The sequence below is a fragment of the Notamacropus eugenii genome, chromosome 2, assembly GCF_028372415.1.
Source record: "Notamacropus eugenii isolate mMacEug1 chromosome 2, mMacEug1.pri_v2, whole genome shotgun sequence".
NCBI classification, from domain to species: domain Eukaryota; kingdom Metazoa; phylum Chordata; class Mammalia; order Diprotodontia; family Macropodidae; genus Notamacropus; species Notamacropus eugenii.
Genome location: NC_092873.1, coordinates 499,165,306 through 499,439,549, shown reverse-complemented (window position 1 = coordinate 499,439,549; position 274,244 = coordinate 499,165,306). Strand labels below are relative to the sequence as shown.

The 274,244-nt window shown below is 39.8% G+C and overlaps 4 protein-coding genes, 2 long non-coding RNA genes and 2 pseudogenes across 9 annotated transcripts; 5 read left to right on the top strand and 3 right to left on the bottom strand.

Moving 5' to 3' along the window:
* Positions 1-14,972: 14,972 nt before the first annotated feature.
* On the bottom strand, positions 14,973-38,227 carry LOC140529947 (guanylate-binding protein 1-like). Its single transcript, XM_072648997.1, has 11 exons — positions 38,110-38,227; positions 23,865-24,073; positions 21,929-22,056; positions 21,629-21,738; positions 21,097-21,293; positions 20,352-20,594; positions 19,707-19,987; positions 18,925-19,137; positions 18,626-18,728; positions 18,201-18,394; positions 14,973-15,478 (listed from the first exon to the last, which is right to left on the bottom strand). The coding sequence occupies exons 2-11, from the start codon at positions 24,052-24,054 to the stop codon at positions 15,356-15,358; spliced, it is 1,782 nt and encodes a 593-aa protein (XP_072505098.1). The 5' UTR covers positions 24,055-24,073; positions 38,110-38,227; the 3' UTR covers positions 14,973-15,355.
* A 32,079-nt stretch (positions 38,228-70,306) lies between these two features.
* LOC140523218 (PRELI domain-containing protein 1, mitochondrial pseudogene) lies at positions 70,307-81,202 on the top strand (annotated as a pseudogene).
* A 23,486-nt stretch (positions 81,203-104,688) lies between these two features.
* On the top strand, positions 104,689-124,904 carry LOC140529939 (guanylate-binding protein 2-like). The gene is made up of 11 exons (XM_072648989.1): positions 104,689-104,881; positions 115,226-115,434; positions 117,210-117,337; positions 117,528-117,637; positions 118,000-118,196; positions 118,738-118,980; positions 119,740-120,020; positions 120,591-120,803; positions 121,000-121,102; positions 121,401-121,594; positions 124,409-124,904. Exons 2-11 carry the CDS (start codon positions 115,245-115,247, stop codon positions 124,532-124,534), a joined length of 1,785 nt encoding a protein of 594 aa, XP_072505090.1. The 5' UTR covers positions 104,689-104,881; positions 115,226-115,244; the 3' UTR covers positions 124,535-124,904.
* Positions 124,905-134,432: 9,528 nt separating this feature from the next.
* LOC140523217 (guanylate-binding protein 6-like) lies at positions 134,433-163,310 on the top strand (annotated as a pseudogene).
* A 4,481-nt stretch (positions 163,311-167,791) lies between these two features.
* On the bottom strand, positions 167,792-170,309 carry LOC140529938 (uncharacterized). Its single transcript, XR_011975741.1, has 3 exons — positions 170,245-170,309; positions 168,641-168,806; positions 167,792-168,466 (listed from the first exon to the last, which is right to left on the bottom strand). It is a non-coding gene; the product is annotated as an uncharacterized lncRNA (long non-coding RNA).
* Positions 170,310-173,696: 3,387 nt separating this feature from the next.
* Positions 173,697-199,820, bottom strand: LOC140529937 (uncharacterized). Its single transcript, XR_011975740.1, has 3 exons — positions 199,747-199,820; positions 177,850-178,106; positions 173,697-173,910 (listed from the first exon to the last, which is right to left on the bottom strand). It is a non-coding gene; the product is annotated as an uncharacterized lncRNA (long non-coding RNA).
* LOC140529936 (guanylate-binding protein 1-like) lies at positions 173,740-183,819 on the top strand. The gene is made up of 10 exons (XM_072648988.1): positions 173,740-173,929; positions 176,316-176,443; positions 176,635-176,744; positions 177,107-177,303; positions 177,817-178,059; positions 178,788-179,068; positions 179,619-179,831; positions 180,010-180,112; positions 180,397-180,590; positions 183,290-183,819. The coding sequence occupies exons 1-10, from the start codon at positions 173,740-173,742 to the stop codon at positions 183,413-183,415; spliced, it is 1,785 nt and encodes a 594-aa protein (XP_072505089.1). The 3' UTR covers positions 183,416-183,819.
* Positions 199,821-200,263: 443 nt separating the features above from the next.
* On the top strand, positions 200,264-264,538 carry KYAT3 (kynurenine aminotransferase 3). Of its 4 annotated transcripts, none has more exons than XM_072648983.1 (14): positions 200,264-200,344; positions 217,124-217,224; positions 218,932-218,990; positions 220,019-220,163; positions 226,436-226,585; positions 228,192-228,278; positions 228,923-229,048; positions 229,139-229,259; positions 234,055-234,131; positions 246,691-246,780; positions 252,844-253,030; positions 255,527-255,597; positions 263,450-263,533; positions 264,020-264,536. In XM_072648983.1, exons 2-14 carry the CDS (start codon positions 217,126-217,128, stop codon positions 264,077-264,079), a joined length of 1,356 nt encoding a protein of 451 aa, XP_072505084.1. In that variant the 5' UTR covers positions 200,264-200,344; positions 217,124-217,125; the 3' UTR covers positions 264,080-264,536. The 4 variants fall into 4 exon arrangements, with proteins under 4 accessions (XP_072505084.1, XP_072505083.1, XP_072505085.1 ...); XM_072648982.1 differs by lacking the exon at positions 200,264-200,344 and adding an exon at positions 200,879-200,981; XM_072648984.1 differs by lacking the exons at positions 200,264-200,344; positions 228,192-228,278 and adding an exon at positions 200,879-200,981 and having other exon boundaries at positions 264,020-264,537.
* The last annotated feature ends 9,706 nt before the right edge of the window (positions 264,539-274,244 follow it).

Sequence of the window (274,244 nt, the reverse complement as noted above, 5' to 3'; positions counted from 1 at the left end):
TGCTATTTCTGCAAATACCTTAAGGCCTGGGCAACTGGGGTCCATGCAGCTGGAAACCAGGAACAACTTCATTTGCTGTCTGCATTTACACCCCACCCACCACCTCTTGCTCTGGGAATAGAACTCAAATTCTTATCTTCTTTACTACGGAAAAACATGACAATCAATTGCTCTGTGGCTGATCTCCTCATCTCTGCAGATCTATCCTTTTTTACTTGGCTCCAGATGGTGAGATTGCAAATAAAGTAATGCGTGGAAGTTGCCAATAGCAGATTTTGGCTCAGTGCAAAAGAAAACGTCCTAATAATTTGAACCACCTCAAAGTGGAATTAGATGTTTCCACCAGAGGTAGTGAGTTCTCTCCTCCAAAACTAGGTTATCATTTTCAGGTGTACTGGAGGAGTGGGGATGGGTTCATCTGATTAGAGTTATACTATCTAGTCTTCTGTTGTTCAGTCATGTCCAACTCTTCAAGACCCTGGGGACCATATTGTCCATGGGGTTTTCTTGACAAAGATCTTGAAGTGATTTGACATTTCTCTCTGCAGTGGATGAAGTAAAACACAGGTTAAGTCACTTGCCCAGGGTCACCCAAGCAGTAAGTATCTGAGGTCACATTTGAACCCAAGTCTTCTGATTGGACCCACCACTCTATTCCCTACTTCAGCAGATGCTTTCTGAGATCCCTTTAAATTCTGACTAGGCTGTGATTCTCTAGTACCCTTTAGCTCTGCCTTTTTCTCAATACCTTTTCTCCAATAGCGCTCAAGCCTTCCTCCTCTTGTCCTTTCAAGCCATCTTTCATGACCTATCTCCACTAAAATCCATTCCCCAGTAGTCTCTTCTGCTCTATGAGCAGTTAGTCCTTTCCTTGGCCCACATCACCAAGGCTCAGTTCTCAAGTCACATTATTCCTCCCCACCACCATCAAACCATGCCTCTTCCTGATCTAGAATGAACCCTCCTACACCCTCAATCCAAGTCCCTCTCCTCAGGTCACATCTTAAGCCCTCCATCCTCTTCCTCCTCATCCTCATCCAGGCCAGGCACCTACCTTTGCAGCCACAGCCTCTCTTCCTTCAAGCTATCACTCAGACTAGACTTTCCTCTCTCAGGTGTAACCCCAGTCTTTTCCTCACCTTTAACCCCAATGTTATTAGTCCAGAAATCACAGTCTCTTGACTTATCCTGACGCAAAATACCAGGAAACAATCCAGTCAAAAACAACCCTTAAAACTCAAAATTTTGAGAGTAGACACTGGGGTACTTTGATAGTGCACTGATATTTATTAAGCATCTGCTGTGTGCCAGACACTGTGCTAAGCAGTGCAGACACAAAAAGACCTTTGAACAGCAGAAAGGCCTCAGCTGGTGAAGAGGAACTGGAGAAGTTGTGGCAGGACAATGTGGCCAAACCCAATGCAACTCTCCCAAGGCTGTCCAGGATGAAACTGTTTTAGATAACTGTAGTCAGAGAATTTAACACTGAACAATCTCGTGCTTTACAGAACTAGCATGTCTATAAAAGTGTTAGCATTCCTATAGAACTTTAAGGTTTGTAAAACATTTCAAAATATCTCATTTTTTTCTCACAGCAACTCTGGGACATAGATGCTATTTATTGTCCCCATTTTTACAGATGGCAAAACTAAGGCAAATAGAGATAAAAGGACATGCCCAGAAGTGTCTGAGGCTACATTTGAACTCAGGTCTTCCTGACTTCCAGGCCCAGCACTCTCTCTCCATTGCATCACCTAACTGCTTTTCAGAACAGAAAGGGAAGAGGATGAGGCAATTAGACCAAGAACATTGACAAGTTACTGCTACCTTTACTTTAAAATTTGTGTGACTTATGTTGTGGAGGTGGCAGGGTCTCACAGTCCAGAGAATAGTGGACTTGGAGTCAGACGACATTAGTTTGAGCCCTCTGCAGAACCCCTTACTAGCTACAGGTTCCTTCTCATCCTCCACTTACTCATTTGTAAAATGGGTGTTGTGGTAGCATCATTGTGAGGATGCAATGACATAATACATTAAAGCTCTTTGCATGCCTTAAAACCTGTAGAAACCCAACTACTGCCTTCAAAAATATTATCTAATTTGAGCCCCAAAACTCACTCTGAGAAATAATTAAGCATCATCCTCATTTTACACACAGGGAAACTGAGAACAGTCCAAGAGTTTTGCCCAAAGTCACAGTGGGAGGTAAGTTGCAGAGCTCAAACCCAAAACATGACTGGGGATTTTCTTTCCCTCCATAGTGCTATCTCTTCTTTGCCACTAGAGGGAACTAGAGGGCAACTCCGACATCAGCGTCCAGGTACTACCTTCCAGTCAAGAATTAACCTACAGGAGCAGGGAGGGAGAGAATCTACATAGGGATCCTAAGGAGCGCCACAGGGGCAAGAGGTTCTGGACCTAGAGTCAGGGAGACCTGAAATCAAGTGTAGCTCCAGACATTCAGTAACTGCGGGATCCTGGGCAAGTCACTGAACCTCTGCCTGCTTCAGTTTCCTCCCCCAAAAATTGAAGCTAATAGCACCTCCTTCTCAGAGTTGCTGTAAAGACCAAGTGAGATTTAGAAAGCTCTGAGCTAGGTGCCTGGCACAAAGTATTAAATAAGTTTAAAAGAGCAACCTTCTAATTACTAACATCAAGGAATAAAAAGAGATCTAGGCTCATTAAAGGGGTCCTGGAGGATCAGTACAGAAGCTGAATCCAGGTTTCTTAACCTGGGGTCCATCACTTCCTCCAAGGGAACTCAGAGGACCCTGTGAACCACAAAGGGGAAAATATTTTCATAACTGTATTTCATAGAATTGGCTTCTTTTATAACATCTATATTTTATTTTGTGCATCTAAAGAGCATTATACAAGCAAGTGTCCATAAATTTCACTAGACTGTTATCAGAATTCCAGACACGCAAAAGTGCATACCTTTTCTAAATGGAAAAGGGATCCCCTACAGAGGAGGACATCTACTTCAGTTTGCCTCATTCCCATGCAATTGTAGGGACATCAGAAGGAGACTTAAAATCACTCAAGGGTTTGACCTAAATAGCCACACAGGAAAAATTGAGTAGATGAAAGACACCTAGTGATCACTAGACATATGTGTCTTGAGTAGATGATGTCAGTAGACATTGAGCTGGTCTTGAAAGGAACAGTTAAAGGAGCATGGTTTGTATGGCTTTAGGACAAAAGCAAAATTGTTTTTGTTATTTCAGGGTCCTCCTTGAAAGAATCGTGCTTTTAACACCAAGATTTTTCTGATGATTTATAACTGACTACAAATCAAGGGACAGTACAAGTTTTGGAAGAATGGGAGTTAAGCATCATCTGCAGGGTAGTAACAAACCATGTGATGGATGTGGACAGGCTGCAAACCAACACAAATGAGGGTTTCTGTGGGAGAGGCAATTGAAGGCTTGTATTCAGAGAAAGGTATAGCTGAAAACAAACTGATGGTTTGACCACAGGAGCTCCAAATCAAGTAAGAGTCATAATAGCATGCAGAAGTACAGAAAGGAGATGGAGCTGCCTCAGAGCCAGGGAGACCTGGGTTCAGGTCCTACCAGACACATACTGGCAGACCTCTTAAGCCCCAAGTGTCCCAGACAGCTCTTTAAGGCTATGAGTTATGGAGAGGGTGCCTGTCTGCCCCAAGAGAGGGAGATTCTCTGTTGAGAGTTCCCAAGCCAAGGAAATTACAGGTCTAGTTCCTACATTGCTTTTCACCTCTCCTTCACCAAAAAACAAATAAATACACACCTGGGCTTACCTCCTGACCATGACAAGCAGCTCTGGAGTCAGAGGCCCTGAATTTAAATCATGCCTCTGTCATTCGTCACCTATGTGATGTTGGAGAATCACTTCCTCTGTCTGAGCCTCATGTCAATTATCTGTAAAGTGAATGCATTGGACAAGTCTAAGGTCCTTCTAGCTCCAAACCTAAGATTCCAGGATCTGATAACAACTTATCTCAGTTATGCCTCTTTTTTTGACTCTCAACATATACAGCACATTCATAACCCCAGCCATGCAGCCCCCTTCCAAACACAAATAAAATTGACTGAATAGCTCTTTCAGCCATCTTTTATGACAGATACTTTGTGCTACTGAGGTTTAGACTCTTCCAGGTTTTCATAAGTCTACTAAACAAACAATTTTGTTCAGAAGGAAAAGACACACTGAAAATGAAAGCCAAGTTGAACTCTTTACTTGGTAAATTAGTAACTACACAGACATGTGTGACATGCACACAGAAGTGGTGGCTGCATAATTACAAGATCCTCAATTTTGAGCTGGAAAGAAGCTAAGGTGTCATTGAATCCAAGCCCACCTCCCCCCATTTTTCAGATGAGATCACTGAAGCCAGAAGGGAAGGAATGCCCAAGGTCACAGAACCAGTAACTATTTGGGGTGGGATTTCATGGCAAATCTTTTTGTCTCTGAGTCTAGCATGTATTCACTATGGCACTGTCTTCCATACAGAAATATCAGCAACATTCAGTTACTGTTTTTATGTCTTCTTTAGCGGAACACTTCTTCCATTCTAAGCAGAGCTTTTCTATTAAAAAAAATCCATATGCAAAGAAACAAAAGCTGCCTTGAGCCCCTTCATCTGGCTAGATCCCTGAGCAGTTTGCCAGTGACTTTATTTTGCCTTTTTGTAATCAGCTTCTTACTTCCTTTCCCTCCTTAGTCCACTCCTCTATTCTCTCTACTGTCTCTTTGGCTCCTCATTCCACTCAACAGATGACACTATCTTCATACTGAAAGGTGCATCAGGGTCCTACGAAGCTGGGTTCAGATAGAAAGGGGAGAAGCAGAAAGGATCAAACATTTACAGTTTGGTTAAGTGTATCAGTAAGCACCCCAACATACACGGGGGCCCGTTATTACAGGTTCTTAGGTCTGCATTCATAAAAGGAAAGGGAATCTTTGAGGGCTTAACAATCACTTTAAGTAAGCACGTATATCATTCACCTAATTCAAGGGAGTCAGCAGCCTAAACTTTAAAGAAAATACAGGGTAATTAAAGATGAACAGACGTGGCTTCCTCTGCCTGAATTCAACAGACAGTTGGACCCCAAGAGTCTGATCATAGTTACCAGAGAGGGAAGCATCTACATCTGGTTTTTCAAAACCCCGGCTTCCCAAAGTCCTCATATGGCCAAACAAACACTCCCAGTCAGTAAGCCCCAAAGTAATCAACAGGCATGGCTTCCTCTGTCTGAGCATAATTTAACAGACTGGTACAGCTGCTGTTTGACCATAGTTACCAGAGATGGAAGCATTGACATCTGGGTTTTCAAAGTCAAAAGGCTCTTTAAAGCAGCTTCCCAGAGTCCTCATCTGGCATTCAAACTTTCTTAGGAAAACTAAGCGCCAAAGTAAAATCTCAATGTTGAGTATTAATACACTTTTTGAGCCAGGGGGCATAACCCTCTGACCAGTGACTCAATAGAAAAAACAAAAGGTACTTGGAACCCTCCTACAAAACAACTCCCCTAATCAAGCTTTCTACAATGGGCAGACCCATCAATGGCAGGTAGGGGGTAGAAGATCTTCTTTAATCACATTGTTTAATCAGAGGAACTTAGTAAAACAAAAACAACAAAAGATCTTAATTTTATTGCCATCACATTAAGGAATGCAGACAACAGTCAATTATGGGGCCCAATAATGGCTAAAGACTGCACAAACCCAAAAGGTGCTCAGGAGGTCACCTAATGGCCTCTGCCAGATGAAGGAGAATACCTTTTTCTTCTTTCCTAATGACAACCAGAACAAGGAACGGCTTTGTAAGCAACCATATATATATGTGAAAGACACAGAAGACACAGGGGCAATCAGGGTCTTTTTTTAACTTCCCAGTTCCAAGTTATAAGATCCTAGGGGCCATCCTTAAAAGGTCCACCCTCTGAATTCAACAAAGGGAAAATGTGAATCATAGATAATTTAAATGACTTGTCCATGATGACAAATCCAGCCTTCTTTCTACTGTACCACACTGCTTATATTTCTATCCCTCTAATAATCCACAATGCAGAGCATCCCAAAAGTCTTAGTGCAATTTTACATTTCAGTAACTTGAAAGTGTGCTAATACTTTGAAGACATTCTGTGTATGTATGTAGGTATGCATATACACATATACACACATGTGTGTGTATGTATATATATATATCTTGACCATCTGCATAGTTGTACATACATTGCAGGTTCATCTAAACTTACATCTACACATGATATGTGAGATATGGGTATATCTGTATATTGTGTGTGTGTATTCATCCTTCTTTGCCAAAAAAGGTCATGCCACCACAGAAATGATGACAAGTCTTGCACTTGACTTTGTTTTGAGTGAGGGAGGGCTGTGCAGGTCATCAACATCACTTCTCCAGAGCCACCTGAATCCAGTGACCAGATATTCATCAGGAAGACTGGAGATGACCCAGGATGAGGCAACTGGGGTCAAGTGATTTACCCAAGGTCACACAACTAGTGAGTGTCATGTGTGCGAGGTGAGATTTGAACTCAGGTCCTCCTGACTCCTGCACTGGTGCTCTATCCACTGCACCACCTAGCTGCCCCTATATCTCTATATATGTAATTCATGTATATATATTATATATATATATATTATATTTGTGTGTGTGTGCATACATGCAAAGATATGTATGCTAAAACTCAGTTGGGAGCAAATCATTGTATAATATGGGATAAGCTAAAAAAAAAAAAAAACCTACCAAAGACACTTCACAGAATCTCAGAATTTGAACACACCTTAAGGACCACCTAATCCAATCAAAACTTGAGCCAACCTTTCAATCACATACTCAATAAATGGTCATCTATCTACTTGAATGCAGTTAGTAAGGAGGAATGTACTACCCAAGGCAACCCATTCTACTTTTGGACAGTTCCAATTGGGCAGACAGGTGGCACCATGGATACAATGTCAGGTCTAGAGTCAGAAAGATTTATCTGTCTGAGTTCAAATCTTGGCTCAGACACTTACCAGCTGTGTGACCCTCAGCAAGTCACTGAGCCTTGTTAGCCTCAGTTTCCTCATCTGTAAAATGAGCTGGAGAAGGAAATGGCAAACCACTTTCAGTATCATGAAAACCCCAAATGGGGTCATGAAGACCCAGCCATGACTGAAATGACTGAGCAACGACTGCAAGGAAAATTTGCACATAATTGCTTGCATGTTGCCTCTGCCATCAGACTGGGAGATCATTGTGATCAAAGACCGTTTTTACCATTCTTTATACTCTCAGTGATAGCACAATGCTTGTAGATGCATAATAGATACTTGCTGACTCCCTCTTATACCAAACTTAGATGTGCTTGTCCTATAACTTCTTCCCACTGCTCCCAGTTCAATGCTGTAGGGCAAGGCAGACTATTTAAAATAATTAAAAGCAGCCTGTACAATATCCCTCTGGGTCTTCCTTGAATTAGACAAAACTTACTAGGTCCTCCAACTAACCATCACATAGCAGGAGGTGAGTCTAGGTATGCTAGACAAGTAATCTTGCAAAACCTTCTATACCATCTCAGGCTTGAATAAATAAAGAATGAAGGATGACCATGGCATTCCTTGGGCCTGCCTTAGTCAAATACATCTTGAGTCTTGTATTCGGTTCTCAGAGGTTTAGGTTTAGGTCAACCATGTGTTAAGACAAACTTGAAATATCCCTTCACAGGACTCTTAACAGAGCTGTGAGATGGCTGGTACCAGTCATTGGAATCAGTTGAAGGAAGTAAGGATGTTGGGTCAGCAAAGAAGGGTTAGTCATTTTGAAGTATGTGATGGGCTGTTAAGCAGAAGAAAAATTTGTTCTGGATGGTCTGCAATGATTAAGGGTAGAAATGTCAAGAGGAAAAATTGGACTTGATGTTTGGAAAATCTTCATAACAATTAGAGCTGCCCTGAAATGTAATGGACTGCTATGAGAGACAGTGAGTTCCCTGCATGGGAGGTTTCCAGCAAAAACTGGATGATCATTCTCAGTGATATTATAAGAAAGATTCCTGCTGAAGTACTAGCTGGGTTCAATGGCCAGGGAGTTATATGGCAACTCTGAAATTCTGTGACATTTATTTCTACTCTTCCAAACAGTCATAATATCCTGAAACCCCAAAGCAAAGTCGACAATCCAGTGCAATGCTCTTAGAAAAACTGCATTCACCACAGTAAAGAATCATGGTACACCAAGAGAGGTCACCTCATAGCTCTAGCCAGAGTCAAGGCAACAGGATACCTTGACTGTCAGCAGAATCTGGATCAGCAAAACAGAGTGGCATTAGACAAAACCCAGAAGAACAGAGACAGGAAGCAAAACCAAAGTAGAACGAGAAAAGAGAGGGTGAAGCACCTGAAATGAGGAGAAAAAGTCTAGACTGAGTCAAGAATTCAGAAAGTCTCAAGATATGTTGTGCCAAAGGCCTATTAGGGAGTCTACTGAAATCTATGCTTTAAATATATAAATTAAAAAAACAAGCAGGACTTCCTCTCAAGGGAGCCCCACCAAGCACTAGGAGCATTCATATCACCTCAAGTCAGACTACCTTCCTCTAGCACTAAACAGTATTAGTGAGAGAAGGGCCTCAATTTCTCCCTTCATCAACCTAGGTAACAAGATCATCTTAGCTAGGCTGGCCCTGAGCTAACCTTCCATAAGTTTCTACAACTTACTCTCCCAAACAGAAACACATAGTCCCCGGAAATTACAGCAGGGTGTCATCAGTCACACCAGCCTGCTTTCTCCTCCCTGGATTTCTCTCTGGGAATCTGACAGAACTGCTTGTTGTCAGGTAGCTCTCATAGGGCCCCAGGGGCATTATTTTAGTTCCAGAAAACTCTACCAGACACCCCTAATGCTTCTTGCTGTATGTAAAGACCTTTCATTGGTGTCTCCACATAGCATCTACACATTCCCACCCCTATATCCTTTGTAAGGGTTCAAATCTACAGCAGTGGGGTACTTCTGGTGGTCACACTCAAGTCTAACAAATGATGGCACAAGGCTCCTCTAGGCTCACCCCTGCTTTCCTACTGGCAAAATTAAGGCAAACTGGCCATCCAATGAGAAAATGTGGATCTACAGAAATGTAGACCTAAAACAACAGCAATATTTAAAATGATACAAATAAGAGTAATAAAATAAATTCCAACGAAGCAATACCTACCAAAAATTAATGAGAGAAAATAGTGGGAAGAAAGATCATTTTTCTCCAGGAGAAAACATGACCCAAAATAAAACTTGACCCTAGGAAATGAAAAAGGGACCCTCAGGATCTCAAATATATGCCTTCTTCTTCATCATAGCTAACAATGATATATAATTGGAAAGCATTTTCTGTAGGTTGTCTCATTTGATCCTCACAACATCCCTGTGAACAATGTATTCTTATTATCCCCATTTTACAGATGAAGAAATTGAGGTTGAGGGAGCTTATATGACCTGCCCTGAGTCACACAATAAGTTGCAACCTAATTGTACACAGGGATAATACTAGATGTCAGAAACCTCTGCACACAGCAAATGCTCAATAAATACCCTTGATCTCCTTTAGAAGATGAGATTTTGTCTAGAAAAGACAATATGCTAAATTACTGTTAAAGATAATTTAAAACAGAGGAGGAAAAGGGGGAAACTTTGTTTCCTCACAATCCAATGTTATAAAAAAAGATTAGACTGTCTTCAGAAGCCTGTAGACAGAGGATCAGTAGAAGCCCAGAAGAGTGCCTGAGTGTCTGAAGCAGGATTTGAACTCAGATCTTCCTGTTTCCAAGCTGAGGACTCTAAACAATCATTAAGTCTCATAGCTGCTTTAAAAATTACACAAGTAATTGAAATTACATTGAAAATACAAAATTACATAAGTAATTGAGAGTAAATGATTTAGAACTATATATAGAGAGAGAATATATATATATATATATATATATATATATATATATATATATATATATATATATATATATATATATATATATATATATATATATATATATATATATATATATATCAGTGGTATAATGACAACAGCTAGCACTTCCATAGCACTTCAAGGTTTACAAAATGTAGGACATGTGTTCTATCATTTGTTCCTCACAAGAAGCCTGAGAGGTAGGTGCAATTATTAAACCTATTTTACAGAGTAGGAAACCCAGGAGGAGAAAAAGTGACTTGCCCAGAGTCACAAAGCTGGTAACACTGAAGTACAATCAGTTCTTCCACACTGCAAGGCCAGGACTCTCACTCACTGTGCTACCAGGTGACTTTAGGATAAATAAGTCCACTAGGTGAGGGGCAGCAATGGAAAGAACACTGGGTTTGGACACAGAGGATCTGAATCCAAGTCTGGGCTCTGCCATCAACTCTCTCTTAGACTTTACAAGAGTCACCTAAGTGCGCTGTGTCTGAATCTTCTGAGAGACTTGGACTAGTTGACCTGTGAAGTCTCTGAATAATGAATCTATATAAAAAGGGACGAAATAATGGGAAAAGAATTTGTTATTCAACAAAATCTCCAGTGAAAACTAGATCCCTTGGTGATGCATAGAGACAAGTCTGCATCCATTCTACATACTACGACCATTTCAAAATGTTTCCATGATCTAAATATACTTAAAGTGATAACACAAAAGAAATTATAGTAAACTGAGAGTTCTATTTTTCACAACTGTGGACAGGAAAAAATTCTGAATCAACTAGGTCTTGAAGGAAATTACAAGGTTAGATAGCAAACCAGGGAGAGGAACAAACATTTTCTCTGATTGCCACACAATCTCTGAAACTGCTCCAAAACAGAAAGTATGCATCAAAAATAAAGCAACTTCTACAGTCTACATGGTCTAGGACACCTAGAAACCAAAAAGAGGTAAAAACACACAAAACAAAAATCCATGAAGTAGCCCCTATTCTTAACTCACTCAACACCCCGCCCGCATGGCCCTCATTGTTGGATCTCATCACAAAATGCAACACCACATTTCCCCTCCCCTCCTTTCAGTTCCATGGAAATCCTGATTCCAGATTTGCTTAGGCCTTGAGAGCCAGCCAATGTTGGTCAGCATTCTAGGCTACAGAAGCTCCATTGACCATGACACAGCCATACAAGCCAACAGACTGCACCATGGAGGTAGGGTTCTATGCTGCACAAGATCTGAGAAGGTCTTCCAGCAGCAATGCCTCCACTTCCTTTCCTCTCACTCTCTTCTTAACTCTCTATGTTCTGGCTTCTGGCCTCATCATTCAATTAAAACTGTTCTCTCCAAAGTGGCCAAGGATCTCGCAATCAACAAATCCAATCACCTTTTCTCAGACCTTATCTCTCTGGTACTCTCTGTAGCTTTGGAAGGAATGAAGCATGAAGTGCCTATTATGTGCTAAGCACTGGGGATGCCAGTAGAAAACCAAAGATAGTCCCTTATCTTAAGGATGTAGGGGAAACAAAGTAAATGCAAGATTTTTATCCCAAGTAAGATGGAAAACTCCCAGGGTCATAGGCACAACCAAGGTGATAGAGTGATAGGCAGCAGTGAGGTGAGGCCCCTCCATAGACTCCTCCAAACAGATCTAGATAATGTACCAGACCAGTCCCCCTTGTGGGGAAACTCAGAAAATATATCTCAGTCATTTGGCCAGCCTAACACAGAATAATGAGAGAGGGTTATGGGAGCTCCAGAACCTAGAGAAAGACTGTATCTCAGGGCAAGAAGGGGTCTGAGGCACATACAGGACACCACCAGATCAATACCAGGGAATTCTAATGAGGACAGGTATAAATAGCAGCTCTGTCACCCCTATCCTTTTCTGAGTCTTAAATTCATGGGGGCAGAGAAAGGGAGCTGTCCATGGTAGTGGAGTTCCCACGTATAGTACCAAAAATGTCATACAAAATAATATCATGCAAAGAGATTAGAGAAGTGCCTTCTTATTTCTAAAAACAGTTTAAGTAGCATCAAAATTAATTATTCTTTGAATTTTTCATAGAATTCATTTGTAAATAAACTGTTCCTTGATTTTTATTTCTTTGATAATTTTTCTTCTGATCATAGGTTATATAAATAGTTTCTTCTTTTTTAAATTATGGTATTTTAGATTACTGTGAGTATCCACCTATTCCCTCTGAGTTTTCAGTTTTGCTAGCTATAAATCAGCATAATTTTTACTTATAATTTTTATTTTTCTCTTCTTGAATTATTGAGAGTTTTCCTTTTTCACTTTTTATACAATTTGGTTTTTTCTCCCTTTTTCTCATCAAAATATCTAATTGTATATATTTCATTGGGTTTTTATAAAACCAGTTTCTAATTTTATTTGGGGCAGTAGGTGGCATAGTGGACAGAGTGCTGGTTTGGACTCAACAAAAACGACTCTTGCTCTACCAGCAATTTCCCAATGTAGAATCCAATCTTTATTTAGGGCTGAGATCTGGCAATCCTCCCAGCATTCTCCTAGCAGCCTCCTGACCATTAGTGAGCACACAGAATCCAAGGGAACCCAGAGCAAAGGCAGGCCTGGCTACCCAAGGCCCAAGCTCCACCTAGGAAGGAACAGGGCTATCCTCAGAGAGATCCATTCAGCACTGGCTGTAAAGAGGATGTATTGAACTCCCTCTGTACCTGTCTCCAGGCTGATAAGGGCAGCTCCTCTTCTTCCCCTCTCCTGTCCCCTGCACCCCCACCCCCACCCCAAGTATTCTGAGAACTCACACTGCCCTGTTACTGAACAGTACAACTCCAGGCTGAGGTAGACTCCGGGGCCTTTGCAGACTTTATAGATTGGATTTTCTCTCAGCAAGAACAAATGCCTCTGCCACTAAGATTGATTAGGTGACAGAGGACCAGGTCTATAGGCTTGAAATCCAAGTCTAGTCTTTTTTCCACTCCGTTGAGCTGAGAGTCATCGATTCCACATCTATTGGAGACCCCAAAAAATCATGTGGTTGCATCCCCTGCCTTTACCCACATATCATTTCATCTCTACTTTTGCTAATGAGAAAACTATAGCTCACAGAGGTAAAAGGATTTAGCCTAGATCACACAACTAGAAGGAATAGGTCTAGGGTCAGAAGCCAGGTCTCCATATCATGGCTACATTCTTTATCCTATAAGCTTGTCTTCTCTGTCTTCTGAGACATGGCACCTGTGGAATGTGCCTGCCCCCTCAGTAGTTCTCACTGCCTTAAGGGGGATGAGTTGCAGTGTCTCCAGAACACAAAGCCAGGAGTCAGTGTCAGACTTTTTATGAAGTAGCTAAGACCAGAGGAAGCTGTTTGGATGAATCAATGCCAAGCAAATGTGAATTATTCAATCTACTCCCTTGTCCCTTTTCACCAGGTTTTAATTCTGAGATGAACTTCCAAGGAAAAAGATGCAAGGAAAAGAAGAGGGAAATAACCCTTACCTTTTTCAGGAGACTTCAAGCCAAACTATTCATTAATGCACGCACAAGTTTCCTCCTTCTCTCAGCTCTTCCCTTACTTTCTCTTCCTTCTCATCTCCTCTCTTCCTTCTACGTCTTCTCAAAATGCTTTTATGGAAACTCTTGCTGTTTCTAACTCCCTGAGTCTAGAATGGGAGGTTAAAGCAGATGTGTGGGTACAGTGTTGGAGAAATGAGGAAGGTGCCTAAATATTCCCCAGATGTGAGGGCTTCAACAGAAGTATTTTCTATTGCCAACCTCAAAAGCCACCTGAACATCATTTATACCTTCCAGGATAAATAAAGAGCCCAGGGTCCCACATTGCAAACTCTTCAGGTGGATGACCCAGGTCACTCCACTAGGTCAGTGGCGTGACCCTGACTGCTGGCATTAAAGAAAGGTTAACACATCAGCACTTTTTATCTGCTACCATTTGCCCTCATCTTTCTGAGGTCACATCTGGTCTCAGGCACTTCTAGCTGTGAGACTCTGGTCAACTCACTTCACCCTGTTTGCCTCATTTTCTTCATCTGCAAAAGGAGATGGAGAAGGAGATGACAAACCACTGTAATATTTTTCCCAAGAAAAACCCAAATGGGAGTTTTGAATAGTCCAGTATGACTGAAATGACTGAACAACAGCAAAATATTCTTGAATGTGCACATATTACCTACTTATTTTTATGTATGTACGCATGTGAATTTGTGTAGATGTGTATATATATATATATATATATAATTTATATATTTCCATTCCCATTTATATTTATATATTCCTATCCAATATCACAGACTCTCTGAAACATGAGGGATACCAAAAGCCATATTGTGGAACCCACTCATTTCACACATGAGAAAAGTGAGGTCTAGGGTAGTAATATGACTTGCCTCAGGTCACTCAAATAGCATCAAAAGTAGAGTTTGTTTGCTTTTTAAAAATTTAATGTATGTGCATATATGCATATTTATGCATTTAAAAGCATTAGTCTGAGGAGTCCCTAGGTTTTTACCATATTGTCAAAGGGATCCGTGATGTACAAGAGATTAAGAATCACTGAGGTAAGAGAGAAATAGCCTTCTAAATTGCTGGGAGTACTAACAAAGAGCTCAGGATGAGTAAAGGAGCTTCTATTTGTGCACATTGTTATAGTTCCCCTCAAAGAAGGATGAATAAGTGAATCCAGACCACAATGGACATAGGAAGAACTACTCTCCCAGATCTTCCTATGTCCATTTTATAGTAGAAGGAAGTTTGGTGAGTGAATGGAAAACTGCCTCCTGGACCCTCTCCTCATTCCCACCAACAAGAAAAGTGAGATCCACAGGAATGGAGGAGGTGGGAATGACCTTGACAGGATGAGAGCAGAGAGAGATAGTGTCTGGGTCTCTGCTCTTCTTCCCACCCCCCAATCAACATCACAATAAGAATCAGAGTGGATAGGTAACCAACTTTTTCCCAGCCATCATTCTCTCACCTTGAAATGACCCTTCTCACACTCATTTGGGGACCAAACTCTTCACAATTGACCATTATTCATAAGAAATTGTTTTATTTCTGAATATAGTTCTACATGGGATATGCACATAAATACCAAGAGCCCTACTTTATTTGACAAAAATGGAGAAAAGCTGACAGAGACAGTTTGAATTGGAATCAAACACAAAAGAATAGTCACATCCTTTTGCCCTATTTTAAAGTCATCATTAGGGCTTTAGGGAAGATCACTAGGTTTTTAAATGTGGTACTGGTTACAACTGGACAGAAGAATAAGTAAATCATAACTTCAGCTTTGTAAGCCTTGCATTTCAATAGCCCTCACACAACAAATGTTCCATAAATCACAGGAATACTGAACTCTCCATCAAGTTATGTTGTAGGTGAACAAGAAAGAGAAGGGGTCAGTCTTCAGTATATGATACAGCTAGATGAATTTTCCCATTCACTCACTCTCTTCTCCAGAGCCGACATTTCCTTTTTAAGTTTTTCGGATTCATTTTGGAATCCATATCTTAGTAACTGTTCCTGTAACTGAAGAGAAAGAAATAGAATTTAAGAGCATGCAATCAAAAAGGATCACACAGAATTCTCAGAATACTGTTTACCTGATCCAAGTAAGTATATCCCCAGAGCCTCTAAATGACCTGTGGAATGTTTTTCCAAGCCTATGGACTAGAGTGAAAAGGACTGCAGAAGGGGCCAGAGTGGCAGCTTCTGCCACCAGCTGCCTGGCACAGATGTTTAGAGTAGGATGTGGGGAGGTAGCAGAAGGAAGTCAGCTGAGAGGCCAAGTCAGAAGTTCACAGGCTGAACATCCACACCAGCATCTGTAAAAGCTAATGGGGCCTGTGGCCTCTGGCAGGAGCAGCTGGTATAGAGCAGATTACAGGCTAGATGTCAGCCGCTTGTGCCTGCCTTCTCCTTCTCGAAGAGGGACTGGCTGTTCTAAATCCAGGGGCAAATGACTCTGAAGGTGGTTAAAAAAATTTCATAGAAGTACAAGGGATAAAGTAAAGATTATCTGACACATGAAGAATAAGTGAAATAAAAGCTCCAATGCGATTAAGTTCTACAATATTACATATTGTCATTTACATAATACTTGGAGGCTTTAAAAGCACTTTACTCAACCCACCCCAGTGAAGTAGGTCATTAAATGACTTGACCATTTTATATGTTAGGAAACTAAGACATATAGAGATTATTGGCCTCATTCAGAGCCATGTAGTCACCGTACAGGGTCTGGTTCAGCTCTCAGACCAAGAGAGGAAAGAATAAAACAAAGGAATTATCACCAGACGTGAGAGAAGAGATACCAAGAGAAAAGAACGCACATAATTAGTTCACTGAAGAAACAGAAGAGCCCCGATGAGGGAAAAAAAGAATGAGGGAAAACATAAAGGAACAACCAGTGAGAATACAGAGTCACAGAAAACTAAGAATATCCAGAACAGCAGGAAAAAACCTAATGAAGAGAGTTGAACAAAATGAAAAAGATAATGAACAAGGCAATAGAAAACAATCCTAGGTGTTCCCCATCCAAAACCAATATTGACCATAATAAGATAAAGATAATGGAAGAAATATCAAGAGGATCAAGGATTTAACTGGGATTCTAGAGGGTATTGACAAAAACGAAAATTCAACTCCATAATGAAGATATATGTGAGCAGAGAAGATTTCCCACAGTAAATCAGGACTGACAATACCCCACAAGTGGAAAGAATTCATGGGATTTCAGCATGAAGAAATCAGAAATTCCAATCTCCAAGATTGACCATTATCAAATTTCAGAATGATAAAGACAAATATTAAATAATCAAGAAAAACAATTGAAATTACGTAAGAAAAAATGATGTTACACATTTCCCCAGAGTTCTTAGCTATCTCAGGAAACAACCACAACAATTACAGTTTGCCTTTTACATACATAGATACACATATCAAGTTCAGGAAATATTTAATATCCTATTGTAATTATTTCTCCTTCAAGAGTAAAACATGTATATATGTATATGGATGTAAACATATATATATGGATGTAAACTATATATAAAAATATCATTTGAGTAAAGTATATATGCTGACACACACACACACATTGATGTACATATATACATATACACACACACATTTATATATGTATACACATACACAGACACTTTATTTTTGATAGGATACAATTGCAGTGGAAAATTATATATACATTTATTTAAATAAACTTTATACATATTATATACTTATGAACAACATAGTGTGTATATATTCTATATAGTTCATAAAGTGTGTGTGTATGTATTATGTGTGTATGTACTTTGATCTTGAAGGGAAATGATTGTAGTTGAAAATTAAACATTCCTTGAATTTGGTCATTTTATCTGTGTATAAAAAATGGCATTCAAAACCCAAAGTGACTTCAAAGAATTTCTTTATCAAAAGCCTAAAATTAAGTAGATCTGGGGAGAGTCTGGTCCAGGGAAACCAAAGATGGTCTAGGGAGAGTTCCTGGTCATAAAACAATCATTTCTCAGCAAAAATAATAGAACGCCTTAACCATGTGATTAGATATGCTGTGGAATAAGGCATTTGATCTTTTGTAAGAGAAATAGAAACAATTTAAGATGAGATAAAAAGTGTGTTACAACTTTAAAAAAGGTTAAGCAAATAAAAATAAGCTTGTTCATAAAAATAATACTTAAAAATGAGGAAGTAATAAAAAGGGGAGGTAAGGAAAGGAATTAGCAATTCTGAAATAAAAATGTGTATTTCTAACAAAAATGGAGTGATAACCATGTAGTAGGAAAGACCTAAACAGTAGCATATGAAATCTAAATTTAATTTATTTCATTAATTGATCAACCTGGAAGAGGTAAGCATCAGCCACAGGGCAAGAGAGAAGCACATGATGGGTGTACGTAGGTACATTACCAATTATGATTTCCTCAAGACAACCAGGATAAAGGATGTTATTAATCAGAGAAGCTTATTTTGAAAAGATCATGTGGCAAGAGAGACACTGCACATACTGCATTAGGGTCTTTGTCAAGAAAAGTCAAGGACAGTGCCCAGAATGTTGACTGACTCCTCTATGAAGGATGTATATGAGACCATCGTCAAGAGTAGACTCATAAGAGGGAATGGTTTAGATTATCTCTGAAGTCCCTTCATGCTCCAAAGTCCTTTGAATCATTTTTATACAGTATATTAAATATTAGAAACCATTTCTTGGGCATGAATTCCTGGATTTACATACCTGGAGTTTCAGAGCTAGGTTATTCTTCTGTTCCTCTATTAACTGTTTCCTTTCTGTTTCCATCTTTTCAGTCAATTGCTTTACATGTTCCTTGTAGCTTCTTTCATTCTGCTCCACCATCTCCTTGGTCTTCTTTTGCATTTCCTCCAGCTGCTTTGCAGCAGCCTCTTTAGCCTGAGTTTTCACACGCTCCACTGAGGATAATGAAAAATTGGAGAAAATTAAAGAGAGGTGAAGGATCACTGGTTCCCAGTGCAGCATTCTGCCCTGGTTTGTTATCTCAATTTACTTCTTGATGTTGATCAAAGACATTCTCCAACATACAAGTGTACATACATGCCTATAGACAAGGGAGATGTTGTTAACAAAAAAAAACTCTTTCTGCATATTGCCATATTCTTGGATCATGTTCATGGATTTCTCACCTTCAATATCCCTTTCCTTTGCTGAGAGTGACTGGTCTGCCTGCAGGATTGCATCAGCTACATCTTCCTTGGACTTCAAGTATTCTTGCAGAGTCTCCTCAGCCTGGCAAAGGGAAAACAATGAATTAGCATAGGGAAATGAAGCTATTGGGGTAAAAGGTTGGCTCTTCACAGGACACTGGCCTTCACAGTGGGTCATTCCATTTAGCATTACTTTCATTCCTGTCAGGGCTTGGTAATGACTCCCAAAGTTCCTTCCCCACCTCCTCCCTGAATGTATTGCTAATGGGAGGGTTCACCTGTATCCCCTTCCTGGGCTGCTGGTAGTATTTGTGTTTCAGCTCCTTGGTCTTCTGCCGAAAGAGACGATAGCCCCCTGATTTAGAGAAGTCCCCATTCTTCACTGCTTCCTCCAGAGGACTGAAAATATCCTGAAGCAAAGCTCTGCACTGTTTTGTTGACTCGTCCTGGTTCTGCTGACAAAAGGCATCACGCTTGGCTTCTAGCTGGCTCTTTAAGCAATATAAAGGAAATGAGGTGTAAAAGGTACAATTGGGAGAATTTGTCAGAAGATTACCAGAATTTCTAGAGATCAATTCTTCAAAAACCCCTTGCCCCCTCCCACCTATGTATCTAAGCAGCATCATGCCCTGATTCCAGAATTAATTTTATAAGTTTTCTGGGCGTATCTGTCCTAAGAGATCTTAAAGATTATATGAAGAGGACAAATCAATATGGACAGTATATAATTTCCTATAGTCTCTTTCCCTTATTATCTTTACCTTAGATCACAATACTCAATTCTTCAAACTCTTTCATGTATAGTTTTCAATGTCTCAAAATTAATAATATGTGAATTACCATATCATAGTCAACCATTGTCTTTTAGAAAATATTCGCAGTGTGACTTTTTTCTTAAAGGAGGTTGCAAATGGACTTTCAGAATTCCATGACTGACTGAAGACTATGACCTAAGACTCTAGTAAGCTGTTGTTCTCAGGAAGAGCCTCCTTTGTCTTTCCAGACCTGCCCTCCTTAATGTAGACCCTTCCTTTCCCGTGAATAGGAGTAGCCAAAGTACCGCCAATTCCTTTTGGAATTTCTGGTCTGCATCTTTGAAAGAATACTTCATGAAGACTGCAATGGCTTCACTCTCACAGGTGGCATGTATATCCAACAATTCCCGAAGGGTTTCTGTGGGGAACTGGACTCTTTTTTTCATTGTCTCTTCATAGTGTTTCAGGGCCTGCTGAACTGCAGCTGAGTTCTCTATTTCAGCCAGTGCCAGGACTGCATTTTCCAAACAGGGCATTTCTCCACTGGTGATGGCATCAACATAGGTCAGAATCAGGTTCTCTAGACCTATAGAGAAAACAAAAATGGAAGAGGTCAAAATCATCAGGAGAATAGTCAGAACCTGTCATGCCAAGTAATGGGTATGGACACTTGACTTTTCAATACATCTTAATTAATTTGTATTTTAAGGAATTTATTTAGCCTTTTAGAGATTTTCAGACACAGGAGGAGCAAGGAGGATCCATGATGGTAATAGTTAATGAGAGACTATATACAGGAAACCAGAAAAGTCTTTTGTTATCAAGCCCAACAGTTTTATCTTTATGAGGGCCTCTCCTGGGAAGGTGCTCCCTTCCACATTCCTCTCCTGTTCTCTGAAAAACAGCCAAAGAAAGGTAGTGGAAGTGAATAGGAGGGACAAAAGACTCACGGGGCCCATTGACTGTGATGCCTCCCTGGAGAGTTTTCACTTTGGAATGCTGGAAGATATAAGAGCAGAAGCTTTCAACTTGTTCCACAAATTCAGATTCCAATTCACTGTCATGAAGTTTCTCAAGCTGAGAAACCTTCTTTGGGTGTGTTGGCATATCAAAGATAAAACATTTCTTCTTGGGGAAGAACTGGCAGATACACTGACGAGGTAGGTTGAACATTCTAACTTCCTCTGGTTTGCCTGAGGGAAGAGAAGGAGGAGTCTTGTAACAGACAATAGAGCCTGGACTTCAGAGACACTCTGTAAAGTGATGTCCCTTTCGGGAACCTATCTTTGGGTCAATATAAGCTTATTAGTACTAGGTCTTTGCAAGTTGACTCCCCCATTAAAATATGGGCTTCTTGAAGGCAGGGACTGTTCTCCCACACACCCTTCTTTGTACATTCAATGCTTAGCACTGTAGTTGGCACAATTAAGATGGCTAATAAAAGCTTGTCGATGGTAAAGAAGATGATGATGATGAAAAAAGACAAAGGACTTTTTCCCAAGAAAGAAAGCGGGTTCAGTTTTTCAGTGAAGGCAATAGTCTAGATTCAGCCAAAAAGGAATAACTTTGTCTTCAAATAGGCAGGGAACCATAACTAGAGAAGTCTGTATTCAGAATATAAAATAAATCCAGAAGGTTTCTTCCATCCCCTGCCCTTATTCCCCATATCACTACCCAAATCTCAAGCCCTGGAACCTTTCTTAGGCTGAAGAGCGATCTCCAGGTACTCATCAGAGGTGATGGGTTTCCCATTAATTTTCAGCTCCAAGGTCAAATCACGCACAGTCCACACAAAGTCTGGAAAGAATGTCACAAAGTCTGAAGAGTCTTCGTTTCCATCTGTGTTAGGGGCAGATTTGCTCTTGATGTGCTCTGACAACTCAGTCACATAGCTGGGAAATTAATTAAGGAAATATGGCAGAAAAAAGCATCAGCCTTTGTTCCACAATTCCTTCACTTCTCTGAAATCTTTTACTTCCCCTTGATCCTGAGCCGGTTGATTACCTTTTCATCATAAAACATGACTAATTTCTCTAAAACTTGTGATATGTGTATGTGTATGTATATATGTGTTTGCCTATATACACACAACACACACACACACTCTTATACCTGTCATTGGAACATGAAGAACAGAACATGGGCTTCGGAGAGATACTGGGGAAAGTTGTGGCCCCCCTCCACCCTTCCCCATCTGTCCTCTTCTCCCAAATCCCAGAAAGGATACTGCAGCTGGTCCATGGCCTGCTGGTTGATGGTGCCCATGCTGTTATAGACAAAGGTGCTGCTCAGTAGCACAGCCAGGGCAAAGATCCACGAGTCATTCTTGTTGTCACCCTAGGAATCAGAACACATTTCTTGACCTTATTGCATGATACTTTTCCATTCCCATGACTGCTCCTAGATCAGCATACCTGTATACTAGGTGAAAATTCAACTCCCTTGGGTTCTTGCAGGTCCAAAAGTTATCATAGTCATGGTATGCTCTCTTTCATAATCAGTCATGAACAGTGTCCTCCCTTCTTACCTTCTCCACATCACCCAGGCCCTCTGTGTCCAGAAGAACAAGAGTGTGATTTGGTTTCTTGGGGTGAGGAACACACCACATCCAGATGCCCTTGGTGTGAGACTGCACTGTGGAGCCAAGGGAGAAGCCTGCACAAGAGTTTGGAGAGATGAGCATGGAGCATCTGGGGACTCATATTTGGTGAGTGTCTTGGAAAGTAGTACAGCTGTTTAATGTTAATCCTTCACTGCAAGAAAATTGGCTGTTTTCCCATAGTGAAGAGGAGAGGAAATGACATAAAACAGAATCTGTATTTTAGATCTTATCTTTAATTTACCACCAGAGAGATACAGGATAGACTAGTTGCCTGATCATTGCAAGTAGGAACATTTTCTTATATTTCAGAGACCAGAGGAGATACCTAGGAAGTTTTCCCTTATTGACTTCCTCTTCATTCATTCATTATTCACTCATTAATTCATCCATTTATCCATCCATCTATTCATTTATTTCATTTTTTATTACTTTGTGCAAGGCACTGTCCTAGAAGCTATGAGTGATATTGTGATAAACAGGATATGGACTCTTCTTTCAGTAGCATCTGTCTTCTTAGGAAATATAAGATATGTAGAAAAAACTATGTTTAAAAGCCAAATATGTCTTAGGCAAGCAAAAAATATGAACAGGAATTCAGGGGAGAGACATTTCATTTCTTGGCTTAAGGGCCTGGGATGTCTTCAGAGAGGAAGAGGCACACCTAAACTGCTCTTTGAAGATTAAGTAGGATTTTAACGTGTGGAAATATGGCCAGGAGGAATGGGAAATAGTGTCACTGAAGACATAGAAACAGGTAATGAATGATTCAATCAGTTTGGGAATTAGTTCTTTCTCCAGTTTGCTTGAATTCTGGTATATGTGAAAGGGAATAGTGTAAACTAGGTCTTAAACCATAGAAGGGAGCCCATGAGTTACTGAATCTTTGACTTAGAGCCAGAAGGGGCTTTTGATATCCTCTAATTTCCCTCTTTCATTTTGCAGACGAAGTCAGAGACACCAAGTGATGTGTCCAATTTACTTAGCAAGTATGAGAATTGGGTCCTAAGCCCAGACTCTTTGACAGCATTTGGTTTTCCCTCAGTACCACACAGCCTTTGTCATAAAGTTTATTAGAATGCTCACATAAAATCGTCATCACAGTTATCCTATTCCGAAAGGGCACCTTGAGTTTTCTTCTAAGGAGAAACTAAGCCAGTGTGGCATAAATCAAAAGGTATAAGGCCAGCATTCAGGAAGACCTGGGTTCACATCTCAACTCTAATACGTGCTTGCCCTGTGATGATGGGCAGGGATCTTATGACTCAGTTTCTTCATCTGTAAAATATTGATAAGACCAGTAATACCTACCTTATAGGCTTGTTATCAGGTTCTAATGGAATAGGTATGTAAAATGTTTTGTAAATTTTAAAGTGGTATATATATGGATATATAAATAAATATTCATACACGGAAGTTGCATATTTGTACTTTAGATGTGTAATAGGTACATATATTCTATCATAGGCTCTACATTATATGAATATTATATAACGTACATGTTATATCACACATGCACATCAAAGCATAATTGTATAATTTATTACATTATATACACAGTGTACACAGCACATACAATTTATACATGTTCATGTTATTATATATGTACTTATTATGCATGTAAAATACATACACAACATACATACATATTAATATGTCAGATATTGTTAAGACAAAGTGGAAGAAAGTGCCCTTTGGTTTTCCAGACTGCCCTAAGGGGTCTAAGGCAGAGGTCAGAAGGAGACCTTGACTTTCCAGATCTATCCCTTCTTGTTGAAGAGAAGTCACCAAAATGAATAAAGTGTATGTTAAATGTGCTAAAGCGCTAACCCATGCATACCATTAAATTACTGACCTCACATACCTGATTTTTTCCCTGCCAGCTTATTCATCAGGTAAGACTTGCCAGTGCGATACTGGCCCACAATAGCCACCACCACCAAAGGCTCAGTTATGGAGGAAAGGATCTCCAGTGATTTCTGGTTCACTCTCAGTTCTCCTTTGTCATTCTCAATTAGACACACTGGGGCTGGCATCAGGACATCAGAGGCCATGTTGAAAGTGATTTGTTACCTGCAAATGGAAAAGTCTGATCAAATAGGCTCTGTGATGGCTAATTGTTATATCTAAACACAGAGTCAGGATGAAGGACCCACAAGACTGCTCTCCTGCTCATTTGTGACTCCCCATGTCTCTGATAGGAGTCTTTTGTTTCGTTTAAGATCCAGAGACTTTTCTTTTATAATTACTATTAATTTATTTAAGTCTTCCACAATCATTTCCATATATCTTCAATTTCTTCCCCTTCACTCCCTCTTTTTCCCCCTCTCTTCCCCATCCCTCCCCAGGACGGCTTGCAATCTCATGTAAGTTCTACACATACATTTTTATTAAATACAGACTTTGAAGAGGTAGCTGAAATACATTCTTCCAAAAGCCTTGCGAAGAGGAGCACTCTTAACTTCTAACCCTGATCATCCACCTTGCTTTTAGCCTGGCAGCTGTAGCCACTGTCCTGGGGAATAGTAACTTTGAGACAGGGGAATCTGTCCCTACCACCACCAACAGCTGACCAACAGCCACTTATTGGCATCACCTTTTGGCAGCAGGTAAGTCTCAGAGGCCTGAAAACAACAGTATCCCCTTCATCCTGACTGGCAGTCCTGAATCGAGCCCATTTCAGGCAGCTGTGTTCCAGGGGGACATTAACTCAGGCCTCTATTTGTTCAGTAGTCGCAGCAGCAAGTGAGGACCACCAAAACAATCCTTTGCAAGCGTGGTTTTAATCAAGAGAAGAGACAATAGAGGAGATACATTACTATCTGGTTTCCTGCTGAACCCCTAGTATCATTGGGCTTTTCCATGATTCAAGCTGAACTCTTCTGTGTATTTTCTCCTCATTATAATGAATTTCTTGAGAATAGGAGCTATCTTGATTTCATAATGGCATTGTCAGTACTTAGACCAGTAGTTGGCATGTAGTGCTTAATAAATTCATTCCTTCATTAGTGGAAGAAAGGGGAGGGGGGAAGATTCTAAAGGTAAACATGTTGATACTCTCCAGGGCTCAGTTTGAATATGCAACAAACTAAGTTCTAAATACACTTCAGAACATAAGCCACAAACAATGTGGTATAGTGCAGAAAGCCCTGACTGGAGCCCTGACCTGGGTTCAAATCTTGCCTCTCTTGTTTACTACCTGTGTGACACTAAACAAATAAGTAGGCCTCTCTGGGGCTCAGTTTCTTCAATCATAAAAAGGGGAGGTTGAATTAGATGTTCTCTATGGTCCCTTCCAGCTCTGTGTTGATCCCATGAGAACCATCAGTTTGATGAAAATGTTTCGATCTTGTGATTTGGCTGCTCTGATTAATCACAGAAGTAACTGACAATTACATTCTCAGACTAACGTAATGTAGAGGCAATAATCCTGAGCAGACTCAGGCTAGCAGTAGGTAAGATAGAAAGCCTTTAGGAGACAAGCAGCCCGGGGGCAGCAACCAGGGACAGGACATGTTTCCATTTTTAAAGAAATTCCAACACTTTTAACACTATAACATTTGGGTATTTATGTCATGCAGGTATTTGTTGTGAGGTAATTTAAATCACAAGTATTTTAGCCTATGATCTAACTCTTTGATGAACACTCCTTCACCTGACTCAGTCTCTCCTGCCTGGAATGCTCCCCTCCTCCTCTCTACCTTTTGGCTTCTCTGTTTTCCTTCAATTCTCAGCTAAACTTAAGTGAGAAACTTTTCTAGCTCCCTTTAGTGCTAGTGCCTTTCACTTAATGATTATATCCAATGTATCTTGCATAGATCTCATTTGCACACAGTTATTTGCATGTGCCATTTCCTAACAGGGACTTGTTGAGGCCATGGGACAAGTTGGATATAGGGCTGAATCTGGAATCAGGAGGAGCTGAGCTTCTATCCTATCAGACACACATCCCAGCTGGGTGACTATGGACTTAATGTCTCTGCACTTCATGTTCTTCGCCTGTGCAATGGGCACAATAACAAAGTGCCTACTTCACTGGGTTGTTGTGTGGCTCTTATGAGATACTTTCTCTAAAGCACTTAGTGAACCAGTAGTGTTACTCCTCTTTGTGCTTTCCTACTTATCATTTCTTATAGCACAATATATTCCACTACATTCATATACCACAATTTATTCAGCCATTCCCCAACTAGTGAGCATCCCTTCAATTTCCAGTTCTTGGCCACCACAAAGAGAGCTACCATAAATAATTATGTATATGTGGGACCCTTTCCTATTTTTAGGATCCCTTTGTGATACAGTCCTAGAAGTGATATTGCAAAGGGAATGCACATTTTTGTAGCCCTTTGGGCATAGTTCCAAATTGCTCTTCCAGAATGGTTGGATCAGCTCACAGTTCCACCAACAATGAATCAGTATTCCAACTCTCCAACATCTTCCCCAACATTAATCATCTTCCTGTTTTGTCATGTTAACCAATCCGATAGGTGTGATGTGGTACCTAGAGTTGTTTTGATTTGCATCTCTCCCATCAATTGTGATTTAGAGTATTTTTTTATGACTATAGAAAGCTTTAATTTCTTACTATCGAAACTGCCTGTTCATATCCTTTGACCATTATCAATTGGGGAATGACTTGTGTTCTTGTACATTTGATTCAATTCTCTACATATCTCAAAAATAAGGCCTTTATCACAGACACTAGTTGCAAAAATTCTTTCCCAGTTTTCTGCTTCCCCTCATCTTGGTTGCATTGGGTTGGTTTGTGCAAAAACTTTTCAATTTCATGTAATCAAAATTATTCATTTTGCACTTCATAATGTTTTCTATCTCTTGTTTGGTCAAAAATTTCTCCATTCTTCTTAATCTGACAAATACGCTATTCTTTGCTCCCCTAGTTTGTTCACAGTATTGTTCTTTATATGTATCGTTTATCTATTTGGACTTTATTCATGTGTATGGTGTCAGCCATTGGTCTATGCCCAGTTTCTGCTATGATGTTATCCAGTTTTCCCAGCAATTTTTGTCAAACAGTGAGTTCTCATCCGAAAAGCTGGGGTCCTTGCGTTTGTCAGACAGTAGATTGCAATATCCATTGACTACTGTGTTTTGAGTATCTAACCTATTCCACTGGTCTACCCCTCTGTTTCTTTGTTATTATCAAGTGGTTTTGATAATTGCTGCTTTACAATACAATTTGAGAACTGGTAGGACTAGACCACCTTTTCCACCATTTCTTTTCACTAACTCCCTTGATATTCTGAAGCTTTTGTTCTTCCACATGAATTCTGATATTATTTTTTCTAATGCTAGAAAATAATTGTCTAGTAGTTTGATTGGTATAGCACAGAGTAAGTAAATCCGGAGACTTTTCTGATCTAATCAGACTGAATTCAATCTGTAAGACAGAGCAGTGATGTCTCTATTTGTCTCAGTTTGTTTCAGTCATAGGACTGGAGAGTTGAAAAGTAGAAGGAATCTTACAGTGTGAACAGTCCGATCTACTGTCACAGAATGCATGAGAACAATGAGTCTCAGTGAGGGTCAATGATTTATTAAAGGTTTTGAAGGTAGTTAGTGTTATGAAAGCATAACTATTAAGAGTTCCTATTTCTTTTAAAATATTAAGAAATAATATTAGGATAGTGTCTTCTCCTAAATTTCTTGGTCTCACTTGGATAGAAAACCTAATCTGTATTTGATCAGATTCTAAGGAATAACGTCCTGCACTGAAACCTTTTTACTTCATTCTTACAAAAAGCCTGACCTGTTTCTCAAAGGGAGGGCCCTGACTGAAACAAGGAGAAACCATGGGTTCCTGAAATCCATAAGGACTATGATCCATCAAAGAGACAGAATGTACTTTTATTAGTTTCATGAAGAGCAGCACCCCTTTTGTTCACCCTCAACCATAATGATCAGTCTTATGAAAAGGGTTCTTCCTTCTGTGGAAGTTGTTACTATTATTCTGTTTAAGAGTATGGCTTCATTCTCAAAGTAAAACATATAAAATAAAATCCATAGAATTATAAAGAAAACACTATATTGAGGTAGAGTGCTCAAATTATTGAAGCAAAAAAAAGCTCCTGGACCCCAGGTTAAGAACTTTTGTCCAAGAGGAGGAGCCAAGATGGCAGAGTAGAAAGATACACATATGCTAGCTCCAAACACACAGCCCATAAAATACCTGTAAAGAAGAACTACCAAAAAATTCTGGAGCAGCGCAAGCCACAGAACAATGGCCTGGAGGAGATTTCTGTTCCAGAGAGAACTGAAAATCTGACCCCAAAGGTCCGTCACACACCAGACCCAGAGCAGAGCCCAGCCTTGCCTTGGCCACGTGGCACCGAGAGGAGCAGATCTGAGCAGGCTTCAGGGACAGAATCTCCAGAGGCCGCACAGGTCCCTCCACCCACAGACACCAAATGTCAGTGAGACGGTCTTTCCAGCTCACTGAGAGGGGAGTGGGGTGACCCAATAACTCAGGCCCCCTCGGGAGGCAGCAGTGGAGGTGGCAGCAGACAGGGGCTCCCAAAGCAGGCAGGAGCTCAGATCCATTTCTGAAGGTCTCCACATAAACCCCCTGAGGGAACTGAGCCCCATGTGACTGCCCTGCCCCAACCTGAGCAGCCAAACTTAATCTCACACTGAATAGCAGCCCCCACCCCCACCAAAAGCCCTGAGGCTGGGAAGCAGCATTTGAATCTCAGACCCCAAGTGCTTGCTGGGCATATCTGGAGACCAGGTGGGTATGGAGAGAACACTCAGAAGTCAAGTCACTGGGTGGGAAAATGCCAAGAAAAAGGGGGAAAAAAATAAGACTATAGAAGGTTATATTCTTGGTGAACAGATATCTCCTCCTATCCTTTAAGATGAGGAAGAACAAGGCTTACCATCAGGGAAAGACACAGAAGTCAAGGCTTCTGTGTCCCACACATCCAAAATAAATATTCAATGGGCTCAGGCCATGGAAGAGCTCAAAAAGGATTTTGGAAATCAAGTTAGAGAGGTGGAGGAAAAACTGGGAGGAGAAATGTGAGAGATGGAAGAAAAGCATGAAAAGCAGGTCAACACCCTGCTAAAGGAGACCCAAAAAATGCTGAAGAAAATAACACCTTGAAAAATAGGCTAACTCAATTGGCAAAAGAGGTTCAAAAAGCCAATGAGGAGAATGATTTAAAAAGCAGAATTAGTCAAATGGAAAAGGAGGTTCAAAAGCTCACTGAAGAAAATAGTTCTTTCAAAATTAGAATGGAACAGATAGAGGCCAAAGACTTTATGAGAAACCAAGAAATCACAAAACAAAATGAAAAGATTGAAAAAATGGAAGATAATGTGAAATATCTCATTGGAAAAACAAATGACCTGGAAAATAGATCCAGGAGAGATAATTTAAAAATTATGGGACTACCTGAAAGCCATGATCAAAAAAAGAGCCTAGACATCATCTTTCATGGAATTATCAAGGAAAACTGCCCTGATATTCTAGAACCAGAGGGCAAAAAAAGTATTCAAGGAATCCACCAGTCACCTCCTGAAAGAGATACAAAAAGAGAAACTCCTAGGAACATAGCGGCCAAATTCCAGAGTTCCCTGGTCAAGGAGAAAATGTTGCAAGCAGCTAGAAAGAAACAATTCAAGTATTGTAGAAATACAACCAGGATAACACAAGATCTAGCAGCTTCAACATTAAGGGATCAAAGGGCATGGAATAGGATATTCCAGAAATCAAAGGAACTAGGACTAAAACCAAGAATCACCTACCCAGAAAAACTGAGCATAATACTTCACGGAAAAAAATGGTCTTTCAATGAAAAAGAGGACTTTCACGCATTCTTGATGAAAAGACCAGAGCTGAAAAGAAAATTCGACTTTCAAACACAAGAATGAAGAGAAGCATGAAAAGGGAAACAGCTGAGAAGTCATAAGGGACTTACTAAAGTTGAACTGTCTACATTGCTACACGGAAAGACAATATTTGTAACTCTTGAAACTTTTCAGTATCTGGGTAATTGGTGGGATTACATACACACACACGCACACACACACAGAGACAGAGAGCACAGAGTGAATGGAATAGGATGGGATCATATCTTAAAAAAATGAAATTAAGCAGTAAGAAAGAAACATATTGGGAGGGGAAAGGGAGAAATGGAATGGGGCAAATTATCTCCCATAAAGGAGGCAGGTAAAAGATTTTTTTAGTGGAGGGAAAAAGAGGGGAGGTGAGAGAAAAACACGAAGTTTACTCTCATCACATTCAACTAAAGGAAGGAATAAAATGCACACTCATTTTGGTATGAAAACCTATCTTACAATACAGGAAAGTGGGAGAGAAGGGGATAAGCAGGATGGGGGGATGATGGAAGGGAGGGCAATGGGAGGAGGGAGCAATCTGAAGTCAACACTCTTGGGGAGGGACAGGATCAAAAGAGAGAATAGAAGCAATGGGGGGCAGGATGGGATGGAGGGAAATATAGTTAGTCTTACACAACATGACTATCATGGAAGTCATTTGCAAAATTACACAGATATGGCCTATGTTGAATTGCTTACCTTCCTAAAGGGAATGGGTGGGGAGGGAGGGATGAAGAGAAGTTGGAACTCAAAGTTTTAGGAACAACTGTTAAGTACTGTTCTTGCTACTAGGAAATAAGAAATACAGGTAATGGGGTATAGAAAGTTATCTCGCCCTACAGGACAAAAGAGAAGATGGGGATAAGGGAAGGGAGGGATGTTAGAAGAGAGGGCAGATTGGTGATAGTGGCAATTATAATGCTCGAAGTTTTGGGGTGGGGGGAGGGGAGAAATGGGGAGAAAATTTGGAAACTAAACTTTTGTGGAAATGAATGTTAAAAGTTAAATAAATACATTTAAAAAAAAAAAAGAACTTTTGTCCAAGCTGAATTCTGAGAGTACTGTTATCTTGTTGTCTTTTGCCACTGTTCTCTAACAGGTAATGAAAATAACTGGGCTCACCACAGGGCCCTTGCAGGAAGTCAGTGAGGAACAAAGATTTACTGACCATATTGATTTCACATTCCTCCCTCCCTCCCTCCTTCCCTCCCTCCCTCCTTCCCTCCCTCCCTCCCTCCCTTCCTTCCTTCTTTCCTTCCTTCCTTCCTTCCTTCCTTCCTTCCTTCCTTCCTTCCTTCCTTCCTTCATTCATTCCTTCCTTCCACAACTGGGTGGCCATTACACAAGTAATACTGATTGAATTGCTCTGGGAGTTACAAAGAAGTCCAAGAATTCACTGATGAAATTTACTCCTCCTTGTCTCACATCCTAAACCTGACCTGCTGTCTATGAGATATTCCTAACTTGGGGTCTTTTTTCAATAGTTTGATAATGTATTTCAAGATAATTGGTATTTTTGAATTTATGTATTTAAAGCATCATTCTTAAATTGGAAGCAGAGCCTTCACTAGTCCGCCTAATAGGTGTTTGGCACAAAATATCATGAGACTCCCTGAATTCCTGACTCAGTCTTTTTCTCCTTGTTTTACATACTTCACCCTCTCTTTTCTTCTTCTGCCTTAGTTTTGCCTCATCTCTGTCTTTCTGGTTTTTGCCTAATGCCACTCTGTTTTTCTGATCCAGATTCTGCTGACAGTCTGTTGCCTTGACTCTGGCTAGAGCTATGAGGTGACGTCTCTTGGTGTACCATGATTCTATACTGTGGTGAACCCAGTTTTTTCTAAGAGTATTACACTGGATTGTGGATTTTACTTTGCTTTGGGGTTTCAGGATTTTATGACTGTTTGGAAGAGTAAAAATAAATGTCACAGAATTTCATAGTTGCCAGATAACTCCCTGTCCATTGAACCCAGCTAATACTTCAGCAAGAATGTTTCTTATAATATCACTCAGAATGATCATCTAGTTTTTGGTGGAAAATCTCCCATGTGGGGAACCCACTGTCTCCCATAGCAGTTCATTACATGTCAGGGCAGCTCTAATTGTTATGAAGATTTTCCTAACATCAAGTCCAATTTTGCCTCTTGACATTTCTACCCTTAATCAATCATTGAAGATGAGTCAGAGCAAATTCAATTCCTCTTCTGTTTAACAGCCCATCAAATACTTCAAAACAACTAACCCTTCTTTTCAGGCCCAACATCCTTACTTCTTTCAACTGATTCCAATTACTGACACCAGTCATCTCACAACTCTGGTAAATCTCCTGTGGTTGGATACCCTCCAACATTTCAAAGTCCATCTTAAAACATTGTTTACCTAGACCTCAACCTCCCACCACTGAATACAAGACTCAAGTTGTTTTTAATCAAGGCAACCCCAAGGAATGCCATGGTAATCCTTCATTCTCTGTTTCTTCAAGCCTGAGCTGGTATTTCTTGTCAAATACACCTAGACTCAACTCCTGCTATGTGATGGTCAGTTGGAGGACTTAGTAAGTTTTGTCTAGTTCAAAGAAGACCCAGAGGGATATCATACAGGCTGTTTTTAATTATTTTAAGTATTCTGCTTGGGCCTACAGTGTTGAACTGGGAGCAGTGGGAAGAAGTTACAGGACAGACACATCTAAGTGTGGTATAAGAAGTTGTCAGTAAGCATTTATTATGCATCTACTGTGCCAAGCGTTGTGCTATCACTGAGACTACAAAGAAAGGTAAAAATAGTCTTTGCTCACAATGATCTCCCAGTCTGATGGCAGAGGCAACATGCAAGCAACTATGTGCAAATTTTCCTTGCAGTTGTTGCTCAGTCATTTCAGTCATGTCTGGGTCTTCATGACTCCATTTGGGATTTTCATGATACTGAAAGTGGTTTGCCATTTCCTTCTCCAGCTCATTTTACAGATGAGGAAACTGAGGCAAGCAAGGCTCAGTGACTTGTTGAGGGTCACACAGCTGGTAAGTATCTGAGCCAAGATTTGAACTCAGACATATAAGGCTTTCTGATTCTAGGCCTGGCATTGTATCCATGGTGCTACCTGCCTGCCCAACTGGAACTGTCCAAAAGCAGAATGGGTTGTCTTGGATAGTACATTCCTCCTTACTAACTGTATTCAAGCTGATAGATGACCATTTATTAAGTATGTGATTCAAAGGTTTTTGTTCAAGTTTGTATTGGATTAAGTGGTCTTTAAGGTCAGTTTCAATTCTGAGATTCTGTAAAGTGTCTTTGGTGGGTTTTGTTTTTTGCCATATCCCATACTACACAATGATTTGCTACCAACTGAGATTTGAACATACAAATCTTTATATTATACACACATATATAAAATATATATAATCCATATTTCAGATACATCCATATTTCAGATATACACGTTCATATGTAAGTTTAGATGTATATGCAATGTATGTACACTTATGCAGATGGTCAAGCTTTATATATATCTATATCTATATATCTATACACATACATGTGTATATATGTATGCATATTTAAATACACACACAAGTATTAGCACACTTTCAGGTTACTGAAATGTAAAACTACACTAAGACTTTTGGGATACTCTGTATTGTGGATTATGAGAGGGATAGAAATGTAAAGCAGTGTGGTACAGCAGAAAGAATGCTGGATTTGTTATCATGGCCAAGTCATTAAATAATTTGTGCTTCAGATTTTCCCCTTGTTAAATGAAAAGGTTGGACTGATTAAGGATGGCCTCTATGATCTCATAAATTAGAGCTGGGAAGATACAAAAGATCCTGATTGCTCCTGTGCCTTCCACATTTGATTACTTCCAAAGCCTTCCCTTCATCTGGCTGTCATAAGGAAAGAAGAAAAAGGTATTCTCCTTCATCTAGTAGGGGTCATTAGGTGACCTCCCAAGCACCTTCTGGGTTTGTCTAGTCTTTACCAAATGTTATTATGGGGCTCTGTAATTGACTGCTGTCTGCTTTCCTTAACCAAACCCCAAATGTTTGATCCCTTATACTTATCCCCTTTCTATCTGAACCCAGCTTCACAGGACCCCTGATGCCCTTTCAATATGAAGATAGGATCATCTGCTGAGTGGAATGAGGAGCCAAAAAGACAGTAGAGAGAACAGAGGAGTGGACCAAGGAGGGGAAGGAAGTAAGAAGCTGATTACAAAAAGGCAAATAAAGTTGGTGGCAAACTGATTGGGGATCTGGGAATCTAGCCAGATGAAGGGGCTCAGGGCAGGTTTGTTTCTTTGAATATGGAATTCTTAAACAGAAAAACTCTGCTTAGAATGGAAGAAGTGTTCCACTGAAGAAGATGTAAGAACAGTAACTGAATGTTGCTGATATTTCTGTAGGAAACCCCATGGGATATGCCTTTAAATATGGTGAAGCCAGCAGAACTCATCATTTCCTTCCTAAAGGAAGACAGTGCCATAGTGAATATAGTTCTAGACTCAGAGACAGAAAGATTTGAGTTGGAATTCCATTTGAAATAGTTACTGGCTCTGTGACCATGGGTGTCCCTTCCCTTCTCAGTGATCTCATCTGTAAAATGGGGGGAGCTGGGATTGAACTTGATGGCAACTTCTTCCCAGTTCGAAATAGAGGATCCTGTAAAAATATAGCCACCATTTCTGTGTGCACGCCACACGTCTGTGTACTTACTAACTTATACAGTAAAGAACTCAACTTGGCTTTCATTTTCAGTGTGCCTTTTCCTTCTGCACAAAACTGTTTTTTTAGTAGACTTATGAAAATCTGACAAAGTCTAAGTCTCAGTAATACTAAGTACCTGTCATAGAAGATGGCTGAAAGAGCTTTTCAGCCAATTTTATTTGTGTTTGGAACGGGGCTGCCTGACTGGGGATAGGAATGTGTTGTATATGTTAAAAGTCAAAAAAGAGGCATAATTGAAATAAGTTGTCATCAGATCCTGGAAACTTAGGTTTGGAGCGAGAAGGGCCTTAGACTTGTCCAACCCTTTCATTTCATAGATAATTAAATGAGGCCCAGCCATGGGAAGTGATTCTCCAGAGGCACATAGGTGATGAATGACAGAGGCATGATTTAAATTCAGGGCCTCTGACTCCAAAGCTGCTTCTCATGGTCAGGAGGTAAGCCCAGGTGTGTATTTGTTTGTTCTTTGGTGTGGGAGAGGTGAAAGGGAAGGTAGGAACTAGACCTGTCATTTCCTTGATGTGAGAACTCTCAACAGAGCATCTCCCTCACTTGGTGCAGACAGGCACCCTCTCCATAACTCATAGTCTTAAAGAGCTTTCTGGGACACTCAGGGCTTGAGAGGTCTGCCAGTATGTGTCAGGTAGGACCTGAACCCAGGTATCCCTGGCTCTGAGGCAGCTCCATCTCCTTTCTGTACTTCTGCGTACTGCTATGATCCCTGCTTGGTTTGGAGCTCCTGTGGTCAAAATGTCATTTTGTTTTCATCTGTACCTTTCTCTGAATACATGCCTTATATTGTCTCTCCCACAGCAGTCCTCATTTGTAGTAGCTTGCAGCCTTGTCCATATCTGCCTCATTGTTCCTTATTACCCTGATGATGATGCTTAACTCCCATTCTTCCAAAACTGTACTGTCCCTTGATTTGCAGTCAGTTATAAATCATCAGAAAAATCTTTGTGTTAAAGCATTATTCTTTCAAGGAGGACCCTGAAATAACAAAAAGAATTTTGCTTTTTTCCTAAAGCCATACAAACCATGCTCCTTTTCCTGTTCCTTTCAAGACCAGCTCAATGTCCACTGACATCATCTATCCAAGACACATTTGTCTAGTGATCACTAGGTGTCTTTCATCTACTCAGTTTTTCCTGTGTGGCTATTTAGATCAAACCCTTGAATGATTTTAAGTCTCTTTCTGGTGGCCCTACAGTTGTGTGGGGTTGAGGCAAATTGAAGTAGGTCTCCTCCTCTGCAGGGGGACCCTCTTCCATTTAGAACAGGGATGCACTTTTGCATGCCTAGACTCCTGGTATCAGTCTGGTGAAGTCTATGGACCCTTGCTCAGATAATGCCTTTAAATGTACAAAATAAAATACAGATGTTACAAAAGAAGCTGATTCTACGAGATATAGTTATCAAAATATTTTCCCCTTTCTGGTTCACAGGGTCCTCCGAGCTCCCTGGCAGGTAGTGATGGGCCCCAGGTGAAGAAGCCGGGATTCAGCCTCTGTGCTGGGCATCCTCCAGGATCCCTTTAGTGAGCCTAGATCTGCTTTTATTCCTCAATGTTAGTACTCTGAGTCTGACGTCTGATTTGCCCTCTAGTTCCCTCTAGTGGCAAGGAAGATACAGCACTGTGGTGGGAAAGAAATCCCTCAGTCATGTTTTGGGTTTGAGCTCTGCAACTTACCTCCTACTGTGACTTTGGGCAAAACTTTCAGACTGCTCAATTCTCCCTTTCCCTGTTTTTAAAATGAGGATGATGACTAATTAACTGTCAGAGTGAGTTTTTTGGCTCAAATTAAATTGTATTTTTGAGCCCAGTAGTTAGGGTTTCTACAGCTTTTAAGGCAAGCAAAGAGCTTTAATGTATTATATCATTGCGTCCTCACAGTGATGCTACCACGAAACCCATTTTACAGATGAGTAAATGGAGGACGAGAAGGATCCTGTAGCTAGTAAGGGGTTCTACAGGAGGGCTCAAACTAATGTCTTCTGACTCCAAGTCCACTATTCTCTGGAATGTGACACTGCTGCCTCCACAACATAAGTCACACAAATTTTAAAGTACAGTTAGCAGTACTTTGTCAATGTTCTTGGTTCAGTTGTCTCATGCTCTTCCATTTCTGTTCCGAAAAGCAGCTAGGTGGTGCAATAGTGAGAGAGTGCTGGGCCTGGAAGTCAGGAAGACCTGAGTTCAAATGGAGCCTCAGACATTTATCCTGGGAAAGTTCTTTCACCTCTGTTTGCCTTAGTTTCCCCATCTGTAAAAATGGAGAAAGTAATATCACCTCCCAGGGCTGTTGTGAGAAATAACGAAGTTATTCTAAAGTGTTTTACAAACTCTAAAGTGCTATAGAAATGCCAACACTTTTACAGACACGCTAGTTCTTATTCCCCAAAATAAAGCATGAGATGTCCCAGTGTTAAGTTCTCTGACTAGAATAATCTAAAGCAGTTTCCTCCTGGACAACCTTGGGAGAGCTGCATTGGGTTTTGGCCACATTTTCCTGCCACAACTTCTCTAGCCTCTCCTCACCAGATAAGGCCTCTCTACTGTTCAAAGATCTTTTTATGCCTACATCTCTTAGGGCAGAGCTGGCACACAGTAGGTGCTTAGTAAATATTGATGACTTTTTGACTAAGAGAACAGGAGTTCTTAACGTTTTTGTGTCCTGGACCCCTTGGACACTGGGGAAGCCTATGGATCCTTTCACATAATGTTTTCCATTGTGCAAAATAGAATGGGATTTGAAAGGAAACTAATTCTATTGAAATAAAAATGAAATTTTTCCCATGCAAGATCACAGACCCCCTAAAAACTCTCCATGAACCCCATGGATGCCTGTAGACCCCAAGTTAAGAACCTCTCTCGTTAGAACCCTAAAGTTCAAGGCTATAGGAACGATGTGAATAGGTGAGAGTGAGCCAGAAAATAAGATGGAAGGGAGGAAAGATCCCTTCGGTCACCCAGGTTGTAAAAAAGCAGGGGAGAGGAGCGGAGACAGAGAGGAGCTAGTAAGCTCTTAGCCCGCAGCGGGCACTCGTTCAGCACTTAAACTTGGCTCATCCCTAATGTTCTCCATTAGAGTGTCCAGGCTTTTCTTGGTGCTAGTCATTTTCCCGGAATCTCTGACACCACTTAATCAGCCAACGTTTGTCGTGCAGACCACCTGGATGAGAGCTAGGGATACGGAGAGCAGGGAAATCAGCCCGCCTTGGCGCACCTTGCAGCTTAGCAGAGGTTTGGGGAGAAGATAACACAGAAGCGGAGACTTTGGAGAGCAGGCAGTGGCCCTTAGGAGAACAGCCAAGGCGTCCTGTAGGAGGTGATGCTCGAGCCTCGCTGGCAGGAGGCTGGAGTCCTCTGCCCGCCGGACGTGAGAGAAGACACTCCAGCTACAGAGCCAAGCAGCGCAAAGGGACTGAATGGAGCGACAATGGGGCTCCCTGCTCCGCGGCTCTCAAACGGAATAAAGGGGCACTAGAAGAAAGCCCCAATGGAAGAGGAAAGACAGGACAAATCCTTACCTGTCCCGCTGAGGAACTTCTGTTTCCTCTGCTCTCGTTTTCCTCCTCTGCTTGGCGACTGTCGGTTTTTATTCTGATGCCTCAGCTTCTGAGCCCTGGGCGTTTCTGGGCTGTCACAATACAGTTAAAAGATCTTAAAAAAAATTAGCGTCCAAAACGGAAGCAAACAAGAAGTGAAAGAGAAAAAAAAGAGCTTTCCCTCTGAGTCACTCAGTGACCTGAGAAGCTGTAAATGGACTTGGGGGTGGGGAGGTGTGGTGGGAGGTGGTGGGAGTCGGGAGGGGGATGCTGAGGGCAGGCTCTTTAATGTCAGTGTTTCTCTGTAAAATTTCTATGCAAAATTCTCTTACAGAGTTTTGGGAAAGGCAGGCAACATAAGCTAGTCTAAAACAAATTTACACACAGCCTTGACATGTGCTTTTCAGTATTTATGTTGTTTTGGACTTAATTTCCAACAAAAGACAACACAAATGATGAATGTTGGCCACTTTTACCATCTGAATTGGATCTCTGATTGTCTTACTCTTTTCTGGAACCAAAAAACATCACTGCACTATCAAAGTACCCCAGTGTCTACTCTTAAAATTTTGAGTTTTAAGGGATATTTTTGACTGGGTTGTTTCCTGGCACTTTGAATCAGGGTAAGTCAAGAGCTGTGATTTCTGGCCTAACAACATTGGGGTTGAAGTTGAGGAGAGGAGGAGCACAGAACCTAAGATGGGACAGTCTAGTCTGAGTGATAGGTTAAGGGAAGAGAATTGATGGCCTGGAAGGCAGGTGTCTGGTAAATTGAGGGTGAGGAGGAAGATGATGGAGGGTTTAAGATGTGAGCAGAGGAGAGGGCCTTGGATTGAGGGGGTAGGAGGGTTTAGTCTAGCTCAGGAAGGGGCATGATTTGATGGTGGTGGGAAGGGATAATGTGACCTGAGAACTGAGCTTTGGTTGTGTGAGCCAAGAAAACGGCAAACTGGGAAACTAACAAAGCAGAAGGGACTACTGGGGAATGTATTTTAGAGAAGATAAGCTATGAAAGATGGTTTGAAAGGTTGAGAGGTGGAAAACTTGAGCAGTATTGGAGAGTCTTCCCTGAGAAAAAGGCAGAGCAAAAGGCGGCTGGAGAATCACAGCCTGGTGAAAATTTAATGGGATCTCAGAAGTCATATGAGGCAGCGAGGTGGCCTAGGGCACAGAGAGACTCAGAATGCTACTGCCTTCATAAAAATAAGGTCCTGACCATGTAGGGGGAGATGGAGAGGTATGTGCGGGCATATAACCAATGAGGAACCTGGAACAACAACAGCTGTAAAGGATGTGATTGAGGGAACTGTATGGCAGGAAGAGAAAACTGGATGCTCTCAGAGTGATGTGGTAAAACTTTTATTAAGTACTTACTATGTGCTAGGCACGCTTCTAAGCACTGAGAATGCAAATGCAAACAAAAAGCAAGATAGTCCCTCCAGGAACTTACATTCTTATTATTAAAATACATTTTTATTGACTTTTGTTTTTTATGTCATGATAGTTTTCCCAGTGTCTCTCCTTCTTCTCCTGTAAAGCTACTCGTCTAATTAATTCTGTGTTTTAATGCCAAAAAAGAAGAAAAAATCAGCATAGTAATTAAAGACATTGAAAAAGCTGAAAATATAAAATGAGCACAACCTGTGAACCTCCCACCTCTGGAGCCTACAGGGGAATACAAGAAAAAGGGAAGCTGAAAGGAGGGCCAGAAGCTGAATGGGAGCAAGTTCCAGAAAGAGTCATGGACTGCACCAGGTTTGGAGTAAGCATGGCTGACATCGATGTTTCCTCAAAAGGAGTTTTGGGATGGAATCAGAGGAAGGCACTGAAGAAGAGGGTGTTGCTAGAGTGAAGATAGTCATGTGGGTAGTAGTCAAAGATCTGCAGATTAACAAGTGGATGACCACAGTGCTCTGCTGGTACCCTCAAGATTTTGGGAGAAAATATAGAAAGCCTCAAATATTGAGCAGACAGCCTATGGTGAACACTTGGGAAAGTATGGATGAGAGTCATCCAGAATGGGCAAACATGGACGGGTTGCAATCTGTATCACTGGATGGAACTCCTAAATCTATATCCCTGGAAAGAAGTCTCCAATGAGATCACAGATCTATTTGAGTCTTCGAGTAATCTTGAAGTACTAACATATCTGTGGGTCTTAATGTGCCTGTGGGCAGGTACTGAGTATAGAATATAACATCTGATTCCTAGCACAGTGAATGCTCTGTACTTAGCAGAAGATTAATAAATTTTAAAAAATTTGAATAGCCCCCTGACTTCCTCTTTTCTTCCTTATGACTTTGCTCTATCGGGGATTGTTCAGGTCTAGGGGGCAGGGAAGTAGCTGTTCAAAAGGAATATGTTAGGGTGTAAGAACTGGAGTCTGGAAGACCTGAATTCAAATCCAGAAACAGACCCTTACTAGTTGTGTGACCCTGGATAAGTCATGTTCCATCTTTCTGGCTTAGTTTGCTCATCTGTAAAATGGGAATGATAATAATACCACCATTAACCCCAAGGTTGTTGTGCAGATAAAATGAGATAGTATTTGTAAAGTGCTTTGTAGATTTTAAAGCACTGTATACATGCTGTTTATCATCCTCATTGTTATTATCGTTGCTTTGGGCAGGATCAAAGAAGGACCTTTGAGACGTTAAAAAGATTGTGCTGGGTTCCATGGAATAATTTTTTTTTTTTTTGTACAGAACAGCTTAAGATCCCAGGTCTTATGGAATATAGTATTTTGTGATGGACTTTTAAAAAAATGACAGTTCCTACTTTGAGTTGTGGCTTCTAAAATTAATCATTTTGCATTATTCACTTTAATTAAAAATGTCAGAATCATTCCCAAGATTAAATTTTGAAAGGAAGGCTACTCATTTTTTATAAAATAGGGGTTTTGCTGATTTTATGGTAACTGGTGGAAGACGATATATGTCTATATTAATAAGAGGGAAAGTATGGGAAGAAGCTAACAAAGTAGAACTATACAAAGCTTCTTTGTATTCAGCTAGATCTGATTCCTTTTATTCTAAAAGCCTGTCCAAATGCCCTTGATTGCTTCCCTACATTCAGAATTCATAGGATATGTCAAAGTCAGAGGTGTATGCTTACATGTCATTTTAATACTTTATGTTAAATATGCATTGAACATATTATTTACATATTATATTAAATGTATAATGTTGTTTTATGTATAACATGTCATTTTAATGTGTTATTTAGAATATATATATATATATATATATATATATTTGTGTCTGGCACAGTATGTATGAGATATGATCAATGGAAACTCTTTTCTCTCTCTCCCTTTTCCCAGGGACTCTCTCACTGATTGTGGCTAGAATACACTCCATAGGAGCACACACTACTGGGAGCACTTAAGGGTCAGTACTATGCTGAAAGGCTCATTGGGGTGTGGCAACAATCCCTATGCCTCCATGTTGGCAGCAGGGAAAAGGACTGATTAAGAAAAGACTGGCCACTGAGTCAGGCAGCACTGCCCATTCAGTAACTTTGGAAAGAGTCACTCTGCCCTTGGGATTCTTTCTTCCTGCCTGCCTCTGCATCTTAGAGCATGGACCTTTTTTTTTTTTCTTCTGAGACTTCTTATGATAGCATGAGGGGCACCTTTGCCCACCTGACAGAAATGGTGACTATTTATATGTACATGGGACTCAGCTTGATGAGCTTAGGCTTGAACCTTGGGACTCTGACAGCTATTTATTGAATATTAACCTTTAGAAGGACTTTCCAATCTTGGAGACAACCTTGGGAGTTTAGGAAATGGAGAACATCTGGGTCCCAAAGTTAGTACCAACTGCAGGAGAGGAGGGAAGTATCCACTGGAGATGTTTTAGCCATTCTTGGAGAAGTAGGCCAAAGGTAAAGGGAGATGCTGACCATCTGACCAGGCTTTCCAGAAGACCTAGAGGGAGATAGTGTGGAGTCTATGAAGGTGAAACACATCTTCAGTTTCTCTGCAAAATGCTTCATATTTTCATGTTTGACATATCAAGCTTCTGGGAAAGTATAATAATTTTAAGTTATGACTTCATGCTTTAGTCTTTGTGTGCACTCTTTAGTCTTTGGTGGTTTAAGCATTTCTCTGTGTGAAAGAAATAAACTGCTTTCCTATACCTGAGGTATATTGTTCATTAAGTCCCTTTCTACTACTTTTTGGGGGGATATTTTAGTCATTAGCCAGACCTAAGATGGGCCAGGGCTGTAAACAGCAGAGTATTTGGAAAAAAAATAACCTGATACCTCTGTGGTAGTTTGCAGTCAGGGCTGTGCACATTAACTAAGTTTGAGTAAGCCCTGTAGCACAGAGGAAATTTCCACAGGGCAATCTCTAGGCTGTGTAAGATTAGGATTATAAGGCACAGAGAAATAAGGGGATGCTGCTGACCAACAGCCCCTATGATTTAGACAGCTGGAAGAGAGGATTCCTTATTTCATGAATAACAGTCAGTATTGTGCTAGTAACATAGTCCCTTGTATCTTAATGACTGCATAAAAAGCATCTACTGAGGCAACTTTTCACTTGCTAAGACCTAGTGGATTCTCCATTCTGAGTGAGCTGAATTTGTCTTCACAGTGATAGAAAACAATCATATTTTCTTTAGCAATTTACCTGTTGATGGACATTTATTTTGTTTCTAGTTGTTTTCTATCACAATAAATGTTTCTATACGCATTTTGGTATATGTGGCGTTTTCTTCTTAACAGTGACCTCCATTGGATATCACTAGTAGTAGGATACTTGGGTCAAAGGGTATGGATATTTTAGTATCTTTGTATAATTTCAAATTGCTTTCCAAAATGGATGTGCTGATTCACCAACAATGTACTAGAGTACCTATCTTCATATCATCCCTCCAGTATTAACCATTCCTATCTTTTGCCATTTTTGCCAACTTGTAGGATGTGAGATAAGGGTTGTTTTATTTTGCATTTCTTTTGCTATTAATTCCTTGGAACTTTTTTGCCTTTGACAATTAATAGTGTGCAATTTTCGTTTGGGGAATTGTTTGTTCATAGTCATTGACAGTGGGTTTTGGTAGTAGTGAATTGTTCCAGTGACCATGAAAGTGGCTGAAGCAGGTGCTGTGGAGTGGCTAGAATTTGGTCAACAACAAAGATGCCAAGGTCATCCTCTGCATGCTGGGGCATTTCCAGTTTTCTTGCCTTTTATCTTGCCTCTGGACTTTGTTAGCTCTAGGAGAGAGTGAGGCTGATGACTCTGTGTAATTCTTTCTTACTTAAATCCAATTCATGTACAAGTTATGATCATCCCAGAATGTCATTGGTTCTCTTAGGGAGAGAACCACATGGGGAGTAGTTTTTGGTCTTATATCTATCTGTTAATTATATATCTTAGATAACAAACCCTTTTCAGAAAAATTTAATGCAAAGATTTTTTCCTATTCATTTTGCCATTTCCCTTCTTATCCTAGTTGCATTAGTTTCGTTTGTGCAAAAGCTTTTAAGTTTCATGTTACCAAGATATCTATTTTGATCTTTTATAATTTCCTCTACCTCTTATTTGTCCAAGAATATATTTCCTATCCATAGCTAGGAAAAGAATGTTGCCTGTTTTTCTTCTAATATTTTTATAGTATGATCTTTAATATTAAGGTGATTTATCCAATGTATTGTCGAATATGATACAGGGTGTTGCTCAAAGTCCAGTTTCTGCCTGATTTCTTTCCAGTTATCCAATCAGTTTTTTTTAATAAAATGTAGTTAAACTCCTAAATTATTTTTATTTTCTGGTTTAATGAACAGTGGGTAGTTGAGTTCTATATTTTGATGATTCTTGTTCATCCAGTTTGTTTTATTGATCTACTTCTCTTTTTAAATCAGTATCAGAAAGTTTAATGACTCTTGTCTCATAATATACTTCAAGATCTGGAAGTACTATTTTTAAATCATACCAACCTCTTTTTAAAAATATTTTTATTTATTTCATTAAATATTTCTCTGTTGTAAATTTATTTAACATTCATTTAAATATTTTTCAATTTATTTATTTATTTTTAGTTTTCAACATTCATTTCCACAAGATTTTGAGTTTCAAATTTTCTTCCCTTCTCTCCCCTCCCCCAATCCCAAAACATCATGCATTCTGATTACCCCTTCCCCCAATCTACCCTCCCTTCTATCGCACTCCTCCCTTCCCTTATCCCCGTCTTCTCTCTTTTCTTGTAGGGTAAGATAGATTTCTATACCCCATCACCTGTATTTCTTATTTCCCAGTTACATGCAAAAACAATTCTCAGCATTTGTTCCTAAAACTTTGAGTTCTAACTTTTCTCCCTTCCTCCCTCCTCACCCATCCCCACTGAGAAGGCAAGCAATTCAACATAGCCTATATATGTTTAGTTTTGATAAAGACTTCCAAAATACTCATGTTGGGAAAGACTACCTATATTCCCATCCATCTTATCCTGCCCCCATTTATTCTATTCTCTCTTTTGACTTCATCCCTTCCCAAAAGTGGTTACTTCTACTTACCCCCTCCTCTCATTTGCTTTCCCTTCTATCATCCTCCCACACCCCACTTATTCATTTCTCCCCTACTTTTCTGTAGTGTAAGATAGATTGTCATACCAAATTGAGTGTGCATTTTTATTCCCTCCTTAAACCAAATGTGATGAGAGTAAGCTTCATTTTCTCCCTCTCACCTACCTCTTTTCCCCTCAAGCTTTTTCTTGCCTTTTTATGAGTGACAATTTGCCCCATTTCATTACTCCCTTTCTCCCAGTATATTCCTCTCTCACCCCCTAATTTTATTTAATTAGATATCATCCCTTCCTATTCAAATCACCCTGTGCCCTCTGTCTATAACTATATATCTATATCTATCTGTATGTGTGTGTGTGTGTGTGTGTGTGTGTGTATGATCCCTCCAACTACCCAAATACTGAGAAAAGTTTGAAGTGTTGCAAATATTATCTTTCCATGGAGAAATGTAAACAGTTCAACTTTAGTAAGTCCCTTATGATTACTCTTTACTGTTTACCTTTTCATGCTTCTCTTGATTCTTGTGTTTCAAAGTCAAATTTTCTATTCAGCTCTGGTCATTTCATCAATAATACTTGAAAGCCTTCTATTTCATTGAATGATCATTTTTCCCCTTAAAGTATTATACTCAGTTTTGCTGGGTAGGTGATTCTGGGTTTTAGTCCGAGTTCCTTTGACTTCTGGAATATTGTTTTCCACGTCCTTTTATCCCTTAAGGAAGAAACTGCCAGATCCTGCATTATCCTGACTGTATTTCCACAATACTCAAATTATTTCTTTCTGGCTGCTTGCAATATTTTCTCCTTGACCTGGGAAATCTGGAATTTGGCTACAATATTTCTAGGAGCTTTTCTTTTCAGATCTCTTTCAGGAGGTGATTGACGAATTCTTTCAATATTTATTTTACCCTCTGGTTCCAGAATATCAGAGAACGTTTCCTTGACAATTTCATGAAAGATGCTGGGATGGTTCTTTTTTGGATCATGGCTTTCAGGTAGTTCTATAATTTTTAAATTGTCTCTCCTAGATCTATTTTCTGTGTCAGTTATTTTTCCATTGAGGTATTTTACATGTCTTCTATTTTTCATTCTTATGGTATTCTTTTGTAATTTCTTAGTTTCTTATAAAGTCATTAGTTTCCATCGGCTCCATTCTAATTTTTAAAGAACTGTTTTCTTCAGTGAGCTTTTGAATCTCCTTTTCTATTTGGTTAATTTTGCTCTTTAGAGCATTCTTCTCCTCATTGGCTTTTTGGGTCTCTTTTGCCATTTGAGTTAGTTTATGTTTAAAGATATTAATTTCTGCAGCATTTTTTGGATCTTCTTTAGCCAGCTGTTGACTTACTATTCATGATTTTCTTGCATCGCTCTCGTTTCACTTCCCGATTTTTCCACCACCTTTCCTGTTTGATTTTCAAAAATCCTTTTTGAGCTCTTTCATGGCCTGAGACCATTGCATATTTATTTTGGAGGTTTTGGATGCAGAAGCCTTGACTTTTAGGTCTTCCTCTGATGGCATACATTGCTCCTCCTCATCCAAAAGGATGGAAGAAAAAACCTGCTCACCAAGAAAGTAACCTTCTATTATTTTATTCTTTTCCCCTTTTTTGGCCATTTTCACAGTCAGTTACCTGACCTTTGAGTGCTTTGTCAAGGAGAGGGTATAATCTGGGGACCTGTAAGTTCTCAGTTCCTCCAAGGTGGCACAATCAAGGGAAAGGAGTTTATTCCTCTCCTGGCCTGTGCTCTGGTCTGTGAGCAGGATTGCTCCTCAAGAGCCTACAAAAGCTCCACCACACCAGCCAGCATTCCTTCTCACCCCAGGGCTGCCAGGGATCCAACAATGGAAGCTATTGCTGCCTTGCACCAGGGCTAGATTACTGAGTTCCCTTCTTACCCAATTGCAAGAGCTTTCTCACTGACCTTTCAGGGAGTCTTTGGAATTTGTGAGTTGAGGAATCTGGGATCCACAGCTGCTGCCAGTGGCACTTTGAAGCCCCCTCCAGTCCTGTCCTTGCCTCAGTGTGGCCCATGCTATGCTGTGCTCTGCACCCGTGTGTTAGACCTTTCCTTTCAGCTTTCCATGCTTCCTTGGGCTAGAACTCTCTTTCATTCTGTCGTTTTGTGGCTTCTGCTACTTTAGGATTTCTTTAGAGTCATGTTTTACAATGAATTAGTGTTCCAACTCTCCCACATCTTCTCCAGCATTTATCTTCTTCTTGTTTTGTCATGTTAGTCAATCTGATAGGTGTGATGTGGTGTCTCAGAGTTATTTTAATTTGCATCTCTCTAATCAATAGTCATTTAGAACATTTTATTATGACTGTAAGTAGCTTTGATTTCTTCCTCTGAAAACTGCCTGTTCATATCTTTTGACTATCTATCAATTTGGGGGTGACTTGTATTCTTGTACATTTGACTCAGTTCTCTATATATTTTAGAAATGAGATCTATATCACATTTATTAGTTGCAAAAATTCTTTTCCAGTTTTTTCTTTCCCTCCTAATCATAGTTGCATTGAGTTTGTGCAAAAACATTTCAATTTAATGTAATCAAAATTATCCATTTTGCACTTTATAATGTTTTCTATCTCTTGTTTAGTCCAAAATTATTCCCTTCTCCATAAATCTGATCAATGCACTATACTTCACTCCACTAATTTGTTTCTAATATCAATCTTTGTACCTGCATCATGTACTCATTTGGACTTCATTCTTGCGTACACTGTCAGGCATTGGTCTATGGCTGGTTTCCACCACACTGTTATTCAATTTTCCCAGCAATTTTTGTAGAAAAGTGAATTCTTATCCCAAAAGCTGGGGTCCTTGGGTTTATCAAACAACAGATTGCTATATTCATTGACCACTGTGTCTTGGGTACCTAACTTATTCCACTGCTCTACCTTTCTGTTTCTTAGCCAGTAACAAGTGGTTTTGATAATTGCTGCTTTATAATGCAATTTGAGATCTGGTAGAGCTAGGCCACCTTCCTTAGCATTTCTTTTCATTAAGAATATCAAGGGTCAAAAAAGCTCCAGGGGAGGAGCCAAGATGGCGGTGTAGAAAGATACACATATGCTAGCTCCGAACCCACAGCCCATAAAATATCTGTAAAGAAGAGCAGCAGAAGCCACAGAACAACAGAGTGGAAGAGATTTCTGATCCAGAGAGCCCTGAAAAACCAACATGAAAGGTCCATCACATCCCAGACCTGGAGCAGAGCCCAGCCCTGTCTTGACCGCATGGCACAGAGAGGAGCAGATCCAAGTAGGCACCAGGGACAGAATCTCCAGAGGCCGCACAGGTCCCTCCACCCACAGGCACCAAAGGTCAGTGAGAGGGTCTCTTTGGCTGATCAAGAGGGGAGTAGGGGGTCCCCATAATACAGGCCCCCTCGGGAGGCAGCAGTGGTGGCAGCAGCGGACTGGGGCTCCCAAAGCAGGCAGGAGCTCAGATCCATTGTTGAAGGTCTCCACATAAACCCCCTGAGGGAACTAAGCCCCTGTGTGGCAGCCCTGGCCCCACCTGAGCACCTGAACTTAATCTCACACTGAATAGCAGCCCCACTCCTACTTAAAGCCCTCAGACTAGGGAGCAGCATTTGAATCTCAGACCCCAAGCACTAGCTGGGTGGTTCTAGAGGTCAGGTGGATGTGGAGAGAACACTCAGAAGTACTGGCTGGGAAAATGCCCAGAAAAGGGGGGGAAAAAAATAAGACCATAGAAGGTTACGTTCTTGGTGAACAGATATCTCCTCCCTTCCTTTCTGATGAGGAAGAACAATGCTTACCATCAGGGAAAGACACAGAAGTCAAGGCTTCTGTATCCCACATATCCAAAAGAAATATTCCATGGGCTCAGGCCATGGAAGAGCTCAAAAAGGATTTTGAAAATCAAGTTAGAGAGGTGGAGGAAAAACTGGGAAGAGAAATGAGAGACATGCAAGTAAAGCATGAGAAACAAGTAAACACCCTGCTAAAGAAGACCCAAAAAAATGCTGAAGAAAATAACACCTTGAAAAATAGGCTAACTCAATTGACAAAAGAGGTTCAAAAAGTCAATGAGGAGAAGAATGCTTTCAAAAGCAGAATTAGCCAAATGGAAAAGGAGGTTCAAAAGCTCACTGAAGAAAATACTTCTTTCATAATTAGAATGGAACAGATGGAGGCCAATGACTTTATGAGAAATCACAAAAAAAAACCAAAAGAATGAAAAAATGGAAGATAATGTGAAATATCTCATTGGAAAAACAACTGACCTGGAAAATAGATCCAGGAGAGACAATTTAAAAATTATGGGCCTACCTGAAAACCATGATCAAAAAAAGAACCTAGACATCATCTTTCATGAAATTATCAAGGAAAACTGCCCTGATATTCTAGAACCAGAGGGTAAAATAAATATTGAAAGAATCCACCAATCACCACCTGAAAGATACCCAAAAAGAGAAACTCCTAGGAACATTGTGGCCAAATTCCAGAGTTCCCAGGTCAAGGAGAAAATATTGCAAGCAGCTAGAAAGAAACAATTCAAGTATTGTGGAAATACAATCAAGATAACACAAGATCTAGCAACTTCTACATTAAGGGATCGAAGGGCGTGGAATAGGATATTCCTGAAATCAAAGGAACTAGGACTAAAATCAAGAATCACCTACCCAGCAAAACTGAGTATAATACTTCCCAAGAAAAAATGGTCTTTCAATGAAATAGAGGACTTTCAAGCATTCTTGATGAAAAGATCGGAGCTGAAAAGAAAATTTGACTTTCAAACACAAGAATGAATAGAAGCATGAAAAAGTAAACAGCAAAGAGAAGTCATAAGGGACTTACTAAAATTCCTACATGGAAAGACAATATTTGTAACTCTTGAAACTTTTCAGTATCCGGGTAGTGGGTGGGATTACACACACACACACACACACACACACACACACATACACACACACACACACACACAACAGAGTAAATTGAATAAGATGGGATCATATGTGAAAAAAATCAAATTAAGCGGTGAGAGAGAAATATATTGGGAAGGGAAAGGGAGAAATGGTATGGAGCAAATTATCTCTCATAAAAGAAGCAAGCAAAAGACTTTTTAGTGGCAGGAAATAGAGCGGAGGTGAGAGAAAAACATGAAGTTCACTCTCATCACATTCGACTAAAGGACGGAATAAAATGCACACTCATTTTGGTATGAAAACCTATCTTACAATACAGGAAAGTGGGGGTGAAGGGGATAAGCAGGGTGGGTGGGTGATGGTAGGGAGGGCAATGGGAGGAGGGAGCAATTTGAAGTCAACACTCTTGGGGAGGGAAAGGATCAAAAGAGAGAATAGAAGCAATGGGGGGCAGGATAGGATGGAGGGAAATATAGTTAGCCTTACACAACATGACTATTATGGAAGTCATTTGCAAAACTACACAGATATGGCCTATATTGAATTGCTTGCCTTCCTAAAGGGAATGGGTGGGGAGGGAGGGAGGAAGAGAAGTTGGAACTCAAAGTTTTAGGAACAGCTGTCGAGTTCTGTTCTTGCTACTAGGAAATAAGAAATACAGGTAAAGGGGTATAGAATGTTATCTGGCCCTACAGGACAAAAGAGAAGATGGGGACAAGGGAAGGGATGGATGATAGAAGAGAGGGCAAATTGGTGACAGGGGCAATTAGAATGATCGGTGTTTTGGGGTGAGGGGAGGGGACAAATGGGGAGAAAATTTGGAACCCAAAATTTTGTGAAAATGAATGTTAAAAGTTAAATAAATAAATTTAAAATTAAAAAAATTAAAAAAATAAAGTAAAAGAAAAGAAAAGAAAAAGAATATCAAGGTTCCCTTGATATTCTGGACCTTTTATTTTTACAGATGAATTTTGATATTATTTTTTCTAGCTCTAGAAAATAATTATCTTATACTTTGATTGGTATGGCACTGAATAATTAAATTAATTTATGTAGAATTGTCATTTTTATTATATTGGCTCGACTCACCCACGAGCAAGTAATGTTTTTGCACTTACTAAGCTCTGACTGTATTTGTGCGAAAAGTGTTTTGTAATTGTATTGATATAGTCCTTGGGTTTGTTTTGGCAGGTGGACTCCCAAATATTTTCTAGTATATACTGTAGCTTTAAATGGAATTTCTATGTGTTGCTATTGGATTTTGATTAGTAATATATAGAAACGCAGAACATTTGTGTGAGTTTATTTTGTAACTTGCACTTTGCCAAATTTATTTATTATTTCAAGTAGTTTTCTACTTGAACCTCTGGGATTCCCTAAGTATAATCACCATATTGTCTGCAAAGAGTGATAACTTAATTTCTTCTTTGTCTATCTAATTCCTTCAATTTCTTTTTCTTCTCCTATTGCTACAGCTAACATTTCTAGTACCACATTGAATAATAGTGGTGATAATGGACATCCTTGTTTCAACCCTGATCTTATTGGAATTATATCTATCTCATTCCCATTGCATCTAAATGCTTGCTGAAGGTTTTAGATAGATACTGCTTAAAATTTTATGGAAAGTTCCATTTATTTCTATGCTCTCTGCTGTTTTTAACAGGAATGAGTGTTATATTTTGTCAAAAGATGTTTCTGCATCTATTGATGTTATCGTTTGGTTTCTGTTATTTTTGTTGCTGATATGATCAATAATGTTAATAGTTTTTCTAATATTGAACCAGCTCTGGTCCTACCTGATCATAATGTATTATTCTTGTGATAAGCAGCTATATTCTTTTTGTTAAAATCCCATTTAAAATTTTTGCACCTATATTCATCAGAGAAATTGGTCTATAATTTTCTTTCTGTGTTTTGGCTCTTCCTAGTTAAGGTATCAAACTCATATTTGTATCATAAAAAGAATCTGGGAGGATTTCTTCTTCCTCAGTTTTCCCAGACAGCCTATATAGCATTGGAATCAACTGTTCTTTAAATGTTTGATAGAATTCACTTGTGAATCCATCTGGCCCTGGAGATTTTTTCCTAGGGAATTAATTGATGGCTTGTTCAATTTCTTTCTCTGAGATGGGGTTGTTTAAGTATTCAACTTCCTCTTCTGTTAGTCTGGGCAATTTATATCTTTTAAAATAATCATCCATCTCATTTAGATTGTCGAATTTATGGGCATACAGTTGGGCAAAGTAATTTCTTATTATTTTTTTAATTTCCTCCTCATTGGAGGTAAGTTTACCCTTTTCATTTTTGATATTGGCTATTTGGTTTTCTTTTTTCTTTTTTTTAATCAAATTGACCAAAGGTTTATCAATTTTATTGTTTTTTTTTTCATGAAACCTACTCCTAGTTTTATTTATTAGTTCAATAGTTTTCTTAATTTCAATTTTATTAATCTCTCTTTTGTTTTTTCAGTATTTCTAATTTGGTATTTACTTGTGGATTTTCAATTTGTTCTTTTTCTAACTTTTTCAGTTGCATGCCCAATTCATTGATCTCCTCTTTCTCTACTTTATTCATGTAGGCACTCAAAGATAGAAAACTTTCCCTAAGAACTGCTTTTGCAATACCCCATAAAATTTGGTAGGTTGTCTCATTATTGTCATTCTCTTGAATGAAGTTGCTGATTGTTTCTATAATTTGCTGTTTAACCCATTCATTCTTTAGGATTAGATAGTTTAGTTTCCAATCAGTTTTTGGTTTATGTTTCCATGGCCTTTGATTACATATAAGTTTTATTGCATTATAATCTTAGAAGGATGCATTGCTTATCTCTGCCTTTCTGCACTGGATTGTGAGGTTTTTATGTCCTAGTGCATGGTCAATTTTTATATATGTGCATGTACTGCTGAGAAAAAGGTATATTCCTTTCTCTCCTCATTCAGCTTTCTCTAGAGATTCATCATATCTACCTTATCCTAAGTTCTATTCACCTCCTTAACTTCTTTCTGGTTTATTTTGAGGTTAGATTACTTATGAGTATGTAATTTTAGTAATGAAATTGCTTCATTGTCTATGATGCCATTTAGCAGGATATGATTTCCTTCCTTATCTCCTTTTTATTAGATCTATTTCTGCTTTTGCTTTGTCTGAGATTAGGATTGCTACCTCTGCTTTTATTACATCAGCTGAAGCACAGCGTATTCTGCTCCAACCTTGTACCTTTACATTATTTGTATCTCCCTGTTTTAAATGTGTTTCTTGTAAACAACATATGGTCCGAATATGGTTTTTTATCCATTCTGCTATCCATCTCCATTTTATGGGAGACTTCATCCCTTTCCCATTCACAGTTATGAGTACTATCTGTGTCTTTCCCTCCATCCCCTTTCTCCTTTACTATGCTTTTAGTTCTCCCTTCTCCTTTCCTCTCCACAATAGAGTTTTGATTTTTGACCACCACCTCCCTCAGTTATCCCTCCCTTCTTTCAGTCCCCTCCCTTTTCCCTTATTACTTCTTCTCTCCCTTTTAGCCTCCCCTCTCTTTCCTTTCTCCCTTCCCCTCCTACTGCCTATAGAGCTATTTGTATTTCTGTACTTAACTGAGTTTGTTATACCCTCTTTGAATCTAGTGAGATGAGAGTACCTCTCAAACAATGTTTATCTCACTCCCCTCTTTCCCTCTACTGCAATACATTTTTGTGTCTCTTCCTGTGATGGCATTAATTTTTTCTGCCTCCTCCTTTTCACATCTCCCATTACAATCCCTTCACACCCTTAAATCACTTTTGTTATCACCACATAATTTAATTTATACCCACTTTATATATATCTCTTTTACATTTCATAATAAATATACAGTTCTCAAGATTAAAAAGTATCATCTTCCCTTATAGGGATGAAAACAGGTTGCCCATATTGTGTAACAAGTTTTTTTTTCCCCTGTTTACCTTTTTATGCTTCTCTTGAGACCTGTGTTAGAAGATCAGATTTTCTATTGAGTTCTGGCCTTTACATTAGGAAGGTCTGGAAATCCCTTACTTCATTGAATGTCCATCTCCTTGCCTGAGATATTAATACCTGAGATACACAGCTCAACTTTGCTGCATAATGAATCCTTGATTGTAGTCCCAGCTCCTTTGCTTTATGGAATATCATATTCCAATTCCTTCGATCTTTTAATGTAGAAGCTGCAAAGTCCTGTGTGATCCTGACTGAAGCTCCTCGACATTTGAATTGTTTCTTTCTGGCTGCCTTCAGTACTTTCTCCTTCACTTGATAGTTCTTGAATTTGGCAGTGCTGTTCCTTGGTGTTTTTAGTTTGGGGTTCCTTTCAGGGGGTCAACGGCGCATTCTTTTGATGACATTATCCCCTCTGGGTCTAGGACTTTTGGGCAGTTTTCCTTGATGATTTCTTGGGTGATATTGTTCAGGTTCTGTTTTTCTTCATGGTTTTCTGGTAGACCAATAATCCTTAGACTTTCTCTCCTGGATCTATTATCCAGGTCAGTTGTTTTTCCAATTTGATATTTTACATTTTCTTCTGTCTTTTAGTTCTTTAGATTCTGTTTGACAGATTCTTGATGTCTCATTGATTCATTAGTTTCTACTTGCCTGATTCTATTTTTTATCAAGTTTCTTTCTTCAGTTAGCTTTTGCATCTCCTTTTCCATGGGACCATTTTTTCCTTTTAAGGAGTTATTCTCACCAGTTAGGTTTTCTACTTCCTTTTGCATCCATCTGTCCAGTTTTTCTTTTTAAGGAGCTGTTCTCTTCAGTGGATTCTTTTTTCATATTTCTAAAATCATTGGCCAGTTTTTCTTCTATTTCTCTAATTTTGGTTTCAAAATCCTTCCAGAGCTCTTCCAAGAAAGCTCTTTGTGCTTGTGACCAGTTCTTATTCCCTTGTGAAGTTTCATATGGGAGTACTGTCTCAATGGTGACCTCTTTGGTATTTGTATTTTGGTCCTTGTCCTCATAGAAAGGTTTTATGGTCTTTTCTTTTCTACTTTGCTTCTTACTCATGATAATAACTCTTTTCCTGGCTTTTAAAGTAGATCTCTGCAACTGTGGCACAGGGAGCTCTGTTCCACAGTTCCTGTGCCTAAAACTTGAGGCTTTATGTGTTATGACCTCTGGTTCTTTCAGCTAGAAACTAAAATCTTGCAGCTTATCTGATGCTGAGCTGACTGGTGTTTGAAAGTAAAAGTTAGGTGAGTTCTTTTTGAGCTTTCCCTGAAGCTAGCTCATTAAGTGTGGGAAAGGGGTAGTCTGGACATCTGAAGCTCCTATGTTGAACTAAAGCATAGCAAGCTCAGCCGTCTGAGCTAGTGTCTTCCTGATTCCACTGGGGTGCTGAGGCATGCCTGTGGTCCTGATGTTGGTAGTTGCTGGCTTCATCCTCCTTGGGGTCAAGGTCTTTTTCTGGTTTGTTGAAGTGGGACTGTCTGGGACACCTCTGGTCCTGCACTGGTTGCCTTTGGCCACCGCAAGAGGAACCCTCCTTAGCGATCTTTGTAGCCTCTTGGGCTGAGAGTCTGTTTACTTCTTGTGGTGCTCCCATTTTTCCTGGGTTTTTCTAGGGGAGATATTCTCTGGGCTCATCAAGGTCAACAAGGGGAGGGAGCTAACAATTACCAATCACTCCACCATCTTGGCTCCCAGAACCCAAAAAATCTATTATATCAGGTATGCAGCACATACACATTTATGAAGTCTTGCAAAATGTATTACTTTATTATATATATTTGTATATTCTATAGCTATGTTACAAAAGAAAACACTTAAGAAACAAGAAACAATAAAGTTAAAAAAGTGAGCTTTAATCTGGATTTTGAGTTCATCAGTTTTCTCTTTGGATGTGTTTAGCATTTTTCATCTTCCCCCATGATCATTGTCCCTCTATCCATGAAATCTCTCCATGTCCATGTCTTCTCACTCTTCTTGGTGTCAGTTGCTACCAAGAGCATTCTTTTCTGATGTCTTCCTAGCTATTCTCCTTATTCATTTCAGAGCCTCTTGAGGTGGTTAGTGACTCATTTTTCCCTTATGGGATAAAAACTCATGAAATCCAATTTTCTGATAGTTATGAAACCAATAGTCCTTGTCTCATTTCCCCATAGTTCTCAAACAGTTATTTGCTTGATCACTTTGTGTTTTAACCTCTCACACTCTAAATACAGTCACCTGCAAAGGAGCTGAGGGACCACAATTTCCTGCAACTTGAGTTTTTTTCTCTGTCTCAAACAGTTCCTCTCAGTCCATTATCTGAAGTGTGGCTCTTTTTCCTGTCCTCCAAACAGTCTGTGTTTCTTCTCCCATATTAAAAGAATAACACTATCTCTACATATAAGTTTTTATGTTTTTTATTCACAAAAGGGTCTTTTTTGCTCATTTTAGCAATCAGATTGTCACCATATGAAAGGGAAAAGATTTTGCATACTTGACAGGCAAATTTGATTCTTTTTCTTTACACAAAAGTTTATTTTCTGTTCCTTTCAATAACCAGGTTACTGGTTATGAAAGGGGCAGTACATTACAAACATATTCTTATGCATATAGGACTATATTTTAATAGTTCTCTGTGTGTCAGTCTTTTAAATAAAAAGTCTTCAACTTTATTGAAGAAAACTAAAAACTTACCAACATAAATGTATGAGTATTAAATACACGAGTTAAAGCATACTCCATATCCCTAGCCTGAAAAGAGTTCATGGATCTTTAGAGAAAATCAGTAGCTTTTTGAATATGAGAGTGGTTTCCATTTAGTACACAAAGAATAAAATTAAAACAGTTGGAAGGATGCAGGCATTTATTACCTACCTACCATATGCCAGGAACCATGCTGATCACTTTATTACTCTTCTCATCTCACCCTCGCAACAACTCTGGAAGGTAGGTATTATTATCCTGATTTTACATTTGAGGAAACTAAGGTAGAATGACTCACCCAAGGCTACATAGCTAGTAAGCATCCAAGGTAGGATTTGAACTCAGGTCATTCTAACTCCAGGCTCAGTATTCTGTTTGCAATATAATTAGACCATTTCATTTCCATTATCACTCATGCCTCATCTTTGTAAACTGCAAAGAGTTATACAAATGTATGGTTATAATTATTTTCTTAGAAACTTAAATCAAGTGCCAAATATCCTCAGTTCTAAAGCTTCTCCTTCAAGTTGCTGTAGATCAGGGTGAGTAAGAGGGGAAGCTCCAGTCTTAACCACATGATATAGCTATAGAGGGTTCCATCTTGTCATGGAGAGATTGGATCAGATGCTGCAACAAGCAGGTTTTTGCATTGAATCTTTCTTTTTTCCTGAATTTCCAAATTCCCTTTACCTATATCCATGCCCTCCTATTTGCTCTTGAAGTTCCATCTCCATACCTCTTCAGACAAGAGAAGTGATCTTTTAAAGTGCCAAATCCCTGCATGATACCCAACATGAATTCCTTTCTCTTGATAGAACATTGTGACCCCATAGGTCCATAGAAACATTCGTCAGTGGAACTGCTTCACACTACCACAACAAAATTTTCCTTGTTTTCAAACTCCTTTTAATCCATTCTCCTTCCTTCTTATTCCTTCCCTTGTGGCTGAGTCTCTTCTGTCTCTGAGAGGTCACAGGGATCATTTTCCCCTCATTGCTCTTGTTTTGACCCAGTTACATTATACTTTCCCTTCTATCCTCCTCTTCTCCTTCCTTTCATGTACCTTCCCATTTTATAATGTAGTCAGTCGCATAAGAACACTGATTCCTCTGTAGGTGGGATGTTGCCAGGTTGTGTTCATAATGCTTCAGACTTATCATCCACTATCCATCTGACTTCTGCCTTCACCCCGTCTCTTTGTTTATATTTTGAATATCTCTCACTGGTCTCTGTGCTGTCACTCTGATACTGTTCTTTGTTGCGGGATTCATTTAAATCTCTTGCATTTCCATCATCTCAGGTATTCGAGAAACAAATAATCTCTTCAGGTCTGGTTTTCTTCATAACAGTGTTCACAATTTTTTTCATTGAATGGCCCTCTTTATTATTTAATGTCCATGTTTTCTTTATTTGTGTTTAAGGTCAGCTTTTCAGGGTAGATTATACTGGGTTGCATTCTGAGCTCCACTGTTCTTCAGAAAAATCCTATTCCTTCCTGAGTTTTCTGATAGGTATAGAATAGACTTGTGTTATCTGAATTCCTCTTCCTTTGTATTTGAAGATCATTCTCCTGGTTACTTGCAGAATATGTTGTTTCTGAACTGAATCTTAAAATTTAACTATGTGTCTTGGAGTTTTTCACCCTTGGCTTTTGTTTTGGAGGTATCCTATGCATTCTTCATTTGATATTTCCTTTCCTGTCTTCAAAAGTTCTGGACAGTCCCTTTGTATTTCTTCTTCCATTGTAGTATTCAGGTTTGTTGTCTAATGTTCTTCTAGGAGACATGTGATCCTCCTGTCTTGAAGATCAATATGTTTGCCTTGAGTATTTTTGTTTAATGTTCTTGCCGTTTGCATTTCTTCTTCTATATTGTCCTTTATTTAGGAATATATAAATTCCCAGTCAGTTGTCCTTTCTTGTTTCTTTGGTGATACTTGCCATTGAAGATCGAAATTTTCTAATTTTCCTATTACTTCTGCTGTTCAGGCCACAGATTCTACTCCTATCATTCTCATTTCTCTTTCAAACTACTCAGGAACAATATATTGTAGTTCCATATTCTCCCCAAATTCAACAGGGTCCTCTTTTGCATCAAGGATTGTCATTTTTGCTTTGTTTTGCAGTGTCAATTTGTAGATGTCAGAACTCATTTATTAATTCTGGACAGGATATTTCATTCTGCTGTCACCATTTTCTCTGTTGATTTATCAGCTTATGCCTGAAGTCTTTGATTTATCTTCTTCTTTAGATAATTTCTTCTCTTATTTTCCCTGATTGCTTCTTTCTGGTTCTCTCCTCTCTCATGGTGGTTTTCCTTTTACTAAATCCCAAAGTATCTCAGTCTTCTTTCATATAGAGCAGTTGCTGGTTCACCAGCCTAGATTTCTGCCTTAAGTGACTTTTGGGAGGAACAAAACTGGCCTTAGCTGGATGCTAAGCTCTTTCCTTCAGGTTTAGTATATGGCCGTACAGCCCTGTTTTCACCCACTCAGTGTCCTGTCCCATTCCCTCTCTTCCTCATCTCTCTGGCCTAGTGGTTCCAGGTGTTACTGAGCTGGTGCTATTGTACCAGGGTGCAGTTGACTTTCTGTCTTGTGGAGTTTGAATCTCTGAGGTTCTTAGAGGAAGGAGAGGGATTCAGGTGTGGTGTTGAACTTTATTTTCAATCCAGATATGTGTACTGCTTCATTCTTTCTATTCCTCCATTTTTTTCCAGAATCTTTTGCAGCATAGTGGTCCAGCAGACTACCACACCTGGAAGTCTGTATCTCCTATGCGCTGGAAAGAGAGAAAGGGTGCTAGGTTGCATTTTGTTGCAGTTCTGTGGGTTGATGAGCTAGTGTAGCCTTGCTGCTGAAAAGGTGGAGGGCAGTGGGGGAGGGAAGCTAAGTGAACACAAGGTAGGTATCAATTCATGGAGATTTTTTTAAGCCTTTCCTTTTTGAATTCCTGGTTTCCTAGATCTGGAATACATTTGAAGTTGCTTTATCATCAGCACATAATTTTTGTTTGGAGAGTTTTGAGAAGTTGTGAGGATCAGAGAAAATGCCTCTTTGGCATTTTATTCATCATGTGAGCACAAAAGCAGTTCTTAGGGAAAAGTTTATATCTCTAAATACTTTTATTAGTATAAGAGAGAAAATCAATCAATGAATTGGGCACAAAACTAAAAAAAAAACTTGGACAAGAAAAATTTAAAATCCCTAATTAAACATCAAAACAGAAATTCTAAAAAGTAAAGAAAAAATTGGTGAATTTGAAAGCAAAAAAATGCAGTGAATTGAAAAATAAAGTTTTGTTTTTGGTTGTTCTGTTGTTTTTCAGTTGTGTCTGATTCACTTGGGGTTTTTTTGGCAGAGACATGGAAGTATTTTGCCATTTCCTTGTTCAACTCACCAGAAAATTAAGGCAAATGGGGTTAAAGGACAGGCCCAGGGTCACACAGTCAATACAGTCTGAGGTCAGATTTAAACTTAGGAAAGATAAATCTAATCTAATCTAAACTAATGAAATATATACAGTTAACTAATCTGATAAAAAAAAAAAGAGAGAAAATCAAACTGTATAAAAAGTGAAAAAGGAAAACTCTCAACAATTCTAGAAGAAAAATATAGAAATTTTAAGTAAAAATTTTGCTGAGTTATAGCCAACAAGACTGAAAACTTAGAAGGAATAGGTGGAAGTTTACAAAAATGTAAAATATCATGATTAAAAAAAGAAGAAAGAAACTATTTATATAACCTATGATCAGAAGAAGAAATCATCAAAAAATAAAAATCTAGGACCAGCCTCATTTACAAATGAATTCTATCAAAAATAAAAAAGAATACTTAATTTCAATGCTACTTAAACTCTTTTCAGAAATAAGAAGGCACTCCTCCAATCTCTTTGTATGATACCAATATTATTTTGATACCTAAATTAGGAGGAAACAGAAGAAGAAAAATGCAAACACTATCCCTAATAAACAGTGACACAAACATTTTAAATGCAATATTATTAAGTAGGTGGCAACAAGAACTTAGAAAAATTATATGCTATAACCATATTGTATTTATATCAAGAATACAGTTTTTCATCACGAGTAAGATTTTAGTATAATAAATCATATTGATAATATGAACATTAAATGACATTATTATTGATTCTGAAAGGTTTTTGACAAAAATAAAGCAGTTATTTTTATTAAGACCTTGAGAAAAATAGGCATAAATGAATCTTTTTTTAATAGAGTAATAATGTATAATGAAATCCTAGTACAAACATTTTATAGTTAGAAGTCTTTCTAGTAAGATCAGGGGTCAAGCATGTGTTCCCATTAGCTTTACCCTTCTTTGACAAGAGCAAAGCAATAAGACCAGAAAGAAAAGTTAAGAGGCAAATAGGTAATTTTTGCAGATGATTCAATGATATTACTTTCATACAAAAGATGAACTTCTCTAGGATAAAGAGATTACCTGCATACGGTAGAGACTCCAGATGCTATATCCGAAGAACATGACATACTTGGAGGAGTCATCCACGTTCATGATGACAAAATTCCACTTAGGGCAATGAATATGTGAGGCACCCCAACGGATTTTCAGTGTATTTAACATCAATAACTTTATTAAATAGCAAAAGGAAATCCCTTTGGCAGTGATCTGGAGGATGGAATATACTAAGATTTAAGAAATCAAAATCAATTAGGAAGTTAATGCGGAGTTGATAATTGGTGTAGTGATTCCAGAAATCACTTTGGAACTATGCCCCCTAAGTTTTTCAGTGGTACATATGCTTTGAGCCAGATATACCACTATTAGGCCTATATCTCAAAGAGATCACCCAAAGAGGAAAAGGACCCATATGTACATATATTTATAGTAGCTCTTTTTTGTGGTAGTAAAGAATTAGAAACTCAGGGGGTGACCGTCATCTGTGGAATGGCTCAACAAATTATTACCTATTAACTCAAGGGAATTATTATTCTGCTCTAAGAAATTATAGGAGGCAAGATTACAGAAAAACCTGATAGTATAAACAAATGAATAGCACATCAGGTGAAAATAAGGGGGAAATACATACAATAAAGGAATGTAGAGAAAAACAGCTTTGAAATCCTTAGAAAGAAATCCTGGAGAACTCTGACCAAGGCAGTAATGAACCAGGATTCCAGAGGACTGCTTGTGAAACATGGAACACACTCTCTCAAATAGAGGTGATGAACCCAAGGTGTAGAATTAGAAATATATTTTTGGATCTATCCAAAGTGGAAATTTCTTTAACATAATGGTTTCTGTGGGTTTGGCTTTTCTTTCTTTCTTCCACATGGCAGCAGATGGGTGGAAGGGAAAATAATAATGATTCTGATAATTATAATAGTTAGCATTTATAGAGCACCTTAAAGTTTGTAAAGCTGTTTATAAATATGATAACATTTGATCCTTAAAATAATGCTGGGAAGTGAGTGCTACTATTATCTTTACTTGTTAATGGAAAAGAAATGAAAGTTAAAAAAAAAGATTACGCATTGCTGTCTATTTAGAAAACCAGAAAAAAGGTCAGAAATGTCTTTCAGCTCTGAGTGGTCCCTTTGCATCTGAATCAAGCCCAAGCTCCTCTACATACTTGCTTCCCCTACTTCCTGAATAAAACACCAACACCCAGTTGCCCACCCTTCACAGGAAAGTGATTTTTGATTTCAAGTACTTTGTTTCCTGTACACTTTCAGGAAGACAGAAATTGAAACTGGTTTGATTCAAGGAAATCAGTCCATTAATGTGTTATTTGTGAATGTGTATATGTATGTCCCTATGAAGGGCTTTGAACACCAGAGAGAAGTCTATATTTGACCTTAGAGGTGACAGGCAGCCTCTGGAGATTACAGAAGAGAGATATGACATGGTCAGACCTGCATTGAGAAAGATCACTTTGATAGCTTAGTATAGGATAGGCTGGAGTGAGGAGAGACATGATGCATGAAGACCAGCCAGAATGGCATTACAGTAGTCCAGGTGTGAGGTGAAGAAGGCAGACACCAGGGCAGTAGTAATGTCAGAGGACGGAATGTATAAATGTTGTAAGGTCGAATCAATAGAACCTGGCAATAGTTTGGAGATGGGGAGTGAGAGATAGTGAGGAGGTGAGGACAACACCTAGGTCAAGAGCCTGGGTGATTGTAAAGGTCGTGGCACCCTCAACAGTAACAGGAAAGTTAGGAAGAGGAGAGGGCTTGGAGCAAAGAGAATGAGTTCAATTTTGGACATGTTTGGTTGGTGATGTCTATAGGACATTCAGCTGAAGAAGTCCACCATGCAGTTGGAGCTGTGAAACTGGAGGTTAGGAAACCGGTAAAGGCCAGATAAGTATTCCTGAGAATTATCTAAATAGAGATGATAATTGAATCCATGAGAGCTAATGAGATCACAAGAGAAATAGCATAGAGGGAGAAGAGAAGAGGGGAGAGAAGGGGAGGGGAGGGAAGGGAAGAGGGGAGGAGGGAAGGGGATTGGAGGAACGGAAGGGAGGAGGAGAGGGAAGGGGAGGGGGGAGAAGAGGGCCCAGTCTGCAGACTCAACCTGGCTGCCAAGAATCAGTCAATCAGACTGAGAAAGAGTGGTCAGACAGGTAGGAGGAGAACCAGGAAAGAGCAGTGTGGCAAAACCTCAAAGAACTGAGGATCAGGTTCAAGAGGGTGACCTTTAACTGAGGCAGCGAGTCTCCCTTAGACAGGAGGCAACCTGTGCCAGGCAGATCATACCACTACCACCACCTTGAGCTCATCTGCCCTCAGCCTCTGATGAGTCAGGCCAGAACTGATCGCAGGAGCCTTGTTAACAGCAGGGCCCCTCAAACTGCCAGACCTGCTTCCAGCCCAGGCTCCATGCCACCATTGAAAGGAAAAGTCATCGTGGAAAGGGAGCTCACCTGCAAGCATCAACATTTGCTGACTCCCTGTGATCAAGAGGCAGATAAGACAGGAAGCCCAGGAGGGATCCTTCACTCTTACTGCTTTTAGCCCAGTCCTCACAGCCACCAGGTGATGGCATCTACCACACCAGCTCTTTATGGTGGGTTCTATTTTCATGTTGGCCCACTCCTCTCTGCCACCTTTCTGGAGGGAAGGTCTAGTCTGGTGCTGTTGCTGCTTTCCTGGAGTATGGAGTGTGTATTATTCCAGGATCTCAAGGGCTGACTGGGGGCCTGCAAACTTCCAGTGCAACCAAGGTGATGTGATTCAGAGCAAAGTGTCTTTGCTACCTGCTTCCTGCCATTATCCTTACCCTTGCCCCTCTCCCCCAACCTGATTTCTTCTCTTTAGGTCTTTAAGTTCCAGACCTTCCTGACCTGGCTTTGGGTCTCTGAAAGATCAGATTCCTACTGGATTCCAACCCTATCAGCCCACTGGAAAACTCTGTTGGTTCAAAGAGGCAGAACAATAGGTTTTCATTTGGGATAGGATCCCTGCCTTTTTTATTTCTCTGCAGGTTGGGTTAGATGCTGGAAGTGAGTCTCTGCTCTGAATTGGGGTCTGGGGCACACCATTGCTGCTGTGGGCTTCTAACCTTCTCTCTTCTCCATTAACAGCCCAGTGCTTCCTTATATGTGGAAACTCCACTCCCATGCACAGTTCCCTTTCTCAGCCCCTATGAATCCATGACTCAGAACTGGGTAGGGGAGACAGAGTTGTCATTTTCCATCTGTCCACATTAGAGTTCCCTGGTGTTGATCTGGAGGTGTCCCATCTTTGTCTCAGACCCCTTCTTGCCCTATGACACAGTCTTTCCCTGGGTTCTGGAGTGTGCCCATTCCCATGATCCTGTCTCATTATGCTGAGCTAGGCTGGCCAAAAGACTCACTGATTATCTTTTCTAAATTTCCCCACAGGGATTAGGTCTGGTGCATTATCTAGATCTTTTTGGAGGAGTCTGTGGAGGGGCCTCACCTCAGGGCTTCCTGTCACTCTAGCACCTTTACCTCTGACAATGGGAGTTTTCCATCTTGCTTGAGGCAAAAATTTTCTGTTCCCATTGTTTCCCTCTTTAGAATGTGAGCTCCTTAAGATCAAGGACTGTCTTGCATCTCCAGTGCTTAGCACATTGAGCCACTTAATAATGCTTCATTCATTCAACCACTACTAAGAGAACCAGAATGATGAGACCTGAGAAAAGCCCACTGGATTTGTTGATTAAGAAATCAAAGACCACTTTGGAGAGAACAATTTTAGTTGAATGATGAGGCCAGAAGCTGGAATGCAGTGAGTGAAGAAGAGAGTGAGAGGAAAGGAAGTGGAGGCATTGCTGCTGGAATGCGTTCTCAGATCTTGTACAGCACAGAACCCTGCCTTTGTGGTGCTGTCTGTTGGTTTGTCTGGCTATGTGTCATGGTCAAGGAAGCTTCTGTAGCCTAGAATGCAGCCCAGCATTGGCTGCCTCTCAAAGCCTGAGCAAACCTAGACTCAGGATCTCCATGGCACTGGAAGGAAGGAAGGGGGAATCCGTGTGGGGATGTATTTTGTGATGAGACCCTGTGTTAGGCTGTGGGCTCAGTAGTGCAGCCTCATTGTTGACAACATAGAGGACTATAGGGAGGGGTTCTCAGTGAGCTCAGGGTAGGTGCCAGTTCATGGATTTTTGTTTTGTTTGTTTTTACCTTTCTTTTTTTCTAGGTGTCCTAGACTATGTAGAAAGTAGAAGTTGCTTTATTTTTAATGCATACTTTCTGTTCTGGAGCAGTTTCAGAGGTTGTGTGGAGATCAGAGAAAATGTCTGTTCCTCTCTCTGATTTGTCATCTGACCTCATAATTTCTTTCAAGACCTGGTTGATTAAGAACTTTTTCCTGTCCACAGTTGTGAAAAATAGAACTCTTGGTTTACTATAAATTCTCTTTTGGTGTCACTTTAAATACATTTAGATCATGGATCCATTTTGAAATAGTTGTAGTATATAGAATGGATGCAGACTTGTTTCCATCACCAAATTATTATCCAGTTTTCACAATAGATTTTGTTGAATAACAAATTCTTTTCCCATTGTTTTTCCCCCTTTTTGCATAGTTTCCTCATTCAGAGACCTCAGAGGTCACGCAGGACAACTCTCAGTCAGAAGATTCAGAAACAGAGCAGCTCGGTGACTCAGTGATAGCTGATGGCAGAGCCCAGACTTGGATTCAGGTCCTCTGCATCCAAACCCAGTGCTCTTTGCATTGCTGCCCCTCAACTAGTGGACTTGTCATTCTTTTTTTAATTTTATTTCTTTTTTATTATTTTATTTTACTATTATTTTTTAAATGTTCTACAATCACTACCAAAAAGCTTAGATTTTTATCCCCCCTGCCTACCTTCCACTACCCCCCTCCTTCCCCAAGATGCCATACAATTCTATATATGATCTACATATACTTTCCTGTTGAATACATTTTCACTATAGTCATGCTGTAGAGATGAACTAAAATAAATGGAAGAAATCATATAACAAATCAAAACATAATACACACACATATACAAACATGATCTGCTACATTCTGCAAATGAATTCCATAGTTCTTTCTCTGAGTGTGGAAGGCATTTTGCCTTAGAAAACCACTGGGAATTATTGTTATTTTTTTTTTATTTTAAGTTTGTGTGTTATTACAAAGTTCCAAGTACACCAGAAAAAACTTTCACATACTGTAGTCATTGCTGTGCACAAAGTTCTCCTGGTTCTGCTTCTTTCACTCAGCATCAGTTCATATAAGTCCTTCCAGGCCTCTCTGAGGTCTTCTTGCTCATCATTTTTTATGGCGCAATAGTACTCCATTACATTCATATACCACGACTTATTCAGCCATTCCCCAATTGATGGGTATCCCCTTGATTTCCAGTTTGGGGCAACTACAAAGAGTGCTGCTATAAATATTTCTGTACGTGTGGGGCTTTTCCCCATTTTTATGATTTCTTGGGTATACAGTCCTAGTAGCAATATTGCTGGGTCAAAGGGTATGCACATTTTTGTAGCCCTTCAGGCATAGTTCCAAATTGCTCTCCAGAATGGTTGGATGAGCTCACAGCTGCACCAACAATGAGCTAGTGTTGCAACTCTGCCACATCCTCTCCAAAATTTATCATTTTCCTGTTCTCTCATGTTTGCCAATCTTACAGGTGTGATGTGGTACCTCAGAGTTGTTTTGATTTGCATCTCTCTAATCAATAGTGATTTAGAGCATTTTTTCATATGGACTTGTCATTCTTAAAGGCATCTGGGTAGCACAGTGAGTGAGAGTCCTGGCCTTGGAGTGTGGAAGAACTGATGGTACTTCAGTGTTACCAGCTTTATGACTTTGGGCAAGTCAGTTTCTCACAGCCTGAGTTTCATCTTCTGTAAAAGAGGTTTAATAATAGCACTGACCTCCCAGGTTTCTTGCGAGGACCAAATGATGAAACACATGTCCTGTATTTCGAAACCTTTAAGTGCTATAATCTTCTTAAAGTAATAATTACTTTAGCACTGATATATATTTAGGCAAAAATCTTTTTTAATCTATTCCAATTATTTATTGTCTAATTCTTAAAGGAGCTATGTGGCCTAATGATTGTCTAGAATCTTTGACTTGGAAACAGGAAGATCTGAGTTCAAATCCAGATTCAGAGACTCAGACACTCTTCTGGGCTGCTGTTGATTCTTTATCATCCGGCTTCTGAAAATTTTCTAGATTTTATTGATAGAAACAAACTTTCCCCCTTCCTTCTCTGTTTTAAATTATATTTAACGGTAACTCAGAATATTGTCTCTCCTAGCAACATCTCTTCTAGAGGAGAGCAAGGATAAATATTTATTGAGCACCTACTGTGTACAAAAGTTTGTGACATCCAGTATAGATCCTGTGTACAACTGTCTTTCACCTTACAAGGTGTATATCTTCGGGCCAGTCAATTAAGCTTCCTCAGCCTCACTTTTCTCATCTGTAAAATGGGGATACAGCAACCCATTGTTCACACGGATATTGTGAGGATCAAATGAGATAGCTCTATAAAATGCTTTGCAAACACATATCAGTGTTAGCTAGATGAAGCCATATGTTTGAGATCTGGAGGTTCCCTTTTTCTTCTTCACTTTATTTAGGTTCATGAGGCCTGACCCCACAGGACGCTCCTTAATACTATCCCCAGCAGTGAACATTTGGCAGCTCTCTTTGTCAGAGTTCTGACAGCTTGGGGTCACCCAAAGTCATCTTGTTGGATAACCAGGCAACTTGCTTGAAATTGCACCTGGCTGTGATCACTCTCTTTGCCTCTGGATCACTTCCAAACACTCCCTTTACCTTTTGCCAGCCCACTGCCCCTCCTTTTCCATTCTCTTCTAGAGAAAGAATGTGAGTTCAAGTAAGGACTATTTATAACTAACTGAACTTCTGTAAACTCTGAGTTGAAACTGAAGCTGATTTGATTCTAGGAAATCAGCCCATATCTGTGCTTTCTTTGTGTTTGTGCGTGGATGCTGTGAGGTCCTTTATAAAGAAACAAAAGGTTGAGAACTAATTCTCTACATGAAGATGCTAACTAAGCATTGTTCATTTAGAGCTTAACTACAAGAGTTATGTGATTTGAGTTTGTAATTAATTGTCAAGAAATTGCTTTGAATCTGGAAATATCTCTCTGCCAACAGGGACCCTTCTCCCATTGGTGTGTTCTTTCCAGTGGCCCCCATTCTGGGGACGTTCCCAGAACTGCCATGTTTCATTCCTCTTCTGGAGATATTTCTAACTCTTCCTTTCCCCTCACTTCCTCGGGTTTTCAACTCCTCCTCCCTTTTATGTGTTGTCTTCCTCCAGCAGAATGTAAGTTCCTTGAAGGCAGGGACAGTTTTCTTTGCATTTTGTGTCCCCAGCACAGTACCTGGCACAGAGTAGATGCTTAATAATGTTTCTGGTTTTGCTTTGATGTATTCTCTGGAAGCCTGAATCGTACTGCTTATGGGTTCTTGGAATAATTGTATTCATTCATTGGCGTTGCTATTTTATTGCAACACTTTTGGTAGTTGTGTATCCTGTTTTCCTTCTTGCTCTCCCTTTCCTTTTTACCCTAAATATGTGATACACTTATATTTTTAGTGATAATTAAGACAAAATTCCAGGTACATATTTTCTGAGTGTTAGCTAAGGCCTTTATCATTTGGAGTCAGACTGAACTTAACGTGGAAAATACATTGCACTCAAATTAACATGTAACTGGGCAATCAAAATTGAAACTTACTCATGTGGTTACTTTTAACATGGAAATGACTCTGCAGAACAACTATAGGAGCAGGAGCAATACACAGCACAAAAACTAATAATACCAGGGTATCTCATTGATATAAAGAATTTGTTGAAAGACAGGGATAAATTGTGACTTTAAATTGTAGTTGCTTATTAACTCACTTTGAAATTGCAATAGGGACAAGTTTACTTTGCATTCAAAATCCAAGACATCTAGGTCAGAGACCCTTCATATTAGGATATAACAATTTAATGTGTGAATGTCCTTTCTCTAAGGCTTTTGGATTTGTTCTCTTTGTTTTCAAGAAATACAAATTAATTTAAAATTAAATGTGATGATATATAGTGTCTATGAACTAATGGATAATACTTCTCCCTCTGTAATTGATCTCAAAGTATCTGTAACTTGACAAAGCTATGAAGAAAGAAAAATCATTCCAAGAAAAAACTCCTATCTTTCCAAGATCACTAGATTATAGAAATTATATAATGCAAAAGAAGAGATCATCTGACCCTGAATAAAGCCATGAGAATCATCACAACTTTCAACCTCCTCCTCTCCAGTGCAGGACATTCAGAAGAATAAGACCCAGGAATAAACAGCTAAGCTCCAATGAAATGGAAAAAACATTTGGTGTCATTCCCCCTGTATTGTCCAGGCCCACCCAAGCACCCACACTTGATTCCTAATAAATTGGTTTTACTGAGTTTCAAGTCATCCTCCAGGTAGTCATTTGGGGTGATGGGGTGGCCATCTAGCTCAAGCCCAAGGGTGAAATCCTGCACAGTCCACACAAAGTCTGGGAAAAAGCCCATAAACGCTACTGAATCTTCTTCTCCAACAGCATTAGGTAAGGATTTGGCCTTGATTAACTCTGTCACACATCTAAGATTATGGATTAGGAAAAAGAAAAACCTGCCAGCCTCATCAGTTCCCATTTCTACTTGTGAAATCTTCTGTTCCCTCCAGAGTCTTACAAGTTCTCTCCTCAGCCTCCCCTATGCAGTCCCCAGGAAACTTTCAAAGACCTGAAGTGACAGAGAAAGAGCTGCTCTATATGAGAAGCCAAAGTGTCTATTCAGCAGGAACCAGAGGCCAGTTACACACACAAACATGCACACACACAGCCATGTAAGCTCACAGACACACAGCAACGATGTGATTTTCTACAGTCAAGTCAGCTTCACTTTGAGTCGAATTTAGTAAATTGTTAGTGAAAAACTGTCCTTACATGAGCTAACAGTATCTTTCTCTACTAGGGAGATGGAAGCAAAGGAAACAGGCATTTATTAAATGCCTACAGTATACCATGCACTGTGCTAAGCAATTACAAATATCTTATTAGATTCTGGCAACAACCCTACAGCATAGATGCTCTTGTTATATCCATTTCACAGTTGAGGGAAATGAGACAAACCAGTTTCAATGACCTGCCCAGCATCACACTGTGTCAGTCAGTGTCTATATCTACAAGTGAACTTAGGTTTGACTCAAGGTCCAGCATTCTATACACTTTCAGGGCTTGTCCAGAACAGCCAGAAACCATAAGTCTGCAGAAAGAGAGTACTTCTCCTTGACTCCTTTGTAACCCCAAAGGCTTTTCTCTTGAGGGGAATTATCTTTCTTTTCCTGTTTTCTGTCATTTAATTTTTGCTAGGTGTTGGTTTGTTGGTATGTATTTTATTACTATTATTTGTATTATTTTAAAATATTGACATTGTTTAAGGTCTCTATTTTCTGTCCTCATTGGGTGACCAAGTTTACCCTGACCTTTTTCCATAGCTAAGCAGGGGTGAGCCTAGAGGAGTCATGCACAATTTTCTGTTAGATCTGAGTTTGAACAACAGAGGTACCCAGCTATTGTAGTTTTGAACCCTCACAAAGGATGCTGAAAGTCAGCAGCGCCAAAGACCTGCATCCCGGGTCATTGCCAGCCATCCTGCATTTTGTTTCCTCATGGAACACGGATGACTCAGGAAGAGAGCGTGAGCCTGATGATTTTATGCCACTCTGTCTCACTTCAGTCCAATTCATTCCCAAGTGAAGAATTCACCACATCCTACCACTGGTCCTCTTCAAGAATGAAGGATGAAAAACAAACAACAGCTCTCTGGGGCTTGCTTTCCTCAACTGTTAGAAAAGAAAGAGATTGAATTAGACATCCTCTATGGTTCCTCCAGCTCATCATCAGTTGATGAACCTGTGAAAACAATAAGTTTGTTGAAAATGTTTCACTCTCGTGATCTGGTTGCTCTGAATTATCACAGGAGTAACTGACAACTACATTCTCAGAATAAGATAATGCACAGCAGAGATGATAATCCTGAGCAGACTAAGGGCTAATAGTAGCTAAGACAGGCAGTCACTAGGAGACAGGCTGCCAAGAGGCAGCAACAAGGAACAGGAAACTTCAGTTTTTAAAGAAATGTACACATTTTGAATGCAAGAGTATTTAAGTGCTTATGTCACAAAGCTATCTGATGTGGGGTAATTTAATTCACAAGTGTTACAGTGTAAGATCTAAGCCTTTGGTGGACACACCTTTACCTGACTCAATCTCTCCTGCTTGCAATGCTCTCCTTCCTGTAACAGCAAGCACCCTGACATACATAACTGTTCTACAGGTTCTTAGATCTGCTTTTCTAAAAGGAAAGCAACTTTCAAGGGGTCAACAGTCACTTTAATCAAACATATATATCATTCACTTAGTTCAGGGGAAGAAGTCAGCACCCTGAACTTCAGAGAAAATACAAAGAAATACTAATTAGCAGACAGAGTTTCCAACTCTCTGACATAAGCAATACATACATCACAGATCAGCACACAGATGCAACTGTCTGACCATACATACATAGTTACAAGAGAGAGAGAAGCACCAACATCTGGGTTTTCAAACTGGGGGGCAGGGCTGCTTAGAGGCTTCCCAGAGTCTCATGTGGCACTTGAAACTTCTTCCAAAAAATGAACTCCAAAGTAAAACCTCACCTCAGAATACTTATAAATTCTTCAGAGCAAGAGGGAATCACAACCCTTGAGAACCAGGGCCTCATTAGAAAATTAACAAAAGGTGTGGGCCTCCCCTAATCCAGCTTTCTGTAACGGGAAGGCCCGTTAATGGATGGGGAAAATCTTTCGAGCCAAGATGGCGGAGTAGAAAGATACACATATGCTAGCTCCAAACCCACAGCCCATAAATTACCCGTAAAGAACTCCCAACAAATTCTGGAGCAGCAGAAGCCACAGAACAACAGAGCGGAGGAGATTCCTGTCCCAGAGAGCCCTGAAAAACTGACCTGAAGGGTCTGTTGCACACTGGACCCAGAGCAGAGTCCAGCCCTGCCTTGGCCACACAGCACCAAGAGGAGCGGATCCGAGCAGGCTTCAGGGACAGAATCTCCAGAGGCTGCACAGGTCCCTCCACCCACAGGTGACAAGGGTCGGTGAGAGAGTCTTTTTGGGTAGCCGAGAGGGGAGTGGGGTGTTCCCGTGGCTCGGGCTCCCTCGGGAGGCAGCAGTGGGGGCAGCGGTGGACAGGGGCTCCCAAAGCAGGCAGGAGCTTGAATCCATTCCTGAAGGTCTCCACATAAACCCCCTGAGGGAACTGAGCCCCATGTGGCAGGCCTGCCCCTACCTGAGCACCTGAACTTAATCTCACACTGATTAGCAGCCCCACCCCCACTGAAAGCCCTGAGGCTGGGGAGCTGCATTTGAATCTCAGACCCCAAGCACTAGCTGGGCGGATCTGGAGGCAAGGTGGTTGTGAAGAGGAAGCTCAGAAGTCAAGTCACTGGTTGGGAAAATGCCCAGAAAAGGGAAAAAAAAATAAGACCATAGAAGGTTACTTTCTTGGTGGACATAGAAGTCAAGGCTTCTGTATCCCATACATCCAAAATAAATATTCCACGGGCTCAGGCCATGGAAGAGGTCAAAAAGGATTTTGAAAATCAAGTTAGAGAGGTGGAGGAAAAACTGGGAAGAGAAATGAGAGAGATGCAAGAAAAGTATGAAAAGCAGGTCAACAGCTTGCTAAAGGAGACCCAAAAAAATGCTGAAGAAAGTAGCACCTTGAAAAATAGGCTAACTCAATTGGTAAAAGAGGTTCAAAAAGCCAATGAGGAGAAGAATGCTTTAAAAGCAGAATTAGCCAAATGGAAAAGGAGGTTCAAAAGCTCACTGAAAAAAATAGTTCTTTCAAAATTAGAATGGAACTGATGGAAGCTAATGACTTTATGAGAAACCAAGAAATCACAAAACAAAACCAAAAGAATGAAAAAATAGAAGATAATGTGAAAATCTTTCTCATTAGCATTATACCTCCTCATCTCTTTCTTTTGGCTTCCCTGTTTTCTTTCAATTCTCAGCTAAACGTAAGTGAGAAACTTTGCTGACTCCCTTTAATGCTAGTGCCTTTCCTCTTATTATTATCTCCAATGTATCTTGCAGAGATTTCATCTGCACAGTTATTTGCATGTTGTTTCCCTCTTTAGACTGTGAGCTCCTTGAGAGCAGGGCCTGAACTTTCAAAGTTTCTAGCAAATAGCAGGCACTTAATAAATGCTTGCTGACCAACAGGAAGGCAACAGTGAACCAGGGCCAACTTTTCAACCTTCATTAAGTCTTAGACATTCCTTATAGCAGCTCTACACCTTTGTCATATTATGCCCCAAAATTCAATTACTGGAGCTAAGAACTCCACTTTCTTTTGTTCTTTCCTGACAGCTTGTTCATCAGGTAGGATTTTCCAGTATGGTATAGACCAACAACACCTACAACCACCACTGACTTGGTAATGGAGGTCAGAATCCGCAGGGCTTGTTAGTTTACCATCAGCTCTCCATTCCTATTTTCTGCCAGACCTATGGGGGCTTCTATGGGTACTGGTGATGCCATGGTCACCTGCAAATGCAGAGGAGCCCCTTTGACAGAAATTGAGAAGTAGAATTCAAGTAGAATTCACATAATCCTCAACTGACAGTGCCTAGGTGAATCAGATATGAGTAATAACAGAAGAGAGGATTCTCTGTGCTTGAGGAATTCTGTTTTTAGGAAGACAGAACTGTCAATGGCAGATAATGTTGGTAATTGTAATGGCAATGATAATTATTACCTTTGTGTAGTGTCTTAAGAGTTAAAGAGCACTTTACAAATATTGTCCCATGATTCTTACAGATGAGGAAACTGAGGCAGTTTCCAGGGTTTAAACACTTGTTTCCTGACTTTTCTCTCAACACACTATCTATTGCACCACTGAGCTACCTTGACCAGATATCCTGTCATTTCATTATTGATCACTAGGGCTGTCACATAAAAAAAAAAAATACTCCCAACCTTTAAAACTCCCACCGGGTATAATAATCATATCCCTTTGCATTATGCTCCTCTAGGTTCACAGCATCCATGGCTATGAGTTGGTTTGAGGGAGGGGTAATATGGAACAGTGTCTGGGGCACATATTTTGAGATAGCTTTTTTATTAGTGTCTGGGACTAGTCCTCCTTAGTGATGCATGAGCAACTTTGAGAATGTTAGACAGGATCTTGACACACAAAAGAATATCAAGCAAAATTTTAAAAAATTGATTTCAGAGGAGGGAGGGACTTCTACGTTCATTCCCTTAAATGAACAGGTAGCTTCCAGTAAAGCTGTAGGAAGATCCAACTTGTACAGATCAATGGAAGTTTCTTATGCTGCTCTGAATTTTTGGATCTCCTGCAACACTGTCCATTGTCACATGCAATGGGCACAATAGCCAACTTCACTGGGTTGTGATGTGGCTTAAATAAAATACTTTCTCTATTAATCAATTTATTTTTAGTTTTCAACATTCACTTCCACAAAATTTTGAGTTCCAAATTTTCTCCCCATCTCCCCCCTCCCCCACCCTAAGATGACATGCACTCTAATTACCCCTTACCCCAATCTGCCCCCTGCTTCTATCACACATCCTTTTCTCTCTATTTTCTTGTGGGGGAAGATAGATTTCTATACACCATTGCCTGTGTATCATATTTCCTGGTTGCATGTAGAAACAATTTTTAACATTCATTTTTAAAATTTCAGTTCCAACTCCTCTCCCTTCCTGCCTTTCCCCTACCCCGATTGAAAAAACAAGCAATTCCATATAGGTTATACAGGTGTATTCATGCAAAACACTTCCATAACAGTCAAGAAAGGCTAACTATATTTTCCTCCATCCTATCCCACTCCCTCTTTTATTCTATTCTTTCCTTTGACCTTGTCCTTCCTCAAAATGTTTGCTTCTGATTATCCCCTCCTTCCCTTTGTCCTCAATTCTATCATTTCCTTGCTCTTGTTCCCTTCACCCCTACTTTCTTGTATTGTAAGACAGATTTTTTTACCCAGTTGAGTGCATGTATGTTATTCCTTCCTTAAGCGAAACCCAATGAGAGTTAAGCTCACTTATTCCCTCTCACCTCTGCCATCACCCCCTCCATTGTAAAAGTTTTTGCTTACCTCTTTTATGAGATAATTTGCCCTATTTTATCTCTCCCTTTCTCTTCCCAATATATTCCTCTCTCAACTCTTAATTTTATTTTTAGTTTTCATCTCTTCTTATTCAATTCACCCAGTGTACTCTCTCTGTATATATGTATAAACACACACAAACACACACATATATACACACACATACATACAAACACTCATATGCACACATGCACATATACATATACATATATATTCCTTACAACTACCCTAATACTGAGTAAAGTCTCATGAGTTACAAATATTGTCTTTCTATGTAGGAATATAAACAGTTCAACTTCAATGAGTCCCTTATGATTTCTCTTTCCTGTTTACTTTCTCATGCTTCTTTTGATTCTTGTATTTGAAAGTCTAAATTTCTGTTCAACTCTGGTCTTTTCCTAAAGAATGCTTGAAAGTCCTCTATTTCATTGAATGTCCTTTCCCTCCCCCCACCACCTTAAAATTGCACTCAGTTTTGCTGGATAGGTGATTCTTAGTTTTAATCCTAGCTTCTTTGACCTCCAGAATATCATATTCCAAGCCTTCAGTTACCTTAATGTAGAAGCTGCTAGGTCTTGTGTTATCCTGATTTTGTTTCCACAATACTTGAATTGTTTCATTCCGGCTGTTTGCAATATCATCTGCTTGACACGAGAACTTTAGAATTTGGCTACAATATTCCTACGAGTTATCATTTCAAGATCTATTTCAGGAGGTGATCAGTGGATACTTTCCATTTCTATTTTACCCTCTAGTGGTAGAATATCAGGACAGTTTTCTTCAGTAATTTCTTGAGAGATAACGTCTATGTTCTTTTTTTTTTTTTAATCATGGCTTTCCAGTAGTCCAATAAGTTTAAATTATCTCTCCTGGGTCTATTTTTCAGGTCAGTGGTTTTTCCAATGAGACATTTCACATTGCCTTCTATTTTTTCATTCTTTTGGTTTTGTTTTATAATCCCTTGATTTCTCATAAAGTTGCTAGCTTCCTTTTGCTCCATTCTAATTTTTAAGATATTTCCTGAGTGAGTTTTGGACCTTCTTTTCCATTTGACCACTTCTGCTTTTTATGGCATTCTTCTCCTCATTGATGTTTTGGACTCCCTTTGCCATTTAGGTGAGTGTATTTTTAAGGTGTTATTTTGCTCAGCATTTTTTGAGTCTCCTTTAGCAAGCTGTTGACTCACTTTTCCTAATTTTCTTGCATCACTCTCATTTCTTTTCACAATTTTCCTGTACTTCTCTTACTTGATTTTCAAAATGCTTTTTGAGCTCTTCCATGGCCTCAAAACAATTCATATTTTTCTTAGAGGCTTTGGGTGCAAGAGCTTTGACTTTGTTGTCTTCTAGTTGTATGTTTTGATCTTCTTTATCACTGAAGAAAGATTCTATAGTCTGATTTCTTTTTCTTGTATTTACTCATCTTCCCAGCCAATTACTTGACTTTTTAGCTTTTTGTCATGGTAGGACTCTGCTTCCAGGTTATGGGGGGAAGTGAACCATCCCATTCTTCAGGAGTTTTGTGCAGCTGTTTTCAGAGATACTTCTAAGGACCTGTAAATTTTCAGCTCTTCCAATGTGATATGATCAAAGGAGAGGTGTTTACTCCTCTTCTGGACTGTGCTCTGGTCTGTTAGTGACCTCAGGAACTCTTTTCTGCCTTGAAACTGTGAGGAGGATTCCCTCTCCATTATTGCCACAAACTCTACCAGAGCAGCACTCCTCCATGCCCCAGGAGGGCAATACAGATCAAAGCATTTATAAAGAAAGAGAATGCTGGCTCAGTACCAACAAAGAGATCTCTTAAATCTTTTTATGATCAGCAACTTGATTCCTCCACCAACTGTGGGCCTAGAGCTCCAGAAGCAGACATTTCCTCTGCTGGCCAGTGGCTAGGGCTGGATCACACTCCTCTCTCACAGAGGTCCAACAGACTTTTCCTACTAGCCTTCTAAGTTGTCTGTGGCATTAGGAAGTTGTCTTTTGGCATTGAGAAGTCTGGAAACCGTTGCAGCTACTAGAGATTCAGTCCACTGAGGCCTGCTCCAGCCTGTTCCAGTGTGGCCCCAGAGAGACTGGGCTCCTCTCCCAGACTGGTGCAACATATCTTTCCTGTTGAACTTCCAGGTTATTTTGGACTGGAAATTTGTTTCACTCTGTCAATTTGTGGGTTCTGTTGCTCTAGAATTTATTTGGAGTCATTTTTATTGGTATTTGAAGGGGTTTGGGGGAGAGCTCAAAAAAGTCCCTGCTTTTACTCCACCATCTTGCTTCTTCCTCTAGATATTTTCTCTAAAGCACTTAGTGAACCTTACAGGGTAATTTAGATGCCAGCCACTTGTTACTCCTCTTTGTGCCTTCCATACTCATTCCTTAAGTTTCAGCTTGGACTGCTCCTAATGAATGATCTCAATCTACTCTTTGCCTAATGGGTCACCATTTTGTTGTGGTGGTAGTTAGCACTGTCTGACAATAGATGATCCACTGGAGAAGGAAATAGTCAACCATTCTAGTATATTTGCTAAGAAAACCCTATGGACAATTGGTCTGTGGAGTCAAGAAGAATTGGACAGGAATTATTGACTCAAACACCTCAACAACTCTTGCTCAACTAGCAATTTTCCCTTGTAGAGTCCAATCTTTGGTTGGAGCCAAGTCCTGGCAATCCTCCCAGCATTCTCCTACCAGCCTATTGAACAACAATTAGCCCACAGAGCCCAAGGGGACCCAGAGCAAGGGTCAATGCTGCTGCCCATGCCCCAGGTTCCACCTGGGAAGAAGCAGGGCCATCCTCAGAGAGGTCCTTCCAGCATTGGGGGTAAAGAGGATGTGTTGCACAACCTCTGTATCTTTCTTCAGACTTACACCTAAAGGGCACCCAGAGTTGTCAGGGAAGTCACACTGCCTTGTTCCTGAGCAGTACAATTCCTAGCTGATGTAGACTCAGGGACCTTTTCAAACTTTACAGATTCTTCTCCCAGCAAAAATAAATACCCCTACCACTAAGTTTGTTTAGGTGAGAGAAGACCAGGCTCTACATGCTTGAAATCCAGTTCCATTGTGGTTTTCACTTTACTAGATTGAAAATTATCTCTTCCATATCTATAGGAAACCCCAAGAAATCATGTGGTCCCATCACCTATCTATACACACATATCATTTCATCTCTATTTTTGCTGATGAGAAAACTGTGACTCACAGAGGTTAAAGCATTTAGCCTGGTTCACATAACTAAGAGAAATAGGGATAGGGCCAGAAGCCAGGTTTCCCATATCAGGGTTTCATCCATTTTCCTTTAAGCTTGTCTTGTTCTGTCTTCTGACGTATGACACCTGTAGAATGGGCCTGTCAACCTCAGCACTTCCCACTGCCTTAAGAGTTGCAGTGTCTCCAGAACACAAAGCCAGGGGCCAGTGTCAGATTTCTGAATAGGTAGCTAATGCTAGACAAACCTGTTTGGATGAATCAATACCAACCAAACATGTGTTATTCAAGTGGCCCTCTTGTCTCTTTTCTTTTCTTTTTTAATTAATTTTATTTATTTTCAGTGTTCCACAATCACTACCGTATAACTTAGACTACTTTTTCCTCTCCCTCCTTCCTCCCCTCCCCATCACTCCCTGGAATGGCATACAATTTTATATAGGTTCTATATATACATTCCTATTAAATACATTTTCACTATGGCATGTTGTGTAGAAGAATTAAAATGAATGGGAGAAATCATATAACAAACCAAAATGTAAAACAAAATAAAATGATCTGCTACATTCTGGGATTGAATTCCAAAGTTCTTTCTCTGGGTATGGAAGGCATTTTGCCTTAAAAGAACATTGGGAATTTTTTTAAGTCCTTACATTGCAATGAAGTTCCACATCTACCAGGAAAAAAACTCTCACACTCTGTGGTCATTGCTGTGCACAAAGTTCTGGTTCTGCTCCTTTTGCTCAGCATCAGGTCATGTAAATCTTTCCAGTTTTTTCAGCTTCATGTCCAATTTATTGATCTCCTCTTTCTCTATTTTATTCATGTAAGTATTCAAAGAGAAAAATCTTCCCCTAAGAACTACTTTTGCAGTGTCCCATAAGATATGGTAGGTTGTCGCATCATTGTCATTCTCTTGAATGAAGTTGGTGATTGTTTCTGTGATTTGTTGTTTAATCCACTCCTTCTTTAGGATTAGATTATTTAGTTTCCAATTAATTTTTGTTCTATGTTTCTATGACCTTTTATTACATATTATTTTTATTGCATTATGATCTGAGAAGTATGCAATGATTATCTCTGCCTTTGTACACTGGATTTTGAGGTTTTAATGCCCTAGTACATGGTCAATTTTTGTATATGTGCCATGTACTGCTAAGAAAAAGCTATACTCCTTTCTATCCCCATTCAGTTTTCTCCAAAGACCTATCATATGTACCTTATCCAGAGTTTTATTCACCTCCTTAACTTCTTTCTTGTTTATTTCAAGGTTAGATTTATCAAGTTCAGAGAGCAGGAGGCTGAGGTCCCCCACTAGTATAATTTTGCTATGTAATTGTTCCTGTAACTCCCTTAACTTTTCCTCTAAGATTCTGGATACTATATCACTTGGAGCATATATGTTTAGTGATGATATTGCTTCATTTTCTGTGGTGCCTTTTAACAGGATATAGTTTCTTTCCTCATCTCTTTTGATTAGATCTATTTCTGCTTTTGCTTTGTCTGAGATTAGGATTGCTACCCCTGCTTTTCTTACATCAGCTGAAGCTTAATATATTCTGCTCCGACCTTTTACCTTTACCCCGTGTGTATCCCCCTGTTTCTAATGTGTTTCTTCTAAACAACATATTCTTGGATTATGGCTTTTAATCCATTCTACTGTCTGTCCTCATTTTACGGGAGAATGCATCCCATTCACATGAACAGTTATGATTACTATCTGTGTCTTTCCCTCCATCCTCTTTCTCACCTTTTATGCTTTTAGTTCTCCCTTGTCTCTTCCCCTTGACAACAGAGTTTTAATTAGTGACCACCACCTCCCTCAGTCTTCCCTTCCTTCTTTCAGTCCCGCTACCTTTTACTCCACTTTACCCTTACTACTTCTTCCCTCCCTTTTTTCCTCCCCTCCCCTTTCTTTCCCCCTTCCCTTCCTACTGGTTATGGAGCTAGTTAGATTTATATACTTAACTGTGTTTGTTGTTCCCTCCTTGAAACAAGTCAGATGATCAAACAATGCTCCTCTCGCTCTCCATTTTCCCTATACTATAATATAATTTTGTACTTCTTCCTGTGATATAATTTAACATTTTCTGCTTCCTCCTTGTCACATCTCTTGTTGCAATCCCTTCACATGATTAAATCACATTTTTATCATCACATAATTTACTTTATACCTGTTCCCTCTATCTCTAAATATCCCTTTTATATTTCATATTAGATATACAATTAGTATAATCTTCCCTCATATGGCTGTAAACAGTATGCTCAAATTGAGTAGCAAGTTTTCTTTTCCCCTTTTTACCTTTTTATGCCTCTCTTGAGACTAGCATTTGAAGATTCAATTTTCTATTGAGTTCTGGCTTTTTCATCATGAGATTTGAACACACACATCTTTGTATTCACACACATATAAAATACACACATACAGATATACCCATATTTCATATATATTCCACACATGCATGTTTATATGTAAGCTGAGATTTGAACATGCAATGTATGTATTTCTCCAACCACTACATCAGGCATGGACTGACAGAGGACATTGTGCACCATGAGGTGACTCCTGATCAGAAGCTGCTGTCCAGACTCCTTTTAATGAAAATCGACATGATGGCCCACTGGGCCTACCATTTCTTTCCTGCTAATGTAACCCACTTGGTGTACATCCTTGAGGACTGCATCATGTACCCATAGAACCAGACCATGACCACTTTCACCTGGAACATCAACCATACCCGGCTGATGGTGGTGGAGGACAGATGAGTTTACTGTGTGGACCATGAAAACAGTAGCTTGACTGAAATCTGGCAGGAGACCTAGGTCTCCTCCAGTTTGTTTGGGGTCTCCAGAACTGTTTAGGAATTTGGCTTAGCTAGATTCAAAATTCATGTGACCAAGACCATCAAAGGCTTTGAGTAGATCTTGGCCAAACTGCAAGGTAAAGCTCATTCTAAGACACTTGTTGAAACAACTAAAGAAGCAACTAAGAAAGTGAAGGAAACCGCTCTGGCAGCTACCAAGGACGTCAAGGACATGCACCGCAAGGCAGCCACCAAGAAGCAGCACCAGCAAGAGCAACACTATGTTTAAAAGAGTCATCCTACTGCTTCTCCTGCAACAAAGAGGTCATGCTGGCCCTCCAACCCCTAGATTTCCAGCATCAAAGGCTGAGAGCCTCTTGGCAAGACCTGACATTGGGCCTGGAGCCTCCACCCCTGAGCAGACCATCAACACAATGCAAGCCCACAGACAATCCAGCTATTGTCCCATTACCCACCCCTGTGTCCAAGTTGTAATTTATCATTAAAAATCAATTTTTAGTACTGAAATAAATGGAGAGTGAAGACAAGTGCAGGCTCTGTTGGGGCAAGCCAGCAGGAGGCTCTTAGTCACAGCACAGATCAGCACGTGAGACCAGGTGGTGCTAATTTCAGCAGATCAATGGTTCAGCAGTCCAGTTGTGAAGACTTGAACCCCAGCACAGAAGGCAAACTGCCAACCCAGGAACCCAAACCCCAACACTTGTGACTAGACAGGCCACCTTAGTGCAGTGGGAAAGCCCGCAGCCCTAGAGATCCCCTGGCATAGAAAGCTAGTGGCAAAACCCATGGCCTTGTGCCCAAGAGGCTTGGGACAGTTCCCCCTATATCCCAAAAGCAGAACTTAATTTTTAAAAATGATCAAAAAGAAAAAGTAAGCCCTGACAAAAAATACTACTATGGAAATATGGAAGATCAAAACATAAACTCAGAAGAACACAATAGTGTCAAAATGCCTACATTCAAAGCCTCAAAGGGGAAAATGAATTGATATGATGTCCCAAAGGTCCTCTTGGTAGAGTTCAAAAAGGATTTTAAAAATTAAGTGAGACAGAAGAAAAATTGGGAAAAGAAACAAGAGTGATGCAAGAGAATTATGAAAAAAGTCTTCAAAAAGAAAGCACAAAAATTGACTGAAGAAAACAAGTCCTTTAAAAGTAGAATTGGGCAAATAGAAATGTAGGTACAAAAGCTCACTGAAGAATAAAATTCCTTGAAAATCAGAATTCAGCAAGTGGAATCTAATGACTCAATGAGACATCAAGAATCTGTCAAATAAAACCAAAAGAATGAAAAAACAGAAGAAAATGTAAAATATCTCATTGGAAAAACAACTGACCTGGATAATAGATCCAGGAGAGAGAATTTAAGAATTATTGGACTACCTGAAAGCCATGATCGACAAAAGAACCTGTATAAGAAATTATCAAGGAATACTGCACTGATATCCTAGGACCAGAAGGTAAAATAGTTATTGAAATAACCCACCAATCACCTCCTGAAAGGGATCCCAAAAAGGAAGCTGCAAGGAATATTGTATCCAAATTTCAGAACTGACAGGTCAAGGAGAAAATACTGCAAGCATCCGGAAAGAAACAATTTATCTATCAAGGAGCCACAGTCTGGATTATGCAGGACTTAGCATCTTCTACAAAAAAATGATCTGAGAGCTTAGAATATGATATTTCACAAGGGAGAAGAGCTTGGATTACAATAAAGAATCAACTACTTAGCAAAATTGAGAAAAATCTTCCAGAATAAAAGATGGACATTCACATTTCCTGATGAAAGACCATAGATGAAGAGCTCTTAAAGTACAAGACTCAAGAGAAGCACAAAAAGATGAATGGAGAGAAAAAACCCATGGCATTTAATGAGAGCAATCTCTTTACATCCGTACATGAGAAGAGGATACTTGTAACTCTTAAGAACCATATCTCTACTTGGGCAGTTAGGTGAACTATACTTAGAAAGAGAGTAGGGGTATAAGCTGGCTTTAATGTGATGTTAAAAAAAAATTAAGGAGAGTAAAAAAAGTTGTAGTTGAAAAAGAGGAAAGGGGGAGGCAGAATCCGGTAAATTATCTCACATGGAGAGGAATTGAAGACCTATTAAAGTAAATGCAAAGAGAAGAGTATTATTTGAAACTCACTCTAATCAGATTTGACTCAAAGAGGGAATATCATTATACACTCTGTTGAGTCAAGAAACCTATATTATACTATAAGAAAGAAGAAAGGAAGAGGGGAAATGAAAAAAGGGGAAACTGATAAAAGATAGGGCAGCTTGTGGAGGTGGTGATCAGAAAGGGAAACACTGGTGAGGAGGGACAGGGTGAAAGGAGAGAGAGAGAAAATTATAAACAGGGGAAAAAGAGGATGGAGGGAAATAGACATTTAGCAGTCATAACTGTGAATGTGAATGGGATGAACTTTCCCACAAAATGGAAGAAGATAACAGAGATAATTAAAATTAATCCTGCAACACTTTGTTTATAAGAAACACCTTTCAAGCAGAGAGACACTCAAAATAAAGGTAAGGGACTAGAGCAGAACATATGATGCTTCAACTGCAGTTAAAAAAACAGGGCTAGCAATCCTGATCTCAGACAAAGCAAAAGCAAAAATAGATATAATTAAAAGAGACAGGGAAGGAAACTACATATAGCTAAAAGGTACCATAGGCAATGAAGAAATTCATATTAAACATATAAGCCCTAAGGGGTATAGCATCGAAGTTCTGAAGAAAGGTTAAGTGAGTTACAAGAAGAAACAAAGTGCAAAACTGTACTAGTGGGGGACCTCAATCTCCCCCTCTCAAAACTAGATAACTCTAACCACAAAATAAAAGAGAAAGAAGTTAAGGAGGTGAATAGAATTTTAGAAAAGTAAAATATGGTTGACCTCTTGGAAAATGGAAAGGGGATAGAAAGGAATATCCTTTTTTCTCAGTTGCACATGGCACCTCCACAAAAATTTACCACATAGTAGGGCATATCGATTGCAGAAAGACAGAACTATTAAATGCATCATTTTCACATCATGATACGATAAAAATTACATCCAAAAAAGGGTCATGGAAAGATAAATGAAAAATTAATTGTAAACAAAATAATCTAATCCTGAAGAATGAGTGGGTCAGACAACAAATCATTAAAACAATCAATAACTTCATCAAGGAGAATGACAATAAGACAGCAACATACCAAAACATATGGGACACAGCCAAAGCATTACTTAGGGGAAATTTTATATCTCTAAAGACTTACATGAGTAAAATAGAGACAAAGCAGATCAATGAATTGGGCACAAAAGTTTAAAAAACCAAGAAAGGAACAAATTAAAAATCCCCATTTAAACACCAAATTAGAAATTCTTAAGATCAAAGGAGAGATTAATAAAATTGAAAATAAGAAAACAATTGAAATAATAAATAAAACTAAGGGTTTGCTTTATGAAAAAACCAGTAAAATAGATAAACTTTTGGTTTACTTGATTTAAAAAGAAAGAAAAAAACAATTGCCAGTATCACAAATGAAAAGGGTGAATTCACCACGACTGAAGAGGAAATTAAAGTAATAATTGGGACCTATTTTGTCCAAGCTTATGTCAATAAATCTGCCAACTTAAGTGAAATGGATGAATATTTACAAAAATATAAATTGTCCAGATTAACAGAAGACAAAATAAATTGCTTAAATATCCCCATTTTAGAAAAATAAATTGAACAATCCATCAACAAACTTTCTAAGAAAAAATCTCCAGGGCTGGATGGATTTAGCAGTGGATTTTATCAAACATTTAAAGAACAGTTAATTCCAGTACTACATAGACTATTTGGGAAAGTTGGCGAAGAAGAAGTCCTCCCAGATTCTTTTTATGATACATATATGGTTGTGATACCTAAACCAGGAAGAATCAAAACGGAGAAAAAAATTATAGACCAATTTCTCCAATGACTATAGATGCAAAAATTTTAAATGATATTTTAGCGAAAAGAATACTGTAACTTATCAAGAGAATAATACATTATGATCAGGTAGGATTTATTCCAGGAATGCAGGGCTGGTTCAATATTAATAGAACTATTAGCATTATTGATCATATCAACAACAAAACTAACAGAAACCACATAATTATCTCTCTTGGATTCTCTATATCATTATTATTTTATTTGTTTTCAGTGTTCTGCAATCACTTCCATATAACTTAGATTTTTCCTCGTCTCTCCCCCTCCTCCTCCCTTCCCTATCCCCTCCTTCCCTGAGATGGCATACAATTTTATGTAGGTTCTACACATACATTCTTATCGAATACATTTTCACTTTAATCATCTTGCATAGAAGAATTAAAATGAATGGGAGATATCATAAAGCAATCCAAAATGTAATACAAAAGCAAATGATATGCTACATCCTGTGATTGAATTCCATAGTCCTTTCTCTGGATGTGAAAGGCATTTTGCCTTAAGAGACCAGTGGGAATTTTTAAGTCCTTGCATTGCAATGAAGTTCTAAGACTACCACAAGAAATCCTTGGACGTTGTGGTTGTTGCTATGTATAAAGTTCTCGTGGTTCTGCTCTTTTCTCTCAGCATCAGTTCATATAAGTCTTTCCAGGCCTCTCTGAAGTCTTCCTGTTCATCATTTCTTATAGCACAATAATATTCCATTACATTCATATACCATAGTTTATTCAGTCATTCCCCAGATGATGGGCATCCCCTTAATTTCCAGTTTTTGGCCACCACAAATAGTGCTGTTACAAATATTTTTGTACATGTGGGACCCTTTCCTATTTTTATGATATCTTGGGCATACAGTCATAGAAGCAGTATTGCTGGGTCATAGGGTATGCACATTTTTGTAGTCCTTTGGGCATAGTTCCAAATTGCTCTCCAGAATGGTTGGATCAGCTCACAACTCCAGCAACAATGAATTAGTGTTCCAGCTCTCCCACATCATCTCCAACATTTGTCATAATCCTGTTTTGTCATGTTAGCCAATCTGATAGGTGTGATGTGGTATCTCAGAGTTGTTTTGATTTGCATCTCTCTAATCAATTGTGACTTACAGCATTTTTTTCATATGACTATAGATAGGTTTAATTTCTTCCTCTGAAAACTGCCTGTTTATAATCTTTCACCACTTATCAACTGGAGAATGACTTGTATTCTTGTACATTTCACTCAGTTCTCTATACATTTTAGAGATGAGATCTTTATCACAGATACTAGTAGCAATAATTCTTTCCAAGATTCCTGCTTCCTTCCTAATCTTGGTTGCATTGGGTTTGTTTGTGCAAAAACTTTCCAATTTAACGTAATTAAAATTATCCATTTTGCATTTCATAAAGTTTTCTATCTCTTGTTTAGTCAAAACTTTTTCCCTTCTCCATAAATCTGATAATTTCTTGCTATTCCTTGCTCCACTAATTTGTTTTTAGTGTAAGTCTTTATACCTAGATCATGTCCACATTTGGACTTTATTCTTATCTATGGTGTCAGTAATTGGTCTATGCCTAGTTTCTGCCATACTGTTATCCAGTTTTCCAGCAATTATTGTCAAACAGTGAGTTCTTATCCCAGAAGCTGAGGTCCATGGGTTTATCAAACAGTAGATTGCTATATTCATTAACTACTGTGTCTTGGGTACCTAACCTATTCCACTAGTCTTCCCTTCTCTTTCTTAGCCTGTACCAAGTGGTTTTGGTAATTGCTGCTTTATAATACAATTTGAGATCTGGTACAGCTAGGCCACCTTCCCTAACATTTCTTTTCATTATTTCCCTTGGTATTCTGGAACTTTTGTTCTTCCAGATGAATTTTGATATTCTTTTTTCTAGCACTACAAAAGAATTATCTGATAATTTGATTGGTATGGCACTGAATAAATAACTACATATTCCCATACCAGCTTCCTCTATCAGAGTTCAAACCTACAATAGCTGGGTAGCTCTGTTGTTCACACTCAGATCTAACAGATAATTGTACAAGGCTCCTCTAGGCTCACCCCTGCTTTGCTCTGGCCAAAGGTCAGGGTAAACTTGGTCACCCAATGAGGACAGAAAATAGAGACGTTAAACAATGTCAATATTTTAAAACAATACAAATAATAGTAATAAAATACATACCAACAAACCAACACCTACCAAAAATTAAATGACAGAAAACAGGAAAAGAAAGATGATTCCCCTCAAGAGGAAAGCCTTTGGGGTTATAAACGAGTCAAGGAGAAGTACTCTCTTTCTGCAGACTTGTGGTTTCTGGGTGTTCTGGACAAGCCCTCAAAGTGGATAGAATGCTGGACCTCGAGTCAAACCTAATGTCACTTGTGGACATAGACACAACTGACACAGCATGATGCTGGGCAGGTCATTGACACTGGTTTGTCTCATTTCCCTCAACTGTAAAATGGATATAACAAAAGCATCTATGCTGTAGGGTTGTTGCCAGAATCTAATAAGATATTTGTAATTGCTTAGCACAGAGCATGGTATACTGTAGGCATTTAATAAATGCCTGTTTCCTTTGCTTGTATCTCCCCAGTAGAGAAAGATACTGTTAGCTCATGTAAGGACAGTTTTTTGGTAACAATTTACTAAATTAGACTTAAAGTGAAGCTGACTTGACTGTAGAAAATCACCTCATTGCTGTGTGTCTATGGGCTTGCATGCCTGTGTGTGCGTGTGTGTGCATGTGTAACTGGCCTCTGGTTCCTGCTGAGAAGAGACTTTGGTTTCTCATGTAGATCAGCTCTTTCTCTGTCACTTCAGGTCATTGAAAGTTTACTGGGGACTGCATAGGGGAGTCTGAGGAGAGAACTTGTAAGACTCTGGAGGGAACAGAAGATTTCACAAGTAGAAATGGGAACTGATGAGGCTGGCAGGTTTTTCCTTTTCCTTATCCACAATCTTAGATATGTGACAGAGCTGACAGAGTTAATCAAGGCCAAATCCTCACCTAATGCTGTTGGAGAAGAAGACTCAGCAGAGTTTATGGGCTTCTTCCCAGACTTTGTGTGGACTGTACAGGATTTCACCCTGGAGCTTGAGCTAGATGGCCACCCCATCTCCCCAGATGACTACCTGGAAGATGCCTTGAAATTCACCAAAAGTAATTTATTAGGAATCATGAGTGGGCTCATGAGTGGGCCTGCACAGTCAGTGCAGGGGGAATGATACCAAATATTTTCCATTTCTTTGGAGCTTAGCTGTTTCTTCCTGGGTCTTAGTCTTCTGAATGTCCTGCACTGGAGAGGAGGAGGTTGAAAGTTGTGATGATTCTCATGGCTTTATTCAGGGTCAGATGATCTCTTCTTTTGCATTATATAATTTCTATAATCTAGTGATCTTGGAAAGATAGGAGTTTTTTCTTAGAATGATTTTTCTTTCTTCAAAGCTTTGTCAAGTTACAGATACTTTGAGCTCAATTAGAGAGGGAGAAGTATTATCCATTAGTTCATATACTCTATATATCATTACATTTAATTTTAAATTAATTTGTATTTCTTGAAAACAAAGAGAACAAATCCAAAAGCCTTAGAGAAGGGACATTCACACATTAAATTGTTATATCCTAATTTAAAAGGGTCTCTGACCTAGATGTTTTGGATTTTGAATGCAAAGTAAACTTATCCCTATTGCAAATTCAAAGTGAGTTAAAAAGCAACTAAAAGTTAAAGTCACAATTTATCGCTGTCTTTCAACAAGTTCCTTGTATCAATGAGATACCCTGCTATTATTAGTTTGTGTTCTGTGGATTGCTCCTGCTCTTGTAGTTGGTCTACAGAGCCATTTCCATGTTAAAAGTAACCACATGAATAAGTTTCAATTTTGATTGCCCAGTTACATGTTAATTTGAGTGCAACATATTTTCCACATTAAGTTCAGTCTGACTCCAAATGATAAAGGCCTTAGCTAACACTTAGAAAATATGTTCCTGGAATTTTGTCTTAATTATCACTGAAAATATAAGTGTATCACATATTTAGGGTAAGAAGGAAAGGGAGAGCAAGAAGGAAAACAGGATACACAACTACCAAAAGTATTGCAATAAAATAGCAATGCCAATGAATGAATACAATTATTCCAAGAACCCATAAGCAGTACGATTCAGGTTTCCAGAGAATATATCAAGGCAAAACCAGAAACGTTATTAAGCATCTACTCTGTGCCAGGTACAGTGCTGGGGACACAAAATGCAAAGAAAACTGTCCCTGCCTTCAAGGAGCTTATATTCTGCTGGAGGAAGACAACAAATAAAAGGGGGGAAGAGTTGAAAACCTGAGGAAGTGAGGGGAAAGGGAGAGTTAGAAGTACCTCCAGAAGAGGAATGAAGCATGGCAGTTCTGGAAACATCCCCAAAATGGGGGCCTCTGGGAAGAACGCATGAATGGGAGAAGGGTCCCCCTTGGCAGAGAGATATTTCCAGATTCAAAGCAATTTCTTGACAATTAATTAAAAACTCAAATCACGTAACTCTTGAAGTTAAGCTCTAAACGAACAATGCTTAGCATCTTCATGTAGAGAATTAGTTCTCAACCTTTTGTTTCTTTATAAAGGACCTCACAGCATGCACACACAAACACAAAGAAAGCACAGATATGGGCTGATTTCCTAGAATCAAATCAGCTTCAGTTTCGACTTAGAGTTTACAGAAGTTCAGTTAATTATAAATTGTCCTTACTTGAAGTCAAAGTCTTTCTCTAGAAGAGAATGGAAAAGGAAGGGCAGTGGGCTGGCAAAAGGTAAAGGGAGTGTTTGGAAGTGATCCAGAGGCAAAGAGAGTGGTCATAGCCAGGTGGAATTTCCAGGACGCTGCCTGGTTATCCAACAAGATGACTTTGGGTGACCCCAAGCTGTCAGAATTCTGACAAAGAGAGCTGCCAAATGCTCACTGCTGGGGATAGTATTAAGGAGCGTCCTGTGGGGTCAGGCCTCATGAACCTAAATAAAGTGAAGAAGAAAAAGGGAACCTCCAGGTCTCAAATATATTCCTTCATCTAGCTAACATTGATATGTGTCTGCAAAGCATTTTATAGAGCTATCTCATCTGATCCTCACAATATCCGTGTGAACAATGGGTTGCTATATCCCCATTTTACAGATGAGAAAAGTGAGGGTGAGGAAGCTTAATTGGCTGGCCCGAAGACATACACCTTGGAAGGCGCAAGACAATTGTACACAGCATCTATACTGGATGTCACAAACTTTTGTACACAGTAGGTGCTCAATAAATATTTATCCTTGATCCCCTCTAGAAGAAGAGATGTTGCTAGGAGAGACAATACTCTGAGTTACCTGAGGAAAGTGGAAACTGTTCCTATCAACAAAATCTAGACAATCTTCAGCCCAGAAGAGTGTCTGAGTCTCTGAATCTGGATTTGAACTCAGATCTTCCTGTTTCCAAGTCAAGGATTCTAGACAATCATTAGGCCACATAGCTGCTTTAAAAATTAAACAATAAATAATTGAAATAGTCTAAGAACGATTTTTGACTAAATATATATCAGTGCTATAGTAATTATTGCTGTGAGAAGATTATAGCACTTAAAGGTTTCAAAATACAGGAAATGTGTTCCATCATTTGGTCCTCACAAGAAACCTGGGAGGTCAGTGCTATTATTAAACCTCTTTTACAGAAGATGAAACTCAGGCTGTGAGAAACTGACTTGCCCAAAGTCATAAAGCCAGTAACACTGAAGTACCATCAGTTCTTCCACACTCCAAGGCTAGGAGTCTCACTCACTGTGCTACCCAGGTGCCTTTAAGAATGACAAGTCCATATGAAAAAATGCTCTAAATCACTTTTGATTAGAGAGATGCAAATCAAAACAACTCTGAGGGACCACATCACACCTGTAAGATTGGCAAACATGACAGAACAGGAAAATGATAAATTTTGGAGAGGATGTGGCAGAGTTGCAACACTAACTCATACTTGGTGGAGCTGTGAGCTCATCCAACCATTCTGGAAAGCAATTTGAAACTATGTCTGAAGGGCTACAAAAATGTGCGTACCCTTTGACACAGCAATATTGCTACTAGGACTGTATACCCAAGAAATCATAAAAATGGGAAAAAGCCCCACACATACAGAAATATTTATAGCAGCACTCTTTGTAGTTTCCCAAAACTGGAAATCAAAGGGATGCCCATCAATTGGAGAATGGCTGAATAAGTTGTGGTATATGAATGTAATGAAGTACTGTTGCGCCACAAGAAATGATGAGCAAGAAGACCTCAGAGAGGCCTGGAAGGACTTATACGACCTGATGCTGAGTGAAAGGAGCAGAACCAGGAGAACTTTGTGCACAGCAATGACCACAGTGTGTGAAAGTTTTTTCTGGTATACTTGGAACTTCATAATAACACACAAACTTAAAATAAAAAAAAAATAATAATTCCCAGTGGTTTTCTAAGGCACAATGCCTTCCACACTCAGAGAAAGAACTATGGAATTCATTTGCAGAATGTAGCAGATCATGTTTGTATATGTGTGTGTATTATGTTTTGATTTGTTATATGATTTCTTCCATTTATTTTAGTTCATCTCTACAGCATGACAATAGTGAAAACGTATTCAATAGGAAAGTATATGTAGATCATATATAGAATTGTACGGTATCTTGGGGAGGGAGGGAGGTTGTGGGGGGTAAGTGGGAGAGTAAAAATCTCACTTTTTGGGAGTGAGTGTAGAACATTAAAAAAATTAATAAATAAAATAGTAAAAAAAAAATACAATAAAAGAAAAAATTAAAAAAATGACAAGTCCACTAGTTGAGGGGCAGCAATGGAAAGAGCACTGGGTTTGGATGCAGAAGACCTGAATCCAAGTCTATGCTCTGCCATCAGCTATCACTGAGACTTTACAAGAGTCACTGAGCTGCTTTATTTCTTTATCTTCTAACTGAGAGTTGACCTAGGTGACCTCTGAGGTCTCTGAATGATGAATCTATGTAAAAAGAGTGAAAAACAATGGGAAAAGAATTTGTTATTCAAAAAAATCTATTGTGAGAACTGGATAGTAATTTGCTGATGAATGGAGACAAGTCTGCATCCATTCTATATACTACAACTATTTCAAAATGGATCCATGATCTAAATATATTTAAAGTGACACCAAAAGAGAATTTATAGTACACCAAGAGTTCTATTTTTCACAAGTGTGGACAGGAAAAAATTCTTAATCAACCAGGTCTTGAAAGAAATTATGAGGTCAGATGACAAATCAGAGAGAGTAATAGACATTTTCTCTGATCTCCACACAACCTCTGAAACTGCTCCAGAACAGAAAGTATGCATCAAAAATAAAGCAATTTCTACTTTCTACATGATCTAGGACACCTAGAAAACAAACAAAAAAAAAAGGTGAAAACAAACACAACAAAAATCCATGAACTGGCACCTACCCTGAGCTCATTCAGAACCCCTCCCCATAGTCCTCTATGTTATCAACAATGAGGTTGCACTACCGATCCCCCAACCCAGCACAGGGTCTCATCACAAAATACAGCCCTACACCGATTTCCCCTTCCTTCCTTCCAGTGCCATGGAGATCCTGAGTCTAGGTTTGCTCAGGCGTTGAGAGGCAGCCAATGTTGGGCAGCATTCTAGGCTACAGAAACTTCCTTGACCGTGACACTCTAGGCTACAGAAACTTCCTTGACCGTGACACATAGCCAGACAAGCCAACAGACAGCACCACAAAGATAGGGTTCTGTGCTGTACAAGATCTGAGAACGCATTCCAGCAGCAATGCCTCCACTTCCTTTCGTCTCACTCTCTTCTTAACTCACTACATTCCAGCTTCTGGCCTCATCATTCAACTAAAATTATTCTCTCCAAAGGGGTCATTGATTTCTTAATCAATAAATCTAGTGGCCTTTTCTCAGGTCTCATCATTCTGGTACTCTTAGTAGTGGTTGAATGAATGAAGCATTATTAAGTGCCTCGATGTGCTAAGCCCTGGAGATGCAAGTAGAAAACTAAGACAGTCCTTGATCTTAAGGAGCTCACATTCTGAAGAGGAAAACAATGGGAACAGAAAATTTTTGCCTCAAGCAAGATGGAAAACGCCCATTGTCAGAGGAAAAGGTGGTAGAGTGACAGGAAGCCCTGAGGTGAGGCCCCTCCACAGACTCCTCCAAAAAGATCTAGATGATGCACCAGACCTAATCCTTGTGGGGAAATTTAGAAAAGATAATCACAATGAGTCATTTGGTCAGCCTAGCTCAGCATAATGAGACAGGGTCATGGGAATGGGGGCACTCCAGAACCCAGGGAGAGACTGTGTCATAGGGCAAGAAAGGGTCTGAGACAAAGATAGGACACCTCCAGATCAACTCCAGGGAACTCTAATATGGACAGATATAAAATGACAACTCTGTCTCCCTTACCCAGTTCTGAGTCATGGATTCATAGGGGCTGAGAAAGGGAACGGTGCATGGGAGTGGAGTTTCCACATATAAGGAAGCACTGGGCTGTTAATGGAGAAGAGAGAAGGTTAGAAGCCCACAGCAGCAATGGTGTGCCCCAGATCCCAATTCAGAGCAGACATTCACTTCCAGTATCTAACTCAACCTGCAGAGAAATAAAAAAGGCAGGGATCCTATCCCAAATGAAAACCTATTGTTCTGCCTCTTTGAACCAACAGAGTTTTCCAGTGGGCTGACAGGGCTGGAATCCAGTAGCAATCTGGTCTTTCAGAGACCCAAAGCCAGGTCAGGAAGGTCTGGAACTTAAAGACCTAAAGAGGGGAAATCAGGTTAGGGGAGAGGAGGAGGGGAAAGGATAACAGGGCAGGAAGAAGGTAGCAAAGACACTTTGCTCTGAATCACATCACTTTAGTTTGATAATGTTTAATATAAAATTTTGGAATAATCTCTTTGTTCTCTCTGAAGTAAACTCAGAGAGTGCCTCTTCCTATGTCAGCAAAAGCCAGCCAAGGCTGACTCTACACTCCTTAAGGAGACCTTTAACCTAAGACACTATATCTTGAATAATGAGACTTTCCTTTGAATCTTATTATCTATAGACACATACTATGTTATGAATAATGAGACTTTCCTTTGATGAATGAGACTTTCCTTCGAATCTTATTATCTATAGACACATACTATGTTATGAATAATGGGACTTTCCTTTGTATCTTATTATCTATAGACATATACTATGTTATGGCATATTAATAGTAAAGAAAATATAGACATCTTAGATCATAATTTCTATTGAACATTGTTTACTCTTTCCTATGTCAATTATCTGTTTAGGGGAGGAAGCCTGCCACTTACTAGTGGTGGGGTTTCTTTCCTTATCACCAAGACATATGCTTACCCAGCTTGGAATCTCAAGGCCTGACTAACATTGCTTTGTTAATTGTCCTGTGTTACTGAATTTGTGATTTGCTTAATTAGGAGAGTTTCTTTCTCATGGCAAAATGTACTTAAGACAGATGATTTCTGTACTAGATAGTCAGAGTCACCTCTGACTCCATAGCGCTATGACTGTTATCTTTAAGAGGGAATTAATTAATTGATTAATAACGCATGCCTTTAGTCTGATGTTTTTCTTTAACCAAGTTTTCAGGTTAACAGGTTACACCAGAAGCTTGCAGGCCCCCAGCCAGCCCTTGAGATCCTGGAATAGCATACACTCCATATTCGCACAAAGCAGCAACAGCACCAGACCAGACCTTCCCTCCAGAAGGGTGGCAGAGAGGAATAGGCCAACAAGTACAAAGAACCCACCATAAAGAGCTGGTGTGGTGGATGCCATCACTTGGTGGCTATGAGGCCTGGGCTAAAAGCAGTAAGAGTGAAGGATGACTCCTGGGCTTCCTGTCTTATCTGCCTCTTGATCACAGGGAGTCAGCAAATGTTGATGCTGTGCATGAGGCAGGTGAGCTCCCTTTCCACAATGACTTTTCCTTTCAATGGTGGCATGGGGCCTGGGCTGGAAACAGGTCTGGCAGTTTGAGGGGCCCTGCTATTAACAAGGTTCCTGCGATCAGGTCTGGCCTGTGTCATCAGAGGCTGAGGACAGATGAGCTCAAGGTGGTGGTAATCTGCCTGGCACATGTTGCCTCCTGCCTAAGGGAGCCTCGCTGCCTCAGTTAAAGGTCACCCTCTTGAACCTGATCCTTGGTTCTTTGAGGTTTTGTGATACTGCTGTTTCCTGGTTCTCTTCCTACCTGTCTGACCTCTCTTTCTGATTGACTGGCTCTTCAACCAGGTTGAGTCTGCAGACTGGGCCCTCTTCTCTACTCTCCCTTCCCCTCCCCTCCTCTCCCCTCCCCTGCCTTCTGTTCCCCTGCCCTCCCTTTCCCTCCCCTACCCTCCCCTCCTCTCCCCTCTTCTCTTCTCCCTCTATACTATTTCTCTTGTGATCTCATTAGCTCTCATGGATTCAGTTATCATCTCTATTCAGATAATTCTCAGGACTACTTATCTGGCCTTTACCTGTTTCCTAACCTCCAGTTTCACAGCTCCAACTGAATGGTGGACTTCTTAAGCTGAATGTCCTATAGACATCAAAAACTCAACATGTCCAAAATTAAACTCATTCTCTTTGCTCCAAGCCCTCTCCTCTTCCTAACTTTCCTATTACTGTTGAAGGTGCTACTATCCTTTCAATCACCCAGGCTCTTGACCTAGGTGTTGTCCTCACCTCCTCACTATCTCTCACTCCCCATCTCCAAACTATTGCCAGGTTCTATTGATTCTACTTTGCAACATTTATACATTCCCTCCTCTGACATTATTACTGCCCTGGTGTCTGCCCTCTTCACCTGACACCTGGACTACTATAATGCCATTCTGGTTGGTCTTCATGCATCATGTCTCTCCTCACTCCAGCCTATCCTATACTAAGCTATCAAAGTGATCTTTCTAAATGCAGGTCTGCCCATGTCATATCTCTGTTCTGAAATCTCCAGAGGCTACCTCTCACCTCTAGGGTCAAATATAGATTTCTCTTTGGTGTTCAGAACCTTTCACAGGGACATACACGTACACATTTACAAATAACACATTAATGGACTGATTTCCTTGAATCAAACCAGTTTCAGTTTCTATCTACCACAAAGTTTACAGGAAACAATGTTCTTAAAGTCAAAAATCACTTTCATGTGAAGGGATGGGAAACTGAGTGTTAGTGTTTTATTCAGGAAGTAGTGGAAGCAAGAATGTAGAGGAGCTTGGACTTGACTCAGATGCAAAGGGACTACTCAGAGATGAAAGACATTTCTGACATTTTTTCTGGTTTTCTAAATAGAAAACAATGTATGATCTTTTTTTAAAAATTTCATTTCTTTTCAATTAACAAGTAAAGATAATAATAGCACTCACTTCCCAGCATTATTTTAAGGATCAAATGCTATCATATTTATAAACAGCTTTACAAACTTTAAGGTGGTCTATAAATGCTAACTAGTATAATTATCAGAATCATTATTATTTTCGCTTCCACCCATATGCTACCATGTGGAAGAAAGAAAGAAAAGTCAAACTCACAAAAACCAATATGTTAAAGAAATTTCCACTTTGGATAGATCCAAAAATATATTTCTAATTCTACACCTTGGGTTCATCACCTCTATTTCAGAGAGTGTGTTCCATGTTTCACAATCAGTCCTCTGGAATCCTGGTTCATTCCTGCATTGATCAGTGTTCTCCAGGATTTTTTTCTTTCTTCTTGTTATTCATAAGGATTTCAAAGCTTTTTGTCTCTACATTCCTATTATTGTACATATTTTCCCCCTATTTCCACTTGATTCACTATTCATTTGGTTACACTATCAGGTTTCTCTGCAATCTTGCCTCCTGTAATTTCTTAGAGCAGAATAATAATTCCATTGAGTTAAGAGATAATAATTTGTTGAGCCATTCCACAGGTGACGGTCACCCCTTGAGTTTCTAATTCTTTACTACCACAAAAAAGAGCTATTATAAATATAGGTACACATGGGCCCCTTGCCTCTTCAGGTGATCTCTTTGACATATAGGCCTAATAGTGGTATAGCTGGCTAAAAGCATATGTACCACTGAAAAACTTAGGGGGCATAGTTCCAAAGTGATTTCTGGAATCACTTACCCAATTATCAACTCCACATTAACTTCCTAATTGATTTTAATTCCTTAAATCTTAGTATAATCCATCCTCCAGATCACTGCCAAAGGAATTTCCTCTTGCTATTTAATAAAGTTACTGATGTTAAATGCATTGAAAATCCATTGGGATGCCTCACATATTCATGTGACAAAATTGCTGGGAAAACTGGATAACAGTGTGGTAGAAACAAGGCATAGACAATGCCTGACACTGTGCACAAGAATAAAGTCCAAATGGGTACATAATCTAGGTACAAAGATTGATACTATAAACAAATTAGTGGAGCAAAGAGTAGTGTATTTATCAGATTTGTGGAGAAGGGAATAATTTTTGACTAAACAAGAGATAGAAAACATTATAAAGTACAAAATGGATAATTTTGATCACATTAAATTGAAAAGTTTTTGCACAAACAAACTCAATGCAACAAAGATTAGGAGGCAAGCAGAAAACTGGGGAAGAACCTTTGCAACTAGTATCTCTGATAAAGGCCACATCGCTAAAATATATAGAGAACTGAGTCAAATGTACAAGACTACAAGTCATTCCCCAATTGATAGTCAAAGGATAGGAAGAGGCAGTTTTCAGAGGAAGAAATCAAAACTATCCACAGTCATATGAAAAAATGCTCTCAATCACTTTTGATTAGAAAAATCAAACAACTCTGAGATACCACATTACACCTATCAGATTGGCTAACATGACAAAAGAGAAAGAACATAAATGTTAGAGAAGATGTGAGAGAGTTGGAACACTAACATATTGTTGGTGGAGCTATGAACTGATCCAACCATTCTGGAGAGCAATTTGGAGCTATGCCCAAAGGCCTACAAAAATGTGCATATCCTTTGACCAGCAATATTGCTCCTAGGACTGTATCCTCAAGAGATCATAAAAATGGGAAAGTGTCCCACATGTACAAAAGTATTTATAGCAGCACTTTTTGTGGAGGTCAAAACCTACATCAAGGGGATGCCCATCAATTGGGGAATGGCTGAATAAATTTGGACATATAAATGTAATGCAATATTATTATACTGTAAGAAATGATGAACAGGAAGTCTTCAGAGAGGCCAAAGCTTTTTCAATGGAGGGGAAAAGGGGTAGGTGAGAGGGAAAAAATGAAGCTTACTCTCATCACATTTGGTTTAAGGAGGGAATAAAAATGCACACTCAATTTGGTATGAAAATCTATCTTACACTACAGAAAAATAGGGGAGAAGGGAATAAGTGGGGTGTGGGGGGATGATAGAAGGGAGGGCAAATGAGAGGAGGGAGTAATTAAAAGTAACCACTTTTGGGGAAGGATAAGGTCCAAAGAGAGAATAGAATAAATGGGGGCAGGATAAGATGGAGGAGGGAAATATAGGTAGTCTTTCCCAACATGACTATTACAGAAATGTTTAGCAAAACTACACATATACAGCCTATATTGAATTGCTTGCCTTCTCAGTGGGGATGGGTGGGGAGGGAAGAAGGTAGAGAATTTATAACTCAAAGTTTTAGAAACAAATGTTGAGAATTGTTTTTACATGTAACTGGGAAATAAGAAATACAGGTGATGGGGTACAGAAATCTATCTTACCTTACCAGAAAAGAGAGAAGGTGGGGATAAAGGAAGGGAGGAGTGTGATAGAAGGGAGGGTAGACTGAGGGAAAGGGTAATCAGAATGCATGGTGTTTTGGGATGGGGGAAGGGGAGAGATGGGAGAAAATTTGATACACAAAATCTTATGGAAATGAATGCTGAAAATGAAAAATAAATAAATAAATTGAAAAAATTTTACTTGAATGTTAAATAAATTTACAATAGGGAAATATTTAATGAAATAAATAAAAATATATTTTTAAAAAGAAGTTGGTATGATTTAGAAATAGTACTTCCAGATCTTGAACCATATTATGATGGAGGAGTCATTAAACTTTCTGATATTGATTTAAAAATAGAACTAGATCAATAAAAGAAGCTGGACAAACAAGAATCATCAAAATATAGAACTCAAGAACCCATTGTTTAATAAACCAGAAAATAAAAATAATGGAGCAGTTCAACTATATTTGATTTAAAAAAACTGATTGGATAACTGGAAAGAAATCAAGCAGAAACTGCACTTTGAGCAACACCTTGTATCATATTCCACAAAACATTGGATAAATCACCTTAATGTTAAAGATCATACTATAAAAACATTAGGAGAAAAGCAGGTAACATTCTTTCCTTAGCTATAGACAGGAAATATATTCTTGAACAAATAATAGATAGAGGAAATTACAAAAGATAAAAAATAGATATCTTGCTAACATGAAATTGAAAAGCTTTTGCACAAACAAAACCAATGCAAGTAGGATAAGAAGGGAAGTGGCAAAATGGATCGGAAAAAATTTTTGTATTAAATTTTTCTGATAAGGGTTTGTTATCTAAGATATATAATCAACAGAGAGACACAAGGCCAAACACTGCTCTCCGAGGTTGTTGTCCTGTATTTTCTAAGAAAACCAATGACATCCTGGGGTGATATCTTAACTTGTACATGAATTAGATTTAAGTAGGAAAGAATTACACAAAGTCATCAGCCTCACTCTCTCTTAGAGCTATCAAAGTCCAGAGGCAAGACAAAAGGCAACACAACTGGAAATGCCCCAGCATGCAGAGGATGACCTTGGCATCTTTGTTGTTGACCAAATTCAAGGCACTCCACAGCACCTGTTTCAGCCACTTTTGTGGTCATTGGAACAATTCACTACCACCAAAACCCACTGTCAATTATTATAAACAAACAGTTCAACAAAAGAGAATTGCACACTATTAATTGCCAGAGGCAAAAAAAGTTTCAAATAATTAATAGCAAAAGAAATGCAAAATAAAACAACACTAATGTTTTATCTCACATCCTACAAGTTGGCAAAAATGGCAAAAGACAGGAATAGTCAATACTGGAGGGATGGTAAGAAGATAAGCACTCTAGTACATTGTTGGTGAATCAGTACAACCATTTGGGAAAGCAATTTGAAATTATACAAAGTTACTAAAATATCCATACCCTTTGACCTAAGTATTCTACTACTAGTGATATCCAATGGAGGTCCCTGCTAAGAAGAAAACGCCATACATACCAGAATGCTTATAGAAACATTTATTGTGATAGAAAACAATTAGAAACAAAATAAATGCCCATCAATGGGCAAATGGATAAAGAAAACGTGGTTGTTTTCTATCACTGTGGAGACAAATTCAGCTCACTCAGAATGGAGAATCCACTAGTGAAAAGTTGCCTCAGTAGATGTTTTTTATACAGTCATGAAGATACAAAGGGCTATGTCACCAGCACAATACTGTCTATTATTCATGAAACAAGGAATCCTCTCTTTTCCAGCTATCTAAATCACAGGGGCTATTGGTCAGCAGCATCCCCTGATTTCTCCGGGCCTTATAATCCTAATCTTACACAGCCTAGAGATTTCCCTGTGGAAATGCCTTACTCAAACCTAGCTAACATGCACAGCAATGACTGCAACCTACCACAGAGGTATCAGGTTATTTTTTTCCAAACACTCTGTCTGTTTACAGCCCTACCCCAGGAGAAGATCACTTAAAGCTAAGGTCTGGCTAATGACTAAGACATTCCCCCTCCCCAAAAAGTAGTAGAAAGGGACTTAATGAACAATATACCACAGGTTTAGGAAAGCAGTTTATTTCTTTCACACAGAGAAATGCTTAAACCACCAAAGAGTAAAGAGTACACACAAAGACTAAAGCATGAAGTCAGAACTTAAAATTACTATGCTTTCCCAGAAACTTGATATGTCAAACATGAAAATATGAAGCATTTTGCAGGAATGCTGAAGATGTGTTTCACCTTCATAGACTCCACACTATCTCCCTCCAGGTCTTCTGGTAAGCCTGGTCAGATGGTCAGCTTCTCCCTTTACTTTGGCCTGCTTCTCCAAGAAGGGCTAAAAACATCTCCAGTAGATACTTCCTTCCTCTCCTGGAGTTGATACTAACTTTGGGACCCAGATGTTCTCCATTTCCTAAACTTGCAATGTTGTCTCTAAGACTGGAAAGCCCATCTAAAGATTAATATTCAATAAATGACTGTCAGAGGCCCAAGGTTCAAGCCTAAGCTCATCAAGCTGAGTCCCATGTACATATAAATAATCACCATTTCTGTCAGGTGGGCAAAGGTGCCCCTGTAACCTATCATTGGAAGTCTCAGAAGAAAAAAAAGAGATCCATGCTCCAAGTTGCAGAGGCAGGCAAGAAGAAAGAATCCCAAGGGCAGAGTGACTCCTTCCAAAGTCTACTGAATGGGCAGTGCTGCCTGACTCAGTGGCCAGTCTTTTCTTGATCAATCCCTTTACCTGCTGCCAACATAGAGGCCTAGGGATTGTTGCCACACCCCAATGGGCCTTTCAGCATAGTACTGACCCCTAAGTGCTCCCAGCAGTATGTGCCCCTATGGAGTGTATTCTAGCCACAATCAACAAGAGGATCCCTGGGAAAAGGGAGAAAAATAGGGGAGTCTCCATTGATCATATCTGGTACATACTGTACCAGACACAAATATATAGATATTCTAAATAACACATTAAAATGGCATGTTATACATAAAATAGCATTGTATATTTAATATGGTATGTAAATAATATGTTCAATGCATATTTAACATAAAGTATTAAAATGACATGTAAGCATACACCTCTGACTTTGACATATCCTATGAATTCTGAATGTAGACAAGCAATCAAGGGCATTTGGACAGGCTTTCAGAATAAAAAGAATCAGTTCTAGCTGAACACGAAGAAGCTTCATATTGTTCTACTTTGTCAGCTATTTCCCATACTCTCCCTCCTATTAATGTAGAAGGATATCATATTCCACCAGTTACCATAAAATCAGGAAAACCCCTATTTTATAAAAAATGAGTAGCTTTCCTTTCAAAATTTAATCTTGGGGATGATTCTGTCATTTTTAATAAAAGAAAAATAATGCAAAATGATTTATTTTAGAAGCCACAACTCAAAGTAGGAACTGTCATTTTTTTTTCAAGTCCATCATAAAATACTATATTCCCTAAGGCCTGGGATCTTAAGCTGCTCTGTACAAAAAAAAAATTATTCCATGGAACCCAGCACAATCTTTTTAACTTCTCAGTGGTCCTTCTTTGATCCTGTCCAAAGCAATGATAATAACAATGAGGATGATAAACAGCATGTATACAGTGCTTTAAAATCTACAAAGCACTTTACAAATATTATCTCATTTTATCCTCACAACAACCTTGGGGTTAACAGTGGAATTATTATCATCCCCATTTTACAGATGAGCAAACTAAGCCAGAAAGAGGGAACATGACTTGTCCAGGGTCACACAGCTAGTAAGGGTCTGTTTCTGCATTTGAATTCAGGTCTTCCAGACTCCACTTCTTACACTCTAACACATTCCTTTTGAACAGCTACTTCCCTGCCCCCTAGACCTGAACAATCCCCTATAGAGGGCAGCCACAAGGAAGAAAAGAGGAAGTCAGGGGGCTATTCAATTTTTTTTAATTTGTTAATCTTCTGCTACGTACAGAGCACTCACTGTGCTAGGAATCAGATGTTATATTCTATACTCAGTACCTGCCCACAGGCACATTAAGACCCACAGATATGTTAGTACTTCAAGTTTACTCCAAGACTCAAATAGATCTGTGATCTCATTGATTGGAGACTTCTTTCCAGGGATGCAGATTTAGGAGTTCCATCCAGTGATACAGATTGCAACCCATCCTTGTTCACCCATCCTGGGTGACTCTCATCCATACTTTTCCAAATGTTCACCATAGGCTGTCTGCTCAATATGTTTAAAGCTTTCTATATTTTCTCCCAAAATCTTGAGGGTACCAGCAGAGCACTATGGTCACTCACCTGTTAATCTGCAGATCCTTGACTACTACCCACATGACTATCTTCACTCTAGCAACACCCTCTTCTTCAGTGCCTTCCTCTGATTCCATCCCAAAACTACTTTTGAGGAAACATCGATGTCAGCCATGCTTACTCCAAACCTGGTGCAGTCCATGACTCTTTCTGGAACTTGCTCCCATTCAGCTTCTGGCTGCCCTTTCAGCTTCCCTTTTTCTTGTATTCCCCTGTAGGTTCCAGAGGTGGGAGGTTCACAGGTTTTGCTCATTTCATGTTTTCTGCTTTTTCAATGTCTATAATTACTGTCCTGATCTTTTTCTTCTTTTTTGGCATTAAAACACACAATTTATTAGAAGAGTGGCTTTATAGGAGGAGAAGGATTGACAATGGGGAAAACTATCATAACATAAAAATCAAAAGTGAATAAAAATGTATTTTAATAATAGGAGTGTAAGTTCCTGGAGGGACTATCTTGTTTTTGGTTTGCATTTGCATTCTCATTGCTTAGCAGAGTACCTAGCACATAGTAAGTACTTAATAAAAGCTTTACCACATCACTCTGTGACCATCCAGTTTTCTCTTCCTGCCATATTGTTCCTTCAATCACATCCTTTACAGCTGTTGTTGTTCCAGGTTCCTCATTGGTTATAAGCTGCAGCCTCTCAAAGCCCCCACATACCTCTCCATCTCCCCCTGCATGGTCAGGACCTTTAGTTTTTTGGAGGCAGTAACGTTCTGAGTCTCTCTGTCCCCTAGGCCACCTGGCTGCCTCAAATGCCTTCTGAGATCCCTTTAAATTTTCACCAGGCTGTGATTCTCCAGCCCCCTTTTGCTCTGCCTTTTTCTCAGGGAAGACTCTCCAATACCACTCAAGTTTTCCACTTCTCGTCCTTTCAAACCATCTTTCATGGCTTATCTTCTCTAAAATACATTTCCCAGTAGTCCCTTTTGCTTTGTTAGTTTCCCAATTTGATTTTTTCATGGCTCACACAACCAAGGTTCAGTTCACAGGTCACATTATCCCTTCCCACCATCATCAAACCATGCCCCTTCCTGAGCTAGACTGAACCCTCCTACCCCCTCAGTTGAAGGCCCTCTCCTCTGGTCACATCTTAAGCCCTCCATCCTCTTCCTACTCACCCTCAATTGACCAGACACCTGCCTTCCAGGCCATCAATTCTCTTCCCTTAACCTATCACTCAGACTAGACTTTCCCTTCTTAGGTGCAGTGCTCCTCCTCTCCTCAACTTCAACCCCAATGTTGTTAGGCCAGAAATCACAGCTCTTGACTTACCCTGATTCAAAGTGCCAGGAAACAACCCAGTCAAAAATATCCCTTAAAACTCAAAATTTTAAGAGTAGACACTGGGGTCCTTTGATAGTGCAGTGATGTTTTTTGGTTCCAGAAAAGAGTAAGACAGTCAGAGATCCAATTCAGATGGTAAAAGTAGGCAACATTCATCATTTGTGTTGTCTTTTGTAGGAAATTAAGTCCAAAACAACATAAATCCTGAAAAGCACTTGTCAAGGCTGTGTGCAAATTTATTTTAGACTAGCTTATGTTGCCTGCCTTTCCCAAAACTTTGTAAGACAATTTTGCATAGCAATTTTACAGAGAAACACTGACATTAAAGAGTCTGCCCTCAGCATTCCCCTCCCGACTCCCACCACCTTCCACCACACCTCCCCACCCCCAAGTCCATTTACAGCTTCTCAGGTCACTGAGTGACTCAGAGGGAAAACTCTTTTCTTTCTCTTTCACTTCTTGTTTGCTTCCGTTTTCGACGCTCATTTTTTTAAGATCTTTTAACTGTATTGTGACAGCCCAGAAACGCCCAGGGCTCAGAAACTGAGGCATCAGAATAAAAACCGACAATCACCAAGCAGAGGAGGAAAACGAGAGCAGAGGAAACAGAAGTTCCTCAGCGGGACAGGTAAGGATTTGTCCTGTCTTTCCTCTTCCATGGGGGCTTTCTTCCAGTGCCCCTTTATTCCATTTGAGAGCCGCGGATCAGGGAACCCCATTGTCTCTCCATTCAGTCCCTTTGCGCTGCTTGGCTCTGTAGCTGGAGTGTCCTCTCTCACGTCCGGCGGGCAGAGGACTCCCCAGCCTCCTGCCAGCGAGGCTCGAGCATCATCTCCTACAGGACGCCTTGGCTGTCCTCCTAGGGGCCACTGCCTGCTCTCCAAAGCCTCCGCTTCTGTGTTATCTTCTCCCCAAACCTCTGCTAAGCTGCAAGGTGCGCCAAGGCGGGCTGTTTTCCCTGCTCTCCGTATCCCTAGCTCTCATCCAGGTGCTCTGCACGACAAACGTTGACTGATTGAGGGGTGTCAGAGATTCCGGGAAAATGACCAGCACCACGAAAAGACTGAACACTCTAATGGAGAACGTTAGGGATGAGCCAAGTTTAAGTCCTGAAAGAGTGCCCGCAGCGGGCTGAGCGCTCACTAGCTCCTCTCTGTCTCACGGACTGTTTCTGATCTCCGCCCCTCTCCCCTGCTTTTTTACAACCTGGTGACCGAAGGGATCTTTCCTCCCTTCCATCTTATTTTCTGGCTCACTCTCACCTATTCACATCGTTCCTATAGCCTTGAACTTTAGGGTTCTAACGAGAGAGGTTCTTAATTTGGGGTCTACAGGCATCCATGGGGTTCATGGAGAGTTTTTAGGGGGTCTGTGATCTTGGATGGGAAAAATTTCATTTTTATTTCAATAGAATTAGTTTCCTTTCAAATCCCATTCTATTTGGCACAATAGAAAACATTATGTGAAAGGATCCATAGGCTTCCCCAGTGTCCAACGGGTCCAGGACCCAAAAAACGTTAAGAACTCCTGTTCTCTTAGTCAAAAAGTCATCAATATTTACTAAGCACCTACTGTGTGCCAGCTCTGCCCTAAGAGATGTAGACACAAAAAGATCTTTGAACAGCAGAGAGGCTTTATCTGGTGAGGAGAGGCTAGAGAAGTTTTGGCAGGAAAATGTGGCCAAAACCCAATTCAACTCTTCCAAGGTTGTCCAGGATGAAACTGCTTTAGATTTTTCTAGTCACAGAATTTAACACTGGGACATCTCGTGCTTTATTTTGGGGAATAAGAACTAGCATGTCTGTAAAAGTGTTAGCATTCCTATAGCATTTTAGAGTTTGTAAAGCCCTTTAAAATAATTTAGTTTTTCCTCACAACAATCCTTGGAGGTGATATTACTGTCCCCATTTTTAGAGAAACTGAGGCAAATAGAGGTGAAAGAACTTTCCCAGGATAACTATCTGAGGCTCCATTTGAGCTCAGGTCTTCCTGACTTTCAGGCCCAGCACTCTCTCTCCATTGCATCACCTAACTGCTTTTCAGAACAGAAAGGGAAGAGGATGAGGCAATAAGATCAAGAATATTGACAAGGTACTACTAACTTTGCTTTAAAATTTGCGTGGCTTACGTTGTGGAGGCAGCAGTGACACAGTCCAAAGAATAGTGGACTTGGAGTCAGAAGACATTAGTTTGAGCCTCCTGCAGAACCCCTTTCTAGCTACAGGATCCTTCTTGTCCTCCATTTACTCATCTGTAAAATGGGTGTCGTGGAAGCATCATTGTGAGGATGCAGTGACATAATACATTAAAACTATTTGCATGCGGTAAGCGTTAAAGCCCTGTAGAAATGCTAACGATTGCTCTCAAAAATATTATTTAATTTGAGCCCAAAAAAAAATCACTCCGACAAATGAAGAAATTAGGCATCATCCTCATTTTACACACAGGGAAACTGAGAACTAAGAAGTTTCAGATCTTTGCCGAAAGTCACAGTGGGAAGTAGGTGGCAGAGCTCAAACCCAAAACAAGACTTGTGGTTTTCTTTCCCCCAATAGTGCTGTCTCTTCTTTGTCACTAGAGGGCACTAGAGGGCAACTCAGATGTCAGAGTCAGAGTACTCCCTCTCAGTCAGGAATTAACCAACAGGAGCAGGGAGGGAGAGAATCTACATAAGGACCCTAGGGGGTGCCATAGGGCAAGATGCCCTGCACCTAGAGTCAGGGAGACCTGAATTCAAGTGTAGCTCCAGATATTCACTAACTGTGGGATCATGGGCAAGTCACTGAACCTCTGTCTGCCTCAGTTTCCTCCCCCATAAAGTGAAGCTAATACCACCTCCCTCTCAGAGTTGCTGTAAAGACCAAATGAGATTTAGAAAGCTCTGAGCTCAGTGCCTGGCACAAAATATTAAGTAAGTCAAAAAGAGCAACCTTCTAATTACTAACATCGAGGATTAAAATGAGATCTAGGCTCACTAAAGGGGTCCTGGAGGATGCCCAGCACAGAGGATGAATCCAGGCTTCTTCACCTCCCTCCAAGGGAGCTCAGAGGACCCTGTGAACTGCAAAGGGGAAAATATTTTGATAACTGTATCTCATAGAATCAGCTTCTTTGTAACATCTGTATTTTATTTTGCGCATTTCAAGACCATTATCTGAGCAAGTGTCCATAAACTTCATCAGATTGTTACCAGGAGTCCAGACACACAAAAGTGCATCCCTGTTCTAAATGGAAGAGGGACCCCCTGCAGAGGAGGAGACCTACTTCACTTTGCCTCAACCCCATCCGACTGTAGGGCCACCAGAAAGAGACTTAAAATCACTCAAAGGTTTGACCTAAATAGCCACACAGGGAAAACCAAGTAGATGAAAGGCACCTAGTGATCACTACACAAATGTGTCTTGGATAGATGATGTCACTGGACATTGAGCTAGTCTTGAAAGGAACAGGAAAAGGAGCATCATACGTATGGCTTTAGGAAAAAAGAAAAATTCTTTTTTGTTATTTCAGGGTCCTCCCTGAAAGAATAATGCTTTAACACAAAGATTTTTCTGATGATTTATAACTGACTGCAAATCAAGGGACAGTACAGTTGTGGAAGAATGGGAGTTAAGCATCATCTGCAGGGTAATAAGGAACCATGTAGCAGATATGGACAGGCTGCAAGCTTCTACAAATGAGGATTTCTGTGAGAGAGACAATATAAGGCATGTAATCAGAGAAAGGTACAGATGAAAACAAACTGACAGTTTGACCACAGGAGCTCCAAACCGAGCAGGAACCATAGCAGCACACAGAAGTACAGAAACTTGATGGAGCTGCCTCAGAGCCAGGCAGACCTGGGTTCAGGTCCTACCTGACACATACTGGCAGACCTCTCAAGCCCTAAGTGTCCCTGAAAGCTCTTTAAGACTATGAGTTATGGAGAGGGTACCTGTCTTCATCAAGAGAGGGAGATGTTCTATTGAGAGTTCCCAAGCCAAGGAAATGACAGGTCTAGTTCCTACCTTCCCTTTCACCTCTCCCCCCACCAAAGAACAAATAAATACATACCTAGGTTTACCTCCTGACCGTGACAAGCTTTGGAGTCAGAGGCCCTGAATTTAAATCATGCCTCTGTCATTCATCACCTATGTGATGTTAGAGAATCATTTCCCATGTCTGGGACTCATTTAATTATCTATGAAATGAAAGGGTTGGACAAGTCTAAGGTCATTCTAGCTCCAAATCTAAGATTCCAGGATCTGATGACAACTTTTCTCAATTATGACTTTTTTTGACTCTCAATATATACAGTACATGTTCAGAGCCGTAGCCATGTAGTTCCTTCCAGAGACAAATAAAATTCACTGAAAAGCTCTGTCAGCCATCTTCTACAACAGGTACTTTGTGCTACTTAGGCCTCACCTTTTCCAGGTTTACATAAGTCTCCTAAAAACCAGCTTTGGGCAGAAGGAAAAGGCACACTGAAAATGAAAGCCAAGTTTAACTCTTTACTGGATAAGTTAGTAACTACACAGATGCACACAGAAATGGTGGCTATATTATTACAGGATCCTCAATTTTGAACTAGGAAGAAGTTGTCATTGAGTCCAAGCCCACCTCCCCTCATTTTACAGATGTGATCACTGAGGTCAGAAGGGAAGCGACACCCAAGGTCACAGAGCCAGTCACTGTCTGAGGTGGGATTCCAACTCAAATCTTTCTGTCTCTGAGTCTAGCACTGTATTCACTATGGCACTGTCTTCCACTGGGAAGGAAATGATGAGCTCTGCTGGCTTCACCATCTTTAAGGGCACATCCCATGGGGTGTCCTACAGAAATATCAGCAACATTCAGTTACTGTTCTTACGTCTTCTTCAGTGGAACACTTCTATTCTAAGCAGAGCTTTTCTATTTAAAAATTCCATATTCAAAGAAACAAACCTGCCCTGAGCCCCTTCATCTGGCTGGATTCCCAGATGCCTGATCAGTTTGCCACTGACTTTATTTTGCCTTTTTTTAATCACCTTCTTACTTACTTCCCCTCCTTGGTCCACTCCTCTATTCTCTCTGCTGTCTTTTAGGCTCCTCACTCTACTCAACAGATGATGTTATCTTTATATTGAAAGGGGCATCAGGGGTCCTATGAAGCTGGGTTCAGGTAGAAAGGGGAGAAGCAGAAAGGATCAAACATTTGGGGTTTGGTTAAGGAAAACAGACAGCAGTCAATTACAAGGCCCCATAATAACATTCGGTAAAGGCTGGACAAACCCAGAAGGTGCTCAGGAGGTCACCTAATGATCTCTGCCAGATGAAGGAGAATACCTTTTTCTTCTTTCCTAATGACTGTCAGATGAAGGGAAGGCTTTGGAAGTAATCAAATGTGAAAGGCAAGGGAGAATCAAGATCTTTTGTAACTTCCCAGCTCCAATTTATAAGATCCTAGAGGTCATCTTTAATAGGTCCAACTTCTTCATTTAACAAAGGGGAAATCTGAAGCACAGATAATTTAATGATTTGTCCATGATCACACATCCAGCATTCTTTCTACTCTACTACACTGCTTTACATTTCTATCCCTCTCGTAATCCACAATACAGAGTACTCCAAAAGTCTTAGTGCAGTTTCACATTTCAGTAACTTGAAAGTGTGCTAATACTTTGGGGACATCTTGTGTGTGCATGTAGGTATGCATACATACACACCCACATATGTGTTTGTGTATATATATGTAAAGAGAGAGAGAGAGATTTGTATAAGGGTACATATATTACATGTTCATCTAAACTTACATATAAACATGTATATTTGAAATATGGGTATATTTAATATGTATATTTTATATATGTGTGTATACATACAAAGAAATGTATGTTCAAATCTCAGTTGGTAGCAAATCATTGTGTAATATGGGATAAGGCAAAAAACAAAACCCACCAAAGACACTTCACAGAATCTCAGAATTGAAACAGACCTTAAGGACCACTTAATCTAGTCCAAACTTGAACCAAAACTTTTCAATCACATACTTGATAAGTGGTAATCTACCAACTCAAACACAGTTAGTAAGGAGGAATGTACTACCCAAGGCAACCCATTCTACTTTTGGACAGTTCCAAATGGGCCGAAGGTGGCACCATGGATACAATGCCAGGTCTAGAGTCAGAAAACCTTATATGTCTGAGTTCAAATCTTGTCTCAGACACTGACCAGCTGCATGACCCTCAGCAAGTCGCCTTGTTTGCCTCAGTTTCCTCATCTGTAAAATGAGCTGGAGAAGAAAATGGCAAACCACTTTCAGTAACACAAGAACCCCAAATGGGGTCGTGAAGACCCAGCCATGACTGAAATGATGGAGCAACAACTGCAAGGAAAATTTGCACATAGTTGTTTGCATGTTGCCTCCCCCATCAGACTGGGAGATCATTGTGAGCAAAGACTATTTTTACCATTCTTTGTAGTCTCAGTGATAGCACAATGCTTGGCACATAGTAGGTGCATAATAAATGCTTGCTGACAACTTCTGATAGCTGCACCTGGAAGTGACTGTCTTATAGCTTCTTACCACTGCTATTTTTACCTTTATAGTCTCAGTGACAGCACAATGCTTGGCACACAGTTGGTGAATAATAAATGCTTGCTGACTACTTCTTATACCAAACTTAGATGTGCCTGTCCTATAACTTCTTCCTCCCACTGCTCCCAGTTCAACACTGTAGGCCCAAGCAGAATATTTAAAATAATTAAAAGCAGCCTGTATGATATCCCTCTGGGTCTTCTTTGAATTAGACAAAATTTACTAAGTCCTCCAACTGACCATCACATAGCAGGAGTTGAATCTAGCTGTACTGGACAAGAAATACTAGCTCAGGCATGAAGAAACAGAGAATGAAGGATTACCATGGCATTCCTTGGGTCTGCCTTGGTCAGATACATCTTGAGTCTTGTATTCAGTTCTGGGAGGTTTAGGTCTAGGTCAACAATGTTTTAAGATGGACTTGGAAAAGCTAGAGGGTATCCATCCACAGGAGACTTACCAGAGTTGTGAGATGACTGGTGCCAGTCATTGGAATCAATTGAAGGAAGTAAGGATGTTGGGCCTGCAAAGAAGGGTCAGTTGTTTTGAAGTATTTGATGGGCTGTTAAGCAGAAAAGGAACTCAATTTGCTCTGGCTGGTCTCCAGTGATTGATTAAGGGTAGAAATGTCAAGAGGCAAAATTGGACTTGATGTTAGGAAAATCTTCATAACAATTAGAGCTGCCCTGAAATGTAATGGGCTGCTTTGGGAGAGAGTGGGTTCCCCGCATGAGAGGCTTTCCAGCAAAAACTAGATGATCATTCTCTGTGACATTATAAAAAAGATTCTTGCTGAAGTATTAGTTGGGTTCAATGGCCAGGGAGTTATCTGGCAACTATGAAATTCAGTGACATTTATTTTTACTCTTCCAAACAGTCATAAAATCCTGAAACCCCAAAGCAAAGTAAAATCCACAATCCAGTGTAATGCTCTTAGAAAAAACTGGGTTCACGATAAAGAATCATGGTACACCAAGAGACATCACCTCATAGCTCTAGCCAGAGTCAAGGCAAGAGGATACCTAGACTGTCAGCAAAATATGGATCAGAAAAACAGAGTGGCATTAGACAAAAACTAGAAAGACAGAGACGAGGCAAAGCCAAGGCAGAACAAGAAAAGAGAGGGTGAAGTATCTAATACAAGGAGAAAAAACACTGAGTCAAGAATTCAGGGAGTCTCAAGATATTTTGTGCCAAAGACCTATTAGGCAGTCTAGTGAAGGCTATGCTTCCCATTTAAGAATGATGCTTTAAATACATAAATTAAAAAACGTAAGATCTTCAAAAATACCAATTATCTTCAAATACATTATCAAACTATTAAAAAAAGAACCCAAGCTAGGAATACCTCATAGATAGCACATCAGGTTTAGGATATGAGACAAGGAGGACGAGATTTCATCAATGAATTCTTGGACTTCTTTGTAACCCCCAGAGCAATTCAATTAATATTACTTGTGTAATGGCCACCCACTTATGAAAGGAAGGAAGGAAGGAAGGAAGGAAGGAAGGAAGGAAGGAAGGAAGGAAGGAAGGAAGGAAGGAAGGAAGGAAGGAAGAAAGGAAGGAAGGAAGGGGGGAAAGGAGGGAGGAAAGAAGGGGGAAGGGAGAGAGGAAGGAATTTAAAATCAATATGGCCAGTAAATCTTTGTTCCTCACTGACTCCCTGCAAGGGCCCTGTTGTGTCCCCAGTTATTTTCATTAACTATTAGAGGACGGTGGTAAAAGATAACAGGATAACAGTACTCTCAGAATTCAGCTTGGACAAAAGTTTTTAACCTAGGGTCCAGGAGCTTTTTTTTGCTTCAATAATTTGAGCACTCTACTGCAATGTAATGTTTTCTTTATAATTCTATGGATTTTATTTTATACATTTTACTTTGAGAATGAATCCATACTCTTAAACAGAATAATAGTAACAACTTCCACACAATGAAGACCCATTTCCATAAAACTGATCATTATGGTTAAGGCTGAACAAAAAGGGTGCTGCTCTTCATGAAACTAATAAAAGTACATTCTGCCTCTTTGTTGGATCATAGTCCTTATCAATTTCAGGGACCCTGGGTTACTCCTTGAATTAGTCAGGTCCCTCCCTTTGAGAAAGAGGTCAGGCTTTTTGTAAGAATGAAGTAAAAATGTTTCAGTGCAGGACGTTATTCCTTAGAATCTGATCAAATACAAATTAGGTTTTCTATCCAAGTGAGACTAAGAAATTTAGGATAGGACCCTATCCTAATATTATTTCTTAATATTTTAAGAGAAATAGGAAGCCTTAATAGTTATACTTCCATAACACTAACTACCTTCAAAACCTTAAATAAATCATTGACCCTCACTGAGACTCATTGTCCTCATACATACTATGACAGTGGATTGGACTATCCATGTTGTAAGACTCCTTCTGCTTCTGAATTCTCCAGTCCTATGTTTCATATCACAAACTGAGACAAATAGAGACATCACTGCTCTGTCTTATAGAGTGAATTAGGGCTGATTAGATCAGAAAAGTCTCTGGATTTACTTACTCTATGCTATACCAATCAAACTACTAGACAATTATTTTCTACAGCTAGAAAAAATAATATCAGAATTCATCTGGAAGAACAAAAGGTCCCGAATATCAAGGGAACTAGAGAAAAAAAATGGTAGAGAAAGTGGCCTAGCCCTACCAGATCTCAAATTGTATTATAAAGCAGCAATTATCAAAACCACTTGATACTGGCAAAGAAACAGAGGGGTAGACCAGTGGAATAAGTTAGGTACTCAAGACACAGTAGTCAATGAATATCGCAATCTGCTGTCTGATAAACCCAAGAACCCCAGCTTCTGGGATAAGAACTCACTGTTTCACAAAAATTGCTGGGAAAACTGCACAGCAGTGTAGCAGAAACTGGGCATGGATCAATGCCTGACACCATACACAAGAATAAAATCCAAATAGATATATGATCTACATATAAAGAATGATACTATGAACAAATTAGGGGAGCAAGAAATAGTGTATTTGTCAGATTTATGAAGAATGGAGAAATTTTTGACAAAACAAGAGATAGAGAACATTTTGAAGTGCAAAATGGGTAATTTTGATTACATGAAACTGAAAAGGTTTTGCACAAACCAACCCATTGCCACCAAGAGGAGGGGAAGTAGAAAACTGGGAAAGAATTTTTGCAACTAACGTCTGTGATAAAGGCCTCATTTCTAAAATATATAGAGAATTGAAACAAATGTACGAGAATAGAAGTCATTCCCCAATTGATAATGGTCATAGGATATGAACAGGCAGTTTTTAGAGGAAGAAATTAAAGCTATCTATAGTCATATGAAAAAAATGCTGTAAATCACAATTGATTAGAGAGATGCAAATCAAAACAACTCTAGGTACCACATCACACCTATCAGATTGGTTAACATGACAAAACAGGAAGAAGGTAAATGTTGGAGAAGATGTGGGAGAGTTGAAGCACTGATTCATTGTTGGTGGAGCTCTGAGTTGATCCAACCATTCTGGAGAGCAATTTGGAACTATGCCAAAAGTTCTACAAAAATGTGCAAGCCTTCTGCAATATCACTTCTAGGACTGTACACACAAGAAATCATAAAAATGGGAAAGGAACCCACATGTACAAAAATATTTATAGAATCTCTTTTTGTTGTGGCCAAGAACTGGAAATCGAGGGGATGCCCATTAATTGGGGAATGGCTGAACAAATTGTGGTATATGAATGTAATGGAATACTATTGTGCTATAAGAAATGATGAACAGAAAGGCTTCAGAGAGGCCTGAAAGGACTTATATGATCTGATGCTTAGTGAAAGAAGCAGAGCCAGGAGATCTTTGTACACAGTAACAACTACAGTATGCAATGAATTTTTCTGGTAGACTTAGCCCTTCACAGCAAAGCAAAGATCTAAAAAATTCCCAATGGACTCTTGAGGCAAAATCCCTTCTATATCCACAGAAAGAACTATGGAACTGGATCACAGAATGAATCAGACCATTTTCCCTTGTGTTATGTTTTGTTTTGTTTTGTTTTCATGGTTTCTCCTATTCATTTTAATTCTTCTAAGCAACATGACTAAAGTGAAAATGTATTTAATAAGAATGTATGTGTAGAACTTAGATGAGACATGACATCCTGGGGAGGGATGGGAAAAGGAGGGGGGAAAAGGGAGAGGGAATGGGAAAAAAATCTAAGATATATGAAAATGAATGTAGAAAACTTAAATTAATAATAATGATAATAATAATAATAAAAGTCTCTGGATCTTAAAGGAAACAAAAGGCTCCTATCACACATAAGGGGAGTCACAAATGATGGCAAGAGAGCAGTCCTGTGGGTGCTTCATCCTGGCTCCGTATTTAGAAATAAAAATTGGGCATCACAGTGCCAGACTTTCCATTTGCAGGTAACTAACCACTTTCAACATGGCCTCTGATGTCCTGATGCCAGGCCCAGTGTGTCTAATTGAGAATGACAAAGGAGAACTGAGAGTGAACCAGAAATCACTGGAGATTCTATCTTCAATAACTGAGCCTATGGTGGTGGTGGCTATTGTAGGCCTGTATCGCACTGGCAAGTCCTACCTGATGAATAAGCTGGCAGGGAAAAAATCAGGTATGTGAGGTCAATAAAGTAATGGTATGTATGCATGGGTTAGCCCTTTAGCAAATTTAACATATATGTTTTTCATTTTGGTGAATTGTCTTCAAGAAGGAGGGATAGCTCTGGAAAGTCAAGGTCTCTTTCTGACCTCTGCCTTAGACCCCTTAGGGCAATCTGGAAGACCAAAGGGAGTTTTCTTCCACTTTGCCTTAACAATATCTGATACATAAACATGCAAGTATGTTGTATATGTATTTCACATGCATAATAAGTACATATTTAATAATGTGCACATGTATAAGTCATATGTGCTGTATACACTGTGTATATAATGTAATAAATTATACAACTGTGCATTGATGTGTATATATGTGATATATGTACATTATGTAATATTCATGCAACATAGAGCCTGATAGAATACATGTACCCATTACATGTCTTATGCACAAATATGCAACTTCCATGTATGAATATTTATTTATATATCCATATATACACCACTTTAAAATTTACAAAGCATTTTCCATACCTTATTCCATTAGAACCTGATAACAAGCCTATGAGGTAGATACTACTAGTCTTATCAACATTTTACAGATGAAGAAACCGAGTCATAAGATTCTTGCCCATAATCACAGAGCAAGCAAATATTAGAGTTGGGATTTGAACCCAGGTCTTCCCAAATGGTGGCCTTATACCCTCTGATTTATGCCACATTGATTCAGTTTCACCTTAGAAGAAAACTCAAGATGACTTTTGGGAATAGGATAACTGTGATGGTGATTTATGTGAGCATTCTAATAAACTTTATGACAAAGACTGTGTGGTACTGAGGGAAAACCAAAGGCAGTCAAACAATCTGGGCTTAGGACTCAGTTCTCATATTTGCTAAGTAAATTGGACACATCACTTTGTCTCTCTGACTTCATTTGCAAAATGAAAGAGGGAAATTAAGAGGATATCAAAAGCCTCTTCTGACTCTAAGTCAAAGATCCAGTAACTCATGGGCTCCCTTCTATGTGTCCAGACATCTTTTACATTATTCCCATTCACATATGCTAGAATTCAGGCAAACTGGAGAAAGGACTAATTCCCAAACTGGTTGAACCATTACCTGTTTCTATGTCTTCACTGACACTATTTCCTATTCCTCTTGGTCATATTTCCACAGGTTAAAATCCTACTTAGTCTTCAAAGCCCAGTTTAGGTGTGCCTCTTCCTCTCTGAAGATATCCCAGGCCCTTAAGCCAAGATATGAAATGTCCCTCCCCTGAATTCCTATTCATATCTTATGCCTGCCTAAGACATATTTGTTTTTTCAACACAATTTTCTGTGCATATCTCATATCTCCTAAGAAGACAGATGTTACTGAAAGAAGAGACCATATCCTGTTTATCACAATACCACCCATAGCTTCTAGGGCAGTGCCTTGCACAAAGTAAATAAATAAATGAAATGAATGAATAGATGGATGGATAAATGGATGAATGATGAGGAAGTCAATAAGAGAAAACTTCCTAGGTATCTCTACTGGTCTCTGAAATATAAGAAAATGTTCCTACTTGCAATGATCAGGCATTCTGTATCTCTCTGATGGTAATTTAAAAATTAGACCTAAAATACAGATTCTGTTTTGTGTCATCTCCTCTTCACTACGTATGGGAAAATAGCCAATTTTCTTGCAGTGAAGAATTAACATTAAACAGCTGTACTAATTTCAAGACACTCACCAAATATGAGTCCCCAGATTGCTCCATGTTCATCTCTCCAAACTCTTGTGCAGGCTTCTCCCTTGGCTCCACAGTGCAGTCTCACACCAAGGGCATCTGGATGTGGTGTGTTCCTCATCCCAAGAAATCAAATCACGCTCTTGTTCTCCTGGACACAGAGGGCCTGGGTGATGTGGAGAAGGTAAGAAGGGAGGACACTGTTCATGACCGATTATGAAAGAGAGCATACCATGACTATTATAACATTTAGACCTGCAAAAACCTAAGGGAGTTGAATTTTCACCTAGTATACAGGTATGTTGATCTAGGAGCAGTCATGGGAGCAGAAAAGTGTCATGCAATAAGGTCAGGAAATGTGTTCTGATTCCTAGGGTGACAACAAGAATGACTCGTGGATCTTTGCCCTGGCTGTACTACTGAGCAGCACCTTTGTCTATAACAGCATGGGCACCATCAACCAGCAGGCCATGGACCAGCTGCAGTATCCTTTCTGGGATTTGAGAGAAGAGGACAGTTGGGGAAGGGAGGAGGGGGGCAACTAATTTCCCCAATATCTCTCTGAATCCCATGTTCTGTTCCTCATGTTCTAATGACAGGTATAAGAGCGTACATGTGTTGTGTGTATATACATACACACATACACACACATATTCACATATCACAAGTTTTCACACACATATACACATATCACAAATTTTAGAGAAATTACTCTACATGTTTCATGATGACAAAGAAATCAGTTGACTCAGGCCCAAGGAGAAGTAAAAGTTTTCAGAGAAGTGAAGGAATTGTGGAACAAGGGCTGACACTTTTTCTGCCATATTTCCTTAATTAATTTCCCAGCTATGTGACTGAGTTGTCAGAGCGCATCAAGAGCAAATCTGCCCCCAACACTGATGGAGTAGAAAACTCCTCAGATTTTGTGACATTCTTTCCAGACTTTGTGTGGACTGTGCGTGATTTCACCTTGGAGCTGGAAATTAATGGGAAACCCATCACCTCTGATGAGTACCTGGAGATCGCACTGAAGCCTAAGAAAGGTTCCAGGGCTTGAGAGTTGGGCGGGGATGTGGGGAGTAAGCGGAGGAGAAAGAAGGGAGGAGTAAACCATCTCCCAAATTTATTTTATATTCTGAATACAGATTTCTCTAGTTATGGTTCCCTGCCTATTTGAAGACAAGGAAAGTTATTCCTTTTTGGCTGAATCTAGACTATTGCCTTCAGTGAAAAATTGAATCCCTCTTCTATCTTAGGAACAATTCCTTTGTCTTTTTTCATCATCATCATCATCATCATCATCATCATCATCATCATCATTATCATCAGCAAGCTTTTGTTAACGATCTGTATTGTGCCAACTACAGTGCTAAGCACTGGATGTATAAAGAAGGATGTGTGGGAGAACAGTCCCTGCCTTCAAGAAGCCCATATTTTAATGGGGGAGTCAACATGCAAAGACCTAGTACTAATAAGCTTATATTGACCCAAAGAGAGGTTCCCGAAAGGGGCATCACTTTACAGAGCTTCTCTGAAGTCCAGGCTCTATTGTCTGTTACAAGACTCCTCCTTCCCTTCTCTCAGGCAAACCAGAGGAAGTTAAAATGTTCAACCTACCTCGTCAGTGTATCCGCCAGTTCTTCCCCAAGAAGAAATGCTTTATCTTTGATCGACCTACACACCGAAAGAAGCTTTCTCAGCTCGAGAAACTTCGTGACAGTGAATTGGAACCTGAATTTGTGGAACAAGTGGAAAGTTTCTGCTCCTATATCTTCCAGCATTCCAATGTGAAAACTCTCCAGGGAGGCATTAAAGTCAATGGGCCCCGTGAGTCTTTTGTTCCTCCTATTCACTTCCAGTACTTTTCTTTGGCTGTTTTTAAGAGAACTGAAGAGGAAAGCAGAAGGGAGCACCCTCCCAGGAGAACCCCTCATAAAGATATAATCTGCTGGACTTGATAACAAAAGACCTTTCTGGTTTCCTGTCCATAGTCTCTCATTTACATAGTCTCTCATCATGGGCCCTCCTTGCTCCACCTCTGTCAGAAAATCTCTAAAAGGCTAAATAAATTCCTTAAAATATAATAAAAAGTTAGAGCTAGAAAAGGCTAACCTGAAAAGTTACGCTTCTTTTAACTATACCCAATCCTCCACCAATGGTGCAATAGTTAAGACAATGAAATGCTTATCCTATTATTTACCATGATACATTCTGACCATGTCCAAAAGAGGGAAGACAAATGGAGTTATCTAGAGAATGGCCAGAGCTACCCTGTTTAGGAAAGATGTTGTACCTTTTTCTATTCTATCCATCACTTCTCATTATTACCATTTAGGACACATCTTACTCCCATATTAAAAAACTTCCTGGAAGTTTCACAGAATCATAAAATGTTAGAGTATGAAAGGATTAATTTGAAAACTTTCAAGACTCTATGTCCAAGACTTTCCCAATAGTACAAGAATTAAGATATAAATGAATTAAGAAGTAATGAAAAGTCAAGTGTACATACCCATTACTTGGCCTGACAGGTTCTGACTATTCTCCTGATGGTTCTGACCTCTTCCATTTTTGTTTTCTGTATAGGTCTAGAAAATCTGATTCTGACCTACATTGAGGCCATCACCAGTGGAGAAATGCCTTGTATGGAAAATGCAGTCCTGGCACTGGCTCAAATAGAGAACTCAGCTGCAGTTCAGCGGGCCCTGACACACTATGAAGCAATAATGATAAAAAGGGTCCAGTTCCCTACAGAAACCCTTCGGGAGTTGTTGGATATACATGCCACCTGTGAGAGTGAAGCCATTGCAGTCTTCATCAAGGATTCTTTCAAAGATGTGGACCAGAAATTCCAAAAGGATTTGGCGGTACTTTGGCTACTCCTATTCATGGGAAAGGAAGGGTCTACATTAAGGAGGGCAGGTCTGGAAAGAAAAAGGAGGCTCTTCCTGAGAACAACAGTTTACTAGAGTCTAAGGTCATAATCTTCAGTCAGTCATGTGATCCTGAAAGTCCATTTGCAGCCTCCTTTAAGTAAAAAAATCACATGGCAAATGTTTTCTAAAAGACGATGGTTGACTATGATATTGCAATACACATATCATTAATTTTGAGACATTGAAAACTACACATGAAAGAGTTTGAAGAATTGAGGATTGTGATCTAAGGTAAAGATAGTAAGGGAAAGGGGCTTTAGGAAATTACATACTGTCCATACTGATTTGTCCTCTTCATATCATCTTTAAGATCTCTTAGGACAGATACATCAGGAGAACCTGTAAAATTAATTCTAGAATCAGGGCATGGTGCTGCTTAGATACATAGGTGGGAGGGGGCAAGGGGTTTTTGAAGAATTCATCTCTAGAAATTCTGGTAAGCTTCTGATATGTTCTCCCAACTGTACCTTTTACACCTCATTTCCTTTATATTGCTTAAAGAGCCAGCTAGAAGCCAAGCGTGATGCCTTTTGTCAGCAAAACCAGGACGAGTCAACAAAACAGTGCAGAGCTTTGCTTCAGGATATTTTCAGTCCTCTGGAGGAAGCAGTGAAGAATGGGGACTTCTCTAAACCAGGGGGCTATCGTCTCTTTCTGCAGAAGACCAAGGAGTTGAAACAGAAATACTACGAGCAGCCCAGGAAGGGGATACAGGTGAACCCTCCCATTAGCAATAGATTCAGGGAGGAGGTGGGGAGGGAACTTTGGGAGTCATTACCAAGCCTTGATGTGAATGAAATTAATGCTAATCAGAATGGTCCACTGTCAAGGCCAGTGTCCTGTGAACAGCCAAACTTTTACCCCAATAGCTTTATTTCCTTTTGCTAATTCATTGTTTTCCCTTTGCCAGGCTGAGGAGACTCTGCAAGAATATTTGAAATCCAAGGAAGATATAGCTGATGCAATCCTGCAGGCAGACCAGTCACTCTCAGCAAAGGAAAAGGATATTGAAGGTGAGAAATCCATGAATACAGTCCTATATCATCTGGCAAGCCCTCAACAGGTAACTTTAACATGACTTGGCCATTAATATGTGGAAAGAGTTCTTTCTTGTTACCAACACCTCCTCTGTCTATAGGCATGTAGGTACACTTGTTTGTTGGTTACTAGATCACATGTTGGAGAATGTCTTTGATCAACACCGAGAAGTTCAGTCTTTTAAATTGAGATAACAAACCAGGGCAGAATGCTGCACCGGGAACCAGTGATCCTTCACCTCTGTAATTTTCTCCAATTTTTCATTATCCTCAGTGGAGCGTGTGAAAACTCAGGCTGCAGAGGCTGCTGCAAAACAGTTGGAGGAAATGCAAAAGAAGACCCAGCAGATGATGGAGCAGAATGAAAGAAGCTACAAGGAGCATATAAACCAATTGACTGAAAAGATGGAAACAGAAAGGAAACAGTTAATAGAAGAACAGAAGAATAACCTAGCTCTGAAACTCCAGGTATGTAAATCCAGGCATTCATGCCTACGAAGCGGTTTCTAATCTTTAAAATGCTGTATAAAAAAAGATTCAAAGGACTTTGGAGTAAGAAGGGACTTCAGAGATAATCAAAGCCATTTCCTCTCATGAGTCTACTCCTGACAATGGTCTCATATAAATCCTTCATTGAGGAGTCAGCCAACATGCTGGGTACCTTCCTTGACTTTTCTTGACAAAGACCCTAGTGGAGTATGTGAAGTGTCTACTGGCAACTGCTCACTCTTGCCACACGATCTTTTCAAAACAAGCTTCTCTGATTAATAGCATCCTTCACCCTGATTGTCTTGAGTAAATCGTAATTAGTAATGTACCTACTTACACCCATCATGTGCTTCTCTCTTGCCCTGTGGCTGATCCTTACCTCTTCCAGGTTGATCAATTAATGAAATAAATTAAATTTAGATTCCATATGCTACTGTTTCAGTCTTTCCTACTATTTGGTTATCACTCCATTTTTGTTAGAAATAAACATTTTTATTTCAGAATTGCCAATTCCTTTCCTTACCTCCCCTTTTCATTACTTCATCATTTTTAAATAATATTTTTATCAACAAGCTTATTTTTATTTTGCTTAACATTTTTTTAAAATTGTAACACACTTTTTATCTCATCTTAAATTGTTTCTATTTCTCTTACAAAAGATCAAATGCCCTAATTCACAGCATATCTAATGACATGGTTAAAGTATCCTATTATTTTTGTGGAGAAATGATTGGTTTATGGACCAGGAACTCTCCCTAGACCATTTTTGGTTTCCCTGGACCAGACTCTCCCCAGATCTACTTAATTTTAGGCTTTTGATAAAGAAATTCTTTGAGGTCACTTTGAGTTTTGAATGCCTTTTTCTATATCCAGGTAAAATGAGCAAATTCAAGGAATATTTAATTTTCAACTACAATTATTTCCCTTCAAGATCAAAGTACATACACACATAATACATACACACACACTTTATAAACTATATAGTATATATACACACCACATTGTTCATAAGTATATAACATACATAGAGTTTATATAGATAAGTGTATATATAATTTTCTACTGCAATTATTTCCTGTCAAAATTAAAGTGTCTGTGTATGTGTGTGTCTGTGTGTGTATATGTGTGTGTGTGTGTATATATGTGTGTGTGTATGTATGTGTATATATATATGTGTATGTGTGTGTGTGGATTTATATGTATATATGTATGTAAATGTGTGTGTGCATGTGAGCGTATGTACTTTACTTATATTTTTATATATAGTATCTATATCTACACCTATATACAAACACACAAATTTTACTCTTGAAGGGGAAATAATTACAACAGGAAATTAAATATTCCCTGAACTCGATTAAATGAATTTATGTATGTAAAAAGCAAACTACAGTTGTTGGGATTATTTCCTGACATAGCTAAGAACTCTGGGGAAATGTGAAACATTATTTTTTCTTAAGTAATTTCAGTTTTCTTTCTTGATTATTTAATATACGCCTTTATCATTCTGAAATTTGATAATGGACGGTCTTGGAGACTGGAATTTCTAATTTCTTCATGCTGAAATCCCATGAATTCCTTCCACTTGTGAGATGTTGTCAGTCCTAATTTACTCTGGGAAATCTTCTGTGCTCACATATATCTTCATGATGGAGTTGAATTTTCGTTTTTGTCAGTACCCTCTAGAATCCCAGTTAAATCCTTGATCCTCTTGATATTTCTTCCATTATCTTTATCCTATTGTGGTCAATATTGGTTTTGGTTGGGGAACATCTAGGATTGTTCTTCACTGCCTTGTTCATTATCTTTTTCATTTTGTTCAACTCTCTTCATTAGGTTTTTTTCCTGCTGCCCTGGATGTTTTTAGTTTTGTGTGACTCTGTAATCTCATTGGTTGTTCTCTGTCTTCCCTTATTCTTTTTTTCTCTCCTTGGGGCTCCTCTGTTTCTTCAGTGAACTAATTATGTACATTCTTTTCTCTTGGTATCTCTACTCTCACCTCTGGTGCTGATTCTTTTTTTTTTTTTTCCTCTCTGGGTCTGAAAGCTGAACCAGAAACTATATGGTGACTGCATGGCTCTGAATGAGGCTAATAATCTCATAATCTCTCCATGTCTTAGTTTCCTCATCTATAAAATAGTCAATTCACTTAATGACCTACTTCACTGGGGTGAAGTGAGCAAAGTGCTTTGCAAACCTGTAAGCACTACGTCAACGGCAGTTAATATTTGATGTTGTAGAGCTTATTAATTGTTGGAGTTTTTGCTTGACTTCATTTGTAGGATAAACTTTACTTTTATCCCTTGTACTTCTATAGCCTTTTTTTTTTTTTTTTTTTTTTTTTTTTTACCACTGTGAGAGGCAAATGCCCCTGGATTTGGAACAAACAGCCAGCCCTTCTTCCAGAGGGAGAAGGCAGGCACAGGGGGCTGATATGTAGCCTGTATTCTGTACTATAACAGCTCCTCCTCCCAGAGACCACAGGCCCATTACCTATTGCAGATGCTACTGTGCATGCTCAGCCTGTGCACTTCTGACTTGGTTTCTCAGCAGACTGCCTTCTGCTGCCTCCTCACACCCTACCCTAACCCTCTGTGCCATGGAGCTGGTGGCAGGAGCCACTCTGGCCCCTCCTTCAGCCCTTTTCACTCCAGTCCATAGCCTTAGAGAAACATTCCACAGGTCATTTAGAGGCTCTGGAGATATACTCATTTGAATCAGGTAAACAGTATTCTCAGAATTCTGTGTGGTCCCTTTTGATTCCATGCTCTTGTTTTATTTCTTTCTCTTTAGGAACAGGAACACTTATTAAAAGATGGATTCCAAAATGAATCGAAGCAGCTTCAAAAACAAATCAGGTCTCTGGAGAACAGACTGAATGAATCCGAAAAAAATAGTAGTAGTTGTGTCATATGCTGAAGACTGGGGCCTTCTCCTTCTTGTTCACCCAAAACGTAACGATGAAGAATTCAAGATCCCTGTGATTTACGGAACACTTCTTGTGTGAGGTCTATTGAAATGCAAGGCTTACAAAGCCAAAGTTATGATTTACTTAGTTTTCTGTCCAGTTGTAACCAGTAACACATTTAAAAACCTAGTGATTCTCCCTAAAGACCTAAAGGTGACTTCAAAATAGGGAAAAAGTATGTGACTGTTCTTTTGTGTTTGATTCTAATTTAAACTGTCTCTGTCAAATTTTCTCCATTTTTCTCAAATAAAGTAGGGCTCTTGGTATTTATATGCATATCCCATGTAGAACTATATTCAGAAATAAAACAATTTCTTATGAGTAATGGTCATTTGTGAAAAGTTTGGTCTCCAAATGAGTGTGAGAAGGGTCATTTCAAGGTGAGAGAATGATGTCTGGGATGAGGTTGGTTACCTATCCACTCTGATTCTCATTGTGATGTTGGTTGGGAGGTGGGAGGAAGAGCCCTGACCCAGATACTGTCTCTCTCTGGCCCCATCCTGGCATGGTCATTCCCATCTCCTCCAGTCCTGTGGATCTCACTTTACCCATTGATGGGAATGAAGAGAGGAGGGGGGCCAAGAGACAGTCTCCTACTCACTCACCAAACATCCTTCTACCATAAAATGAACATAGGAAGAGCTGGGAGAGTAGCTCTTCTTATATCCAGTGTGGTCTAGTTTCCCTTATTCATCCTTCTTTGAGGGGAACTATCACAACATGCACAAATAAAAGCTCTTTTAGTCATCCTGAATCCCTTGTTAGTACTCCCAGCAAGTAAGAGAAAGCTATTTCTCTCTCTACCTCAGTGATTCTTAATCTTTTGTACATCATGGATCCCTTTGACAACCCAGTAAAAACCTAGGGACTCCTCAGAATAATGCTTTTAAATGCATAAATAGGCATATATGCACATCCATTAAATTTTAAAAAATCAAAGTCTACATTTGATGCTATTTGAGTGACGTGAGGCAAGTCATATTACTTCCCTAGACCTCACTTTTCTCATGTATAAAATGAGAGGGTTCAAAAATATGGCTTTTGCTGTCCCTCATGTTTCTGAGAGTCTGTGTTATTGAATAGGAATATATAAATATAAATGGGAATGGGAATATATAAATTATATATGTATACATTTACACATATTCACATACATACATACATAAAAAATGTATGTAAATATGTGTGAATATTCGAGAAGATTTTGCTATTGTTCAGTCATCTCAGTCATATTGGACTCTTCAAAAGCCCCATTTGGGGTTTTCTTGGGGAAAATATTATAGTGGTTTGTCATCTCCTTCTCCATCTCATTTTACAGATGAAGAAAATGAGGGAAAGAGGGTGAAGTGAGTTGACCAGAGTCTCACAGCTAGAAGTGCCTGAGACCAGATGTGACCTCAGAGAGATGAGGGTAAATGGGAGCAGATAAAAGTGCTGATGTGTTAACCTTTCTTTAATGCCAGCAGTCAGGGACACTCCACTGACCTAGTGGAGTGACCTAGGTCATCTACTTGAAGAATTTGCAATGTGAGACCCTGGGCTCTTTATTTATCTTGGAAGGTATAAAGTATGTTTAGGTGGCTTTTGAGGTTGGCAATAGGAAATACTTCTGTTGAAGCCCTCACATCTGGGGAATATTTAGGCACCTTCCTCATTTCTCCAACACTATACCCATACATCTGTTTTAACCTCCCATTCTAGACTCAGGGAGTTAGAAACAGCAAGAGTTTCAATAAAGGCATTTTGAAAAGACATAGAAGTAAGAGAGGAGACGAGAAGGAAGAGAAAGTAAGGGAAGAGCTGAGAGAAAGAGGAGACTTGTGAGTGCATTAATGAACAGTTTGGCTTGAAGTCTCCTGAAAAAGGTAAGAGTTGTTTCCAAGGTTTCTCTTCTTTTCCTTGCCTCTTTTCCCTGGAACTTGGAAGTTTGTCTCAGAATTAAAACCTGGTGAAAAGGGACAAGGGGGCAGATTGAATAATACACATTTGCTTGGCATTGATTCATACATACAGCTTCCTCTGCTCTTAGCTACTTTGTAAAAAGTCTGACACTGGCCCCTGGGTTTGTGTTCTGGAGACACTGCAACTCATCCCCCTTAAGGCAGTGAGAACTACTGAGGGGGCAGGCCCATTGCACAGGTGCCATGTCTCAGAAGACAGAGCAAGACAAGCTTAAAGGATAAAGAATGCAGGCATGTATGCAGCTTAAAGGATAAAGAATAGGGAGACCTGACTTCTGACCCTAGACCTATTCCTTCTAGTTGTGTGATCTAGGATAAATCCTTTTATTTCTGTGAGCTACAGTTTTCTCATCAGCAAAAGCAGAGATGAAATGATATGGGTGTACAGGCAGGGGACACAACCACATGATTTTGGGGGGTCTCCTATAGATGTGGAATCAATGATTCTCAGCTTAGTGGAGTGGAAAAAAAACTAGACTTGGATTTCAAGCATGTAGGGCCTGGTCCTCCACCACCTAAGCAATCTTAGTGCCAGAGGCGTTTGTTCTTGCTGAGAGCAGATCGATCTATAAAGTTTGCAAAGGCCCCTGGGTCTACCTCAGCCTGGAATTGTACTGCTCAATAATAGGGCAGTGTGAGTTCTCAGAATTCTTGGGGGGGAGGGGAGGGGGAAGAAAAGGAGCTGCCATTTTTAGCTTAGAGACTGGTATAGAGGGAGTGCAATACATCCTCTTTACTGCCAGTGCTGAATAGACCTCTCTGAGGATGGCACTGCTCCTTCCTAAGTGGAGCCTGGGCCATGAGTAGCAGGGTCTGCCCTTACTCTGGCTTCCCTTCAACTCTTTGTGCTCACTAATGGTCAGGAGGCTGCTAGGAGAAAGTTGGGAGAATTGCCAGGACTCGACATCAAATAAAAGCTGGATTCTACATGGGGAAATTGCTGGCAGAGCAAGAGTCGTTCTTGCTGAGTCCAGCCCAGCACTCTGTCCACTATGCCACCTACTGCCCCAAATAAAATTAGAAACTGGTTGTATAGAAACCCAATGAAATATATACAGTTAGCTATTCTGATGAAAAGGAGGGAGAAAAAAACCAAATTGTATAAAAAGTGTAAAAGGAAAACTCTCCATAATTCTAGAAGAGAAAAATAAAAATAGTACGTAAAAATTATGCTGAGTTATAGCTAGCAAAACTGAAAACTTAGAGGGAATAGGTGGATACTTGCAAAAATATAAAATACCATAATGAAAAAATGAAGAAACTATTTATATAACTTTGATCAGAAGAAAAAATTATCAAAGTAGTAAAAATCTAGGAACAACTTTATTTACAAATGAATTCTATGAAAAATTCAAAGAATAATTATTTTTGATGCTACTTAAAGTGTTTTCACAAATAAGAAGGCCCTTCTCTAATCTCTTTTCATGATATTTATGTTGTATGACATTATTGGTACTACATATGGGAACTCCACTACCATGGACAGCTCCCTTTCTCTGCCTCCATGAATTTATGACTCAGAAAAGGATAGGGGTGACAGAGCTGCTATTTATACCTGTCCACATTAGAATTCCCTGGTATTGATCTGGTGGTGTCTTGTATTTCTCAGACCCTTTCTTGCCCTGGGACACAGTCTTTCTCTAGGTTCTGGAGTTCCCCCATTTCCCATGACCCTGTCTCCTTATCCTGAGTTAGGCTGGTCAAATGATTCACTGAAATATTTTTTCTGAATTTCCCCACAGGGGTGATTGGTCTGGTACATTATCCAGATCTTTTTGGAGGAGTCTGTGGAGGGGCCTCACCTCACTGCTTCCTATCACTCTATCACCTTGGTTCTGCCTCTGACCATGGGAGTTCTCCATCTTACTTGGGATAAAAATCTTGAATTTACATTGTTTCTTCCATATGCTTAAGATAAGGGACTATCTTTGGTTTTCTACTTGCATCCCCAGTGCTTAACACATAGTAGGCACTTAATGCTTCATTCATTCAAAGACTACAAAGAGTACCAGAGAGATAAGGTCTGAGAAAAGGTCGTTGGATTAGTTGAGTGCTGAGATCATCGGCCACTTTGGAGAGAACAGTTTTAGTTGAATGATGAGGCCAGAAGCCAGAACATAGAGAGTTAAAAAGAGAGTGAGAGGAAAGGAAGTGGAGACATTGCTACTGGAAGGCCTTCTCAGATCTTGTGCAGCACAGAAGCCAGCCTCCATGGTGCAGTCTGTTGGCTTGTATGGCTGTGTGTCATGGTCAAGCAAGCTTCTGTAGGCTAGAATGCTGACCAATGTTGGCTGGCTCTCAAGGCCTAAGCAAACCTGGAATCAGGATCTCCCTGGCACTGAAAGGAGGGGAGGGTAAATGGGTATGCTGTTGCATTTTGTGATGAGACCCAACAATGAGGACCATGGGGGAGGGGTGCTAAGTGAGTTCGGGGTAGGGGCCAGTTAACAGATTTTTGTTTTGTGTGTTTTTACCTTTTTCTGGTTTCTAGGTGTCCTACACCACGTAGAAAGTAGAAGTTGCTTTATTTTTGATGCATAGGGTCTGTGGTGGACCAGTTTCAGGGATTGTGTGGAAATCAGAAAAAATGTTTATTCCTCTCCCTGGTTTATCATCTAACCTTGAATTTCCTTCAAGATCTAGTTGATTAAGAATTTTTTCCTGTCCACAATTGTGAAAACTCTCAGTTTACTATAAATTCTTTTACACTATCACTTAAAGTATATTTAGATCATGGATCCATTTTGAAATGGTTGTAGTATGTAGAATGAATTCAGACTTGTCTCCATGAATCACCAAATTATCTAGTTTTCACAACACATTTTGTTGAATAACAAATTCTTTTCCCATTGTTTCCTCCCTTTTTATGTAGATTCATCTTTCAGAGACTTCACAGGTCATCTAGGCTAACTTTCTCAGAAGATTCAGACACAGAGCAGCTAGGTGACTCTTGTAAAGTCCCAGTGATAGCTGATGGCAGAGCCCAGACTTGGATTCAGGCCCTCTGTGTCCAAACCCAGTGTTCTTTCCATTGCTGCCCCTCACCTAGTGGACTTATTTATCTTAAAGGCACCTGGGTAGCACAGTGAGTGCCTTGGAGCGTGGAAGAACTGATTTCACTTCAGCGTTACCAGCTTTGTGATCCTGGGTAAGTCACTTTCTCTCAGCCTCAGTTCCTTCCCCTGTAAAACAGGCTTAATAACAGCACTTACCTCCCAGGTTTCTTGTGAGGATCATAAGACAGAACACATGTCCTGCATTTTGAAACCTTGAAGTGCTATGTAAATGCTACTGCCATAGCAATAACTATCATACCACTGATATATATATTTAGTCCTAAATCTTTTTAAATATAATCCAATTTTTTATTTGTCTAATTATTAAATCAGCTATGTGGCATAATGATTGTCTAGAATCCTTGACTTGGAAACAGAAACACCTGTGTTCAAATCCTGCTTCAGTCACTCAGGCACTCTTCCAGGCTGCTATTGATTCTTGATCATCAGCCTTCTGAAGATTGTCTAGATTTTACTGATAGGAACAAAGGTTCCCCTTTCCTTCTCTGTTCTAAATTTTATTTAAAGCTCTTCTAGACAATATCCCATCCTCTCGAGGGGATCAAAGATAAATATTTATTGAACACCTACTGTATACACAGGTTTATGATATCCAGTATAGTCCCTGTGTACAATTAGGTTGCAACTTAAAAGGTGTGTGACCCAGGACCAGTCACTTCAGCTTCTTCAGTCTCACTTTCCTCATCTGTAAAATATGTATAATAAGAACACATTGTTCACAGGGATGTTGCGAGGATCAATGAGACAACCTACATAAAATGCTTTGCAGTAATATATCAGTGTTAGCTATGATAAAGATGAAGGCATATATCTGAGATCTGGAGGCACCCTTTTTCATTTCCTAGGGTCAGGTTTTATTTAGGGTCATGTTTTCTCCTTGAGGAAAATTATCTTTCTTTCTACTCTTTTCTCTCATTTAATTTTGGTAGTTATTAGGTAATTGGAATTTCTTTTATTACTATTATTTGTATCATTTTAAATATTGTTGTTGTTTTAGGTCTACATTTCTATAGATCCGCATTTTCTCATTGGATGGCCAGTTTACCTTAATTTTGCCAGTAGCAAAGCAGGGGTGAGCCTAGAGGAGCCTTCTACAATCATTTGTCAGACTAGAGTGTGAGCACCAGAAGTACTCCACTACTGTCAATTTGAAGCTTTACAAAGGGTGCTGGTGTGGGAATGTGTGGATGCTATGTGGAGACACCAATGAAAGGTCTATACACTTACCATGAGACATTTTAAAGGGATGTCGGGTATTGGGAGGATTTTCTGAAAAGAAAATAATGCATCTGGGGCTTTATGAAGGCTTCCTAACAGCAGGCAACTCTGTCAGATTCCCAGAGAGAAATCCAAGAAGGAGAAAGCAGGTTAGTGTGACTGATGACACCCTGTTATAATTTCCTGGGATTACATGTTTCTATTTTGGGCAGTCAGTAGTGGAAGTTTATAGATTAACCCAAGAGAAGGCTGGCTAAGATTATCTTCTTGTTACCTAGATTGATGAAGTGATAAGTTGAGATCCTTCTTTCACTGAAAATATTTAGTGCTAATGGAAGGCAGCCTGACTTGGGTTGATGTGAATGCTCCTAGTCCTTGGTGGGGCTCCCTTGAGAGGGAGGCCTACTTGACCACCCAGTAACCCTGAGTGCTTTCTCTTTTCATGGGGAGCTTTGGTAGAAATGGAGTTTCACCAGAGAGGGATACTAATTAGGCAAAAAGTAGAGATATATTACTGCATATTATATATCACACATTTCCAAATAGATCAGTGATTTGAACTGTTTTAAAAATTGAACCATAAAAGAATTATAGTGAGTAGAAGTTTGATCCCTAGGACATTATTATACCAATGAAACCTTAGGTCCTTACCAAAAAAAGCAATCAAAATAGTCATTGGCGGATGTCACCCCCTTTTCAGATAAGGAACAGGGACCCCAAATTATTACCTCATAACAGGAATCCAGAACTAGCACCCTCTGTGACTGCTTAGACAGTGCCTGAGATTCTGCCAACCTTCAGTCCCTTCAGGTGAGGGCTCTGGGATGGTACAGCCACAAGAAGGAGGCTCATTTGTCTTGTGTGAAGAGATGGGGAGATGGAACTCCAAGAGTAAATAGGAGGGCAAGGACATAGGTAAAGGGAATTTATAATACCAACTCTACAAGGCAATAGCAGAAACTGCTTAGAGAGAAGAGCCTACCATGAATAATGCAGAAGTTTTGACTCAGTGAAGAATGCAGAGTATAGATCAGAATTGCAAAAGTATAAGTAGCATGAATTAGAGAAGGTGGGCCTAGAATAGATAGAAAGAGAAGGTGGATAATGAAAGAAATGAATGTAAGAAACTCTCTCTGGAAATAGGCAGAAAACAAAAATTTTAAAACTAATGAACATGATTAATTGAAAGAACAGCTAGGTGACAGAGTGGATAGAGTGCTGGACCAGGAAAAAGGAAGACTTATCTTCCTGGATTAAAATATGACCTCAGAGACTAGCTGTGTAACGCTGGGTAAGTCACTTAACCTTGTTTGCCTCAGTTTCCTCATCTGTAAAATGAGCAGGAGACAGAAATCGCAAACCACTCCAGAATTTTTGTGAAGAAAACTCCAAATGAGGTCAAGAAGATTTGGACATGACTGAAAGATTACTGAATAACAAAGCTTAAGGGAAAGAAAAGAAGGAGGAATCTATTTCACTGAGAGGGGACAAGATGAAGAATTAAAAAATCAGATAAAAGGAGGAAAGTAAAAGGAATGATGAAGACTCCAATGGAAAGGGGGATCAAGAATAAATGGAAGAAAGTCATGAAAAAGTTTAAGCTAAAGTAATTGAAGACACAGAGTACTATTTACAGCAGAAAAGGAGAAAAATAATATTTTTTTTAAAAAACCATGTTGGAGACAAAGAGATGAAAATATAAACCTAACTCATAATTTTAAACATGAATGGATTAAGCAATCTAATAAAAGGGGAAAAGTGACAGATTAGATAAGAAAACAAACCTTTTCAATCTATTGCTTAGTTTTTAAAAAATGCTTAAAAAACGAAGATATACACAAAGTAAAAGTAACAAGATAGGAAAAAATTAATATGCATCAAATGAATCAAAAAAGGGAGAGTTGTAATCATGCTATCTGACAAAACAAAAGCAAACATTCAAAAAATAAAAGGGGGCAAAGTAGGAAACTACATTATGCTGAAAGGAACCATAGGCAACAAACCAATATCAGTAACAAATCAGTAATATATTTCAAAAGGCATACCATCCAAATTCATAAAGGAAACATGAACTGAACTACATAGCAACAACCACAACGTGCAAGGATTTTTTGTGGTAGTCTTAGAACTTCATTGCAATGCAAGGACTTAAAAATTCCCAATGGTCTCTTAAGGCAAAATGCCTTTAACATCCAGAGAAAGAACTATGGAATTCAATCACAGGTTGTAGCAGATCATTTGTTTTTGTATTACATTTTGGTTTGTTTTGTGATTTCTCCCATTCATTTTAATTCTTCTATGCAAGATGACTAAGATAAAAATATATTTGATAGGAATGTAAGTGTAGAACCTACATAAAATTGAATGCCATCTCAGGCAGGGAGGGGGTAGAGAGGGGAAAAGGAGGGGGAGGGAGGGAGAAAATCTAAGTTATATGAAAGTGATTGCAGAACACTGAAAACAAATAAAATAATAATAATAAAGAAAATCCAACAGACATAATTATGCAGATTCTGTTAGTTTTGTTGTTGATATGATCAATCATGCTAATAGTTCTATTAATATTGAACCAGCTCTGCATTCCTGGTATAAATCCTACCTGATCATAATGTATTATTCTCTTGATAAGCTGCAGTATTCTTTTCCCTAAAATCTTATTTAAAATTTTTGCATCTATATTCATTAGAGAAATTGGTCTATAATTTTTTTCTCCATTTTGACTCTTTCTGGCTTAGTATCAGAATCATATTTGTATCATAAAAAGAATTTGGGAGGGCTCCTTCTTCCCCAACTTTCCCAAATCATTGTCTACATAGCATTGGAATTAACTGTTCTTTAAATGTTTGATAAAACTCACTTGTAAATCCATCTGTCCCTGGAGATTTTTCTTAGGGTGTTCATTGATGGCTTGTTCAATTTCTTTTCCTAAAATGGGGATATTTAAGATTATATTTCCTCTTCTGTTAATCTAGACAATTTATATTTTTGTACATATTCATCCATTTCACTTAGATTGCCAGATTTATTGCCATAAGCTTGGACAAAATATGTCCTAATTATTACTTTAATTTCCTCTTCATTGGTGGTGAATACACCCTTTTCATTGTTGATACTGGTAATTGTTCCTTTCTTTTTTTAAATCAAATTAACCAAAAGATTATCTATTTTATTAGATTTTTCATAAAGCAAGCCCTCAGTCTTATTTATTACTTCAATTGTTTTCTTATGTTCAATTTTATTAATTTCTCTTTTGATTTTAAGAATTTCTAATTTGGTGTTTAAATGGGGATTTTTAATTTGTTTCTTTCTTGGCTTTTTTAATTTGTATGCCCAATGCTTTGTCTCTATTTTACCCATGTAAGTCTTTAGAGATATAAAATTTCCCCTAAGTACTGCTTTCTGTGTATCCCATACATTCTGGTATGTTGTCTCATTATTGTCATTCTCCTTGATGAAGTTATTGATTGTTTTAATGATTTGCTGTCTGACCCACTCATTCTTCAGAATTAGATTATTTTGTTTCCAATTAATTTTTCATCTATCTTTCATTGGCCCTTTTTTGAATGTAATTTTCATTGTATCATGACGTGAAAATGATGCATTTAATAGTTCTGCCTTTCTACAATCAATATGCCGTAATATGTGGTAAATTGTTGTGGAGGTGCCATGCGCCACTGAAAAAAAGGTATATTCCTTTCTATCCTCTTTCCCTTTTCTCAAGAGGTCAACCATATGTAACTTTTCTAAAATTCAATCTACTTCCTTAACTTCTTTCTTATTTATTTTGTGGTTAAACTTACCTAGTTCTGAGAGAGCGAGGTTGAGGTTCCCCACTAGTATAGTTTTGCACTCTATTTCTTCCTGTAACTCACTTAACTTTTCTTCAGAACTTGGATGCTATGCCCCTTAGGGCATATATGTTTAGTATTGATATTACTTCATAGCCTATGGTACCTTTTAGCTAGATGTGGTTTCCTTCCTTGTCTCTTTTAATTATATCTATTTTTGCTTTTGCTTTGTCTGAGATCAGGATTGCTAGCCTGCCAGGCCTAGAGGCCTGTGGGCTACCCGAGTCTTCTTACCTCACCTCCCGAGGTCTTCGGTTGGCCAAACCGGATGCTCGTATGAGAGAAAGGACATTCCAGAGTTGAACAAGGGTTGAGCTTTATTTCAGGGTCTAGTTACAAGTGCAGGGGAATTCTTCCTTAGGAGGGACAGAAGAATCCCCCAAGGAGGCAAAGATCTTACAATAAGAGATTGGAAGTAGAAGTACAAGCGGGGAGAGAGGAGGAGGGGAGAGAAGGAGAAGAGGAAAAGCGGAGCCTTGTGTCCTCTTTGGCTCCTCACGTGCTAAGAGAGCTTTCAGGCTTCCCTGATCCTACTTAACTCTCCAGCAGCATAGTTTGCATCTAAATACCGTGCTGTTAGGTAACTAGGTGTGCTCCAATCCAGGACAATCTCGAGGGCTGGGAGATCTCTCTCCCATCACGTTTCTCACGGGAAGAGGCGGAAATACACGAGATAGCTCGGTTCACCTCGATTCCCAGCCGTTTCCTGGGGAGGTCTCGTGAGATCTCTAAGATTTAGAAGCTCCCACCTTTACCCGCCCGAGACTGTCCACACGGAATTGAGCTTCCAACACCAACACTAGCCCTGTTTTTTTAACTGCAGTTGAAGCATAATATATTCTGCTCTAGTCCCTTACCTTTATTTTGAGTGTCCCTCTGCTTAAAATGTTTTTCTTATAAACAACGTATTGTAGGATTAGCTTTAATTATCTCTGCTATCTGCTTCCATTTTATGGGAAAGTTCATCCCATTCATATTCACAGTTATGATTGCTAAAGGTGTATTTCCCTCCATCCTATTTTCCCCTTGTTTATACTTTTCTCTCTCTCTCCTTTCACCCTGTCCCTCCTCACTAGTGTTTTCCTTTCTGATCACCACCTCCACAAGCTGCCATCTCTTTTATCAGTTTCCCCATTTTTCTTTTCCCCTCATCCTTTCTACTTTCCTATACCATAAGAAAGATTTCTTGACTCCACAGACCAGTTGTCCACAGGGTTTTCTTGGCAAATATACTAGACTGGTTTACTATTTCCTTCTCCAGTGGATCATCTATTGTCAGACAGTGCTAACTACCACCACAACAAGAGAGTGACCCATTAGGCAAAGAGTAAAAAGCAGAAGTGGGCAAATGGAAAAGGAGGTCTAAAAACTCACTCAAAATAATAACATCTTAAAAATTGGAATGGAGCAAAAGGAAGCTAGTAACTTTACAACAAATCAAGAGATTATAAAACAAAGACAAAAGAATCCAAAAATAGAAAAGAATGTGAAATATCTCATTAGAAAAACCACTGACCTGGAAAATAGATCCAGGAGATATAATTTAAAACTTATTGGACTACCTGAAAGCCATGATCAAAAAAAAAGAACATAAATGTTATTTTTCAAGAAATTATCAAGGAAAACGGTCCTGATATTCCACTACTATAGGGTAAAATAGAAACAGAATGTATCCACTGATAACCTTCTGAAATAGATCTTAAAATGATAACTCCTAGGAATATTGTAGGCAAATTCTGAAGTTCTCATGTCAAGCAGATGATATTGCAAGCAGCCAGAACGAAACAATTCAAGTATTGTGGAAACACAATCAGGAGAACACAAGGGAGAGATAAAATAGGGCAAATTATCTCATAAAAGAGGTAAGCAAAAGCTTTTACAATGGAGGGAGAGATGGCAGAGGTGAGAGGGAATGAGTGAACTTAACTCGCATTGGGTTTGGCTTAAGGAAGAAATAACATACATACACTCAATTGGGTAAAAAAATCTGTCTTACAATACAAGAAAGTAGGGGTGAAGGGAACAAGAGGGAGGAAATGATAGAAGGGAGGACAAAGGGGAGGAGGGGATAATCAGAAGCAAACATTTTGAGGAGGCACAAGGTCAAAGGAAAGAACAGAATAAAAGAGGGAGTGGGATAGGATGGAGGAAAATATAGTTAGTTTTTCTTGACTGTTATGGAAGTGTTTTGCATGAATACACCTGTATAACCTACATGGAACTGCTTACTTTCTCAATGGGGGTAGGGGAAAGCCAGGAAGGGAGAGGAGTTGGAACTGAAAGCTTAAAAATGAATGTTAAAAATTATTTCTACATGCAACCAGGAAATATGATACACAGGCAATGGTGTATAGAAATCTATCTTCCCCCACAAGAAAATAGAGGGGAAAGGAATGTGTGATAGAAGCAGGGGGCAGATTGGGGTAAGGGTGCATGCCATCTTAGGGTGGGGGAGGGGGAGATGGGGAGAAAATTTGGAACTCAAAATTTTGTGGAAGTGAATGTTGAAAACTAAAAATAAATTAATTAATAGAGAAAGTATTTTATTTAAGCCACATCACAACCTAGCAAAATAAACTGTTGTGCCCATTGCATGTGGCAATGGACAGTGTTGCAGGAGATCCAAAAATTCAGAACAGTATAAGAAGCTTCCATTGATCTGTACAAGCTGGAGTCTTCTTGTAGCCTTACTGGAAGCTACCTGTTCATTTAAGGGAATGAACGGAGAAGACCTTCCCTCCTCTGAAAACTATTTTATTAAATTTTGCTTGATACTCTTTTGTGTGTCAGGATCCTCTCTAACATTCTCAGAGTTGTTCATGCATCAGTAAGAAGAACTAGCACCAGACACTAATAAAAAAAACTGTCTCAAAATATGTGCCCCAGACACTGTTTCATATTACCCCTCCCTCAAACAAACTCATGGCCATGGACACTGTGAACCTAGAGCAATATAACGCTAAGGGACATGCTTATTACACCAGGTGGGAGTTTTAAAGTTTGGGAGTATTTTTCATTTGTGACAGCCCTAGGGATCAATAATGAACTGACAGGACATCTGGTCAAAGCAGCTCAGTGGTACAGTTAGATAGAGTGTAGAGACAGAAATCAGAAAACATGTGTTTAAACCCTGGAAACTGCCCCAGTTTCCTCATCCATAAGAATCATGAGGCAATATGTGTGAAGTACTTTTTTACTCTTAAGACACTACACAAAGGTAATTTATTATCGTTGCCTTTACTGTTATCAACATTATCTGCCATTGACAGTTCTGTCTTCCTAAAAAGAGAATTCCTTAAGCACAGAGAATCTTCTCTTCTCTTGTTACTAATATCTGATTCACCTAGGCACTCTCAGTTGAGGATTATGTGAATTCTACTTGAATTCTACTTCTCAGTTTCTGTCTAAGGGGTTCCTCTGCATTTGCAGGTGACTGTGGCATCACCAGTGCCCAAAGAAGCCCCCATATGTCTGGTAGAAAATAGGAATGGAGAGCTGACCGTAAACCAACAAGCCCTGCGGGTTCAGTGGTGGTTGTAGTTCTTGTTGGTCTATACTATACTAGAAAATCCTACCTGATGAACAAGCTGGCTGGAAAGAACAAAAGAAAGTGGAGTTCTGACCTCCAGTAATCTAATTTTGGGGCATAATATGACAAAGGTGTAGAGCTGCTATAAGGAATGTCTAAGACTTAATGAAGGTTTAAAAGTTGGCCTTGGTTCACAGTTGTCTTCCAGTTGGTCAACAAGCATTTACTAAGGACCTACTATATGCTAGAAACTCTGCTAGGTGCTGAGAAGACAAAGAAAGGAAAATTCAGGCCCTATTCTCAAGGAGCTCAAAGTCTAAAGGGGGAAAAACATGGAAATAATTGTGCGAATGAGATCTATACAAGATACACTGGAGATAATCATTAGAGGGAAGGCACTAGAATTACAGGGAGTCAGCAAAGTTTCTCAGTTAAGTTTAGCTGAGAATTGAAGGAAAACAGGGAAGCCAAAAGGCAGAGACGAGGAGGTATCATGCTAATGAGAAAGATTTTCCCCATCCATTAATGGATCTTCCCTTTACAGAAAGCTAGATTAGGGGAGGCCCACACCTTTTGTTAATTTTCTAATGAGGCTCTGGTTCTCAAGGTTTCTGATTCCTTCTTGCTCTGAAAACTGCATAAGTATTCTGAGGTGAGGTTTTACTTTGGGGTTTATTTTTTGAAAGAAGGTTCAAGTGCCACATGAGACTCTGGGAACCCTCTAAGCAGCCCCCCTGTTTTGAAAACCCAGATGTTGGTGCTTCTCTCTCTCTTGTAACTATGCATGTATGGTCAGACAGTTGCATCTGTCTGCTGATCTGAGATGTATATATTGCTTATGTCAGACAGTTGGAAGCTCTGCCTGTTGATTAGTATTTCTTTGTATTTTCTCGGAAGTTCAGGGTCCTGACTTTTTTCCATGAACTAAGTGAATGACATATGTGTTTGATTAAAGTGATTGTTGACCCCTTGAAAGTTGCTTTCCTTTTAGAAAAGCAGATCTAAGTACCTGTAGAGCCGTTATGGATGTCAGAGTGCTTACTGTTACAGGAAGGAGAGCATGTCAAGCAGGAGATACTGAGTCAAGTGACAGAGTGTCCATCAAAGGCTTAGATCTTATACTGTAACACTTGTAAATTAAATTACCCCACATGAGATATCTTTGTGACATAAGGACTGAAATACTCTTGCATGCAAAATGTGTACATTTCTTTGAAAACTGAAGTTTCCTGTTCCTTGTTGCTGCCTCTTGGTAGCCTGTCTCCTAGTGACTGTCTATCTTAGCTACTGTTAGCCCTTAGTCTGCTCAGGATTATTGCCTGTGCTGTGCATTATCTTATTCTGAGAATGTGGTTGTCAGTTACTCCTGTGATTACTCAGAGCAGCCAGATCACAGGAGTGAAACATTTTCATCACACTTATTGTTCTCATAGGATCATCAACCGATGATGAGCTGGAGGAACCATAGCGGACATGTAATTCAATCTCTCTCTTTTTTAACAGTTGAGGAAAGCAAGCCCCAGAGGGCTGTTGTTTGTTTTTCATCCTTCATTCTTGAAGAGGACCAGTGAGAGGATGTGGTGAATTCTTCACTTGGGAATGAATTGGACTTAAGTGAGACAGAGTGGCATAAAATCATCAGGCTCATGCTCTCTTCCTGAGTCATCCGTGTTCCATGTGGAATCAAAATGCAGGATGGCTGGCAGTGACCTGGGGTGCAGGTCTTTGGTGCTGTTGACTTTGATGTCAGCTGTAAGAACACAATGGCATCAGCTTCAGCAATGAACATTTTCAACTTACACACTTCGTCAACCTAGACAACAAAAAGATAACCATTACTAGGCTGTCTCTGGGCTAACCTTCTAGAAGCTTCCACAACCTCCCCCACCCCCCAAAGAGAAATGTGTAGTCCCAGGAAATTATGGCAGAGTCACAGCAGCCTGCTCTCTCCTTCCTGGATTTCTCTCTGGGAATCTGACAAAGTTGCCTGCTGTCAGGAAGCTCTCATAGAGTCCCAGATGCATTGTTGTCTTTCTAGAAAACTCTCCCAGTGCCTCACCCCTCTCTAAAATGTCTCATGATGTGTAAACATCATGTAAACACTTTTCAGGGCTGCCTCCACATAGCAACCATACATTCCCACACTAGCAGCTTTTGTTACTGTTCATACCTAAAATGCCTGGGCATGCTTGATACTCACATTCAGATCTAACAAATACTTGTACAAGGTTCATTTAGGCTCACCACTATTTTTCTACAGGCAAAGGTCAGGGTAAACTCATCCATCCAATGAAAAAATGTAGGTTTACAGAAAATGTAGATTGAAAAGAACAGCAATATTTAAAATGCTACAAATAATGGTAATAAAATAAATTCCAATGACCTAATACCTACCAAGAATTAAATGATAGAAAAAAAATAGCGGAAGGAAAGATAATTTTTCTCCAGGAGAAAATCTGACCATAGAAAGTAATAAAAGTACCCCTTCAGATCTCAGATATATTCCTACACCTTCATCATATCTAAATACAGGTAACCCTTGATCCAGGGAGACAATTCTGAGTCTAAACTGACTGGTTTTAAACTCTGCAAAAGCTTATTAATCATTCTCCTTGACTTTGGTTGAATGACTCCTCACTTTTATGTGTTTTTATATTTTGCCTCATAATTTTCTCCAAGACATGGGAGCTGTCAACAGTTGTGAATATATAACCTTCTGGCCACTATTAATTCTTTTATGATGCAAGTTTTTAAAATGTTTAAATCATTGATGTATTTGGAAACATGTCATCTATAATAGGCTGTAATATGTCTCCATTTCTTGCTGAATCAGTATCCCTCTCTGGTGAGACTCTATTTCTACCAAGGCTCCCCATGAAAAGAGAAAGCACTCAGGGCTACTGGGTGATCAAGTAGGACTCCCTATCGAGGGAGCCCCATCAGACTATCACAACACATCAAGTCAGGCTGTCTTTCTCTAGCACTAAATATCTTCAGTTCAAAAAAGGCCTCAACTTACCGCTTCATCAACCTAGGTACCAAGAAGATAATCATTACCAGAGTCCTCCCAGGCTAACCTTCTATAAGCCTCCACAAACCACTCCCCAAATACAAATGCATAGTCCCAGGAAATTATGGCAGGGTGCCATCAGTCACATCAGCCCGCTTTCACCTTCCTGAATTTCTCTCTGGGAATCTGATAAAGATCCCTGTTGTCAGAAAACTTTCGTAGAGCCCCAGATGCATTGTTTTCTTTCCAGAACACTCTCCCTGTGCCTCACACCCTTCATGGTGTCTGTAAAGACCTTTCAGGGATACTTCCACTTAGCAACTAAGCATTCCCACCCCAGCATCCTCTGTCAGGATTCAAACAGTAGCTGAGTACCTCTCGTGCTCACTCTGAAGTCTAACCAATAACTGTACAAGGCTCCAGTAGGCTCACCCCGGCTTTGCTACAGGCAAAGGTCAGGGGAAACTTGGCCACCCAATGACATCAAAAATGGAGACCTCAAATAATAACAATATTTGAAATCAATACAAATGATGGTAATAAGATAAATACCAACAAACCAACACCTACCAAAAATTAAATGACTGAAAACAGTAAAAAGAAAGGAAAGAGAAAAACCTTTAGGGCGATAAAGGAGTCAAGGAGAAGTACTCTCTTTCTGCAGACTCGTGGTTTATGTGAATTCTGGACAAGCCCTCAAAGTGGATAAATGCTGGATCTAGAGTCAAACCTAAGTTCACTTGTAGACGCTGACACTGACTGACACAGCATGATACTGGACAGGTCGTTGATCTTGGTTTCTCATTTTCCTCAACTGTAAAAAGTATGTAACAAGAGCATGTATTCTGTAGGGTTGTTGTCAAAAATCAAATGAGGTTTTTGTGAATTCCTTAGCACAGTCCATGGTACACTGTGGCATTTAATAAATGTCTGTTTCCTTTGCTTCCATCTCCCCATTAGAGAAAGAAACTGTTAGTTCAGGTAAGGACAGTTTTTTGATAACAATTTACTAAATCAGAATCAAAGTGAAGCTGACTTGATTGTAGAAAATCACCTCATTGCAATGTGTCTATGTGCTTGTGTGTGTGTGCATGTATGTGTGCGTGCATGTGTGTGCATGTGTACATTGTGTGTATGTGTGTGTGTGTGTGTGTGTGTGTGTGTATGACTGACCAGCTGCTGTTCCTTCAGAGTAGATATTTTCCCTTGTCATGTAGATCAGCTCTTTCCCTGTCACTTCAGGTCTTAGAAAGTTTGCTGAGGGCTGCATGAGGGAGGGGTATGCAGAGATTCAGTGACTTCCCAGGTTTCCACAGTTGTCCTGTGTCCTTCCTTGTTCCCTACCAACACTCCCATGATGCTTTCCTCTCGTCTGCTTTTCCTTCTCTAAGCTCAGGTTTCTGGAGTTGGTCTTTTTGCAGCCTTGGGTGTATTTGATTGTGTTAAGAAAGTGATTTCTCCAGGCCACCTCATCCACCTTGTTTGCCACCTTTACTATAAATTTTACCCCATAAGTCTAATCTCACAGTGCTCTTGGTGAACTGAATGCATGCATTCCTCTGTCCCAAGCTGCTGATGTTGAATGATGAGGGACTGGGAATCAGAAAGACCTGAGTGTGAAAGCTGCCTAAGCTGTTCACTGACTATGTGAGGCAGACCTCCCTCATTTACCTCCCTCAATCTCAGTTGCCTTCTCTGTGAAACAGAAATAAAAGAAACACCTACTTCACAGCATTACTGTGAAGACAGAAAGAGAGAACACAAACAAAATGTGCTAGATAAATGCTAACTTTAATCCTTGTTCCTATTCTTTCCCCAGAGAAGAGCTTCCCATCCTCTCCCTTTAGGACCAAGGAGTTTGGCTGTTGCAGCCTCTGGGCTTCCTGCTTCCACTGGGCCCTCATGTCTCACCCTTCCCTTGCAGGCTTCTACCTTGGCTCCACTGTGCACATTCACACAAAGGGCATCTGGATGTGGTGTGTCCCTTATCCTAGCAAACTTGACCACATCTTAATTCTGCTTAATACTGAGGGTCTTGGAGATATGGAAAAGATAGATGAATCAGTGACATTCTGCTCACTCAGTTTCCCTCCTTAGCTCTGCATGACCTAAGAAGGAATGACCTCTTATATCTGGCAGGCCTGGGGGGGGGGGTACAACAAACTATTGCCAAGAGATTCTTGTGCAATGTATCTGTGGGGTGATCAAGCTGGATGGGCCCTGGGATGCTACCATCATGTTGAATAAGAAGACCAGGCCATGTAAACATAAAAGACCCATCACAGGGTCCTATTACTCTCCTTCTATCAAGGACTTCCCAAAAGTTCCAGCTGAAGAAGAAGCTGAAGAGAAAGTGACCAAAATCCTTAGATGAGATTGGTGCTGACCTCAGGTCAGACTGACTGTCTGGGAATCCCATTTCTTTCAGATGGTTCCCATTTCTTTAAAAGGTCTCTGAAAATCTACTTCTGAACTTGTTCCTCCAGGCTATACATTCACCAGTGAATAAAAAAGATCAGTCTACCTAGTAGATGGGCTCAGGGGACAAAAATATCAGTCACATAATCCCCTCCTTCAAGGAGCAGCCAGGGGACATACTGGCTAGAGTTCTGGGCTTGGGGTCAGAAAGATCTGACTTGGAATTCTATCTCAGAAAGTCATGCACTGTGTGACCCTCGGAAAGTTACTTGAACCCTCTCTAACTCAGTTTCCCCATTTGTAAAATAGGGATAATAATAACACCTATATCTAAACTTATTGATTGGATCAAATGAGATAATCTGTGCAAAATCCTTTGCAAAGCTTATAAACAAATGCAAAGCAATCCACAGCTATGAGGTATTGGCAGGCTGTATATAAAAGCCAAGGAAACTGATGATCCCACAATGCATCCTATAACATCTAATTAGTGGTTCCTTTATTTCATGTAGAAATTCTTGTTCTTTAGGGTTTGTGCAACTGCTTGGGCCCAACGCTATTTCTGTTAGTGTAAAGGGCTGAAATTACTGGCTAGAGTATGGGCACCTGAATAGAGCCATCTCTATATGTGGCTATGCTGGCCTGCTGAAGCCCCATATTTTTTAGCATTAAATTCCTTCCCAAGTTTGCCTTATCCCCATCAAGGTACACATTCATGGGTACAATCTCAAGGGGAAATTGTGAAGTCTTAAGAGCAAAGATCCTTTTGTCCTCCCCAGAAAGACTATGACCATGCCAAGTCAATTAAAAAATATAAGTAACTGGTATGTGTCAGGCACCATGCTAAGTGCTGAGGATACAAAACAAGAAAAGGAAAGAAAGAAAAAGGAGCTTGGAAACTAATGGAGGAAGACAAAGGGAAGCTGAAAATGGGGAAGGGGGAAAGGGGAAATCTTGTGTAGGGGCATGATATTGCATGGAATCAATGCATGGAAAGTTTTGATCTGAGCCCCCTCTAAAAGAAGGATTTGGGAGGCATTTACTGCTGTACCCTCCACCCATCAGTCAGAGGAGAGAGGCAATGGAGGGAACCGAAAAGGTGCTGAGAATCAAAATTTCAGTCAACTAGCATGGTGATGAGATTTCATGTGATCAACTGATCCTTGGGGAGACATGATGGGCATGATGGTCCCTGGAGTACTCAGCACTGCTGGAAAATGGAAACACAAATTGCCAAGATGGTTTCTCTCAGCAAGGAAAAAAATGGTTTTAGAAAATTTTTAAAAAATCCCCTCAGCATCCTAAGACTGCTTTGATGTCAGTTGTGCTTTGCAATTTTTTGCCCACCACTATTTCTCCTTATATCTCTAACCTGCCAAGATTTCTCCATGTTTCTAAAATTCAAGGATGACTAAATGAATTTGTACCACCCAAAGTTCTTTATCTAATAAGATCCACATCCTAATAACAGATAGAACAATGAGCCTTTCCACCCTATATCTTTTACATCACTTTGCCTATCATGACTCTAAATACATGGAAATTAGGAAAAAATGAACATTACAGATATGCATCATCATGGGACGTTTCCCATACAAAAATAGAAGCAAGGTAGCCCTCTTTTGATGGTGGTACATATCATGAGTGCGGCCAGGAAATCTTTGTTGCTATAAAACTCAAGCTGCCCACCTGGGAGCCTCAAACCCCAATACACACACACACACACACACACACACACACACACACACAAACACACACAGAGTAATCTATAACCCAAGTAACTATTCGAGTTCATTTCAGGTGCTTTTATACCACCTTCACCTCTCCCCAGTAGCTGATCTGGAATTTCAGGCTACAATGCTATTCAGATAGGAAAGACCTAACATGTTCACAGACACATGTAGAGGACAGTAAATTAAACACAAAGTGATTTAATGAGCTTGGGAAAACATGAAAAGCCCTCTTGAAGGAGCTGGCACATAGGCTCTGCCTTGAAGGAAACTAAGGGCTCATAGTAGCCCAAATGAGAGAAAAAGAGAGAGAGAGAGAGAGAGAGACAAAGAGAGACTGAAAGAGACTAAGAGGGGGGAAGAGAGAAAGAGAGAGAGAGAGGGGGGAAGAGAGAAAGAGAGAGAGAGAGAGAGCATTTAAGACATGGCAAATAGTCTGTGACAAAGCGTGAAATACTGGGTATATAAATACCCTGTGAACATAAAATAAACCACACTGGGAAAGAGGAATTTGTATTTTATCCTGTAGATAATGGGCAGTCACTAAAGTTTCTTGAGCACAGGAGTGACATGGTTCAACCTACACTTTAACATAAAGTTTGTCTCCTTTCACCCACTATAGGGCAGGACTTAACACTGTTTGTTATGAGGCTCAACCCTTCAATTGGCTATGGAATTCTTGAACTACATCTGGAAAGGACCTCCCAGGGATATAAACTAATCACTTCTTCTTACAGAAAAAGGAAAGGAGATTGTGAAATGCATGTAGTATTTGACCTTGTACTGAACAAAAGCCTTTCACAGTCTGTTAATTACAGTTTCTACAAGGACTTTTTGCTTACTTGTGTCCTCGTCTGTTCATAGGTCCCATTCTGGACCTATGAAGAGACAATGGTAGGGATTTTAATATCATATTCTACTGTGGAGTGCCCAACCTCTCCTTCCTTCCTCTCTTTGCCTAGAGGAAACTCACCACTCTGTGTGTCTTCACTATTTTTCTACATGAGGTTGAGATCAATTTTTCTCCTCTAGGCCTTAAAATCTGTATAACTGATCAAGCTAAGATGAATGAATAAATACTGAAAGCTAGAGATAAAAAAAAGTGGGATGGTTCATGCTCCCCAGGAGGTCCCATTGTAATGGGTGAGACAACATAGAGGAGACTTCAGCTCCAAGTCAGATAGGGAGGCCTCAGGACCCTTTATTTATGGTGCAGAGGTAATGCAGTTGGTAATGCCTTTTCATCATTGTCATTTCCACTAATAAGATCACATCAATTTTGGCTACTGAGCTGCTTGAGAATGCCAAGGATTTGGGTAGCAAAAACATTCTTTCCTTAATCTTCAGTAGTTGTGGCTTCAGTACCAAAAGAGGCATTTATAGAGAGGTAACTCTATTGAGGTTTTCACCTAGGTATGATGGGAGGAGGGATTGAGCTACCTGTACAATTGGGTATTTGCCCTTCCCAGGCCTCTTGGATCTGTTTGCTTATTGGTAGAAGTTGGTGATGGTGGTGGCAAAGAAGGAATGTCCTTTATCTGCATATGATTTCTCACCTCAGCATGAACTTTCCCCAAAAATAGCTCTGGGGTTCAGGATGAAAAGTGGTTGGATTGTTGAGGTGGCACTGTTATTCCAAGAAGCAGAAGAACCTTGGGTTCAGAGCCTCCCCTATCTCCAAGCCTTAGGGGAGTTGGGTATGAGTTGGTGGTGAGAGTTTTATTGCCTGATGCAGGCTACTTCTTGACTCTCCCTCCAGTGACTTGCTTGCTTAGCGCAACTGAATGACCACATAGGATTTATATCAGGGACTCAAGGCTGGTTCAATATAACAAAAATTATCAGTATAACTGACCATCTCAATAACAAAAACAACAGAAATCATATGATTGTCTCAATAAATGCAGAAAAAGTCACTGACAAAATACAACCTCTGTTCCTATTAAAAAGCCTGGAGAGCATAGGAATATATGGACTTTATCTTAAAGATGATAAGTAGTTTCTATCTAAAATCATCAATACATGTTATCTGAAATGGGAACAAGGTAGAAGCCTTCCCAGTACAGTTAGGGTTAAAGCAAAGATGCCTATTATCGCCACTATTATCCAATATTGTACTTGAAATGCTAGCTATAGCAAGAAGAGGAGAAAAAGAAATTGAAGGAATTAGAATAAGCAATGAATAAAGTACCATTCTTTGCAGATGATATGACAGTATACTCAGAGAATCAACTAAAAACTAGTTGAAATAATTAACAATTTTAGCAAAGTTGAAGGATATAAAAACAAACCCACATAAATGTTCGTCATTTCTATATGTAAACAACAAAGACCAGCAGCAAGAGATAGAGAAATTTTATTTCAAAACTGTAGACAAAACAAAGTATGTGCCTCCACTTGCCAAGGCAATCTCAGCAACTATAAGAACACAATTATAAAACACTTCTCATACAAATAAAGTTAGATCTAAACAACTGGGAAAATATTCATTGTTCATGAGCCATTATAATTTTTAAAAACTTACCTAGATTAATCTATTTATTCAATGTCATACCAATCCAACTACCAAAAAGTTATTTTATAGAGCTAGAGAAAATAATAACAAAATTCATCTGGAAGAATGAAAGGTCAAGAATATTAAGGAAGTCAATGAAAGAAAATATGAAAGAAGATAGTTTGACCTTACCAGATCTCATACTGTATTATAAAGTAGTAATTATCAAAACAATCTGGTACTGGCTGAGATATAGAGTGGAGGATACGTGGAATACATCAGGTATACAATATATTGTAGTAAATGACCATAGTAATCTAGGATATGATAAAACCAAAAATCCAAGTTTTGGAGTCAAAAAGTCATTATTTTGACAAAAACGCAGGGGAAGCTAGAAAACAGTATGGCAGAAACTAGGTATACACTAACTCATACTGAATGCCAAGATAAGGTCAAAGTGGGTACATGATTTACATAAAAAGTGATACCATAAGCAAATTGGGAGACCCTGGAATAGTTTACCTGTCAGATGTATGGTTAAGAGAAGAATTTAAGACCAAACAAGGTATAGAAAGCCTCATAGGAGGTAAAATAGGTAATTTTGATTATACAAAATTAAAAAGTTTTGCATAAACAAAACCAATGCAACCAAAATGAGAAAGAAAGCAGAAAACTGGAGGAAACTTTGCAGCAAGTATCTCTGATGAAGGCATTATTTCTCAAATACATAGAGAACTGAGTCACGTCTATATGAATACAAGTCATCTTCCAATTGATAAGTGATCAAAGGATATGAACAGGCAGTTTTCATACAAAAAGATCAAAACTATCTGTAGTCATATGAAAAAATTTTCTAAATCACTATTGGTTAGTGAAATACAATTCAAAATAGCTCTGAGGTACCATCTAACACCTATAAGATCTGCTAATATGACAAAAAATGGAAAATGATAAGTGTTGGAAAGGGTGTGGGACAATTGGGACACTAAGGCACTGTTGGTGGAATTATGAAGTGATCCAACCATTCTGGAAAGCAATTAGAAACTATGCCCAAAGGGCAATCATACTGTTCATACTAGGTCTGTATCCCAAAGAGATCATAAGAAAGGGAAAAGGACCTAATATACAAAAATATTTATAGCAGTTCATTTTGTGGAGGCAAAGAATTGGAAATTGAGAGGCTGCCTATCAATGGGGAATGGTTGAACAAGCTGTGGTATAATGTTGTGATGGAATACTATTGCACTATAAGAAATGATGAGCAGGCTTATTTCTGAGAAACCTGGAGAAAATTATATGAACTGATACAAAGGGAAATGAACAGAGCCAGGAGAACAGTGTGCACAGTAAAATCAATATTGTACGATGAAGAATTATGAATGACATGGCAAACCTCAGCAATACAATTATCTAAGACAATCCCAAAGGACTCATGATGAAATATGCTATCTGTCTCCAGAGAAAGAACTGATCTGAATACAGACTGAAGCATAGCATTTCTCTTTTCTTTCTTTCTTCCTTCCTTCCCTTCTATCTTTTATTCTATTTTTTATTCAAGTTTGCTTGTACAAAGTGACTAAAACGGAAATATTTTACATGATTGCACACTATATCAGATTGCTTACCATCTCAGGAAAGGGGATGTGGGGAGGAAAGAATAGGATTTGGAACTCAAAATTTAAAATAGTATTTAACATGTAATTGAGGGAAAAATAAAATATTATTTTTTAAAAAGAGAAATAAATGTAAAAATAGGTTCCAGTTTTGCCAGCCTTGATTTTTCTCTAATTGGTTAGATTAGAAAGTTTGCCAAATAAAATACAGACTGACTGACAGACAGAAAGATTAGACAGACAGACAGATAGATGCTAGATGCTAGATAGATAAATAGATAATCTTTTAGGCAGAGATTCCAAGTAATGACTTAGACTACAATCTCTAGCCCCAACCCTAAGGCATCAAATCTTTAACAGATGAGTGTTCCTTGATTCCAGTGGAACTGACCACTGACTTTAAGGTTATACAGTGTCATGAATAAAGAGCTGAATAATAGGTTCACTGACATGATCTGTTTTGTAGGGTGACTCCAAGAATGACTCCTGGATCTTTGCCCTGGCCATCCTGCTCCGCAGCACTTTTGTCTACAACAGCATGAACACCATCAACCACCAGGCCTTGGAACAGATGCAGTATCCTTTCAGAACTTCAGAACATTCATGATATCTTCAATGATAATGTTCCCTCACTAGGATAGATGATAAACTATCCACACTTTAGGAATTGTCATTATGAGTTACTTTGCCAAGAAATATCTGTCACTAGGTGGCCAACCTTTTGGGGTCAGCGTCCCCAAACCAGACTGGCTTATCCTCACATGACAGCCTGGCACCAGGTCCACAAATGAAGCCTTGGGTGGAACTTGGTTGAGCTTGCCATTAGACATCAATATTCCACTTCCATGCTCAAGAATTCTGAAATGTCTCAATCATTCCATCTTTCTCTCTGCCTTATCCCTCTTCCAAGCCTCTTCTTCTCCCCTCTTCCTCATCTCACATAATTCAGTTGTCCTCCTCTATATCCAATCCTTCACCCCTGTCTCACATGAAGAGGTGACCCCTCTCCTTGCCAAAGTCAACTTCTTGACTGCTCCCTAGATTGCATCTCATTCCATTTTTTCTAACGTTTTCCTTTCTATCATCCTTACCCTTTTGCTAATCTTTCACTAATCTATAGGTTGCATCCCTGTCACTTATAAAATCAACTGTCTCCTCCATCGTTAAAAAAAAACCTTTACTCAATTCTACTATCTCAAAACACCTACAATCTTATATCTCTTTCTTTTATAGTGAAACTTACTGAAAAGGATGTCTAGAATCAGTGCCTCTGCTTCCCTTCCTCTGACTCTCTTCTAACCCCTCTGCAATCTGAATTCTGACCTCCTCATTAAACTGAACCTCCCCTATTCAAAGTTGACAATAAACTCTAAATCCTCATTCTTCTTGACTTCTCTGAAGCCTTTGCTATCGTGGATCAAGCTCTTCTCCTAGATACCTGCCAAGCCTAGAGGCCTGTATTGGGCTACCCGAGTCTTTCTTACCTGTCCCAGGTCTTCGGTTGGCCAAACCGGATAAACGTATGAGAGAAAGGACGTTCCAGAGTCAAACAGGGGTTGAGCTTTATTACAGGGTTTCGGTTACAAGTGCAGGGGATCTTCCTTAGGAGGAAGAGGGGGAGATTTCCTAAGGAGGCTAAGCTTAAGGGATTGGAAGTAGAAGTACAAGCGGGGAGAGAGGGGGAGGGGAGAGAGGAAAGAAAAGAAGCAGAGCCCTACTTTTCTCTTTGGCTCCACACGTGCTAAGAGAGAGCTTTCTGGCTTCGTTAATCCTACTTAATCTTCAGCCACACAGTTTGCATCTCAATACCATGCTGTTAGGTAACTAGGTGTGCTCCAATCCGGGACGACCTCGAGGGCAGGGAGACTCCACCCATCAGGTATCTCCGGGGGAGAGGCGGAAATACCCGAGCTAGCCGAGCTAGCTCAGTCTGACCTTCTCGAACCCCCGCTGTTCATGGAGGGCCTCGTAAGACTCTAAGATTTAGAAGTCCCACTTTTACCCGCCCGAGACCGTCCACACGGAATTGAGCTTCCAGTCCCAACAGATACCCTCCCTAGATTTTCATGACATGATTTCTCCTGCTTCTCCTCCTATTTGTCTGACCCTTCAGGCCCTTTTGCTGGACTTTCATTCAGGTAATGGTCACTGACCTTTGGCATCCTGGAAGATTCTTCCCTGAGTTGTCTTCTTCCATTCTACTTTCTTGGTTGGTAATCTCATTGGATCCAATGGATTCAGCTATCATATCTATGCTGATGATATTCACATCTACTTATCCAGCCCTGAACTCTCTACTGAGTTCTAGGTTCTCAGTTCTAGTAGCTTATTGAATGACTTCTCTTACTGGACATCCTGTGGACACCTCAAACTCAACATGTCCAAAACAAAAAATCTTTTCCCCAAAACCTTTCTCTCTTCACAACATATTAATGTCATGAACACTTCCATCCCACCCCTCAAGTTCTCTAAGTTCTTGACCTAGGTGTCATCCTCAACTCTTCAATCTCTCTAATTCTCTGGATCCAATATGTTATCATGAGTTTTCATTTCTATCTTCATGATATGTCTCCCATGTACCCCTTTCTTTCCTCAGATATTGCTACAATTCTGGTGCAGGTCCTTATCACCTCACACCTGGACTATTTCAATAGACTGCTGGTTGATTTCCTTGTCTCAAGTCTCTCTCCACTCCAGTCCCTCCTTTATTCAGTTAGGAATGTAATTTTCATAATGCACAGATTTGACAGTACTACCCCATCATCAACTTAATAAACTCTGGTAAATCCTATTGCCCCAAGGATCAAATAGAAAGCCTGCTTTTAAAGCCCTTACCAACTTACTCTTTCTTACATTTTCAGTCTTCTTACACATTTCCTCCTCATACTCTAGCATCAAACCACACTGGCCTTTTTGTGATTCCTCTCATTCGACATTCCATCTTTTCACTCAGTGCTTTTTTACTGACTGTCCTTCATGCCTGCAATTCTCTCCCTTTTCCCTCCCAATTTCTATGTTCCCTTGTTTCCTCCATGATTTAATTCAAATCCTGACTTCAGCACTAGATCTTTCCCAAACTTCACATACTACCAGCATTCCTCTGGGTATCTCTGACATTTCTATAATGTGTATCAATATATATATATACATGTGCATACATACACATAGGTATATATACACACATACATATAAACTTTGATATCAGTATAGGTGTATATATACATATATATACACAGATATATTCATATACGTATATATGCATGTATATAGCAAGCATCAGTTGCTTGCACATTATCTCCCCCAATAGAACTTGAGCTCCTAGAGAACACATATAGCACTTAGAATGCTATCTGATGTATAGTAAACATTTAATAAATGTTTCTTAACTAGTTGGTTCAGTACAAGAACTTATATTCTAATATCATAGCAATCATGAATCATAATGAGACCTGGGGTCTCACCAAGTTGATTGAAGAAAGCTCAAGTTGATCACTGAAAAGCTCTTTCTTTCACCTTTTACATATGTGTTTAAAATTCCCTGAGTACAGAAGGGAAGGTGGAGGAGAGAATTTATAAGACTCAATGGAAGGAAGGGAAGATCCCATGAGTAGAAACGGGAACTGATGAAGTTGGTGGGTGTTTCCTTTTCCTTATCTATAATTTTAGATATGTAACTGAGCTGACAGAACAAATCAGGGTCAAAGCCTCACCTAATGCTATTGGAGAAGACTCAGCCAAGTTTGTGGACTTCTTCCCAGACTTTGTATGGACTGTGCAGGATTTCATCCTGGAGCTTGAGCTAGATGGTCACCCCATCACCCCAGAAGAATACCTGGAGAATGCCTTGAAACTCATTAAAAATAAGTTATTAGGAATCAAGATTGGATATATGGGTGGCCCTGAGTGCCGAGGGGGAATAGACACCAAATGGTTTTCAGTTTCTTTGGAGCTTAGCTGTTTATTCCTGGGTTTTTCTTTTGAATCTCATGGACTATAGGAATGGAGGCTGAAAGCTATCAAAGCCCTCATGACTTTGTTGAGGGCCAATTAATCTCTTTTTTGTAGTTCTAGAATTTTCATAATTTAGTGACCTCTTCCAATGGGGGATAGTTTCTGAGATAATGATTTTTGCCAACTTCTGTAATGGGTCTGTATCTTATGAACTTACAAAAGGAAGTGGATGTTTATGTATGTCCTGCATTTGGTTTGTGAGCATGGGATTTCAAAAAAAGGGAATGACTTGATTTTACAGGTTATTTCATTCAGTCCAGGGCACGGCCTGAGCAATTCTTCCTCTCTAGTAACAGTATAGACCTTGTTCATAACGAGAGATAGATAGCCATGTCTTTGAAAAGGCATATTGTACATCAAAATTAGAATGACATTTGGAGTTCAAATTAAATCACTGGTGCTTACTGCACATGAAACGCTGGGCAATTTGGGCATTTAATGTGTCTGAGCCTCAGTTTCTAAATCTGTAGAATGAAGTGTTTCAACCCCAAGATCTCAAAAACCTCTAGCTATAGATCCATTAGCTAATGAGAACCAAGGGTTTCTCCTCTTGAGAATTCTAGAGAAGTACTGGCTATGTCTCTCTCAAATATATCTTGCTCATCCTAAAGATTACTGAGTGACCACCAGACGCTCACATTCAGCTCTGTCACTGCTCCAGTAATCTTTCTTCTAACACTTCACAAGGGGATATAAATTTAACTGTATAAATCTCTAATCATGCACAGTTTTTATTGTAGGCTGATAACTAACAAATCTCTGGTCACACATAATTTTCATTGTAGGCTCTAACTCCTGCATACAGGCAGGGATGCTGATCTCACTGGAAATATCTAAATCATGTTTGACAATGAGTTCCTTCAATTCCAGTCAAAAGGCATTCATTAAATATCTATTCTACCCAAGGGACTATGCTAGGTGCTCAGCATATAGGGACAAACATGCCCACCCTCAAAAAGGTTACATGCTGGTGGAGGAAAAAAATGTGAAAGTGAGGAAAATATATATACAGAATAAATGTGGGGAATGAAAGAGGTAGAAAGGGCTAAAGAATCATAAGAATCATCAAAGGCCCTCTGTAGGAGGTACTGTCTAAATAGATGGCTGCAGAGAGTTAAAGGTTGCAGGAGGAAAAGGGGACAGGGAGAAAAGTCCAGGCATTGGAACTCCCTGGCCAGAAATTCACAAATCGGTGAAAGAATATCATATCCAGAGAACCAGGAGGCCAGTGTGACCGAAACAGAGTATGCAAGGAGAATAATATGAATCCAATCTAGAAGGATTAGAACCAGGTTGGGAAAGGTTTTACAGCAAAGAGCCTGGTTTGTATTTGGCTCCAGAGGCATTGAGGAAGCACTGTAGCTAGCTTCTTGAACCAGACAGTACCATAATCAGGCTTGTTCATCAGGTATATCCCTTTGGTATAGTATGTGCAATGAGTGGGAGAGAGGAGGAAGTAGAGGCTGGAGGACTAGTTAGGAGGCTACTGCAGGAGCGCAGGTGAGAGGTATTTGTAGTGAATTGTTATTGTTATTGACTTCACACATTTATTAACCTGGGAGTCTGTCTTCTTCCTGATATTAGCATTCAGCTCTTGAGTCCTTTTTTTTATTTTAGGGAGCCACAATTCTCTTTCTATATTATCTATAATTAGTCAAGTAATTTGCCAAATTTTATCTAAACATAACTCAACTATGAAACTGTGAGAGGTTCCTTTCAGATCTGAGGCAAATCCATTTTCTCTGCATGCTTTTAGGTGTCTCCTCTGAATATCACAATACATTATCCTTATAAGAAGTGAACTGTTGTTTAATTTCTAATAATCTCTCCCTAATCACTTCTAGTTTTAAAAATTCTGTGTCTGTCATTCTTATTTCAGCTCAGATACATGAAGGCTTGAATACAGGAATGACCCTTTTGTCCCAGGCCTGTACCTTACCATGATCTTTTTCTTCCTATCCCTCAGGCAAGGATCACAAAGTTCAAGAGGCCAACACTACAAGAGAGTGTATCAAAAAATTCTTTTCAGAAAGGAAGTGTTTTACATTTGACTGCCCAACAAGTGATAAGTCACTCTTAGCCCATCTTAAAGATGTCCAAGAAAACCAGCTAGAGCATTCATTCAAGAAGAGGGCAGAAAAATTCTGTTCTCGCATATTTTCAGTGCAGAACCCAAGACCTTAATGGGGGAATCATGGTCGATGGGAATCATGAGTTTTCTTTGCTCCAGTGAATATTTGATTGGGATTGGATATGTGTCCTTTGTTTCTTTGTATGTGCAAAGGTATATTAAGATTTTTGAATGATTGTCCTTATGGACTTGGTTTCCATTGTTCCTGTTTCCTGAACTTTCTGCTTAAAAATCCCTAGGAATATGCACTCTGAGACAATGTCAGTGATCTTTGATGGAGACTAAATTGAATTAGAGAGGTGCCACAGGTGTAGAGAAAGGCAATTGCCTTAATTCTTCAAAAGTGAAATGAGTGGATTTAGTAAAATATAAGCCCTCCATGCCACAAGCAACTTGGCACCCAAACTGGGGCCAATAGCAGTTCTACAATATCTAAATTATTTTTTTCTGGTTTCTTGCAATATTTTCTCCTTGACCTCATAATTCTGAAATTTGGCTACAATATTCCTCAGAGTTTTCATTTTGGTATCTCTTTCAGGAGTTGATTCCTTCAATTACTATTTTACCCTCTGGTTCTAGAGTATCAGGACAATTTTCTGTGATAATTTCTTGAAAGATGCTGCCTAGGCTCTTTTTTGATCATGGCTTTCAGATAGACCAATAAGTCTTAAATTATCTCTCCTGAATCTATTTTCCATGTCAGTTGTTTTTCCATTGAGGTATTTCACATTTTCTTTTACTTTTTTTCATTCTTTTGAATGTATTTTACTGATTCTCAATGTCTCACAAAGTCATTAGCCTCCACTTGTTCAATCCTAATTTTTCAGTAATTGTTTTCTTCAGTTACCTTTTGCACTTCCTTTTCCATTTGGCCAATTCTACTTTCTAAGGAGTTTTTCTCTTCAGTGAATTTTTGTGCCTCCTTTTCCATTTGACCAATTGCCTTTCTTAAGGATTTGTTTTCTTCAGTCAATTTTTGTCCTCCCTTTTCCAAGCTGTTGACTCTCTTGCACACTTCTCATTTCTTTTCACAGATTTTCTCCTACCTCTCTTATTTGACTTTTAAAATCTTTCTTGAGCTCTTCCAAGATTTTTTTTAGGTTAGAGACCAATTCATTTTCTCCATTGAGTTTTCAGATGGAGGTATATCGATGATGTTGTCCTCTTCTAAGTTTGTATTTTGACCTTTCCTGTTGCCATAATCATTTTCTATAGTCAATGTTCATTTTTGTTTGTTGCTCATCTTATTTGCCTATTTCCTGGCTTTTAAAATTGAGTTTTCACCTGGAGCATAGGAGTCACTGTCTCAAGCTTCTTGTGATGGGGGCCTGGGGCCTTGGCACCACCTTTGTGTGCAGGGGAATCAGGTGCTGACTTCTGGAAACTATAGGGGTCTGGTACCTTATATGGTACTGAGCTGGGGTCCAACTGGTGGTGTGTGTTGAGGTGAGGTGTGGGTTTTCTGCATTTTAGCATGGCTACACTGAAACACATGGAGGTCTGGGTGCTCAAGAATGCTTTCTCTCCCAGCATTGAGCTGGAGCACTTGGAGGTCAGATCACCACACAACGCTTGCCTTACCAGGACTGAGTGAAGCAAATGATGGCTTTCTCAGATTGAGTCAGCTGGTTCCCCTGGCTATGGTAAGGCACCTGGGGCATCCTGGTGTTGGTGTTTGCCTGCTCCAGAACCTGGGGACTCAGGATCTCCCACTGGTTTGATGAAGTGGGGCTTGATGTTGGCTTGCTGGGTTACTTCTTGTTCCCAAATGTGCTCCTCTTTTACCCAAGTAAGACAGACCATTCTTGGTGATCTTTCAAATTTCCCAGACTAAAAGACTGCTCTAACTCATCTTTCCATTGTTCCAGGACTTTTCCTGGGGCACTACTCTCTGGTTATTCAGAGGTCAATATGAAAAAGTGATAGATTTACCATTAATACTTCCATCTTGGCTCTTAGAAGTCCCAGTCTCTGGATAGGCTTCTAGAATAAAAGTCACCAATTCTAAGTGGATCAAGGAAGGTTTGTGTTCTACTTTGTCAGCTACTTCCCATACTCTTCCTCCAATAAATCTAGACAGATACCACCTTTCACCAGTTACCATAAAACCAGCAAAATCTCTATTTCATGAAAAGTGAGCAGTCTTCCTTTTGAAATCTAATCTTGGGGATGATTCTGTCATTTTTAATTAAAGGGAATAAAACAAAATGATTAATTTTGGAAGCCACAGCTCAAAGTATGAACTGTAACTTTTTTTAAAAGTCTATTATAAATACTATATTCTCTAAGCCCTTGTCTTCAGCTGCTTTATGCAAAAACTTCTTCCATGGCACCCAACACAATCTTTTTAACCTCTCAAAGGTGCTGCTTTGATCCTATGACAAAATAACAATAATAATAATGATGATACATAGCATGTATATGCTGCTTTAAGGTCTGGAAAGCATTTTTAAAAATTGTATCTCATTTTATCCTCACAACAACCTTGGGGTTAGATGTTATTATTATCCCCATTTTGCACATGAATAAACTGAGGCAGAAACAGGGAACATGACTTGTCCAAGGTCATATAATTCATAAACATCTGAGTCTGGATTTGAATTCAGGTCTTCCTGACTCCAGTTCTTAACTGTAACATATTTCTTTTGAACACCTATTTCCCTGCCCCCTAGAAGTGAAGAGTCCCCCACAGAATCCAGGATTAGGAGGAAAAGAGGAAGTCAGGTGGCTATTCCAATTTTTTCTAATTTATTAACCTTCAGCTATGTACAGAGCACTCACTGTACTAGTGGTCTGATGTTATATTCTATACTCGGTACCTACACACAGGCACATGAGAACCACAGATGTTAGAGTGGCAAGTCTACTCAAGACTCAAATAGGTCTGTGATCTCATTGATTGATAAATCCCTCCAGGTATGCAGGTTCTGGAGTTCCTTCCAGTGATTCAAACTGCAACTCATCCATGTTTGCCCATTCTGGGTGACTCTCACCCATACTTTCTCAAGTGTTCACCAGAGGTTATTGAATGCCCAATATGCTGGAGGTTTTCTATATTTTCTCCAAAATCTTGACGGAACCAGCAGAGTATTGTGGTCACCCAACTATTTTGCAGATCCTCAGATTCATTCTTGACCACATGGCTGCCTTCACTCTGGCAACACACTCTTCTTCAGTGCCTCCTTTGATTCCATCCCAAAGCTATTTTGAGGAAGCATCGATGCCAGCCATGCTTACTTCAAACCTGGTGCAGTCCATGACTCTTTCTGAACTTACTCCCATTCAGGTTCCTGCCCCCTCTTTTCAGCTCCCCTTTATTTCTTGCATTACCTCTGTAAGCCTCAGAGGCGTAAGGTTCACAGGTTGTGCTAATTACATGTTTTCACTTCTATCAATGTATTAATTAGTATGCTGATTTTTTTCCCCTTCTTTATTTTGGCATTAAAAAACACAATTTATTATATTGAGTGGCTCTCTAGGAGGGGAAGGAGAGATAATGGGGGTAAACTATGATGACATAAAGACAAAAATCAATAAAAAATTCATTAAAAAAAAAAGATGTTAAGTTCCCTGAGGTCAGGGACTATGTTGCTTTTTTGCATATATTTGTATTCTCAGTGCTTAGCAGAGTACCTTGTGCATAGTAAGTGCTGTGAGCATCCAATTTTCTCTTCCTGCCATACAATTCTTTCAATAACATCCTTTACAGCTGTGGTTCTTCAGGTTTCCTCATTGGTTTTGTGCTGCAGGCTCTCAAACTCCCCACCCACATAGTTCTCCATTGCCCTGCACGTGATGATGACCTTTAGTTTATGGAAGCAGTAGCATTTTGAGTCTCTCTGTCATGTAGTAACATCAGTGAAGTGCTAGCATTGGAAAAAATGCTCCCTTGTTGTTCTGGGAGGTTGGAGGCAATAAACGTCTTTCTCAATTTCTCAAAAGCTATCTAGACCCCTCTACCCTTTCTTTTCAAGTCTTGGTCCAGGTCACTGTCCATACCACCTGTTCCAAATCTACATACTGTGGAATAAGCACAATAGGATGTCCATTCAGGTGCTTGTTGAAATCTGTGCGATAGATATTCTTCAGTTACTTGGCCTCTTTTCTGTGGGTGCCTAGGTCAAACAAAGATTACAAATCTTGTCCACATGGCTATGTAAAGCTTTGAAACTGAATGCAATCCACAGAGCATTATTAGCAAATAGGAACTTGTGAAGGACTTCATCATGCACAAAGCATCCCACCTAAATCTGGAATCTACACTGAATCCCTTCCCATCAAAGTACAAATATTTTTTGGAGGGCATAAGGCCCCACCAGATGTTTGTTTTCAGTGGGTCATTGAAATCACTGGCCTAATTCTGTGAGTTTGTAAGTACAAATATTTATGTATGTGTGTGTACACAGAAATATATGCATATATATGCAAATGTATACGTACATACATATATGTATGTGTGTACATATGTATATATATATATATTTCATTCAGTTGTGTCTCACTCTTCATGATACTTCCTGGGGTTTTCTTGGTAAAGATACTGGAGTGGATTGACATTTCTTTCTCCAGGGAATTAAGACAGAGTGGTTAAGTGAATTGCTCTGGGTCACACAGCTAGTGAGTGTCTAAGGTGACATTTGAACTCACATCTTCCCAACTCCAGGCCCAGCATTCTATCGATTGAGCGACCTAGTTTCCACACACACATACACACACACACACACACACACACATACACACTATGTATATTTCATATATATGCATAAATATACATATACATATTATCTTGAATGGTATTGAGATATAACAGGAGACACCTTGTTATAAAAAATCCTGTAAGACATCATTAGATTCTACCAAGCTGAATGTTGTTGGGGTTTTTTCAATCAACCAACAGGCAGCACAATGATATTTCATACTGTCTACATCTTTCAATCAGTTATGAGATGGTAAAGATATGGTGCATTGTGAAATATTTTTGGGAAAGCTTGTTTCTTCCTTATTAAAATCATCTCTGCCTGTGTACAGATGAGCCTCACAAACATTTTGGATAGCTATGACATAGAAGTCAGTAGTTAATGGTGCCTTAGTCATCTCTTTTGATATCCATCAGGTCTTGAGATTTTTTTCCCTAAGTCTTTGATAATTTCCCCTGATGACAGCTTGGGGTACTGGAGAGCCCTGGACATGGAATCAGGAAGACCTGGGTTTGAGATCATTGTCCTCTGTGTGTCCCTAACAAAATCCTGTAACTTGCCTAGGACTCTTTTTCCTCATAGACTCAATGGCCTTTAAGGCCTCTTCCAGGTCTGCACCTCTGATCCTGTGACCCCACAGGTCTTCCCCTTCTTTCATGCACATTTCCAGGGAGTGGCTCCATCTCCAATGTGCCCTTGATCTGGCCCAGCAGACTTTCTGGGCTGTGTTCTCTTTAGTGCTATTTCTGCTTCTTTTGAAAATACCTCAAGGCCTGGACTACTGGGGTCCATGCAGCTGGAAACCAGGAACAACTTTATCTGCTGTCTACATTTGCACCCCACCCACCACCTCTTGCTCTGGGAATAGAGTTCAAATTCTTATCTCCTTTGCTACGGAAAAACATGACAGTCAATTGTTCTGTGGCTGATCTCCCCATCTCTGCAGATCTGTCCTTTTCTACTTGGCTCCAGATGGTGAGATTGCAAATAAAGTACTGGGTGGAAGTTGCCAAGAGCAGATTTTGGGTCATTGTAAAAGAAAACATCCTATTAACATGAACCACCTCAAAGTGGAATTAGATGTTTCCACCAGAGGTAGTGAGTTTTCTCCGCAAAAACTAGATTATCAATTTCAGTGTATTGGAGGAGGGGGAATGGGTTCATCTGATTAGAGTTATGCTGTCTAGTCTTCTGCTGTTCAGTCATGTCCAACTCTTCAAGACCCTGGGGACCATATTGTCCATGGGGCTTTCTTGACAAAGATCCTGGAGTGATTTGACATTTCTTTCTGCAATGGATGAAGTAAAACACAGGTAAAGTCACTTGCCCAGGGTCACCTAGACAGTAAGTGTCTGAGGTCACATTTGAACCCGTCTTCTGATTGGACCCAGCACTCTATTCCCTACTGCAGCAGATGTTTTCTGAGATCCCTTTACATTCTGACCAGGCTGTGATTCTCTAGTACAGTTTAGCTCTGCCTTTTTCTCAGGGAAGACTCTCCAATTCTGCTCAAGTCTTCCAACTCTTGTCCTTTCAAGCCATCTTTCATGCCCTGTCTCCACTAAAATACATTCCCCAGCAGTCTTCTTCTGCTCTATTAGCTTCCCAGTTTGCCCTTTCCTTGGCCCACATCACCAAGGCTCAGTTCTCAGGTCACATTATCCCTCCCCACCACCATCAAACCATGCCTCTTCCTGATCTAGAATGAACCCTCCTACCCCCTCAATCCAAGTCCCTCTCCTTTGGTCCCATCTTAAGCCCTCCATCCTCTTCCTCCTCATCCTCATCCAGGCCCGGCACCTACCTTCAGCAGCCACAGTCTCTCTTCCCTCAAACTATGACTCAGATTAAACTTTCCTCTCTCAGGTGTAACCCCAGTCCTTTCCTCACCTTTAACCCCAATGTTATTAGTCCAGAAATCACAGCCTCTTGACTTACCCTGATGCAAAATGCCAGGAAACAACCCAGTCAAAAATAACCCTTAAAACTTAAAATTTTAAGAGTAGACACTGGGGTACTTTGATAGTGCAGTGATGGTTTTTGTTCCCAGAAAAGAGTAAGAGAGTAAGGGATCCAGATGGTGTAAATGGACAATATCCTTCAACTGTGTTGTCTTTTGGTAGAAATTAATTACAAAAAACACAAATTTTAAAATCACAACAATTCCAAGTTATGTGTGAATTTGTTTTAGACCAACCTATGTTCCCTATCCTTCCTGAAATTTTGTAAGGCAGGAAAAATCCTGGCCAGCAATCTGCATCCCCTGCCGCACCACACCCAAATCCCTCCCCCAACACCTTCTACAGCTTCTCAGGTCACCGAGTGACTCAAAAGAAAAGCTCTTTTTCGTTTGCTTCCGTTTTGGACGGTCATTTTTTTTTCTTTTTTAATTTTTAACTATTGTGAAAGCCCAGAAACGCCCAGGGCTCAGAAGCTGAGACATCAGAATAAAAACCGACAGTCACGAAGCAGAGAAGGAAAACGAGAGCAGAGAAAATAGGAGTTCCTCCCTCAGACTCAGAGGGACAGGTAAGGATTTGCCCCGTCTTTCCTCTTCCATGGGGGCTTTCTTCTAGTGCCCCTTTATTCCGTTTGAGAGCCGCGGAGCAGGCAGCCCCATTGTCGCTCCATTCGGTCCCTTTGCTCTGCTTGGCTCTGTAGCTGGAGTGTCCTCTCTCACGTCCGGCGGGCAGAGGACTCCCCAGCCTCCTGCCCGCGAGGCTCGAGCATCACCTCCTACAGGACGCCTTGGCTGCCCTCCTAGGGGCCACTGCCTGCTCTCCAAAGCCTCCGCTTCTGTGTTATCTTCTCCCCAAACCTCTGCTAAGCTGCAAGGTGCGCCAGGGCGGGCTGTTCTCCCTGCTCTCCGTATCCCTAGCTCTCATCCAGGTGGTCTGAATAACAAACGTTGGCTGATTAAGGGGTGTCAGAGATTCCGGGAAAATGACCAGCACCAAGAAAAGGCTGAACACTCTAATGGAGAACATTAGGGATGAGCCAAGTTTAAATCCTGAAGGAGTGCCCGCAGCGGGCTGAGCGCTCACTAGCTCTTCTCTCTGTTTTATGGACTGTTTATGATCTCTGCTCCTATCCCCTGCTTACATTTTTATTTCAATAAATTGGGTTCTTTTCAAACCTCATTTATTTTGCGCATTACAAAACATGATTATGTGAAGGGATCCATAGACTTACCCAGTGTTCGAGGGGCCCATGAGTTAAAAAATGTTAAGAACTCTAGCTCTCTCAATCCAAAAGTCATCAATATAATGGATTATTGAGAGTCTAAATGTCCATCCTTGGGGCAATCTCTGAATCTTGCTTCGCAGTTGTCTTTCCACCAAGGTTCTCTTTGTCAAAATGTGACATTTCTTGGAGTCCACTGAAGTTAGTAGCAGTAAGGCTAGGAGTAACAAACTTAGAAAGTCTCCAAACAAAAGCTCATACCATATTAACAGAACACCAGGACTGCTGCCCGAAGGCAGCCATAAAAGAAACCACTTCCTTGTCAAAAAGGAAGAAGGACACTGATAGATGTCCTAAGATTTCATGACATATAGGTTTAAACATTTACCTAAATACTCTATGAACAAACAAATACCACTTTACACAGCAATAATAAAGACTGAAAATAGATACACACTGCTGAATTTATTTAATGTAACTGATATGTTGAAATTCCTAAAATGGAACCAACTACCACCCAAGTTCAAACAACAATATGGAAGTGTAGCTGGCAGTGCAGTGGAATTAGGGCCTGGAGTCAGGAAGACCCAAGTTCAAATTCAGCCTCAGATACTTCCTGGCTGTATGACTCTGGATGAATCACTTAACTGCTCTTTGCCTCAGTTTCCTCATCTGTAAAAAGGGGATAATAATAGCATCTCCTTCACAGGGTTGTTGTGAGGGTCAAATGAGAGAAAATGTGTAAAAGGTGCCAGCACATGTAGCAGGGGCTATATAAATGTTTATTCTTTTCTTTTTCCCAATATGCTGATAAGGAAGTGTCAATCAGGTGATTATTGTTATGCAGAATTTAGAAAAACTGAGGGATTTCTTCATTCTTCTCCAGGTTACACTCTTGACTCTCCCCTGTACTTTCTTTAACGTGCCATAGAACCCTCTTTATCCCAGAAGCTCTCTCCACACTCCTGTAGTCTCTCCCTGTGTTTGTCTGGTTCTTTCCAGAAACTCCATTTGAAGAATGAGGTCCAGGCCAGCCACATGTTCATTTTTCTACAGGTTGCACTGCCAACTCTCCCAGATTTTCTCTAACATATCCCTGAACTGATGCCTTTATGTTCTCCTTCCCCTCCTTTGGCTTCCTTTTATGTGAGTACCTGAAAAGGCCTTAGCCTAAAAGGCCAAGGTCTCCCACTGCATCCTGGGTTATCTCCAGTCATACTGATGAATATCTGCTCATTGGATCCAGATGGCTCAGGAGGAGAAAGTGAGGCTAGTGACCTTACACGGCCCTCCCTCACTCAAAACAAAGTCAAGTGCAAGTTACATCATCACTTCTTTGATGTCACGGTCTTCTTCAAAAATGAAGGACCAACACAACTAACAACTGTGTGCCAGGCACTGAGCTAAGCAGTGCAGACACAAAAAGATCTTTGAACAGTAGAAAAGTCTCAGCTGGTGAAGAGGAGCTTGAGAAGTTGTGGTAGGAAAATGTGGCCAAACCCAATGCAACTCTCCCAAGGCTGTCAAGGATGAAACTGCTTTAGATAACTGGAGTCAGAGAATTTAACACTGAACAATCTTGTGCTTTATAGAACTAGCATGTCTGTAAAAGTGTTAACATTCCTATAGCACTTTAAGGTTTGTAAAACATTTCAAAATATCTCATTTTTTCTCACAACAACTCTGGAAGGTAGGTGCTATTTATTGTCCCCATTTTTACAGATGGGGAAATTAAGGCAAATAGAGGTGAAAGGACATACCCAGGATAAGTGTCTGAGGTTGCATTTGAACTCAGGTCTTCCTGACTTCCAGACCCAGCACTCTCTCTCCATTGCACCACCTAGCTGCTTTTCAGAACAGAAAGGGAAGAGGATGAGGCAATTAGACCAAGAACATTGACAAAGTACTATTAACTTTGCTTTAAAATTTGTGTGACTTATGTTGTGGAGGCAGCAGTGTCACAGTCCAGAGGATAGTGGACTTGAAGTCAAAAGACATTAGTTTGAGCTCTCCTGCAGAACCCCTTACTAGCTACAGGATCCTTCTCGTCCTCCATTTATTCATCTGTAAAATGGGTTTTGTGGTAGCATCATTGTGAGGATGCAATGACATAATACATTAAAGCTCTTTGCATGCCTTAAAACCTGTAGAAACCCTAACTATTGTGCTCAAAAATACTATTTAATTTGAGCCCAAAAACTCACTCTGACAAATAATTAGGCATCATCCTCGTTTTACAAACAGGGAAACTGAGAACTGAGCAGTCCAAGAGTTTTGCCCAAAGTCACAGTGGGAAGTAAGTTGCAGAGGTCAAACCCAAAACATGACTAGGGGTTTTCTTTCCCTCCATAGTGCTATATCTTCTTTGCCACTAGAGGGAATTAGAGGGCAACTCAGATGTCAGAGTCAGAGTACTCCCTCTCAGTCAGGAATTAACCAACAGGAGCAGGGAGCGAGAAAATCTACATAAGGACCCTAGGGGGGGTGCCACAGGGCAAGACGCCCTGGACCTGGAGTCAGGGAGACCTGAATTCAAGTGTAGCTCCAGATATTCACTAACTGTGGGATCATGGGCAAGTCACTGAACCTCTGTCTGCCTCAGTTTCCTCCCCCATAAAGTGAAGCTAATAGCACCTCCCTCTCAGAGTTGCTGTAAAGACCAAATGAGATTTCGAAAGCTCTGAGCTCAGTGCCTGGCACAAAGTATTAAATAAGTCAGAAAGAGCAACCTTCTAATTACTAACATTGAAGAATAAAAACAGATCTAGGCTCACTAAAGGGGTCTTGGAGGATGCTCAACACAGAGGCTGAATCCAGGCTTCTTAATCTGGGGTCCATCACTCCCTGCAAGGGAGATCAGAGGACCCTGTAAACCACAAAGGGGAAAATATTTTGATAACTGTACCTCATAGAATCAGCTTCTTTGTAACATCTGTATTTTATTTTGCGCATTTAAAGACCATTATCTGAGCAAGGGTCCATAGAATTCATCAGACTATTACCAGGAGTCCAGACACACAAAAGTACATCCTGTTCTAAATGGAAGAGGGACCCCCTATAGAGGAGGAGATTTACTTCAGTTTGCCTCAACCCCACACAACTGTAGGGCCACCAGAAAGAGACTTAAATAACTCAAGGGTTTGACCTAAATAGCCACACAGGAAAAACCAAGTAGATGAAAGACACCTAGTGATCACTAGACAAGTGTGTCTTGGATAGATGCTATCAGTGGACATTGAGCTAGACTTGAAATGAACAGGAGAAGGAGAATGGTTTTAGGGAAAAAGCAAAGTTCTTTTTGGTACTCCAGTTTCCTCCCTGAAAGAATAATGCTTTTAACACCAAGATTTTTCTGATGATTTATAACTGACTACAAATCAAGGGACAGTACAGTTTTGGAAGAATGGGAGTTAAGCATCATCCACAGAATAATAAAGAACCATGTTGCAGGTGTGAACAGGTTACAAGTCACTACACATGAGGATTTCTGTGACAGAGACAATGCAAGGCATGTATTCAGAGAAAGGTATAGCTGAAAACAGACAGTTTGACCACGGGAGCTCCAGCATGAGCAGGTGCCATAACAGCACGCAGAAGTACAGAAAAGAGATGGAGCTGCCTCAGAGCCAGAGAGACCTGGGTTCAGGTCCTACCTGACATATACTGGCAGACCTCTCAAGCCCTGAGTGTCCCAGACAGCTCTTTAAGTCTGTGAGTTAGGGAGAGTGTGCCTGTCTTCACCAAGAATGGGAGATTCTCTGTTAAGAGTTCCCACGCCAAGGAAATCACAGGTCTAGTTCCTACCTTCCCTTTCACCTCTTCCCTACCAAAAAACAAACAAATACACACCTGGGCTTACCTCCTGACCATGACAAGCAGCTTTGGAGTCAGAGGCCCTGAATTTAAATCATGCCTCTGTCATTCATCACTTATGTGATGTTGGAGAATCACTTGCCCTGTCTGAGCCTCATTTAATTATCTATAACATGAAGAGGTTGGACAAGTCTTAGGTCCTTCTAGCTCCAAATCTGAGATTCCACGATCCCATGACAACTTATCTCAATTATGTCTCTTTTTTTGACTCTCAACATATACAACATATTCACAGCCTTAGCCATGTAGTCCCTTTCAAAGACAAATAAAATTGATTGAAAAGCTCTTTCAGCCATTTTCTACCACAGGTATTTTGTGCTGCTGAGGCCTCTCCTTTTCTGAGGCCTCACCTTTTCCAGGTTTTCATAAGTCTACTAAAAACAGCTTTGGGCAGAAGGCAAAGACACACTGAAAATGGAAGCCAAGTTGAGCTCTTTACTGGGTAAGTTAGTAACTACACAGATGTATGGCGTGCACACAGAAATGGTGGCTATATTATTACAGGATCATCAATTTGAAACTGGGAAGAAGTTATCATTGAGTCCAAGCCCACCTCCCTCTGTTTTTCAGAAGAGATCACTGAGGCCAGAAGGGAGGGGATGCCCAAGGTCACAGAGTCAGTAACTATTTGAGGTGGGATTCCAACTCAAATCTTTCTGTCTCTTGAGTCTAGCACTGTGTTCACTATGGCACTGTCTTCCACTGGGAAGGAAATGATGAGCTCTGCTGGCTTCACCATCTTTAAGGGCACATCCCATGGGGTGTCCTACAGAAATATCAGCAACATTCAGTTACTGTTCTTACGTCTTCTTTAGTGGAACACTTCTTCCATTCTAAGCAGTGCTTTTCTATTTTAAAATTCCATACTCACAGGAACAAAAGATGCCTTGAGCCTGTTCATCTAAGCTAGATACCCAGATCCCCAATCAGTTTGTCACTGACTTTACTTTGTCTTTTTGTATTCAGCTTCTTACTTCCTTCCCCTCCTTGGTCCACCCCTCTATTTTCTCTGTTGTCTTTCTGGCTCCTCATTCCACTCAACAGATGATCCTATCTTCATACAGAAAGGGGCATCAGGGGTCCTATGAAGCTGGGTTAAGACAGAAAAGGGAGAAGTAGAAAGGATCAAACATTTGGGGTTTGGTTAAGGAAAGCAGACAACAGTCAATTACAGGGCCCCATAATAACATTTGGTAAAGACTGGACAAACCCAGAAGGTGCTCAGGAGGTCACCTAATGATCTCTGCCAGATGAAGGAGAATACCTTTTTCTTCTTTCCTAATGACTGTCAGATGAAGGGAAGGCTTTGGAAGTAATCAAATGTGAAAGGCACAGGAGCAATCAGGATCTTTTGTACCTTCCCAGCTCCAATTTATAAGATCCTAGAGGCCATCCTTAATAGATTCAACTTCTTTTAACAAAGCGAAAATCTAAAGCACAAAGAAGTTTAAATGACTTGTCAGTGATCACAAATCCAGCTTTCTTTCTAGTGTACCATACTGCTTCATATTTCTATCCCTCTAACAATCCCCAATACAGAATATCCCAAAAGTCTTAGGGCAGTTTTACATTTTACTAACTTGAAAGTATGCTAATACTTTTGTGACATCCTGTGTATGTTGTATATATGTATGCATACATACATACACACATATGTACATGTATATATGTATATATAAAACTTGACCTATTGTGTAAGTGTATATATATTGGTCGTTCAAATCTAAACTTACACATAAACATGAATATGTGAAACAGGTATATTTGCATGTATGCTATGTATGTGTGTGTGCATACATAGATATGTACGTTCAAATCTCAGTTGGTAGCAAATCATTGAGTAATATGGGGTAAAGTGAAAAACAAAACCCACCGAAGACAGTTCACAGAATCTCAGAATTGGAAAAGACCTTAAGGACCACCTACTCCAATCCAAACTTGAACCAAAACCTTTGAATCATATACTTAATAAGTGGTCATCCATCAACTTGAATACAGTTAGTAAGGAGGAATGTACTACCCAAGGCAACCCCTTCTACTTTTGGACAGTTCTAATTGGGCAGGCAGATGGCACCATGGATACAATGCCAGGCCTAGAGTTAGAGAGCCTTATCTGTCTTAGTTCAAATCTTGCCTCAGACACTTACTATAGATGTGACCCTTAGCAAATCACTGAGCCTTGCATACCTCAGTTTCCTCATCTGTAAAATGAGCTGGAGAAGGAAATGGCAAACCACTTTCCGTATCATGAAAAGCCCAAATGGGGTAATAAAGACCCAGCCACGACTGAAATGATGGAGCAACAACAGCAAGGAAAATTTGCACATAGTTATTTACAAGTTGCCTCCCCCATCAGACTGGGAGATCATTGCGAGCAAAGACTATTTTTACCTTTCTTTGTATTCTCAGTGATAGCACAATGCTTGGCACATAGTAGGTGCATAGTAAATACTTGCTGACAACTTCTTATACCCAAACCTGGATGTGTCTGTCCTATAACTTCTTCCCACTGCTCCTTTTTCAGCACTCTGGGGCCAAGCAGAATGCTTCAAACACTTAAAAACAGCTTGCATGATGTCCCTCTGGGTCTTCACTGAACCAGACAAAACTTACTAAGTCCTCCAACTGACCATCACTTAGCAGGAGCTGAGGCTAGCTGTACTTGACAAGCAATTCTGCAAAACTTTCTATACCAGCTCAGACTTGAAGAAACAGAGAATAAAGGATGACCATGGAGTTCCTTGGGCCTAATCTGCCTTGCTCAAATACATCTTGTGTTTGGTTCTGGGAGGAGGTTTAGGTTTAGGTCCACCATGTTTTAAGATGGACTTGGAAAAGCTAGAGGGTATCCACCCACAGAAGACTTACCAGAGCTGTGAGATGACTGGTGCCAATCACTGAAATCAGCTGAAGGAAGGAAGGATATGTTAGGCCTGGAAAGAAGGATCAGTTGTTTTGAAGTATTTGATGGACTGTTAAGCAGAAGAGGAAATGAATTTGCTCTGGCTGGTCTCTAATGATTGATTAAGGGTAGAAATGGCAAGAGGCAAAATTGAACTTGATGTTAGGAAAATCTTCATAACAATTAGAGCTGCCCTGAAATGTAATGGGCTACTTTGGGAGAGAGTGGGTTCCCCACATGGGAGGTTTTGCAGCAAAAACTGGATGATCATTCTCAATGACATTATAAGAAAGATTCTTGCTGAAGTACTAGCTGGGCTCAGTGGCCAGGGACTTAGCTGGTAACTATGAAATTCTGTGACATTTATTTCTACTCTTCGAAACTCATAATATCCTGAAGCCCCAAAGCAAAGTTAAATCCACAATCAACTATAATGCTCTTAGAAAAACTGGGTTCACCACAGTAAAGAATCATGGTATACCAAGAGACATCACCTCATATGTCTAGCCAGAGTCAAGTCAACAGGATACCTTGACTGTCAGCAGAATCTGGATCAAAAAACAGAGTGGCATTAGACAAAACCCCAAAGGACAGAGACAAGATGTAAAGCCAAGGCAGAACAAGAAAAGAGAGGGTGAAGCATCTAAAACAAGGAGAAAAAGACTGAGTCAAGAATTCAGCGAGTCTCAAGATATTTTGTGCCAAAGACCTAGTAGGCAGTCTAGTGAAAGCTATGCTTCCCATTTAAGAATGATGCTTTAAATACATAAATTAAAAAACATAAAATCTTCAAAAATACCAATTACCTTGAAATACATTATCAAACTATTAAAAAAAGACCCCAAGTTAGGAACACCTCATAGATAGTAGGTCAGGTTTAGGATATGAGACAAGGAGGACCAGATTTCATGAATGAATTCTTGGAGTTCTTTGTAACTCCCAGATCAATTCAGTCAGTATTACATGTGTAACAGCCACCCATTTGTTGAAGGAAGGAAGGAAGGAAGGAAGGAAGGAAGGAAGGAAGGAAGGAAGGAAGGAAGGAAGGAAGGAAGGAAGGAAGGAAGGAAGGAAGGAAGGAAGGAAGGAAGGAAGGAACGGAGGGAGGGAGGGAGGGAGGGAAAGAATGCAAAATCAATATGGCCAGTAAATCTTCATTCCCCATGGACTCCCTGTGAGGACCCTGTTGTGTCCCCAGTAATTTTCATTAACTATTAGAAGACAGTGGCAAAAGGCAACAAGATAACAATACTCTCAGAATTCTGCTAGGACTAAAGTTCGATCCAGAAGTTTTTTTTTGTTTCAATAATTTGAGCACTATATTGCAATATAATTTGCTTTCTTTGTAACTTTATGGATTTTACTTTATGCATTTTACTTCAAGAACAAATTCATAATAAATTGTGGTATATAAATGTAATGGAATACTATTGTGCCATAAGAAATGATGACCAGGAAGACTTCAGAGAGGCCTAGAAAGACTTACATGTACTGATGCTGAGGGAAAGGAGCAGAACCAGGAGAACTTTGTACACAGCAACAACCATAGTGTGTGAGGAATTTTTCTGGGAGACTTAGCCCTTCACAGCAATGCAAGGACTTAAAAAATTCCCAGTGGTCTTTTAAGGCAAAGTGCCTTCCACATGCAGAGAAAGAACTATGGAATTCAATCGCAGATTGTAGCAGATCATTTTCTTTTGTATTACGTTTTGGTTTGTTATGTGATTTCTCCCATTCACTTTAATTCTTCTATACAACAAGACTATGGTAAAAATGTAGTTAATAGGAACGTATGTGTAGAATCTATATTAAACTGCATGCTGTTTTGGGGAGGGAGCAGGGAGGTGGGGAGAGAGGGGCGAGATAGGGAAAGAAAAAATCCAGGTTGTATGGTAGTGATTGTGGAACACTGAAAATAAATAAATAAATATTTTTTTTAAAAAAGGAATAGGTAGAGATGCTACTTTAAAGAAAAAGGATATTCCCGGGGCAGCTACCAGTTCCCCAGAATATTGTTGCCACCTGTGGGCAAATGAAAAGGGTCCTTTATCTTATCTGCACTATGTTTCTTTCTAATATTTTGGTCTGACATAATCCTCTTTATCCTGTTAGTGTTCAGTAAGTTTTCTGTGTTTAGCAGATAATTCTTCACCCTTAGGGATAGTAACTGTCTGTCTCTAAGTCTGGCCTATTGTTCAAGGCTTGACAGTTCACATTTATGTCACATTGCTGATTACTGAACCAAGGAAATGCCTTGACCATAACTCAAAGAAAGTAGGTAAAACTATTTTGGCTTCTACATTAAAAACCCACTAACTCAAACTGATTCAAGCTCTTTTTTTAGATGAAATGTGGTATCATGGGCTAAATAGTACTAGACTTGGTATCAGGAGATGTGAATATACAAATTCATATTAACACTTGTATTGACAAAATGGAGCTAATAAGATTTTTATTACTTAATTTGTGGGTTGTCATAGAAAAAGTGTTTTGTAAATCTCAAATCTGAATTGTTGTTTCTAATTTACACCTTGTAATCATTTGAACATCAACTGAGTAAAAGTCTTTTTTTATCACAAAAAATAAAAGATTTTAAAAATTTTAAAAAAAGAATGAATCCATAGTCTTAAACAGAATAATAGTAACAACTTCCCACACAATGAAGAACCATTTCCCTAAAATAGAGTGTTTTGGTTAAGGGTAAACAAAGGGGGTGCTGATTAATCATGATTAATCATGAGATTAATCACAGTACATTATGCTCTTTGTTGGGTTATGGTCCTTACCAATTTAAGGGACCCTGGGTTCCCCCTTGAGACAGTCAAGGCCCTGCCTTTGAGAAACAGGTCAGGATTTTTGTAGGAATGAAGCAAATATCTCAGTGCAGGACCTTGTTCCTTAGAATCTGATCAAATACAGATTAGGTTTTCTATCCAAGTGAGACTAAGGAATTTAGGACAGGACACTATCCTAATACTACCTCTTAACATTTTAAAAGGAATAGGAATCCTTAATAGTTATGCTTACATACCACTAACTACCTTCAAAACCTTACATAAATCATTGAACCTCACCGGGACTTATTTTCCTCATACATACTGTGACAGTGGATTGGACTATCCATATTGTAAGACTCCTTCTGTGTTTCAACTGTCTAATCCTATGTTTCATATTCACACAAACTGCGACAAATAGAGACATCACTGCTTTCTCTTGTACATAGGATTTGAAGAGACAGAAGCTAAATAATCCCAAATGTTTGGGCTGATTGGATTAGAAAAGTCTCTGGATCTTGAAGGAAACAAGAGGCATCTATCACAGATGGGGGAAGTCACAAACGAGAGCAAGAGAGCAGTCCTAATGGTGCTGCATCTTGGCTCCATATTTAGAAATAACAATTGGGCATCTCAGTACCTACCTGACCAGACTTTTCCATTTGCAGATAACAAAACACTTTCAGCATGGCTGCTGACGTCCAGATGCCAGCACCAGTGTGTCTAATGGAGAACAACAAAGGGGAACTGACAGTGAACCAGAAATCACTGGAGATTCTTTCTTCAATAACTGAGCCTGTGGTGGTGGTGGCTATTGTGGGCCTGTATCGCACTGGCAAGTCCTATCTGATGAATAAGCTGGCAGGGAAAAAATCAGGTATGTGAGGTCAGTAAAGTAATGGTATGTATGCATGGGTTAGCCCTTTAGCACATTTAACATATACGTTATTCATTTTGGTGACTTCTCTTCAACAAGGAGGGATAGATCTGGAAAGTCAAAGTCTCATTCTGAACTCTGCTTTAGACCCCTTAGGTCAATCTGGAAGACAAAAGAGAGGTTTCCTCCACTTTGCCATAATAATATCTGACATATAGGCATGCATGTATGTTGTATATGTATATTACATGCATAAATATAATAACGTACATGTGTGTAAGTTATATGTGCTGTATATACTGTGTATGTAATGTGATAAATTATAAAACTGTGCATTGCTGTGCATGTGTATGATATATGTACATTATGTAATATTCATATAACATATAGCCTATGATAGAATATATGTGCCCATTACATGCCTTATGTGCAAATATGTAAATTCTATGTATGTATATTTATTTATATATCCACACAGACACCACTTAAAAATGTACAAAGTATTTTACATATCTTATTCCATTAGAACCTGACAACAAGCCTATGAGGTAGGTATTACTGGCCTGTTGGGGTATAAACTCGATTCTCACGTGAACGGCCTCATGTCAGGTAAAGGTGAGGGCTTCTAAACCGCCCAGCTCTCACGAGGCCCCCCAGGGAACAGCTGGGAATTGAGGAGTGAGACACGAGCTATCTTGTTTTCCACCTCTTCTCAGTGGAAACTTGCTGGGGAGAGCATCCCATCCTTGAGATTGGTCCGTGGTCTGAGCATACCTGTTGTTAATTGGCTAAGGGGCTGAGAGCATGCACGGTGTCCACAAGCAAACTAGCAGGGGGAGAGCTTAAATGGGGACAGGAAAGCCTGAGGGTCTCCCTCTTTTTTCCTTGCTCCTTGGGAGGGAGAAGGGGGGTCCCGTGGGGGGCTCCCATGGGGAGCACTAGCCCTGCATGCTGACATCATGTGGCTAAGATCCGGAATAAAGCCTACAACCTCTGTTTGACTCTGGAAGTCTCTTCTCTCAATACGTTTGTCCAGCTGGCCACCAAAGACCTAGAGATAGGTATGATGACCCGGGCAGCCCACAGCAATTAGGCCGGGACACTGGCCTTATTATCAACATTTTTCAGATGAAGAAACTGAGTCATAAGATCCTTGCCAATAATCACAGAGCGAGCAAGTATTAGAGGCGGCATTTGAACCCAGGTCTTCCTGAATGGAGGCCTCCTACCATCTGACCTATGCCACACTGACTTAGCTTCACCTTAGAAGAAAACTCGGGGTGCCCTTTGGGAATAGGGTAACTGTGATGGTGATTTATGTGAGCATTCTTTGTGAGCAGACTTTATGACAAAGGCTGGGTGGCACTGAGGGAAAAGCAAAGGCAGTCAAAGAATCTGGGCTGAGGACCCAATTCTCATATTTGATAATTAAGTAAATTGGGTACATTACTTTGTCTCTCTGACTTCATCGGCAAAATGAAAGAGGAAAATTAGAGGATATCAAAAGTCCTTTCTGACTCTAAGTCAAAGAGCCAGTAACTCATGGGTTCCCATCTACGATTCCAGACGTATTTTACACTATTCCCTTCCACTTATGCTAGAATTCAGGCAAACTGGAGAAAGAACTAATTCCCAAACTGGTTGAACCATTACTTGTTTGTATGTCTTCACTGACACTATTTCCTATTCCTCCTGGCCATATTTCCACAGGTTAAAATCCTACTTAATCTTCGAAGCCCAGTTTAAGTGTGCCTTTTCCTCTCTGAAGACATTTCAAGCCCTTAAACAAAGAAATGAAATATCCCTCCTATGAATTCCTATTCATATTTGTGCTTGCCTGAGGCATATTTGATTTTTTAATATAGTTTTCTATGCATATCTTATATCTCCTAAGAAGACAGAAGTTATTGAGAGAAGAGATCATGCTCTGTTTACCACTATATCACTCATCGCTTCTAGGAGAGTGCCTTGCACAAAGTAGGTATTCAGTGAATAGATGAAATGAATGAACAGAAGTATGGATAGATGAATGAATAAATAGATGGATATCTAAATGGATGAGTGAATGAATGAGGGAATAATAATTGAATAAACATGAAGTTAATAAGGGAAAACTTCTTAGGTATGTCTACTAGTCTCTGAAATAGGAGAAAATGTTCCTACTTGCAATGATCAGGCATTCTGTATCTCTCTGGTGGTAATTTAAAAATTAGACCTAAAATACATATTCAGTTTTATGTAATCTCCTCTCTTCTTCACTATGAGAAAATAGCCAATTTTCTTGCAGTGAAGGATTAACATTAAACAGCTGTACTAATCTTCAAGACACTCATCAAATATGAGTCCCCAGATTGCTCCATGCTCATCTCTCCAAACTCTTGTGCAGGCTTCTCCCTTGGCTCCACAGTGCAGTCTCACACCAAGGGCATCTGGATGTGGTGTGTTCCTCATCCCACGAAACCAAATCACACCCTTGTTCTCCTGGACACAGAGGGCCTGGGTGATGTGGAGAAGGTAAGAAGGGGGGACACTGTTCATGACTGATTATGAAAGAGAGCATACCATGACTATTATAGCTTCTTAGACCTGCAAAATCCCAAGGGAGTTGAATTTTCACCTAGTATACAGGTATGCTGATCTAGGAGCAGTCATGGGAGTGGAAAAGTATCATGTGATAAGGTCAAGAAATGTGTTCTGATTCCTAGGGTGACAACAAGAATGACACGTGGATCTTTGCCCTGGCTGTGCTACTGAGCAGCACCTTGGTCTATAACAGCATGGGTACCATCAACCAGCAGGCCATGGACCAGCTGCAGTATCCTTTTTGGGATTTGGTAGAAAAGGACAGTTGGGGAAGGGAGGAGGGGGGCCACTACTTTCCCCAATATCTCTCTGAAGCCCATGTTCTTGGCCTCATGTTCTAATGACTGGTATAAGAGTGCACGTGTGTTGTATGTATATACATGCACACATATATACACACATGTTCACATAGCACAAGTTTTCACACACATATACACACATCACAGGTTCTAGAGAAATTACTCATGCTTCATGATGAAAAAGTAATCAGCTGGCTCAGGGTCAAGGGGAAATAAAAGTTTTCAGAGAAATGAAAAAATTATGGAACAAGAGCTAGTGCTTTTTTCTGCCATATTTCCTTAATTAATTCCCCAGCTATGTGACTGAGTTGTCAGATCACATCAAGAGCAAATCTAACCCCAACACTGATGAGGTAGAAAACTCCTCAGAATTTTTGGGCTTCTTTCCTGACTTTGTGTGGACTGTGCGTGATTTCACCTTGGAGCTGGAAATTAATGGGAAATTCATCACCTCTGATGAGTACCTGGAAATCGCACTGAAGCCTAAGAAAGGTTCCAGGGCTTGAGAGTTGGGCAGTGATGTGGGGAGGAAGGGCAGGGAGGAAGGAGAAACCTCCTGGATTTGTTTTATGTTGTGAATACAGACTTCTCTAGTTTTGGTTCCCTGCCTATTTGAAGAAAAAGAAAGTTTTTCCTTTTTTGGCTGAATCTAGATTATTGCCTTCAGTGAAAAACTGAATCCCTCTTCTATCTTACGAACAAGTCCTTTGTCTTTTTTTATCATCATCATCATCATCATTACCATCAACAAACTTTTATTAAGCATCTTTATTTTGCCCAGCACAATGCTAAGCACTGGATATACAAAGAAGTGAGTGGGGGGGGTGGTCAATACCTTCAGGGAGCTAAAATTCTAATGGGGGAGTCCACATGCAAAGACCTAGCACAAAGAAGCTTATTACAACCCAAAGATAGGTCCCTGAAAGCGACTTTATCACTTTACAGAGCTTCTCTGAAGTCCAGGCTCTATTGTCTATTACAAGACTCCTCCTTCCCTTCCCTTAGGCGAACCTGAGAAAGTTAGAATGTTCAACCTACCTCGTCAGTATATCCGCCAGTTCTTCCCCAAGAAGAAATGCTTTATCTTTGATCGACCAACACACGGAAAGAAGCTTTCCCAGCTCGAGACACTTCATGACAGTGAATTGGATTCTGAATTTGTGGAACAAGTTGGAAGCTTCTGCTCCTATATCTTCCAGCATTCCAATGTGAAAACTCTCCAGGGAGGCATCAAAGTCAATGGGCCCCGTGAGTCTTTTCTCCCTTCTATTCACCTTTCCAGTACTTTTCTTCTGCTGTTTAAAAAAAAAAAACCAGGAGAGGAAAGTAGAAGAGAAAACACTCCTAGGAGAGCTCCTGATAAAGATATAATCTGCTGTACTGGATAAGAAAAGACCTTTCCAGGTTCCTGTCCATGTTCTTTCATCCACTCATACCATTATGGACACTCCTTCCTCTTCTGTCAGAAAGTCTCTAAAAGGCTAAATAAACTCCCTAAAATATAATAAAAAGTTAGAGCTAGAAAAGGCTAACCTGAAAAGTTGCCCTATAATAACCCATGCTACATCCTTCACCAATGGTGCAATGATTAAGACAATGAAATGTTTATGCCTATTATTTACCATGACACATTCTGACCATGCCCAAAAGAGGGAAGACAAATGAAGTTATCAAGAGCTACTCTGTTTAGGAAAGAAGCTGTACCTTTATCTATTCTATCCATCGCTTCTCATTATTACCACTTTGGACACATCTTGCTCCCATATCAAAAAACTTCCTGAAAGCTTCATAGAATCATAAAATGCTAGAGTAGGAAAGGACTAACTTGAAAGGCTTCAAGACTCTAAGTCCAAGTCTTTCCCAATGATACAAGAATTAACATATAAAATAATTAAGATATAAGGAAAAGTTAAGTTTATATACCCATTACTTGGTATGATAGGTTCTGACCTCTTCCATTTTTGTTTTCCCTATAGGTCTAGAGAACCTGGTTCTGACCTATGTCGAGGCCATCACCAGTGGAGAAATGCCTTGTATGGAGAATGCAGTCCTGGCACTGGCTCAAATAGAGAACTCAGTTGCAGTGCAAAGGGCCCTGACACACTACGAAGAGATGATGAAACAAAGGATCCAGTTCCCCACAGAAAGCCTTCGGGAGTTGTTGGACATACATGCCACCTGTGAGAGAGAAGCCATTGAACTCTTTATCAGGGATTCTTTCAAGGATGTGGACCAGAAATTCCAGAAGGAATTGGCGGTACTTTGGCTACTCCTATTCATGGGAAAGGAGGGTCTACATGAAGGAGGGAAGACCTGGAAAGGAAAATGAGGCTCTTCCGGAAAACAACAGCTTACTAGAGGCTAAGGCCACAGTCATATGACCCTGATAGTCCATCTTGCAACCTCCTTTAAGTAAAAGAGTCAGTGTCAACGGTTTTCTAAAAGATGCTGGTTGACTATGATATTGTAATACATTTATTATTAATTTTGAGAAATTGAAAACTATATGAAAGAGTTTGAAGAATTGAGGATTGTGGTCTAAGTCAAAGATAATAAGGGAAAGGGGCTTTAGGAAAATGCCCAGACTGATTTGCCCTCTTCCCATAATCCTTAAGCCCTCTTAGGACAGATATACCAGAGGATCCTATAAAATTAAGTCTAGAAACAGGGCATGATGTTGCTTGGATACACAGGTGGGAGAAGGGCAAGATTTGTTTTAAGAATTAATTTTTACAAATTCTGGTAAGTTTCTGATATATTCTCCCAACTGTACCTTTTACACATCATCTCCTTTATATTGCTTAAAGAGCCAGCTAGAAGCCAAGTGTGATGCCTTTTGTAACCAGAACCAGGACGAGTCAGCAAAACGATGCAGAGCTTTGCTTCAGGATATTTTCAGTCCTCTGGAGGAAGCAGTGAAGAATGGAGCCTTCTCTAAACCAGGGGGATATGGTCTCTTTCTGCAGAAGACCAAGGAGCTGAAACAGAAATACTACCAGCAACCCAGGAAGGGGATACAGGTGAACCCTCCCATTAGCAACAGATTCAGGGAGGAAGTGGAGAGGGAACTTTAGAAGCCATGTCCAAGCCCTAAGGTGAACAACAGTAGTGCTAAAAGGCCAGTGTCCTGTGAACAGCCAACCTTTTACCCCAATAGCTTTATTTCCTTTTGCTAATTCATTGTCTTCCCCTTACCAGGCTGAGGAGACTCTACAGGAATACCTTAAGTCCAAGGAAGATACAGCTGATGCAATACTGCAAGCAGATCAGTCACTCTCAGCAAAGGAAAGGGATATTGAAGGTCAGAAATCCAAGAACATGGTCCTAGATCATCTGGCAAGCCCTCAACAGATAACTTTAACATGACTTGGCCATTAATATCCAGAAAAGGTTCTTTCTTGTTACCAACACCTTTTCTGTCTATAATTCATTTGTTTGTTGGGTACTCTCTTGGAGAATGTCTGTAATCAACCCCAAGAAGTTAAGTCTTTTAAATTGAAATAACAAATCAGAGCAGAATGCTGCTCTGGGAACCAATGGTCCTTCACCTCTCTTTAATGCTCCCCAATTTTTTATTGTCTTCAGTGGAGCATGCAAAAGCTCAGGCTGCAGAGGCTGCGGCAAAGCAGTTGGAGGAAATACAAAAGAAGACCCAGGAGATGATGGAGCAGAAGGAAAGAAGCTACCAGGAGCATATAAAGCAAGTGACTGAAAAGATGGAAACAGAAAGGAAACAGTTAATAGCAGAGCAAGAGAGAGTCCTAGCTCTGAAACTTCAGGTATGTAATCCATGAATTCATGCATAATAAGTGGCTATTTATATTAAAGAAAAGATCAAAGAACTTTGGAGCATGAAGGGACTTCAGAGATAATCTAAGCCATTCCCTCTCATCAGAGTCAACTCTTAACTATGGTCTCATATAAATCCTTCATATAAGAGCCACCAAACATCCTTGGTACCTTCTTTGACTTTTTGACAAAGATCCTAATGGAGTATATGAAGTGTCTACTGGCAACTGTTCACTCTTGTCACATGATCTTTTCAAATCAAACTTCTCTGATTGGTAGCATCTTTTATCCTGATCCTCTTGAGCAAATCATAATTGGTAATGTACCTACTCACACCCATCATGTGCTTCTCCCTTGCCCTTTGGGTGATCTTCAACTCTTGCAAGCCCTACATCAATTAATGAAATAAATTAAATTTAGATTTCATGTGCTATTGTTTCAGTCTTTTCTACTATATGGTTTTCACTCCTTTTTTGTTAGAAATAAACATTTTTATTTCACAATTGCCAGTTCTGTGCCTTACCTCCCCTTTTCATCATTTTTAAATACTATTTTTATCAACAAGCTTATTTTTTATTTTGCTTAAAGTCTTCTTAGAATTATAATACACTTTCTATCTCATCTTAAATTGTTTCTATTTCTTTAACAAAAGGTCAAATGCTCTACTTCACAGCATATGTAATGACATGGTTAAAATATCCTATTATTTTTGTTAAGAAATGATTGGTTTATGGACCAGGAACTCTCCCTAGATCATATCTGATCTCCCTAGCGCAGACTCTCCCCAGATCTACTCAATTGTAGGCTTTTGTAAAAGAAATTCATTGAGGTCACTTTCGATTTTGAATGCCATTTTCTGTATCAAAATAAAATGATCAAGTTCAAGGAATATTTACTTTTCAACTGCAATTATTTCCCTTCAAGAGTAAAGTACATACAGACACATACTTTATAAACTATATAGATTATATATACAATATATTGTTTAGAAGTATATAGTATATACATGTAAAGTTTATATAAGTAGATGTATTGATAATTTTCCACTGCAATTATTTCTCATCAAAAGTAAAGTGTGTGTACATATATGTATATGTGTGTGCACATGTGCATATTGACTTTACACATACTGTATGTTTTAATATAGTAGCAATATCTACACACATATACATATATACATACTTTACTCTTGAAGGGGAAATAATTACAACAGAAAATTAAATATTCCCTGAACTTCATTGTTTGTATGTATGTATGTATAAAGCAAACTATAGTTGTTGGGGTTTTTCCTGATTTATAGCTAAGAACTCTGAGGAAATGTGTACCATCATTTTTTCTTAAGTAATTTCAATTTTCTTTCTTGATTATTTAATATTTGTCTTTATCATTCTGAAATTTGATAATGACTTATCTTGGAGACTGGAGTTTCTTATTTCTTCATGCCAAAATCCTATGAATTCTTTCCACTTGTAGGGTGCTGTCAATCCTGATCTACTCTGAGAAATCTTCTCTGCTCACATATACATATACATATATATATATGTATATATCTTCATTATGCAGTTGAATTATCCTTTTTGTCAATACCCTCTACTATCCCAGTTAATCTAATGTTTGATCTTCTTGATCTATCATCCATTAACTTTATCCTTTTGTGGTCAACATTGGCTTTGGTTTGGAGAACATTTGGGATTGTTCTCCAAAGTCTTGTTCATTCATTTTGTTCAACTCTCTTCATTCGGTTTTTTCCTGCTGCCCTGGATGTTTTTAGTTTTATGTGACTATTCTCATTGGTTGTTTCTTTGTGAATTCCCTTGTTCTTTTTTTCCATTCTTGGGGCTCTTCTGTTTCTTCAAGTGAACTAATTATGTACATTCTTTTCTTTAGATATCTCTTCTCTCACCTCTGGTGCTGATTCCTTTGTTTTTTTTTTTCTTTTTTCTCGTGGTCTGAGAGCTGAACCAGACACTATACAGTGACTACATGATTCTGAATGAGGCTAATAATCTCATAATCTCTCTTAGTTTCCGCATATATAAAATGGTTAATTCATTTCGTGACCTACTTCACTGGGGTGGGGTGGGGTGAGTAAAATGCTTTGCAAACCTCCACGTACTATGTAAATGACAGTTAATATCTAATATTGTAGAATTTATTAATTGCACTAGAGTTTTTATTTGACTTATTCTTCATGTGTCAGATAATCTTTACTTTTATCCCTTGTACTTCTATGAAATTTTTTTAACCACCTTCAGAGGCAGTTGCCCCTGGATTTAGAACAGCTGGTCCCTATTCCAGAAGAAGAAGGCAGGTAGAAGGGGCTGACATCTAGCCTGTAATCTGTTCTATACCAGCTGCTCCTGCCAGAGGCCACAGGCCCCATTAGCTTTTGCAGATGCTGGCGTAGATGTTTGGCCTGTGTACTTCTGACTTGGCTTCTCAGCTGACTGCTTTCTGCTATCTCCTCGTACCCTATTCCAACCCTCTGTGCCAGGCAGCTTGTGGCAGAAGCTGCCATTCTAGCCTCTCCTCCAGCCCTTTTTACTCCAGTCCATAGCCTGGACAAACATTCCATAGGTCATTTAGAGGCTCAGAAGATCTGCTTACTTGGATCAGGTGAACAGTATTCCCAGAATTCTGTGTGTCCCTTTTGGTTCCATGCTCTTAAATTCTATTTGTTTCTCTTCAGGAACAGGAACAATTATTAAAAGAAGGATTCCAATGTGAATCACAGCAACTTCAAAAGCAGATCAAGGCTCTGGAGAACAGACTGAGTAAATCCCATAAAAAGAAACATGGCTGTATAATATGCTGAAGACTGAGGCCTTCTCCTTCTTGTTAACCCCCAACATAACCTGATGGAGAGAGTTCAGGATTCCTGTGATTTATGGAACACTTGTATTGTGAGGGCTATTGAAATGCAAGGCTTACAAACCGGAGGGTATGATTTACTTACTTTTCTGTCCAGTTGTAGCTAGTACAACATTTGAAAAACCCAGTGATTTTTCCCTAAAGACCTAAAGATGATTTTAAAATAGGTAAAAACTATGTCATAGTCTCTTTGCACTGATTCCCATTTAGGCTGTCTGCTATTCTCTTTTTCTTCCTGAGTAAAGTAGGGCTCTTAATATTTATATGCATATCCCATGTAGAACTATATTCTCAAATAAAACAATTTCTTATGAATAAAGGTCATTTCTGAAAAGGTTGGTCACCAAATGAGTGCGAGAAGGGTCATTTCAAAGTGAGAGAATGATAGCTGGGAAGAAGTTGGTTACCTATCCTCTCTGATTCTCATTGTGGTGTTGGTGGTGGGGTGAGAGGAGGAGCCCAAACCTTGACACTGTCTCTCTCTGGCCCCATTCTAGCACAGTCATTCCCACTTCCTCCATTCCTGTGGATCTCACTTTACCCATTGGTGGGAATGGGGAGAGGAGAGGGGCCAGGAGGCAGTCTCCCATTCATTCACCAAATTTCTTTCTACCGTAAAACTCCCAGTTCTTCATACGTCCAGTGTGTTCTGGATTCACTTACCCTTCCTTTGGGGGAGCTACAACAATGTGCAAAAATACAAGCACTTTTGTTCATCCTGAGCCTCTTGCTAGTAGCCCCTGCCATGAAGACAAGTCTATTTCTCTCTCAGGAATTCTCAATCTTTTGTACTTCATGGATCTCTCTGACAATCTGGTAAAAACCTAGGGACTCCTCAGAATGATGCTTTTATATGCACATAGGTCAAATTTTTAAAAACCAAACAAACTCTACCTTTCATGCTATTTGAATGACCTGAGGCAGGTCATATTACTTCCCTAGACCTCATTTTTCTCATGTGTAAAATGAGAAGGTTGGACACCATGGACTTCGATGTCCCTCATATTTCATGGAGTCTGTGTACTTGGATGGGAATATAAAAATAGAAATGGGAATATATAAATAATATATATTATATATAACATATATATTCACACACATACATACATACAAATATGTATGGAAGTATGTGTGCATATTCAAAATTTTGCTGCTGCTGTTCAGTCATTCAGTCATGTTGGACTCTTCAAAAACCCCATTTGGGGTTTTCTTGGGGAAAAAAACCATAGGCCCATTCCATTGCTGACATTCCTCAGTAGACAGAGCAAGACAAGCTTAAAGGAAAAAGAATATAGCCATGATAGGGAAACCTGGCTTCTGGCCCTATTCCTCCTAGTTTTGTGATCCAGGCTAAATGCTTTAACCTCTGTGAGCCACAGTTCTCTCATCAGCAAAAGAGATGAAATGACATGGGTGTACAGGCAGGGGATGGGACATGATTTTTTGGGCTCTCTTATAGATGTGGAATCAATGATTCTCAGCCTAGTGGAGGGAAAACCACACTGGAACTGGATTTCAAGCATGTAGGGCCTGGTCCTCTGTCACCTAAGCAATCTTAGTGGCAGGGGCATTTGTTCTTGCTGGGAGAAGACAGAATCTAGAAAGTTTGCAAAGACCCCAGAGTCTATCTCAGCTGGAAATTGTCCTGCTTAGGAGCAGGGCAGTGTGAGTTCCCAAAATGCTCTAGGTGGGGGAAGGGGCGGGGCACAGGTACTGCTGTCAGCTTGGAGACAGGTACATAGAGAGTGCAACGTATTCTCTTTACCCCAGCACTGGTTAGGCCTCACTGAGGATGGCCCTGCTCCTTCCTAGGTGGAGCCTGCAGCATGGGCAGCAGGGTTGGTCCTAGTTCTGGGTTCCGTTGGGCTCTGTGAGCTCACTGCTATGTAGGAGACTGCTAGGAGAGAAGGATCAGAAGCAAACATTTTTGAGGAAGGACAAGGTTAAAGGAGAGAATAGAATAAATGGGGAGTGGGAGAGGATGGATAGTTAAGTCTTTCACAACATGACTGTTATGGAAGTGTTTTGCATTACTACACATGTATAACCTACATGGAATTGCTTGCTTTCTCAATGGGGATAGGGAGGAGGGAGGAAGGGAGAGAAGTTGGGACTCAAAGTTTAAAAAATGAATGTTAAAAATTGTTTCTACATGCAACTGGAAAGTAAGACATACAGGCAATGGGGTATAGAAATCTATCTTACCCTACCAGAAAACAGGGAAAAGGGATATGTGGTGTGATAGAAGGGAAGGACAGATTGGGATAAGAGGTAATTAGAGTGCATGCCATCTTGGGGTGTGGAAGGGGAGAGATGGGGATAAAATGTGGAACTCAAAATCTTGTGGAAGTGAATGTTGAAAACTAAAAATAAATTAATAAAGTATCTCATTTAAGCCACACAACAATCCAGTGAAGTAGGTACTTTGCTACTGTGCCCATTGCACAGATGAGGAACATGAGGTGCAGAGACATTAAGTCCATGGTCAGCCAGCTGGGATGTGTGGCTGATAGGATGGAAACCTAACCCCTCCTAATTCCAGGTCCTGCCCTATATCCAACTTACCACATGGCCTCAACAAGTCTCATGTTAGGGGATGGCATATCTGGTCATTTTCTTATCCTTTCCTAATCCAGAATATCCAGACACTAGTTTTTTTCAAATCCAAGAGAAATGGGGAAAGTCTCCTTGCACTGCTCCAGATTATCTAATAAGAATTATATCTTATGAGGTCAGAGTTGATAACAAGGGACACCTTGCCCTCCAGATATGACACAGTCACAGTAGCATTGGCTCAAACTCTGGGATGTTCTCAGGGGTAAAGATTCACAGGAGTAAAGATTCACAGGCTGTCTACATTGGACCAGAAATCCAGGGAAATCATCTACAAACCAAGAAGAAAGAATCCCTGGTCACCCTGGGAAGCAGAGAGAGTGACTGTGCATTCTCCTGGCTTCATATCCTGGCTCCCAGAAAGGCATTAAAAGTTCTTTATGGGTCAACTACTTCTGTAAGGGTTGGGTTCAGCTGGGGCTCTATGCCTGAGGTCTGACTGTACCACCCCAGAGCCCTCACCTGGAGGGACTGAGGATGGCCAGAGTCTCAGGAATTGTCTGAGCTGCCACTGAGGAGATGATTCCAGACTCCTGTAAGGTGGTCAGAATTTGGGGTCCCCATTCCCTACCTGGAAAGGGGGTAACTTCCTTCAATGATTATTTTGATTGTCATTTTTTGATAAGGATCAAGGATTTCATTGGTGTAATAATGTCCTAGGAATGAAACTCTTTGTACTAATGTAGGCCTACAACCGTTTTGCAATTTATAATTTTTGAAAGATCCATGGGCCATTGGCAGGTTGACTTGCCAAGGGTTACAAATTTAGGTGTGTCAGAGACAATATTTAATCTGTGTCTTCCTGACTCCCAAACCAACTCTTTATATGCTCTGCTATGATGTCAGTGATCAAGAACAATGCCATGCCATAATAAAATGAAAGAGCTCCTTGGTGTCTACAAATTCAGATGATAAAACAGGAGTCAGAAAATAACAACTGAAGCAGAACTCAGAAATCTCAGGGTGGGATGAAGGAAGGGAAGGACTGACAAAAATTACTCCAAAAGTTGCTCAGGCAACACTAAGAAGAGACTAGCACCAGGAACTAATAAAAAAAACTATCTCAAAATATTTGCCCCAGACACTGTTCTATATTTTCCCTCCCCTCACACTAATTCATGGCCACGGCCACTATGGACCTGGACCAACATAATGCAAAAGGATATATGATTATTATATTAGGTAGAAATTTGCAAGGTGGGACTTTCAAAGATTGGGAATATTTTCCCTAGGTGACAGCCCTGGGGATCAAGAATGAATTGACAGGACATCTGGTCAAGGCAGCTCAGGGGTGCAGTGGATAGAGAGCAGGGACAGGAGTCAGGAAGACCTGTGTTTAAATCCTGGAAATTGCCCCAGCTTCTTGATCTGTAAAAATGGGGAAAGTAATTATATATATCTCCCAGACTTACCATGAAGTAATATTTGTAAAGTGCTTTGTAATTCTTAAGACACTACACAAAGGTAATTATTATCATGGCCATTACTATTATCAACATTATCTGTCATTGGCAGTTCTGTGTTCCTAAAATTAGAATTCCTCAAGTACAGAGCATCCTCTTCTGCTGTTACTAATATCTGACTCACCTAGGCAGTCTCAGTTGAGGATTGTGTGAATTCTGCTTCTCAATTTCTATCTAAGGGGCTCCTCTGCATTTGCAGGTGACCATGGCATCAGCAGTGCCCATGGAGGTCCTCATATGTCTGATAGAAAACAGGAATGAAGAGCTGATGGTAAACCAGCAAGCCCTACATATTCTGACTTCCATTACCAAGCCAGTGGTTATTATAGATTGAGTTTGTCCTTCATTTTCAAAGAAGACCATGACATTAAAAACATGATGACATGACTGGCACTTGATTGTGTTTCTCCTCCTGAGCCATCTCAGATATTCATCAGGATGACTGGAGATGGCCCAGGAAGCAATGGGAGACCTTGGCCTTTTCAGGTACTCACTTAGAGGGAAATAATGTCCATTGAGTGAATAAGCCTCTTTTAAGAAGTAGTCAGGGAATGCCCCTTTTAATGAGCAAAAGAAAAAAATAACTAAATCACCCTGAGAGGGAAAGAGAAACTGTTACTATTGATAATCACTCTAAGTCAGCCATTAATTGGAGCTTGGGCAGGTACCTATTGTTGTCCAGCCTATGGCCTTCAGAGTGCTGGATCCCTATTTAGGCAGCTCAGTCTACTTAGTTAACTTTGAGTAGAATTCATCTTTCGTTTTGAAGAAGACCATGACATCAGAGGTATGATGACATGACTTGCATTGGCTAGGTAACCCAGCTCATCCTCTCCCTTCTGTCCCCCCTCCCCTTCCTTTGGGGTTTACTGGTTAGATGTCCTTCGTTCCTTCCTTCCTCACTTTCTTCCTTCATTCCTTCCCTTCCTCCCTCCTTCTCTCCCCTCCCTGCCTTCCTTCCCTCTTTCCTTCCTTCCTTCCTTCTTTGCTTGTTGTTCCCCAAACCTTAAACCCAGTGCACCCTAGACCACATTGTACAAAATATGTAAAATGAGAAGCCTGGACACCATGGCCTTTGATGTCCCTCATACTTCTAGGAGTCTGTGTACTTTTATGGGAATATATATATATATATATATATATATATATATATATATATATGTATATACATATATACATGTAGGTATATATAAACACATATACATACACATATATACATGTACATACATGTATGTACATATATATATGCATTTCATGAATATTTCATATTGTTGTTCAGTCACTTCAGTCATGTTGGACTCTTCATGACCCCAGTTTGGTGGTTTCTTGGCAAAGATACTGGAGTGGTTCTCTACTTCCTTCCCTAGCTCACTCTCCAGTGGAAACTAAGGCACATAGGGTGAAGTGACTTGCCCAGAGTCTCCCAGCAAGTAAGTGTCTGAGGCCAGAGTTGAACTCAGGAAAATGAGTCTTCCTGACTCCAAGCCTGGAACACTATACGAGGTGTTACCTAGTATGTATATATCTATATCTGTGTGTGTGTGTGTGTGTGTGTGTGTGTGTGTGTGTGTGTGACAGAGAGAGAGAGAGAGAGACAGAGAGAGAGAGAGAGAGAGAGAGAGAGAGAGAGAGAGAGAGAGAGAGAGAGTATTGTGGATATGTGTACAAAGCAGGTGGATAAGGTTTTTGTCAAACTTTCTGGCTAACTGATTCAAGAGTTCTAAGAAAAATCTATTAAACAAAACCTGGCTATGGATTTGAGGCTCTGGAGAATAGGTTTTCTTCTAAAAGGGATCAATTAATAGAATCCCCTCTAGAAAAAGGTACTTACTGTGCAAAGCTTATGTCAAGTATAGGAAAGCTATTTATTTCTTCTAACACAAAATAACACCCTAAAATACAAAAGACTCATAAGTACATAAAGATGAGTACTTAAAACATGAAATATTAACTCATCACCCTTATTATACTTTCTAAACATGATGTCACTCTCAGTCTCTCACTGGAGTAAGCTCGATTCTCTTTAAAAAGTTCACCTCTCATTAAATTTTTAAAGAATTAGAGTTAATTACTGTCTGATGGAACACCTCTTGTCCCAAGGCATATAAACCTAAAAGAATTGCCATACTTTCTCTTTGACAAAACAAGAGGATGAGACTTTTTTGTCAATCATATGCTGGCTGTAATTGATAAAATTGGTTATAATTTACCCCAAAATTTTGTCTCTCAAAATTATTTTATTCACCACAAAACTGAAAGCCAGAAGTGCCCAGAGCATTTCAAATCTTGAAGAAAGCTCAGCAACTCCAAGACAACTCAGAGAAGACTGAAGAGCTATTCGCTCTTACCCTCACCAACTCCACCCAACTCCTTCTCCATCAACAAGGAGACAGTCCCATATTCTATAGGCTTGAAGACTGGGATTACACAAGACACATACAAAATTGAAGGAATGCAACCTTAGAAAGGAAGGCTTACATCCCTGGAGGAACCAGTTAAGGCATCTTGAAGGAAACCAAGGGTTCCAAGAGAAGGCTCTAAGGAGAAAGAGCATTCAAGGAATAGGGACAGCCAGAACAAAGGCACAGAGGAGGAAGTCATGTGTGAGGGACAACAAATCTGCTACTAGTGAACCATAAAGTATGTATGCAGCTATGTGGAGCACATGTTTCAGTAGGAAGAGATGTGACACGGCAGGGACACCAATTAAAAGACCATTACAACTCTCCAGGGGAGAGTTGATAAAGGCCTGAACTAAGGTTTTGGCTGTGAGTGGCATAACTGAGGAGTAGCTGACAGGTAGGAGGAGAACCAAGAGAAACACTGTCAGGAGAATCCAGAGAGTCAAAAAAAGTATGCAGTAGGAGACAGTGAACAATCATATCAAATGCTACAGAGAAATTAAGATGGATAAAGTATGAAAATAGATTTTTGTAAAGACAGCAGATTTGGTAAGTAAGAGATTACTGGAGCTATACCAGATCTTAAACTACATTATAAAGCAGCAATCATCAAAACTCTATGGTACTGTCTAAGAAATTAGAGTGGTGGATCAGTGGGATAGGTTAGGCACATAGGGCACAATACCAAAGGATTGTAGAAAAATCTACTGTTTGATAAACCCAAAGACTCCAACTTTTGAGATAAGAACGCATTATCTGACAAAAACTGCTGGGAAAACTGGAAAATAATATGGCAGAAACTAGGCATAGACCAACATCTCATACCCCCTACCAAGATAAGGTCAAAATGGGTATTTGAGTGACCTGAGGCAAGTCATATCACCTCCCATTGTGTAAAATAGATAAAATGAGATTTATGGAGAAGGGAAAAATTTATGACCAAACAAGAGAATATTATGAAATGCAAAATGGATAATTTTTATTACATTAAATTACATATTCTATTGCATTATATTTTTTAAATTAAATTTATTTATTTAACTTTTAACATTCATTTTCACAAAATTTTGGGTTACAAATTTTCTCCCCTTTTATCCCCCCCCCCCCAAACACCAAGCATTCTAATTGCCCCTATGACCAATCTGCTCTCTCTTCTATCATCCCTCTCTGCCCTTGTCTCCATCTTCTCTTTTGTCCTGTAGGGCCAGATAGCTTTCTATACCTTTACCTGTATTTCTTATTTCCTAGTGGCAAGAACATTACTCGACAGCTGATCCTAACACTTTGAGTTCCAACTTCTTTACCTCCCTCCCTCTCCACCCCTTCCCTTTGGAAGGCAAGCAATTCAATATAGGCCAAATCTGTGTAGTTTTGCAAATGACTTCCATAATAGTTGTGTTGTATAAGACTAACTATATTTCCCTCCATCCTATCCTGTCCCCCATTACTTCTATTCTCTTTTGATCCTATCCCTCCCCATGAGTGTGGACCTCGAATTGCACTCTCCTCCCCATGCCCTCCCTTCTTTCATCCCCCCCACCCTGCTTGTCCCCTTATCCCCCACTTTCCTGTATTGTGAGATAGGTTTTCATACCTAAATGAGTGTGCATTTTATTCTTTCCTTTAGTGGAATGTGATGAGAGTAGACTTCATGTTTTTCTCTCACCTCCCCTCTTTATCCCTCCACTAATGAGTCTTTTGCTTGCCTCTTTTATGAGAGATAATTTGCCCCATTCAATTTCTCCCTTTCTCCTCCCAATATATTTCTCTCTCACTGCTTGATTTCATTTTTTTTTTTAAGATATGATCCCATCCTCTTCAATTCACTCTGTGCACTCTGTCTCTATGTATGTGTGCGTGTGTGCATGTGTGTGTGTGTAATCCCACCCAGTACCCAGATACTGAAATGTTTCAAGAGTTACAAATATTGTCTTTCCATGTAGGAATGTAAACAGTTCAACTTTAGTAAGTCCCTTATGACTTCTCTTTGCTGTTCACCTTTTCATGGTTCTCTTCATTCTTGTGTTTGAAAGTCAAATTTTCTTTCCAGCTCTGGTCTTTTCATCAAGAATGCTTGAAAATCCTCTATTTCATTGAAAGACCAATTTTTCCCCTGAAGTATTATACTCAGTTTTGCTGGGTAGGTGATTCTTGGTTTTAGTCCTAGTTCCTTTGACTTCTGGAATATCCTATTCCATGCCCTTTGATCCCTTAATGTAGAGGCTGCTAGATCTTGTGTTATCCTGATTGTATTTCCACAATACTTGAATTGTTTCTTTCTAGCTGCTTGCAATATTTTCTCCTTGACCTGGGAACTCTGGAATTTGGCCACAATGTTCCTAGGAGTTTCTCTTTTTGGATCTCTTTCAGGCGGTAATCTGTGGATTCCTTGAATATTTATTTTGCCCTCTGGTTCTAGAATCTCAGGGCAGTTTTCCTTGATAATTTCATGAAAGATGATGTCTAGGCTCTTCTTTTGATCATGGCTTTCAGGTAGTCCCATCATTTTTAAATTGTCTCTCCTGGATCTATTTTCCAGGTCAGTTGTTTTTCCAATGAGATATTTCACATTCTCTTCCATTTTTCCATTCTTCTCGCTTTGTTCTGTGATTTCTTGCTTTCTTATAAAGTCCTTAGCCTCCATCTGTTCCATTCTAATTTTGAAAGAACTATTTTCTTCAGTGAGCTTTTGAATCTCCTTTCCCATTTGGCTAATTCTGCTTTTGAAAGCATTCTTCTCCTCATTGGCCTTTTGAACCTCTTTTGCCAATTGAGTTAGGCTAGTTTCCAAGGTGTTATTTTCTTCAACATTTTTTTGGGTCTCCTTTAGCAGGGAGCTGATCTGCTGTTCATGCTTTGACTTCATGTCTCTCATTTCTCTTCCCAGCTTTTCCTCCACCTCTCTAACTTGATTTTCAAAATTCTTTTTGAGCTCTTCCATGGCCTGAGCCCATTGGGTGGGCTGGGACACAGAAGCCTTGATTTCTGTGTCTTTGCCTGATGGTAAGCATTGTTCTTCCTCATCAGAAAGGAAGGGAGGAAATGCCTGTTCACCAAGAAAGTAACCTTCTATAGTCTTATTTCTTTTCCCTTTTCTGGGCATTTTCCCAGCCAGTGACTTGACCTCTGAATATTCTCCTCACACCCACCTTGCTTCCTGATCTTCCCAGCCAGCGCTTGGGGTCTGAGACTCAAATGCTGCTTCCCAGCCTCAGGGCTTTGGGCGGGGGCAGGGCTGCTATTCAGTGTGAGATTAAGTTCAGGTGCTCAGGTGGGGGCAGGGCCGCCTCTCAGGCTCAGTTCCCTCAGGGGGTTTATGCACAGACCTTCCACAATAGATCCAGGCTCCTGCCCCCTTGGGGAGCCCTGGTCTGCAGCCGCCTCTCAGCTTCTACCTCCCGGGGGGGCCTGAGTTATGGGGGCACCCCACTCCCCTCTTGACCCGCCAAAGAGACTCTCTCACGACCCCCGTCACCTGTGGGTGGAGGGACCCGCGTGGCCACTGGAGATCCCATCCCTGAAGCCTGCTCGGATCTTTTCCTCTCGGTGCCGCGGCCGCGGCAGGGCTGCACTCAGCTCCCAGTCCCGGCGCCCAGTCCACAGCGCGAAGGACCCCCCGCGAGAGGTTTGCAGGTCTCTCCAGAACAGAAATCTCCCTCGCTCCAATGTTCCGTGGCCTCTGGGTGCAGAATTCGCCGTGAGTTACTTCCCGGTAGCTGTTCTATGGGTTGTGGGTTCGGAGCTATGTGTATGTGCGTCTTTCTACTCCGCCATCTTGGCTCCGCCCCCCTCTATTGCATTATATTAAAAAGGTTTTGCATAAATAAAACCAATGCAACTAAGATTAGAAGGAAAGCTGGGAAACAATTTTCCAGCCAGTGTTTCTGATAAAGACCTCACTTTTAAATATAAAGAGAACTGATTCAAATTTATAAGACTACTAGTCATTATCCAATTGATAAATGGTTGAAGGATATGAACAGGCAGTTTTCAGAGGAAAAAATTAAAGCTATCTATAATCATATGAGAAAATGCTCCAAATCTCTGTTGATAAGAGAAATGCAAATTAAAACAACTCTGAGGTACTACCTCACACATATCAGAATGACGAATATGACAGAAAAGGAAAATGATAAATGTTGGAGAAGATGTGAGAAACTTGGAGTACTGTTGGTGGAGTTGTGAACTAATCCAACCTTTCTGGAGAGCAATCTGGAACTATACTCAATGGGTTATGAAACTGTGCATAGCCTTTGATCCAGCAACATCACTACTAGGTCTGTATTCCAAAGAGATAACAAAAAAGGGAAAAGGACCCACATGTCCCCCATCATTTTCAAACCATGCCACAGCGTGTGCGTCCCCTCCCCCATCTCCTTCTGATTTCTAGTTTCCCTCTAGGTTTTATTTTCCACCATCATAAATCAAACTCATTGAGGATAGGACTGTCTTGTTTGCTTATACTTCTCTCCGCAGCACTTGGCACAGTGTCTGCCAATGCTTTATCATTCATTCATACTCCTTGACTGAAGCCAAATTGCAGTGGATTCAGAAGAGTGTGAGAAGAAAGGAAGCAGAGGCATAGTTCAAAGAGCTTAGCAAAAAAGGGAAGGAGAAATACAGACAACAGCTAGTTAGAATAGAAAGATCGATGCAGACAGCTCTTGAAGGATGAGGGAGACCAGGGCATGATGGTAAGCAGTAGAGAAGGAAAGAGTAGGTAGGGAGAAAGTGAAGATCTGAGAGAAAGGATGATAGTGGGGACAATCTGCTATAGAAGATGTAAGGAGGTGGGATGATCAAGGGGGCATGCTGAAAGACTGGCCTTGGCAAGGAGAAGGGCCATGTCTTCATCTGAGACTGAAGAGAAGATAGTGGGAGATGGTATCAGAGGAATTTACAATGGTAATAGAAAGGAAGAGAAGAAGCTTTCAAAAAAGGGGCATGATTTTCAATAATTCAGTATGAAATGAGGTCCTCTGCTAAGGGTATGGAAGGAGAGGATGCTATAAGAAGCTTCAGGTCAGACCAGAAGATTTGAAACAGCCATTGTAATGAGTGGGACAGTCAAGCAAACAGGAATAGAAGGAATGCCTTGCTGCATGAAGCCCAATTGAGATTAGATGGCATTAATGTGTAGAGGACCCAATCAGCACATTTTAATAACCTTCTCTAGGTCCACTGAGTAGCACAAGAAAAGGAATGACAGAGTCAGGTGATGGCAGTAATCCAGGCTTGAAGTCTGGCAAGATGTGATTAGCAAGAGGACAAAATGGCAAGGGATTGGATAGTAAATAGCAAGGGATTGGATAGTAGATGGCAGTGTGGAGTTGAAGGGTTCCCCCAAAAAAGTCAAGATTGTGAAGGGAGGAGAGTGTAACCTGTCTAGAGTTACTGAGAAAGCATTGAGGAAAGGAAGGATTAAGCATCATAAGGCATAGGGCCAGATGGAATAATATATTATTATGATATAAAGATTTCAGAGTCCATGAACATGGTACATTCCTGAGTAATGACAAGATTAAGGAATATGAAGATCTCTATGTATAGCTGAAATGAAACGTAAGAGTAAAGCAAGGAAACTGAGCTGACCAGGGAACTGAGAAGTTAAGAGTCTTTGCAAAAATATCAATATACATGTTGAAGTCCCCAGGTATGAAGACAAGAGTTAGGGTAGAAAGAGAGATACACCCTAAACTCATTGGGAGAGGAGGGAGAATGACCTGGAAACAGGAGATAACAATCACATATTTGAATGCTGTAAACTAAAAGGAGAAGAAGTGGCTAAGCAACAATGGCACAGAATAATCTAGAAGTGTCAATAAGGAATGTAGAAGCAAACTAACCCATCTCTTTTAGAAACATTAAAAAAGCATTTTTTTAATTATCCTAGTCTAAAACCTAGCCATTTTCTCTTAAGAAACTATGTAAAAGGTTAAGAATGAATGCTAAGGTCCCAGAAAATAGATTAAAGACAGTGATCAAACTTGGGACACGGAATACTTCAATTTAATTAAGGTCTGTCTATTCCCATGCCTTAATCAGATTAGAGTATCTATCAGACAATAAGAAGGAAAAAGACTTTTATCACTTCATTTAATGGAAGATTTCTTGAAGTCAGTTTGACCATCTGAAAAGGAGCTTCCTCAAAGGGACACCTGTAGGAAAATTAATGTCCTTAGCTCTGCTAAAAGTTAAGTGACTGTTCTTCTGCTCAAACTGTGAGCCTTTGCTCAGTCCTGAATAAATTTGTGTCCAGGGCAGGGATGCCTTAAGCCAGCAAGTAGAGAAGGGATCTCTAGGAATTAACTCCTTGTTAATACATTAACACCTAGTCATCTGGGTTCCTATCAATTCAGTTAAGACAACATAAAATTTCCTCTAATGAATGAATGAAAAACATTTAAGTACATATTCTGGGCCAAATACTGTGCTAAACTGTTGGGGCTACAAAGAGTTTCTATTCTAATGGGAGAGATAAGACAGAGAAGAAAGTAAAGGCCAGGGAAGGGAGTTATGGTCTAGGAAGTCACATAAGGTATTCCATTGGCATCAGAGAAATGATGACATGGCTTGACTTGATAGCATGGTCTTCTTTGGTCGAACACAATCCTGTGAATAGAAGCAGCTGGATGAATGCTAGCTGGGTACCTCACCTCCTCCTCTCCTTTCTGCTCCCCCTCCCCTTCCTTTTCCTCTCCAAAGGAAGGTAAACTTGGATGGCCAAAAGATGCCCAGTTGACTCGGGTTTTACTGGCTCCTTTCCTATTTCCCCTTCCCCTCTCTCAAAACCTTAAACCTCCTGCACTCTGAAACTGGGACTCCACTGGGGCACTGCCTGAGGGCTCCTCTGGAGCCTCCAACTTGAGAGTGATTATCAATAGTAACTGTTGCTGTTTCCCACCCATCCTGTTGTCTTTCTTTTCTTGACCTCATTAAAGGGGCCATGCCCTGGCTACTTCTTAAACAGACCTATTCAATGAATGGGCGTTCCCTCACCCTAAGTGAGTGCCTGCAAAGACTTTGGCCTAAAGGGCCCAAGGTCTCCCAGTGTATCCTGGGTCATCTCCAGTCATCCTGAGGAATATCAGGTCTCTGGATTTAGATGGCTCTGGAGGAGAAGTGAGGCTGGTAACCTGCACAGCCCTCTCTCACTCAAAACAAAGTCAAGTGCAAGTCATGTCATCATTTTTCTGATGGCATGGTCTTCTTTGGGAACCAAGGATGAACACAGTGGGCATACTCTTTTACAAAAGCAATGGCAGCGTGAATTGATTGCAGTTCTTGGGGAGGAGATGAATATGGAGAGAAAAAGGATTCCTCTTTACCAACAGTGTGGAAAATGATCAAGGAGGAGCCTGGCCCCCTCAGAGAGTACCCTGCAGACCTGCTAATCTGAGTAAGACCAGCAAGGGCAGGGTAGATATGAGTATTAGACCTTTTCTTAGCTCTACACCTATCTATGTGAATCAGGCAAGTACTTAATCTCTCTGAGCCTCAGTTTTCTCACCTACAGAATAGAAATAATACTTTACAACAATTTCCAGAAGTTATTGTAAAGAAGGTTCTTTGTAAAAATAGAAGCATTATATCAATATGAGCTATTGTATTAATATACAAAATAATAATATATTACAAATATATTATATATAGTCATATATAATATATAATTACATATAACAGTTATATTACTCTTTTCCTTCCTTGTTTGGCCAGATGAGTTCCTTAATTTAGCCACATTTTGACGGCCTCTCCTCTTTCCTAGAGTTGTGCTTTATTCTGCTTCCTCTTAGGGGTAGACAGTGCTTTCTAATTCTTACTTAAGTCACTGTATACTGATGCAGTTGTTTTTTACATTTCTTTCTCTGATCTGTCCTATGGCCTTTCTCCCAGGGTCTCTTAATCTTTCCCCTGTCACAGATTCCCTATGCTTCCTTAGGGGACAGTCCTCTATAGTGACTTCAAATAATTCTCTATATCCCTTCCTACACTCCCTGTATCCTCCCCTGAAGCTTACCTATCTTACAGGCAACTCCCTACTCTTCCCTAAATCTCTACTTTATCTCAATTATTCTTTTCATTCCCTTAACCACAGCTCTCTGTCCATCTTTTTCTCATTTCTTTTAGGTAACACCCTTCCCCCCACTCCCATACAATTCTCAGACCACCTCAACTTGCCTCTCAGGAACTCATTCTTGTACAAGCCAATCACATTAGTCAGAACTGTTTATTAGTCTAACTACTATGCCTACTGCCTCACTAACTGCCCTGGCTCCCTTAAATCAAGTATCAAGGCCCCATCCTCCTAGTTAGTTGCTAGGGGGCACCCACCCTCGTCCTTCAGACTGGCCTTTCTCCCTCAATTCATCCTCTTCCCTTCCCCCTCCATTGCCGGTTTTAGTGCCTCAAGGCCTTCCCTCCTTAGACTGGGCTAGCTGAGCCTCACCCCTGCCCTCCATAGACCATATTACTACTCCTCTTTTTAAGTCGACCCCGAATCCAACAGACTGTGCCCACCTCCCTCCCCTTCCACTAGCCCCCCCAATACCCCCACTCCTCACATCCAAAGTCCAGTCTTTTCCTGATCTCAGACAAGAGCAAGCATAAACGTTCCCTCGGTTCTGGACAATGTGCTAAGCCCTGGGGTTACAAAGGAAGGCAAAAATGTTAGTCCCCGATCCCTAGGAGCTCATGCAAATACTACGAACAAATATGCTAGGCATAGCATAAATATAGAAATAGAGAGACAGACAGACAGACAGACAGACAGATAGAGAGGTAGAGAGTGAGACAGAGAGTGAGAGGGAGAGTGAGAGAGGGAGAGGGAGAGGGGGAGAGGGAGAGAGACAACCAACTCAGAAAAGGTAATGACGTTAAAATACTGAGAATGGTTTCCTGTAAAAAGTGGAAGTCAGGAGGCAGCGATGAGGGGGAACGCAGCCAGGGGATGGAGGGTCTCCCACAAACAAGAGCCAGGAGGCCACCGCCCTGGCTGGAGAGTAAGGAGTGGGTAAAGGTGGAGGGCTGGGAGCTCCTGGGGTTATTGGCTGGCACTGTGGCTGGACAGTAAGGAGTGGGTAAAGGTGGAGGGCTGGGAGCTCCTGGGGTTATTGGCTGGCACTGTAGCTGGACAGTAAGGAGTGGGTAAAGGTGGAGGGCTGGGAGCTCCTGGGGTTATTGGCTGGCACTGTGGCTGGACAGTAAGGAGTGGGTAAAGGTGGAGGGCTGGGAGCTCCTGGGGTTATTGGCTGGCACTGTGGCTGGACAGTAAGGAGTGGGTAAAGGCAGCTGAATGGGGGCGGCACGAGGCACCCTGACCATACGCCAAGCACAGCACCTGGCACATAGTAGGCGCTTTATAAAAATGCCTGCTCCCTTCCCCTCCCCACGGCGGTGTCATACGGGGTGCCACCACCTTCCAGGTCTCTCATTCTGGTCGCACATTTTACAGAGGAGGAAATACAGTCGGAGGTTCAGCGACTCGCCCAAGGGCGGACAGCTCAGAGGCCTCTGAGGAGACTCTGAACTCGGGTCTTCCTGACTCCAGACGCAGCGCTCTAGTCACTGCACCACCCAGCTACCTGGGAGGGGCAAAGAGAGAAGGGGGCAGATGCGGGGAGGGGGCGAAGGCTCCTACATCGTGAGCCTGAGGGACGGCGGCGACCGTGGTGCTTTCCACAGGGACAGGGCAGGCGGGGCCGAGAAGGCTGAGGGGCCCAGGAAGCTTCCGCTCCTGCCCCTTCTGCAGGCGCCAAGGCCCGCCTCGGCGGGCTCCTTCCCAAAGTGGAGCCTCGTACCTTCTCTACGCCTTCTCCGTCCTGGACTCCGCGCTTCCGTCCCGCCTTCTTCAGGTTGGCCACCTCCCACCTCCGCTCAAACCCCACCCCTTCCGCCTCAATCTCATCCACTCAGATCTCGCCTTCCCCTAGGCCCCGCCCGCTCCAAACCAACGCCCCTCAAGCTCCGCCCCCTCAGACCCACTGTCTCTTCATCCTCCCCCCACTAGCCTCCTCAGACAGATCTCCTAGCGGTGCCCCGCTCTAGGCCCCGCCCCTCCCCGGACCAGCAGCTCCCTCCTCAGACTGCGCCCCCTCCTTGCGGGGACTTCTCACCGCAAGAGGCCCCGCCCCCTCGGACACGCCTCCCTTCATTTTCCGCACTTGAGACTTCCCCTCCCTCAGGCCACCTCTTATCCTCCCAATACGAGGCCCGCCCCCCCGGGACCGCCCCCTTTCGCCTCACCACATGAGGCCCCGCCCCTCGAACCACGCCTCCTTTATTATCTCCACACGGGGCTCCGCCCCTCCTCAGACTTTCCCGGTCCGACGAAGACGTTGGAATCGTTGGTGGCGGTGGCTGTGTGTCCCCCGCCTGGGGAATGAAGAGCGATCCCGGGTGAGAGATCAAAGAAGGCCTCGGCCTAGGGTGGCGAGAAGAGCCCCCTCCCTTCTCCCGGCCCAGCGGAAGGCGCTCGTCCTTCCACCTCTGACTGAGCCGCAGGTGCCAACCTGGGACCTGGAAGACCCCTGCCCTCGTCTCGGAGACCTCCGCAATAGGGGACCCCTCTCCTTTTTGGGGGGAGGAAAGTGAGGCCCAGGGGACTTGACCTCCCTGAGCCTCAGTTTACGCCAGTAAAATAGGAGGGGTTGGGGGGGATAGGTGTGACTCTAGATGGCCTCCGAGGGCTCGCCCAGCCCTAGATCCAAGTCCCCTGACCCCATCCCGGGCTGCCCAAGACGCGATCCAATCGGTGTCAGTCAAGGCTGTGCTGGTTTTGCCCCAGGTCAGTGTAGCTGGAGTGCAGAGAGGCAGAAGTGACCAGGTCCTCTGGCAGGGACCCCCAGGGCTTGGGGGAGCGCTCTCTGTCGAGGAGTAGTAACCGGGATGCCCCGGCAGCACGGAGTGCCCTGCAAGGCTACACCGACTTGGATCTGTCTGTGATGGTACGAGTCCTGGCCAGCTCCACCACGTACGCTGCTTACCTGCTTACTGACTGCTTCAGGGCAGCGGTCTGCCTCTAACCAGCCTCCCAGTAAGTAGGCGTTGGTATCCTTCCTCCTTCCTCTGTAAAGAGCATCCCTGGGGGATGTCTTGACTTGCAGTGAATTGGATTTAAGTGAGACTGAGCTGCGAAAAGTTGTCAACCTCTCTCTCTGCTCCAGAGTCACTGAGGTCCTGTGCCAAGACAAAAGTCAAGATGATTGGCTATGGGTCGGGGTGCAGTGGGTGACCTTGGCCTTTCTAAATTAAGGGCTTTCCCAGGTCTCAGTTTGCTTGAGGCAAAGCCCATTCAATGACTAAGGGCTAGGGAAGAATGGGGAGGGAGGGGTTGGATAAGTGCAACTGGGTACCAAAAGGCACTTAAGCTTTTAGTGCTCTAAGCCTGAGGGGTCAAATTTACCTGAACCAGATTAAAATATTAATTTGCAGTTTTCTAAGTCAATATGCCTCTTGCAAGATCTATTTCTGTGTGAGTTTGGCTCCATTGGACCACTCTCTAAAACTATAAATTGTAGAGATCCAACTTGCATTGTACTGGAGGGAATTTCCTCATGCTGAAAGGTCCCTCTGCTGATGAATTCAACTTCCTATTCTACAGAGGGGACAGTAGGAGGATCCTAATAAATGCTTTTTGATTGAGATTAAGTTATTCAACTTATTAAGTGCCAGGTATTGTCCTGAGCTTAGGAAAAAGAAGAATGATCTTTGCCCTGAGGAAGTCAAGCGTAGATTCTCCTAAGAAAAATAAAGAGTACACAGTTGAGTCAATACACAGTATATAGATGAAGCTACTTTTGAAGAGTGAGAGGAACACAGCAAGTGATTCTGATGTAAAATATTACCTTCCTTGGGGCATAGTATTTAACCAAATCCAGGCCAGCTGGTGGTACAGTGGATAGAGCACCAGGCCTGGAGACAGACAGACTCATTTTAGTGAGTTCAAATCTGACTTTAGACACTTTCTAGCAATGTGACCCTGGGCAAGTCACTTCACCCTGTTTGCCTCAGTTCCTCATCTGTAAAATGAACTGGAGAAGCAAATAGCAAACCACTCCAGGATCTCTGCCAAGAAGACCCCAAATGGGGTCATAAAGAGTCACACAACTGAACCACAAAATTTAGCCGAATGAATGGTAATCTTGCTGTGCTGAGCTCTGAAGAGACTGCAGGAAAACTGCCAATTTGGAGTTAGGCAGACCCCCACTCTGTCACTGTGTGACCATAGGAAAATTATTTAACCTCTCTGGGGCCCAGTTTGCCCATTTTAATGTAGTTTTACTGGCTGACCTCTAAGGTCCAGCTCAGTTCTAAGTCTATAACCTAATGTCTACATACTTGCCCATCTTGCTACAGTTTGTTTTTCCTAAGTATTTTAGTATATTCATTAACTTTGATAATCCCCACTGTCTAGCATTATGTATTGTACCTAATAGGTGCTTCCTTCTCAGTCTCCTTAGCAGGTTCCTAAGTGCTCCATCCTCTCAGGCTGGGTGTATCTGAAGCCCCTATTGGTCTTCTCTCTCTATGGCCTCTCAATGATTGTCCTCATCAGCTTCCATGGGTAGAATTATCCTTTTTATACAGATGACTCCTAGCTCTATATACTCCTAATTTCTTTGCTGCATTCTAGTCCCCATATGACCAACTGATTTCCTTTTGGTTGTTTTCCATCATAGATAAATTTAATGGTCACAACAGCCCATTATCATTCCCCCAAGACATAACCCCCTCTTCCCTGTTTATTTTGAGGTCAGCACCATTCTTCTGGTTTCCCAAGTTCATATTCACTATCTTCCATCCCCCAAATTCCCAGGCTCAACTCTTCACTTTCTCCCATCCCCCACATCTCATTAGTTGCCAATCCTTGTCACTTCTTCCTCCATACAATTTTTTCATTCATCAGTTTTGAATCACTTTGGATCTTAAAGCACCCAGTGGTTTCCTGAAGGCAATCCAGTGAATCTTCTATTTTTTATTCACTTCTGGGCTCCTGTTATTGTCCATACAAAGTATTTGTCCAATATACATGTAACCTTGGCTCTATGCGACTGTCTTTCCAACTGCATATCTTGGTCTGAACAAATAGACCTTTATCCACTTGATTTTACATATGTATATATATATATATATACATATATATATATGTATATGTAGAATTCAAATGTTTATGCATTATGCATCTAGATTACACAGTGGATAGAACTCTGGGCCTAGAATCAGGAAGACCTGAGTTCAAATCCAACCTCAGAAAAGCTATGTGACCCTGAGAAAGTCACTTAACTTGTTTGCCTGTTTCCTCAACTGTAAAATGAGAATGATGATAACACCTTCCTCCCAGGGATGCTGTGAGGTTAAAATGAGATGATATTTGTAAAGGATTTACAGAACAGTATATAGTGTGTTCGTCTTTCCTTGTGAAAGACCATGCCATCAGAGAAATAATGACATGACTTGCACTTGATTTTGTTTTGAGGGAGGGAGGGCTGTGCAGGTCACCAGCCTCACTTCTCCTCCAGAACCATCTGAATCCAGTGACCACATATTCATCAGGATGACTGGAGATGACCCAGGATGAAGCAATTGGGGTTAAATGACATGCCCAAGGTCACACAGCTAGTGAGTGTCAAGGGTCTGAGATGAGATTTGAACTCAGGTCCTCCTGCACTGGTGCTCTATCCACTGCACCACCTAGTTGCCTCGATGGTACACAGTAGGAGCTTGATAAATGCTTGCTCCCTTCTCTCCTCTCTGACCTCTCTCCCCGACCCCCAACACACACACACACACACACACACACACACACACACACACACACACACACACACACACACACTGTTATTTGCAAGTGGGAACATGTAAAGAACCTTGTCATTTGTAAGAAACTCTTTGGAATTATTTCAGTTCTATTCGCCATGATCTGGGAACACAGTTGACAAGTCTGTTCCCCTGTGCTATGCCTCCTCCTCCATATCCTTAGTGTTTGTTACCTCTGTGTTTTCACTTAGCAGACTGTCCTGTCCAATCTTAACATATGTATGGGGGAAACATTGCTAGATAAGAGCATGGAAGGCTGCTTCTACCAAAACACTGGGTTTTTACATTTGTTCATAGTTATAGGATTATAGAGGGAGACATGGAAGGGACCACAGACAGCACTAGTTCAACCTCTTCCCTTTATAGGTGAAAAATCTGAAGCCCAGCAAGGCTGGCCAAGTTATTTCCACGCAGAGACTTCTCATTTCTTTGCCCTTCTTCTGCTTGCTTCTTAATTTGCTTTTTTGTTGTTTTATGAAGTTATGCTGTTGATAATCCTCCCTCATCTTCCTGCTCAGTGGTTTGCAGAAAAACTTGTACCATAGGCCGCTGCTGGCTGGCTGCCCATGGCCCTGCGTGACAGGGCCTTTCACCATTCCTTACTGGAGGTTCTTGTGGTGCACTTGGTCTCTTCATTGTGGCACCTGTATTACATCAGTTAAATCTCTACAGAGTTAAAGTAGCTCATTTTTATTATGTGCCCTAATGTGGGACATCAATTCTTTTGAAAGTTTAACCCGCAGGTAACATTTAAAGACCTCCTATTAGCTGATAGTTTAAACCCTGTCCTCACTTTTTTTGCTAAAGTCTTGATAAGTCATATTTGACAGTTTTGAAGGACCTCATTTTTGTTACTTTATTATGGTAAGCCTACCTTGGATGAAAGTGTAACCAGCTATTATTATCAGTGTGGCAGTCTCTGTTGGTTTAAGCCCGGCCAGTAGGTGGCACCATAGTTCAAAGAATCCTGGGCCTGGAGTCAGCAAGACTTGTCCCCTAATTCAAATTTGGCTTCAGACATTTACTAGCTGTGTGACCCTGGGCAAGTCACTTCATCCTGTTTGCCTCAGTTTCCTCATCTGCTATATGAATTGGAGAAGGAAATGGCAATCCACTCCAGTATCTCTGCCAAGAAAACCCCAAATGGAGTCACAAAGAGTCAGACATGACTGAAAAACTACTGAACAATCACAAAAAGCTAGGTGGCACATTGGACTGAGTACTTAGACCTGGAGTCAGGAAGACCTGAGTTCAAATCCCAAATCCAGCTGCAGATAACTATCAGCTGTGTGACCCTGAGCAAGTCACTTAACCTCTGTCTGCCTTAGTTCCTTATCTGTGAAATGGGGATAACAATAGCACCTACCTCTCAGGGTTGTTGAAGGATCAAAGATAGTGTCTGTTAAGCCCTTTGGAAACTTTAAAGGTATATATAAATGCTATCTGCTATTATTTTTAGATAGTATTTTAAGTTTTTTATTTGTCAAAATAATTTTTAGATTGTTAGTTAACAGAATACTCAGCCCATATATATATATGTATATACATATACATATATATATATGTATATGTATATGTGTGTGTGTGTGTGTGTGTGTGTGTGTGTGTGTGTGTATAGTGCTGGGTGTGTTCAGGGAGGACCAGTACCTTTGGTGTGATGGTGCCGAGCCCTTTTTGGGGCTCTTTCCACCGTTGGTGTACACCTGTTCCACCCAACTCTCACCTGTGACTCCAAGAAGCTGCAGCACCTGCAGTGGCCACATCCTGGTAAACCGTTTCAGCAGATGGGCCAGATCAGATTGAGGATAACCAAGGGGTCTCAAACCCATTGGTGAGTTAGGGGGGTGTCTACCCCAAGCATGTGAAGATTTCCCCTGGTGGAATGAGCAGATGAGAACCATTTGTTCCAACAACCATGAAGGCAGATGAATCAAGCAATGTGGAGTGCTTTCAGTTTGGTTATACACCAAAGACACCAAGGTCATCCACTGCATTCTGAGTCATCGCCAGTCATCCTGACTCTGTCCTACCACTGGACTATGATGACTCTAGAGGAGAGAGTGAGGCTGATGACTTCGTGTAACTCTGCCTCACTTGAATCCAATTTATGCACGAATCAAAAGACATCACCAATCTGTGATAGAGTATTCCAAGCTGTTATTGGTCTGATCAACCACAGTTGGACACACTGAAAATTCACTTTATCCTGGTAATATCATTTTGGTCCTCTTTGAGAACGAAGGAAAACAACCAACATATACATATATGGATACACACATATATATGTGTGTGTGTGTGTATATATATGTGTGTATGTATATGTGTATATGCATGTCTGTATACATATACTCACATGTGTGTGCGTGTATATGTGTATGTATGTATATGTATGTATGAATAAGAAAAAAAATACTCCATCTAGATTAATTGTGATCATCCTTCGTTGCCGAAAAAGACCATGCCATCAGAAAAATGATGACATGACTTGCACTTGACTTTGTTTTGAGTAAGGGAAAGCTGTGCAAGGTCACAAGTCTCACTTCTCTTCCAGAGCCATCTGAATCCAGTGACCTGATATTCCTCAGGATGACTGGAGATGACCCAGGATGCAGTGGAAGACCTTGTCCCCTTTAGGGAAAGGTCTATGCAGGTACTCACTTAGGGTGAGCTAACACCCATTCATTGAAGAGGCATCTTTAAGAAGTAGTCAGGGCATGGCCCCTTTAATGAGGCAAGGAAAAGAAAGACACAAAGGGAAACAGCAACAGTTACTATTGATAATCACTCTGAAGCCAGTAGGGTCCAGAAGAGAGCTTTTAGGCAGGAGGCAGGGGCCCCATGGTGTCTGAGCTTCAGAGTGGATTAGTCTCAAGGGGAAGGGGAGGGGAGGGGAGGGGAGCAGAAGGGAAAGGAGGGGAGCAGAAGGGAAAGGAGGGGAGGGGAAGGGAGAGAAGGGGAGGGGAGAGGAGGGGAGGGGAAGGGTTAAGTGAGGCTGATGACTTTGCATGCCCTCCCTCTCTCAAAACAAAGTCAAGTGCAAGTCATGTCATTACTTCTCTGATGGTATCTAGATTAATAGTAAAATAGTAATAGTACATAGCAAAAATTCCCCCATCCCCTGATTTGTTGGCCACAACTAACAACAATACTAATATAACATGCTGAGGTTTGCAAAGTGCTTACAAATATTATCTCATTTTATCTTAACAACAACCCTGAAAGATGGGTGCTATGGTTATCCATATTTTATTTATGAGGAAATTGGGGCTGACAGAAAGGTTACCTTTCTCGCCCAAGGTCATTCAGCTAATATGTGTCTGAGGCAGGAATCAATTCATGTCCTCCTGAGGACAGGGCAAATGTTTTATCTACTGGCCACCTAACTGCCTGTATTATGCTTTGTAATTGTCAACTAATTAGATTATGTTATAAATAATTAATAATCATTACATTCTTTTAAAAGAGAAAACGAAGGGGAATAAGAGAATCTGAAGACATAGAGGGGAATCCTAACCTGTGTCAGGATGTTAGGGGATAGAAATAGGTGACTTAGAGAAAGAAGGAACAAAGCACTTGGGGACTTCTTGAGCTCTCTTAACTGAGCTTTTCCAGAGCCACTAGCCTTAGCTCTCCTGATGAGGGAGTTCCTTTTCTTGCTCTTAGTAAAAAGCAACCTTAGCTGTTAAGAAGAGATACCACATAGGACTGGTCAGTAATGGTCAGTCCTCTGCTCAATAAACTTCATTATGTTTCTACTGCCTATTGGATAAAATATGAACTACTCTGTTTAGCTTTTAAAGGCTTTCGCAATCTGGCCCCAACCCACTTCTCCAACTTGATTATACAGTGGACAGAGTGCTGGACCTAGAGTCAGGAAGACCTAAGTTCAAATCTGGCCTCAGACATTTCCTAGTTGAATAAACCTGGGCAAGTCTCTTATCCTTTCTCAGCCTCAATCTATCTACTGTAAAGTGGGGATAATAATAGCACCACCTCCCAAAGTTGTTGTGAGGATCAGATAAAATATTTGCAAACTGCTTAATAGTTCCTGGAACATACTATATTCTTCTTTTTATAGTTTTATTTATTTTTAGATTTTGACATTCATTTCCACAAAATTTTGAGTTCCAATTTTTCTCCCCATCTCTCCCCTCCCCCTACCCCATAATACCTTGCATTCTGATTATCCCTTCCCTCAATGTGCCCTCCCTTCTATCACACCCCACCCTTATCCCCATCTTCTCTCTTTTCTTGAAGGGCAAGATAGATTTCTATACTCAGTAACCTATATTTCTTATTTCTGTTATATGCAGTAACAATTCTCAACATTTGTTTCTAATACTTTGGATTCCAACTTCTCTCCCTTCCTTCCTCCCTACCCATCCCCACTGAGAAGGCAAGCAATTCAGTACAGGCTATATATGTGTCATTTTGCATAAGACTTCCATAATAACCATGTTGTGTAACACTATATTTCCCTCCATCCTACCCTGTCCCTCATTTATTCTATTCTCTCATTTGACATCCCTTCCCCAAAGTGTTTACTTCTAATTACTCCCTTCTCCTATTTGCCCTCCCTTCTATCATCCCCCTAGCCCCACTTGTCCCTTTCTTGCCTACTTATCTGTAGGGTAAGCTAGATTTTCATACCAAATTGAGTGAGCATGTTATTCCCTCCTTAAGCCATATGTGATGAGAGAAAGCTTCACTTTTCCCCTCTCACCTCTTCCCTTTTCTCCTCCACTGAAAAAGATTTTTCTTATCTCTTTTATGAGTGACAATTTGCCCCATTCCATTTCTCCCTTTCTCCTCCCAATATATTCCTCTCTCACTCCTTAATTTTATTTTTTATAGATAGCATTCCTTCTGATTCAACTCAACCTATACTCTGTGTGTGTGTGTGTGTGTGTGTGTGTGTGTGTGTGTGTGTGTGTATAATCCCTTCACCTACCCAAATACTGAGAAAAGTCTCAAGAGTTACACATATTATCTTTCCATGTAGGAATGTAAGCAGTTCAGCTTTAGAAAGTCCTTTATGATTTCTCTTTCCTATTTGCCTTTTCATACTTCTCTTGATTCTTGTGTTTGAAAGTCAAATTTTCTCTTTAGTTCTGGTCTTTTCATCAAGAATGCTTGAAAGTCCTCTATATCACCGAATGACCATTTTTTCCCCTGAAGTATTATACTTAGTTTTGCTGGGTAGGTGATTTTTGGTTTTAATCCCAGTTCCTTTGACTTCTGGAATATCCTATTCCAAGCCCTTTTAATCCCTTAATGTAGAAGCTGCCAAATCCTGTGTTATCCTAATTGTATTTCCACAATGCTCAAATTGTTTCTTTCTAGCTACTTGCAATATTTTCTCCTTGACCTGGGAACTCTGAAATTTGGCCCCAATATTCCTAGGAGTTTCTCTATTCGCGTATCTTTCAGGAGGTGATTGGTGGATTCTTTTAATATTTATTTTGCCCTCTAGTTCTAGTATATAAGGGCAGTTTTCCTTGATAATTTCATGAAAGATGATGTCTAGGCTCTTTTTTTGATCATGGCTTTCATGTAGTCTCATAATTTTTAAATTGTCTCTCCTGGATCTATTTTCTTGGTCAGTTGTTTTTCCAATGAGATATTTCACATTATCTTCTATTTTTTCATTCCTTTGGTTTTGTTTTGCAACCTCTTGGTTTATCATATAGTCATTAGCTTCCATGAACTCCACTCTCATTTTAAAGAACTATTTTCTTCAGTGAGCTTTTGAACCTCCTTTTCCATTAGGCTAATTCTGCTTTCTAAAGCCTCCTTCTCCTCATTGGCTTTTTGGACCTCTTTTTCCAATTGAGTTAGCCTATTTTTAAAGGTACTGTTTTCCTCACCATTTTTGGGGGTCTCCTTTAGCAAGCTGCTGACCCGCTTTTCAAGCTCTTCCATGTCCTGGGCTCATTGCATATTCATTTTGGAGGTACTTGATGCAGAAGCCTTGACTTCCTTTGACAGTATGCTTTGTTCTTCCTCATTTGAAAGGATGGAAGGAAATACCTGTTCACCAAGAAAGTAACCTTCTATGGTCTTATTTTTGGGGGGGCATTTTCCCAGCCAGTTACTTGACTTCCAAATCCTTTGTCCAGAGGAGGGTCCTAGTGTTCCTGCTCAACCCAGGACCATGCTCAGGGCTGAGATTCAGATCAGCTGCTCAATTCACCCAGAGGCTTTATGCTCAGTGCTCCAACAATAGAACAATGGACACATGCTGCTGCCTGCCTGCCTCAGCTTCTAGAAGCCTCCACTGGCCAGCCTCTGCTGCCACCTTGGGCCAGGGCCAGGGGTGGACTCTGTTCCCTTCTCACTGAGGTTGAAAAAGCCCTCTCACTGACCTTTGACACCTGTGGTTTGAGGGATCTGCCAACCACTGCTGCTTCCAGGGTCTTCGTCCCTGAAGACTCCTCTAGTCCTGCTCCTCCCAGAGTTGCATCCACTCCATGTTGGGTGCAACAGACCTTTCCTGTTGGCCTTCCAGGTCACCCTGGGCTGGAAATCTCCTCCACTTCGTATTTCTGTGGCTTCTGCTGCTCTAGAATTTGTTGAGTTTTTCTTTACAGGTATTTTATGGGCTGTCGGGGAGGAGCTAAAGTACGTATGTCTTTCCACTCTGTCATCTTGGCTCCGCCCCCTCCACATAGTATATTCTCTTCCTCATTGTTAATTCAATACCAAGAATTTTCTTCTCTGAGAATTACTAGGAAGTACTGACCAGCAAAAACGAGGACTTTATATTGTCCTAGTTGGGTAAAAAAAAAAAAATGGCCGTTCTTTATTCCTGCAGTTGAGAATCAAAACTGATTTGCATTTTTATTGCTTCTTACCCTTAAGAATTCCTTCATACTTCTCATTGCCTTTTAATTGAGTTTCAAGCCTACAATGTGCCAGAATAAACTTACTCTAATTTCTTTCATCTTTCTTTTTACTGGCTCCAATTAACATCAGACTGAACTGTAAAAATCGCCAAATTGTGCTTCTCTTTATATAGTGATTCAATGTGCAATTCTCCCCACTGCAGTCTTGTTCTTTTCTTGATTCTATACCTCTGCTTCCAAATCCTGTCTCACACCATCTTCAAGAAGTAGTCTCTTTACTCCATTAATCTCTCCTTCACAAGCTAGCCTACTTTTTTTTAATATTTAAAATCCTTTGCAAAACTTTGATTTTCCCCAGTTAGAATTGAAATTTCAAACTTGATAGACATTTTCTCTTTTCCGCAAGTAAAGGACTTCAATTTTGGAAACACAGAGTTGAGACTATCTTTGGAAAGCTTTGAAACTTTTGGCAGAAGAGTTCTCATTCTTTTGGCTCATCAGACCCCAGGAATAGTTCAGCCAGACTTAACCAAGATACAGAATACAGACAATGCTGACAGCATGTACTTTACATCAAACAAACAAAACACCAATATCTGACATGCATGTAATCAACATGCCCTAATGGTCTGAGATAGAGCCATTGACTGCCCAGAACTCTATGAGGAGAGTTATCCTTAGGTCTGCTGTGAGCCTTATAGGGATCTAACATCAAGACAGGACCAGGCTTCTACACTTAGTTATGCAAACACTGGTCATCATTTATACATTCTTGCAGCCTGGCCAAATGGCTGCTTCTGTTAATTTCACTGGGGAAGGATTTTCCTAAGGTTCAAGGAACATGGAATTCAGAATGAGGTCTTAGTCCTAGTCCTGGTGTTGCTTAGACAAAAAGTGTCCCTCCCATTAAGGAATGAGGTTCCTACATCTCTTTGGGATACAGACCTTGTAGTGGTATTGCTGGATCAAAGGATACATGTGATTTTGTAGCCCTTTGGGGATAGTCCAAATTGCTCTATAGAATGGTTGAATCAATTCATAATTCCACCAACAGTGAATTAGTGTCCCAATTTTCCTCCATCCCCTCCAACATTTTGTCATTTTCTTTTTCTGTAATATCTGTCAATCTGATAGCTGAGTGGTAGTACCTCAGAGTTGTTTTAATTTGCATTTCCTAAATAATAGTGATTTAGAGCATTTTTTTCATATGGCTGTAGTTAGCTTTGATGACGCATCTGAAAACTGCCTGTTCATATCCACTGACCCTCTCTCAATTGGGGAATGGCTTATTTGTATTAATTTCACTCAGTTCTCTATATATTTGAAAAATGAAGCCTTTATCAGAGAAAGTTGCTGTAAAACTATTTTCACAGTTCTGATGACTTAACTATATTTCTCTCCATCCTATTTTTCACATTTATTCTACTTTATCTCTCTCCTTTCACCCTGTCCATCTTCAAAGATGTTGTGCTTCTGACTACCATCTCCCCTAATCCACCTTCCTATCAGTCCACAACCCCCACCCCACTTTTATTCCTTTCCCCTCCTACTTTCATATAGGGTTATATGTTATTCCCTCTGAGCCAATTCTGATGAGAGTAAGGTTCAATTGTTTCCATCTACCTCTCCCACATTCCCCTCCACTGTAAAAGTTCTTTCATGCCTCTTTTATGTGAGATAATTTATTCTATTCTACCTCTCCCTTTTCCCCATGCATTCCTCCTCATTATCCCTTCCTTTTATTTTTTTAAATATCAAAACATCATATTCAACTCACACTCATGCTCCCTGTCTATGTATGTATCTTTTACCTGCCCAAATAATGAGAAAATTCTTATGAGTTACAAGTATCTTTGCATATAGCAATGTCAATAGTTAAATCTTATTGAATCCTTTATGATTTGTCTTTCCTGTTTACCTCTTTATGCTTCTCTTGAATCTTCTGCTTGAAAGTCAACTTTTCTATTCAACCCTGGTCTTTTCATCAGAAATGCTTGGAAGTTTTCTCTTTTGTTGAATTTCCATTTTTCCCCCCACAAGGTTTATACTCAGGTTTTTTGGGTAGATGATTCTTGATTGTAATCCTAATTCCTTTGTCATCTGGAGTATCATATTCCAATCCCTCTTCTCCTTTGATGTAGAAGCTGTTAAATCTTGTGTTATCCTGACTGTGACTCCATACTATTTGAGTCATTTTTTTCTGGCTCCTTGCAGTATTTTCTCCTTGACCTGGGAGCTCTGCAATTTAACTATAATATTCCCCAGAGTTTTCATTTTAGGATCTCTTTCAGGAAGTGATCTGTGGATTCTTTCAATTTCTGTTTTACACACTGATTCTAGAATATCAGGGTAGTTTTCCTTGATAATTTCTTGAAAGATGATATCTAGCCTCTTTTTTTGATCATGCCTTTCAGGTAGTCCAATAATTCTTAAATGATCTCTCCTGGATCTATTTTCTAGGTCAATTGTGTTTCCAATGAGGTATTTCACATTTTCTTTTTTTCTTTTTTCTTTTTATTGCTTCTTGGTGTCTCATGAAGTAATTAGCTTCCACTTGTCCAATTGTAATAATTTCTGTGCCTCTTTTACTATTTGGCCTATTCTTTTTTTAAGATGTTATTTTCTTCTGTATTTTTTGTGCCTTCTTTACTGAGCTGTTGGCTTTTTTTCATGATTTTCTTGCATCATTCTCATTTCTTTTCCCAATTTTCCCTCTACCTCTCTTACTTGACTTTTAAAATCCTTTTTGAGCTTTTCTATGGCCTGAAACCAATTCACATTTTTCTTGGAGGCTGTAGATATAGCAGTTTTGACTTCACTGTCTTCTCAGTTTGTGTTTTGATCTTCCCTATCACAATAGTAACTTTCTATGGTGAGGATCTTTTTTCTGTTGTTTGCTCATTTTTTCAGCTTAGTTTTTGACTTTCAACTTTATATTAAAGTTGATCTCTGCTCCTGGGAGGGTGGGAGGAAGCACTGTCCCAAGCTTTAGGTTTTTTGTGCAGCTGTTTTCAGAGCTGGTTGTAGGGGTCCATAAGCTTTCACTGCTTCTAAAGTGGAATTGATGAGGGCTGGAAAGGGGGTATGAGATTCCCACAAAGACCAAGATATCAGGGGCAGGTCGTCTGGAGAATTCACGGACTCAAACATTGTTGAAGTCAAGGTAAAGATTTATTATGCTTTTCAGCGGGCAAGTGTTCGTAGGGAACCTGCAATCTTAAAGGGGTACATGGAAAGTTTATATAGGATATTCCATAGTATCATTTGTGCCAAATATGTTACCTAGGTATTTTGGGGTGGGATTGGGGAATGGTTAAGGAGTGGTCAGTTCTTAAAGGAACATGCACTTTTGGTATCTACTGTGCAGGTATTTTACCCAAAATTCATTGGGAAATAGCCCAAGGGGTAGCTATCTGAAGGTGTGGTTTTGGGCCTAAAATGTCACTAAATCAACTGTCAGTCAGGGCTGGGTCAGAAATACCAGGTTGCTCTCATCAATGTCTTGTTAGACAAGATAAATGTAAGGGAGTACAGGTATGTCTAAGATACATATGATTGGTCAGTTAGTAGTAAATGTCATTATGACCCAGTACACAGCCCGTTAAGCCAGTACACAGCTGGTTAAGCCTAATGAGTTCTACAGGTACAGCTGGCTACTATAGCAGGAAGGGAGACAACAGGTGTTGCTAGGGCAAGCTGTGTCCTTGAGCTGGGGAGAAACTGCCTGAGCTAATATTTTGAGGTTAGAGAGAAATGTGATTTTTAAAAAGAAATGTGATTTTAGAATTGGGGCCCAAGTACATGCAACCAAGCACCCCATAAGCATGATCCCAGGAGAGGTGTGTCTACTACTCTCCCAGCCTGTGTCCTGGTGTGTGAGTGACCATAATAACTCTTTTTTACCCTGAAATTATGACTCCGTGGCCACAAGCTCTAATGTGCTAGTGCTCCTCCTCACTCTGGGACTGCAACCCAGATCTAAGAATGGACAGTGCACCAGAGTCTTTCACCCAGTGCCAGCAAAGGGACCTCAAAAATCTCCTTCTGACCAGTTGTCTTACTCTCTTACCATCTGAGTTGAAAACTCCAGAAGCCTCCATTACTTTTCATATGTGCTTTACTCTGCTCCCCTTCAGACAAAAGAAATTTGAGGAAAATGATTCTTATGTCTAATGAGTAGGAGGAGAACACATACCACCTTGAGGAAATTAACATAGGGCAAAATGTTTGCCTTATGTGTGCTCCAGCTATACTGGGTGTCTGAGCATTCCTCCACCTCAGAGAGCATCTCAGTTATCCCATTTCTGACACCAAATTGTCAGGAAATTCTCTCAACCAAAAGGAAAATAACCTCTTAGGAGAGTCGGCCCCTCAATGGGGGTCTAGTGACTGTAATTCAAATATAAGAAAACCAAATTAAAGGCAAAGATGTTTACTAGTATGCTAAGGAAACAACTGACTTCCTAGAGTACAGATTTTGTTTTATTTCAGGCCCATTGAGGGTCACAGACAATCAGTAAGCAACATTCTGTAGCACCTTTCACAGGAGAAGGAAGAGTAGAGAAAATGAGAGGACATTCCTGGTTCAAGGGCAGAAGACAAGGGGAAGTATTCAAGTATTCTTACAATTGTGAAGGAAGGCTTTTAAGACAAAACTGTATAAACTATAGAGAGGCATGTTGGTTGTATGTGCATGTGGTCCTTTTAGGCACTGGGATTACAAATGCAAAAAAGAAAAATAAAAAAACAAAAAAAAGGAAAACAGAAAAGGGCTCTGGCCCTCCAGAAGTTTTTGTTCTATTGTGATTTAGCATATTCACAGAAAAATACATACAGACTATACACAAGAGATCACTAATAAGTGGACATCAGGAAAAGCTTCTTGAATGAAATGGTGCCTAGGGAATTCCAAGAGTTAAAGATGATGAAGGAGTGCATTCTAGGCATGGGAAACCGTCAGTGCAAAGACAAGAAGATGCTAGTTGGAGTGAAGAGTTGTAGAACACAGAGAAGGCTGGTATCAGGACCAGAGCATTCAGGAAACAGAAGTCCATAAGAAGGCTAGGAAGATCACTCATGAGTGAGGTTGTCAAAGGTTTTTAGTTTTATATTTTATCCTAGAGGCAATAGGGAATCATTGGAGTTTGTGGAGGAGGAGAATGACAAGATTAGATTTGCACTTAAGGAAAATCACACTTGTAGTTGTGTGGCAGGATGGACTGCAGTGGGGAGACTTGAGGCAGGGAGACCAGCCAGAAGCCTGCTGCTCTTGTCCAGGGTGATGAGGGCCTGGACTAAGGTGGAGCTGGATGCAAATAATTTTTCACAGTATCTCAAGAGTTCGAATGGACTTACCAGGTCAATAAGTCCAAATCATACATGAATAGGAATCTTCCCAAAAACTTTTATTTTACCATCTTGTAATAGCAGCACAGGGCAGCTTGATGGTGCCATAGTGCATAGAGTGCTAGGCCTAGAGTCAGGAGGACTCATCCTCATGAGTTCAAATCCAGCCTCAGACACTTACTACCTGTGTGACTCTGTGCAAGTCACTTTACCATCTTTTTACCTCAGTTTCCTCATCTCTAAATTTGGAGAAGGAAATGGCAAACCACTCCAGTATCTTTGCCAAACACACACACATACACACATACACACACACACACAAATGGGGTCACAAATAGTTAGACACAACTGAAGTGACAGAACAACAAATAGCAGCACTAGCATTATGGATTATTTTGGAGTGCCCAATTTTTTTTTCTGTTGTTCTTGTTTCATCCCTGGAAATCCAGGGAATATAATTCCCAGATGCACCTGGCCATTTAATTGAGAGTGCAGTGCTGTCAGATTGAAACTTGATGGAAAGTCTTATTTTGTGAGCATGTACCCACAAATCCTAGTTTTCTTCCTCTAAATGAGCGAAGTAATAATGCAACTTTACATTGCTTTAGTTCCTAACTATCGTAACCATGCCCGATCACAATCACCTCACAACTTGAAAGCAAGTTCATCTTGCATTTGTATTTTGTACCTAGGCTCTTCCATAGAGATGACCTGCTCTCTGTAGTTTTGTCTTGAGACCACCAACTCTTTCCGTATAAGTTTCTGAATAGCCATTGGTTTGTAATACCTTTATCTGCTGCTGATATAGGTTGCATTTAAAACAAGGATTGATGCATGAACACTGTTATGCTTTGAGTAGTCCTTAAATTTAAAAAAGCCTGGATTTTATCCATGTTAGAAGAAAGGACTTTTATTTGTGATAATTTAATGTTATCAAATGTCATTTAGTGTTGCCTTCCTGAGCTGTAGATTAAAAATATTCGCAGATATGTTCACAGCTTTAATATGAAAGAAATATACCAGGGTAATTCTAATATAGAGAGATTATATCATGGGGGACATGGAGATTCATTTTAAAATACAAGGTTACAGTCTGTTATCCATTGCTAAGGTATTTCTTTCTCATGCTGGTGACTAATTTTTCTTTTTTTTCTAAATTACCATGCAGATATGTTTTTAATTCAGAGGTGTCTCAGCTCTCTCAACAATAAAACAGAACTACTAAAGATAACTCATGCCTCAGGACGCTTCTGTTTTTCTGCATCTGCTGTACGTATTGCTGATCATTTATAAATTACATAGTTAGTGTGTGTTCCAGCATGGTGAGAAAAGATGCACCTGCTGCAGATGATGCATGTAGATATTCTGTTGGAATATTTTAAATATATAAAAATAGTAAGACAATACATCAGTACAGGACTTTGTTGTAAGAAAACAGTAACAGAATATAGTTCTGTTATGGGAGCTGAGGGATACCATATTAAAAATCAATTCTGGCCCACTTTTCTTTGTCACTTGAATTGAGTTTTTGTTGACTAACATTTCATTGACAACTTATCCATTCAGCAGATAACTGAGTGTTCCTTATGCATGAAGCACTGTAGTGGGTTTGATGAGGGATATGAAAACAAATGCCTCAGGAAGGAATGACTCAGGACCTGAGTTCAAATCCTATCTCTGATGTTCACCAGCCCTGTGACCTTTAGGAAGTCACTTGACCTCCTTAGGCTTCAATTTCTTTATAAGATGAGGGGGTTGGGTAGATGGCCCCTGAGCTCCTTTCTTACTGTAGACCAGTGGTGTCGATCTCCAATAGAAATGGGGGCCATTAAATGGTTCATAAGGATCTTGCCAGTCACACACTGACTTATAAAACCACATATGAACATTATCTTCTATTGTATTTGTATTTAATCTGTTAAGTGTTTCTCAATTACATTTTAATCTGGTTCAGGCTGAACTCTGGTTGTTGCAAGATGCCTTGGGCCATGTGTTTGATCCCTCTGCCCTGGACCTAGGAGTCTATGGTAAGACATGGTCCTTACCCCCTGGAAGCTTAAAATAAAGTAGAAGAGATCAAACAGGCACAGAAATTTTGATAATGCCAGGTAGTATATAATACACATCATAAACAAACTACAAACAAAATGCTATCAAAGTTCAGAGTCAAGCTTGATCATTTCTGTCTGAGATGATCAAGGAAGGCGCCACTGAAGGGGATACCTTGGGGCTGGGGCTTAAAAATGGGTAGAATTTTGATAAGCTGAGATTGTAAGGAAGACATTCCAGGTAGAGGGAACAACCTGAGCAAAGGTAGAAGGACTGAGCTATAAAGGATCTCAGAGTCATGTGGTTGAAACTCCTTCAGTGCCATGCAAGGAGTGCCTGGTATAGCTGCTGAGATGTGACCCCCACCCCGGCTCAGGTCCCACACGCTGCAGCATGGAAGGGTTTGGGATGGTGAAGTAACCGAACAGTGAGCTGTTTGCCCTTGCTTACCAGAGGATGGATAAGGTTGAAAAGCCAGGGTGGAGCCAGATCATGGGAGAATTTGAACCCCAGACAGAAGAGTCCAGAAGTCACCAAGTAGTGATGAGCTCTTTTTCTGGACTGCACCTGTCATCTCTTTGGTACAGGGAACTACCAATGTAGCTGGGGGAACTGAGAGGTTAAGGCCCAAGTCACACACAGACACACATGGGTCAGAGGCACATAGGAGCTAGATCAGAGGTGAGGAACCTGCAGTCTTAAGATCACATATGGCCTTCTAAATCCTTAAGTGCAGCCTTTTGACTGAATCCAAATTCCAGGTTCCCCACCCCTGCACTAGGTCCTTTAAAAAAAAATTTGTTTTAGTTACCAGAATTTGTACCTAGTGATCATCTGAAGGTTATCTGATAAGTACCTATTGCAAAGAGGAAACATTTTTATTTCTTTTTTTACAAAAGAGCCCTATTGTGTGCTTCCATCTTTTAGAAAATGTCCAAGAAATTCAAAAATGCAAGACGAATTGAGGGACTTGATGATAATGTGTGGTGAGTATCTAATAATCTACAAAATGTTACCATTTGTTTGCTATCTTTTTCAAGTCTTTTATTTGGAGTTTATAGGGGTGTGTGTGTGTGTGTGTGTGTGTGTGTGTGTGTGTGTGTGTGTGTGTGTGTGTGTGTGTGTGTGTGTGTGTATTCTGTAGATAAATACCTTCTATGTTATGAAATATAAAGAGTAGAAAAAAACACTTCAGAAAGACTCAAAATGTACTACATAAGAAGTCTAACTTCAGCTTTTGTCAACTTCCACAGCATTAATGAGTTAATTTTTTTAAAAAATCCACTAGCTAATATGACTTAAAATGCTTATATTTTTTATGCTAAGGAGGTCATATCTATCTGCCTGATGAGTTAAAGGACATAAAGTGCATTCCAAGGGAATTTAAGAAGCAGCCTCTCCTTTTGTTGTCTTTTTCTTAATTATTCAGGAAATTTTAATCTGTGAATGAACTCTAAAGTATTTTGACTGCAGGCATAAACTTGTGCTCTTTTAGCCTGATAATATGCTGACCTTCCTATAAAAAGGTGGCACTGCTGGCCCAGCATCAGCATATTTTGAGTTGTCTTTTCCACTTGTAACACATTTGTATATATCTAGCCACACTTATTTGCCAGCCCTTTTTGTAACCAAAGTTAGAGATTTGTAAGACCCTTAGTGGCACAATCCACCTATGGGGTTTTCTTGCCCATAACATTGTTTTTATGAGTATGCTATTGCCAATAGCAAGTTATGGATAGCTATAAGAAGAATTGGTCAGAAGAAGATAGAATTCCTGAAGTTCAGTACAGCTGGATACTTTGTGAGCAAATAAATGCTCTCCTCCTGTCTTTCTCTTCCTTTTCTCTCTTTTTCCTCTTCTGTCCCCTCTCTTTTCCTCTTTTTCCTTCTCTTCTCCTGTCCTTTTGAATTATGACAGTCAATTAAAACTTGTTTTTCAATCTAATGCTCAGAACATAAAATATTGACTAAATTTGAAAAATTTGACTAACACTTTCCTTATTTTTCATCTTAGGGTTGAATTTTTTAAGCTATCTTCAGACCCCGCTATTGTGGATCTTGGCCAAGGTCGACCAGATATATCCCCTCCTAAATATATTCAAGAAGAGTTAGCAAAGGCAGCAGCGATTGATAGTTTGAATCAGTATACACGGGGTTTTGTAAGTATACAAAAACATTTTGAGCAAGCTCACATGTTGTATGATGATACAGTAGTAGTAAATGTAAATAGAAGAATTTCATTTTTAATGTTAGGGTCTAGGAACAAGGAGCACAAACCTCCCTTTTATAAAATGTTCATGTTATAGTAAGATAATCTGCTAAGTATGCGGAGCACTAGATTTGATGCACCATGAAATCAGACAATTTATCATAAATTAACAGTTTTATTTTATTGTCAAAAGTTGGAGCTTTTACAGTTCTTCAATTGTTTATCATTTTTTCTCTTTTACCTTAGTGATAGCTTGTTGGAAGGGTTGCAGGTATCAGCCGCCATTGCTCATATTACTCTAGTGATGAATAGCTCAGGTGTAATTGCAGCAGTCTAATGGACAGAATCCTTGGATAGGGAGTGAGATCATCTGGGCCCAAGCTCAGGCTCCACTCTTAACTGTCCTTGTGAGCCTTCGTTTTTCTGTCTCTGAAGCAGGAGTCATAATCCTTATGCTGCCTGTACTGCTATAAGGGAAGAGCTTTCTAAATCTAATGTCTGTTTCAATGTGAGTGTTTAGTGGCCAGTCAGAGTGCCAGAGACCCAAGTTCAAATTCCATCTCAGACACAGACTGTTGTTATTCATCTTCCAGTTGTGTCCGAGTCTTCATGGCCACATGGACCACAGCACACCAATATAGTCCATGGGGTTTTCTTGGCAAAGATACTGTAGTGGTTTGCCATTTCCTTCTCCAGTGGATTCAAGCAAACAGAGGTTGAATGACTTGCCCAAGGTCACACAACTAGTGAATATCTGATGCCAAATTTGAACTCAGGTTGTCCTGACTCCAAGCTCCGCACCCTATCCACTGAGCCACCTAGCTGCCTCTCAGGCATGTAGTAGGGGGTAGTGATAGGGGAGTTATTTAATCTCTCAGATAAAGTCGGAGGGTTAGGACTCAGTTTTATCATTCTTAAAATAAGGATAGTGATTATTGTACTAAATATCTCATAGCCAGATAGTCGACTGATATGTATAATAATCACGTTGGAGAAGTGGAAAAAAACTATTTCCCTTTTAAGGTAAAGATTGATTTAAGAATGGTGGTGGTTGTTGTCCTTGATCTTTGAAAAGGACCAAAATGACATCACCATTGTAAAGTGAAATTTCATTGTGTTCAACTGTGGCTGATCAGACCAATAAGAGCTCAGAATGCTCTACCATAGATTGGGCACAGATAGTCCATGTGAATATTTGGGGTGGATATCCCAAATTTGCGCATTCTGCATTTACTTTGTGCTGTCTCAATTCTGCTTTGCTCAAACAGCACAGGACCTTTTCTTATGTGGGCACACCATGCTGAGTGGTCCTGTGCTAGTTTCTCCCATGTTGCACAGTCAAATCTAAAGTTCTTGAGAGAAACCTTGAGAGTGTCCTTGTATCGTTTCTTCTGGCCACCATGTGATCGCCTGCCCCGTGCACATTCTCCATAAAATACTCTTTTTGGCAGGCATCATTTTGCATTTGAACAACATGGCCAGCCCATCAGAGTTGCGCTCTCTAAAGCATGGCTTGAATGCTTGGCAGTTCAGCTTGAGCAACTGTCTGGTACCTTATCCTGCCAGCTGATCCTCAGAATCTTCCTCAGACAGGTCAAATGGAAGTAATTCAGTTTCCTGGCATGGCACTGGTAGGCTATCCATATTTCACAAGCATATAACAATGAAGTCAGCACAATGGTTTTGTAGACCTCCAATTTGGTAGTCAGTCTAATACCTCTTCTCTCCCAAACCTTTCTTCAGAGCCTCCCAAACACTGAGCTAGCTCTGGCAATGCATGCATCAACCTCATTGTCAATGTGTACATCCCTGGAAAGTACACTACCAAGGTAAGTGAACTTATCCACAGCATTCAAAACTTCTCCATTTGTTGTAACCGATGGTTCTACGTATGCATGGTGTGGTGGTGGCTGATGGAGCACCTATGTTTTCTTGGTGGTAATTATTAGGCTAAAATTAGCACAGGCAGCAGAGAATTGATCCATACTTTGTTGCACCTCAGCTTCAGAGGATGCACTGAGTGCACAATCATCTGCAAACTGAAAATCATGCACCAACACTCTCTCCACTTTGGTCTTGGTTTGTAACCTTTTCAAACTGAAGAATTTACCATCGGTAAGGTAGTTGACTTTGATGCTGTGCTCATCCTCATTGAAAGCATTTGTCAACATGGCTGAAAACATCATTCTAAAAAGCATAGGAGCAAGCACACAGCCTTGTTTCACTCCATTGGTGACTGGGAAGGCACGAGAGCTTTGTCCATTGTCCAGAACCCAGGCAAACATGCCATCATGAAATTGACATACAATATTGATGAACTTCTCCAGGCAACCAAATATTGACATAATTTTCCACAAGCCCTCATGACTAACAGTGTCAGAGGCCTTGGTCAGATCTACAAACGTTGTGTACAGACCTCTGTTCTGCTCCTGGCATTTCTTCTGGAGGTGTTGGGCAGCAAACATCATATTGACTGTTCCTTGGCCCTTTCTAAATCTACACTGGCTCTCAGGTATATGCCCATTTTCCAGGTGAAGGATCAGCCTATTAAGGAGGATTCTAGCAAGAATTTTGTGGCAGGACAATCTATTCCCTTTACCCTTTTAGAGTTGGACAATGGAGGCATCTTTGAACTCCTGGAGAATAACCTCCTCTTGCCATATAACCTGGAAAATTTCAGTCAGCTTTTGTATGAGCAATGGTCCCCCGACTTGTAAATCTCAGTTGGAACAGAATCAGCTCCAGGTGCTTTGCCACATGAGAGGAACCTAATGGCCCTCAAAACCTCTTCTTCAGTTGGAAGTTCAGCTAAGGAGGGATTGACTTCAACCTGAGGTAAATGGTCAATGACCTCAGCATTGATTGATGATAGTCTGTTGAGAATGCTATGGAAGTGTTCAGCCCACCTGTCTAGGATCATGTCCTTATCACTAATCAATGTGGCTCCATCAGCATTGAGTAGTTGTGATGCATCATAGGTTTTTGGTCCATAAATAGCTTTCAGGGAATCATAAAAGTCCTTTGGATTGTTACTATCAGCAGAAAACTGAATTTCATCTTCCTTCTTACTGAGCCTGCTGGTAAATCCTGTGGAGTTCTCATTTTTCATTTAGCAGCTTCTGAATTTCCCCATCATTTTCATCAAACCAGTCTTGGTGTTTGTGAGTGTTCTAACCCAGATGAGCAAATGCAGTGCCATACACCAAATATCTGAGAGCTACCCACTCCTTTTCTGCTCCACTGTTGCCAACTGTGTGTTGGTTCAACTTTCCTTCCAAGTCAGCACCAAACTGTTCATGTTTAGAGAAGAGCTCTAATCTGTTGACATTAATTCTTCTGGTAGTCATTTTGCCTTGGGGGGTGGCACTTTTGATGAATGCCAATATTTAGCTTGGAAAAAATAAGCCTGTGATCAGTGCAGCACTCTGCACCACATATTGCCTTTGTCACTCTCACACCTTTTGTCTCTTCTCCTTACAATCACATAATTTATTAGATGCCAATGTTTGCCGTGAGGGCGCATCTATGAAGTTTTATTGCATTTAGGTAAATGGAAGACAGTGTTGATGATGAGAAGGTCATGCAGTGCAAAAGTCTTTAGCAGTACATCACCTTTGCTGTTGCTGTTTCCAACTCCATTCCTCTCTAGGACTCCCTGCCAAGTCTGGTAGTCTAAGCCTACTCTAGCATTAAAGTCACCTAGAATTATAAGCTTGTCGTCTTTTGGCACATTGTCTTCGTAAAATTTTTCTTTGACCTCATCAGGATTCATCATGGTGGCAGCATAGACACTGATGATGGTGGCATGGCATTTTCCTGCGAGTGGCAATTGCATTGTCATGAACCTGTCATTCACTCCTTTTGTCAGGCATACCAGCTTGCTGATTAGATTAGTTTTGATTGCAAAACACAAGCCAGCTTCACAGCACTCCCCTTCACTGTGTCTACTCCAGAAAAAGGCGTATCCAGCTCCAACTTCAGTAAGCTGGCCTTCATTTGCCAACCTTGTTTCACTCAGGGCTGCTATTTGGATGTGATACCTGTTGAGTTCTCTTGCAACAAGAGCAGTTCTTCTTTCAGATCTACTGGATTTTGTGTTGCCTATTAGTGTGTGTATGTTCCATGTGCCGATGGTGAGTGGAATCATCTTTGCAGATGTCTTCATACATTTTTTTTGTTTTGACCGCATAGTGGGATTCCCTGCCTGCCTCAGTAATCAGGCCAGGGTTGGGTAAACAGGTAATGTTTAGGGCACCTTTTCTAGCCCCCTTCCTCACACCAGGAGGTGAGCAGTGTGATCCTTAAAAGGCTGCTCAGACACCCAGGGGGCTGCCGAGTCCCACTGCTACTTCTGGTGAGAAACGACCCTATATGGCCTGGGCCTCCTGTATGTAGGGTTGTAACTACAGCTCACAGTGTATCAGCACCTGCTGCTTCGTCACTTGCCTGTCACCACAGGACTTTGAGGCATAATAGTGAAATGGTATGGGTGATGTCTTTTGATTCATGCATAAATTGGATTTAAGTGAGGCAGAGTTGCACAAGGTCATCAGCCTCACTCTGTCCTCCAGAGTCATCATAGTCCAGTGGCAGGACAGAGTCAAGATGGCTGGCGATGGCTCAGGATGCAGTGGATGACCTTGGCGTCTTCAGTGTCTAACCAAGCTCTAAGCACTCCACATCGCCTATTTCATCTGCCTTCATGGCTTTTGGAACAAATTGTTCTCATCCGCCCAGTCTACCAGATGAAGTCTTCACATGCTTGGGGTAGACACCCCCCTAACTCACCAACAGATTTGACAACCCTTGGTTACCCTCAACCTGGTTTGGCCCATCTGCTGAAACAGTTTACTGGGATGTGGCTGCTGCAGGTGATGCAGCTTCTTGGAGCCACAAGTGAGAGTTGGATGGAACAGGTGTACACCAAAGGTGGAAGATCCCTGAAAACAGCTCGGCAGCCATCACACCAAAGGTACAGGTCCTTCCTGAACACACCCTACACCCCAGTTTAAGAATAATATCCTCTGGTAATAGCAGCTTGATAAAAAGTTGACTTTTTTTCTTTTTTAAAATTCATTTTGTACTTAAATATAAAAAAAAAGCATTTCTTTGTACACAGCACAACACAGAGAGGATTCAATATCAAACCATGAATCTCCATTTCACCATTTACTTTTTTTTGAAAAACTATATAATAAGTACTATACATACTTCTATTTATCAGTTCTTTTTCTGGTGGTGAATAGCATCTTTCTTCATAGGTCCTTTGTAGTTGATTGGAGTGTTTGTAATGCTCAGCATAACAGCCATTCACAGTTGTTCTTCAAATAATGTTGCTATTACTGTATATTGCATTCTCCTAGTTCTATCATTTCCCTCTTCATTATTTCACGCAAGTCTTTCCATGTTTTTCTAAAATCAACCAGCTTGTCATTTCTTATAGCACAGTAATATCCCATCACAACCATATATCACAACTTGTTTAGCCATTTCTCAACTGATGGACATCCCCTCAGTTTCTAGTTCTTTGCCACCACAAAGAAAATTGTTATAAATATTTTAGAACGTAAAGGTTCTTTTCCTTTTTCCCTACTCATCTTGGGAAACAGACCTAATTCAGTAGTATTGCTGGGCCAAAAGATATATACACAGCTTTATAACTATTTGGGAATAATCTCAGATTGCTCTGCAAAATAGTTGGATCAGTTCACATTTCTACCAACAATGTATTAGTATCCCAGTTTTTCCCTTCATCATTTGTCCTTTTCCTCTTCTATCATTTTAGCCAGTCTGATAGGTATGTGATGATATCACAAAGTTGTTTTAGTTTGCATTTCTCTAATCAGTAATGATTTAAAGCATTTTTTGTATGACTATGTAGTTTTGATTTCATCAAAAAAACCTTTTCATATAATTTGACCATTTATTAATTGTAGAATGACTCATATTCTTGTTGTAGAATACCTTTCCAGATTTATACAGTTTTAATAATAAAATATCTACCTCCTAATAATAAAATAGCTACTGCTTTAGGAACTAGACATAGATATACAGAGATATAGTGTTTTTAATTATATATTTTAATGGCTTTATAATATTTTTTTAAAATATGAGACATCTTGGCAGAAGTTCAAGCATTTAAACTGAAAGAAACAAAATACTCATCTCTTTGAGTTAAAATGTAGAGTACAATTTAAGATTTCTTTTCTTTGATTTGGGCAGGGTCATCCATCACTGGTGGAAGCATTATCTTCTCTATATGGAAAGATTTATGACAGACAGATTGACCCAAATCATGAAACAATAGTGACAGTAGGAGCATATGGATCTCTTTTTAATGCCATACAGGGATTAGTTAATGAAGAAGAAGAAGTAAGTTTACTAAAGTGTTTATTATAGTAAATCTGTTAATGTAGCATAATTTTCAAGTTAAAAACTACCTTCTTTCCTGCTTTGGCATGTTTTAAAGTTCATTTAAATGGAGAAAAAATTCATAAAATCTCCCTTCCTCTTGTATTCTACTACATTAAACCCCAGAAATTATACAAAACAGGTACATAACTAGGTCCTTGCCAATTGATTGAATGAATGAATGTTTGGTAATACAAGTAAGTTGCTGTCTTCGGAAGTTTACAATCAAGTTGGGATTATAGCAGCTCTTTTTGCAGTGTCAAAGAACTAAGAACTAAGGGATATCCATCAGTTAGGGAATTATGGTCTATGAATGCAATAAAATTTTAATATGGCATAAAAATGATGAAAGGGATTGTTTTAAAGAGACCTGGGAAAACTTGTCTGAACTGATATAGACAACCAAGACAACAGTTTACGTAATACCAACAACATTGTAAAGAAAAACAGCTTTGAAAGACCTGAAAACTCTGATCAGTGATTGCATTGATCTGTTACCATTATGGACATTTAACTAAAATCAGAAAGTTTGGGAAAGCAGTAAAGCACAAGTGTAAATAATGAGGTGATGATAAAACAGATACCCATTGACCTAGTATCTATAATCCAGTGCATGTTTAAGCAATTGCTCTGTGAAAGGCTCCAGGGTTAGATCTGGCGTTTGTGAGCCCACGATGCCAGAGTGCGAACTGGGAGTTGGGGGGAGGATTTCAGAGAAGCAGAAGAGTCCTGGTCCAGAAGTTACATCTGTAATGCTTCTCCATTGCCTCATCATCTCATTTTCTACCTAGGAATCATGTTCCCTTTTTCATATTCATGAATCCCATTCCACCAAGTCTATGGTTCTTATGATATCATCTGTATTCGGATCTCTAGTTTCATATTTTGTGCACTTGTATACAGACATCTGAGTCTTAAGTTTCCTTGACTTAAAGGTCCTTGCCACCGATATTCATTCTTCTTTCTATGTCTCTTCCGCCCTGTGCTCTACATCAATGGTGTCAAACTCAAACAGATATGGACAGACTACATGCTGATTTAGAAAACCACAAATTAACACCATCCTCATTGAATTTTTGGTCTCCTGTGAATTGGACACCTCTGCTATATTACAGCCAAAAAGTCATTTTTTTAAGAATTACCTGCTACAGTAACCTCCCCACCCCCACCCCTAATCCTCCCTTTTTAGAATATAAGCTCAGTGAATAAAGGGAATGGAACTCTTTGTTCTCTAGCACAGTGGCTTATGCGTTGTTGATATTCAATGACTAATAAATGCTTGCTCACTTGGACTGGCACAATGACATAAGTAAATTAGTCACCAGCCTTCAAGAGCTTAACGCATGTGCCAATGTGCAGGGCGATTGGAAAAGAGGAAAGGAGAACTAGTTCATGGAGGAGCCAGCACTGGGCCTGGGCTTGGAAGGATGAGACCCATAGGGAATGTGCTCCTTCTTTAAAAGAGATGGGCACAGTGTGGAAAGAAGGCAGGCAGGAGGACATCCACAATGCCTGGAGGAACTGGCCCAGAGGGCCATTGTAACGCTCCCTCTGTGGCCCTTTTCAGGTGATCATCATGGAACCCTTCTTTGATTGCTACTATCCCATGATCAAGATGGCAGGAGCAATTCCTGTCTATATCCCCTTACGCTATGTGAGTATGCTAATGAGGAGGTTATTAAAAGACCAGAGATTCTTGGGCAGGGGTCCAAAACACTGTTCCAAAGGATTCACTGGTTATTCTGGACGATGATAGAGTGAAAATGGCATTTCTGAGTTTGTCAACATCTCCTAATTAATTATTGAATCTTTTTCATTGATTGTCAACAGCTGCACCAGAAAGCAACAATAGTAGGTCACATTTAAGAAACACTTTGCAATTTATAAAGCTCTTTTCTCCTAATAACTTTGTGACCTTTTAAGAATGGTATGACTTTTTAAAATTTCTACCCAGATAACTAATACATTAAGGCAAAGCACAAAATCAGTTATCTCAGAATTGGAGCTAAAAGGTGCCTGTTAACCTAGTTTAGGTGAATTCCCTTCAGGGGCATATATTCTAATGAAGACGTGGGATGTCTACAAACTGATCTCCCCTCTGACCAAATGTAAATGTATACATCTAGCCCTCTAGGACATTCAAGCAGGAAAGAGCCCAATATCTTCTATTTTCCTTGTTCATTTTTGATAATTTCTTTGCCTTACCTTTCTGTAACTCTTTATTTATTGTTTTATTTTTATTTGCTCAGTGACAGTAATTATTTAAGTTAAGTCACATTTTCCTTCCTCATATCCTAGAGACCTACCAAGGGAAATGGAGGGTCCAGTGCCTCATGGATATTAGATCTTGAAGAACTGGAAAGTAAATTTAGTTCAAAAACCAAAGTTCTTATAATAAATACTCCACACAATCCCACTGGAAAGGTAACTCTTTCTACTTTGTTCCAGTCACTAAAATTTATAGTTTTCTTATGTAGTGAGTAACATATTCTTTTATATATTCTTGCATTTCAGATATTTTCCAAAGAAGAGCTCCAAGGAATTGCTGATCTTTGCATTAAACACGATATCATTTGTATCAGTGATGAGGTTTATGAATGGCTGGTGTATACTGGAAAAAAACATATTAAAATAGGTACAAATTCTTATGTAGATCCATTATCTTAAACTAAGTTTGGGCTCATGTGGAACAACCAACTAACCTATTTCCAAGACCTAGATATCTATTGTTTGCCATGCTAACTAAGAATACAAGAGAGTGGCATGTAAGGTAAATGCTTCTTTTTGTCAATTCAGTAATCACAGCGACTTACCTTAGCATGCACATCAGAGGGCCAGCATGATGGAGTAGAGAGAGACAGCTAATCTCATAGTCTGGATAGCCTGGTTCCAGTCCCACTTCTGACACATTCCTGACTGCAGGATCCTGGGAAAGTTACTTAAACTTTCAGTGCCCTAGATACTTTTATTTGACTATGAATTGCAGCATGTTTTCTGGTAAAGGGAGTTTCTTTACTCAATACCATTGAAATCACAAATTGAACAAAAAAACCCCTCACATTTCAAAATATTCTCATATCATAAGAATGTAAATACTCATACAGTTTCTGAAATATAAAGTTCTCGGTCTTTTTGGTCATGTTTCTGAAATAAAGCATTTTGAAGATATGTTTAAATTCACCTTCATTATTAACTCATCCTGATATCATTTAAGTGAGTAATTAGAGGGTTGAATATATATTTATATGTATATGTATATAGACATATATATATACACACATACATTTGCATATGTACACGTAGCATTTATCTATCTTTGTGTGTATATATAAATATATACTGCACACGTACAGGTTATATACTAACTCACTGGATCCAGGTGGAACATTGGAGTTTGACTAGATAATCTGTAACAACCTTTTTATCACCAAGAATAGCCAGTAGTTATAAGTTATGTAGTTACATTCATATGCATGAATAGTCATAAGTTAGGGAAGATCTGGGCTATGATGTTGAACAGTGGTCAGTGAATAAGTTATTTATTAGATCTACAATGTGCCAGGAGGTGTGCTAAGCACTGGGAATACAGAGAAAGGCATGAGAGTCTTCTGTCCTCAAGGAGCTCTCCATGTAATGAGGAGACAGTACAGACAGTACAACTAAGTGCAGACAAGACATTACAGGATATTTGGGAGATGATGAACAGAGGGAAGGCACCACCATTACCGGGGATTGGGAAAGACTTATTGTAGAAAGAAGCCAGGAGTTAGAGATGAAAAGGAAGTGAATTCCAGGAATGGGAGACAGTCAATTACTTCAAAGTTTAGCCAAAACAAAGATATAATCGGTCCTCCTCCCAAGCCTACTTCACCGTTCCCCAAAGCATAATCCCACTGCACTGCAGTGTCAGTCTCTGGGCTCACAGTTCAGCTCAGTGCCTACCTAACATTAGTCCCACCAAGTCCCAAGTCCAAAGCCCCTTTGGACTCATTTCCTAGGATTCTGGCTTCTCAGGAGTTCCCTTCTGGGAAGGTTGTGACGTCTGACCTCGAATCCCCTGAGGCTTGAGCTTCTATAGCTGGGTCTCCATTCCTGGTCCCTAGAAATGAAAAGAATGAACCAAGACCAACCCCCCAATCCTGCTTTGCCAGGCCCCCTGACCTTAGGCCACAGAAATCAACTTAGTGTTAGCTACTTTTTAATTGGCTTATCACCAAAATATAAGCTGTTCCTTGGTTCCTCAGGAAAGAGCTTGCTGCTTCTCTGCCTAGGATTGGACTGTCTCCAATGATCAAATCGAACCAATTCCCATGACACTAGGGTTTCCAAAGCGGCACAATACTTCTTATGGTCTTTCCACAGTGGTAGGTACTTCCCAAGATGAGTAAAACAATCCTCTCTGTCAAGGGATGATGACAAGGACACATTTGCCTATAATATGAGATGGATTAGATAGACTCTAAAAGATATCAGCGTATTAATGATCCAAAGGAGGAAAAGGAGCAGGTGTTATTGGTTGGGGGGAGCCAGCAGAGACTTCATCAATGATGTGATTTTTGAGTTGAGCTTTAAAGGATGGGTGATATTTTGACAGAACTACTGGAAGAGGACCCTCTCTAGGTTAAGGGAATTGTATGAGCAATGACCTGGAGGTGAAAAAGAACAGGAATCAATGAGAAGTCTAGTTTAACTGAAACACTGAATACATGAAAGAGAATAGTGGGCACTAAGCCCAGAAAGAAATGTTGGTTTATACTGTAATATAACATAATATTTCTTACCTAATCTTGTCTTAGCAGACGCTATGAAGTCCATGTGGTAGAGGATTTAAGTGATTAAGGTTAAGCTATGGCTGAAATCTAGATCTCATTTTCATCCTTGTGTTCTGATTATCAAACCATGCTGCCATCTTCATGGAAATGCTTCCTATATTACTAAGACCTTGACCTTGGCTGTAAAGGAGGGTTATCAGGGTCTCTAGGGAGAAGAAGCATGCCACTGCTGTTATCTAGCAGAAGCTCTTGTCACAAACTAGGGAACATCCTTTTTCTACCAGCTTGAAGGTAGACAGCTGGTACTATTGCATTACCATAAAGGAGAAGAGTAAGAATAAAAGCTGACTGGTAAAAAGCTGACTCATCAAAGAGCTACACTAGGCACCCGCTTCAAACTAATAGGCTAAAGAAACATTTTTGTGGCTCTTAGGATTTCAAAAGACTTTAATTGTGGGTTCTAGATACAATATTTGTAACCTAAGCCACATGGGCTGAGGTGCAAAATTCTTTTGACCTCCATGAGGTCCTCTGGCCTTGGGAGATCTGGGACTGCAAAAGTTGACCTGCCAGGCCAGATAAGCCCTGATTAGAGCCCTAACACTTTGGCTGGGACTGAACCTACCTCAGGAATGCAGCAAGTTGAAAGGGCTTTTGAGCTGTATTTACTTAAGGAAGTACTTTTCTGTATGAGTAGTTTGTGAGGTGGTATGAGAATTTTATCATAAGTGACTGCTTGAGGTATATGCAGGCTTGAATCTTTCCCCAGTAGGAGGTTAGAGAAATATAGTCATTTGAAATCACTTTTACTTTAAGATCTTAGTTTAAAGGGGGGCGGAAGAGTAACTAATGAACCAAAAGCATTTTATGCCCAACATAAAATACATCTACATGATAATGGCTCTGCTCAAAGCTCCAGAATTGGAGTTAACTTTGTTTAGGTATGTTCTTCAACAGGTCATTTTAAATGACCATGAAATTTACTGTTTAAACCTACACACTATAAACCCTTCAGAGTAAAAATGTAACATAAAATAGCTTTACCAAAGAGAAGCAAGACATCTTTTTATACTCAGCTTTTTAGTTTTTATCACAGTCCATAAAAATAAAACAAGGGAAAAAACAAGCCCACTATTTCATATTTAGAGAGGGCCATTCACTCACATTAAACTTTACCTCTTCCATGAAATGTAGTGACATGTTTGAGGGAAGATGCACAATGACTATTACATCAATTTGCAGAATGTAGTGGTGGTTCTTTAACATAATATAATAAGGGTTTCCAACCATATGTCAGAAAAATAATATTTTTATGTTGTCACATAGGCAGTTTTCCCTAGAATGGGGCTCTCTGTCATGTCTCTAACTCTTTATCTGATTTAAAAGTATAAGTTTCCTTTGAGTAACAGCTGCCTTGGCTGATTTAAAGAACACGAACACAGATAATAACAGAGGATTCTTAGAGCAATACCAAAAACTCATGGTTATCTATATGTAACTTTGTTTGAACATTTCCACTAATCCTCAGACCCATAGCACTGAGACAATGAAACAGATAAAATGGTCAGTGCTGGAATCATACTTTTAACAGTTAAAGGGCATGGCTTTTAGAGGAATGGATCAATTACATACATGGAAAGTGACATGCAGTCACACTTAGAGTTTTCATCAATTACTTTTTGAGAGATTTACTTTGTAAGAAGTTTTGTTTCAGTATTTATTGGGAAGTATCTGTTATACTCAAGTAAAATGTTTAAAGCTTTGTTCTGGTTTTAAAGCACAGGAATTTACCATTTTCCATAAATATTTAATGGAACCACCTACACTGTTACCTACCTTCCTCCTAATACAGCCTCACTTACTACTTCTCCCTCTTCCCTAATCAGACCATGGGCCACACAACGAAAAGGAAATTAAAATTTGAAAATATTCAAGGAAGGGCCACCATGATGGTGAAAGACCTTGAGCTCATAACATATGAAATCATGTGAAAGAATTGAAGATCTTTAACCTAGAAAAGAAAGGACTTGGGAGGAGTGGGGGCATGTGAACCTGTCTTCAAATATTTTAATAGCTGACATAAGGAAGAGAGTTTAATTCATTTTTCTTGGCCCCAGATGACAGAACTAAAAGCAAGGCGGGGGGAGGGGGTTGTAAAAAGGCAAATTTTGGGAGTTGATGTAAGAAAGAACTCTCCAGCAATGAAAGCTGTCCAAAAGTGAAAGGAGCTGCCTTGGTGGATAACAGCTTCTCCTTTCTAGAAGTCTTCAGTCAAAGGTTAGACAACAACGTGTATGCTATGCATAGAGAGGACATTTGTTAAGATATTGGTAGGTTTTGATGGCCTCTGAGGTCCTTTCCAACTTTTGAGATGACATGATTTCATAAAGTCCACTGCTACCTCAACATAATGACCTTTCAAAATCCTTTGTGTAGCATCATTGAATTGAGAAAAAGAAGCTACAACAAAGACAATTAAAAGCGTATTATGCTGGCATAGAATTTTGGTATCTTAAGCATTATAATATCTTAGTAAATATTTTGGTTATAATTATGTAATCCAAAATGACTTGTAGTTAAAATGACATGATTTAGTATCAGAACATAAAGAATGTAAATTCATTAGAGATGAACAACTTCATTTTTTTTCCTGTACAGCTACTTTGCCAGGTATGTGGGAAAGGACAATAACAGTAGGAAGTGCTGGAAAGACATTCAGTGTGACTGGCTGGAAGGTAAGATGAAATAACGAACTCTGTAGATGAAAACAGACATGAGTTTTCATTTTCTGTGTTTTTAAGTTTCTATGTTTAATTTGAAGACTTATTCTTTAATTTATAGAATTATACATAATTGGTTTTTTTACATGTTGATCTTTATTCCAGAGACGGTATGCCATAGCCTTGATTCTGCCGCTCATATGCTGTGTGACAAGATTGTGAAAGATTTCTAGGGTTTAGTTTCTTCAACTCAAAAATGAGGAGGTTGAATCCCTTAAATCCCTTTCCAGCTCTAAAATTCAACACTGTTGTGACTTATTATCAATTTTCACAGCATCTTTAGAAAATGAAAAGAACTGGATGAGGTTCTTTTTTAAATAAAATGAACAGTAGAGTGTATATCATGAAGATTTCATAACTCCAAAAAGATTTTTTAAAAGCTGATATTACAGTAATGACTCATCCTCAAAGGCTGATGACTTTGCACAACTCTGCCTTACTTAAATCCAATTCACAGGCAAGTCAAGATGTCACCCTGTGATGTCACTGGTCCTCTTCAAAAACTTTCAGAGATGATCAATAATGTCAACTCATCAGAACCTAGCTATCAGGCAACTTTGCCTATGAGATTACAGGAAATAAGTAGAAATGGCATCTGCTCTGAAACATTTTAGGGCGTGTTACCATCAACACAATGTCATCCACAAGTAAGAGCATTTGAAGGACTGTACCATCTAGCCATATAGGAAATTTCTTCTCGCTGAGACTCTGCCAAGGACATCCTGCATGACACTCTATTTTATCATATCAACTTTTTTATAATCCACAAATAATAAGCATAGCAGGATCTTATTTCAGTCAGTTGTATGACTGCCAATATGTATTCTCTTGTAAAAGATGGCTTGGAAAAGCCTTCTTGTTCCCTTCTCCCTTTCATCAAGAATACCCTTAACATATGTCAATTGTTATAAAGGTTTTACAGATAAGAGAAAGTAAGCAATATGGGTTAGTAGTGGTTATTGATTTCTTTGGGGAGAGGAAATAATATAGCTGGTGATTTTTTTCCCACTATTGAACATCATCTTTTCCTTCCAATATCTTGAAAATTGATCCTGGAATTCCTTTAAAATTGTGTCAAATCCATCCAAGATTTCTTTTTTTTTTTTTTTTACATTTTAATTTATTATTTATTTATGATATTCTTTTCTTTTTAAATTTTGAATGCCAAATTCTCTCCCTCTCTCCTATCATTCCCCTACCCACAGAGAAGCAAGAATTATGATATCAAGTATACATGTGAAATCATGCAGCACATATTAGCCACATTTCAAAAAAAGCAAAAAAAAAGAGAAAATATACTTCAATTTGCACATTTCAGGGTTAACCAGTTCTCTCTCTCTGGAAGTGGATAGCATTTTTTCATCATGAGTCCTTGGAATTGTCTTGGATCACTGTACTGACTGGAGTAGCCAAATCTTTCACAATTGGTCATTACAACATTGCTGTTACTACACACAATGAAATCTCGTTTCTTCTCCACTTTTCATCCTTTCATACAGGTTTTGCCAAGATTTCTGAAACTACTCCCCTCGTTATTTTCTATAGCACTAGAATACTCCCTCACTTTTCATATGCCACAAATTGTTCATCCATTCCTCAATTGATGAGCATCCCCTTAATTTCCAATTCTTTGCCACCACAAAAAGAGCTGCTATAAATATTTTTGAACATATAGGTCCATTTCCCTTTTTTGTTTTCTTTGGGATACAGATCCAGTAACTGTATTGCTAGGCCAAATGGCATACATAGCTCTACAGCCTTTTGGGTATAGTTCCAAGTTATCCTCCACAATGGTTGAATCAGTTCATTACTTCACCAGTAAGTAGTTCATTAGCGTAGTGTGAGGTGGTACCCCAGAGTTGCTCTAATTTGCATTTCTCCAATCAATGGTGATTTAGAGCCTTTTTTCACATTACTATAGCTTTGATTTATTCTTCTGAATAATAATAAATAAATATTCTTCTGAATAAAGAAAAGAGCCTGTTTATATCCTTTGACCATTTATCAGTTGGGGAATGGTTCTTATTTTTATAAACTTGATTTAGGTTCTAAACTCAGTATATATTTGAGAATTGAAGCCTTTACCACAGGAATTTCCTGTAAAAATTTTCATATTTCATTGTCTATGGTACCTTTTAGCATTGTGTAGTTTTCCCTGATTTTCTCTTTTAATTGGGTCTATTTTTGCTTTTACTTTGTCTGGGATCATGATTACTACCCCTATCCTTTTTACTGCAGCTGAAGCATATTAGATTCAATTCCAGCTCTTTATTTTAACCCTAAGTGCATCTTTCTCTTTCAAGGGAGTCTATTGTAAACAGCATATTGTTGGATTCCAGTTTCTAATCCATGCTGCTATCTCCTTCCATTTTATGGGTGAGCTCATCCCTTTCACATCCACAGTTATGATTATTAAAATGTATTTCCCTCCAACCCATTTTATTCTGCTTCCTTTTTCTTTTTATCTTGTTCTTTCTTAAAGGTCTATGTAGCTTCCAACCACTGCCTCCCTTAGTCCACTCTTCCTTTTATCATTCCCCCGCTCTCCTGCCTTTCTCTTATCCCCTTCCCCTTCCATTTCCCTATGGAGTAAATTACATTTCTATATACAACCAAGTGTGTTTATATATTCTTCCCTCTTTGAACTAATTCTCATGACAGTGAGATTTGAGCACTACTTGCCACCTCCCCCCCCAATGCCATTTCCCCTTCTATTATAAGATCTTTTCCTTGTGTACTTCTTTTATGTGAGAAAATTTTCCCCATTTTACCTCTCCCATCCCCCTTCTCTCAATGTATGCCTCTTTCTCACCCCTTCATTTTCTTGGAGGGAGGTCATTCCAACATAATCAACTCATACTCATGTTCTCTGTCTATATAAAATTCTTTTTAACTGCCCTACTAACAATGAAGTTTTTAGAAGTTACATATATCATCTTCCCATACTTGATTGTATTGAGTCCCTTATGATTATTACTCTTTCATGTTTGCATTTTTTATGCTTCTCTTGAGTTTTCTGTTTGAGTGTTAAATTTTCTATTCAGGTCTGGTATTTTCATCATAAATGCTTTAAAGCCCTTAATTTCATTAAATATCTATCCCTCTTCCCTCCCCCCACCCCGAAGGATGTCACTCAGTTTGGGTGGGTAAGTGATTCTTAGTTGTAATCCTACTTCCTTTGCCTTCTGGAATATCATATTCCAAGACTTTCATCTCCTTTAACATGGTAGCTGCTAAAGTTTGTAAGATACTGACTGTGGCTCCATGATATTTGAATTGTTTCTTTCTGGATGCTTTAGAAATATTTTTCTCTTTGACTGGAGAGCTCTAGAATTTGTCTATCATATTCCTGGGAGTTTTTATTTCAGATTCTCTTTCAGGAGGTGATCAGTGGATTGTTTTCATTTCTCTTTTACCCTCTAGATCTAAGATACAGGGGCAGTTTTCCTTGATAATAATTTCTTGAAAGATGATGTCTAGGCTCTTTCTTTAATCATGACTTTCAGGTAGTCCAATAATTCTTAAATTATCTGTCCTCAATCTATTTTCCAGGACAGTTGTATTTCCAATGAGATAATTCACATCTTCTATTTTCTATTCTTTTGATTTTCTTTTATTGTTTCTTGATGTTTCATGGAGTCATTAGCTTTTACTTGCCAATTCTAATTTTTAAGGAATAATTTTCTTCAGTGAGCTTTTATACTTCTTTTTCCATTTCTCCAATTCTGTTTTTTAAGGTGTTGTTTTCTTTATGTTTTTGTGCCTTTTTTTAAACCAACCTCTTAATTCTCTTTTCTTAATTTTCTGCATCACTTTCATTTTCCCCTAATTCTTCTACCACTCTTATCTCTTTCTTTAACTCTTCCAGAAATTATTGTTGGATTTGGGTCCAATTAGCCTTATTCTTTGAGGGATTTTTTGGTAGCTTTTCACATTGCTGTCTTCTGGGTTTATGTCATAGTCTTCTCTGCCATCATAGTAGATATTTAAGGTCAAATCCTTTTTGGTTGTTTGCTTATTCATGCAACCTATTTTTTTTTACTTTTAATTTTATGTCAAAGTTGGGCTCTGCTCACCTGGGGGTGGGGAGGCACTGTCCCAAGTTTCAGACTTTTTTATGCTACTGTTTTCAGAGCTACTGGGATGGGAGGGGGAGTCTACAAGCTTTTGTTGTTTCCAAGGTGGTATGATTTGGGGAGAGATGTCATCACTGCTCTCCTGGTCTTTGGTCTGATCTTTGCTTAAGAAGGGTCCCTGCTCTTCTGTAGCTGCTAGCTGTCCCCCTAATCCCACTAGTGTTCTCTTTGCCTTGAAACTGGGACCAGGGCCCCAGTTCCCTTGTGATCAACCCCCAGCTCTCCTCTCTACCCTGGAACTGCAGCTCAGAACTGAATATAGGCAATAGAGTTGACAATCAGTGCCAGGTATACCTAGTGCGAGCAAAAGGTCCCCTGTAATCTCTTTCTGACCACCTGTCTGACCCCTTATCATCTCTGGACTGAGAGCTCCTGAAGCTGCTGCTGCTGCTGCAACAGCTGCTGTTGCCACCATTGCATGTGTGGGCTCTGATCAGGCCTCTACCCTGGTGCCACAGACTTCTCCTGCCAACTCATAAATTTTCTTAGGCTGGAGAAATATCTCACTCCAACCTTTTGTTGCCTCTGCCACACCAAAATTTTATCTGAGGCATTATTTTAAAGTTGTTTGGAGGGAAGTGTTGGAAGAGTTCAGCTGGGTAGCTGCCACTAATCTGCCATCTTGCATCCCAAATTTCTACTTCATGCACTTAGTGTGGTCCAGAAGGTTGTCCAGTTTTCATCTTCTATGGTACTATTGCTATTTTCTCATATAGCACCCAGAACATATGATATGTGAATACAGTATTTCCACTGTAATCAACCTTGAAAAGAAGTTACTATAGAAATATAGTAACAGTTCTGTTCCCTTTTTTACCTGTTGTGGAGAGGTAGCATTATGTTGTAGAAGAGGTATGAAACTGAGAGGAGAAACCCAAGTTCCAATTCTGCTTCTGATATATACTGACTGTGTGACTGTGGGATGGACAAGTAAGATAGTTAGGTTTGGGATATTAAGGAAAAGAGATATCACCATACCCACCTTAAGATCATTTATAGGTTTATTAAGCAACATAAAAACCATCAATGGACATATTCTTGCAAAACAAAAGCAAAGAGACATTTGAATTTTGTCAGTTTCACTACCATACCCTCAGGCCATCCCTGTCTTCATTTGACCCGTCAGCTTTATTCAAGGTAACAGCCCAACTTAGATGACCTAGGGATGTTAGGAATGGCGTGATTTCATAACAAAGTGCACAAAGGAAGGCTGGCACGTACAGCTAACAGTACTGATCTGAGGTAATTAAATTCCTGGGCTTACAGAAAAAGGCACATTGGTCTTAATGGCTCCTTCTTGTAGATATGTGTATCAGTAGTAGGTGTCTGCTGGAGTATATGGGTGTTCAGGGAAGACTAGTACCTCTGGTGTGAGGGCTGCCACACCCATTTTAGCCTTGCTTTCCATCTTTGGTGTCCACCAGCCACCCAACTCTCACCCGTGGCTCCAAGAAGCCAAAGCATGTGCAGTGGCCTCACTCCAGTAAACTGTTTCAGCACACAAGCTAAACCATATTGAGGGTAACCAATGGACTGCAAACTCATCACTGAGTGAGGGGCATGTCTATTCCAAACATGTGAAGACATCCCCCAGTGGAATGGGCAGATGAGAACAGTTTGCTCCAATTGCCCATGAAGACTATGGAAGCAGGTGCTGTGAAGTGCTTAGAGCTTAGTTAGACATTGAAGATGCCAAGGTCATCTACTGCATCTTAAGCCCTCATCAGCTTTCTTAACTTTTGTCTTGCCATTGAACTTCAATGACTCTGGAAGAGAGAGTGAGACCAATGACTTCATGGAATTCTGCCTCACTTAAATCCAATAATTGTGCAAGTCAAAAGACATCACCTATACCATTTTACCATTTTTACCTACCTCAAAGTCATGTGGCAAAAGACAAGTGAAGCAGAAGCAGGTGTGGATACACTAGGAGCTTCTGTCACAACCTTGTACACAGCCTTCTCAGATCATAGGGTCATCTTACCAGACTGAAATAGCAGTGGGATTCAGTAGCCCCCTAGGTGTCCAAGCAGCCTTTTTTAAGGACCACCTGCTCACCTCCTGATGTGCAGAAGGGGCTAGAAAAGATGCCCTAAAAATTGTCTGCTTACCCAACCCTGGCCTGATTACTGTGGCAGGTGCGAAATCTTACTCTATGGTCAAAACACAAAAAAATGCACAAAAACACCTGCAAAGATGATTCCCCTCACCATTGGTACATGGAATGTGCACATACTTATGAACAACACAAAATCTAGTAGACCTGAAAGACAAAATAGCTCTTGTTGTAAAAGATCTCAGCAGGTACTATATCCAAATACCAGCCCTGAGTGAAACAGGGCTGGCAAATGAAGATCAGCTTACTGAATTTGGAGCTGGATACATGTTTTTTCTGATGTGGCCACAGTGTGGTGAAGATGGAGTAGGTTTCACAATCAAAACCAATCTAATCAATAGGAATGATTGCCTCCCAAGAGGAGTGAACAACAGGCTCATGACAATGCAATTGCCACTTGCCAGAAAGGGCTATGTCACCATCATCAGTGCATATGTTCCCACCATGATGAACTTTGATGAGGCCAAAGACAAATTTTATGAAGACCTGGAGATCCTTATCATCAATATGCCAAAAGAGGACAAGTTTGTAATTCTGGGTGACTTTAATGCCAGATCAGGCCCAGACTATCAGACATGGCAGGGAGTCATTGGAGAAATGGAGTTGAAAACAGCAACTGTCACTTACTACTGAAAACTTGTGCATCTCATGAGCCTTCTTATCATCAACTGTCTTCCATTCACTTAAATGCAATAAAATCTCATGGATGCACCTTTAGAGCAAACACTGACATTTAACAGACTACATCATTGTAAAGAGACAAGACAGACAGGATATGAGAGTTCTAAAGGCAATCTGTGGTTCAGAGTGCTGGACCAATCATATACTTTTCCTTTCCAAGCTAAACATTCACATTCAGCAAAAGTGGTGGCCCCCAGGCAAAATGCCTACCAGAAGATTTAATGTCAACAGATTAAAGTGCCTCACCACTGTGACCAATTTGTTGCTAATTTGGAGGGAAAGCTGAGTCAACACACATTTGGCCACAGTAAAGCAGAAAAAGAGAGGGCAGCTGTCAGAGATTTGGTATAAAGCACTGAATTTACTCATCTAGGCCAAAACACTCTCAAACATCAAGAAAGGTTGAACAAAAATGATGGGGAAATTCAGAAGCTGACAAACAAACAATGAGAACTCCATAGGGTTTCCCCACAAGATAATTCTCACATCTCTAAGAGGCAGCATTTAACTCCATCAGAAGTTGTGGTTGTGATTTGTCCTTTGTTCTCAGAGGACCATGACATCAGGAAGATGATGCCATGACTTGCACTTGAATTGGATTTGAGTGAAGGAGGGCTGTGCAAAGTCACTAACCTCACTTTCTCCTCCAGAGCCATCTGGGTCCAGTGACCAGACATAGATCAAGACAACTAGATGGCCCAGGATGCAGTGGGAGACCTTTGCCTTTTTAAGCTAAGGTCTGAGTTCTCACTTTGACTGAGGCAACACCCATTCAGTGATTAGACCTGCTTAAGAAATGAGTTAAAGAATGGTCCCTTTAATAAAAAAAAAAAATGAAACTTGGAGGGGAAACGACCCTGAGGGTTGCTGGTCAAAAGAGAAACATTTACTATTTGCATTCACTCTGAGCTATAAGGGCCCCAAAATTAACCATCAAGTGGTGCTTGGGCAGGGACACAATGTTGGCCAATAGAGAGCCAGAGTGCACTACTATATTCATATATCATATTTCTACGTGCTATATGAGAAAACAGCAATAGTACCACAGAAGATAAAAACCGGACAACTTGCTGGACCACACTTAAGTGCTGGAAGAAGAAATCTGAGATGCAAGATGGTGGATTTCTGGCAGCTACCCAGATGAACTCTCCCAATATTCCCCTCCAAACAACTTTAAAATAATGCCTCATATCAAATTTTGGAGCGGCAAAGGAAACAAAAGGTTGGGGTGAGACATTTTTTTCCAGCCCAGCAGTTTGAAATAGCAATTCAGATATTTGAAATAATTTCTGGGCTCTGTTGGTGTTTTCATTATGGTGACAACTTTATAGAATTTACGCTTCTTTATATGCATTATACTTCTATGACGTCGTTGTTGCTGCTGTTGCTTTCGGTTGTGTCTGACTCTTCTGGGGTTTTCCTGGAATAGCTCATACTGGAGTTGTTGCATTTGTATATGCTGCTTTCTTGTCTTTATTGTATGGCCACCTTTGCTTTGGTGTCAACAAACAGTAATATATACATGTATATTATGTACATATGTATATATATATATACATATACATATATATATATACAGTGATTAGACCTGTTTGATATATACATATATATACCTATATGTATATATAGATCCATTTTATAAGATCTTATTTAGTTCTTCAAAGAATTTCTCTCCTCATTCATTGCAACAGATTTTGATGCCTAATCTGCAATTATTTTCACTTCTCTTTTCTTTTATGCTTCCTATGGGCCCTAAAAGGAGAGGTAACTAAGTGTCCTATGGTCCTATTGTCCTATAGACTGAAGCCTATTCTGATAACTCTATTTGCATCCCCAAGAACAAGTGCCAACCTTCCCTTTAGTTGCAACTTCCATTTATAGCAATATATTATTATCAATATGGTCCATTTCTACCTCATTGATGTTGCCCAAGGACCTTACTTTTAGGTCATCAACCATTAAATTAATGTTTAGATATGGTTGAAAAATTGACATTAACAATATTCTTTGTTCCTTTGCCACTACTCAGCCACTATCACAGTGGAAGCTTCTGCTGCAGTCACAATAAAGGGGCTCACAATAAAGCTGGGGGCCATTTCACATTTTATTTCTTTCAAAGAATCCATGCTAGTCTCTTAGGGATGAACCTCCCTGGTTGGTCGGTTGTCCTTCTTTCTAGAAAAGGACCAAAATGATATAACTATGCTAAGAGTTAAGTTTCAATGTGTCCAACTGGCTGATCAGACCAATATGAGCTTGGAATGCTCTACCACAGGTTGGGCACAGATAGACCATGTGAACATTTGGGGGTGGATTCTCTAAATTTATGCATGCTGTATTTCCTCTGAGCTATTTCAATTCTGATTTGCTCATACAGCACAAAACCTTCTCTGATGTGGGCATGCCATGCTGAGTGGTCCTGTGCCAGTGACTCCCATGTCACACAATCAATACCAAAGTTCTTGAGAAACCTCACTTCTTCTGATCACCATGTGAATGCTGGTGCTCTGTGAGTTTTCCATAAAATAGTCTTTTTGGCAAGCGTACATTTTGTATTCAAACAACATGGCAAGCCCATCAAAGTTGTGTTCTTTGAAGCAGAGTTTGAATGCCTGGCAGTCCAGCTCAAGAAAGAACCTCAGTGTCTGGTACCTTATCCTGCAAGGCAATTTTCAGAATCCTCCTAAGACAATTCAAATGGAAATGATTCAGTTTCCTGGCATGGTACTTGTATACTGTCCAGGTTTCACAGGCATACAACAATGAGGTCAGCACAACGGCTCTGTAGACCTTCAGTTTGGTAGTCAGTCTAATACCTCTTCTCTCCCATACTTTCCTTTGGAGCCTCCCAAATGCTGAGCTAGCTCTGGCAATGCATGCGTTGACCTCATTATCAATGTGTACATCCCTGGAAAGTACACTACCAAAGTAAGTGAACTTATCCAAAGCATTCAAAACTGCATCATTTGCTGTAATTGATGGTTCCACATATGGATGGTGTGCGGTGGCTGACAGAGCACCTGTGTTTTCTTGGTGTTAATTGTTAGGCCAAAATTAGCACAAGCATCAGGGAATTGATTCATACTTTGTTGTATCTCAGCTTCAGAGGCTGCACTGACTGCACAATCATCTGCAAACGGAAAATCACGCACCAACACCCCCTCCACTTTGGTCTTGGCTTGTAGCCTTTTTAAATTGAAGAATTTACCATCAGTGCAATAGGTGACCTTGATGTCCTGTTCATCCTTATTAAAAGCATTTGACAACATTGCTGAAAATATCATGCTAAAAAGCATGGGAGCAAGTACACACCCTTGTTTCACTCCACTGGTGACTGAGATGGCACGAGAGCATTGTCTATTATCCAGAACCTGGGCAAGCATGCCATCATGAAATTGGTGTTCAGTGCTGATGAACTTCTCTGGACAGCAAAATTTTGACATAATTTTCCATAAGCCCTCATGACTAGCAGTATCAAAGGCCTTGGTCATATCTACAGATGTTGTGTACAGACCTCTCTTCTGCTCCTGGCATTTGTCTTGGAATTGTTGGGCAGCAAACACCATATTAACCATTCCTTGACCCTTTCTGAAGCCACACTGGCTCTCAGGTAGAAGACTATCTTCCAGGTGAAGGATCAGCCTGTTAAGGAGAAGGCTGATAAGAATCTTGCCAGCAAAGACTAAGAGATTGTCCTATAATTTTCACAAGATAATCTATTTCCTTTATCTTTATAGAGGTGGACAATGGAGTCATCCTTGAACTCCTGGGGAATAACCTCCTCTTGCCATATAACCTGGAAAATTTCAGTCAGTTTTTGTATGAGCAATGGTCCCCCTAACTTGTAAGTCTCAGCTGGAATAGAATCAGTACCAGGTGCTTTGCCACGTGAGAGGAGCCTAATGGCCCTCAAAACCTCTTCTTCAATTAAAGTTCAGCTAAGGAGGGATTGACTTCAACCTGAGGTCAATGGCCTCAGCATTGATTGATGATAGTCTGTTGAGAACACTATGGAAGTGTTCAGTCCATCTCTCTAAGATCATGTCCTTATTACCAAGGTCTTTCAGGTGCACTGGATTTTGTGTTGTTCATAAGTATGTGCACCTTCCACGTACCAATGGTGAGTGGAATCATTTTTGCAGATGTTTTTGTACATTTTTGTGTGTTTTGACCACGGAGTGAGATTCTCTACCTGCTGCAGTAATCAGGCCAGGTTTGCGTAAGCAGATAATTTTTAGGTCACCTTTTCTAGTCCCTTCTGCACACCAGGAGTTTAGCGGTGTGGTTGTTTAAAAAAAAAAGGTCACTCAGACACCCAGGGGGCTACTAAATTCTACTACTGCTTCCAAAGAGAAAATGACTGTATGACTTGAACCGCCTGTGTGCAGGATTGTGACTACAGCTCTCAGTGTATCTACAAAGATTTGCAAGAAGTCCTTGGCCTCACTCTCTCCTCCAGGGTCATCACAGTCCACTGGCAGGACAGAGTTAAGATGGCTGGTGATGGATCAAGATATAGTGGATGGCCTTGGCATCTTCAATGTCTAACCAAGCCCTAAGCACTCCACAGCACCTGCTTCAGCTGTTTTCATGGCCATTGGGACAGAATGTTCTCATCTGCCCATTCTGCCAGGGAAAGTCTTCACATGCTTGAGATAAACAACCTCTCTAACTCACCGATGGCTTTGAGACCCTTGGATTACCCTCAGCCTGGTTTAGGCCGTCTGCCAAAATGGTTTACCAGGATATGGCCACTGTGCATGCTATGGTTTCCTGGAGCCACAGGTGAGAGTTGAGTGGAACAGGTGGACACCAAAGGTGGATGAGCAGTCCTGAAAAGAGTTTGACAGCCATCACACCAGAGGTGTTAGTCTTCCCTGAACACACTCTACACCCATTAGCTGTCTTTGAACAACAGATAGCCTATCTTTGCATCCATGTTTGTTAATATACTATCTCCTGATGGTACCTCTTGCATCTGGCTTGGTGAAATGCCCTTTTCCATCTCTGCTGCCCCGAGCCTACAGTGTCCTGGTCTAATTGCTTGCTACAGCATTGTTTTGCTTGCTTTCTGCTATGGTTCCTGAGGTTTTAAAGGTCCCTACTCTGGGACATTCTCAAGGGCCCCTGCCCTCCTGCACTCTTGCTGCCTCAAGAGATAATCTTGTAGGCTACCCATGTCCTGACCATCTTCGGTTGCCCTTTAAGGCAGACCTAGCTTTGCTGATGGGCCCTCTTTTCTGTTGTCCATGGTGCAGTAGTCGGGTATAAAAGGTCACTTAACTGAAGTTTCTCTTTTTCTAATGGAACTTAAGAGTTTTGCAAGAGCAAGTATATGAGGGGCTGTGCCTTCATCCTCCTGTTAAGACAGCCTTCTTGACCCAAAGTAAGGTCAGTGAAGCTAATGATGAACTTTTATTTAAAAAGAAAGTGGTAAAATGATTCCCAATTCCAGTGTTTGCGTCTTCACCATGTGTTTGTAAATTTGCAAATTGCATACAACTTTAACATTTTCTATTCTCTTGAATTTGTTACTAATGATTACATTATTTATATCTGCTCTTGTTGTTTCCTCCCTTAGCTTGGTTGGTCTATTGGTCCTAAGGATCTCATAAGACAAATGCAGATTGTGCAACAAAATGTCATTGATACTTGTGCAACTCCTTTACAGGTAAGTGTACGAGGAACTTGGGAATCTACGATGCATGTTTTTTATTTGAAGGTAGTGCTTGATGTGATGCATATTTTAAATAGCTCAGTTCTTGCCTCCATGCCCAGAAGTAACACTTTACCCCACCTTGAGTTCAACTTAAATATAATATATTTGGGGAATTCAGGGAACATTATCAACTGCTGTACCAATGTTTTCATAGTAAATCCTTGATATTTTATGTATAAAAGATTTTCCTAAAAAAGTTTTCCATATGCAAAGTATTAATTTTTGGCTGTTAGTGAATTGCATTTTCACTGAAAAATGAATTTGTTTCTAAGAAGCAAAAAAACCCAAAAACCTACCACTAAAAACTCCTTAAAGGAAAAATTTCTATTTTAAAATGCTGATTTTTAACAGGAGTATAAAATATTTTTTCTAAGGTCTGTTAGTTACATTTACCTTGGATTCTTTTTCATCATCTTTTTTTTAAATTATTTGTTTTCAGTTTTCAACAATCACTTCTATAAGTTTTAAATTTTCTTCCACTCCCTCCACCTTCCTTCCCTGAGAACGCATGCAATCTTATATGGGTTCTACACATACGTTCTTATGAAACACATTTTCACATTAGTCATGTTGCATAGAAAAATTAAAATAAATGGAAGAAATCATGAGAAAAATCAAACCAAAACATAACACAAAAGAAAATAGTCTGCTTCATTCTGTGTTCCGATTCCATAGTTCTTTCTCTGGATGTGGATGGCATTTTGACCCGAGTCCTTTGGGAATGTTTTAAGTCCTTACATTGCTGTGAAGGGCTAAGTATATCAGAAACAGTCCTAGCACCCTATGGCTGTTATATGTAATGTTCTCCTGGTTCTGCTCGTTTCACTCAGCATCAGTTCATATAAGTCTTTCCAGGTTTTTCTGAAGACCAACTGTTCGTCATTTCTTATAGCACTGTTAATAGTATTCCATTACATTCATATACCACAACTTGTTCAGCCATTCCTCAATTGATGAGCATTCTCCTCAATTGATGGGCATTCCCCTCAATTTCCAGTTCTTGGTAACCACAAAAAGAACTGCTATAAATATTTTTGTACATGTGGGACCCTTTCCCATTTTTATGATGTCTTTGAGATACAGCCCTAGAAGTGATATTGCTGGGTCAAAGGGAATGCACATTTTTGTAGCCCTTTGGGGATAGTTCCAAACTTCTCTCCAGAATGGTTGGATCAGCTCACAGCTCCACCAACAATGAATTAGTGTTCCAAATCTCCCACATCTTCTCCAACATTTATCATCTTTCTATTTTGTCATGTTAGCCAATCTGATAGGTGTGATGTGGTACCTCAGAGTTGTTTTGATTTGCATCTCTCTAATAAATAGTGATTTCGAGAATTTTTTCATATTACTATAAATAGCTTTAATTTCTTGCTCTGAAAACTGCCTGTTCATATCTTTTGACCATTTATCAATTGGGGAATGACGTGTTCTTGTACATTTGACTCCTCTATATATTTTAGAAATGAGGCCTTTATCACAGATGCTAGTTGTAAAAATTCTTTCCCAGTTTTCTGCTTCCCTCCTAATCTTGGTCGCATTCAGCATCCTTTTAATTAATAATTTGGATGAAAACATTCATAACAAGAACAACAATAATGATAACAGCTGCTATTTATGTAGCTCTTTTAAGATTTATCAATAATTTTATATAATCTCATTTAGCAATGAGATTGTGGATGGCATGCTTCTCAAATTCAGTAACACTGGAAGTTAGGTAAGAGAGTTATTATATTAGATGATATAATCAATACTCAAAATCATTGCAGCAGGTCAGACAGAAACCAACAAAATGAAAGTTAGAGACAGATTTAAAGCTCTATGTTTAGACTCAAAAGCTCAGTATGAGAAAGATGCCACTATCAATCAGTTCCCACAGTATGAATATAAGGGAACCTTGTTATGTGGTCAGAATTTAAAAATTAAAGCAACTTTAGGCTGTTTATACAAATATGGTATTTAGATGATACGTACTAATCACATTCTTTATTAAAATAATCATTTTATTTTAAAACTAGTAATACTTAAACAAATACAACCAAAGCATATAGAGTAAAAGCCCAATTCACAGAATTTCAGAATTGAAAAGAATCCAGGAGTCCAATGTAATCCAACCCACAATCTAAACAAAAAAAATCACTTCTCCAGCATTGTAACTTCCTAACAAATGGCCATTGGCTCTTTGCTTAAAAGTCTCCTGTCAGGGGAGAGGTGATACTTGCCTTGTCAGCTCATTCCACTATAGGAAAGCTCTAATTATTGTGAAGTTTTTCCTGACATCACATCTAAATTCTCCTCTTTGAAGATTCCACCCTAGAGGCAGGTTGGCATAGCATATAGAGAACTGGTCTCAAAGTTCAGAAAATGGGTTCCAAACCACCTTCAGACTCACATTGGCTGTGTGACTCTAGGCATGTTGATAAACCTCTCATTGCCCCATTCAAGTCTGTAAGAGTTAGTGCCAATCTGTATCAGTGGAAGGGCTCCACCATCTTTTCAGTCCCTATGTCATCGCTCATTCTTCCTTCCTTCTCTCTCTCTCTCTCTCTCTCTCTCTCTCTCTCTCTCTCTCTCTCTCTCTCTCACTCTCACCAGTTGTTAGTTCTACCTTTCTGGCATCTTCTTCATTCTACTTCCCTGACCCTCCCAGCCTCTTGCCTAAGTGACATTCAGAGACTCTGAAATGATCTCCTGTCTGTATACCATGCAGACATTCCTGGAACACAGAGAATCTCTAGCATCTCCTTTTCCTTTCAGGATAAAATACAAACTCTTCTGTTTAGCATTTCAAGTCTCTCATAATTTGATCCCCAGCCTATCTTTCCAGAATTCACATCACTGTCCTTTGTGTTCTCTACATTGCAGGCAAACTTATTCTGTTTGCTGTTCCTCATAAACAGTGCCCATCTCCCACTTCTGTGCCTTTGGACAAGTGTCCTCCCTACCTGCCATGCTCTTCTTCACTTGCCTTGTAATATTCCTCTGTCAATTCAAAGCTCAGATCAACTGCCTACATGAGGCCCATCTGTGTCCCGATGAGGATGTCAGGAGCAGGAAGTGTTTTCACTTCTGTTTTTGTATACAACATCATCTTCATCTTCATGCCTCTCCCAGGATAAGCACTCCCCAGAACATCAGCGTCATGGAGACTGTTTCAGCTTTGGCCCAGTCACCTCATCAGTCCCCTCATTGCTCTTGCCCATCAGAGCCAAGAGCTCCTCCCATAACTCCCTTCCCAGCATCTTTTCACTTGCCACCCACTGGTCCAACATCATCCTCATCTTCCCACACTGGGCCACCGCCTTTTCAGTTTCCTTTTGTGCATTGTCTTCCTTTATTTGAATGTGAGCTTCGGCAGGGCCAGGACAGTCTCTTTTTCTTATTTGTATCCCCCAGTATTTAACACACTGTCTAGAATGTAGTAGGTGCTTAATAAATGCTTATCTTTGTATGTCCTTTCTATCCCCAATGTTTAGCTTAGCATCTGGTACATAGTGGACACTTAATAAATCTTACTGATTTATTGATACTTGCTCTCCTCTTAAAAATTTTTGTATTTGTACATGTTTTGTAACATTCTGTACAAGAGGTGTTGCTATTTAGTGGACAGAGAACTGACCTTGGAGCCAGGAAGACCTGGGTTTGAGTTCTGACTCATGCCATGTGACTCAGGGCAAGTCACTGAGTCTCAGTGCCCTGGGGAAGCTCTCTTAAGTTTGTACATTAAAAAGCAAGTGCTCATCAACGTTTGTTCCCTCACTCCAAGTTCCCTCTACCAATAAGATCACAAGTCAATTTCAAAAAGAAAAGAACGTCTTTACATATATAATGTATGTTTATGTTGTATCCATCTTTGTATGGGTGTGTCAAATTTTAAACTGACTTATCTGTATACATGTTGGTTTTTCCAGTAAACACTTCTTAAAGGTAGAGGCCATCAAAGTGCTGGCATGTAGCCAGGACTACACATGTTCTCTGCTGAGCCACGTCCACATCTGCTTATTTTACCATTGTCTCGCCCACATCTCTCCTCCTAGATCTCACAAGAATAGCATTAATAATTTTATTCAATCCAACAAGCATTTATTAAGCACCCACATGATACTGATGTAATCTGCTGGGGCTAGAGATTCAAAAGCAAAACAAAAAAGAGTCCCTGCTCTCAAGAAGCATACTTTCTCCTGGGAGGAAATAATGTGTATCTAGAAAAGCGAATAGATCATAACTTAAGAAAGATAAGACAGAAAGCAACGATCAGGAAGGCTCCCTGTAGGAGGCAGCAGACAAGATGCCCCACCATACCCTCAACACTGCTTCCACCACCAGCAGGCCTTCCCCTTAGTCATTGTTTCCTCTGACACTAGAACAGGAGACTAAGGCCTCTACACTGGAAACTCCAGACCCAGTTACCCTCTTATGGTCATATCTTGGGAAACTGAGGTCTCTGGTTGGTCTCTACTTGTCTGCTCTTAGGGTCTATTCCTGTAAGTCCTTATTCCAGACTCACTGACTTTACTAGGTGATGAAGGGTGCTACATCACAAGGGCAGGACATGGCTCCTGGTACTGCTATCCTTGAGGGACTACAGCCTCTGACTGACCAGCCCTTCCAATTCAGTGCTGCATGTACTTGTAATCAATCTGCTTCCCTGATGGCTCAATAGTTTCTTCCTGGATCTACATCTCTTTAATGGTCATATAAACCACATCAGCCAAGGGTGTCAAATCTCCAGACACAGCATGTGCCCTGCTCAATGATCCTTTTAAGTTCTTATTTAGGGTCCTATGAAATATTCCTCAGAGACATACTGTTCTTCTGGGGTCTGACTTGGCTTCTTAGAGCTCTCTCCTTACTACAAAATTATTTGTACAGTATGAGAACCATTTTAAGAAACACCAGGTGCCTAGGAGCCTGGGCTGGCTTGGATTTTTGTAGGCTGGCTATAGGAGGCTTCAGAGAGGGAAAGTATCTGGGTCAGGTTTATTGATAACAGCTGCCACCTTCCTGTTCAACAATTCAATTCTCCATCCTTCTTGAATGTACTAACATATAGCTCTTCCCATGAACTTGGAAGGAAGGCTGAGGGACACTTTCCATCTTCCACATAAGTATATATTCTATGTGCTGGTGTACAGGTAGCGTCAGTAGTTCCCAACCTTTTCAGGCATAAGGTCCACTTTTTAAAGTCTAAATACTGTATAGACCTTCCCCCCATAATAGAAATTGTACTGCTAGTATCCATAGTCTGATTAAACACAAAATGACAAAAGATTCCTATGAATTCAATGACACTTTGAAATATATTTATGTTATTCATTACAACAGCATCTGTATCCACTTAACAAATAAAAACAAGTATTATTCATGGTTTATTTTCTTGCAACTAAACATCAAAATGGCAGTCCTTGGTGGGTGTGTGGATTCATGAGCCCTGTACAAATGCTCCACAGAGGTACCACCACAGTCCTTGGCCCACAGGTTGGGAACCACTGACCAGAGTCATTACTTCTCTAGTCAGTTCAATTAAACACACATGTATTAAGCACCTTCTGTGTACCAGGGCCTGCGCTAGGTGATAGGGATAAGAAGGCCAAAGAAAAACAACTCCTGTCCTTGTCCTGTCCTTGTCATTCCAATACATCAGTCAGAGTCATTTGGTAATTCATCTTATTAGAAAATAATTTGGCATCATTTGCATTCCAGAGGAAAACTTTTTTGTGTAACGTTTTTAATTTATGTCATCATGATTAAGAATATGATATCATAACTTCCATAGTAGGCAGAACTAGACACTGATGAACTACAGCAAGGTAAAAAAAATTTGTAGAAGCCAGAATCTGCAGAAATATTAATCTGAACTAACACCAGAAAAGAACCTCTCCTAGCGGCTTGGTTAAGTAATCACTGACCTATTTATTAGGAATGATACTGATTCTTTTTTATTAAATTTGCATTACAGTAATTAATGGGGAAAATTATATATTTCCTCCCTGTTTTTGAACCTTTTAAATACAGGAGGCTTTGGCTCGAGCTTTTTGGTTTGACATTAAACGCATGAATGATCCAGAATGCTACTTTTATTCTTTGCCCCTGGAACTGGAAGCGAAACGGGATCGGATGGTGCAGTTGCTCCAAAGCGTTGGATTGAAACCTATAGTCCCAGAAGGGGGATATTTCATTATTGCTGATGCTTCAGGGCTAAGTTAGTAAAGGTTCTGTAAACTTTGGGTGCACATAAACATAAATGTGGAATGATGTTTTTATTGGGTAGTTTCATCTATATTTTCACTATGCAAATGAGAAATCTTCCTATGAGACTGGTAAAGATTTGTCTACTCAGAAAACACACATAATATCATTTCCATCTTATAGTAATTTTTGCTACATGTAGTTCTAGTAAATCTGAATGTAATTCTGTAATGATTATTGAGCTGGCAGAAATGTCATAAAAGTCTCTTTATAGAAAAGAGGAAAAAACGGAAATGTCCTGAGCTTAAGTTCTGAATTGATTCTCTGGGACTGTGTTTGGGATTCCATAAGAAGAGCTGACTGGTCATATGATCAGAGTGTAACCATCCAAATAATGTTGGTCTTGACATTAAGGGAGCAGCAAACATGCTGTATCCAATTCTGAGCTATGCTCTTACATGAAGAGGAGTTGCAGTGAACTAGGTGGGCTAGATTTTCCAATTGAATTCAGTTTGTCCTCATGACATAGCCCACCTTATTCTTATCAAGCTTAGGAGAAGCAAAAAGACAGAGAGTTGACTTTAAGTGAATATGCTAACAATGTTCAGAACATAAGAGCATTAAAACAGAACAAATATCATGCAGAGAACTGAGAAATCTGCCAAGTAGAAGGCCATCTGGAATAGGCACCTCCACTTCCTTTCCTCTCCCTCTATACTTAACTCCTCAGGAAGCTTCTGACCTTATCATTCAATCAAAACTACTCTTGCTAAAGTTACTAATGACCTTTTAATCACCAAATCCAATAGGCTTTTCTCAAACTCTCATTCTTCTCCACATCTCTGCAGCCTTTGACACTGTTGATCACTCTCTTCTTGATTCCCTCTTCTCTCCAGGTTTCCCTACTCTCTCTTGATTCTCCTCCTACCTCTCTATTGGCTCCTCAATCTCTTTTGTTGGTCTTCATCCAGGTTACACCCACAGGTGTCCAATGAGACTCTCTCATGGACCATCTTCTCCCCGTATACTGCTAGTTGATCTCGCTGACACAAGCCTTTCCCAACTCTAGTCCATCTTCCTCCACTCTGTTATCATAGTGATCTTCCTAAAGCTGTTCTGCACATAAGACACTAATCTATTTTCACTGGCTTTCTGTCGCTTGCCTGGAATGTTCTCTCCTCTTCTCTACCTTCTGGCTTTCCTCAAGCCCCAGCTAAAGTCTCTCCTCCTATAGCAAGCCCTTCCTGATCCTTCTTAAAATCACTCTTATCTCTGATTTGTCCTTTATAACTTGTTCATAACAGTTGTCTCCCTTGTGAGCTTCTTAAGAGCAAGGAATTTTTTTATAACCTTTCTTTGTATCCCCAGTACTTAGCATCGTACCTGGCACACTGTAACTGTTTGATAAATATTTGTTAGCTGATTGGCTGACTGAAGCGTTCCAGTGACAGATACCTAACAGTTTTGGTCTGTGTAATTTATATACCATTTCTAAATGAGAGAAATTTCATATGACTTATAAATGGGTGATAAGATTGAAATTATTTAATTTTTAAATTTTGAATGTCACATGTAAATACATAATCCTTAGTGAAACACTGGGATAAGTATAAATTAGAGGCTAACTTCTCTACTTAAAAAGTACTTTAATGAATGCAGAGAACATTTTCATGAATATTTTTTGAAAAATAAATCATTTTATGCTGTTTATGAAAGTAAACTAATGACTGTAAGGCACTCAAAACCATCTAAGCATAAGAATGTACAGAAAGTGAAGATGAGAACAACAAACAGCCAAGGTGTGACTCAAACAGACACCAGGGAACCATCTGGGTCAAGCCTTAGACTATGAAAAAGGCCTTGATGAACCAAGATGTCTGGGATTGTTAGGCATGAAAGAGATGAAAGAGAGTCAAGACAACAGAGGGCTGTAGAGGACAAAGTGATCTGACTAAACAGTCTGAGAAAACAAAGACTGTAAATGGACAGAATATTTGGTGATAGAACTATTCCAAATGCATGAAATATGAGAGAAGAGGGATTTCCTTTGCAGTACCCAGGGTGTCTTATATCCTGAGGTTTATTCCTAGGAAAGATTCCTAAGAATCCTTAGAGATTCCCATCCAGCAACTGCAATTGGTCTATACACACAATCAATTTGACTAGTTGACAGAACACTCTAATTTGTAACTAGGCTAATGGGCACAATGTTAGAACATCAATAAAGTAATTCACTTTTAAAAAAAATATCTGTAAACTCCAGTTAAAGGATAGCCTCAATAACCCCTGAGAGTCTACTCAGTGTTTTGGTTCTTCTATTTCTATAAGGTTTCCTAGTGATTCCCATGGTAGTGGGTTCTAGTGTCCATGTCTCCATCACCAATGAGAGAATTTCAAACTACATTCAGTTACATGGAGGAAAAAAGAAAGTCGCTATTAATAATAATCAGATGCTAAGGAATGATTTGCATTAGGTATACTAATTAACTCTTTTCCCCCTTCATTTTAGATGTAGACCTCTCTGAAATGACAGATGAATGTTATGACTATAAAATTGCAAAGTGGATGATTAAAAATAAGGTAATAGGTTATTATCAACTTTAATATATTATTTTAGAAAAATACAGAAGGAAATCTTTGGGTTGCTACTACAGCATTATGAAAATGTTATCTAGAGTTAAATTATTGAACCATCATACCTTGTTGCTTAGATGGTGCTTTTTAAAATCTGTTTCTTGAAAATTATAATGACTAAGGTGGAGGAAAGATAGGGATTCACTTGAACTCTCTAAAATTCCTCTTCAAATGACTCTAATACCTAAAAATGAATTCTGGAGCAGGAGAACCAAAAAAGAACAAGATAAAATAATTTTCTACCCCAAGATGACTTAGAAGGTCAGCAGGAAATGTCTGTCTCACTGAGGTGAGAGTGGAGTCCAGAACAGACCACACCCAGCAAGTCAGGCCTTGAGGGTGACAGACTCAGCAGCTTCTGGAACTCTCAGTCCACAGATGGTAAAGGGTTTGGAAAATCAGAAGGAGTTTACAAGGGACCCTTTGCTGGCACTGGATACAAGACTCTTTCACTGTCCCAGGGCAAGGAGGAACACTAGCACTTTAGAGTATGTGCTCAAAGGTGAGTGGGGACCCTACTCACAGTTCATGGTGGGAAAGAGTGTTTATGGTTGCTGAAAAACCAGAGCATAGGCCAGGAGTGTAGTAAATATACCCATCCTTAGTTAGATCATACCACTTTGGAAGAACTGAAAACTTACACATCCCCAGATCTAGTTCTGAAAATAGCAGAAACACAAACTCAGAAGAAGACAGCAAAGTCAAAACTTCTTATCCAAAGCCTCAAAGAAAAAATGTGAATTGGTCTCAGGCCCAAAAAAAAATTCCTGGAAAAGCTCAAAAGAATTTTTTAAATCAAATAACAATGGTAAAGGAAAATGGGGGAAAGAAATGAGAGTGATGCAAAAAAATAATGAAAAAAAGCAACAACTTGGCAAACAAAGCACAAAAAAAAAAAAAATGAAAAAAATAATACCTAAAAAAGAAGATTAGGTCAAATGGTAAAAGACACACAAAAATCCACTGAAGAGGAAAACTCCTTAAAAAAGCAGAATTAGCCAAATGGAAAAGCAGATACAAAAGCTTACTGAAGAGGATAATTCCTTAAAAATTAAAATTGAGCAAGTAAAAGCTAATGACTCCAGGAGACATCAAGAAACAAGAAAACAAAATCAAAAGAATGAAAAAATAGAAGGAAATGTGAATTATCTTATTTGGAAAACAACTAACTTGGAAAATAGATCCAGGAAAGATCATTTAAGAATTATTGGATTACCTGAAAGCTATGATAAAAAAAGATCCTAGACATCATCTTTCAAGAAATTATCAAGGAAAACTGTCCTGACGTTCTAGAATCAGAGGGTAAAATAAAAATTAAAGAATCCACCATCACCTCCTGAAAGAAAATCTGAAATTAAAACTCCCAGGAATATTACAGGTAAATTCTAGAGCTCCCAAATCAATGAGAAAATACTACTAGCAGTCGGAAAGAAACTAATCAAATATCATGGAGCTACAGTCAAGATCACACAAGAGTTTGCCATTTCTACATTAAAGGAACTGAGGCCTTGCAATATGATATTTCAGAGGGCAAAGGAGCTAGAATCACAACCAAGAATCACCTACCCAGCAAAACTGAGTATTATCAATCGGGGGAAATGGCTGTTTAATGAAATAGAGGACTTTCAAGCATTCCTGATGAAAAGATCAAAGTTTGACTTTCAAATACAAGGCTCAAGAGAAGCATAAAAAGGTAAACAGGAAAGATGAATTATAAGAGATTCAATAAAGTTTAACTATTTATATTCCTACATGAGACAATAATAATATTTATAACTTTTAGGAACTTTATCATTATTAGGACAGTTAGAAAGAGTATATATATATACAGAGGACACAGGTTTGAATTGACTGTGATGGGATCATATTTAAAAAAATTAAATTAAGGGGTGAGAAAGAGGAATACATTGGAAGAAAAGGGGGAAAGGAAAGGTAGAATAGGGTAAATTCTCTTACATAAAAGAGGTGCAAAAGAGCTTTCACAGTAGGGGGAACATGGGGGAGGGAGGGGCAGACCTTATTCTCATTTCAGTTGGTTCAAGGATGGAATACCATACACACTTAGTTGGGTATAGAAATCTATATTGCCTTACAGGGAAGAAGGATAGGAAAGGAATAAGAGAAGGCAAGGGGAGGCTAATAAAACGGAGAGTGAATTGGAGGAGATGGTGATCATTAGCAAAACACTTTGAAGGGAGGAATGGGAAAAAGAGAGAAGGATAAATGGTGGAAAATAGGATAGAGGGAAATAGAGTAATCATAATTGTGGGGAAAGTTTCACAGCAAGTTTCTCCGATAAAGTCCTCATTTCTTAAATGTATAGAAAACTGAATCAAACTCATAAGACTATGAATCATTCCCCATTGGGGAAATGGTCAAAGATTATGAAATGACAATTTTCAGAAGAAGAAATCAAAGCTCTCTATAATCATATGAAAAAATGCTCTAAATCACTATTGATTAGAGAAAAGAAATTAAAACTGTGAGGCACCACCTCAAACCTATTAGGTTGGCTAATAGAAAATGAAAATAACAAATGTTGGAAGAAATGTGGGAAACTGGACTGTTGGTGGAGTTGTGAATTGATCCAGCCATTCTGAAGAGCAATTTGGAACTATCCTCAAAGGGCAACAAAATCACACATACCTTTTGATTCAGCAATACCACTGCTAGATTTTTTAAAAAAGAGAAATTACCTATTTGTACAAAAATATAACAGCTCTTTTTGTGTTGACATAGAACTGGAAATTGAGGGGATGCCCATCAATAGGACAATGGCTGAGCAAATTGTGCTCTATATGATAGAAGACTATTGTGCTATAAGAAATGATGAGCAGGATGGACTTACATGAACTGAGGCAAAGTGAAGTGAATAGAGCCAAGAGAACATCTTACACAGTAACAACAACATCATATGATTATCGACTGTGAATGACTTAGCAATTCTCAGCAATACAATGATCCAAGGTAATTCCAAAGGACTTATGATAAAAAGTACTATCTCCACTTCCAGAGAAAGAACTGACGGAGTCTATAGATTGAAGTTTCCTTTTTTAAACTTTATTTTTCTTGGATTTTTTTTGGGGGGGGCTGTTTTCTTTCACAATATAACTAATATATGTTTTGCATGATTGCACATGTATAACCTATATCAAATTGTTTTCCTGAGCCAAGATGGTGGAGTAAGAACTTAATAAGTTGTTCTCCTTCTTCCCTGTTGACCACTGAAAACCCAGAAAATATCACCACAGGAGATACCCTGGAACAGCTAAGCCAGCATAAAGATGGAGTATAGCAGTCTTGTAGCCCAGGAAGCTTAGGAAATTAATGGGAAAGGCCCCTCTCACTCAGGTGGAAAGGGAGCAACACAGGATGGGAACCGTCCCAGCAAGGCAGTGGCAAGCCTTGCCTCAGCAAACCACGGGGAGATCCTGAGCCCCACAGTGGTGGAGCAGGCAAGTGCCCACACCAGGTCCTCCTCCCCCAAGTGCCTCAGCACCAGCAGGGAAACTGGCAGATACCAACTTGGAAAACCATCATGTCTGCCAGTGTTCACCAGCAGTCAAATCTCCAGTACAACTCCAGGAAGCACAGCTCCAGGAGGCAGGTAGACATTCTTCAGCAATCAGACATTTGAGTGCAAAGTCAGGGTAAACAAGAGCCAGTGCAAGGCCTGGATAAGCAGGCGTGCCCCATGGGCCAGACTCTCCCACCTCCACCCTGATAACTCCAGTGCTGCACCAGGTAAGCTGCCAGTACCTGAGACCCCAGTACACAAAGTGAGTGACCAGGTCCCAGGCACACAGCACAAGAATCTTGGGTGAGTGCCCCCTGCACTCCAGCAGGAGAGCTCAACTCTAAAAATCAGAAAGTAGGCAAACACCACGAGCAAAAAGTAGAAACAGACAATGAACACAGATTTTTATTATGGGGATAGGGAAGATCAAGGCACAAATTCAGAAGGGTACAAAATTGTCAATATACCCACACTTGAAACTTCAAAGGGTATTATGAACTAGTCCCAAGCCCAAGAGCTCAAGAAGGATTTTAAAAGTCAAATAAGAGGTAGAAGAAACATTGGGGAAAAGAAGTGAGAGATATTCAAGAGAGAGTCAGTAGCTTGGAAAAGGAAGGACAAAAACTGACTGTAGAAAACAAGTCCTTAAAAAGTAGAATTGTCCAAAGGGAAAAGGGGATCCAAAATCTAATAGAAGAAAACAATTCCTTAAAATTAGAATTGGGCAAGTGGAAGCTAATGACTCTATGAGATATCAAGAATCAGTGAAACATAAAAGAATGAAAACATAGAAGAAAATATAAAATACCTCATTGGTAAAACAATTGACCTGGAAAACAGATCTAGGAGAGAAAACTTAAAAATCATTGGTCCATCTGAAAACCATGATGAAAAAAAGGGCCTAGGATGACATCTTTTAGAAAACCATCAAAGAAAATTGCCCTGAGGTCCTAGAACCAGAAGGTAAAATATTCATCAAAAGAACACACTGATCACCTCCTGAAAGAGATCCAAATTAAAAATACCAAGGAAAATCATAGCTAAATTCCAAAATTACCAAGTTAAAGAGAAAATACTGCAAGAAGCCAAAAAGAAATAATTTAAATATCATGGAACCACAGTCAGGATTACATAGGACCTTTCAGATCAGAGGATGTGGAATACGATATTCTGTAAGTCAAAAGATCTTGGGTTACCACTAAGGATCAACTACCTATGAAACTGAGTATAATCTTTCAGGGGAGGAGATGGACATTCAACAAAATAGGAGGCTTCCAAACCATAGTGATGAAAAGACCAGAGCTCAACGAAAATTCGATATTCAAATACAAGAATCAAGAGCGGCACAAAAATGTAAATAGATGAGGAAAAAAACAAACGTTATTAATAAGGGCAAACTGTTTCCCTATAAGGGAAGAAAACACTTGTAACTCTTGAAAACCATATTGTTATTACACCATTTAAAAGCTGTATACACAGAGGGCAAGGATATAAGTTGACTTTGATGTGATGATAAAAATTCTAATTAAATGATGAAAAAGGATTGTACTGGGAGAACAGGAAAAGAAGAGGCAGACAAGGATAAATTACATCACATGAAAAGGCACAAAAACCTATTATAGTAGAGGGAATGAAGGGAGGGAGATGAGTATTATTTGAACCTTACTCTCATCAGATTTGGCTTAAAGAGGGAATAACATGTTAGGTACAGAAATCTAACTTACCCTATAGGAAGTAGGAGGGGAAAGGGGAAAGAAAAGGGAGTGAGTGGATAGAAGAGAGAAACATAGTAGAAAGGGTAAAGTGGAGGATAGAGGAGGGGGATAATAGAAGGGAGGGCAGACTGAAGAAAGTGGTGGTTGAAAGCAAAACTTTCGTGAGGAGGAAAAGGGAGAAAGGAGAAAGAAAAGCATAAACAGGAAAAATAGGGTGGAGAGAAAAACACAGATAGTAATCATGACTGTGAATGTGAATAGGATGAACTCTCCCATAAAACAGAAACAGAAGAGTGGATTAAGAACCATAATCCTACAATATGTTGTTTACAAGAAACAAATTTGAAGCAGAGGGATATATAGAGAGTAAAGGTAAAAGGCTAGAGTAGAATATATTATGCTTCAGCTGAAGTAAAAAAAAAAAAAAAGCAGGGGTAGCAATCCTGATCTTAGACAAAGCAAAAGCAGAAACAAATCTAATTAAAAGAGATAAGGAAGGAAACTATATTCTGCCAAAAGGTACCATAGACAATGAAAAAATATCAATATTAAACATATATACACCTAGTGGTATAACATCCAAATTCTTAGAAGAGTTCTAAGGGAGTTGCAGGAAGAAACAGATAACAAAACTATACTAGTGGGGGACTTCAACCACCCTTTCTCAGAATTAGATAAATCTAACTACAAAATAAACAGAAAAGAAATTTAAGGAGATGAATAGAATTTTAGAAAACTTAGATATGTTTGGCATCTGGAGAAAAGAGAATGTGGGTAGAAAGGAATATACCTTTTTCTCGGTGGTACATGGCACCCACACAAAAACTGACCATGTATTAGGGCATAAAAACCTCACAATCCAATGCAGAAAGACAGAAATAGTAAATGCATCCTTTTCAGATCATGATGCAATAAAAACTGCATGTATTAAAGGACCATGGAAAGACAGACAAAAAATTAATTGGAAACTAAACAATCTAATATTGAAGAATGAATGAGTCAGACAACAAATCATAGAAACAATAACTTCATCTAAGAGAATGACAATAATGAGAATGCAAATCAAAACTTATGGGATGCAGTAAAAGTTCTTAGGGGAAGTTTTACATCTCTAAATGCTTCCATGAATAAAATAAAGAAGAGATCAATTAATTGAGCATGCAACTAAAAAAGCGAGAAAAAGAACAAATTAAAAATCCTCAACTAAATACCCAATTAGAAATTCAGAAAACTAAAGGAGAGATTAACAAAACTGAAATTAAGAAAACTACTGAACTAATAAAACTAAGATCTGGTTTTATGAAAAAAACAATAAAATAGATAAATCTTTTGGTTACTTTGATTAAAAAGAAAGAAAACCAAATTATCAGCATCAAAAATAAAAAGAGTGAATTCACCACCAGTGAAGAGGAAATTAAAATAATAATTAGGAGCTATTTTGTATAACTGTATGCCAATAAAATGATAATCTAAGTGAAATGGATGAATATTTACAAAAATATAAATTGTCTAGATTAACAGAAGAGGAATTAAATTACTTAAATAACCCCATTTCAGAAAAAAATTGCCAGATGGTTTACAAGTGAATTCTATCAAAAATTTAAAGAACAACTAATTCCAGTACTATATAAACTATTTGGCAAAATAGGTTGAAGGAGGAGTCCTACTAAATTTTTTCTATGATACCAATATGGTTCTGATACCTAAGTCAGGAAGAACCAAAACAGAAAAAATATATATATAGACAAATTTCCCTAATGAAGATAGATAAAAAATTTTTAACTAAAAATATTAACAAAGAAGTGACAGCAACTTATCTTGAGGATAATACACTATGACCAGGTAGGATTCATAACACAAATGCAGGGCTGGTTCAGTATTAGGAAAACTATCAGCATAATTGACCATATCAACAACAAACCTAACACAAATCATACGATTATCTCAATAGAGGCAGAAAAAGCCTTTGACAAAATACAACACCCATTCCTATTAAAAACACTAGAGAGCATAGGAATAAATGAAGTCTTCCTTTAAATGACAGCTAGCATCTATCTAAAACCATCAGCAAGCATTACATGTAATGGAGATAAGCTAGAAGCGTTTCCAATAAGATAAGGGGTGAAACAAGGATGTCCATTATCTTCACTGTTATTCAATATTGTACTAGAAATGTTAGCTTTAGCAATAAGAAAAGAAAAAGAAATTGAAGAAATTAGAATAGGCAAACATAATGATATACTTAGAGAATCCTAGAAAATTAAGTAAAAAATTACTTGAAATAATAAATTTGACAGAGTTGTAGGATATAAAATAAACCCACACAAATTGCTTTCTTTCTCAATGGGAGGAGGGAGAGGGAGAAAATTTGAAAATCAAAACTTTAAAAAATGAATGTTAAAAAGTGTTTGTACCTAATAATTGGAAAAAAGAAGACAAAAAAGAAAATTATTATCACTGTAAAAATCAATGTGTTTCTAAAGTTAACACTAAAATAGTGTTCAATGTAAACCTATGGTAAAATCTTAACTTATAGTTTATTAAAAATTATGTTTATTTTCTTTAGAAATTGACAACCATTCCTGTCACAGCATTCTGTAATGCCTACAAAAAAGATTTTGAGAAATATATACGGTTTTGCTTCATTAAAGTAAGTTTACATCCTGTTCTAGAGAATCACAGAATTTCCTGTGGAGGTGGGGGAGGAAGGGAGAGGGGAGAGAGGAGAAGAGGAGAGAGAGAGGGAGAGGGAGAGGGAGAGGGGGAGAGAGTTCTGGTGGTGCCTGTAGTTCAGACACATCACACACACACTCCTACAAAACCGTTCTAGAACACCATCCCTCTCCCTTCCACCTCAACTCAAAAGTCTTAGTCTTCCTTCATATTGACTTCAACTCCTCCCCACTCCGTGAAGACTGGTGGAGTCATGTGACATTGATCAAACCTCTTCTTGCCTTGCATTTAGTGCATTGTTTGTCATCTACTTAATTAGGCTATTAGTTCCTGATACACAGGGAATGGTGTCTTGGGCATTTTTTAGCCGTCAATCCCTCTACCCATGGGGATAATAAACACTTGTTAAATATATAATATAACTGTTATAGATCTTTGTAACAATTATATTCTCAATTTACAGAAAGACAGTACTCTGGATGCTTTTGAGAAGATCATCAAGACCTGGGCAAAAGAATTCTAATTTTTGACAAAAAAAATGAAGTTGCTGCCACCTACTGGAAATTGAAAAAAAAAACCTTTTAGTAGAAATAAGAACTTAATGAATGCCATGGGATACTGTCATATAATGTGGAGACTTTAAAGAAAATTTAGTAGAAATATGCAAAAAAAAAAACCGACTGTTGGCTGCAAGAAGGCAATGGAAAGAACTGAAAACAGCTGCATTTTCAGAATTCCAGGCAAACCTTGGAACAGAAACAAGTGGAACTTAAGTTATTCCCAAAGTTCTTTATACTCTGAATTTACTATATATTATGGCATATTTTGTCCCCAAAGTGTCAGAGTTAACATCTCTTGGATACTTCATAATAAAGCTATCATAACTATGAGTGCTATTCATACATCACAGGTCACATTTTTAGTAGTTTACATAATCAGCAAACCCTTGACTAAACAGTCCTTATTCTTGATTTTCTCCCTTCCCACTTTATTTGTGAAATTTTCCAATAAAGAAGAGGAAAATGAAGTATTTCCATTTTTATTTGGGAAGGGAAACACCCTTTCATACAGAGTCACTTTGCAGGCCTGGTTACTTAATGAGGCTCATTCCCAAGCTCACATTGGCCAACACAAATTTAGTACCTAGAACAGGACTCTGTCCATGGTAGGGACATAATTCTTGGTAAATTAATTCAGAAAAACTTTAAGAACAAACTTAGTTTTAATTTTAACTTTTTTTCTAAAGGTTATATGAGGCTATTGACATAAAACATAAATCAAAAATGCAAGATATAAAATTCATTTTAGCAAAATTTTGAAATTTCATTTGCTCACTTTCAAGGAGAAAAGCTTCAAATAGTGCTGGCCTGTAGATCTTGAAATGGGTTATGATGAATATGACTTTGGTAAGGTAGGTAGGAAAGAAAAGCTAAAATTAGTTTTTAAGTAAATTCTATAACAATTCAGGTTTATTCCCTGAGAGGGAAGAATTAGTTACAAGAGTCACAGTTCAAGAAGGATGGTAACTTACTTCTGCTTAATTGATTATAATGGAAAAAAATACTAAACAAAATTATACTTTGACTTTTTAGCTAAGAAATTTTGACATCAAACCTAGGTTAGATATTATAGAAAATAGCACTAAAGCTGGTGTAGAAGAAACAGCAACAGCTGCATAGTGTGATGAGGTTAATATTGATTGGAAAAGCCAATTATTTCTACAATTTATTCTAAGTGATCCCAAGATTGCTGTTTGTCAGCAGGTGAACTTCCTGTCTAATTGGGATGATTAGGTAATTAGATGTATCCTCTCTCAGCAGCAATAAAATGAAGCTCTGATGCCTTAGTGGGTTGTTTTTGTCTCCCTCCTGAATTGTCTAAGGCTAAAGGGAACCTTCACTTCATCTGATAATAATTCCTGATTTTATATATTCTGGTAATTTTGGAAGTAGCTAATTATTTTAATCAAAAGTCTGATGGGTGGGGGGATAGTGGGAGGGGTGGGTATCAGAGACATCTGTAGGCAGAAAAAGGATTATTAGATGTGTTAATCTTCCATAGTTTTAATGCTTCAGAACTGACCATCTGAACTTTTTAAGGCAACGACTTTCTATCAATAACAAAAATTAGCTTAAAGAGAATTCAGACATCTAAATCTTTTCTTTAAAAAAAAAACTTTAATTTCAGCTGCCAAAATTGTTCAGATTAGCATTTTTAAGACCAAACTAAAACCTTTGTTGAAGGTTTGAAAGAGATGACACCACCTGATAAAAAGATCATATAATACTGTCCCACAAAAAGTGCTTTCTAAATTTATAAGTTACCCAAATCATTTGCCTTCTCTTCAGGGACTGTGTGTTAGCTAAACTCTAACATATAGCGCAGGAGGTATTTCATGTTCATTGAATCTTAATTATTGAAACTCAGGCCATCCAATAATGCCTTTAAAAATCCTAGGCTGCCTCATAGCAACCTAGAAGAAGGGGGAGATAATGATTTGTCTTTTTGCTGTCCACATTTCTCATATACCTCACTACTGTTCAGAAAAGTTGACTGCAATTAGTGACAGTTTATGATGAAATAGGCTACCCACCTCCTGAAAGAAATACGATGGCCTAAGAGTACAGATTGAGACATATTTTTTTGGCATGGCCAGTGGGGAATTTTGCTTTGCTTTGTTTAACTATACATGTATGTGACCAGGATTTTATTTTTCTTCCTCAATCTGTGGTTGGGGAAAGAGGGAAGGAGGTGGAAGAGAGAAAGAGGATTTTCATTGATTGAAAAAATAAAACATTTTTAAAGAGTTGGCTATTCTGGGGCAGAGCCAAGATGGCGGAATGAGAGCAATTACTCACCTAAGCTCTTAGACAAACTCCGTCAGATACCTCTAAAAGGAGAATCTGACCAAATTTTGAAGGTGAAGAATCCAATAGGAGACAGACTGTGGCAGTTTCACAGCCCAGAAAAGACTGGAAGATTGATGGGAAGAATCTGTTCCACAAGAGTGTAGGACCATACAGCATATGGCACAAAATCCCTGCCACCATACGGCCAAGCAGGAAAGCCCTGGGATGGTCTGAGGAAGCGACAGCATGGCAGGATAGCAGCTCAGGGTGAGAGTCAAGCACAGCCTAGCAACTGAGAGCCACAGAAGGAGGCCCAGGTATCTGCAGCAGTTGTGCCCAAGACTTTCACCCCCCCAGATTAAACGTCTGTAAGTCACCTACTTGAACTTCTGGGAATCAAAAGGTGGAGTGATGTTTAAATGCTCTCTCCCTCTCCCCTTGTTGACCTTGAAAGAACCATAAAATATTTCCCCAGAAAAATCCTGGATCAGTGGGAGCAGCAGAAGGGGCAAAAGTCTCATAGCACATGAGACTAGGAAAAAAGCAAAGGAATTACTGTGGCAGAGGAATGGAGCTGTCTCAGACAGCCAGAGCTCCAGGGGGGTGGAGCCTCACACTAGGACCCAAGCATGCCTAAGTGCTCCAGGGGAAACAGGAAGACACTACAGCAGCCAAGATCACCGAGAGCTGAGCTTGCCTTTGCTCTACCTCAGTTGAGGAGATCTCCCATGACCAGACCATCCCTCCCCCATACCTAACAAGCTACCTCCAGGGTTAATCCAGGGAAACACAAACAGATTTCACCTGCCTTTGCTTTCTCACACCAGCCAGCTCAGCACCAAATTCTTTAGAGTCTAGCTGATAGAACCAGAGACCACAACACACAAAGCATCAACATCATAAGCAAGAAGCAAAGGAGGAAGGAAAAGACCATAGAATCTTTCTATGGGGACAAGGACCAAAACACAAATACCAAAGAGGTCAGTACTGACACTGTACTTCCATCTGAAACTTCAGAAGGGCCTATGAACTGCTCACATTCACAAAGAGCACTCTTGGAACTGCTGAAGAAGGAAATAGAAGAAAAAATGGCCATTGATTTTAAAAGTATGAAGAAAGAATTCACTGAAGAGAACAGCTCTTTGAAAAGGAAAATTGAACAAATGGAAAATGAAGCACAAAACCTAACCGGGAAAATTGGACAAATGGAAAAGGAAGAACAAAAACTGGAGAAAATAATTCCTTAAAAGGAATAATTGGACAGATGGAAAAGGAGATGCAAAAGTTAACTGAAGAGACCAATTTGATGAAAATTAGAATTGGACAAGTAGAAGCTAGTGACTCTATGAGACATCAAGAATTAGTCAAAATCTAAAGAATGAAAAGATAGAAGAAAATGTAAAATATCTAATTGAAAAAACAACTGACCTGGAAAAATAGATCCAGGAGAGAAAATTTAAGAATTATTGGCCTACTAAAAAGTCATGATGAAAAAAAGAATCTGGACAATATCTTCCAAGAAATCATCAAAGAACACTGCCCAGAAGTGCTAGATCCAGAGGGCAAAATAGTCATCGAAAGAATCCACCATTCACCTCCCGAAAGGGATGCCAAACTAAAAACACCAAGAAATATTGTTGCCAAATTCCAGATCAAGTGAAAGAGAAAATATTACAGGCAGCTAGAATGAAACCACACAAATATCGAGAAGCTACAGTCAGGATCACACAGGACCCTATGACTTCTACATTAAAAGACTGAAGGAATTGGATTATGATTTTCGCAAGGCAAAGGAGCTGGGACTACAACCAAGGATCAATTACCCAGCAAAGTTCAGCATAACATTTCAAGCAAGGAGATGGACATTCAATGAAATAAGGGATTTCCAGACCTTCCTGATAAAAAGGCCAGAACTCAATAGAAAATTCAATCTTTAAATGCAGGTTTCAAGAGAGGTACTAAAAAGGTAAACAGGGGAAAATTTATTACTCAATTTGGGCAAACTGTTTACCTCCCTATAAAGGAAGATGAGATTCGTTAATCTTGAGAATTGTATATTTAATATGAAATATAAAAGGGATATAAAGAGATAGAGGGAATGGGTATGAAGTAAATTATGTGATGTTAAAAATGTGATTTAAGCATGCAAAGGGATCGTAACAGGAGATGTGAAAAGGAGGAAGCAGAAAATGGTAAATTGCATCACAGGAAAAAGTACAAAATTATATTACAGTAGAGGGAAAGAGGGGAGGGAGATGTTTGAGAGGTACTGTCATCTGATTTGGTTCAAGGAGGGAACAACAAACTTAATTAAGTATATAAATCTAACAAGCTCTATAGGCAGTAGGAGAGGAAGGGTGAAAGAAGGAGGGGGAGGTTAAAAGGGAGGGAAGAAATAGTAAGGGTAAAGGGAAGTAAAAGGGAGGGGGATGGAAAGAAGGAAGGGAAGACTGCAGGAGGTGGTGATAAAAAGTTAAAACTTGTGGAGGGGAAGGGAGAAGGGAGAACTAAAAACACAAATGAAAAGACAATGGAGGGAAAGACATAGATAGTAATCATAACTGTGAATGTGAATGGGATGAATTCTCCTGTAAAACGGAGACAGATAGTAGAATGGATTAAAAGCCATAATCCAACAATATGTTGTTTACAAGAAAATATTTGAAGCAGGAGGTTACACATGGGGTAAAGATAAAAGGTTGAAGCAGAATATATTGTGCTTCAGCTGATGTAAGAAAAGCAGGCGTAGCAATCCCAATCTCAGACAAAGCAAAAGCAGAAATAGATCTATTCAAAAGAGATAAGGAAGGAAACTATATCCTGCTAAAAAGCACCACAGAAAATGAAGCAATATCATTACTAAACCTATATGCCCCGAGTGCTATAGCATCCAAATTCTTAGAGGAGAAGTTAAGGGAGTTATAAGAAGAAATTGACAGCAAAACTATGCTAGTGGGGGACCTCAACCTCCCCCTCTCTGAACTTGATAAATCTAACCTCAAAATAAACAAGAAAGAAGTTAAGGAGGTGAATAAAACTCTGGATAAGGTAGATAAGTTAGACCTCTGGAGAAAATTGAATGGGGATAGAAAGAAATATACCTTTATCTCAGTGGTATATGGCACATATATAAAAACTGACCAAGTACTAGGGTATAAAAACCTCACAGTACAGTGCAGAAAGGTAGAGAGAGTCAATGCATCCTTCTCAGATCATAATGCAATAAAAATCATATGTAATAAAAGGCCATGGAAAGGCAGACCTAAAATTAATTGGAAACTAAATAATCTAATCCTAAAGAAGTGGGTTAAACAACAAATCACAGAAACAATTAACAACTTCATTCAAGAGAATGACAATAATGAGACAACCTACCAAATCTTACGGGATACTGCAAAACCAGTTCTTAGGGGAAGCTTTGTATCTTTGAATGCCTACATGAATAAAATAGAGAAAGAGGAGATCAAAAAACTGGGTATGCAGCTGAAAAAGCTAGAAAACGAACAAACGGAAAATCCCCAAGTAAATACCAAATTAGAAATACAGAAAACCAAAGGAGAGATTAATAAAATTGAATTAAGAAAACTATTGAACTAATAAATAAAACAAAGAGTTGGTTTTATGAAAAAAACAATAAAATTGATAAACCTTTGGTCAATTTGATTAAAAAAAGAAAGAAGAAAACCAAATTACCAACATCAAAAATGAAAGGGGTGAACTCAACTCCAACGAGGAGGAATTTAAAATAATAATTAGAAATTACTTTGCCCAACTTTATGCCCATAAATTCAACAATCTAAATGAGATAGATGATTATTTTAAAAAATATAAATTGCCCGGATTAACAGAAGAGAAAGTGGAATACTTAAACAACCCCATCTCAGAAAAAGAAATTGAACAAGCCATCAATGAACTCCCTAGGAAAAAATCTCCAGTGCCAGATGGATTTACAAGTGAATTCTATCAAACATTTAAAGAACAGTTAATTCCAATACTTCATACACTATTTGGGAAAATTGGGGAAGAAGCAGTCCCCCCAAATTCTTTTTATCATAGAAATTTGGTTATGATACCTAAAGCAAAGAGAGAGAAAACAGAGAAAGAAAATTATAGACCAATTTCTCTAATGAATATAGATGCTAAAATTTTACATGAGATTTTAGCAGAAAGAATACAGCAACTTGTCATGAGAATAATGCATTATGATCAGGTAGGATTCATACCAGGAATGCAAGACTGGTTCAATATTAGGAAAACTATTAGCATTATTGATCATATCAACAACAAACCTAACAGATACCACCACATGATCATCTCAATAGACGCTGAAAAAGCTTCTGACAAAATACAACACCCATTCCTATTAAAAACACTGGAGAGTATAGGAATAAAGAGAACTTTCTATAAAATAATAAGAAGCATCTGTCTAAAACCTTCACTAAGCATTATACACAATGGAGACAAGCTAGATGCATTTCCAATGAGATCAGGGGTGAAACAAGGATGTCCATTCTCACCACTATTATTTACTATGGTACTAGAAATGTTAGCTGTAGCAATTAGAGAACATGAAGTAATTGAAGGAATTAGAATAGGCAAAGAAGAAACAAAGTTATCACTCTTTGCAGATGATATGATGATATACTTAGAGAATCCCAGAGATTCAAGTAAAAAACTACTTGAAATTATAAACAACTTTGGTAAGGTTGCATGTTAAAGCTAGAGTAGACACCATAAAATATTTGGGAGTTTACCTGCCAAAACAAATCCAGGGACTATATGAACATAATTACAAGACATTTTCACACAAATAAAGTCAGATCTAAATAAGTGGAAAAACATCAGTGGCTCATGGGTAGGCCGAGTCAAAATAATAAAAATGACAATTCTACAGTGAAAAAGTATTTAATGGGAATGTATATATAGAACCTAGATGTATGCCATCTCAGGGAGGGAGGGGAGGAAGGGGAAAAAAATCTAAGTTATATGGTAGTGATTGTAGAACACTGAAAATAAATAAAATTAATAATAAAAAAAAAGTTGGCTATTCTGTTAGAGTACAGAGTTATTAGAAGTTAGAATGAATAAGTTAATTTACCTGGTCTTTAAGAGATTTTGGACAAGACACAGCCATATTACCCCACCAACCTAAAATCTGATGCAACCTTTGAACTGGGTTCCCCTCCAGCACAAAGAACTCAGACACCTGTAGCACCAATTCGATGTAAAGTTAGCACCTATGGTAGCTATGAATATATCAGCACAGTTTTGAAGTGCAAAATATAACAGACTCTCCACATGAAAGACAGAACCAAAACATTTATTCAAACACCAGACGCCATATCCAGCATCAGAAAGCCAAATCCATCATAGTAACAAAGCAATCCATCATAATAACTGTGAAAGTTAGGAAAGGGTTAAGTCTCCACAGTGGTGAGTTCAACACCCATAGGTGTTTTCTAGCACAAAGAAACCATATCCTTGCAGGTGCCTATTGCCAATCAAAATAGCGTTAGTGGCTTTACTTCTACCTCAAAATCAAGATATAGACTGATCTGGCTCAAACCAGTCAGAGCTCTCTTGGTAACTAGGTTAAACTGCAACTACACATGCTTAATGAGCTTCATTGTTATTAAGTGACACATGTTAAGGGTGGAGATTGCTGCCATTTTTGAACATGTGATGTATGATGAGATGGAGGTTACATGTTTACACATACCAAGGAGGGAACGGGGAAGGGAGGGTTTAAGGAAGTCTGTAACCCAGAAGAAACCAGATCAATCCAATGACTGAAGGGAGGAACCTCACCAGCTCACTGCTTAAAGCCTTCTTGCTTCTGTCCTTAGTGCACACTCCATCAGAAGAGAAGCAGAGCCCACTTCTGGCCAGGAGGGTCTGCCCTATGGACTCTCTCTCTCTCTCTCAATAAAAATTATCTTGATGCTGAAATTCGGTGTCAGATGCGTTCCTAACAATTTGGCACTCAATGTGGGGCATGAGATCGCAGAATTCAAGTAGAGATAAGGTAAGATACCACGGGTGCTCCCGTTGGCTTTCCAATAGTCTCTGTGTGTTGAGCCTTTCCTGAATCTGCAATCCTGGACATCGGAGAGAAGTCCAGAGGATTGGGGAAAACTGCCAGCAGAGCATGGAAGTCAATATATCGAGCAAAGGTAAGAAACAACCATTGTTGGTCATAACTCCCACTATAGCTAGTGTCAGGTTCAACACAGAGCCAGGGACCTCAACAATGTGAGGGGCAAATTCAAAGGTACTGGAGAAGGGGGAGGAATCCCTGGGACAACATTCCTTCAAATAGCCTTTTGGGAAGGATGTTGGAAGGTTGGGAGGACACTCTCAGGAAAAAGGGGAAAAACGAAAAGAAAATTATAAAGTATTGCTGCCAGGAGTAGACAAAGGAGGCTATCCTGGCACCCTCTGTATTTTGGCCTAAATTTGGATCAGATGAGGACTGGGTGTGTCAATGATTAAATTTATACGTGAACATCAGGAAAGGAGTTTCTAATGCAGGTTGCTGGATTTCGGGAACACTATCCCCAGCAGTGGCCAACATATTTCAGACCCCAGCAAAAAGGAAGAAGTAAAAAGAGAGGACAAAAGAATCTTCTCGCTCCAAGTAGGATCACCTCCTTGCTCTACCTCCTCCTCCTCCTTACCCCACTCTCCTGCTGCTTCCTTCCCAGCTACCCCTGCTGTGACTGAAGCTACTACACATCCTCTTAATGAGGAAATAGAGGAGATAGCATATTCCAGATTAAGGAAGAAACTGGAACAATGCAGACAGTATGTTCAAAATCTACCCTTTCATACTCTGGCGAGAAATGAAGAGAGTGAGATCCTGATGCCTATGTTTCCACTGAGAGAGGTTCCTTTAGGTGGACAGGAAGGGGAATTAGGGTTTGTAAATGCTCCCCTTAGAACTATTGAGGTGAGGATATTTAAAAGAGAAATGAAGTCAGTAATGAAGATCCAGTGGAGCTCTCAGAACAACTAGATCAGTTTTGGGGTCCTAACATTTATACCTAGGGAGAATTATGTGAATTCTAAATATCCTCTTTATGGGAGAGGAAAGATTAGAAAGGTTGCAATGGAGGAATGGGAAAGAAGGCATTCTCCAGCCCTGGGAGTGTTACCAGCTGAAGTGAAATTCCCTAATGCAGATCCTGACTGGAACCATAACAATGAGGCACATAGAGTTTATATTCAGGATCTTAGGTAACTAATCGTAGCAGGAATCAAGGAGGCAGTACCAAAATCACAAAATCTGAACAAGATGTTTGAGGTTCATCAGAAAAAGGAAGAGACACCTTCTGAGTTTCTAGAAAGAATGAGAGAAAATTTTAGGAAGTTGTTTGGGCTGGACCCACAAGACCACAGTGGAAGGGATGTTTAAGGTCCACTTTGTGACCAACTCATGGATGGTCATAAACAAGAAACTTCATAAATTAGACAACTGGAACACCTAGCCCTTATAAGAACTATTATGGGAAGCAGAGAAGGTATATGTGAAGAGAGAGGATGAGAAACAGAGACAGAAAACTAGAATTATGGTACAGCCTGTTAGGGAGGTGGTGAAGTTTGAGGGAAACAAGGGTGAAAGTCAGGGACCAGGGCCTCAATCAGAAAGGAAGTTCAGAAGAAAGGAAGAGAAGAATGGGAAATATGTGAATAGAAATGAATGTTACAAGTGTGGAAAGACAGGACACTGGAAGCAAGAATGTCCTGAGTGGAAGAGAGAGAAGGGGGTGGTGCCCCTTTATGAAATTCAAAGAGGAAGAACATTAGGGATTTGGAGTGTTCTTCTTTCTGAAACCTGAC

Coding starts and splice junctions, on each gene's coding strand:
- LOC140529947 (XM_072648997.1), bottom strand. CDS start 24,054: ATGGCCTCTGATGTCCTGATGCCAGCCCCAGTGTGTCTAATTGAGAAT. Junction 19,988..20,351: donor CATCACAGTCAATGGGCCCC/GTGAGTCTTTTG, acceptor TTTTCTCTATAG/GTCTAGAGAACCTGATTCTG. Junction 18,729..18,924: donor AGCCCAGGAAGGGGATACAG/GTGAACCCTCCC, acceptor TCCCTTTGCCAG/GCTGAGGAGACTCTGCAAGA.
- LOC140529939 (XM_072648989.1), top strand. CDS start 115,245: ATGGCCTCTGATGTCCTGATGCCAGGCCCAGTGTGTCTAATTGAGAAT. Junction 115,435..117,209: donor GCTGGCAGGGAAAAAATCAG/GTATGTGAGGTC, acceptor ACTCTTGTGCAG/GCTTCTCCCTTGGCTCCACA. Junction 121,595..124,408: donor ACCTAGCTCTGAAACTCCAG/GTATGTAAATCC, acceptor CTTTCTCTTTAG/GAACAGGAACACTTATTAAA.
- LOC140529936 (XM_072648988.1), top strand. CDS start 173,740: ATGGCTGCTGACGTCCAGATGCCAGCACCAGTGTGTCTAATGGAGAAC. Junction 176,745..177,106: donor CAGGCCATGGACCAGCTGCA/GTATCCTTTTTG, acceptor TTAATTCCCCAG/CTATGTGACTGAGTTGTCAG. Junction 179,832..180,009: donor AACCCAGGAAGGGGATACAG/GTGAACCCTCCC, acceptor TCCCCTTACCAG/GCTGAGGAGACTCTACAGGA.
- KYAT3 (XM_072648983.1), top strand. CDS start 217,126: ATGTTTTTAATTCAGAGGTGTCTCAGCTCTCTCAACAATAAAACAGAA. Junction 218,991..220,018: donor GGACTTGATGATAATGTGTG/GTGAGTATCTAA, acceptor TTTTCATCTTAG/GGTTGAATTTTTTAAGCTAT. Junction 263,534..264,019: donor TACGGTTTTGCTTCATTAAA/GTAAGTTTACAT, acceptor CTCAATTTACAG/AAAGACAGTACTCTGGATGC.